Below are 223,069 nucleotides of genomic sequence, written 5' to 3'. Positions count from 1 at the left end.
AATATTAAGTCTATTTTAGGTGCTCGCCGCGTAAAAAATCGCAACCCTGTGCATAGGACTAAATGACATTATTTTATTTTATTTGAAGCGATTTTTTAATGTTTAAACCTTTCTTCAAAAATAGTTCTATAATTCAGGAAAGCTTAATTTTCGCGTGGAACGTTTAAGAGAAAGAAAACAGGAAAACATACAACGGTTTTGTAAGAAGCCGACGCCATCGATGTTCACACTTGCACATTTCACCCTGACCAGTGTGCTGTGTTTGACGCTTGCACAAAGTTTAATCTCCGTCGAAAACAATGGCTTGAGAACTTTTATGTTCTGTGTTCTGATCAGGCAAGTGTATTCTGAGTTCTCTTTAAGCGGAGTTTTTTCTTTCAAAACGGATAAGTTTCCCTTTGCTGATTCATAGTGTATCACATCCAATGCACTGTTTCTAAAGCGATTCTAGCGAGTTTTCTGCGGCTACAGTATTTCTTTTAGTCTTTTAACGCAGTTAAAATGCGACGTATATATTCTGGCTTCAAAAATATTCACTTAAAAGCGAGATCACCTAATAAGATGCTGCAGTGAGTTAAAATAAAAACAGTGTCATCCTTTCTTCTTTTTATAAAGAATGATATATTTCCGAAAGGTTTTAAACCCGATTGCTGAATTTATTTGGCTAAACATAGAGCGTCTATGACTCTATTGCACGTTTGGCGCTATCCTGGTAATTTTCAGACCAGCAAGAGCCTAAAATGGACGAAATAAGTTGTGCGATTTGCCAAAAAAATCGCTTGAAGATGACATGGTATCTTTCCGTCTGAAGGGAAGTCAGGGTATAAACTGCGCAAGCGCAGAGCGCAATGACAACATCCAAACTGTTCCCGGTCAAAAGGTACACAAGACATGTCGCCTCGCGTATTGCCACCCTAGTAACATTGCCCAAGCCAAGAAACAAGAAATTACAAGGTCGCAAACTTCAAGTAAACGTCGTTCATTGGATCGCAAGAGTGAAAAATTCTTTAGCTTTGAAACGGACTGTTTCTACTGTTGTAACGAAATTCATTTTGGGAAGCAAAAAAGAAAGCCAGGAGAAGTGTTCCGTGTGACAACCCTCGAGACGAGAGAGACTATACTAGAGACATGTTCTGAAAGAGGGCATTCTTGAGCTAAAGTGGTACAGGCGAGAATTTTATGCCCATTATCTGCCAGCCGTCGATGCCGTATACCATCAGGCATGCAACGTCAACTTCAGGACAAAGAAAACAATTGCCAAAAGTATTCAGTGCCTCAGATCAGCCTGATAGTAAGAAAAGAAAAATCGGACGTCCACAAGATGAAGAAAAAACAAAGCTTTTGTCAAAGTGGTGAGCGTTTTTAAGGATAACGACGACAAACAAATTACTGTCATGGATCTAATGGATAAAATGGAGGAGTATCTTGGTGACTCAACTAGCTACTGCCGCATATAACTGCACCCTTATGAAAGCAAGACTTCAGGAACACTTTGGCGATCAGATTATTGTAACCGAGATCAACGGAAAGCCAAATGTCGTACCATTTAGAAGTACCGCATCAGCTATTCTGCACGAATTTCACTCACAACAAAAGGATGTTGATCTGGATACGGAAAAATTAAGTATAATCAGAACTGCCTCAAGGTTGATCAAGAATGACATCGAATTGCTTAAAACATCTAACGAAGTCTACCCTTTGATCGAAACAGAAAAAGCCAGCCACGCTAAAGATGTTTTTGGAGGGTATTCTGGTTGGTAAAGATAACGCGAAATTAGAATCAGTTGGACAGGATATTGTTCAGGCGGCGCGACATCACATGTATTTCCTCCACTCTGAAATTTGTGTCTGAACATGCACGGCGCCACAACATCGCTAATCCCATCATTTGGTGGAAGGCGTTCAACATAATCAGCACCGAACCAGCTAACAGTGACTAACGCAAAATAATTTTGCGATTTAGTGCCTTTCACACACAAATGACCTCCCTTGGGAGCATTGGTCAAATCACCAGTTGGCAGGATCAGGGTTGTGGGGAAGTTTCTGGACTTAATATATGTGTCAAACGCCATTGCACGCGCAGTCCGCGTGCACCTCATATAATGAGATTTATTTTGCTCACAAAATACTTTTTGATCAATTTTTCCTCCGGATGAAAGTTTTCAGGCATATTTGAAGTACATTTCATGGTTTTTGGATGAAATGAATGAACATTTGGCCATAAACAAGCATAATAACAACTTTTGTTTTTGAGCCTCGTTTTCATGTTACGCAAAAGCGACTTAGAATCCGTTAAATTTTCGAGATGTTCCCATGCACGGATCCTTAGGGACTTTTAGTATGTTGATCTAGAGACTTATTCGAAATGATTGGCGGTCAGAAAGCTTCGATCTGTTGCAATTAGTTGCAGGTCCAACCACAAAATGACTGGACTATTTTCAAATCGGAAAGAGATGAATGAGTCTTAGGAACAAACAATTTTTTGTTTCCACGTAAATGTGTTTTTATGCTCTTTTCTTTCGCCGTTTCTTTTTATGTTCTTCTCAGACAGGGGCTTGGGAAATATGAGGAAATGTTTGTGTAATTATTGGAGGTCTTCAGGACGACGGTGGACCGGAATTTTCGTTAAAATCTTTGGAACCCTTCAGTTTTATAATCCATTTGTGGGCCATCTACATCTATATTAACAATTCTGCTTGCAGTAGTCTAAGCACTGACCATGAGCCATTTTAGCTTTTGTAGAATAGTTATTTCTTTAATATTTTTGTTCAATTTACTTTTTCTCATTTGTGTTTTTCTTTTCTGTGTTAAAAACAAATGTTGTTTTCGCGTTGTCCCGGGAGTGTTTCGGGGCTGTTCTAGGAGGTTTTCGAGGATGTTCCTTGTATTTTGGCAGTGGTCCGGAGTGTTGCAGGGGTGTTCCGGGGTAGTTCCGGAAGTGTTCTGGGAGCCTTTCGGGAGTGTTCTTGGAGTGTTCCGGGAATGTTCTGGGTGTGTGTCCGGGGTTGTTCCGGGAATGGTTGGTGTGCTCTGGGTGTGTTCCGGGAGTGTTCGGTGTGTTCCGGCTGTGTTCCGGCTGTGTTAATCGCGTTCCGGGAGTGTTCCGGGTGTGTTCCGGGGTTGTACCGGGAGTGTTCGGTGTGTTCCGGCTGTGTTCCGGCTGTGTTCCGGGTATGTTCCGGCGGTGTTCCGGGTGTGTTCCGGCGGTGTTCCGGGTATGTTCCGGCGGTGTTCCGGGAGTGTTCCGGTGTGCATAATACAAAGGAAAAAACTGCTCACTTCCGTTGCAACAGAGTCGGGACTTTCCCGCTTTTACACTTACAATGGACTTTGTCATTTTTCAAAAACAAACAAACACTCTGTATGCTGCAGGCAGGCATTACACAAAACAAAAATTTTGTTTACTTCCGTTGCAACAGAGTCGGGACTTTTCCGCTTTTACGCTTACAATGGACTGTGACATGGTCCAACAGCAACCAAGCACGCTGTATTTTTAGGCAGGCAGAACACAAAGCCAAAATTTTGTTTACTTCCGTTGCAACAGAATCGGGACTTTCCCGCTTTTACGCTTACAATGCTCTTTTGTCATGATAAATCACGTGCACTGACCGGCTGTCAGCTGGAGTATACAGAAATGTGATTGTTATGCAACAAGAGTCCTGCAAAACCTTACAATTCTCTTTATTCTCTGTATTCGGAGGGATATTGCAAAATATTGCTTAGAATACTTTTTTTTATCATAAACTAGTGTCCTGATCAAACTGTTGATGCACAAATTAAATTTTTGCTGCAGATAAATTAATTACTGAAGTTTACCGCAAAAAGGGGTCAGGTCATGATGTTAGTTATTTTTGGACCTGGGCGGATTACTAATGCAGTGCAATTATTTATGTTTTTATGTTGTTTTTTTTTTAAATAAATTTTGCATTAAATAACAATATAGAACTGCCTGTAGGCAGCAATTGCTAATCAAGGCGGCCAGTGTTTTATGATCACGTGCTAGTTTTATTAAGCTTTAGTAGCCAGATATTTACTGATATGGGCCCAGTTGTTCAAAAAGTAAATAACGCTATCCACCGGATAAATCGCTATCCAGTGGATACGTGCTTACAGAACATACTTCGCTATCCATTGATGGATAGTTATTTTTCTGTTACATAGCGTTATCCACCTTTAGTGGGGCCAGCGTTGCAGTTCAGTGGCCTTTAAATTAATTGGTCCTTGAAACCAAAACACAGCACTAGCCTTTAGACCCCCTTTAGCCTGTTTGTTCTCTATTGTCTAACAAGCAACATTACTTTTAAAATCAACTATTTGAAGCCGCCTTAACTCAGTTCGCAGGGACCCTCCGAGAGGTAAATATACTTTTTGACGCGGATCTACAAAAATTTTCTCGCAGGTTTTAACAGTCTTTTTTCTCATTTTCAGTGCGACTTGGTTGTGTTTATTGTCTCAGGAAAAGTGAATCGCAACTTCGGTAAGTTTTTTATCAGTTACTTTGCTAATTGTTTTATTTACTGCATGAAAGTGCAAACTTTTTTGTACAAAAGTGGGTCGAAACTAACAAAAACTACTTTGCACATCAAATGCATTTTTGAGCGTCAAATTTAGGCAATAAAAATAAACGCGAACCTGTTTTGGTAATGATTTTGTACTCTGTAATGTACAACACTCGGTATCATTTACTTCTCTCATGCATTCACACCAACTGAGCGATGCCAGAAGTGGAACTTATAAGGACTGAGTTTAGTCTATTTTTTATTCCTTTTTTAAAATACTCGCTGTAAAACTTAACGTTTTCGAAGAAATTACTTCCATGGATCTAAATCGACAAAACCATAACTTCACAACAACCAAATGCCTTCCGGACCAGTTACAAACAACCGAGACTAACTTTGAAAACTCAGTTCGGACTTACAGCATTTCAAAACCCTATATCGCAATCCGTTTCGATCTTCTTCATTTTTTGTCCATCCGTACCTCCTTTTGTATTTGATGTGTTACTGAAATGTTCCCTCACTGTTCTAAGTGGCTATTTTTTTTATTTTAAGCAATTTGGTCGCCATGTTCTGATGTCTAAATTTGCCCAAAATCCGTAACACGACGGGATATAAGAAATAGATTCTCGACACGCATACCGATATATATGTTGTCAGTAAATGTTACGTTTTTGTTGTCATGTTCGCCCTTTGTTCTCAGTTAGTCACTTCAGTTTTGTTTCGTTTCGTTTCGTTTCGTTTTGATTTCTTTATTTCACGTCGTTTAAAGTTCGATAGAAGAGAAAACGATCATGCATGCTCTGTTGTTGAGAGATTTGCAAGTTGATACGCCACTTTTTCTTTTATGAATGCCCCTTTAAAAGATTATTAATGTGCATCTCAAACTATCCTTAATCATTTTTTCAATCCACGAGGTATCATTTTCAGAAAATACCGTAAACATCCGCGTATAAGCTCCCCCCGCTTATAAACCCCCCCCCCCCCCCCCCGTTATAGGCCTATCTACCTGTATACGTTAAAATACATCCGATTATAAGCCCCCTCTCCCGAATATCGTTACAAACTATTGATATGAATTTGATTTATGAGTTTTTAAAGGTTAATTCAAAACCATTTATGAACATCTTATTTCGATCAACCCTGCTGTGGCTCATTTAGAAAACGATTTTTATTCCGCTTTAAAGCCCTCCCTTCTCCACGATATAAGCCCTCCCAGTTTAAAGGTCCATCCAAAACCCCTTACGAAGTGTAAGGGCCTTATATGTGAAATTTTACGATATTTCGCTACAACGTTACAAATTGTCATTGATACCACACTTTACAACCAAGCGAATCCACTAAACTCACAATACAATTTCCTTCTGGCACACGGAGATCTACTTCAGTGGTCACATTTAGGATGAGCCATGACTTAGGTTTAACAGTAGTATATTTTTTTCAAGGTTGTAATCGAAAAAAACTTGAAATGTTGCTTGTTTATATATATATCATTCTAGGCAAGTTTCTAGTGTTTACAACTTGGGGAACTTGAGTACAATACCGCCTCGTGTAGAACGCAACAGAGCGAAAAAGAACGACCTAAAACTTCCGCTTATTTTCGAGCCAGTTCTTTGTTATTTTAAGTGACTGAATTCAGGCGGAACCTAGCCTTGAATCAAACAAACGCGGAGCAGCTGCAACGCGAATTTCCAACAAAGAAATTACAGAACAGCAGATGTTCAAATGAATGTTTTCGACAAACATTACTTAATTAGAGCAGCTGTGCAAAAGTAGTAGGTCAGCTTTGAAAATTAACATTTAAATCACAAGGCGTTGTCCTTGCCGTTGGCTCCGCTATACTTTTCTTGATAACGAATACACGTTTACACCAGTCGTTCATGCGCATCCTTAGTGCGCACGTTATCTAAACAAGGGCTGGTATCCGTTGCGTTACCTTCCCTTAAAGTTCACTCTCTTAAATGGTCGGTGATCTTTCCCCCCTCTTTTTCTGCTAGACAGTTTTCTATTCGAATTTTCGACAAATTGAAAAAACGTAAACAAAGCGTCAATGCAAAAAGTTTAAAAATTTCCAATTTTTTAATCCACATGGCATGGAGTCCTGCCAACTTGCAATTGCGGTTGTTTCTTCAGTGCAAATATGATCGCTTAATGATTAGATCTGCTTTGAAGAACGTTACCAGTTGAATTAATTTGATCGACGTTGACAATGATTTGGCAGAGCAAAAACTGCATTTCAGGGATTTATTTGAAAATATTTTTGGGATATTCAGACACCACAGACATTCTGAAACGAAGCCTTAATTTTCAGATTTTGGGTGGTCTTTTGGACATCTTATCTCCGCAACGAATTCAGTGACCCCAAATTTTTTTTTACATTTTCAGCATAAATAACATTACAGTGGTGAAATGTAAAAATGTCAATGTAAAAACCTCCAATATGATACGCAAATCCTCACATTCTATTTCTTTTACATACCTTGATCGCATTTTTCCAGCCGGCGAAATGACGGCTGGAATTTATAATTCACCTGCGTATTCAGGCTATACCTGTTTTCTTACGTGCTGACGTCATTATTTACATTTTGCCTCATTTACATACGACTTTGCATAGAGAAAGAACCATGCAATAGGCCATATTCGTATTCTCGGTATTGACTGGAACTAGCTTGCAATAGAGGCTCATGCGGGGGAATATCATTAAAAACAGCTTCATGTCATTTGCATTTGAAAAGATTACCCGCATTAGCCTCCATTGCAAGCTAGTTCCAGTCCAATACCGAGAATACGAATAAGGCCTATTCACGCCGTTGACACCAAACGTTAAAATAAACGTCACGCAATGCATGCAGAAGTGTTGACGTTTCCCAAGGGGTTTTAAATAATTTTCAGGAAATTTGTCAAAAAATTGAAGTATACTTCCTTCCTTCCTTCCTTCCTTCCTTCCTTCCTCCTTCCTTCCTTCCTTCCTTCCTTCCTTCCTTCCTTCCTTCCTTCCTTCCTTCCTTCCTTCCTTCCTTCCTTCCTTCCTTCCTTCCTTCCTTCCTTCCTTCCTTCCTTCCTTCCTTCCTTCCTTCCTTCCTTCCTACCTACCTACCTACCTACTCTACTAGGAAGGAGAATTAAATAGAAATCAAAACTGACCGGTAATATCGAAACGTGTTAGGATCATTATTGCTTTTACTGGCACGCCCAAGCAAATCCGAGCTGCGTGGAGAATGGGGAGAGCACGAGGTCATCGCGATCTCGAGTTGTTTCTAATTCTTCCGAGTAAAAAGCAAACGCCTGTCTATGCAGCTTACGATTAAAAATGCCACGGTGGTCATTTAAAAGGTTAAAAAAGAAATGCATTATTTTAAGAACTTAACGCTGAGCCTCCGTTTGTTACAAACATTGTAAATAAAAATAAAGGAGACATTGTTGATTCTTGATTTAAAACCAGCCTTAAACGAAAGCGTTGGCAGTTAGAAACTTTCTCTCTACTGGCCATAATGTTCGTTTTTCTTCTGCAGATTTTTAAGTCTGTTTGTTATTAATTAACAGCATTGCCATTTTTTTAGATTAGGTATCAGTCTTTTATTTCACATTTAAATCTTATTGTAATCTTGCTAACGGTCACTGCTGAAGATACTCGACTCTACTCTGCTCTACTTTACTTCACTGCTTCTCTTACTTTTCTTTTCTTTCTTTTCTTTTCTTTGATATACTCTACTTTACTTTACTTTGATTTACTTTGATTTGCCTTGCTTTGCTTTTATTTACATTACTAATTTTATACTCCAGACTGGAGAAAGGCATCGTTAGAGTAAGAGCTCTTGCCCAAGAAAAACAACACAGCTACCCCAGCCAGGGTTTAAACATAAAAGAACCGCTCATCCGAAAGCCAATGCTCCAACCGGCTATGGGCCACGCCAAACCCACTCAAACAAGGTCAAACAATAAATAAACGTTTACATTAGAAGTTGTTTTGTTTCCGCAGGATTTTTGAGACAAGCTAAGGAACAAGAAATAAATGACGATAATGAAGCAGATATTGTGTTTGTCCATCGCGGTTTTCCTGTTTGGAGCTGCTGTTGTCCACTGTATGTCTTAAACAGTTTTCATTTTATTTTCTAACGTGAATAATGACAAAATTTTCTTTTAAACCTTTAGTTTCAAGCTTAAATCTAAACAATTTTTAGTTAATTTCAGTTAGAATGGTAACAAAAACAATGGTATTTACCCACAAGGTGGCCGCTACACACAATTTTGCCAAATTATATTAAACTCAGTATGGTGGGAAGCTTTATAGCTGTTCTCAAAAGAAACATTTCTGGCAATCAATAGCATACTCAATCATGCAGTAGCAACTACAATTAATAGCATACGTTCTCAAAAGTACAAGCGTCCCCAGGCGAGACAAATCAGAATAAAAATAACGGCCCCATGATATAAAAATGTTATTTTGAATTTCAATCCAGTTTTTATTGAACGGGAAAATCGAGGTAAGCAATTAAATCAAATGCATGCGACTGAATGTGTCTCAGAATAATAACAACAAAGGACCTGCTCTTAATTTTAACTTTAAATCTGGCCAGATAATTACATTGTATTTAAATTAATCAGAACGTGCGATATACAAATAAAATTCTATAAAATAAAACTATTTTTTGTGTATTACACAGGTCAAGACGCGGGAGTCCTTTCAGCTATAGATTGCAGCAATGTTCAAGCAATAACTTTTACCATCGCCATACCTGATATCGCTCAGTGGACAACCGGCAATGCCGCTGACAACACTAACTGGGATTTGAATGATATAGCTGCGTGTACACCGACAGCATTTAATCAGGGGACCGGCAATGTGGAATACACTATTGACGGGTCTGTTTGTGATGTGACACCGAGAATAGAATTCGGCAAAGTGTATTACGAGTTTCAAATTAGTGTTGCATCAGACGACACACCGGTAACCTATCAATATGACCACATATACACCGTCACGTGTACTTACGACCAGCAACAAAATGTACAGGCGAGCTTTCAACCTCTTCATCTTGATCAATTAACAGACGATGGTTCAGGTAAGTCAAAAGTATTTGAAATGAACAAAAGTTTAGTAATATTAATATTACTGATCGTGATCCAAGTACTATTCCGGCTTCCCTTCCGTATTATTCCACATTCATGTCACGGTTGCGCTCATTTATTTCAGATCATAAGTCAATTTTCAAAACAATAAATTCAAATTGGTAATAACCTGTAGCAACGTCGCCCTCTATCAGTTTATGCAGTTTATGACTTTTTTGTATGTGAGTATAACTGAACACTATATCGACTTACTAATCTACAGTGAAAAAAAATATATTTTCGGCACCAAAACGTGGCAGGGGTGTACTCAGAGGGTCTCAATGAGGTAAGCTGTTTGCTGTAAAACGGCCAAAAAATTAGTCGATAGGCGTGAAGATTGAAAAATTTGAAATATTAGCCGTAGAAAAATCCGGATACGAAAGTGAAAGTAACGGAATCTATTTTCATGACTTTCATGACTTTTTATTTGTCTACGTTTGATGTGTCGGCAAACCCGAAGTGTCGGAATTAGGGACGGACCATTATTTTCTAAGACGGGGGAGGGGGGTGGGGGGGACGGGGGGTTTGAAACATTTTCCTCTGCAACGTTTTTTAGTTTATGCACCTCTGCAAACATTTTTTTTGAAATTTCACCCATGTTTTGTTATACATATCGTGTTTGCAAACAATATGTTTTGTCTTTCTAGGCCCTGCAAACAATTGTTTTCAACATCTTTCATACCCTCTCCTCCAAAAAAATAATGGTCTGTCCCTTTTTGCATTTTTTTCATGTTTTGAACATGTCTTACAGCAATGAAGATTAAGTTTTATTATTTTTAGAACAATTGAAATTAAATTTTAACACTTCTTTTTACCGTAACGGAACGAAATTAACCGTTAGTCGTAAATATAGATTACTTCATAGAAAGTGCGCCGTACGGATTTATATTCACAAGTTGCAAAACTTTGGGAAAACGAACGAGTGAGCGTAGCGAACGAGTGAGTTTTCCAAAGTTTTGCAATGAGTGAATATAAATCCGTACAAAGCTCTTTCTATGCTGTAATTTGTTTATTATATATATAACGAGAATTCAACCATTGAACACTTTACGCCGATTTTTCCAGTTTATAACCTTTGACATACAACAGCTGCAGTTATAAACGACGCGAGAAAACAAAGCTGCAAATGCACATAGCTTTACAAGCGAATTCGCTATTTCAATAATATACATGTTAAAAAGAAAAATTACTGGCGACAAACTCTCCTTGACAAAAACTTTATTTAAATAAACACACTACGTTACATTTACGTTAAAAACTTTGTATCGCATCGAGGAAACTTCGCCACAAGCGAATAAACTACTGGCGAATCAACTGGCGAATTGTGAACGAATTGTGGCAACACAACGAGTCGGTTAATTAAACAATAATTACCACGTAAATCCAGATTAAAAATCAGTTTACTTAACCAGACGATCCCAAAAGTGCCTGAATACTCTTAGAAAGTCCGCGGATGTGTTGTTAGTTCCGATGAAAGTCTTGTCTTCGCTTTCACTTTAATATCGACACTTCGCCTTCGCCTGCCTTCACTTCGCCTTTGAAGAATGATTTTTATCACTGCTGTATTCTTTAGGTTTTGCTTAGCGTGTTTCTGTTGGCGGCATTTCCATTAAGTTCTTAAAAGGCAAACTTTTGTAAAGGAAGAAAACGTGTAGCCATGTTTTCAAAACATAAACTGCCGTCGGGAGCAAACTTGCCGCTTGCTTTCTCAACCTCGTTGGAAACCATTTGAATTCTCGAGCTGTGATTGGTTGAGTCGTACTACTCTAGATGCTGATTGGTTATATTTTTCACATGTGAAGAAAGCTATACGCGAAGCTGATTGGACGTATCGCTTTTTTCACATGTGAAATATAGCAAATATAGAATTCTATTTGCAAGGTTTATTGCTTAAAATTCTCGCTATATATATGATAAATACTGATATTAGATGGAAGAATTAGTTAGTTTTTTTCATATTTTTTCATTTTTTTGTTTTTTCATAAACGTGTAATGCGTGATTGTAAACTTTGTTTTAAACTAGTTGATAATAGCGCAATATAAGTCATTAAATCATTATTATTATTATTATTATTATTATTATTATTATTATTATTATTATTATTATTATTATTATTAAAAAAGCCAAAATTTTTACCGTTGGCCGTAAAACCAACAACCCCATTGAGACCCTCGTACTTATGCCCTCGCTTATGAATAGGTCTTTTTTGAAGGCGAGGGGGGGGGGGGGGTGGGGAGGGAGGAGGGAGGAGGAAGGGGGACGGAAGGAAAGTAAGTCAGGTCATAAAGCAAGCCAAATTTTACTAGTATTTAGTTATTTTTGGAGATACAGTGTTCTGAATGTGTTTATTCTTTTCAGCTGGCGGACACTTGGTGATTGATATGACTCTTCACAACACTGACAATTCTCCACTTGCCGGTGTTATTGACTTGGGGACACCATTTTACGTACAAGTATTGCTTGAAAACGATGCCGCTTTTCCGGCTCTGGATGTTCATTTACTGTCTGTCACGGCCAGCCCAGATGCTGCTGGTGTGGTAACCCCAGTTACATTGATCACTTATGGGTAAGTTTGACCATTTTCACTATTGTTCACTACTCCGGAGTGGGCGTGTGGGAAGGGAGTGTTTCTCCCTTGTAATAGCTTTACTGATAAGTATGTCTGTGTGTGCGGCACCAAAGAGTATGGTTTTTGAGCCGTTTTGGACTAAACTAGGATATAGGTTTTGGGCAACAGGTCTAAATTAGGGTAGGGAAAGATTTAAGAACCGAATCAGACGTAACTAATCGATGACATCAATTAGAGTATGAATGAGGTTTAAAGTTAAGTGTTATTTGCCCATAATTTTTAGCGTTTGCTGCTGTTTCTGGAAAAAATACTGTTAAGTGTTTGAAGAGTTTTAATGATTAGTCTTCGGTCATTTTCGGCAGTCTTGAGACATCTTCAATAGTCTAGCTCCTAGACATCTTCGGTAGTCTTTGGAATTCTACGGCGGTCTTCGGGAATCTCCGGTAGTCTTCGGAAATCTTCCGAAGACTACTGTAAGTGTTAAACTGCCTAAAAATTAATTTAACTGTTTCATGTTACAGAGCAAAAACATTGAGTGTTCATCAATGATATCAACGAGTAATCAAAAAGTAATCGCTAGGTTATCAGCTGACTAAGTCATTGATTATTGCCGATGATCAATGAGTAATCGATGAATAATCGATAGGCGACCTGAAAATTTTCAGTCACTGATTAGTCATCGATTGCATCCGATTAGTCATTGATGACACTGGTTAGTCTGCTGCTTATGACGGAGTCTTCCTAAGCCAAAGCAGCACTTCTTTGTTGAGAAACAGGCACTGCATGAGATTTCCCACCATCTGGACGATTCCTGTGCATACTAACCCCATAGTCCCGCAACTTTCAGTGGAGAATTAAGTAAGTCTTTAATTTCGCAACTTGACGGTAGTTTATTATTGCTCGTCCGTTTTGTAAGGAAATTAAACTAAACGTTTGAATCCAAATGGAATAAACTTGCGGAGAGTACCATAAGGTCATATTTCCCTCAGTCAAATTTACTCATTAAATATTTACTATAGATCGAAACAACTGCCTTAAACGGAAACCTTTTACCCCGGCAGGAAACTAAATTGCCTAAAATTTAAAAATGAAAAATAAACAGCACTATAAGCCAGGGGTTTTTGGTATACAGAGGGTCCTGAAGTAATATATCAAACACGAGAGGCAGTGTTTCATCGGGTTATCCAAACACCGAGAAGAGAGTTGAGAATACGACGCGCAGCGGAGTATTTTTGACGAAATTCGAGGTGTTTGGATAGCCGATGAAACACTGTCTCGAGTGTTTGATATATCTTCTCAATCGAAACAAAAACTACGGAGTAAACGGAGAAATAAAATCGTAAAAATCTATGCTAATTAAGATCGGGTTTCCAAACCACCGTCACGGTTATAATTTTCTTTGTTTTAACTTGATGAATTATTAATGAGTTTGAGAAGGTGGGGTCCTAAATCCCAGTTCCCAGGCTAATTTTGGTCGAAATCCCAGTTCATAAACAATAAATCTCATTTCCATAAGTACAGGTTAAAAACCTGTGTATATAATGACTACAATAAATTAAAAGGGCAAACTGTTGATATTTGGATATTGTTCATGTGTGCCAGGGATGCTACTTGGTTTCTTTGCTGCTATCTTGGGCATCTTGCCCGCGTCAGTGACGGCACTTGCTGTGCTGCCCGAGGTCGTTGACCCTGAGATCCCCAGGGCTGTTGACTCTGTAGCTTTCTCGAACACAATGTTCACAGATGCCTTTTTAAATGTAGTTATACCGCATTGTTCGAAGATACATATTTCAATTCGATAATGGCGATCGAAGCAATTGCTCATGCTAGACGACGCCATTGTGATGTTTGATTACCGATTTCCGACACGTGCAGAGCTAACGAACCGCTGATCACGGACATGACATGACCGCAGCGTAAAGTCTGGTAACGAGAACTTGCAATAGGAGGCCAAAACGTGGAAAAATATTGACTTTTTGCGTCATCAAAGCGGGATAATTAATTCGAGTATTTGTGTGAAAATATAGAGTCCCCCATTCCCATTTTCCAAAGTGTTTGTCCCATTCCCAGTGGTAAAATCCCAGTCCCATGCAGTGCACGTATCTCATTTTCCCAGTCCAAAAAGAGGCAAATCCCAGCTCCCATTTTGCCCCTTCAGGACCCTCTATGCGGTATACAGAGGGATTTTAAATAGGATATACAGTATTTTACGCTAAAATTGGGCCTTTTATGGGTATTTGGTATACTGCGTTTTTCCAAATTTGGGTATTTTGCATGAATTTGAGGGGAAATTTTGGGTACACTGGGTACATGTTTTTCAGGTGTATTGTTATACCACTTATATAATTACCCCTCAGGTTTACCCGGATAAGCAGCAAGGGCTGACAACTGTGTAGAAAGTAATGCAACAGTGGCATGATAGACACCTAACCAAAAGGTTTAAATACAACTATGGACAGCTATTATAACTTACACGTATATTTTCCAGCCTTAAAAACCAGGAGAGTGAGACAGTCATCTCGACCTTCTAAACATTTCGCTTTCGGTATTTTTACCGTCCGTCACATCAGCACGATACATGCCTTTTCGTTCAGTTTCTCATTCCTCTTTGGCTATTATTATCGTCACGGACCATTCATGTAAAGATTTATCAAAGGAAAGTTAGACATGATAAAAAAAGGCCGAAAAAACATACATACATACATACATACATACATACATACATACATACATACATACATACATACATACATACATACATACATACATACATACATACATACATACATACATACATACATACATACATACATACATACATACATACATACATACATACATACATACATACATACATACATACATACATACATACATACATACATACAAACATACATACATACATACATACATACATACATACATACATACAAACATACATACATACATACATACATACATACATACATACATACATACATACATACATACATACATACATACATACATACATACATACATACATACATACATACATACATACATACATACATACATACATACATACATACATACATACCGTATTTATTCGATTAAGCGCCCTGGGCGCTTATTAAATTTTTGGACCTTCAGAGTGGGCGCTTATTCGAGGTGGGCGCTTATTCGAGGCTGGGCGCTTATTAAATATTCACGATTTTCAGCAAATACTTAGTTCATTTTTGTAACAAAACAATAAATAATAACAAAACGTGAAGATGTACCAAAACAGAATTTTAGCTGTTCATTGAAAGTTTCTGTAAAATACTAAGAAAACTCGGTCATGAGGGAAGTCTTCTTAGCAGTACTTAGTCTATTTTAATAATCAATGCTCCTCTTGTGCACTTCAGTTTTTTGTGGGGTGGAGGGTGGGCGTTTATTCGAGGCTGGGCGCTTATTAACTTTTCCTACCTTCAGGGTGGGCGTTTATTTGAGGTGGGCGCTTATTCGAGGTTGGGCGATTAAACGAATAAATACGGTACATACATAGCTAACCCGCAATCCACTGCAGTTTCGAAATCCGCAAATCCGCTCATTCACAGTTATCATAGCTCAATGTATCGCAAAAATCCACAATCCGTGCGCCTTTTAAGGCCAAATCCGTCGATCCGCAAACCTATACAACACCGTCGGTAAGTCATCGATAAGCTTCGCCAATAATCAATGACTCATCAGCTGATTACTCAATGATTACCCATCGATTATTCATTGATGTCATTGATCATCGATTATACGTCTGCTAGGAAGCGTGCCACACACCTCCATCAAAATATTCAGGGAGTACCCTTTGAGTCGCCAGTTGACAGAAAAAGTTAATTAACAGCTAGAAACGGCGAGAAACAGGAGAAGGGGACTGGAAAGATATGCAAAATTACCTCAATAAATCACTCGCTAACAAAAAAAATTCTGGCAACCAGTACTAATACTATGAAAACCAGCAAGGAAACTTGTATGTTGGCGTCGGCACAATTGATTTGTTAATTTGATTTGCCTTTTGTTCTCACCTCCCCCCGCTCAGCTTACCAAGTTAAAAACTGTCCGGTTACGGAGGCTTGTCAATTCGAGTAAGCTAACTAGGCAGCTGTGTTTTAAACAAAAATGAACTTCCAAGACTAATTAGATCATAGAGTTAGTTTTTTAAAGAAACCGCTGTACTGCGTCGGCGGGCAGGTGGACACATGAGTACGGCAGTTACTAAGGGCCACCGCAATGTGTCATATAGTACAGTCAGACGTGTAACAGTGGTATGTTTGTATTGCGGTACAGTAAAAACCCGCGAGTAAGAACCTATTATTTTTTCAGGTTAGCCTAAACAGGTTCTTACCTTAAGGGTTATTAATAGGTTCTTAATTTCTGAGGAAAAAATTTCAATGTTATTAAATAGAGATTTTAGTGGTATTCTGCCTTTTTCGTGTATAAAATTTGCATTACATTGCATTAGTACGGGTAATCAAATGGTGACGAGTGAAATTAGGAAATAATTTCACGCGCGTTTTGTCAAAATTCTACTAATTTAAAGGCGAGGGAAATTATATTAGAATTTTGACAAAATGCAAGTGAAATTATTTCCTATTTTCAGGAGTATACCATTTGATTACATTTTAATATCATATGTCACAAATTAATACGCTTGCAATCGTAGGTTTTGACTAGTATATTGCATCGCAAACTCCGAGCTTTGAAAAGTTGAAGGCATACATTTTGCTCAAGTTCGCAAGTTTTTTAGTCTTTGAAGAAAACCTTTTAGAGATTCCTTTTTGCTGTTGACAAAAAGTTTCAAAAATGAATCAACTGTCAATTATTTCTCACGCTATGACCGTAGTTCGTCTTGAATGAACTGAAAACGGTGTCCGTGTAAAACGCTGAAAAATCCGCTCGATGCCATTTATGTAATTGGCTTAAGTCTTGAAGTCGTTTTGACGTTTTGAAATTAAAATATCATCAAAAGTTTTATTACATGGCCAAGGCTAGCTGGCTAAGATGAAATCCAAGCGCAAATGTACAAAGAGCTTTAAAACATATTCTATTTAATACGGACGCCATCTTGCCGCTAAATACGTTGCCATGGCAATTTTATAATTTCACATGTGAAATTATAAATTAACGTTTAAACTTCGCGCCAAAATTAAGGAGTAATTTGTCACCTATGATATTACATTACATAACATATCTCCAAAGAGGATCCAGAATGTTGACTTATCATATTTTCCCAAAAGTAAACATATATTAATTTTAACTACTAGTAGTAATCAGCGATTAGGGGAATGCGTTCGAGTAAGGCTTGAAAGGAGGGGTAGTTTTTGGTGTTGACTGAGATTTCCCCATTTTCTTGTACAATTTGTCGGTGATGGGACAAAAGAGGATGGTGAAATGTTTGTAAGAATAATTTAACAACATTGATTGCGAATAAACTATGAACAATAACTTTATTAATTCCAAGAATGAATGACAATTGCTTGTCTTTGAATGTGTGTTATGTGTAACACACAAGTATGAAAGTAACGACACAGTTCAAAGTTCAAACTTAAACTCAGCTGTGGCACTGTTCCTTTAAGGTTACAGACAACATTATGTTATATTCGAAACAGCAACATGTGAATTCCATAGAAAGCACTTTTAACTTGAAACAGCAATATATTGAAGTATGAATTAATATTGCAGAGTTTGCTTTCAACTAAAAATACTTACTGCCTGGATAATAACATTGTCACACCAAGTTCCTGGTGTTGACATTTGCAGAATGTAGTCTTGCCAACTATTGTCAGAAACGCTCTCAACATAAGATTCTGGATGATTATTCAAGTGCCTAATACCAGCAGCACGAATTTGAAAATGCAACTCTGCAGTTCCATACAGTTGGTGTGAAACTGACCTAAAAAACAGTCTCCACTCCCACCAACATCATAAGGCATTAAACTTATTAATGAAAGTCTCTCATAAAGAGATACCCAAGGCAAATTACAACTGTCATTTGCAGGAAGCATACCTCCTTTTAAATTTGAACTTTGGATAATATGCACCAAAAGCGCTATTGTGACTGAAGTCAGACTTTGTTTGAAGCATGTCAATTGATAACTCTTTCTGTTTACCAGTGCAATACTTGTATCTTTTTTTCTCTTTCTGTTTGCTTATGAAAAAAAAACATATTTACTGTAAAAATGTCCAGAGTTACACAAAATAAACCATTTCTTGTAATTGCTACAAAAACTTCTAATAAGTGAGGAGCTTGGGAAATTATGTTTCAGTAGTTTTTTAAGTCTACTTCTGTATTTCTTTCTTCTAAGCAATTTAGTAACTCTACGAACAGAACAGAAATTCGAGATTGTTCTCTGTCTCGTTTCCTGTTGCTTTTTGCTTTTTTCACAGCCTGAGATTTCTCAGCATTTGTAGAGATCATAGCAACAGAACAACTCCTATCCCCATTCTTTCCAGCTACAACACGGACATCTCTTTCATATCTCTTTTTAAGCTTACTATCATAATTATTGTGGGTATCATTTATCGAAGTCTGGACAGAACTCTGTGCACGACGTGATTTGGTCACGTTATACAAAAGAATGCTTCCGGTGCCGCATTTACTCGACTGAACAATGGTTCGGTTGTATTCGATCGCTTCATCTGCTCTGATGTCGTCTACACCGTGCAAATGTTTAACGCAAATGCGAGCCTCATCACTCGATAACGCCGTGTTCTGATCACAAGTAATGATCAAGTGGCTCAACAGCCGCCGAGCTACATAACTCGGAAAGTTTGTTATTTGATCACAAGCCATGATCAAGTGGCACAATGGCCGCTGAGCTATACAGCTCAGAACATTTGCTATTTGACCACAAGCAACGGTCAGTTTTAGTCGCAGTTCAGCGACCAAAGACGGCAGAAGAGGCGATTCTTGTACGAGAACGAAAGTAAACAGTTTTACTAAGTACATAATCTAGCGACCAAACGAAATGTTCTAGCGAATTCGTGAAGCACGCGTGGAGAACAGCGACCAAAGACGACAAAAGGGACGATTCAATGCGAAAACGAGACTAAAATATCGTCGCACCAGTTTCCCGGCCGAGACTTGCCCCTGCAAAAATCAATCGGGGCGGCCAATTTGGAGTCCATACACCTGCGCGCGCATAACGGCTCGATTCATTCCGCATAACAGTGCACAGGCCTACCAACTCAAAAGACACAGGACGCAAAACAGAATTAGGCTTGCGCTCTCCTTCGTCGAACGCAAAAAATAAGAACCTGTTTTCAAATTTTAGGCTAAATAGGTTCTTATAAAAATGGTATCTAATTTGCAAATTTTAGCCTAACAGGTTCTTAAATGTTAGGTTCTTACTCGCGGGTTTTTACCGTATTCTTTCCCTTTCCCACCCCAAAATAAAAGATATACGCTTTATTTGGGTCGCCAAGCAACGTCACGTGACGATCAAAATGCATTCAAACTAATAGGCCATTTCCGAGTTACCCTTTGCCTCTGTTTCAAAGCGAGTCTACGTGCGAAACCATTCAAATGAAAATGAGTTTAATTTGCATGAAAATGGACCTGTAGGTGCTCATTTTTATATGAATGGTTTCGCACGTAGACTCGTTTTGAGACAGAGGCAAAGGGTAACTCGGAAATGGCGTATCCGTTTGCCCTCTTCTTGGTCCCGCGGGTTCTTAATTAGTACCAATTTTCCCGGTTATTTTAGACTTTTTCAATACAACAGTTGAACAGGTGTTGAGTGAATATTATAGGCCTTTCTAGTGTTCTAATGGCTTTTCTTTCTTTGCTTAGCTGTGAGGAACAGTCGCTTGGGATAGTTGATCCTGACAGCCTCACATGCGATAATAATGCGGATGAAAGATTTGACATGGTAGCCAATGGCGCTTTCCGATTCGCTGGTCAAGTAACCGGTGAACTGGTTTACTTCCATGCCACAGTCATTGTTTGCCTGTCAAGTGATGCGGCTTCTCAATGCCAAGCTGAATGCGCCGCTCCCTGCCCTCTTGCCAAACGAAAGAGACGTGAAACTGTCCAGGACGCCATACAAACAACGTACTACGTGAATGCTGGTCCATACAGAATGGTAGACCCCAGTGAAGGTTTGTGATTTAAGAATACCCGTGTTGATATTAATAATGGTGATGATCGAATTTGTCGATCTAAACTTGGCAAACATTACCAAGTAAATAAAGAGTTTACAAAACTCGTAAAATAGAAACCTGCACGGTTGGCGGCTCTTATAGCAACTATGTCAAATAATACTGGTCCGCGGAAGAGAAGCCACAAGTAGAATGAATTATAAGCAAAAAAATTACAAGTTAATACAAAGATAACAGAACAACTTTGCGGTTTAGGGGTGCTTTCGATTGGAAAATCCCCCCCACCTTAAAACAAAAACTAGAAAACGGTCAGCGGTCTATGCTCCTCAAATTATGCGCGCGCAATTCAATGGGGAGCTTTAGCAAACCACGATGGCAAACAACAAAAGTTTCATAAATTCTGCTTATTAAATCACACCGCTGCTTGAAGACCTTCAGAGATAATGTGACAAAAACGTGCGCTGTGCAAAGTTATGAATCTTAATTATTAAGATTATTGGCTACATTTCTGTGCACGACCACAAAACTAAGAGCAACAACGTGTAATTACTAATAATTAACCCTAAAATGGATCGTGCATGCTACAGACTGATTATATATAATATCTTGAACTTCAGCTTGACAGCGAGGACTAGATTAAACACACAAACGAGAACGCATGCTTGGTCATTTCCTACTGGCCTCGCTACTCTGCGCTAAATTATAATATCTCAAAACCACTTATGAACCACTGCGTCAACTGATAATTTCTAACACGACGTTATATTTTATACCATCAGAATCCGCTGGTGACAAGGATGAGGGCGCAGGTTTCCCCAGCTATGCGATCGCGGTTGTGGCTGTCTGTGTTGCCGTGGCGATCGTGGCTATCGCCAGCGCCGTCGTGGTCATTGTGCTTCGTAAAGGCCGCCAAAATGCCACAGTTGCTCCTGCTGATCGGCGTGATGCTTACGTCACTGCCTAATCAACACAGGCCACATGTTTGAAGCAGAAAAAGCTGAATACTCTCCTTGTAGTGAAGTGTTTCCTTTTAATGGAGAATTAGTAATCATCCAATGTCTTTTTATGCAAGCATTTTATCAACAAAGACGTCCTTCTATGGCTTTCTTTTTGGTTTAAAAAGTAGTTAGTCAATAATGGAGAACCGTAAATTCCGGTTATAAGCCCCCCCCCCCCTCCCCCCGCCCGGTTATAGCCCCATCCACCTGGAAACAAAAAAAAAGTACATCCAATTATAGCCCCCCCCCCCCCCCCCCGATATAAGCCCCCCTCTGCCGGATGTCAGTACTGAACAGGGCTGAAATGGGTTAAACTAAACTTATGTTGCTTTATTATAACTTTTTTTTCCTTAAAATCGTTTTTCGATCAACACTTCCGTGGCTCGTTTCGAAACGTTTTTTTTTAATCCCGCTTATAAGCCCTCCCGGATATAAGCCCCTCTGCTTATAAGCCCACCTAAAACCCCTTGCACACACTAGAGAAATACCTATATTTCCTTATTGCACACACTAGAGAAATACCTATATTTCCTTATTGCACAGAATAAAGAAATACCTATATTTCCTTATTGCACAGGTTAAAGGAATACCTATATTTCCTTATTGCACAGGTTAAAGGAATACCTATATTTCCTTATTGCACTGGTTAAAGGAATACCTATATTTCCTTATTGTATACACTAGAGGAATACTTATATTTCCATTATTGCATCTAGTAAAGGAATACCTATATTTCTTTATTGCACAGGTTAAAGGAATACCTATATTTCCTTATCGCATATTAAAGGAATACCTATATTTTCTTATTACACACGTTAAAGGAATACCTGTATTTCCTTATTGCACAGATTAAAGGAATACCTATATTTTCTTAGTGTATACACTAGAGGAATACCTATATTTCCTTATTGCACAGGTTAAAGGAATACCTATATTTCCTTATTGCACTGGTTAAAGGAATACCTATATTTCCTTATTGTATACACTAGAGGAATACTTATATTTCCTTATCGCATATTAAAGGAATACCTATATTTTCTTATTACACACGTTAAAGGAATACCTATATTTCCTTATTGCACAGGTTAAAGGAATACCTATATTTCCTTATTGTATACACTAGAGGAATATCTATATTTCCTTATTGCACTGGTTAAAGGAATACCTATATTTCCTTATTGCACTGGTTAAAGGAATACCTATATTTCCTTATTGTATACACTAGAGGAATATCTATATTTCCTTATCGCATATTAAAGGAATACCTATATTTTCTTATTACACACGTTAAAGGAATACCTGTATTTCCTTATTGCACAGGTTAAAGGAATACCTATATTTTCTTAGTGTATACACTAGAGGAATACCTATATTTCCTTATTGCACAGGTTAAAGGAATACCTATATTTCCTTATTGCACTGGTTAAAGGAATACCTATATTTCCTTATTGCACTGGTTAAAGGAATACCTATATTTCCTTATTGTATACACTAGAGGAATATCTATATTTCCTTATCGCATATTAAAGGAATACCTATATTTTCTTATTACACACGTTAAAGGAATACCTGTATTTCCTTATTGCACAGGTTAAAGGAATACCTATATTTTCTTAGTGTATACACTAGAGGAATACCTATATTTCCTTATTGCACAGGTTAAAGGAATACCTATATTTCCTTATTGCACTGGTTAAAGGAATACCTATATTTCCTTATTGTACTGGTTAAAGGAATACCTATATTTTCTTAGCGCACATGTTAAAGGAATACTTATATTTCCTTATCGCATATTAAAGGGATACCTATATTTTCTTATTACACACGTTAAAGGAATACCTATATATCCTTATTGAATTAATATTGCATTTCCTTAACGTTAGTTATGTTAGTTGCGTTTCCAAGCAACTGGCGGTCGACCCCGTTCTAGGCAACGTACACTTAATATCTTTTTCTTAGATGCAGCTAATCACTATTATGCTCCAAAACGCCCCAAGTCTGATTATTTACTTAACACTTTTTGTAACCATCACCAAACACAAAAATAAAACTTGTGTCTTTGAGATACGAAATATGTGTTGAGTTTTTCTTTGATTGTCAACTACTCCATTTTCCAAGGGCCTTTTGCTTCCCAGGGCATTCCCACACAAAAGTGACCAAGAAAATGGTCGTAACTTTTGAAAGAGACCCCTTGCGTGGTTCGACTCCGTTTTCGCCTCAAGAGAAACCGTTAGTTTTCTGGTATACCGTTGCTTGATCTGCACTGCTTTTAAAAACTGCTTGATCTGTACGTTTTAGCTACCCGAATAGTCGAAGTCTTTTCCACAAATATTTCCGATTATCGACCGAAGACTGCCATTTACTCTTGACTTGTTAATCAGCTTCATTGACAAATTACTTTTCAGTGGGTGTGGAAATCTCGCCTCGTAGATTTGATCTCATAAGCTGCGAGAAAAAAAAAATACTTTAATTCTCATTGGATAGAGTACATGCATAATAGTAAAAATTATCGAAATCAGACTTCACCTCAGTTACTAATGTCATGATAGCAAGGTTCTTATTGTACAAACTAGTGAACTTTTTATTTGATACAATGCAATCATGTTGCCTCCATCGTTTTGCGTAGTGTCCCAGAAGTTCACCGGTACCCATTTATACTTCTGGCCCCCGTTGTTCAAAGGACGGATAACGCTATCCACTGGATAAATCACAATACAGTGGATAAGGTAGTTTTCCTGGCCAACGCATATTCGCTGGATTGCGATTTATCCCGTGGATAGAGTTATCTACTTTTTCAACAACTGGGCCCTGGGTGGAGAGAGGCACTGTTAGAGTAAAGTGTCTTGCTCAATAACCCAACAAAATGGGTGTTTACCATTCGTCTTAAAGGGACTCTGTCACGGATTTAACCAGATTTTTGAGCGACCAAAATATTTGTGTCGCAGGAAACCTAAAAATAATACTCCGTTTTTACTAAAAAATTATGTATAAAAGCACTGAAACTCTTAGCGAGCTTCTTTCACTGCGCATGGCTCGGATGCAAATGGATTGCAATTTGAAAAATTAAGGCTAACTTTACAAGTTGTTTCCGCGCGTCTTCAAAAAAATCCGTCAATATTAATAGCCGTAGCTTGATTTCTGTCTGAAATTTAAGTTATAACTTCCTTAAGATGTTCAAAGAAAATGTTTTTTTATGGGCTTAATTGCCTACCACGAATTTCAGAAAAATTTTTAAAAGACCAAAAATCTGCGAAATCCCAGTAACGTAGCTCCTTAAATAGACCGATTGAAATGACCGTTGAATAATGGCCAGTGTTTTTTTCACCATCAGCAAACCAACCGAAAGAGATGGCCCTTACCATTTATAATTCAGTTACCGGTTATTGTTTAACCTTGAGAAGAGACTGGAAACGGGAGATATTACTGAACAAATGGAACAGAATTTTCCGACGGTTCGCACCAACCCGAATGGTATTCCACAATTTCTGAATGGGTTGTCAGGAAAATTACTGTTCCATTTGCTTTCCAACCGATATTCCCGGAATTTTGGTCAAATGGTAAGTATCCAATGACTCTCCAGGGCTCCAACCTGGATCTCTCCGGCATTAGGTTGTTGGCACTTTTTCATTCAAGAACTATACAATACTTCAAAGTAAGGATGTTTCACAATTGTCATTAACACAGAGTTTCCCGTGTAAATAACTATCAATTTAAGAATCAAGCTTACCATTTTCTTGTCTTGTTGCGTCAGTGCCTCTTTCCCCATGACGAACGAAAGTTTGGTTAACGCAGACTCAACTGTCAAGTCTCCCCCGGGAACCACTCCTAACTTGACGAGGCCCTAGGTGGACAATAAAACGCAGGTGCGACTTCAGCGATTTACAGAGCTCTAAGAACTCCAATGATTTATTCAGTGGCTAGTGCCTATTCACAACAGCAAAACATGTTTAGTTAAACCAGGATTAACAAAATAGAAATCAGGAACAGAAAACACAAAGACTGAATTTCACATAAGTAGTCTAAAGGTTTAAGCGAGCTCCAGTTGTGCTTTCATTGTGTCAAATTTGAAGTCGAAAAACATAACGACTTCTATGTAAAACAAGTTTAAACCGTGTTTAACATGTGGTATAGGCCTTTCTTAAAATAGGGAAACTTAAACACTCACAGACACAAATTAAATGTGATTTCGGTATTCACAGCAGACATTTGACAACACTATATTTTGGAGCGATTACTCAAGAGAAGTTGGTTAATGAAGCGAGAAAATACTGGTACTCCAGTCGCACGTAGGGTACCAATTAATCCAAGACTGGGAAGCACGTGCATATACCTGTTCCACATACTCCATTGAAACATCATGTGGACCTCCATGGCAAGGACAACACGTGACAATGACCACGCCCCTTTCTACAGCGCCTTTGATCGCTTCAACCAGATCTGTTCTGGAGTTGGGTATATTACCGCTTCCATATGTTACCAAGACAACGCCTTCAATTGGAGGTTCTAAACATCCTTTTATCTTAAGTAAAAAGAAAAATGCAAGATCAGTAGTTGAAAACGATAGTTCGTGATTGTATCAACTATAATAATATCTTTCTTTCAGTTTTGCATTCAGGGGATGGAAGGAATCAAATAAAAGCTATTGCACAGTACGTTCATGTGGTTCTGTTTCTCAGTGATGACAAGTGCTGTTTAAACTTTTTTTACGAAAAAACCTCCGATGCATTATTAGGGTCAAACCGTAAGTCTATTATTAAATGTGAATGAAGTCTGGAAGAAACCCTGGTGTGTGCTGTGCAAGGTTCTAACTTTTACGAATGATATTTTAATGTGTGAGCGTTCAGATGAAAGCCATTGAGCAGTAGTTTCATGTGGTTCTGTTTCTCATGATCAGTGATGTACAAGGTGGTTCTAACTTTTAATACTGTGGACAAAACCCTAGTGTGTGGCCATTCAAATGAAAGCTGTTGAGCAGTACTTTCATGTGATACTGTTTATTACGCTGTGCAAGGTGGTTCTAACTTTTAAGTCTGTGGATGAAACCCTAGTGTCTAACCATTCAAATGAAACTCTTGAGCAGTACTTTCATGTGGTACTGTTTATAATGATGTGCAAGGTGGTTCTAATTTTTTGAGTCTGTGGATGAAACCCTAGTGTGTGAGTGGGACCATTATAATGAACCCCTGAATGATACTGTCGGTGTAGTACTTTCATTTGGTACTTTTAGGTGATCCTAACTTCTATGTCTTTCGATGAAACCTCGGTGTGTGTTGCCATTCAAATGAAAGCTGCCGTGGAAAATGTTTCTGTGACACTGTTTGTTTCTCAGTACGCATATTAGTAGAGGCGCAGGTTCGGCAAGAGTTTCCAAGATACTTACAATTTCCCAAATGAGTCAACATACCATTTCTATTGGAATGCCAGGAAACATGGGAAGCAGTGCAATTTTTTGGCTCATCTTTGTGTGGAGTGTAAAACATCTTGTCTGGCTTCGATCAACAGTATGATTCCATTCAACTAAAAAAAAAAGAAAAGAGAAAAAACAACCTGCAAACTCAACTTCAGTGAAAACATATTTAGGCTTAATTTTAAAATCTGGTGAACTAGTTAAATTGATATTTCAGAAAAGAAAAATGTTGTTTCTTTCAGCTGATTTTGTTCTTTAAAGTGCCTATGAGGCGAATTTTTTTGTATAATTGAAAAGTATGCTATCTGAAATACCCAATTCCAAAGTTATCGACCACCTTTTCGCTTCGAATTTTCGCTTCCCTCTTTTCTGCCATATCTGCTTGAAGTCAACAAACAGTTTTCTATCTAAACTTACTTCAAATAACGAATATCTAATTTTTCTACTAATTTCCGCGGGGCATAGATATTAGCCGATAGTTCCTTAACAGAAACACTCTATTGTTTAAAATAGCAACATTTGCATTGGAACACTGTCTAGTACAATTCTACTTATTAACATTTTTGTCTAGTACAACTCTACTTATTAACATTATAATTGATGTAATTTACCGGGTATATTAGAAAAGCAATTAAATTACAAGTGACCACGAAGTACTCACTTTCTCCATTACTGCATATCCTTGCCAAGGGAGGAAAGCTTGGCGAGTCAAACACACAATAGCTCTTTGCATCAACTTTGGTGGACCTATTTCCTCTGAAGAGCTTACTATCAAAGAAAATGGTCACCTAAAAGACACCAATATTATATTTACAAGTTGAAGTGCGCAATTTAATGGGTTCGTACTCTTTTCAGCTTTTCAAATTTCATGATTTTTCATGACCTTTTCTGACTTTCCAAAAAACACTTCCCATTATGCTAGTTTAGGTATTTTTTGTAAGACTTTTTCCAAAACATTTCCAGCGTCAAAGGTGATGACATCACAAGTGGTACAAGAATCATACTTCCTTAAGCTAGTTTTGGCCGGTTTAAGGACTCAATGGGAAGTCCGAGCAAGAGAATCTTAAATAAGACAATGACTTATTGAGCTTTTTGTCAGGCTAAAAGATAACGAGATGGTCTTGTAAACAATTAAGGTAGTCTTGAGGTGGACAACTACTGTACTGGACTGGGTTGACGAGAAATAGAACTTGTATGGCAAGTTGACCAATGGTTGTTTGTATCTGCCTTCTAAAAGAATAGTAGTGACTATATGAACTGTTAATTTTATTATTTCAGCAGTTAGTTACTTAGGGTAGGGTGGATTGAGTTTCTTACCTCAGGGACAACATACTGTCCAGCAAACAACAAAGCTCCAGCCAGGTTATCTCTTGCATCAGTCTCCTCCTCATAAATTGGGGTCTGCAATATAATGAGACAGCAGGGTTTATTATAACTTTATAGCTCTGTACACTGAAGATTCCTAAGTCCTACAATACAATTTCCATGGAAATCCCCAGCCCTGTTGAGACACTGTGACTTTTTTTGTTGCCCTACCCTCTACATAGTTTTTTTTCCCCAAGATGGTAATTACCCTGCATAAGATCATCCAGAGGATAGTCAAGGCATTTATTAAATTCTCTTAGACTTGTATGTAGATGATCTTTGTATCTCCCAAGAGGACAATGTCATCTCTCAACACGAGGAATGCATCTAAAATGTAATTTCATTTGACCAGTACTGTGGTCAACTGCAATTCCCCCCCCCCCCTCATAAGGGTTTCCACTCTCCATTCCACTGGGCTACCCTTGTAGATACACTTTCAACATGAAACCTTTTTAGGGCTCAGTTGCATGGAACTTTTCACCTGTGAAGACTTCATTGATCTCAAATTGCAACCTTTTTGTTAGTTTAGATACTTAAATTTTCCACTTACAGTTTACATGTACCTGTGCGCCTGTGAGGACAACAGGCTTGCCAAGGTTCTCAAGCATGAAAGACAGAGCAGACGCAGTGTAGGCCATTGTGTCTGTGCCATGCAGGATCACAAACCCATCATAGTCATTATAATTATTGGCAATCTCTGTTCCCACATCAATCCAGTCCTCAACACAAGTGTCTTTAGATTCCCTTATGGCACCAGCCTCTTTGATATCATACAGTATCCTGCTTCCTGCCTTCAAGATACTAACACGAAGAACCCGCAGTTACTAAAAGATATTAAAGATTGACATATTATCATACATTATTCATTGTTCAATGCCACATGCAGCTTAGTTAAATTAACCCTCTTTAATTGATTGACATAATAGCCAATAGAGAGGGAAGGGGCCCAGGGGGGGGGGGGGGGCAACTTGAAAAGGTTTGATACGGGGAGGCTCCGCCCCGAGGTCCATTAACCCCTTACCCTTTTATATACCATTTTGACAGAAAAGGTACCCAGCTTTCCTACCCCTTTCACATTACCTAAATGGCATGACATATACCTAAAGCAGGTAGTGTTATTCTCATTTTATGTAGCGTTTAATAAATTAAAATGATTCAGCCATAAGGTGCATCTGTTCGAAATGTTTTTATTCAAGGCCTCTTTATAAATACCTATTGAAATGCAGATTTCCTTACCCTTTCAGATACCTAAACTTGTAAAATTCCTACCCTTTTATATACCTGAAGCGTAAAAAAGGTACCCCGTAAAGGCCATTATAGGGAGTGCCCCCCGGGGGGAGGGGACTTATATAAAAGGAATGGGGGAATACTCCTTTAAAAAAAATTTAAAAACCCATTAAGGTCAGACTATAATGATCTGGACATGTCTCAAGCAGTTTTTTGAATACATTTTAAATCATGAAAATAATCATCTAAGGCTTTAATTTCCTGATTAACATCAGGTTACAAAAATACTATTTTCATTATAAAATATAGACTTTACATTTATGATTAAGAATGAAAACACTTACGGCATAGCTAATCTTTCTGTGGTACCCACTTTACTCACTTGTGCCACACTGCAAGTGGCATCATGAAGTATTGGAAGCTTTTTCAATTTGTCAATAAATAAATCTAAGTGAAGAGCACAGGGTTCTGAAAAAAAAGAGAATGTCAGGCATTGCAATAATTTCAAACAAATAACAATATTTGTTACATGAGCCATATGCATCCAAACATACAAAAAAAATCAGAATATATAGAGACTTAGCCTGGCAGCTGAGGCTCATGTTTGGGCCCAATGAGCAAGCAGGGAACGTGAGCCTTAAGGAGGACTGGTTAACAAGCGTTTTAAAAGGGGCTTCACTGTACTGCTTGAGTGGGAGACCCCAGATGTGTCAGGCTGCCTGAAGCTAGGATAGAAGGCTGGCTGAAGAGCAACTCCCTTTTAACTAATACCGTAGAATTCCGGTTATAAGCCCTGGGCTTATACAACTTCGTAAGGTATTTTGGGTGGGCTTATAAGCGGAGGGGCTTATATCCGGGAGGGCTTATAAGCGGAATAAAAAAAATGTTTCGAAACGAGCCACGGGAGTGTTGATTGAAATACGTTTTTGAGTTAAAAAAGCATAATGAAGCAACATTAAGCCCTGTTCAGTACTGTCATCCGACAGAGGGGGGCTTATATCCGGGGGGCTTATAATCGGATGTATTTTTTTGTTTCCAGGTAGATGGGCCTATAACTGGAGGGGCTTATAAGCGGGGGGGCTTATAACCGGAATTTTACGGTATTGCAATAATTTGTTTCCCTAATAGTCTAAAAAACCCAGGGAGAAGGCATGGATCTAGGATTTTTTAAATGGGTGAGGAGAAGGGGATAGGTCAGAGGGAGGAGGGTGTGACTCTGATCCTAATAATGGCATTCCTTATTTCAGGTGAGACCCCACCTAGGAACTGCTGCTTAAATATTTGAGAAAGGCTAAAAATCCCAATGTTGTTGAATCACACTTCTCAAGTCATTAATCAATATTTTTTATCACTATCATATAAATCCGCAGTTCATATATTAGTCATTTCACATACATCACATCATTTCACTCCTCTCACGGGAAAAATATGAACTCACATTAATTTTTATTGTGACCCTGCTCCAAATGTGTGGCTTCATAGCTCAGTTGGTAAAGCATCGCACTGGTATTGCAGAGGTCATGGGTTCAAATCCCGTCGGAGCCCTGAATTTTTTTAGGCTTCTTTATTCCAATTGCTTAAAATTTGGAAATTCACTGCGATGATCATATATTACTTTGATGAATAACAATGATGATAAAATAGTCTCTTCCAAAATACCTCCTTAGGGCGCAACCCAAACCCTATCTCAGACCAAGACGACATAAAAATCTGATATTGCCTATATATATATTGATCACGAAGGGAAGAACATGCACCTCCCACAGGCCCCTTTGCATCCTTCAGTGCCGGGGGGCACTCCCTATAATGGCCTTTACGGGGAGGCTCCGTCTGAAAGAGGTACCTTTTTCATGCTTCAGGTACATAAAAGGGTAGGAATTTCACAAGTTTAGGTAACATATGTGAAAGGGTAGGGAAATCTGTCATTTAGGTATTTAAAGGGGCCTTTAAAAAAATATTTCGAACAGATGCACCCTATGGCTGTATCATTTTAATTTATTAAACGCTACTTGAAAATGACAAGAAAACTTCATGTTTTAAGTCTATGACTATACCATGACTTTCAGGTATATCAAAGGGGTACCTTTTTCATTAAAAGGTATACGAAAGGGGTATAATTTCTGGCAAAATGGCATATAAAAGGGTAAGGGGTTGGACTTCGGGTCGAGCCTCCCCATATCAAACCTTTTCAAGTAGCCCCCTGGGCTTCAGTGTTCAGCAAACTTGATCAACTCAAAATTTCTGAAAGGTTCTTTAATCTGCTGGGATGCAAGTTTTTTTTTTTTTAATGCGTATGAGGGAATGCTAAGAAAAAAATTTGAATCATACCATTGTCATGAAGTTTTTTCATTCCTATCGTTCCACCAGTATACAGAACTAGTACCAATGAGGATTTTCCTTTGCCACTCATGGTGATGCCGCGCTACTATACCCTGGATACCAGCTAGAAGAATATTTACACGTGCGGCAGAATACTTCACTTCAGCAGCCGAAGGTCACTGCCACAAGCAGCTACAAAGTGTCTATTTCATCACGTACAGTTTGCTTCATGAGGTCAATAACAGGTCCATAACAACCTAAAACATTGTAGTATACCGGTACATGAGTGAGCGTATTTTATTACCACAAATTGAAGATCACTCACTAAGCACACCAAAAATATGGCAGTCATCGAAGTTTAAATTAGGAAGCAAAATAGAAAAAGGATTTAACACAGTTTACTGTGTTTTGTTAGAAAACTATAAATTATTTAATACAGTACATACTAGAAAATTTATGTACAATTTAAAAATTCTTACTCTAACTTAGTTAATTCAGTTTCAATTTATTATTACTTTCAACGTAATACTTAGCAATTCTAATTCAATTTCTCATTCATGCCATACGAAATTGGATGTACAAGGTTTCTATGCTCAAGAAAAAGCATCCACCCGTATAAATTCATTATATAACTACCTGCTCTTGTTCCTCAAAAATCCAGGCTTAACCTTGTCATTTCCATGTCAGACGAACACGCGAGTCGAATCGAATTTAGTTACTGTTTTAATACAGGGGTATTTATTTCCCTCTTACAGCAGAAAATTTGAATCTACTCGATGAAGAATGATGCAATATGTTCTCATGGAGATTCAAACCAAAACACTTAGCACCTACCTTTGCTGACTCCTTGTTAAATTTTCTTTGCTTTTACCCTGATCCAGGAGTTTTCTTTCTTGTTATGCCACTGTGGAGTCACGCACTCAAGTCACGCAAGTGGTTTTGCGCGGTAGGAACGTCATGTATGGGGAACTATTATGTCCCCAATATATAATTAGCACTATACTCTAGTGTCTTGATGTACTCTATTTCCTTGGTTTACTCTAGTGTCTTGATGTACTCTATATGCTCTACTCGCTTGATGTACTCTGATTGCTTTATGTACTCTACTCGCTTTATGTACTCTGGTTGCTTTATGTACTCTAGGTGCTTGATATACTCGGGTTGCTTTATGTATTCTGGTTGCTTTATGTACTCTACTCGCTTTATGTACTCTGATTGCTTTATGTACTCTAGGTGCTTGATATACTCTGGTTGCTTTATGTACTCTTGTTGCTTTATGTACTCTACTCGCTTTATGTACTCTAGGTGCTTGATGTACTCTGGTTGCTTTATGTACTCTAGCTGCTTGATGTACTCTGGTTGCTTTATGTACTCTAGTTGCTTGATATACTCTGATTGCTTTATGTACTCTAGTTGCTTTATGTACTCTACTTGCTTCATGTACTTTACTTGCTTCATGTACTCTGCGCGCTTGATGTACTCTGGTTGCTTCATGTACTCTACTTGCTTGATATACTCTGATTGCTTTATGTACTCTAGTTGCTTTATGTACTCTACTCGCTTTATGTACTTTAGGTGCTTGATGTACTCCGGTTGCTTTATGTACTCTAGTTGCTTAATGTGCTCTACTCGCTTGATATACTCTACTCGCTTGATGTACTCTAGGTGCTTGATGTACTCTAGGTGTTTGATGTACTCTACTCGCTTGATGTACTCCGGTTGCTTCATGTACTCTACTTGCTTCATGTACTCTGCGCGCTTGATGTATTCCGGTTGCTTCATGTACTCTACTTGCTTGATATACTCTGATTGCTTTATCTACTCTACTCGCTTTATGTACTCCGGTTGCTTTATGTAATCTAGTTGCTTAATGTGCTCTACTCGCTTGATGTACTCTACTCGCTTGATGTACTCTAGGTGCTTGATGTACTCTAGGTGTTTGATGTACTCTACTCGCTTGATGTACTCTAGTTGCTTGATGTACTCTACTTGCTTCATGTACTCTGCGCGCTTGATGTACTCTAGTTGCTTCATGTACTCTACTTGCTTGATATACTCTGGTTGCTTTATGTACTCTACTCGCTTTATGTACTCTAGGTGCTTAATGTACTCTGGTTGCTTTATGTACTCTAGTTGCTTAATGTGCTCTACTCGCTTGATATACTCTACTCGCTTGATGTACTCTAGGTGCTTGATGTACTCTAGGTGTTTGATGTACTCTACTCGCTTGATGTACTCCGGTTGCTTCATGTACTCTACTTGCTTCATGTACTCTGCGCGCTTGATGTACTCCGGTTGCTTCATGTACTCTACTTGCTTGATATACTCTGATTGCTTTATGTACTCTAGTTGCTTTATGTACTCTACTTGCTTTATGTACTCTATGTGCTTGATGTACTCTGGTTGCTTTATGTACTCTAGTTGCTTAATGTGCTCTACTCGCTTGATGTACTCTAGGTGCTTGATGTACTCTAGGTGTTTGATGTACTCTACTCGCTTGATGTACTCTAGTTGCTTGATGTACTCTACTTGCTTCATGTACTCTGCGCGCTTGATGTACTCTGGTTGCTTGATGTACTCTACTTGCTTGATATACTCTGATTGCTTTATGTACTCTACTCGCTTTATGTACTCTAGGTGCTTGATGTACTCTAGTTGCTTTATGTACTCTACTTGCTTTATGTACTCTAGTTGCTTGGTGTACTCTGGTTGCTTTATGTACTCTACTCGCTTCATGTACTCTAGTTGCTTTACGAACGCGAATTTTAGAAATTCGCGTTAATTTACGTCGCGTTCACTTTTGTTAACGTTTATTTCCGCAGCGTTAATTAAATCGAGCGTTTATATCCACTACCTTCATTTCCATTATTTTTTCCCCAATTTCTCGATACAGGCCCACGTTCTTGACTCCTTTTAAAAAGGTCTCCCTCCACTCACTCGCGTTAATTTCCTTTATTGGAAAGTATCTTTTCCTTCAATTCGCGTTAATTTAATTGCGTTAATTTTAAATACCTTAAATAACACAAGCGATAATCTTCTATACATGTAATAAACAAATATTCCTTGAGCACACGTTGAATACGAGATAATAGGTAGCCAGTGCCATTAGAAGAAGTAGAACATTTCTTTTTCCTCCATTAACGATCAGAATACAAAAAACTCATTTGTCAATCGCAACAGTCTCGTAGCTTGCAGACGCAGACGTTTTTCTGCTGTCGCTAAAGAGGTTTTCCTCGGTCATGATGTTGTCTGATGAGAAGATTGTCTCAATGTTAACTAAAGCAAAGCGTTGAAATGGATAATTTTGCTCTCGGTGTTTGAAGATTTTGAAACACATTTCAAAATAAATATTAACGCTATAAAAACATGACGTTTCGGCGACGACATGTCACCATTATCAAATATAAATTTTACATGGTACAGAACGATATTTATAGAAAAGAAAGTGTAAAACTAAATTACAATAAATGAGGCGTGGAAAACAGAAAAATGTGGGTAACTAAGTAAACAGTTTCGCTGGAATGGAGTCCTTTTGAGTGTTCAGGAATGGTTTCTACTTCCTAATTAAGAGCATCACGTAAATTAGGCACTCAAACTTTCCGCGGCATTTCTTTCGGATGGCAAATTGGCTGGGAAGGTCGAGCAGCTTTTAAATGTGTTGTTCTTGAAGGTGTTTACCAATTACGGAGTATCTGTGCTCCTCGATGTGCAGGTGAAGGTGGCGGCTAGTGTAGCCAATATAATTTGCATCGCACGAATTACATTTAAATTCATATACTACACTTTGTTGGTTTACTAGAGAGGGCTTTGTTTCCGTGAACTTCAAATCTTCAGAGATTTTCTTGCTTGTGAAGACTGGTGTTATTTCACGATCTATTTTCTTTCCTAGGTCACACAGTTCTCTTCGTACGTAGTCACCCGATTTTTGATCTTTGAATGGCAAGGTGATGCTTACAGGGCTGTCCGCTGGGGCAATACAGCTTTCGTTCTGGTCTTGAGAGGAATAAAATCTGTTAAGGACAGTCAATCACTTTCCCGGGATATTTCAGTCTCAGGAATGTGGTCTTTAGTTCCCTACATTCTTATGCGAAGAGATCCGGCGAGGAAGACAGGCGTCCTTTGTTGGTCTTTTTAATTTCCTGTAGACAGATGTGTTAAGGCGGTTATCGTTCCTAATGATTACCATGCCTACAAAGGGTAACATGTTGTTGACTGCCGTTTCCATTGTGAATTGGATTGCTGGGTGCGCGTCATTCAAGATTGTTACGAGATCAGTTGCAGAGGGAAGGTCAGGTACTAGCGCGTGTCATCGACGTATCTCTTGTAGAATTTGGAAGTTTTGTTTTCACGTGCTAGTTTCTCTTCAATGGAGCACATAAAGGTGTTTGCCATTAATGGTTCCAATGGTGATCCCATGGCAACGCCGTCTATTTGTTCGTACAAATCGCCGTTAAACTGAAAAAGTTGATCGTTTGTAGCAATTGTAAGCGGCTCGATAAGGTCACCTTCACTGATGTAAAGATTATGTGTGTTATTAAACCAGTTCCCATTGAATTGTATGTGTGCTGAGCGTGTTATCTGAAAATAACGTGTAAGTTGTTTTTCTAAAGCGAAAGGACCATAGGCGTACGGGCAACTTTTGCCCAAAAATTCATAGTTGCCTAAATTTTTACGAAACAGTCGACAAGAAACGAGGGTCATGCGATGCACTAACATAGGCTTACAAATAAATGAATTCTTACATAGGAATCTATCATATACGAGCTTATAAATAATGAGAACATTGTCCGTTTTTGTTCGTTCTAACTCAGTTTCCAAAAACAAATATTAAAAAAATATAGGCGGCCCCAAAAAATGAAGCGAAAGGGGACGAGAAACATTTTTTTTTACTTGGCCTTACTCACACGTTTTCGCCCCATCAGGTGCTGTGGAGGTTAATTTTTTAATCTGCGCAACGCACTGAATGATCATTCTGTAGCACACAATGTAGCAGGTTTCACTGCATGGATATGAACCACGTAAGGAAACTCTGAAATTTAACAAATAGATAATTCTCTTGCATTGTCTATATCATTTCTGAAACAGTCGTGTAGCCTAATCCGCGCACACGTCGAACTTCGCGCACATTTTCTGCTCGACTTTCAGAATCTCGCCGTCGATTTCTTTATCAGGTGTTTCACTGTGACAGATATTTGCAGTACAGTGCCCAACAGTAAACAAAGTGAAGGTTAAAATAGATAATATCTATCTCTTCGAAAAAAAAAACTTCTTTAAAAACTGGCTGCGCTCAAATTTCTCTTGCTGCCTTCTCTTTCTCTGAGTGGCCCCAAATTTGGGGGGAGGGGGCTGCAACCCCCCTTCCTCCCTCGGCCCGTACGCCTAAGGAAATGACGTTTAGAACTTACATATTATTTTGGCGTCTTAATTAATGACCATTATGGAGTAAAAAACACTGTAAAACTGAACTAAACTGCGCTTATACATTTTCTTACCCTGTCAATTACCTTTGACAATATTTAACGCTGCCAACAGACTACCGTGAAATACTATCAAAGTTTGGAACGCGCAATGTATTTCTGTTTCACGTTTATGTTATGTATAATTGAAGAAAGGTTCACCCTGTGAAAAGCATAAACCCTGAACGATAAAAACGAATGGCATTCTGTGAAGTCAGCATTGGTGCGCAGAGAAATATTCTGTTTATTTGTTAATTGAGATATTTTCTTCTTTTGGGGCATAAGAGCAAGATTTATGCAACCTGTCATATCATATTGTTTATTATTATTCAAACATCAGTTAAATACCAGAAAATCTTTAGCCTCCGTGGCCGGCGTTCAAAGGGGAAGGAGGAGGGGAGTTCGAGTGCGATGCGCGAGGTGCGAGAAGAGAGCGCGAAGCGTTCTCACCTTGCACCTCGCGCATCGCGCAACGCACTCCAACTCCCCCTCCTCCTTCCCCTTTGAACGCCGGCCACGGAGGCTAGGACATCTTTCGCGCTAAAAAATCATATTTTCACACGTGAAAATAACATGTTATTTCACATGTGAAGATATCGATTTCGAAACATTTTGTGACAAGTTTGCCCTGTTTCAATGCTGAATGAACCAAAGTAAATCGATATTTGGTTGAATATCTCCGTGTAACCATGTAATATCCTCTTCTTCTGTCACAGACGTCGGGGATGATTTTTTTTTAGATTTCCCAGTTAAAACTTGGGTCTCAAATGCTTTTCACGGGTTAACGTTTCTTCAATCAGGTATATATTGAAATTGCATGGTTTTGATACTTCGTCTGATCTACATCTAAAAAAGAATCCTCTGTAAATGAATTTTTTTAGCCTGGGAATGTTCTTGAAAATTTCGCCATTTGTAACTCCGCCTTTGTGAGATATCGACAATTAAGTGTTCTCTCTAAGAATGTAAGCTTGAATATTGCTTCTGGTCCGATCTCAAAAGCATGCAAACTCGCTCGAGAACCTCCTCTCCTTCCTATCAAGGTCTGCAAGGCTGGGAAACCATCCTTGAAGTTGGAGGACTTCCTAACCCGTGGTTACCCCTAGTTAAGATAAGGTTTAAGTTGTTATGTGGGTTACGGTATACTGTGGTAGAACAACAAATTAGAATGGAATACCTTTTTTAAAAGGTAAAAGCGTTCAAACGAGAGATTTTATAGACAACTAAAATAAACATCAAACTTGATGCCCTGTTATTAAGAAGTATAGGTGTAAAAATATGAAAGTCATAAACCCATCCCGAGAGCATTAGACCGGACTTATCTTCTGCTGATTCATGGGTACTTTGTAGTTTACAAGATTTTTATTTATTTTTTTTATTTATTTATTTATTTTTTTTTTGCCACACAAACAAAAAAATATAATTATGAAAAAATAGATAATACAAAATCAATATACAAGATAATAATTAATATACAGGACTACAATATAATATAAGATTAGAAACAAAATGGCGAGGGAACCTAATAAAAAACCACGGGGCTTGATCAATCAGTTCTAAAGCATAGTGTGTCTGTAATGTTCCTGTCTTATCGTAAGACCTTATTCTCTTCCTGATTAAGCACACACATTATTTTCACTTCACATGAATTCTTTTATTTAGAACATTTCTCTCTTGAACAAAATAAGGTAAGAAACTGTAACCTAGGAATGCTAAAAACTGGAACTATATCAGATTCAACATTTCTAAAAGTTTACCACATTATGCAAAGCCAACCTGAAGTTAAAGTGCAAACTACCCTTCAATAAGACATGTAAGTCTGGGAAAAGTGGTGAACGTTTGATAAAAATACAATTAGTAGTATAAAAAAATCCTATGAATTTGACATAATTGTAATAATATTAAGAATAAAATATATGAATAAATAAAAAGATACAGCTTTTTACAATTTTCAATCAATGAAATTTTCCATGATAAACTCATCGTTCAACGTTAAGTGTTTCCACTAAAATCACAATAACCAGGACGGTCACAAGCTAAGAATTTTACACAAGAAATCACTTAAATTCGTTGTCACATTGTCCGCCAAAGAAAATACTCAAAGTAACTAAATTGCATAATGCGACGTGCAAGCAAGACAAAGATTTGATTTTTGTTCATTTTGAATATCATTTACAATCTGACAGAGCAAATCAGATCGAGTAAAGCCAGAAGAAGGATATGAAATAAGAAAACGGTAGAAAGTAATAAAGGGAAGGGTGGGGGAAAGGCAGTGGTTAACAATTCTCGGCAATAGCGCCAAAGACGGGGCGAGTAGAGTACATCAAGCAACCAGAGTACATCAAGCGAGTAGAGTATATCAAGCACTTAGAGTACATCAAGCGAGTAGAGTACATCAAGCAACTAGAGTACATCAAGCACCTAGAGTACATGAAGCAACTAGAGTACATCAAGCGACCAGAGTATATCAAGCACCTAGAGTACATGAAGCAACTAGAGTACATCAAGCAACCAGAGTATATCAAGCACCTAGAGTACGTCAAGCAACTAGAGTACATGAAGCAACTGGAGTACACAAAGCACCAAGAGTACATCAAACACCCAGAGTACATAAAGCAACGAGAGTACATAAAGCACCAAGAGCACATCAAGCGAGTAGAGTACATCAAGCAAGTAGAGTACATCAAGCACCTAGAGTACATCAAGCAAGAAGAATACATGAAGCAACTAGAGTACACAAAGCACCTAGAGTACATCAAGCAAGTAGAATACATGAAGCAACTAGAGTACACAAAGCACCTAGAGTACATCAAGCAACTAGAGTACATCAAGCACCTAGAGTACATCAAGCAACCAGAGTAAATGAAGCACCTAGAGTACATCAAGCGAGTAGAGTAAATCAAGCAACTAAGTATATCAAACACCTAGAGTACATGAAGCACCTAGAGTACATCAAGCGAGTAGAGTACATGAAGCATTTAGAGTACATGAAGCACCTAGAGTACATCAAGCGAGTAGAGTACATCAAGCAACCAGAGTACATAAAGCAACTAGAGTACATCAAGCGAGTAGAGTACATCAAGCAACTAGAGTACATAAAGCAACCAGAGTACATCAAGCGAGTAGAGTACATCAAGCGAGTAGAGTACATCAAGCAAGTAGAGTACATCAAGCAAGTAGAGTACATGAAGCAACTAGAGTACATCAAGCAAGTAGAGTACATCAAGCGAGTAGAGTACATGAAGCAACCAGAGTACATGAAGCACCTAGAGTACATCAAGCGAGTAGAGTACATCAAGCAACCAGAGTACATCAAGCACCTAGAGTACATCATGCGAGTAGAGTATATGAAGCAACCAGAGTACATCAAGCGAGTAGAGTACATGAAGCAACAAGAGTACACCAAGCACCTAGAGTACATCAAGCGAGTAGAGTACATCAAGCGAGTAGAGTACATCAAGCAAATAGAGTACATCAAGCGAGTAGAGTACATGAAGCAACTAGAGTACATCAAGCACCTAGAGTACATCAAGTGAGTAGAGCACATAAAGCAACCAGAGTACATGAAGCACCTAGAGTACATCAAGCGAGTAGAGTAGATGAAGCAACCAGAGTACATCAAGGACCTAGAGTACATCAAGCACCTAGAGTACATCAAGCGAGTAGAGTACATGAAGCAACCAGAGTACATCAAGCACCTAGAGTACATCAAGCGAGTAGAGTAGATGAAGCAACCAGAGTACATCAAGGACCTAGAGTACATCAAGCACCTAGAGTACATCAAGCGAGTAGAGTACATGAAGCAACCAGAGTACGTCAAGCGAGTAGAGTACATGAAGCAACCAGAGTTTATCAAGCAATCAGAGTATATCAAGCGAGTAGAGTACATGAAGCAACCAGAGTTTATCAAGCACCTAGAGTACATCAAGCGAGTAGAGTACATGAAGCAACCAGAGTTTATCAAGCACCTAGAGTACATCAAGCGAGTAGAGTACATGAAGCAACCAGAGTACATCAAGCACCTAGAGTACATCAAGCGAGTAGAGTACATCAAGCAATCAGAGTACATCAAGCAACCAGAGTACATCAAGCGAGTAGAGTACATGAAGCAACCAGAGTACATCAAGCAACCAGAGTACATCAAGCGAGTAGAGTACATGAAGCAACCAGAGTACATCAAGCACCTAGAGTACATCAAGCGAGTAGAGTAGATGAAGCAACCAGAGTACATCAAGCGAGTAGAGTACATGAAGCAACCAGAGTTTATCAAGCACCTAGAGTACATCAAGCGAGTAGAGTACATGAAGCAACCAGAGTTTATCAAGCACCTAGAGTACATCAAGCGAGTAGAGTACATGAAGCAACCAGAGTTTATCAAGCACCTAGAGTACATCAAGCGAGTAGAGTACATGAAGCAACCAGAGTTTATCAAGCACCTAGAGTACATCAAGCGAGTAGAGTACATCAAGCAACCAGAGTACATCAAGCGAGTAGAGTACATGAAGCAACCAGAGTACATCAAGCACCTAGAGTACATCAAGCGAGTAGAGTACATGAAGCAACCAGAGTACATCAAGCGAGTAGAGTACATGAAGCAACCAGAGTTTATCAAGCACCTAGAGTACATCAAGCGAGTAGAGTACATGAAGCAACCAGAGTTTATCAAGCACCTAGAGTACATCAAGCGAGTAGAGTACATGAAGCAACCAGAGTTTTTCAAGCACCTAGAGTACATCAAGCGAGTAGAGTACATGAAGCAACCAGAGTTTATCAAGCACCTAGAGTACATCAAGCGAGTAGAGTACATCAAGCAACCAGAGTACATCAAGCGAGTAGAGTACATGAAGCAACCAGAGTACATCAAGCGAGTAGAGTACATGAAGCAACCAGAGTACATCAAGCACCTAGAGTACATCAAGCGAGTAGAGTACATGAAGCAACCAGAGTACATCAAGGACCTAGAGTAGAGTAGAGGAGAGTACATCAAGAGTATAGTGCTAATTATATATTGGGGACATAATAGTTCCCCATACATAACGTCCCTACCTTTTGCGCTCTAAAAACCGCTGACCTAGAACCCAGGCCTCGTAATGACAGGGCGCAAAAAGTCAGGAAGTGGATCGGTCCCCAACTAACCGAACGCCTGAACAAGATACAAGTGGATAATTGTCGACAAAAAAGTACGCTACCTTTAACCCTATTCAGACCGGGCTTTTTTGGACCTTCTCAGACCGGGGGGGGGGGGGCTTCGGAAGCCCCCTCTATGTAACTTCCAGAATATTTAAGCAATCACCATGAAACTTATAGGATGTATTTTACGTCCGAAACTCTTTCTTTTGGTATACGTCACGTGGGATTGTGACGTCACATCACGTGACAATTACATCATGATGTCAAAACAGCCGCCATCTTGGATCCGCCATCTTGGATTTCAAAATTTTTCCAAAATGCCAGAAAACCACCCAAAATCACTGCAAAGTACTCAAAATGAATAAAAATGTGCTTTAAACCCGTAAAAATGTAAAAATAGGTTCATTTAAGTTGATTTTTATTAACAGAAACACGCAAAATTACAAATTTGGGAAAACATGCCTGTCAAAATTCCGTTGCCATGGTGATGTCAAGTTCCTGACGCATCATCCAACCTCACCAAATTGTTGCCAGATAAATTTTAGGAAAACTCAGAAAGTTTGGCAGCGTTTGGTTAAATCTTAAAAAAGTTATAAAAGATCAAAGTCAGCGCGGGCCTCAAAAGCCCCCCCCCCCCGGTCTGAATAGGGTTAAATGAACCCAAATACGGCAAAAATTTAGGCCCTCTTCCGCCGATCTATCACTGGTTTGTGCGTGCTGGTTGCGTTTCTTCACTAATTAATTTCTCAAAAAGTTGCTCAATAGTTGCTCCAAAAATCAAAAAAAGTTGCTTCTGATAATAAAAATTGCTCCAAGAAATCCAAAACGCTGCTTCTAATCAAGAGAATTTTTCTAAATATATGCTAATTTTTCCTTTGAGAATAAGTTAAGATTTCTAAGCAGTCTTATGCAATTTTACAGCATAAGAAGCATCTTAATAACATATAAAGGGGAAAACTTGTTAAATAATATTTACACATGCGGCAGCTGAAAAATCGTGAAGATATTTACACATGCGGCTGAGAAAAATCGTGAAGATATTGATGACGCCATGTTTGCTGAAGAGCTTTGTAATGTTTTAATGCAGAATGAGCCGAAAGTTGAAATGTCCTCAGATGTTCCTCGAAAATATTCGGCAAACTTCGTAAACTTTTGGAAACGTTCGTATGGCCTTTGAACAACACTCGGATAATCTTCGGAGATCTTCGGTCTGGAAATTGCTCAAAATACAACAAGTTGCTCGAGAGGAAAAAAGTTGCTCGAAACATGAAGTTGCCAAAAAGTTGCCGAGGAACTTGTGGAAAGCCCTAACTGTTTCTTGTAGTTGCAGTTTTGTTGCTTTGGGTTTTCTTTTTTTTTAACACTCAAATAAAAAGAACACTTGAAGATCCGTTTCAAGTTTAAAAGGTAAAACAAGAGATGTGAATAACTTTACTCACCATAAAAAGCCCGTTTACACAGTCGATTTTCAATGCGATTTTTGTCGCGCTTTGAATCCAGCTTTTTTCGCACTCACATGCTCGCAATGAAAATAGCAGGTGTACACTAGAGGCGATTTTGTCGTCGCGATATCGCAGAGGTTTTAAACATGTTTGAAACCTTTGCCGAAACCGATTGAATTTGTCTTTCGGTTTTTATCGCTTTGCGCTTTATTTTTGCTTTATCTTAGTGAAGAAAGTAAACCTCTCGGACTTAACATGGAAGGGACTTCTTTTTTTGAAAAGTTTCTCTATACCTTCATATTGACATTCCATTCTTAGGGGTTGGCAAGCTGCAACAAGACAAGATTTTCACGTGAGTTCAGCTGCATTTGACTTGTCAACTGCTCAAAATTCTCCTATTTGGACAGGCACTGTTATTTACCAACGAAACAAGTGCAAAAACATTGCAACCATCTTGTGTGGATTTTATGCAGTTCGTGTGTACACTTGTCCGCTGCGTTGACGCTGTGAAAACACAGCTTTCGAAAGCTGGTCACGTGAATGTTTTCAGCAAAGCTATAATTTGATTTGGCGTCAGTAACATATCACAAAAGCTAAGGACAAAACGCGCGCAAGATGGCACCAATGTTTCGAGTTTTTGTTGCGCTAAATCTGATTGCCCTTGTTTTGGGCCATGGCCGTCTTATCGACCCACCCAGCCGAAACGCAGCGTGGAGGTACGGGTTTGAAACGCCGAGGCAAGACACGGACAACGAGCTGAACTGCGGCGGGTTCAACGTCCAATGGTCCACAAACAAAGGCAAGTGTGGAGTATGCGGCGACGCGTACCATTTGAAAAACCCCAAGTACGTCCACCCTGGACCGTACGCGACAAAAATCATCACTAGGACGTACATAGAAGGACAAGATATTGAAGTGGTGGTAGATGTCACCTCCAACCATCAGGGATACTTCATATTCCGTGTAGGCAAGATCGACACTCCTCCCATTACTCAAGAGAAGCTGACGTACGATTTGAAGCAGCAGCTCAATGGTGATACGAAGTGGTACATAAACTCGCACGGCAACGACGTATTCACGATCAAGTTGAAGCTTCCCGCAGGGCTGACATGTGATCACTGCGTGATGCAGTGGTGGTGGAGGGTTGGTAACAACTGGGGCTGCGATGGGAGTGACTGTGGAATGGGGAAAGGACCACAAGAACATTTTGTCAACTGTGCAGACATCAGGATTACTAAAAGCGACGGAAGCGTACCCCCGCCTCCAACAACACAGGCGCCGCCTCCTACACAAGAACCCCTGCCTCCTACGCAACAGCCTCCAAAACCCACAACTCAGAAGCCTACCGAGCCTCCGCCCACCAACGCCCCTAATCCAGGCGGTTGCAAAGCTACAGGTCCTCACACAGGGAACGCATCCATCGATGACTGGTGCAGAAGAAATTGCGCTTCAGGCTACTGTCCACCCAGTCACTGCAAATGTACTTAGAAGGAAGAACTGTCATGCGTTTTAGTTGAAATAATTGATGTTGTTAGAAAGGGGAGGGGATATCTGTAGACTGGACAATAAAAACTGTAATAGGAGAGAAATTCAAAGCATATAACCTTTTCAGTCGTACTGTTCCGCTTGTATCCTGCACAGATCTACAATAAAACACGCCAATATTTCACTTATAATGCGTCGAGTTTCATCAATTATGCACTAAACACGGGAGAATAATTACCAGTGGGAGAGAGCATGTCGTCAAAAAAAGACTGAGGTCGAAGTTTTCGTTCCAATTTGCTAAGAAACATAAACCATTACGTCATGCTGAAATGATGACTTCCGGAGTATTTGTGTGTATTTTTGATTGGATCTTATCAGAAACCCATATTATGGGTATCTGATCTTATTGAATACACGGAAACTTTTCCCTAGGGCTATATTTGAAATATAGCCCTAGCTTTTTCCCCTGGGCTCCTAAATCTAAATCCTGACTTTATTAAAATGAGTTACAAAAGAAAATAATATCAATTGCCATTTTGGTATATCGTGTATGCTAGTTTACTCTTACAGTGCCTTTCTTTACTAAGCAGTAAGTATTAGTACCGGCATCGAACGCAGAATTTACCCTTACCTAAGCCAGGAAGGTGTCAATTTCACTAGGAAGGGCAAAAAGCTCGCCCGTCCGAGTTTTATTAGCTCTGTTAAAGTGGGATTTTCAAGTTCCGTGTTCGATGATAAAACCAACCTGTGGTTCCGCTAAAGTATTATAGTTCGACCAAAAAAACTATGTAGAGAGTACTTATGACTCTTATTGTTTCACGTCTAAACTGTTGTAAATAACGTGTTAAAATGAAGGAACGTGTTACAAGTGAAGGAAAGGTTTCAATTTTTATATATTTTCCAAGACTACGTTCTGTTACAACAGCAGCTGGTAAATATATAGAGAGAAAAACGCCTAAGCAGGGTTAACGCAGTGGTGAGAGCGCTCGCCTCCCACCAATGTTTGTTGTTGGTTCTCGTCCTTGCTCTGTGAGTTTTTCTTCATGTTCTCCGGTTTGCTTCCCTTCAAAAATTAAAAGCCAACACTTCAAATTCCAATTCAATCTTGATACACATAGACTTTATAACATGCTCTTGAAAGTTTTTTGTGTTACGTGGGTAAATAAAGTAACATTTACTTTTCTTACACCGCTTTTGCCTGCCAGAATGATAAGAGGCGGTTGTATTCGCAGGCTATTCATGTTCGTGTGTGAAAGCTGAAATTTAAAAACGGCAAAACCAATACAAAATCCGTGTTAGGCCGGTATCTCAATGTTCGTGAACGTCTGCTCATTTCGAGCTGAGAACTCTCAAAGTAAAAAAAAAGTACATCGATGTATGTCAACTTCAGACAACATATGCAAGAATCCGATTTGATTTTAACCGAAATATCAGCGAGTCCGGCTAATAAAAAGTAAGCGTTCTTTTCGATTAAGGGCTTATTTTATTCACTACGGCGATCTTAACTCAATGGCCTGGCCGGTAGTATTTCAATTGAACGTAACGTATATAAAAGTGAATAATTTGTGGTGAAGTCAGGTCTCCTGTCCCCTCCCCCAAAACAATCTCACAATATGCACGGTATCAGCTGTGTGTAACTTTTGCGTTCAAGAATGACACTCTTATTTACAAATCACCAAGGTGTAACTGGACTGTACACATCTTCTGTTTAAACGTATTTCAAACATTAGACGTCTTTTGCAGCGTTTCAGACATGAATCTTCTGTGTTTATCTTAACACAACACAGGTGATTCAATGTCGTGAATCACGTGAAAAACTCCCGTGAAGGCTTTGATTTGATTTGCTATCAGTTTAAAATTACAAGCACTAAGAAGTTGCCGAACCAAACGCGCGCAACCTGGGAATGAGTTTTTGAGTCTTTAAAGTACAAGGGGTCATTATTGTTTAGGAAAAAAAAGATTTGGAGTCTTAAGAAACTGCCCGGAATTTGAAAAAAAAAAACGGGTAAACAGGTATAATATATAGTTAACACCTCACTACCACTTGTACTCCTAGGTGAATGTGACTTCCTTATTCGTATGTGTAGCTTTTGCAAGCCAGATTCATTCCATGAACGCATTGTGCTTTATGAGTCAAGTGTGTCTCATCGATGTCGTTTTGCCTTCATTGCTTATGAATTGAAACTAATCTGTTTTAGATGAAATAAATATGATTTTACTATAGACGCTTTCCTTTCTTTCTGCTGCAAACGTCGTTTTTTTTTCGGTTTTTAATTGTTTTGAGGATGATTTGTTAAGTAAAAACAATCGCAAACGACGCAAAAACCTAGGCTTCGACGCGAAATTTGGCTAACTCTTTCTACGGTAAGTTTAAGCTTTTCATATCTGTTTGGTAAAATTAAAGTTAGCAATAATGTACAGAGTTTTTCCATGATTCGTCGGACAAAAGGAAAATCGATATAGCTTCTGAGTAGTTGATTCAGAATTTGAGTACTATTGTCTGTGTCTACTGTGCATGTTAGAAACTTGATTAAAACGACCAATGTTAGCCGTTTTAATCTTCGTGACCGTCTGCTCGTTTTAAGCTAAGAAATTTAAAGTATAGCAATCTTCATCGATGTGTGTACTTCAGATAAAGTAATTTCCACAGAACCCTGCTCTATATTTGCGCGGCTTTAGAATTCGCGTGAGCTCGTTCAAAATTGGTTAAAACATCCCAGGCGTTCATTTCAAACTTGGCCTGGTGGACCCGGCAATTATTTGACTCCTGCAGTTTTTTCGAGCACGGTGGTTAGTAAAAAAGGGGTTTTATACATTAATTTTGACAGTCAAATATCTTGCCGGACTACAACTACAGCTTTTCATACCTCACAAAAATGCCTGAGGTGTTTATTTACAACTCCACCTTGAAAACCCGGCGTTAATTCGAGACCCGGCGTTAAATCGAGAAAATACGGTACTGGTTAAATTTTCGCGGGTAAACTGGATTTTGCGATATTCCATGGTTTACGCGCAAAAAATGTACAAAAACGGACTATTCTTATCAAATGCAATGATAATAAAAATAACGGTTCTTTAACAGCTGTCATTCGTATTTTTACTGTCTTACATATATTTTATGGCAGGAATGTAGGTAATACTTTCCTTTTTTCTGTGGATTATCTTTCGCAGGTTTAATTTTAATAAACGATGCGCAAAACAACAAAACTAAAACTCACAAGAGAATTAAAAGCATAAGAATATGGCGAAATTGCTTTTAGTCTTTAAAGGACCCTGTCTGCCACGCCTTTGTTTTTATTCATATGCAAGAGTTTCGGTAATATGTTTTTCGTGGAGCGTGTCTAAACGAAAGGGTTAACTTTGAAACTGCCTAACACAACTTAAGATTTCGTTTCGCCGTACAGTTTTCATAATTTCGATGGCATCGAAAATGGCGGAGGCTGTCTAGGGTCCTTATCTTCAAGTTCAACTTATAAATTTTATTCCAAAAAAGCATTTGTGGCAGTTAAAGACTTCAATAATGCAAACGCACAAGGATGGACGAGGATTTCTTTTCAACATGCGAAATGTCCGAAATTAGATGACAGAAAAAATATCGGATGCCACACGTCGCGCGGGCGACGTATCATGGTTGCGAGGGATCCTTGAGATCCTTTAATAGATTTTTAATTAGAGCTAATTTTGTCGTAAAGTTTTACAATTATTATTCTGTTCTAAATCAGTGAATTTGCCATTTTTACCGATACAAAAACTTGATTTCCTCTCCTACCTACACCTCCACCCTCGCCGACAAAAATATCTAAATGTACACAAAGCCCGATGTAATCACCTGTATCTGTGATGTTTACCCAGAATCACCTGTGTGTAAATTGTCAACTTTTCCTCTGTGCGACAATGACACTCTTATCTCAAACCATCAAGGTGTGAATACACTGTACACATCCTCTGATTTTAAGTCTTTCCAACACAAGACATCTTATACAGCATTTTAGACACATCTCCCCTGTGTTTGCTCTTCACATAACAGCTAATTCAACATTGTACATCACGTGGAAAACTTTGGTAAAAGGCTATAATTCGAGGTGTTATCAGTTCGAGATCACAAAAGCTAAGAAGTTGCCGAGCCAAGTACGCGCAAGATGGCAGCGATTTTTCAAGCCTTTGTCGCGCTTAATGTGATAACCTTAGTTCTGGGTCACGGTCGTCTTATCCAACCAGCTAGCCGAAACGCAGCCTGGCGGTATGGATTTTTGACGCCGAGGCAAGACACAGACAACGAGCTGAACTGTGGCGGGTTTAGCGTCCAGTGGGAAACCAACAATGGCAAGTGTGGCGTCTGTGGAGATCCGTACCATTTCAAAAAGGGCGAGGCGCTGTACACACATCCCGGGAAGTACGCCACTGGGACCATCACTAACACGTACACCGAAGGGGAGACCATTGATGTGCTGGTAGATGTCACCTCCAACCATCAGGGGCACTTTACGTTCAGTGTGGGCGCGATCGGAACCCCTCCCGTTACTCAAGCGAAGCTGACGCATGTACTGAAGCAGCCCAATGGTGCCAGCAGGTGGACAATACCCTCGAAGAAGAATGAGGTGTTCACAATCAAGCTGGTACTTCCCAAAGGCCTGACATGTGATCACTGCGTGATTCAGTGGTGGTGGAAGGTGGCTAACAGCTGGGGCTGCGACGCACCTAATGACTGCGGTATGGGGAAAGGAGAACAGGAGACCTTCGTTAACTGTGCAGACATCAGAATTACCAAAAGCGACGGAAGTGTGCCCCCGCCTCCACCAACACAGGCACCGCCTCCTACTACACAACCGACAACCCAGAAACCTACCGACCCTCCGCCCACAAATGCCCCTAACCCCGGGGGCTGCCAAGCTACAGGTCCTTATAAAGGGAACGCAGCCATGGATGTTTGGTGCCGAGATAACTGCGCCAAAGGTCACTGCCCAGAAAGTATCTGCATTTGTACTTAGAAAGAAGAACTTTGACACCAATTAGCTGAATTTCTCGATGTGATTAGAAAGGGAACGGGTTATCTGGGTTATCTGTAGACTTGACAGTGAACATTGTGAAAATAAGGTAATGGTATCATTTCAATAAACGAAGACTTATAAGAGTACTGAGATTGTATGTTTGATTTTGATTTTTTGTTAGATACTATTACTTCCAATGAAAGGTCTAAGAGCAGTCAATAAGTTCTATAAAGACACTCGAGAAAATGTTCATTTTCATTTAAATTATGTTCTTATAATATGATCAGCGTGTAATTTCCCGTCAAAATATCAACACATTGTGAAGAAGTCACGTTTAGAGAATTAAGAAAATAATCAACTTAGGATATTGTTTTGATTTGCCACGAAATTTTCAGAACTAACGGAAAAAGAAATGTTTGCTATGATTTACGAGAATATAATTTTTTTGAATTTGGGACTTAAAGGTCAACGATGCTTTCTTGCATAACAGGCACGATATTGTATAAAAGCTAGGAGGAACATTTCCGCGTACTTTCTCGCGAGAAAAATGCGCACGATGAAACACGAGTATTTCTGGCGCGCGCGAGTGGCCAAATCTTGCGCCTTTAGGTATTCGACTCTTGCTTCTTCTGCGCAGGATATTCGTCACCCCTCGTCACTCTTTATGGTGTTTAACAAGAAACTCTATCCTGTAATATGATACAGAAAAATTAAAATAAACTCGAAGCAACTGTGCAGGACAAACAACCTTTCGTTCTTCTCATGGGAGATACCTGCGTACTCCGGGTCTAGCGAAAATGTTGGCAAAATTCGTTCCATGTCCTCTGCACCTCTTTTGAGAATGATATAATGTTTCATTCAACTGAATAAAAAACAAAAGATTGTAAAAAGGTCATATAGGGCACTTAGGTAGAGGTGTATGCAGTTAATTCTCAATTCAATGCACGCCTTGAATGCTGCACTACAACACTTATTCATTCATTCATTCATTCATTCATTCATTCATTCATTCATTCATTCATTCATTCATTTACTTATTTATTTTTTCTTCATATTTTACCTTCAGCTTATTTCATTCATACATTCATTCATTTGTTCGTTCGATTGTTCATTCGATCAATCAATCAATCAATCAATCAATTTATCTATCAATCAATCAATCAATCAATCAATCAATCAATCAATCAATAAATCAATAAATCAATCAATCAATCAGTCAATCAAATCATTTGCGGCGCAGGAGCTCAAGCTGCCACAATCTTAATATCTGCGCAGTTCACAAAAGTCTCTTGTTGGTCCCCTTTGCCAACTCCACAATCGCCGTCCTTATCACAGCCCCAGTTGTTGCCCGCAGTGTACCGCCATTGCATCACGCAGTGATCACATGTCAGGCCTTTGGGAAGCACGAGCTTAATCTTGAACTCTTGATTTTTTGACGAGTGAAGCGGCCATGTGTTGGAACCATCGGGTTGCAGCAGAAGGTGTGTCAGTTGCTCTTGAGTGATGGGACTCTTCGGATCCTCGAGCTTGCCTACTCTAAAACGGAAGAACCCTTGATGGTTTGACGTGATCTTAACGGTAACTTCAATTGTGTGCCCTTCTTTGTAGGTCTTGGTGATGAAGCGGTCTTTGGCGTACAATCCAGGGTAGACGTACTGCGGATTTTCAAGATGATAAGCGTCACCGCACACTCCACATTTGCCTTTGTTCTTGCTCCACTGGACGCTGAAACCGCCACAGTTCAGCTCGTTGTCTGTGTACTGTGCTGGACGATTGGGGAAAAATCTCCATGCGGAGTTCCTGCTGGCGGGATCTAACATCATTCCATGACCATGAACCAAAGCAATCAAGCTTGCGGCCACGAAGAGACGAATGATTTCTCTTGCTCTCATTGTCTTAGCTTGTGTACTTCACAGTGCTGGTACACAAATGAAGTTCGGAGCTGTCTCGTGTGCTATCAATGTGATTTCAAACGTTCAGTTGACTTGACTAGTATGGAATCACGTGAGCAGCTGTGTTGCTCCACCTGAAAAATATAGCGAAGCGTCAATTCTAGAAGCTTTGTTAAAACATCGGGAGGTTGAATGCTGGTCAAAGCTGGATAAGCACTATTTTTGAAATGTTTGAGGTTGCAAGCTTCTAGTGTAAATTTTGCGCGGCGTGTTTGCTGTGTAAGGGTGGGGGAGATTTGTACAGGCGGTTCAGACACTCATGCAGGCGTCTGAATAAACGGTTTCACATGCAACAATTCCATAGAGGAAACCAAATATAAAACTTAACAACAGCGACAACATTCCCACTATTGCTGTTAAAATTAAAAATTTAACCGTCCAAATGATGTGTATAATAATTAAGGAATATGACTATATATTCAACTTTGCATTTCGTGCAAAAACTCGAGCCAAGACCGTGACAAAAGTATGTCCCAGGGGGGTCTGGGAGGAGGGGGTGGTGGTTTGGTGGTTGGGTTACTCAGGCTCCAGGAATGGGCTCCTAGTTACTCTCCTAAATTTTTGGTGGGAGTGTGCGGCACGTTTCCAAAAAAACCCTTACCATACTTCATACAAAATATATGTTTTTCTTTCACTTATTTCTGACTAGACATTACCCAGGAACTGCTCCGGTTTGCGATCACAAACCAAAGATGGTCCAAATCCTTACCCTATTTGTGGCCAGAACGGCTCAAAAACTATACCCTTTGGCGCCTCGCATACTTATATAGCTTATATAAGGGAGTTCCCCCCCAATCGTTTCGACTCGTGGTTTGCACTTGATTGGCTTTTCGCGAAAAAATTGTTTTCTTTTTTGTTTTTCTCGTGTTATTGCACACAAAGATCTAGTGCATCGTTAAGACTCGTGAAAAACAATAAACCAGCTGAAACAGATCTAGGGTACACTAAACATTTTATGATATTTTTTAAGAACTTGTTACTCCAATCCCCGACAAGTCACTCAAGACCGGGAGAAATATACAGACCATGCTTTGTTGGTAATTCACTGAGCCGAAAATGCTCAAAACACTAACTATTTCGGAACAAAATCAGAAGTCAGCTGGTGAAGAAATTGGCCCACTTTTATTGATATCAGTAAATAAGACCTAGCTACAACCTAAGACTGAATCATCAAACAAACATTACTACATATAAAATCAACGCCTTTACGGTAAATACGCTTTTAAGCACATACACAAATGCTGGAAGGGCAATAACCCGCTGCACAGTTAACACGACACCATTTGTCCATATTAGCATTCCCGGCCCACGCTCCTGTGGCTTTGCACCCTCCAGTAGGAGGTCTTGTTGCTGGGACTGTGGTAGCAGGTCCTTCAGTTGGGGGTCCTTGCGTAGAGGGTCTTTGTGTAGAGGGTTTTTCTGTGTTGGGCCTTTTTGTGGTTTGCTTTACCGTGGAAGGAGCCTGAGTGGTGGGTTTTTCTGTCGGAGGAGCCTCAGTGACAGGCGGCGCTGGGCCTCCAGCTCCCACAATCTTAATATCAGCGCAATTCACAAACGTCTCCTGTTTCTTCCCTTTGCCAACTCCACAATTGCCGTCCTCGTCACAGCCCCAGTTGTTGCCGACAGTCCACCACCATTGCATCACGCAATTGTCACATGTCAGGCCTTTGGGAAGATTGAGTTTAATCTTGAAATTTCCAGTTCTGGATGAGTGAAGCGGCCATGTGTTGGAACCATCGGGTTGCAGGAGGACGTGCTTAAGTTGCTCTTGAGTGATGGGTCGCTCTCTGTTCTCGAGCTTGCCCACGCTAAAGCGAAAAAAGCCTTGGTGGTTTGAAGTGATTCTTACGGTAACTTCAATTGTGTGCCCTTCTTTGTAGGTCTTGGTGATGAAGCGGTCTTTGGCGTACCTCCCAGGGTAGACGTACCTCGGGCTTGTAAGATGATAAGCGTCACCGCACACTCCACATTTGCCTTTGTTCTTGCTCCACTGGACGCTGAAACCTCCACAGTTCAGCTCGTTGTCCGTGTACTGCGCTGGGCGATTGGGGAAATACCGCCATGCAGAGTTTCTGCTAGCTGGGTTTATCAGCATTCCATGGCCAAGAACGAAAGCAATCAAGTTTGCGGCCACGAGAAGGCGAAGGATTTCTCTCTCTCCCATTGTCTTTGCGTGTGTACTTCACAATGTTGGTACACAAATGAAGCTCAGAACTCTACTCAGTTGTTATCAAACGTTAGCAGCTGTGTTGGTCCACAAAAAATACAACGAAACCTCAATTCTTGGTGCTTTGTTAAAAATCGTGAGGTTGAAGGCTGTTCAAAGCTGAATAAGCACGATTTGTGGGCTGTTTGAAGTTGCAAGCTTCTAGTGTAAATATATAGTGGCGAGCGTTTTGCATTTGCGTGGACGATTTATACAGGCGGCTCAGGACGTCAGGCATCAAAATAAACGTTTTCACATGCCACATTTCTTCGTAGAGAAAACCATATATTAAATTTAGCTAGTATCAATATTTTAATATCATTGGTGATGATAAAATTAGAAATGAAACGCCCAAATGACGTCCATATTATTCGCTATAGGTTAAAATAAGTACTGATTACAAGGCTTAAAAGGTTTAGCTACTTAAAAAGGAAAAGATATGTCAAATTATGTCAAAACGTTTTTTTTTTTCTTTTTAGGTATTTCAACCTTTTCAACCTTGTAAATAGATTTTCCTTCTATTATTGAACACAAAGGTCTAGTGCATTGTTTTATTCATTTATTTATTTGTTTATTTTGATTCTTTCGCCGAGCAATAAATCCCGCAACGCCGTAATTTGTTAAGCACTTTGAATGGACTCAACGACTGAGTTTTTGTTAAAGAACTCTGGCCCGAATTCTCTTGACTGCGCCGTAGGCTTAATTCGGCCTGATACTTTGTGTAAACACAAGAAGCCTGTTTCAATTTCTTTCTTTCTTTTTTTTTTCAATAAAGGAACGGAGAAGAGTTTGAAATAAGCCGGCTGAATGGAAACAAGCCTTGTGGTCAGGATGAAATTAAAATACATAAGTAACCACTGCTTTCTTTAGATTTCTTACTGGTATGATTCCTTATGACCTTATGTTGTACTTGTTACCCCAGAATTTAAAGCAAACAATGAAGAAGGATACTCTAATTGCAGACCTAGCTCTGCTCTCCCATGGCCCAGAAAAATTATTAAAAAAAAAAGAGTACTTCAATATTTTGACCAGAGCAACATATTATTCTAATGTCAGTATGGTTTTCTGAAAAACACTCAACAAGCTTAGCAACTATTAGGCTGATGACAAAAATATCACAAGCAATATATAACAATAAATAGCCATTGCAAGTATATTTTAGACCTCGCAAAGTCATTCGATACTGCATGTAAATCATGAGATATTTCTAAGGAAACTTGACCATTATGGAATTAGGGGAATTGCAAGCGAGCAAACGAGTGGCACTAAACTGAACAACTTAACAAAAAGAAAATACAAGCCAGTAAGCTCTGAAAGCTTTTCAATAACATGTGTAGTGCCTCAGGGGTGGCCTATCTTCGATATTTCAATATGCTGCCCAAGATTTTATCATTTATTCTTTTTGCTGCTGACACAAATTTGCTTTGCATTCATAAAAAATAGGTCACCAAGGGTGACATGAGTCTAATGCCGTATGGCATAGTGAACAGATTGCGCGGTTTTCGTAAGCCGGTTAAAATTGGTTAGAGGTTTGTGTTCGGGAGTTTAATTTAAAATGCTTATAGCAAGCTAGGGGCATCATGGATGATTATGGATGAAAACGAAACAGTCATAAATGTTATATGCTTCACAAAATTTAAAGTATGAACAGGAGTTGATGTTACCTCTTTCGTATTGTCCGTAAAAGCAGAAACGATTAAACATTTGGATAAGATTGCGTGACGATTTTCAAAAAGCATGTTCATTACAACAAGGGTTGAAGAACTTCACATCGTTTTCTTTCAGATTTTTCACCATTTTGATGATGACTCTTGAAACAGATTTTGCAATAAAAGCACTTGAAATAGTGACTGTTTAATACTCCATTGTACTGTAAGCACTTAGTGACAGATTTTCCTAAAAACGGGTGTAAATGCTCACGTCAATATAATGATGACCTTTTGAACGCTGGAAACTAGGCAATTATTATCGAGCTACCATACACAGGATAGCCTGCGAACGCAGACGTATTTCCGCCTGTTGTTTCTCTCCGCCGAAAAATAGCGTGCTATTTTTCGGCGGAGAGAAACGACAGGCGGAAATACGTCTGCGTTCGCAGGCTATACACAGGAGCGAAGACTGTTTATCATGATGTACAAATTTCGCGAATCATCACTTCCATATCAATGTAACCATTTTATGATTTTTCTAGCTGTAAGAAGAACTTAAGATCTCTGAGAGTCGTAAAAGCATGAAATTCGATTTCAGTGTATGGCAAAGGCCGGGACAGTGTAATACTGCAAAGCGGCCAAACAAACGCATTTTGATTTAGTCGCGTAACTTGATTTACATTTATCCATGTACATCTTTTATTTTTGAAGGTTTTTGTTTGCACTGTAAAGAAAAAATTGGTCAAAATTCGAATGACTTAAATACAAAAACCGAGGTAAAGTTTTCTATTTTTTAAAACAAAATAAATATTTGGTCGCATTGTGTAAATAAACGCGAGTCGCCGTCGAAATATTTTTTCTCAAAGATGTCTTGCTTTTTAAGCAAGACGAAAACACAAGTGCTTAACTGAACTGAAAACGAAGATTTATTTTCACAAAAAGCTTACAAATGTCTTAACTGGAAAATTATTTCGTCCTGTTCAAGTGTTGAATAATCGTGACTTGAGAAAGAACTTTTAATTATGCGTGGGAACACGTGTCGCTGATTGGCTGTTTTTAATTGAAACTAATCGTGCGTGTCCGTACGGAGTCCGTTCTTGCAGCTGATCATTGTTTTCTACATTACAGCGAACGATTATCGATCCCGAACCATTCCCTTGGGATTGCTAACAGCTTTTTTCATATAACAAAGAGTCTAATGCGCATGCGCAAAGCGCACGCAAGCATTAGACTCAAAAATGATTACACTTTGGCTTTCTTCAAATAAGCTTCCTTCAAATAAGCTTGATAAAACACATGTTATGGTTTCCAAATACTAAAGAAAGGAGCTGAATCAAAACATTGAAATAAAAATGTATAATAAACGAATCGATAAAGTAAAGTATACAAATAGGTAAAGTAAAGCATATATATACAAATACAAATTTCTGGATTTATTTATGGATGATGAACGCCCTTTGAAATATCATTAATTACCAATTTGGAATCAGTACAGAAATTATGGCAAAAGCTAGGCATTATTTATCTATCCAATATATAACACTATGGTGTACCATATATATTTAACATATTGTAGCATTTTATGGACAAGCACTTACCAAACCAGGCTGATTTGACTTAAAAGGGTTTTAAAACTACCTAAAAAGGAAAAATGAAGCGATTATTCCTAATTAAGTTATTTTCAAAAAACCTGAAGACATAATTATGTTCAAAACGTTTTTTTTTTCTTTTTTGGTATTTTAACTTTTCAGCCTTGTAAATAGACATTTTAAAATGTTAAGAATTCTAGCAAATAATGATTTGGAATGGCTAACTGCTGAGTCACCAAAGACCCCTTTGGTTAATTGTTTATATTTTGCCTGAAAAAATCCAACCCATGACAACTCACCCAATACCGGACGAAATTTTCAGGCCACGCTTCATTAGCAATTCACTGAGCCGATCATGCCCAGAGAGAGAGTGAAAAATAAAAAACGGGAGGGATTGGAACTAAAAAAAATATATATGTTTAAACCATTTTTATATTTTAAACAATTATCTATATTTGCTTGTTATTTTCTTTTAGTCAGTAATATTCTATACAGACGTTGCCGTGTGTATAACTTGTTTTAAACCTTTTAAACAACGAACGTTAAATTAACAAAAACTAATAAACAGTTCAAAATACCTTAAATGCCAGAAATAAACTCTGAGATACCCAATTTCAACAAAAGGCTTTGTTAGTGGACTCTTATATGGGATACGGGGTGCGAGGGATGATTGCTGGTGGAGAGACGTATTGTTATTTTTTATCATCATCATCATCGTGATTATTCATTGATTAATTCGTTAATTCATTAATTCAATTTTTCATTTACTCACTCATTTTTCATTCATTAAATAACTATTAATTAATCGATCAATCGATCAATCAATCAAAAAAACGCTCAATCGATCAATCAATCAAATAATCAGATCATTTGTACTTCATACATTAACTTGGAATAAAATCAAAAGTCAGTTGATAAAGAAGTCGACCCATTTTTATTAGATACCATTACCAGTACGGACAGTACGACCTAGCAAAAACAGCTACAACACAAGACTCAATCATCAAACAGACATAACCTAAATACGACCTTTTTAAGCGCACACACAGTGGCTGGAAGGGCAATGACCCAATGCACAGTTAACACTACACCATTCGTCCATATTGGCATTTCCTTTCCACGGTCCTGTGGCCTTGCATCCTCCAGATTGTAATTTCGTTGGTGGAACTGTGGTAGCAGGTCCTTCAGTTGGGGGTTCTTGAGTGGAGGGTGGGTTCTGCGTAGAGGGCATCTCTGTAGTTGGCTTTGCCGTGGAAGGAGCCTGAGTGGTGGGTCTCTCAGTTGGAGGGGCCTCAGTGAAAGGCGGCGCTGGGCCTCCAGCTGACACAATCTTAATATCAGCGCAATTCACAAATGTCTCTTGTTCCTTTCCTTTTCCAACTCCACAATTGCCGTCTTCGTCACAGCCCCAGTTGTTGCCCACAGTCCACCACCATTGCATCACGCAGTGATCACATGTCAGGCCTTTAGGAAGCAAGAGTTTAATCTTGAAATCTCCAGTTCCGGATGAGTGAAGGGGCCATGTGTCAGAACCATCGGGTTGTAACAAAACGTGTTTCAGTTGCTCTTGAGTGATTGGTCGCTTTTCGAGTTTGCCCACGCTGAAGCGGAAGTAGCCTTGATGATTTGAAGTAATCTTTACGGTAACGTCAATCTCGTGCCCTTCTTTGTATGTTTTGGTGATGAAACCGTCCTTTGCGTACTCTCCCGGGTAGACGTACTTGGGGTTTGTGAGATGATAGGCGTCACCGCACACTCCACATTTGCCTTGGTTTTCGGACCATTGGACGTTGAAACCTCCACAGTTTAGCTGGTTGTCTGTGTACTGTGCTGGACGATTGGGGAAAAACCTCCATGCGGAGTTTCTGCTAGCAGGATTTATCAGCATTCCATGGCCAACAACCGAAGCAATTACGCTTGCGGCCACGAGAAGGCGAAGAATTTCTTTCGCTCCCATTGTTGTTTCGTGTAAACTGGACAATGCTGTTGCACAAATGTAGCTCGGCACTCTCTCAAGTGCTGGGTAAGCAAGAGCTTTGAAGTGTACGTGTTTGAAGCTGCAAGCTTCTTATATAGACATATCGTGGCATGGTTACAGTGATATTTGTGGGGGATATTTATACAAGCGGTTCCGGAACTCAGGCTTCTGAATAACCTTTGCATGCAATATTTCTCCATAGAGGAAACTATATATTAAATTTAAAGACAACGCTGAGCTATTATCAATATTCCAATATCACTGCGGATGATAAAATAAGAAATAACACACCCAAATGACGTCTATGATATTCAATGTATGTTAAGATAAGTATTTACATGCCTTAAAAGGTTTCTAAAACTTCTTAAAAACAAAAGTGTGAAGCGATTCTTCCTAATTACGTTATTCTCAAAAAACCTTGAACAAGACATAATTATGTCAAAAAAATTTTTTTTTCCTTTTTAGGCCTTTTATGCTTTTTTTCAGCCTTGTCAATAAACATTTTAAAGCGCTAAGATTCAAACAAATATAATAATTTGGAATGGCTTACTGCTGAGTCGCCAACGACCCTTTTGGTTAATTATTACTATTTCCTGAAGAAATTTATAAGATATTTGTTTTTCAAATGTGATTAAGGTCTTGCCGGCTCTTAATCTGCGATCAAGCGTTCTTTTTGGCGCGCCTGATCGCATGTTAGCCGGCACCAACAACAATTCCCATACAAATCTTTATAATTCTATAAAGACGTAATAAAACCGTCATAAAATCTCATTCTTTAATGTTAGGGACCTCAACCTTTTTCATTTTGATATTTTCGAGATGCTTTTTCCATTTCTGGTATTTGTTAAGTCATAGCCCATAACATTAGTTTTTAGTAACAATTTCGTCACGCGATCCCCAGCTGTAAAAGGCCTATTAAGCTGAAATTTACTCTTTGGGTAATGACCTTTTCTTTTAATATTGAACAATGCATTGTTTTATTTATTTTGATTTGATTTTTTTGCTGAGCAATACATTCCACCCGCAAAGCTTAAGCCCTAATCTGGCAAAATGTTTTAATGAATTACATGTACAACATTTCAGATATGAAATTGTTATCTAGAATTCTTGGTGAATTTTAGTTAAAGAGTATTTGCCCTTGCTAGGACGTTTCTCAAATTCACGTACTTTTGAGTGTTAAGATAATTATTTACATGACTTCAGAGGTTTTTAAAATTACTCGGTAAAAAGGAAAAAATGAAGCGATTCTTCCTAATTAAGTTTTTCTCAAAAAACCTTAAACAAGTCATAATTTAATTATGTCAAAAACGTTTTATTTTTCTTCTTGGGTATTTTAAACTTTTTCAGCCTTGTAAAACGTTAAGGATTCTAGCAAATATTGATTTGGAATGGCTAACTGCTGAGTGACCAACGACCCTATTGTTTTATTGTTTATGTTTTAATTGCCTGAATATTTGTTTTTCAAATGCGAATGAAGGCCTAAAGCCGACAATATACAATTTTTTAGTAAACATTTTGTCACGCGAACCTGGCTGCAAAGGGCCTATTTTACAGCTTATATAAAAGCTGTAATGTTCTCTTTGGGCAATGAATTGTTCTTGTAATATTGAACTCAAGGGTCTAGTGTCTTGTTTTCTTTATTTATTTATTTTGAATCGTTCTCTGAGCAATACTTTCCACCCGCAAAGTCCTAATCTGGCAAAATGTTTTAATGAATTACATGTACAACATTCCAGATATGAAATTGTTATCTAGCATTCTTGGTGAATTTTTAAGTAAAGAACACTTACCTTTGCTTGGACGATTCTCAAATTCACGTACATTTGAGGGTAAGAGAAGTATGACATAACAGGTTTTTTTATAAATTACTCTGTAAAAAGGAAAAAATAAAGCGATTCTTTAATTCCTAATTACGTTATTCTCAAAAAACCTTAAACAAGTCATAAAAACGGTCAAAAACGTTTTATTTTTCTTCTTGGGTATTTTAAACTTTTCAGCCTTGTAAAACGTTAAGGATTCTAGTAAATAAGGATTTCAAATGGCTAACTGCTGAGTCAACAACGACCCTATAGTTTAATTATATTGTTAATGTTTTGCCTAAATATTTGTTTTTTCAAATGTGAATGAAGGTCTTGCTAGCTCCAACAACATTTTCCATACAAAATTTTAGAATTCTAAAAATAATTAAACGGTAATAAAATCTCATTTTTTTCCTTCTAGGGACCTCAAACTTAACCATTTTGATATTTTCGACATGCTTTATTCATTTCTGGCATTCGTTTAGTAGTAGCCGACAATATATACATTTTTTTTAAGTAACAATTTGGTCACGCGAACCTGTCTGCAAAGGGTCTATTAAGCTGTAATTTTTTCTTTGGGCAAAGAAGTTTTCTCGTAATATTGAATTTAAGGGTCTAGTGTATTGTTTTATTTATTTATTTTGAATCGTTTGCTGAGCAATACATTCCACCCGCAAAGCCCTAATGTGGCAAAATGTTTGAATGAATTACATGTACAACATTCCAGATATGAAATTGTTATCTAGAATTCTTGGTGAATTTTAATTAAAGAAGACTTGCTCTTGCTTGGACGTTTCTCAAATTCACGTATCGTATTTTCTCAATTAAACGCCCCTGGCGTTTATTTCAAACTTGGCTTGGTAGACTCGGCGTTTTTTTGAAGCCGGCGTTTAATCGGGGCCCGGCGTCTATTAAAGGACTGTAATTTTCTGTCAATTTTTCAGATTGATTTACTGTTACCGATCTTTGAGACCAAGGGGGAGTTTGTCAAGGCGGGGCGACTTTTCTCTTCGTTTAGTGCCCCGAAAAACTATCCCTGGGTTTTTAAAGTTGATAATTACCCAAAGGTCCATTATTGCGGATTGGACACGTTTATGTTGCAATCAATATTTGAATGGCAGCGCTATAACATATTAGCACGGTATGCTGCTTTAGATCCAAAGCAGCATACCATACTAAAATGTTATAGCGCTGCCATTCAAGAGAGTATATTCACTTGTTAGCTTGACTTCAAGTAATTGCCGGGACCTCGAACAAACGCCCCCGGCGTTTATACGAGGCCGGCGTTCAATCGGGGTCCGGCGTTTAATCGAGAAAATACGGTAAATTTGAGTGAAAGATAAGTATTTACATGACATAAAAGGTTTTTAAAACTACTCAGTAAAAAGAAAAAAAAATGAAGCAGTTCTTCCTAAGTTCAGTTATTCTAAAAAAACCTTGAACCAGACATAATTATGTCAAAAACGTTTTTTTTCCTTTTTAGGCATTTAACTTTTCAGCCTAGTAAATGGACATTTTAAAACGTTAAGGATTCTAGCAAATAATGATTTGGAATCGCTTACTGCTGAGACACCAACGACCTTTTTGGTTAATTGTTTATATTTTACAAGAAATATAAATGATAAGAACCGACGTCTCGGTCAACATGGTATGTAACCTTGATGATGGCGCAAGATGCTCCAAAACGTCGGTTCTTATCATTTATATTTCTTGTATCATGTATTTCCAAATCGATGTTTATATTTTGCCTGAATATTTGTTTTTCGAATGTGAATGAAGGTCTTGCCGGCTCCAGCAACATTTTCCATGCAAATCTTTATAATTCTAAAAAATTTAAACCATAATAAAATCTTAATGCTATGGACCTCAAACTTAACCATTTTGATATTTTTGAAATGCTCTTTCTATTTCTGGCATTTGTTTAGTTATATTCCATAAAACTACAATTTTTAAGTAAAAATTTGGTCACGCGATCCCAGCTGCAAAGGGCCCATTAAGCTGTAATTTTCTCTATGCGGCAATGAATTTTTTTTTTTGTAATATTGAAAACAAGGGTCTAGTGCATCCCACCTACAAAGCCCTAATCTGCCAAAATGTTTTAATATCGTAAAAGCAGCAAACAAAACAATATATACATAACAAAACATAAGGTATTCAACAGTCTAAATACCTTATAGGTTCATCTACGACTGCAAGAGCGAGATTTTGAAGAACTTGGCGGCAGAGAACAGTTCGAACAGTGCGACTGATAGAGTGAGAAATAACTAATGGACAAAATTAAACAAAAAACTTCTAAACATGAAGCTCAGACATGTTGGAATAACTATGATAAAACAAATCGAGTTTCATTATTTTTTATATTATCAGTACGATATTAAATTTTGCGATTTTAGACTTCGCGTGTCCTATATTTCGCGAGTATTAAAGTATCAAAATTGCAAAATTTAGTACATATACTCGCGAAATTAATTGAGAATAAGGTACATGCACAACATTTCAGAAATCAAATTGTTTAATCTAGCATTTTTTGTGAATTTTAGTTAACACACTTGCTCTTACTTGGACGTTTCTCAAATTCACTTGAGTGTCAAAGTTTTAATTCGGCCTTACAGTTTATGTAAACATAAAACGCCCTTTACACCTCATCCTCTCTCGTATTATTTTCAACAAAAAATACAACCACCAATAGTTTATAAAAGTAATACTTCTGCTATGGCAAACTGTTATGCAGTAAAAATCTGCAAGTTAGAATCTAACATTCCCCATTTTTATAAAAACCTATTTAGCCTAAAATTTGAAAACAGGTTCTTATTTTCTAAAAGTTATTAAAAATGTTTACTTTTAGGACAATAACTTTGGCCAAGACTTTACTGTTCATGTATACAATGTCATGTTCTGAATGAATAGTGCTTCATGTTTACTTAAACACTTGTGTGGTATGCAAATTGTATACAAATATAGGCCGAATATCACTAAAAGCTCTATTAGGCAACAATATAAATATTTCCTCAGAAAATAAGAACCTATTAAGACCCTAAATAGCCTAAATTTGTGTTAACTACCATTTATGTAAGAACCTGTTAAGGCTAACCTGGAAAAAAAAAACTAGGTTCTTATTACTCGTCGTTTTTTACTGTATTACAAAGATATAGGGCAACGCATTTCTTACCCGCAATGATTACGCATTCGTTAGATACAGATATTTTTCGCAGTATTAACTGATAATTAGTGGTAATATTGACCTATTAAAGTTAAGTGCAGGAAACTGTTGCTATCCACCTTAATCTATCTATACGACACAAATTCAAAATAACATTATATCAGATAAGGAAAAGATTATCGTCCCTTATCGAACAACTACAGCCTGACACGTCTCGGCTTGTACAGCGAACAGGAGAAGAGTTGTGAGGAACACGGAAGATATTTTTTCCCATTCAATGTTTTAAACTACTTAAAAAGGAAAGGATGAAACGATTCTCCCTAATTTAGTTATTCTCAAAAAACCTTGAACAAGACATAATTATGTCAAAAACGTTTTTTTTTCCTTTTCAAGTATTTTAACCTTTTCAGCCTTGTGAATAGACATTTTAAAACGTTATGGATTCTAGTAAATAATCATTTATATTTGGAATGGCTAACTGCTGAGACACCAACGACACTTTCGGTTAATTGTTTATATTTTGCCTGAAGAAGTCTTATAAGATATGTGTTTTTCAAATGTGAATGAAGGTCTTGCCGGCTCCAGTAATATTCTCCGGGATCCATACAAATCTTTATAACTCTAAAAAAAAATCAACCATAATAAAATCTCATTCTTTAATGCTAGGCACGTCAAACTTAACCGTTTTGATATTTTCAACATGCTTCTCCCATTTCGAATTCTGGCATTCGTTAAGTAATAGCCCATAATATATTTTTTTAGCGAAAATTTGGTCACGCGACCCCAGCTGCAAAGGGCCTCTTTTGGCAATGAATTTTTTGGGCAATATTGAACACAATTAAGGGTCTAGTGTATTGTTTTATTTATTTATTTTGACTCGTTCGCGGAGCAATATATAAATCCCACCCGCAAAGCCCTAATCTGGCAAAATGTTTTAATGAATTACATACACAACATTTTAGAAATCAAATTGTTATCTTGCATTCTTTGTGAATTTAAAGTTAAAGAACTCTTGCTCTTGCTTGAAATGCTTCAGTTTTAATTGGGCCTAAGGGCCTGTTTACATGATTCCGGAATGACTTTCATTCCGGAACGAGTTCATTCCATCCCCATACATTTCTCTGTATCTGTTTACATGATACCGAGACGAAAGTCAAGTCATTCCGGAATGAGTTCATTCCGGTTTTCATTCCGGAATGAAAGTTTCGTTCTGGAATGACATTTCATTCCGGTTTCATGTAAACACAGAACGAATTTCGTTCCGAGATGAAATCGCAACTCATGAAACCGCACACGGACTCCACAGTTTGAATTCAAATCGAAAAAACGTAATAGCATTAACTGTTTAGCCCATTGGAGCAGCTCTATGGTCAAATTACTCGTTAAAATTGCAGATACGGCAATTAATGGGCACAAAAACATGTTTGCGCGAAACATGCGCCATCTTGTTTTCATCTCGCGCGAAACATGCGCCGCCTTGTTTTCATCTCGCGCGAAAACCGCGCACGTGAAAATGCCTTTGGTTGAACCGATCGACTCTGTCATGTAAATGCAGAACGAACTTCATTCCGGAACGAGTTTCGTTCCGGAATGAAAGTCATTCCGGAATCATGTAAACAGGCCCTATCACAAGGCGCCCGTGCCCATTTCTTTTTTTTTTCAATTAAAAACCGGAGAGTAGCGTGCAAAGCATGATATTTTAATGATATTTTAAAAGACTTTATTTCAATAAAAATTCCTCTCAAGTTACTTTTTGGTTTAATATACAATCTTCGTTCACTGTCCAAAATCCACGCGCGCAAATTGGTTAAAATAGATCACGTGATTTTGCTTTACCTGTCGTCAGCAAACTCCGAAAGTGCAGTATTGAGTATTGATAATAATGCACAAAAATCACGCATTATTGAAAATGTCTTCAGCTTCAAGGCTTGCAGAAGTGAAAGAAAAATATATTCCTCAAATTATCAACGATCCAATACCAAACACTATCGAAGAGGATAACAATTTGAAACGCTTTCATGTTAAAAGGTAAACTGCAGCTCAATTAATACATTTTTGTGTGCGATTGACTTGTTCGTTGCTTAATTGTGAAAGCCATCTACTAAGGACTTGCTTTGAACAAGCTTCTCGTTGACTGTATTTATGAACGACCACAGCTGATAAACGATTTTATGGACCATTTTAAGCTTTATTTCTGTATGGCTTATAATTTTATTTGTGATTTTTATATTTTTGATCTTATCCCGTGTAATTGTGTACTACTTCACTTCTCATTTTTAAACATTATTGTTTGAAGTTCGTTAAGTCGATGATCGCTTGCAGTGTACTTAGGGCCTGTTTACATGATTCCGGAATGACTTTCATTCCGGAACGAGTTCATTCCATCCCCATACATTTCTTTGTATCTGTTTACATGATACCGAGACGAAAGTCAAGTCATTCCGGAATGAGTTCATTCCGGTTTTCATTCCGGAATGAAAGTTTCGTTCTGGAATGACAACACAGAACGAATTTCGTTCCGAGATGAAATCGCAACTCATGAAACCGCATACTGTTTACCCAAAGAAGCAGCTCTATGGTCAAATTACTCGTTAAAATGGCAGATGCGGCCATCACTGGGCACAAAAACATGTTTGCGCGAAACATGCGCCACCTTGTTTTGATCTCGCGCGAAAATCGCACACGTGAAAATGCTTTTGGCTGAGCCAGTTGACTCTGTCATATAAATGCAGAACGAACTTCATTCCGGAACGAGTTTCGTTCCGGAATGAAAGTCATTCCGGAATCATGTAAACAGGCCCTAAGATTGTATATTAAAAGGGTAAGAGTCTGACCGTTCGTGTTTAGTCTCCAAATGCACGCACGCGCTGGCCGCAAAATGAACGAGAAATTTTCAATACTGCACTCGGCTACGCCTCTTGCAGTGGATAACGGCTTGGTTATCCTTCCTTTCTTTTGATTGTCTTTATCGAAATTTTGTAAATGAAAAAGTTTTTCCTATTGCTATTGAATAAAACCCATGTGCTAACACAGAGCTAACATACCATGTCTTATAGACACTGAAAGCCGAAGAAAGGTTGCCATAGTTACATGATGTACTCCGACAAAAAGACACTACCTGCTGTGTAAACCAACAGTGACCAATGCCACAGGCGGCCCAAGCTCAAGCTGCGAATCATGATCAGCCAAGATATTTTTGGAAACTTTAATTTAAGTTGGAATACTTAAAAATTCTGTGCCTTAATTACCTTACTTCACCTGTTTATTTATTTGTTTGCGCTTACTTTGCTACTTATCGGAGGCAATTTTAGTGAGTTATCGGTCTTACCCGAGAATCGCTTCGAATCAGTAAAGCAATCGCACCGACAGCAAGCTGACAGCAAGAAGCACACTGTTGAAGGTAATGCATTTTTTATCGCCCCTGATATGCACAGCTTGAGCTTGGGTTATTAGCTCTAGAAGTGCTTGTAAAAAGGACCTATTTTGCTCCAAATTGTGATCGAACACAAACGTCTTCTGTTCGGTAAACTAATATTTTTATTCACCTTTATCATGTCCGCGATTATATTTTGACTTCTTCCGACAGCATACATTATATTATAATTTTGATTATTCCGTGAAAGTTGAGTTTGAACGTATATGGAAGGCGATTAATTGAGTTGTTGCAAAACGAGTTAATGTCGGAGTTCCGATCCTAACCTCGTCCTATATAAACGAACAAAGACAAAAAAAAATTAGTTTGTTCATCCGGGTTACAGTAAACGATGACCATAAGAACACAAAGGGAAGACCAAATAAATGACAAAAAATTATATGACAAACGATATTGTAATATAACCTCCGTTTTATTTAAAGGAGGGACATTGGTCTTTAAGTTAGAGAAAGTTTAAGAATAGACAAGGTCGATTACGCTGTACCGTAATAATTTCTCTATTAAACGCCCCCGGCGTGTATTTCAAACTTGGCCTGGTGGACCTGGCGTTGACTCCTGATGTTAATTCGAGCCTGAAGTTTATTAAACAAGGGTTTCATACATTATTTTGGACAGACTTGACATATTTCCATTGCAACTATGCATTTTAGCCCTCAAATAAATTCTTGAGGGGGTTGTTTACAATTCTTCCTTGGAAGCCCGGCGTTTATTTGAGAAAATACAGTGTTTTAACCGTTCCTTCAAAAAGAAGGTCGATAAGCGCGATAGCAGCAGCTAATATTCGAAGAGTTTCTGTGTTTCACATGAATCGTGTGAACAGCTGTGTATTATCAGGGAAAATATCGGGGTTCGTAAACTCTAAGAGCTTTGTTGAAGTTTGCGAGGGTTGAATGCCAGCCAAAGCTGTATAAACAGAATCTTAGTTGTGTTGTACCGTGTTTTATTGTGAGTTTCGCTCCCGGGGGGGGGGGGGGAGGGGTACTCCATATAGTGGCCTATACGGGGAGGCTCCGCCCGAAAGGGGTACCTTTTTCAGGCTTCAGGTATATAAAAGGGTAGGGATTTTACAAGTTTTGGTATACGAAAGGGTATGGAAATCCGTCATTTAGGTTTTTTTAAGGGCCTTGATTAGAATACTTCAGACGCACGAACAGACGCACTTTATGGCTGTATAATTTTAATTTATAAAGCGCTACTTGAAAATGACAAGAAAACGTCCTGTTCTAAGTCTATGCCAAGTCTTTTAGGTACATGAAAGGGGTACCTTTTTTCAGTAAGTTATACGAAAGGGGTACAATTTCTGTGAAAATGGTATATAAAAGGGTAAGGGGTAAGAGCTTGGGGCGGAGCCTCCCCGTATAAAACTTTTTTGAGTGCCCCCCCCCGGGGATTCGCTGTTGTATAGAAAGATATGAAATCCAGGTATTACGTATACTGAACACTCACTTTAATCATGAAATAATAAAGCTCAAGACAAATAAGCATGTTATATGCGGACAGAATCTTCAGCCAGTCACTCGATCTTAGCCACAAAATCAATAATGGCGCTTTACAAAGGTTTTAAAACGTAAACTAACGCACCCATGTAGCTAGTATTTTTAATATTATTTTTCCCGTTGATAGCAAGAATTTGAAGAGGTTTTTTTAGCCATAAGGAGTAAGCAGCCATCACGTTAGACGCGGTTTCAGATAATCTTTTTTTAGGTATTTGGCTATATCGTTTTAATCTATTAACCTATCGTGTGGTCCACAAGTGTCTAATAAAAAGTCAGAGAGAGCCTTTTACTATAAAATATATGATAAATTCACTGAGCTTTCTGTTCTTCACAAACTGATAAACATGTCAAGGCCCTTTTGTTAATTTACATTATTGTTTTGAAGTTGACGGCTAAGAACCAGGGTACTAATTAAGATGTCTATACAACACACGTTACAAGCCTTTTAAATTTGCTTCATATTAGTAAAACTTTCGTTTAGAAACGTTTTGTTGCCTGTCCCGCTTAGGTTGCTAAGCTCCTGAATCAAACGTTATGATTTATTGTCTACGAATCAAACAGTTTCAGTAGGTAATATATGTTCATTATGGCATAATTAATTTAAAGTTCAGCGATTTTACTAATGCCGCTTTGAGCTAGCATTTGCACATGTAATCAGGGCAGTAACCCTTCCCACAATTCACCACGCACCAATTGTCCACGGCAGTGTTTCCTTCCCAGGGCCCTATCGCCTTGCATCCACCAGGATTTGGAGCGTTCGTGGGGAGAGGCTCAGTCACAACTGGTACTGTGGGGGAAGGGGCTTCTGTTGGTGGGTCCGTGACCACAGTGCCATCTTTGGCGGTGATCCTTATATCAGCGCAGTTGACGAAAGTCTCTTGCTTCTCTCCATGTCCCACTCCACAGCCGTCTGCATCACACCCCCAGTTATTCCCCACTGTCCACCACCATTGCATCACGCAGTGATCACATGTCAGGCCGCCAGGGAGCTTCAACTTGATCTTAAAGACATCATTCGCGGATGAAGTCAATCGCCACTTTGAATCACCATTGGCTTGTTTCAGAACATAGTTCAGTTTCTCCTGTGTGATGGGAGCCGTTCCAATTCGACCCACACTGAACACAAAGAATCCCTGGTGATTGGAAGTAATATCGACCAGGACCTCGATCTCTTGCCCCTCTGTGTAGGTCTTGGTGATGATATTGTTGGCGTATTTCCCTGGGTAAATGTGCGCTTGGTTCTTCTCGTGGTACGCGTCTCCGCACACCCCACACTTCCCGTGGTTGACTTCCCACTGCACGTTAAATCCTCCACAGTTCAGCTCGTTGTCGTTGTAATGTGGCGGGTTGGAAAATCCGAATCGCCACGCGGCGTTACGACTCGCAGGGTCAATGAGCCGTCCATGACCCAGCACAAACGCGACCAGGGCAAAACCGACCACGATTCTAAGCTCCGTCTTGTGTTGCGCCATGATGATCGTTAAACCTTTCAAGGCGACAAATAACTGCAACTGCGCTTATTGAAAGCGATCAAACACTTTTTATAACCTTATCTTTCCTAAGATCGTAACATCAACTCTCCCTATTGAAAGTTATATATTTTGTTTATTTTTTTGTGTGAGAATTTAATGGTTCTATCAAGACAATAACTTCAGTTGATGATGTTGATAATTCTCTTCGCCTGTTTACTTGGTAATGTGTTGACATTGTAAGGAGAAAATAGAAAATGATCACATGCATAAAAACTTAATAGCGGCAAATGTTCATTTGCTTTCGCTGAAGAAATCAAATGCAGCTGAACTACCTCAGCCGTTCTGTAACCATGGGGACTGGAGATTTTTTTTATTCATTTCTCCCGCCACCTGCTGCAAAACTGTTACCGACTATTGGATTTTCGTACAAAAGATACATTATTCTAACTGATTCGTAATTTTGCAGCTGCAGTATCACAAAACAACTAAATTCTACAAAGCCTATTGAAGTTCTTTCTTTTCTCTGTATAATAACCTGGTCGGAAAAGTGTCAGAGATTCGATATAACTTCAGCCCAGGACAGACAAGAATCTACCAAGGTAATTCTCTGCCCAGATAAACGGTCGATCAAAAACAAACAGTTAATGTTTACTCCAAAATGGCTAGAAGGACCATGAGAGTAACTTCCTAAAGGACTTCAGCATTTTTTTCTGTAGCAGGCCGATTATGACGGTCATGACGCATGCCGGCATGTTTCATTTTCGTGAGCTTGTTTTTTTTTGTTTTTTTTTTTTGACCGGCTCGGCACACCCCACCAAGGGGGTGGGGGGAACTTACCTAAGAGTCTTTTTTGAATTTATCAGGACCACGAAGGTCTAAATTTCACTAGAGAAGGTTAAAAAAAGAAAACCTCACCAGGTCCGTAATAAAGAGGTGTGTGTCTGTCTCGAAGTGGAAAGACAATGCACTTTATTTACAGTAGTCGCCATGCTGTCTGCCAGAGGACAAACATGGGCAAGAAGACAATTCTCGGAAAATCAGCTCGTCTCAATAGTCAGCTATATGTGACAAAATCATTTAGAGCGCCAGATTATTAAATATTGATTTCTTTATTCTATATCCTAACAAAAGCTCCGAAATTATTTCAAACTCAAAATAAGCACGATAAATGTATCAGGAATACTAAGAAACCAGTTGAAATTGTCGTACCTCGTCAGAAGTCACGTTGACTTCGCAATTTGCATTATAACGTGAAAACTATTGCTGGTAACATGGCAGCTACCGTGAATAAAGCTTCTCTTCAAGCAAAATCCATCATGCCTTGTACTCTATACCTTTGTTTTCCATGAAACGTACAGTCTGCCTAGAACGCGCCTTTGAGATCCCTTTTAATTGTTTGACTTTAGACAGATATCACCTTTTTGTCTAAAAAATCAAATAAAGGTGGCGTTTGAATAGAATTGTATCAAAACTTTGTAAAGACGGCCTTGGAAAGATTTTCGATAAAGATAAACGATAAACGATAAGGCGACCCTTGCAAACATCATGACGATTGCTAACACCACAGTTACATAATCACCTCAGGGAACAATGGATCGTCTGGAACGGCTCAGCCGTTCTTCCCGCCTTGCTTGGCCGGGAATTGGAACGGCTTTGTTTCAGACGCCGAACTAACAATGAAATTTGTTTCGGATTTTGTCTAGCTATAGATCGTTGTAAGTAAGTGTTATCGTGCGTTAAACATTTTACTTGCATTTGCGCTGAGCCTACTGAAAATTGCTATGAAAAGATAACGATGAGTTACAAACTACTCAACACTGAAGGTTTAAAACAGCTTCTCTTTTTATTTGTTGTTGTACTTAAAGTATAAAATCTGAACCTTTAACTGATACGATAAACCACTTTTTAATCTCTAACAAGCGAATGCCTTTTTTTTCAAGTAAAAATGTAAGATATTAGTACTAATATAAAGTTAAAAAAAGTATTTAAAAACTCAACACTGTTATAGTGTGCACGCAGACCCTTTACTCCCAACCCTTCCCCCACAACCATGGAATTTAGAAATGGCAATAATATACTTTTCCCTCCCACATCCCAATAAAAATCAGATCAGTACCCTGATGTATTTTTATTATCATGGGCTTAAAAAACAAGAGAAAACCTGAAGGAACTGCAGGGATTTTAGTAAATATCTTAGTTCAATGCTGTGATTTTTTTTACCTGTCTCTTAAACGTACTACACCGTAGGGAGAATATTGATGTTCATCTATAACTATTGATTCAACTCTCTATTCTAACGTCATATCTTTTTTTTTCTCTTATTTTCATGAGGTTTTTTTCTTTTTTGTTTATTTTTTCTTCTTCCTTTTTTCCACCCAAATTCTCATCTCATCATCTTTCCCTCTCCCTTTTTTTTCCTCTGGCTGCCTCTGGCTATTTGGGCAAACGGAATCTTTACGTAGTGTGTGGTTCCGTCCCCTGCTAACCATAACACTGAAGATGCAGGAGACGGGGCCTACGGTTCCTTTCCGGACTAGAATATCTAACGTCATGGGCAGCATATTCCTCTATTAACCCTATTCAGACCGGGCTTTTTTTGGTCTTTTCGGACTGGGGGGGGGGGGGGCGGATTCCGTCCCCCCTCCGTAACTTCCAGAATATTTAAGCAATCACAATGAATACAGGATTGTGTATGTCCAAAATCTATCTTTTGGTATATGTCAGTGGGATGATGACGTCACATCACGTGACAATTACATCATAATGTCAAAACAGCCGCCATCTTGGATCCGCCATCTTGGCTTTCGAAATTTTTTCAAAACGTCAGAAAACCGCCCAAAATACTGGAAATACTAAAACAATAAAATTTAAAGTAAAAGGTGAAAAATGTTTAATTATTTTTATTTATAGAAAGATCTGTAATGTTGCCTGGTGACGTCTTCAAAAAATTCCTACAAATATCCATATTTAGATAATGAAGTTTGGCAGCGTTTGGTTGAATATTAAAAAAGTTATAAGCGTTCAAGTCGGCGCGGGCACTTTCCGCCCCCCCCCCGGTCTGGATAGGGTTAAGACCTTGAGTGTTGGTCCGGTCTGGGACTCGAACCCGAGACCTCCCGCACGGAAGTCCGGCGCTCTACCAACTGAGCTAATTTTTGCATAAACATTGTTTTCATTTCTCTGGGGACGATGGTTCGCCATTGTAAATCCCAAGATAAATTGAAAACAATGCTTATGCAAAAACTTTCGGGGGTAAACAAGGTGTATTATAGGAACGGTGAAAACAGCGAATTGACTGAAATATCAATTTTAATACCTAATGTAACATAAATAAAATACAAAAATACTCCATGATAGCAGGCTTGCATCATATCATAAAGAGTTCGTCATATGTTAAAATCTCTTCATAAAATTATTTAAGAATTATTAAATAGCAAATCATTAAAATAAATATAATCAAAAATAATTCAATTTGATAACAATGTCATTTTCGATAGTGGCTTCTTAACAACACAAAATTTCATGAAAAAGTGTCCAAAATAAGTAAAATTTGGACACTCACTTTATAATCATAATAATCAGATGGTAACTACTTTTTTACAAATTGACAAATCATCGCACCTATGACACGTGAACCATTACACCCTATAATCCGTCCTTTCCTCTTGAAATTCGGAAGAGAGCGAGAGGAAGAGATAAAAAAAAAAACATGGACCTTTCTCGTCTCCATAGCCCCTTTTGCTTCTCTTAGCCGGTGAGGCCTTGGCACGAGAAACAAAGGGCTCTGGGGACAAGGGAATTCCAGTCCTACGGCGCTTTCCATTCAACCAAAAATTCCGGGAAATCCGGGTTGGAAAGTGTATTGAACAGAAATATCCCGGAATAAAATTCCAGAATTTTAGGACAACCTCGCGAGGACCAGCCACGATCTAACGGTCGCGAAATTCGGAGAGAGACTGGAACGAAAAATCAAATACATTATCTTTACTGCCTTACCGTATAACCCCCCCCCCCCCCCCCCTCCCACCTCCAGCTTTTAACAAACAGTTTGGGAATCGACGAGGAGTTCAACTCTAGCAAAGTCTCTCGTAAGATTTTAATACTACTGGACCAATAGTGTAGCAGTTGCTATCGTTTTGGGACTAGGGCATTGTTATTGTTGTTTGTTCTATTGTTCTCTCAAGGCTAGTGAGCCTTTCATGTGAGATCTTGCGAGACCTGCTATCAGACCCTGTTAAGTTCAATCTGTACATTATGGCACCATTTTTTTTTTTTTCCTTAAAAAAAAACCACAAAAAACCAAAAAAAAAACCCAAACCAAAAACCAACTATTTACCATATAATAGTGCTAATAATGTGACACATTATTATATTATGTGTTTTCTGTAATGAAGAAGAGGAATCCCTAGAGCATTTATTGTACTTTTGTAAGTCATCAACATTTTTTTGAAAAGAGCTCTTATCTTGGCTCGCAGATGAAGTCAATATTTTGCTTAATGTCTCTCATTTAGACATTTTTTTTTGGAAAATTTGACCTTGACAAAGATTTTCTTTTAGTTAATCATATTATTTTGCTTGCTAAATACTTTATCTATAAATGCAAACTTTCCAAGAACTGTCCATCACGTATAGTTTTCAAAGCTAAGTTAAAAGCAACCTATAAATTGGAATTATATATAGCAAACAAGAATGGAATTCTAATTAATCATTACAAAAAGTGGGATCATCTTCTCTTTTGGCTTTCTTGATGTTGATATTAACAATAGTTAAGTAAGCCTAAGTTGATGCTTTTGTTTTTGACTTTTTGACCTTAGTTAACAATTTTTCTTTGTTTTTTAATGCAGTTTTCTTTTCTTTTTTGTCTTATTTTTGCACATAATTTATAACAAATATTTATATACTGTATCTTTTAGTAGTGTAGCTATATTTTGTAAGTAGAGTGGCATTTGTATCAGTATTGTAAGCCGAGCAAGAATATGTAATGTATTGTAATTAGGGTACCTGTATTAGTTCTTGTTTTTTTGTTGTTGTCTTTTTTGTTTTTTGTTTTGTAAGCTTTGTGTAAAAATATCAATAAAAATTAAAAAAAAAAAAAAAAAGTTCGATCTGTACAGCTCAATTTTTAATGAGACAAGAAGCTCGCAAGCGTAGATCCCCGTCTTTACTTGTCTACTGCGTCAGTTTTCTTTTCCATCGCAGATTCTAGCAATTCTATCATTTCTTTGTTTTCAAACACCTCTGCGTTTTGCCGCGGAGTAAAGCCATAAAGATCACGCACGTTCAAGTCAACACCACAATCTATCAGAAACGTCACCGTGTTCATATTATTTCGACAAACAGCCTAAAAACAAAGAGGAAACATGTCACAAAAACAGTGGCGGCAAAAGTTAAGGAGAAAATGATGTTTACTGCACCCTACCCCTAAAGCGGTTTTCACTTGAATAGTAATTCGGGTTTGCTTTGGTTTTGCTTTACTTTGCTAAGTGATTGGCTTACGAAACCCGCACCACTTTCTCAACCAATCAAAAGTACAGTCAACTCTCTGCTAACGGAGACCAAGTGTTGGTCCCGTCCCTGCCGTTCTTTTTCAGTCATTTTCCTGTAACTTAACTCCTTATAAGAAGGACACATCTCCAAGACGAATAGCTTGATCCGGTCCCGACGGTGTCCGTTTTAGAGAGAGTTCATTGTAAAACCAAACCCAATTGTGACTCGCTCGCGCTCGTTTTTTCGCGCTTAGTGCCGGCTACTTGAATTTGCTTTGAGTTTTGATTGGTTCAATAGGTTGTCATTGTCCGTTGTGTTTGGCCAGAATGATTACTTTGGTTTTAGTTTTACGACACTCGATCGAAAATCGCTCTATTGAGATATTCGCATTTGGCAGCGGTATTTGTGCAGGATGGCGCAGTGGTGAGAGCACTCGCTTTCCACCAATGAGGCCATGGTCGAATTCCTGAGCCAAAGTCATATGCCGTTTGTTTTTTCTGTTGGTTCTCGTCCTTGCTTCGAGGGTTTTTCAACGTGTTCTCCAATTTTCCTCCCTCTACAAAAACCAAAACAACTAAATTCTAAATTTTACCCAAATTCGAGGGGTTTACGTTTGTCAGTCGAAAGACTGTTTTGTGCTACCCTTCGTTTAACAAAGCCGATTTATTAATACTCTCTCTCCCGATTAAAACCAGTGCACTTACCACGTGAAGAGCCGTTCTCCTGTCGTAATCACCGACATTGAAGTCCACTCCTGCCAAGTGCCAGGCCCGCAATATATCAACCTTATCATCAGCGGCAAGGGAGCACATTTTAAGGGCTATATCCACAGTGGTGGGCCCTAAATGAGCTCCAAACTCCCTGAGGAGCAAAATAGCCTCCTCGTTAGCACTACGAATGGCATCGTGTAACGGGGTTTGCCCGTGATTATCAATAACGTGCGGTGAAGCGCCTTTCCCAAGGAGATGGCGAATGACTTGCAGTTGACCTTCCAGGCATGCTACATGAAGTGGAGTGCGGCCATCATGATTCGTGGCTATATTTAACATGCCGCCCTGTCAAGGAGAAAAAAAATCAAGAAAACAAAAACAAATTAACAACTGCTACCAAAACAGTCTACAACCAACAAACGAATTGAACCTCTTTGCAAGGTGCAGACGAACCCAAGGATTCTTGATAATATTATAGTTGTTTAAGAAATACAAATATTTTGCTTGTTTCCGTAGTGCAAAAGAAACTTGTCGAGTAAAAGTTTAGGAAAATAGGAAATGCCGTACAGGTAGCATTTCCGCAGCAGTCTCGAGTTTTCCTAAACTTTCAAGAGAGTCTTTTAATTTATCATAAAGTAGAAGCACGGAGAGAGCGTTTGCTTTTTTCAGTAACCTTTTAGAAAAGTTTTCTTCTCTTTTCTGTGCTTCTATAGCGCAGCTTTCAGATAATTAGAGAGCGCGTTGCGCGTCGAACGTTTTGAAATCCATTGAAGTCCCTTCCTTTCGCTACACTTCAGATTTTCGCACTCGAGTTGTCAAGGGGCCACATTTTACACAACCCTACAGTGTCAAAATGTGTGGGTGTTAAAATGTTGATGCGAAAGGTAAAAAGTCACCTGTTGGCATAGCTCTTCCATGGCATCAATGTCGCCTCTACTTGCAGCGTGACACATCAAAACCGGAAATAACGCTTGCTTGATGAACCTCACTTCCTGCCATGGAAAAATGCGTGACACGTGAAAACAGTGTGTTAACCATAGGTCACAAGCACGACTACAATTGTTTCAAAGTGATCAACACAATCAATTTCTCCACACAATCAAATAGGTCACTACACAGCAAAATATTGTGTTTAATTACTCTTACCTCCGTTGACCCAACTTTGAAATGTGAAGCTACCGCATCAATCAGTTCATTGTCACGCAAAGAGAATTGATGCATTTCGTCATCTTTGTACAATGTTAACTCGCCACGTAGGTTTGTTTTCATCATCTGAAATATTGCAATGAACAGTTCATGTCCTGATATTAAAAAAGACAGTACTAGTAACATTGTGAATGGCATGAGTAAAGGGGCAACTAGCCTGCATAGCTAGCGGTATTGTTGGCTTCTAAAGTGCGCACAAGCAAGCAGGTAAGCCACGACAAGGAGCGGCCCAGCCGCAAGAGGCTTAATACCACCAGCTACGCAGGCTAAGGGGCAACTGGAAAACTCAAATGGACTTCCAAGTCAACCGAGAGTGCGCTAGCAAACTTTAACTGTTGAGGATTGAACAAGCACGTTTGCAAGGGGGTGGGCATGGACGCTCTCGCACTTTTTGTTGAGAAAAAGATTGCAGTGGACAAAATAGTCAAGAAAATGTATGTCTCTTTTAACACACTTCTAAGTCTGAAGATTGAATGACTTCACATTTGGGTCGTCACGCAACGCTTCTCCCTCGCGGGCGCGTTACGTGATAATGAGTGTGACGCTCTTGGCGACGAGGTAACGTGTCGACCACGGTCAAACGACAGAAATATGCAAAAAATAGGAAAAGTACTGCAAAGATAAGGTTTTAATTTTCACAGTTCAAAGTTCGATACATAACCGGTATCCTAAGATTTTACTAAGTGTTTTGAAGCTTTACTAAAAAAGTTCTACATGTTTTAAACTGATAGCGATATGCGGACTTGTTGGCGCCATTTTGTCAAAGCACTTTGGTTCGGATGCGGAACATTTCAAAAGTAAAAACACTTGTTTGTCTGAGAAAATGGGATTATGCTTACACTCAGCAACTATTTTATCTATCCTTGCTCATACTAACACTTCAATATGAACAAAAAACGCCGAAACGGAAAGAAAAGCTGCCTAAGACATTTGACCGCGGTGAAGGTGACGTGTTGTATTTCGAAGTATTTGAAATAGTTCATAAGCCGTTTTACCTCTTTCTTTTCTTCAAGTGTGAGCTCGTCATGTCCCAGTACATAGGAAAGCTTGGTGAGTGCCGCCTCCACAGTCATATCATTGCCTGATATCACGCCAGCTTCCACCAAAACCTGATAAGAACGTAAATGCAGCTTCAGGTGTCAAACAATACAGCAAGGCTCGTACTGTGTCAAGGTTTTTATAAGGTCTCGAAGTGCGGATACTTTGGTAAGGTCTTGGACTCTTGGTATCATTTGTGCACTCCAAGAAAAAAAAATGGCAACAAAGCCTTTACAATACCAAATATCATAAACATAAAAGGAAATTAAAGTTCAACTCTCCCTCCCCTCCCCCCTCCCATCAAAGGGCATACACTGCTTCCCATCCTCCACGCCACAAGTATGTAACAGTCTAACAAAAATTCATGACCAAAAAAAAATGACAATTTCCAGTTACCTCCAATCTCGATTATCTAGTTTCTGGGTGAAGATGGTTGACACCATAATATGGTAATTCAGGAATGGTAAAAAAAAAACTTTGGGCGACATTTAGACTTATTGGGAAATTACTGTTGTGGAAATTAACCATCCCGTTTGTCAAGGACGCTGAGATTAATGTCCCATTTGATCTACACGAATTAAATTTAAAGCGATTTTTTTTTTAAATCAGAAATCACATGATGGTCTTAAATCATTAGAAAACCAAGTAAAAAAGTAGCAATTCTCGTACCCTTCCTGTAGCATAGGAGTCGACTACATGACCATACAGACACTGAGTGCAGTTCACAATGATCACTCCACGCTTGGCAGCAGCTCGTATCTCCTCCAGCAGTTCTTCTCGTGAATCAGGACCATTCCCAGCGCCATAGGTTTCAAGCACTACTCCTTCTATAGGGGGCTCCAGGAAAGCATGCACCTGATAGGGCGGGGAGGGAAGGGTGAAAATTATGTATTTTGATACACTAGCAATGCAATTCTAAGAGAATCTCATCCCATGTTGAGATCCAAGTGTCGACCGTTAGGGTTAGGGTTAGGGTGAAGTGTGGTCAGGGAAAGGTAATGATTTTGTGAAACTTCTGGCTGCAAGGCTAGTTCTAACTTAAAAGTCTGTGGATTAAACTTTAGTATGTGGCCATTCAAATGAAAGCTAGTGAACTGTACTTTCATGTGGTCCTGTTTACTATGCTGTGCAAGGTAGTTCTAACTTTTAAGTCTGCGGTGATCACCCTAGTTTTGACATCTTAAAAGGTGACGTTGGTACTTGCAGTCCTCGCGGAACGAGAACTTCTTGAGCGAAACGAGACGCGACTCAAGAGAAACGAGACGCGCCTCGCGGACAGTGGTAACTAACATTTGAGCAGTACTGTATTGGGCAGTACTTTCATGTGATTGTTTATAGTACAGGCTATTGTTTAAGACTACGGACCTAGCCCTAGTGTGTGACCATGTAGTACTGTCTCTCTTTAATTTTACTCGGTGATACTGAGTTTAAGGTGGCCCGCGGCTATTCCGGGAGCGAAGGTGCTATTTTTTAAATCGAATTTTGGGCATGGAAACCTTAACCGATTTCTCTGATTTTTGGTAGTCGAAAAAACAAATGTTTAAATTTAATAAAGCTTTGAAATTTGGAAAAAAAAAACAGTGAACACGAAAATAAGCACTTAAATAACTATTTTTAATAAAACGCGAAATTTTTAAACGCGAAGATAATTTTTCTTATTGCTGTCAATACGTTCAAATAAATTGGAGTTTATCGGCTGGGTAGAATTGCTGCACAGTTGACTGTAGTTGTAGCTAAAAAATTATCTTTTTTTTTCCTGTAAGCTTGTATGTTTTGATTGCATTGATTATTTGAAAGCTTAATACAGCTAAAAAATGCTAAAAACTAAAAGATCGGAAACTTAGCAAAAGTTATAAAAAAAAAAAGAGAAGGTGCGTAAGTGCAAAAAATATTTTTTTCGAATACAAAAAAATACGATTTTTTTTTTTATTTTTAATAGAAAAAGAGTTTTGACTCCGTGGCTACCTCTCGTCTTCCCGCTAACCTCCAGTAATATAACCTCATTTAACGAAAAACGGGCGTTCATTTCCAGGTGCTAAATATCTTGAGAGTGCGGATGTTTGAATATTTACTTTAGTTGAGGGTTTCCAAGCGCTCGGGAGGGGTAGCTATCTGGGATGGGAGCGGGCGTGCTATATGTTATTTTCATACTAAAAAAAGAAAAACGGTCATATGAAAAGATGATATACGTAAACACTTTTCGGGTGATCGTAATAATTAGGAGGTATTGAGCTTAAATGACAGAAGTGATCTAAATAATTACTGCTAGCTGGCGAAAAATAATTAAAATTTTTATGCGAAAAATAAACAGTCAACTGCGCAATTTCTCACCGTTTATTGATTGCTCACTGAAACAAGCTTACTTGAAGTAATTGACCTTAATTAGAAAAAAATCTATCGCGTTTGAAATATTCGCATATTTCGAAAAAAGGAATTTTTTCTCGCGATTTTATTTGGGCTTTAAAATGTAAAATTATAAAATTTAAATTTTTATTACACTACAAAAATAAAACGGACGGTTATCCCCAAAATCATTTAAAATACACCTCCTCCCGAATAGCCGCGGGCCACCTAAATAACATGTTTACCGGTAAATTAAACTCAGTGACACTCTTAGGAGATGAATGGTTGTATATAAAGTACTCACTGCTTCAGCTGTAATGCCTGGAAAAATTCTCAAGACTCCTATTCTTGAACTCATCTTGGTATGCACTTTGAATTTAGTAGCTTGGTTTTCATAGAACAGCTCCTCCCATTCAACTACAAAGAGAAGGAAATTAAATGAAACAATTATTTGCAAGTGTCATACACTGTAGTCATGTATTTTAGCATGAATTATTTAACTAGAAAATAATCATCTAAAGGAGATCATTTGCTTTAGTTGATAAATGGTAGGAAAACAGTGAAAAAAGGAAACTAAATGATGGGAAATCGCTGTAATTTTAGGTTAAATTCATTGGACGTGGCTACTGAAAGGACCTGGGACAAGACAGGGCCTGGGGCTAAATTTGTGTCTCCCATAGAGAAACAAAAGCGAAAAGTAATAAGAGACTAATTAATACAGACCATTATTTTTCTTTAGGATTTAGGGATGGCTAACAATAGTGACCATCATTTTTTTGTTTTTTTGTTTTTTGCAACACAACTTTAGAACAACTTTGGAAGGCCTCAATAGTGGGGCTGGAAATGGATTATAATAAGGCTCATGCTGACTTCCATTTGTTGTGAGTGGTTTGGTAGCCTAGTAATGGTTTACATAATTTTATTACCGGTCTTTGGAGAAAGAAGTCCAGAAATGAGCCGGTAACGCGTTGTTTTTAGGGGCGATCGTGTTTCACTCCTAGAGAGGGCATTGTTAAAGTATTTAAAGTGTATGTCTTGCTCAAAAACACAACACAATAACCCTGGGAAGACTTAAATCTTCTCTCTTCTAAGTGAGATCAGTGGATCAGCAGGGGTTTCATTAAGGGTCAGGCCAGGGGGAAGGAGAGGGGAAAAGGAAAGAAAAAAGGGAGGGGGGGGGAGAGGGGGGGGAGGGAAAAGGGGGGGAAGGAAAAGGGAGGGTTGGAAAGAAAGGGTGACAGACTTATGTGCCTACTGGCGTGAAGAGACTTGATGACGATGATGATGACAGGGCAAATTGACCGGCTGTGCCGGAAAAGGGCAGGACTTTGCCCAGCTGTTTTCAACATCTGAACTGACTTCAGTTTACCGAATAGGGTAGGGCCTTGCTGAGACTTTGCCCTGGTGACAAAACCTGATTCCCACCTGCTCCAAACCTTAAGTGCAATGTGACTCACTGACCATTAGGACACCACACGCCCTACAGCAGTTCACTCATTTCAATCCATATACCTTCAATTCCTGCTTCTACTGTAGCCAATGGAGGACAATTCGGAGAATCAAAGGCACCAAATCTACGTGCATCTACCTTCAAGGCACGATTCCCACGATAAAGTTTTCCATGGAAGAATAATGTCACCTTTTGGGAAATCCATAAAAAACAAATATAAATATTATAGGTTCCAGAATGCATTAATTAGTTCATACACAACTTGAAGGAAATAATTATGAACGCACCAGTAATTATGAGCGCACCAGTAGTCTGACTCTTGCCCTCCGGTCCACCTTGTGTCACAGTGTTGGATCACTAAGGTGGGGAAATGACTTTTCTCCCCCTCCTTTCGTGCTGCGGTCCCAGGGCGCAGCGTCCCTCGGTGGTGTGTACCTCAGTCTGGGATGAGCGTGCATCCGGCGGTGAATCAGTTCACTAATAAACATAATTATATAATTTTTTCAACATACTTTAAAATTAATTTACCTCTGGAATAACATGATGACCTGCAATCATTATAGCCCCTAGTAGGTTTTGTCTTCCATCATTCAAATGATCACTTAGAGCATACTGTGAGAAAAACAAAAATAAGAACTTAACAATTTCTAATATTATGACCATAAGGAATAATTTACTAAAAAGCCTAAGGTGAGGTAAATGTATGTAAGTTGTTAACCAACACCATAATTATTTTTATGAAAAATTTATTTTGCTAATTTCTGAATATTGTAAATCAAACCACTGAAATAATAGCCAGGAAAAAAGTGTGGAATTTCTGTTGCTGAAAACAATGTCAAAAAGATGAAAAAAGTGGTTTTAATTTTTATGTCTCTAAATGCTGGATTACTGTTATATATATACTGTTATATTACTGGATATTGTCTTAAAGTTTGTTAACAAGTTAATAAGTTATTGCTAAGCCTTTAATCTTAAGAAATTAAGAATTCTTTGACTTGCCTGTGAACCAGTAAAAATGACTGATTTCCCAAGGTTCTCAAACATAAATGAGAGCGCAGATGCAAGATAAGCCATAGTATCTGTGCCGTGAAGAATAACAAAACCATGATAATTCTCATAGTATTCCTTGATCTGCAAAGCAATGTTGGACCAATCTTGAATGTCCTGATCCTTTGAATGGACAACCACGTCACTTTCCTTCATCTCAAGAACGTCAACAAAGATACGTTTTCCATATTTGCTTACACTGAGTGAAATAAAAAATCTCCATATTAATATCCATTTACTACCGGTACATGTTTGGAAGAAATTTATATAGCTTATGTAAAGTAAATACACCTTAAATTAATATGTTGAAAAATTTATAACACGGACAGATATTAAATTGCCTGTCATAACATGTTACAGTGTATACCTGCCAACTTTTTCTGGGTCAAAGGCATGAGATTTTTATCCTGAGAGTGCCTGAATTTCCGAAGACGATCCATGACCATGTCTGAGGTTTTCCGAAATATACCAAAGACATAACAAACATATCCTGATCCCAATGCAATGCTGTTCTTGTCAAAACTCTGAGATTTTGGGGGGAGGGGGAGGATGGAGTTTTCGTTTCTCACATTGGTTTGAGTTCACATATTTTTGAAAAGTTTGTCATTTATGGTTGTAATAACTCACATTTTTCGGCTAGGCGTGAGAAATTGGTTTGTTAGCGTGAGTTGACATGAGATCAAAGTTTTTAACTTGCAGGCGTGAGACCCATGCCTAAGGCGTGAGAATTGGCAGGTACTGTATAACATGTAACGAGGGTTGCACATTAGGATTAATAGTCTTGTGACTGACAAACCTGTGGTCCTCAAATTCCCAATTAAATTGGAATTTAGAACTGTTGGTTTTTGTTTTTTTTTTCGGAGGGAGGAAAACCGGAGAACCCGTAGAAAACCTTTGGAGTAAGGAAGAGAACCACCAACAAACTTAACCCACTTATGATGCTGGATCCAGGAATTAAACTAGGGCCACATTGGTGAGAAGCGAGTGCTCTCACCACTGTACGAAATGGGGGAGCACTGATAGCACATGTGCTATCAGTGCTCCCCCATTTCTTAACAAATTACACATCATCAATTGAAAAATGGCCTAGCTGTCAGTTGGTGACCAGCAGTGGCAGGTAAGTCAGGGCTCCCATTATCCAGACCTTGAAATAAGGGGGGAGGGGGTGTTCTCAAAAATTATTTTCCTTGGCCCTTTAGGCCTCAGTTTGGCCTAAAAACAAGGTGGGGATCTTGCCCCCCCCCCCCCCCCCCCACCCTAGATCAGCCATTGACCAGCCAGTGAGTTGATAAAACTTTACTTACGGCATAACTATTGTGTCTGATCCAATCCCTTCCTCTGGAATATCATCCAGGACATTAGTTTGGATGTAGTCTACATACTCAACATCATGCATCATTGGAAGTTTCTTGAGTTCCTTTAACACATTTTTCTTATCAAGATGGAATCCTGCCAACAAAACAAATACATGGTTGTGTGGTAGATAGATACGGAGTTGTAGCTGGGGTCATAATCAGAATTGTATGAGCACTTACAATCTATTGAAATTGAAAATCAGAGTCGTAAGCAAAGTCATAAGCTTGATGGAGTCGGAGTTCAGAAAAAAATGGTATATTTCCATGTTCTTCTGATCTGCTTACAAATCTGTCACTTATGATCCAGTGAAAACTATGTGTACAGCCTGTGACAAAAATCTTGGGAAGTTTTGCCCTTTTGTTCTTCCCCTCCCCTCTCCTATTCAACGTTGAGCGAAAAGCCACCTTACGCATACAAGATTATAAAGTGAGGGACCAGCATTGATAGGGGGAACAGGGGGATCATCCTACAGCAGTACAGGAATGGGGATTGCTAATTTGGATTGAAACTCTCTCTAATCGGGCATGTTTACAACCTTCTTAACTCTTTTTGTCTGGGGTTGTATACTGTTGAAGTTGCAAGCAGAAGCGGAAGGACAAACCAATCACAGCCCTATTTTTCACCCCTCAGACTACAGTTAACTCTCGCCTTGCGGACACCCTGCTATTGCGGACATACGCTCTTAGGGACAAATTCTAGATCCCTGGTGAAAGACGTTTGACTGGAAATGGCTCCCACTATTACGGATTATTGCTGTTCTAAACGGACACTAAACGACGCCCTGAATGTGTCCGCTATAACCAGAGTTTACTTTATCTAGTTTTCTACTGGATCAATTGGAACTCTGCTTATGTTTCAGTTGGTTTTATTTTCTCTATATCATAAGGTTTATCTTTTTTGTCTGACTCTTGGCTCTGTCACTAGTAAATAGCAGCATTAAGATTTAAGGTTGTAGCATTAAATTTTTGTTGGGTATGTGCCGCTGGCCTCTCAGAACCCCTACCCCATTATATCTTATTCTATGGCCAATTGACCCCATCTTAGTCACTTTTGGGTAATTTAATTTACGACCCCAACTTAGTCACTTTCTAGGAGCTGTTTGTCAAATATGAAAACAGAATAAATACGGTAACATTTTTTTCGGCTGAAATTTCAGTTCATAAAACACAGACTGAGATAATTTTAGTGCTCTCAAAGTCCCGGAAAAGTGTGACCCCACTGGGCCCCTTGAAAAATGCTTAAAATGGCGACCCTTATGTAGTCCAGTTTTCTAAGCTACATGCCTCAGATTAAGACCTTTTTTGGTTTATTTTTACTTTTATTTTTACCCCCCCCCCCCCTCCCCCTAACCTACTTCTACATCCTGTCCTGAACAAGGTCAGGGTTTGTTGGCCTCAGTGGCACTACCACACCCAAATGCTTTTTTCGCCCCCTTTCCCCCCTGGAAAAAGCAACAGCTGGTCACGCAATTTTTGTTTACATTTTTTACTACCTTCAAGATCTTCAGGATCCACCTTCCATCCAAGAGCTCCACCAGTATACAGCAACAGCACTTTACTGTTCACTACACTCTCGTGCGTTATAGGGTCTTCCACTGGGACTGTTCCATGTCGGCTTTTGGAAGGACTCGGCGAACCGCCATCGATAGACGACGAACTCATAGACCGCGACCGAAAGAAACTTCTCGACAGTTGTGCGTGAAAAGACCTTTTTATCGCATCGACTTTATCAGAAACGTCTGAACTGGATGATGCTTGCATGGTTTGTTTTTCCGAAACAGCTGGGCCGGAAAGATGTTTTCTCGAAAATGTTTTGGAATCTACCGATCCGCGATCTTCCTTGCCATGCGCGCCACCTGTTGCAGAGGCAAAGACGTCACTGTCGCCATGTTCAACGAGGGTTTCTAGGCTTTTCCTGGGACTCGTCGCTGATTTATTTCCAGGGTCGCTCATAACGTTTTAAACAGCACAGGAGACTGCTAAGAAACTCTTATTTTCTCCGGAAGTCGCCATCTTTGGTCTGTGCAACCGAGCCGAAACTGAGGACCGTTGAAAGACTGGTAAATTAACACTGTACGAGGGGAGTCTGGGGAAGGAAGATTTTTCGCCTCCAAACATTCTCGTCCCCATTTACGTCCCCATAGCCCTTTCGTTTCTCTTAGCCGGCTCAGAGAAACGAAAGGGCTATGGGGACGAGAATAGCCTCCAAAATGCAGGGCTGTATCTAGAAAAAAAATTGTGACTTTGGCAAAGTCCATGACATGGTTAAAATTCTCTTCCTAGATATAAGGTAGGTATGTAAATAACTAAGGCAAGTGCCTCCGTTTATATTAAAGTGGCTTCGTATACGGCCCTGAAATGTCTAGGATTTTGTTTTTGAGGATCGACTAGTTCTGTAAACGATCTTTAAAGTATAAAGACAATTTTGCATTTGTCACAAATAGTTACGAAAGCTATATATCAAGCAGTTCTGAGTTGTACATGTGTGTCCCAATTCCAAGTTCTTCCACCTGTATAGCCTACAGTAGGTCGTACCCCGAGCGTGGTCGTCGGGGTGAGAGAAGTGTTGTTGAACTGTTGTTGGCGACTGACGTTTCGACAACCTGAGTGGAAGTAATCTTCAGAGTCAAGTGAAAAGTTGTTGTCAGTCGATGAGGTTATAAGTCTGGTCCGTTGAAGTTGAATGGTCAGTTAAGCCGCGATTTTATTGGCTGTAAGACTTGTGTAAAGTTTGTCATCAATAATTGGTCAGTTTCGATTAGGCTCTTACCGATAGTGCTCGTAAAAAGAGCATAAAATGCTTAAAGCAGTGCTTGTTTTTTTTGCCAAAAAGTGCTAAAATAATGTTAATTTCCATTTTTTAAACATAAAAGGAAAATACTAAACTTTTAAATACTAAACTTTTTCGGGAGCACCTGTAAACTAGCCAGCTAGTGTGACTCCACGAAAAAAGTATGTATGTATGTAGATGAAAATATTACATTTTTCAGATTTTCAGTTACATTTTTCATTTTCTGCCTTGGCTGGCTGACTTCCATTGTTCCTCGATGACAACGTGGATGACGTCGTCTTTGGAACGGGTGTGACGTCGGACTAGGTTTATAGAAGGCAACCGCTGACCTATCAAACCTATTCCCCAGGCCTCCTCGGCTTCTTTGACTAAAATGAGGGCCAAATGCATCTGGGAGGCTTTGGACGCCATGCATAAATAAAGTCAGATTGTGCTTTTTAACATAAAATTATACAAATAATTAGTAGAAAATCCAAAATAATGCTAGCAGTGCTTTTTATAAAAAAATGTTAAAGAAAATGCTCGCAAAGCCAAATAATGCCAAAAAGTGATCCGTCTATTGTTAGTCTAATTAAGTCGTTCTGTTCCGTATATTCTTAGTCAAATTAGGTCGTTCCATTTACTATATATATAGCCTACGTAGCAAGTGTTCGCACATTTGGAGAGTTGTTTTCTCTCGATTTAAACGTTATAACTTAATTCAACTAAATAAAGTTTTTAAAAGAAAATTTTTTATTAGCACTAAATGCACAAATCACGAACTTCGTTGTTATAATAACTACCCTTAAAAAAGTGTAATTATCAAAATAAATAAGATAATTTTACAAAATCTGGTTTTATTTGAGCTTTTAGGAAATTTATATTCTATTAGGGATAGTGCGCATAGTATGCGCACTTCTTCATTTGAATGAAAATATTAATTTTCTTTCCGTGATACCTCAACTTTCTTGAATAGGGAATTTCTGCTAAGAAAACTCCCATATCATTTTACGTGGCGTTTCTACTAACTATAAGCAGCTTCAGACTTTCTAGATCTTCGTCTAAGAATAATTTTTTACACGCAATGCATGAGCAAATGCAATATTTAACTATGAACCTATATTACTTGAAAATACTTATTATTTATAAGTTTGTTTCCTTAAAGTTGGCAAGCATCTCTTTTAGTTCCAAACCAACGTCGAAAATATTTGATTTCACGTGGTCAATATCTTTGTCATCGAGACCGAGTACAAACTCTGTTGAAGCCAGTTCTAAAGCTAACTGTCTAGTAGCAGGAGATTTGAATTGCTCTTCGTCGTTACTACACGATGTTACATTTGAAGTAAATGGTATTTTTTCGGAACTGTTTGTATTTGGCAGGTTTCCATATTTTGAATGCCCTCCGACGTTTTCCGACGTGTTAATCTCTGGACATGATATCTTGTTGTTACTGCATGTACACGTACAATGAATGTAAGAGTCAGATTTACTGACATTTTTCCAGTGTACGCCACCCCGAAAGCTTCGAAATTCCTGGACAAGAGAGATTGATTCGGATTCCTGGTCGCTGGTCAATCTTTGACCTTTGGCAATCTGCAATGTTCGAGACACTGCAATGATCTTTTGTCCAGATCTTTTCCAATGTGTTCTTGAGTATTCCTCTCTTCGCTTTACAACTTTCGATTTAACTTTGGAAGGGAACGATTTTAAGAACTCTTTTGTTTTTGCTGAAAAATAAGTGTACATAAAGCTAGCCAAGGAATCTTCCCAGGCATTCTCCCGTTGGACTTTGTAAAAGTCGACCAAAATTACTATAGATATATTTACCAAAATCAGCACCATCCAAATCACGAACATTGACAGAAACAAAGGACCAATGGTCCGGTGATAAAGCTTCATCTCGGGGAAGTTAACTTTTCCACCAACAGACATCCGTACGACAGTTTCAAAAGAATAATAGAAAGATGAAAATGTTGCAATGTCCACGCCAAACGCCAGGACTCCTGCTAACGAGAAGGCCAGTAAAGAGTTTCCAAAAACGACTGCAAAGGACACAAGTGATTTTAGTGATCTTCGTAACGTTGCTGCCATGTGACAAATCTGGGAATTGAACTTGAAAAGGTTCAGCAGACGGATCGTCACGATGAAAATTACTACAGCCAGTAAGTAGTCCTCGTAGTCAGACAATCTGGCTATGCGATCTGGACTGGAATTATCGTAAGGATTCTTTTGCACTCTTCTTACATACAAACTGGTTTGCTTTGCCTTGAGCAACGCAATAATCGCAGCAGACATTGAGGTCAATATTTGCGAAATATTGACCCAGTTCCAAAAGTGAGTAAAGTAAGCTTTCTTTTGACGAACGAGTTCTTTGATTTCCAAAAATACGAGGATCAGGATCGAAACGACAAAGAGAAGTTGGCATAATTCGTAAAACGTTTTGAAGTAGCTACTTAATGGCGGATAAAGGGCCAACGTCTGCACATTAACAGAGGTCACTACTCCGCCCGTGGGTAGCCTCTCGTACAAATACTTGGCAAAGCTAAACAACCTACTCGATGGTTCGTGGACAGAAAATTCAATGAACACAGCCGCTGTAAACTCGTTGATCCAGTCGTTGTTTTGAAGTTTGCTAACAACATCCAAGGCCACCTCTTCATTGTATCCCTAAATCTGCCACATACCCTCCACCATCATATTCACTGCTCAGTCCTCGGTATGGAAGAGTTTTCAGTGTCTGTGGTGACTGGTATCTCCACGGCTCCGGGCAAAGCTCGTAAAGATCCAAATTGTTTCGAAAATTTAGTTAGATTCTATAACTGGAATCCATTTGCGTTGATAGTGTTGGCTTTTGTCTTCGTTGTCTTCAGATAAGGAAAGTAAGCATCTCTTGAGATCCTGCGTTGCTGGCAAAATGTCACTGTCGACTTGACACTTCTTTTCTGTTAAACAATTAAGATCGAACAGTCACCCTCCAAAGTAAGAGTAAAACATACATTTTTGTTACAAAAACAAATAGGTAGGTAATATGGCATCTTCAAGCTAGTAGATAGAGTCACCACTCCGACGCCTGAGGCAACGAGGGCCAGCCAGAAACATAACCATTTCATAGCCATTGAAGCCGAACATACTGGTTAAAGGAGAAGTTCATTTTAAAATGTCTTTTTTCTTCCTCACGCCAACGAAAAGGTAATTCCAAGATATGTTGGGCGCCAAAATTTAAGCTTCCAAAAGAGTATTCAAACCCTATGAAATCCTTGTGTGAAGTAGTCCCAAAATCGAGAACCGACCGCCGCCATCTTGGAGTAACTAAACAGCCTGGTGATGTATGTGTGACGTCAAAGAGCTCAAACTGAAGTCTGGCAGGGATTAAAACAATGTTTAAATACTCGATACTTCTTGTTAATTTTGCATTGGCTCGTTTACGAAATGCCTGTTTTTTGTGCAACATCATTTTGCGCAAAATGAGCTCCAAGAGAGTAAAAGGTGAACTCTTTGGCGTCACGCATACATCGCCACTGAAGCTGTTAAGTTTTTTCAAGATCGCGGCTTGTTCTCAATTTTTGGACTACTTCAGACAACAATTTCATAGTTTAAATACTCTTTGGAAGCCGAAATTTTGGTGAGTAACATATCTTTGTATTACCTTTTCGCTGACGCGAAGAAATAAAGTGCCATTTTGGAATGAACTTTCCTTTTAAGCTAAATCGGTTCAAGAGAAAAATATAGGGTGAAGTGAAAATAAGTATAGAGGTCTGAGCTGCTCTCACCTTGTTTTATCCGAATTTGCCTTAGTCGCGGCATACCAATCAGGAACACTTCTCTATTGCTAAGAAATCCTTCTTGATAATGAAAGGGCTGACTGTTATACCACGAGACATGGTAAAGTCCTGGGATAAGCTTTTGCCTTGTCCAGACCCAGAAGGAATCCTTGTCTACTACCTGGCAACGAAAAAGTCCAAAACACATTCACTTTGCATAGTAAAGTCACCGTAAAATGCGTGTACTTAAGGTGCTATTGCTCAGAATAATTGGTGGAGCCGTGTCTCCAATATTTCAAAATCTGAGTAACTTTAAATATTGGCTGTGAAAATAGTACATGCCTTTACCTGGGAAAAATTTACCCGAATTTACTCGAGAAGAAATGATCTCGGGTCGCACTTTACGTAAGGGGAAACAGTCCTATTAATCAAATGTAAGTATGGAATTTTACGAGCACATGAAGAAATGAGCAACGCAGACTAAAAGTAGACAAACTGCATAACGTTCCTATTTGAAAATGAAATTACTACCATGCTTACCTTGTTAAACCCACTAAATATATTTTCCACAGAAGAAGTCATCGCGAACCGCTTAGAGTCTCTGTTACCGTAACAGACCACCATTAAGAGAATGACAAATATAAGAAACGCGACCACGTGTTTAATCGTTCTGTACATCTGAAGGAATTTAGCTCCATACTCCTTTGCCTTTCTTAGCAAGTACTCATTTGGAGCAGTATATTCATTGTGTTCTTGACCTTTGTTGTCTATATAAACTGTGGCTCCTTGAACATGTTCCTTCCCTGGACTTGTTCTTATTATTAGCGACAAGATCGCTGCTAGGACAATTACTTTTACTGGCTGAAAGAATACCACATCTTGAACAAGAGATACAATAATGGACGTGAGCCACTGATTGGAAATCTCCGCACCCCAAGATAAACTGTAAAAGACTGTGAATGCTGAAGAGGCCAGCGTCACCAATATACACACAACCCATGCAACGAGGACAAAGCATCGTGGTAGTTGACCAGATGTGTTCTCGACAGCAACTGGTGATTTAGTATCATGAGAAGTCTCAAAAAAGGGCTTCACATTTCTAAAGATCGTAACGGTAAGCAGATTGACAGGGATTGCTATAAAACTACTTTGTATCCCAATCATAATCTGCCTCAAGCTTAGCACCAGTGGTCCAAACTTAAATGAATGCGTTGGCTTGTCTGAAAACTGGTAAAACATGGCGTTGGCTACCATCGATGTAAACAGAAACGATACACAACAAGATAGCCTTTGACAGCAAGTGAACGGACTGTGGGGCGGGCGAGTAAAAAGTGACACCCAAAGATGCTCATCGCCTAAGCTCCTTGACGTTTTGGAATAAAACAAATGTTTGAATCCAGCGCGTTCGTTTTCATCCAAAGCTCTTAGTTCTAGGAAGAGGTTCCCTGATCCTCGTTCTACAGCAATCCATTTGTTTGCAAAGAAATGCCATTTACTTCCATTGTGAACCTCGGTGATCATGACTTGTTGAAGAAACCAAGATGGACTTTGACCAAAGTTGTCATGCCAAATGCAAAGTTTAACTAGTCTTCCAAGACTGCGTGGAAGATATATCACAAAGTTAGTCACGCTTCCACGAGAAAAGACTTTTTTGTACAGCGAGAAGTCTGTTAACTTTATCGGACCGCTGCTGCTTTCTTCCCCGACGATGTTTACTGTCACATTAGCAGTTGTTCCAAAGCCTTTCCAAATTCCTGTTTGGATTTGGATCTCGTAAATGTAGCCTCCCTGGTCGCCATCGCTTAGGATTACATTTGCCACAACCTAGAAGAAAAACGTGAATATATAAATAGTCTGCGATCCCAGTAACGCTGCGGTGTCCACAGGTACTCAAACTCGGTTCACACTTGAAACAGCCCCTACACACAGAATCATGGTTACAATGATGATGATGATGATGATGATGATGATAATGTTGTTTATGTATTGCAAAAAAATCGTAAAAAGATACTTGGGGAAAACAGCATCAAACTTAATCACACAACCACAATAACATACAACAATTATTATTTACAGTCAAAATACTCAGCGTGTGCCGCCTATAATCCCGGAATAGTTTTGATTAACGGCGAACGGATTGCATTATTCGTTTCAAACATTCAAATTCAATTTGAATATTGTAAATCATCCAATCGTAAACACGTGAGCACGTGAACCTGTCAAAAATAAACCAATTTGATTGGTTAATCAGAGAAGTACATTTTTCATAAAACTATTTCCAAAACACACCTTTTCTTGGTCCTTCTTGTCAGCCCGTCGAGCCAAAAGTAAACCCACAAAATATGCCCCATATATACAGAATACCACGGTTGTTACAAAGTTCCCAGTCTCTCCCAGTCTGCCAAACTCAAACCAGACTTTGTCAAAGTCGATGGGATTTGGGGCCACAAAAAAATCCCCACCAAATGCCGATAGATGAGTGCACAGGCAGTGAAGTTTGCTGGGATTAGTTTTTGGACCAACCTACGATAAAAAACTGGTTAACTTAGTGAATGGATAACTTTGAAGTGTCGGAGTATTTAGCTTACGCAGCTAATTATGAACACACTTTACCCTTTAAAATTATATTGAAATATTAATTTCGTATATAATAAATGATGGTTGTTAATGTACAAACTTTAGCATGCCAGATTGAATTATGACCGTGAGTTCTTGTTTTAAATCTCCCTCGGAAACACCATAGGAGTTCCCCCACTCCCCTTCCCCTTTTTTAAACTTAATTTTGAAGGTTTCAATCTGCAATGCTAAAACTGTTCATTCATTCCTCGAAAGGATTTTGATATGGCAACTGTTACTTCAGGGTTCGAAATGTTACCATGGAAAGAAAGGAAGCTTTCTTCCAGTGCGCTGTAAGAAGTCCAACATTCGTGGCCAAATTTTGAATTATCTGATACCATATAGCTCTTCAATCTAATGTTAGTTCTTATTCTTTTTAGTCACTTTGCAAATTAATTTTGTTAGCATTCCTTTGTATTGTTTGGAAATAATTTGCTATCCCCTTAATCAACTTTTGATCATGACGTCATGACAATGAATTAAAATTCAAGATGGCGGAACCAGTATGGCGGATTTTTGAAGTGCTTTGCCAACACTTGACACTAACAGATAACCATTTTGCCACTAACAACAGGCAAGCTAATGTTATCGTAATTCAACAAAATTAACAAAATTAAAAGGTAGCCATTTTATTTCCAATTGTATACTAGCAATTCATGGGTAAGTCCTTTCCCTTGGAAAGGCCTAGACTTGCGACAAGTCGACTCTTTTTACCTTACATCCGTCGTTGGTCCATTGTTGTTTCTCTTTCGACCAATATAAACAGCTACTGATTGATACAGACATCGTGTAGTTAGCATCAGCGCTGGAGTTATAAACTGGCTTGATAATCTTTGGCGTTGGGGGAGGGGTGGTTGGAGGATCTTTCACCCCAATACATGAACGCTTTTTACGACCACTCTTAGTGTTGCATATGGATCGCCGCGAATGGCGTCTGTGGAAATCCTCTTTAGTACTAGTGTTGTTCGATATCAGTCCATCAGAAGAGTTTTTATTCAACAAAATTCCAATGTAATGAATTCCTGTTGCACCCGTCATACTACTTGATACCAGCAGTCTGTATGGCGATATGGTGCTACATTGCTGGTACCCGTTTCCAGAAGTAATGTTATTTCTACAACTTGAGTAATTGGGCACATGAGTACTGTGGCTATAATTCTCGGGGGTTGGCCTGACACCAGCACTGATAAAAATGTTTAAGACTGAATAGTTTTCTTCAGGTACAATTTCAATGATAGCAACTGCCTTATGAGATGGAATTACTATCTTGTGGTAGCGGATATTTTCAAAACTCTTGCTCATTTTCACGAAAAACTGGCCACCCGTTTCTTTCTTCTTTTGATGCTTCAAAGGAATATACAGTTCAAAGGGCTCCTCAAGCTTTGATAAGTGAAGAGGACCACGGTTTGTTTTTATGCTGACGTCCATGACATCAGATGTGACGTCCCTAGAACTCGCGTCCCAAACAAATGGGTTTGATTTAAATGTTATCATCTGTAGAAAAAAATTAACAATCACAATTTTATATTCCTTTCTAGAAAATTAATAGCTTCCGTTGCTACAGACCAAACATAATGACGTCATAAAATGTTCAAAACTCAAGTAGAATGGAACCACGAGCCGCAGGCCAGTGGCTTCACGGCAAAATATTGGGCATTTCATGGCTTCATTTCTATGGCCTAATTCATAGGAATTAATGTAGACTATGGAAAACCTGGTCGATTTCTTTTTACAAAAACATTGAAAATTAACCGGTGAATTGATGTGAAAATCAGTCCGAAACCGCGCCTTCGCTGGACAGAGCGCTTTTTCTACTTGAAGAAATGTATTTTTTTAATATGAATAAAAGCATTTTTTCAAAACTTTGTTGTAGTAACTGCAATCCACAGTGCTACACAACAACAGTTTATCCAATTTCAGGTTTGCCAGTTGGAACCAGCCATCAGACTCGTTCCTAGTCGCTACTTATTCGTTCCTAAAGGTGATGAAAGACTGGTGAGAAATGATATGGATGTTGTGTGGCAGTCTGGGAGGGGCTTTCCCTTGATGCAATGCGTTCTAGTCAAAACCACCTTGAGAGCGATTGGGAACGAGTCTGATCAGCCATCCAAACCAGCTGGATGACCTTTCTTGTATGGACTTCCGGTTTGGCAACATCCTGTATTAGGATTGAGGTTAGAATAACGCTACTTTTGAACTTCACGTTAGGCGAACGAGGTCTTAATTGAATCTGCATGACAGCCAACTTGGCAGTCTTTACAACTCGTTGAGCGAGTTGTCACATTTTGTACGTAGTTTGTAAAACACGAGGTTATCGTCAACACAAATTTATATATATATATATATCGTTCGTTGAGTCTCTCTCTCTAAAAGCTTTGATAGCTATTTGCAACGGTCAGTGCTATTAAACTGCAAAGGCATTTTATTAATTTAATTCGTTTAGACCAGTTCTGGTGCTTACCTGTGCATCTAACGAATGTACCGGGAACTGAAAGTTCTGGAGCAGTACCCCTAGTGAGGGAAACGTCACACCACCGCTACCAGCATCCAATTGAAGACGTTTCTTCACTAACATTAATGGAGTTTGTCGGTCAAGAACCATAGATAGCACGGCTGTTTTAAAAACGCTGGGCTCCGACTCACCGACGACTTTGGTCGATAGGAGAGTAGTGCCGAGTTTGTCCATCAATACGACTGACTCTTCAATCATACGCGGTGTCTCCTTCAAAATAATAACAATAATAATACAGTTCAATTCATTAATGAGAAGACACGGTATGTTATGAACCGCCAAAGAGACGCAGATCAAATGCATCACCAAGCAGACACGTTTTTATTGGCGCCATCTTGGTTAGGAGGCATTTACGGGAAGAACACAGCAAATGAGTGGGAAAAGTTGGAAGTTCGATGCTCAATAATTCGAGTACATTAAATAATGTTTTGTAATTTTTATAACTAAAAGGTAGCGATGTCCAGCAGAAGTTTTTGTCGATACTATTGATAAGAAAAGTGTTACGGGACTAATCAAAACTATAACAAATTCTCGAACGTGATTGGTTATCAGCAGCCTGATTTGAGCACTAATAGGACAGTGTACGCGTCATGCTTGTATTTGGACAGTGTAATAGGACGGGACAGTGTACGCGTCATGCGTGTATTTGGACAGTGTAATAGGACGGTGTACTTATTGACTGAGTTAGGTCGGGCCGGACGGGAAAATATTTGGCTCGAGGTCAGGACGTACGGACCGAGCGCAGCGAGGTCCGTGCGTCCTGACCGAGAGCCAAATATTTTCCCGTCCGGCCCGACCTAACTCAGTCAATAAGCATTTTATCATATGACCACTGATTGTTTTTTTGTTTGTTTTTCTTTCGTGGATACAGATCATACAGACGCGGCGGCCCGTTTCGCGCGCATTTTGAAAAGCCAATGGTAGCTCGTAATTTGTTTGGGAAGCCTGTAAAGTGCATTTGAACTGCGATGTGCGTACAAAGTTTTTGAACTTCTGTTAAGTTGTCAACCAAATCTTCTAGTTTTAGCTCCATTCCAAGAAGATTTAAATCCGACTAAATTCCTCGTACATGATTGCAGCTAGTAAAAATTTCAAAGGAAACGGGATGAAGGACTACAACAAAGAATTTGCACAACGTTTTGGCTAGTCGTGCTCGTCTCTCAGCGAAGACTGAATTTATCCTGCCACAACTTAGCGACGTTTCTTCTGAGCCGAAATTCACAATTGGTTTGAACGAGAAGATTAATCAATTTTCCACCAAGAAGGATTTTGGATGTTAAAACAGCATTAGATCTTAATCTATGAAACTACGTAAAGACTTGGAAAGGGATTGTACTGGCAGATCAGGATTTTGCTTCGCTTCGTTTCCCTTCGGCTTCAAGTTGTTTTGTTTACCACGGATCGTAGGATTCATGAACGTCTGCTGTTGCTGCTTAGTCCTTGAATTCGCTAGTTCCTCGACGATGTTGAGCTCTACATTACAGTTGATGTCCAAATTGTGCTTAAAATGCTTCGTGAAAACAAGCGGGAAACTGTGTCATAATCGCTCGGCAGGTCAGTTAGTCGTAAACATGTACTCGCATTTTGTTTGTTGTGATTACGCAGCAGAAAGAGAAATTTGAGTTTACTTCGCATTTACATTTTTATTCAACGTTTATCATGACTTCAAACCAGGATACGTTTTTCAGGTCTTTGTCCGATTATGTTGTTTTTGACGGCTTTTATTTCGATTTTATTGTTGTTGTAAGGAGTATTTCTTCCTCATTTGCCAAGTTTAATTTAAACATGCCTTCAAACTACAGCGCTTTTTAGATAGTAAAGTTTTAATACATTTAACATGTTGGACATTCTTTGCTTTTTAAAAAATCTTAACTGACCGAGAGCCAAATATTTTCCCGTCCGGCCCGACCTAACTCAGTCAATAAGCATTTTATCATATGACCACTGATTGTTTTTTTGTTTGTTTTTCTTTCGTGGATACAGATCATACAGACGCGGCGGCCCGTTTCGCGCGCATTTTGAAAAGCCAATGGTAGCTCGTAATTTGTTTGGGAAGCCTGTAAAGTGCATTTAAACTGCGATGTGCGTACAAAGTTTTTGAACTTCTGTTAAGTTGTCAACCAAATCTTCTAGTTTTAGCTCCATTCCAAGAAGATTTAAATCCGACTAAATTCCTCGTACATGATTGCAGCTAGTAAAAATTTCAAAGGAAACGGGATGAAGGACTACAACAAAGAATTTGCACAACGTTTCGGCTAGTCGTGCTCGTCTCTCAGCGAAGACTGAATTTATCCTGCCACAACTTAGCGACGTTTCAGTCTGAGCCGAAATTCACAATTGGTTTGAACGAGAAGATTAATCAATTTTCCACCAAGAAGGATTTTGGATGTTAAAACAGCATTAGATCTTAATCTATGAAACTACGTAAAGACTTGGAAAGGGATTGTACTGGCAGATCAGGATTTTGCTTCGCTTCGTTTCCCTTCGGCTTCAAGTTGTTTTGTTTACCACGGATCGTAGGATTCATGAACGTCTGCTGTTGCTGCTTAGTCCTTGAATTCGCTAGTTCCTCGACGATGTTGAGCTCTGCATTACCGTTGATGTCCAAATTGTGCTTAAAATGCTTCGTGAAAACAAGCGGGAAACTGTGTCATAATCACTCGGCATGCAGGTTAGTCGTAAACATGTACTCGCATTTTGTTTGTTGTGATTACGCAGCAGAAAGAGAAATTTGAGTTACTTCGCATTTACATTTTTATTCAACGTTTATCATGACTTCAAACCAGGATACGTTTTTCAGGTCTTTGTCCGATTATGTTGTTTTTGACGGCTTTTATTTCGATTTTATTGTTGTTGTAAGGAGTATTTCTTCCTCATTTGCCAAGTTTAATTTAAACATGCCTTCAAACTACAGCGCTTTCTAGATAGTAAAGTTTTAATACATTTAACATGTTGGACATTCTTTGCTTTTTAAAAAATCTTAACTATCGTTTATCTGAATTCAAAGCTGTGGAATCGACTGGTTCCAATTCCGGCATCTCGCGGCAGTAGCGGGGCCGTAAGCTTTTCTAGTAGGGCCGTACGTGTTTTTCCGGCCCTGCTAGAGCGAGGCGTACGGCCCTCATACGGGACTTTTTTTCATATGGTTTTCCAAGGAAATTGCGCGCGGGTCCGTACGGGTCATATGATATTACGTGTCATGCCTGTGTGCTTGGAAAGTACGCGTCATTTTGCGCGCGCTGTTGTTGTGCATTTTGTTGAGTAAACTGTTATGTTTTTCAGTATTCACAAAACTTTTAACCATTTCACTGGTAAAGTTTGTTTGTTTCTCGAAGTTTGTCATAGTTTTGATTAATTGGTAACTGGACATCGGACTCCTGCTTCGCGGTCGTCCGCTTTCGTCAATCACTCGTATGATTACAGACCAAATTGGACTCCACTCAGTGCTATTACCATTATTAATTGCTCACAACTGCCGGCATGATTTTACAGCATGAGGTGGTTATGAGTTCTGTATTTCTAATACAGCCGTCCCACTTTGTAAGGATGCTCGTTCATCGCAGGTCCCCTAGCTCCACCATCCCATTATTATACCAGGTTTCCCTAAAGTTTCTCTTCCAAGAACACAACATAATGACCCCGGTACCGGGCTCGAATCCAAATTGCTCGATGCTGAGTTCAACGCGTTTTTAATTTCCCTTAGTACTCGTCTTTCCGGCGTTTTACTTATTGATGTCTAAAAATATCAATTTTTAGCCTATTCCTCCCCCAGGCGATCTTTGCTCGCCGATCAGATCGGGAGCCTGCTAGGGCTAATCAATTTATATGTGTCCGTACCTTATTTAATTTCGTTCTAACGTTTTCGAGACGCTTTTTGTTGTTTTCTAGTCCGTCAATGTGTTTGGTGCCAGCCGCTTCATTCTTGGTCAAGACTTCAAGAACGTGGGACATTCCATTAAGCAGACCATCTCCAACTTGCTGGATTACATCTATATCTTCGCTGTTATTTGCCTCTTTATCCAAGTGATTTGTCATGGATTCCAGTAAAGTAGAAGCATTGCTCTGAAGGCAAAGTTAGAATGTGCTAAGTATTGGTAATATTGGTTATGACTAGACAACAATCTACTTCAGCGCTCAGTACTGGTATTAAGCCACAGCTACTCGTTTTTTTTTTTTCAAGGGGAAATTAAGAGAAAAAGTGAACTAGGAGCAGCTCAGTTAGGTAACGGTTGTCTTTATTGCGCTTTTTTTTACTTCCTGAGACTTTTGTGTATTTTTTTAAATCAAATTCCTCACTACTAAAACCTTACCACGGCATTAACTGTCATGTTGTTCCTTCGTCGGGTTGCTCTGTTAACAACTGCTGAAAGTTGTGTGACTTCTTGAAGCATTTGTGGTCGAGCACCAGCCAGATGTCTCAAGACTTCGTCTTTGGCCTTAAACGACAGCAAGAGTGATTAACTTGTTAATAAAAGAAAACGTTTTGTTCTGGGGTACATAACGGTTGCATTGTAGTATAAGAGTGCGTCCTACGGTTAAGTATACAATTTATAGGACCTTTTACATTATTGCAAGCCCATTGAGACCTTCTTTCGTTTTATGGCTGGCAGAAAAAGGTGTCCTTATTTATGCTTAGATGGTTAGCCTAGTCTAGGTCATTAGCCTGATTTATTAAATATTCCAATGTTATCAAATCAGTGCACGACCTTGTACCGTCTGACATACCACACTTCTTTGACACTTTGTTAACTACTGAAGATAAAAATCGTCTTTCTTGGCTAACGGCTAAATGCGCACTTTTTTGCTTATAAACGCGTTTAATTTAATATTGCAGAGAAAAGAGGCAAAATTATTTAGGTCTTCATAAACATTGTAAAGCAAAGACCATGATGATGAGCTGGAACAACCCCGCAGGCAGAAATGTCCAGATCCATGGAAAAGAGCTAGACGAGGTGTCAAAATTTGTTTATCTAGGAGGAACAGTGACCCAGGAAGGGGGTTCAGACGAAGACATCAAAAGCAGACTTGGAAAAGCCAGAGCAGCATTCAGCAAGCTTAGAAACATATGGAAGAGCAGCCAGCTAAAACTAAAAACTAAGCTGAAGATATTTAAGTCCAGTGTTTTATCTGTCCTGTTATACGGATGTGAAACTTGGCGTATGACTAAACTAGATGCGACCAAGCTGGACGTATTTCTGCATAAAAGTCTGAGAAGGATTATGAAGATCTTTTGGCCTATGAAAATATCAAACGAGGAGATTCGAAATCGAGCTAACATCAACACCATTAGTAAGCAAATCTTCCGGCGGCGCTGGAAGTTCATCGGCCACATCCTCAGAATGGATCCAAGCAAACATCCCAAGACGGCATTAACATGGACCCCAGAGGGAAGGCGAAGTCGTGGCAGACCGAGGGAGACTTGGCGAATAACTGCCGAAAGAGAAAGAGCGGCTTTGGGTTTTGGCTCGTGGAACGAGGCAGCGGTGGCTGCCCGCGACCGTGCAGCATGGCGGAGGAAAATGTCCGGCCCTATGCCCACATAGGGCTTTGGCAATAAGTCAAAAATTGTAAATGCATTAATCTTTTTACCGAGTTCGTTTCCACAGCTGACAACCCTGTGCCCTCAGTGGCTGTAAGAGTGAAGTAGGACGTCAAGGTAGCACCTTGCAGGTTCCCAGATCTAAGGAGTGTAGCTGATGTGCTATTCGGTCCATAGATGGCCTTGTTAACTGCTGTGGCTACCTCCTTCTTACTGAGAGGATTAACCTAAATACCAAAATATGCATGCAGCAATATTAAGGCTTTATTATATATAGTAATAGCATTTAGACTGGTATGTGCTTTAAAGAAATAGTTTGCTGTTCAGCCTGTACCATTTACAATGCCGTTCAGACCACAGTATTCACTGTGATCCACTGTGATTGAAGAAGGGCCGACAAGATTAAGGAACACATGATCATAAAATAATCGAAAGCAAGCCTCATGCAGGTAACTTTCTGGACCAAATCAGCATTTTATTGTTCAACAACGTACATCTGAAATATATTTATGGTCAAGTGAGTCGTCTATTTTATACTACTATAAGGCTCATACAGCTTGTTCGATCTATGCATGCAGCTATACATGACATGAAATTAACGGAATAATCTCAGCACTATATATTTCCTTTTGCGTTAGCTGCTTCCACACTGCATAGATCGACTATAGATCATTTCATACATTTCGCGTTTCTATCATTAAATCACAATCCAGTTGAAATGTTTAAAGAAAACCTTAAATTATACAACTTGGGAAAGGCATGTTTAAAGAAAAATTTAGCACAATCAGGTACCGCAATACTCTAACCTGAACAGTAATCTCGACTGTACTTGCATCACCCAAAGAATCAAAGATCTGCACTTCTGGCTTCACTTCGTAATTTTCAGACTGATTTCCAAGAGGAAGCATAGTGATAAAACTTGAGGAGTTTCCACTGGCAATAATAACAAGTCCTTCGGGAGAACGATAACTGCGAAACAACAAAGTATGACAATTTTGATTACGTCCAAGCCAGTTGATTTATCTAAACTACACTTCATAGAAAACCTAAAGCTTTAAAAATCTGTTGTATTGCTCTGGAAACCAGGAGATCATTAAAACTAAGGGCTGTTCTTATGTGGCATTTGAAAGTATTTTAACTTTTAATGTGTCAATAGTAACATCATCCCTAGTTTAAAATGTTTGATTAAAGCTGATTTCCAGTCCGTACTGCGCAGACTCGTGGTTTGTTTTCGTTTTTGTTTTGAATTCGTTGAAACGTTACACTTCGGTGACAGCATACATGAAGTTTTTTAGTCCGCCATTACAGTTCGTTTCGTTCAAGAGTTTCCGATGAGCTGAAACGTCGGTTTGAAATAGCGTCAAGGTTCTTCTACTCGTTATTATTTGTTCTGCAAGGATATCTGGCGTTAATAATGAAGAAAACCGTAAGTTTGTCGCGGAATTTTTAGTTTTGCTTGTAAACATTCCTTCGTGGTGGGCTCAGATAAACATTGCAGCCGAGATTGCGCAGTACGGACTGGAATTCATCTTTAAATTGCTTTCTTATTATATCTTCTGATAAAAACTATTGGAAAAGTTCGAACATTTAACGTGCATTTTGCAGTGACTTGAATTTGAACGTTCGTTACCCACCTCAGTTGATAGCTAAGAGGAATATCCTCATCCTTCCAACCGAAACAGGCGACCTTAAACTTCGTCTGAAGGACGCGGCCTTTCTTAGGATGGACAACACATCCTTTCTCACCGAAAGGATTATGCGGTGGTGAATTAGTGACAAAGACCATTTCACCTCTTTCTACAATCTCGTCACGAAGAAGGACAGATGCTATAACCTTATACTTAGTTTTGTGCTCCAGTGGTTTCCTTGAACCAGAGAAGACGATATTTGTACTCTCCAAGTTTGTTAGTATGTAACTTTGAAGATTTTGAACTTCCAACCAAGATGGACTGTTTGTTGAAAGCGAAGCCGACTGGTGTAACTTCCAACTGTAACTAATATCTTCGAGACAATAATGTCCTTTACATGTAGTTTCTATGATCATTCGTCTGTTCGTGTTGATCTTGCGACCGCAGTTGATGACACACCTGTTATTAAAGTAAATTAAGAGACTTTAAGCAGTCGTTACAATGCAATGAGGAAATATATTCGGACTTTTCACAGCCTCTCTATTTTTCAACGAAAAGAAAGAAAGTGAAAACAAACAGCGTGAGTAATATATGACCAGTGGACAAGGGCACTAGTAGGCATGGCCGTAGGAAGAATTTGAAACCAGATTAAGTAAGGTTATGGCTAGAGTGCACGTGTTAGCAACGGAAATCGGTTTTTTGCAAGAGAAATCTGTTTTCCACAAGAAAATTATTAAAACTGCTTCATGACCTTGTGTGTTCCTGTTTAGATCGAGTAGAACTTTGTGCAGTGACAGCTAGATAACCATTTAACAGCAAGGGATGCGATTGCCTTGGCTGTGGTTGCTGTCCATTTTATTTGTACAAAGTTTTTGCCTCAACATGAAGTACTATCTTGTCATTTTGGTGATGGGTAGCGCACAACAATCTCAACAGCAACAAGCGCTTAAGTTTTATCGTTCACTTGCACCCTTTTGGCAAACCTTCGCCACTCAATCAATATAGCATAGCATGTACACTAAAAACTGCTTTCTAGATGGACGACACGTCTTCTTCTTAAAGGTGCTTTTTTTATTGACCAGATCTGACTTTGCCTGGAGCCTATGCTATAAAAGGGAAAGGATCTTTTCCTACTGCCAGATATAACTTGTCCTTCTTACCTTAATGTAATTACAAACGGTGGACTCACAGTGAGATCATGAAATGCTCTTGATACCCTACGATCCTTTGTGACAACCAGTTCAAAGAGGTAAGTGTGATTTGCTTCCATCCTATCAACATCCACTACAATCGTCGGTTCTGTACTACTTAGCTTCCTTGAACGGTGACCATAGCAACCACTGGGACCCTGCTTGGTGACGTTGACAGTGATTCTTTGGCAGTACCAACTGAAGGCTAATCCACTACGGTTGTTAAATGGCGTATGTGGATCATAAGACCTTGATGCGTCTAATGTGACACTGCCGTTCCCCTTTAATGCAGCAATGCTACCAATAATCTGTACAACCAATGGTGGATATAGTACACGAACATAGCCATAGTCATACGTTTTTACTTCCAAGTCGCCTAATAAAGTTTTGATAAAAGCTATACATCTAACGTACAGATAACCTTCTTCCAGTTCTCTCCCTTGTAGTTCCAGTTTTCCTGTTGTGCTGTTAAATGGATCACCACGGACATCAAAGGGTCCAAATTCGCTAGATTCATCAGTTGCTTTTGCAATTTCCCATCTGAAGTTCAAGGACTCGTAACAGTTGCCGTGCTGTGTTTCAGCGTGAACAGTTATGTTTTTAGTGGTGTACAGTACCGTGGCTTCCTCGAGTGTTTTCTTTAAAGAGATGTTAATGTGAGGATAGGAGCATTGACATATCACTGGTAAAGAGAAGAAAGTCCAAAATTTATTAAAGAAATTGGAAAATGAAAACACAAACAAACAAACGAACAAATGAATGAATGAATAGTAGTAGTATAGTAAAGTATATCCTTATTGCGCCTTACTCTCCAAAGGAAGGTATTGGTTTTAACATTTACTAATACATTTAAGAAATAACAAAAACTAGATTCTTATAAAATTCACAATGTCAATGTAAAAATTAAATTAATTATAATGTTCATTGTGTTTGTAACTTAAGAAGCTCTTTCCTTTTTTTGAAACATTGAATGTATATATTTACCTTCTATTTTTGATGTATGTTTATTGTCAGATATAAGTAGGTACTTAATGAATGAATGAATGAATGAATGAATGAATGAATGAACGAACGAACGAACGAACAAAAGAACTAACGGACGGACGGACGGACGGACGGACGGACGGATGGATGGATGGATGGATGGATGGATGGATGGATGGATGGATGGATGGATGGATGGATGGATGGATGGATGGATGGATGAATGAAACGTTTCTCTTACTGGAAGAAATACAAAAACTATTTGCTTACGTGGATACTGGAAAGCCAGATTACGGTACTTTATCTCCGTGCTAAGCTTCGCTGCCAAGTTTTTCTCACTGGACTTTAAACAGAAAACTTTTAATTCGGCGGTAAGGACTGTGTAACCCGAGAAGGTTGAAGATCTGTGAGGGCTACAAAGAAAACAACAACAACAACAACAAAACACATTAGTGTTACCTACTTTAGTCGACCTTCGTTAACGTTACTCGAAGTCATTTCTCTGGCTTTTAAATAACACGTGTGTCAACCAACATTAGGAACTGAAACTGTAGATGTCGCGCTTTGAGGAAAACAAAATGACAGTGGGTCAGGACGAATAATTATCGCCTCTCACCTTACTTTAAAAATATAAGTTTTTCTCGTTTATATCGATTGAAAAAAATTGTTGCATGAACTTCATCAAAGTTCGGTTGTTTTCACCTCCCAGTACAAACAAAGGTGCCTAATGATAACTGCCACGCAAGCTTCTCTTCTGCACCATGTGATGTTCCAGAAAGATAACGTACCCTGGACAATCTCCCTCCTTGTCTTTCCTTAATTCCAAATCATCTGATATAATCCGCCCCCTTAAATAATATCAAGGTAGTTACCTTAACGTCACGAACTCGACTGATAGAAACCCTGGAAAGAGTCGAAGATAATGTTCAATCTGTAGAAAAAGTTTAAAAAATTTAATTAAGTCTACTATAGTTGATTTTTTTTGTGAAGGGGCAAATAGTAATCTATAGTTCTGATAGATTGGATGGCTAATTACCTTGACTTGCAGACAAACAGACTGGTTTAAGAACTGATTAGTCGATTGATTGATTTATCAAACAAGTGAAGAAAATTGGAATCAAAACTAAGCAGACATTTACAAGTAAAACTCGAGAAGAGACCCTACCTCTGCCAATACTTCCTCTTTCGTGACTTGATAATCCTCGTTATTTACATTCGCATGGTTCGGAGTAAAGAAACGGCCATCAAACATCCGCCACACTACAAAGTAGTACCCTAGGACAAAACGGTGAAGACTTAGTCAAAAGCGATTTTCACTTGAGTGACGAAAGTAATTGGTGTTTGCTTTGGTTTTGCATTTCTAGGCATAGTGATTGGTTTAAAAATCTCCCGCGACTTTCGGATGTCTTAACCGAACAGAAGTAAAACCAAACCCAACCGTGCATTCACTCACACACGTTTTTTCTGCGCTTCGTGCCGGATACTTAATTATTTAATTTGAGTTTTAATTTGTTCACTGGATTGTCTGTGTCCTCTGTGATTGGCCAGAGTGATTTTTTTTTATTATTTTACGACTCTGAATCTTTCTTGTTAGTAGCCCTTGTTATTTTTTTTTATTCTTATCAACTGACCGGTTTACAATGAAATGGTATTTAAAATTTTTCATTTTGATATTTACCTGGATCACAGCCATAAAGCTCCAAGCGGAAGCCAACGTTGTCATTCCAAGTTTGTGGTAAAAAGATGATTGCTGACGTTTTCACTGGGATAGGAATATCGTGATATCTGATAGAATTGCTCTCTTTGTTTCCTCGAAAATGCTGTTAAAAGAAAAAGGATGTCATCTTCATTATTTTCACATTAATATCAGCATTTTATGAATGTGACAAATTCTTCATATTTGTGTTGCGTAGGCCTCTGTGTTGTTTCTTCAGCCAATCATGACCAATAGAAAAAAGGTAATTAGAAATGAAGAAGGTAGTAATGAAGTGTTTTAGGACGGTGGTTGTTCGTATACTACAAGTACGTCCGGGAAATTATCCAGAGGAGTGTGAGCGATCGGGAAAACTAAGCTGACGTGTACTTGGTTTATTCAGATTATAGCCTGTTCCAAGCCTTTGCGCGTGACATGGTGGCTTTAAAATATTACAAGCAAACTTTGCTTTATATATATCGGAGCGGAATTAATGCTCTATAAATTCTCGTAATTTTATTAATTTTTATTTTTTTGGCAAACGTTTTGAACCCAGTGGTATCAGTTCATCATCCAATGTGGTCGTTGGAGTGTGGGAAGGTTGCTGGTAGCAACTTTTCGACAACCTGACTAAAGTCATAGAAATCACATGATAAAAGCCATATGAACTACATTTCTTCTTTTTTCGGAGCAGCTTCTATGTTCAAGATTAACTCTTTGGACTTGGGCACCTGGTTAATGTGACAATTAAGATCTATTTGTAAACAGAATTGGAAAGGGGGAGAGTCAACAATTTTCATTCTGATTCTTACAGACATTTTCTCTCGCAATATATATACTACGTGGAAGAGACTGACACCCACCTTAGGATCTCCCTGCATGGTTGTCAGCTGGAGGGTTTCTCCCATTTTAGACTCATACATGACGATATAACTTGTGACCCACTCCCTCACGGACGTATCCCCATACCCTTGAGTTGCCAACCCAGTGATGACCTTCTCCGTTTCCAGATTAACCTTGATCCAAGGAGACTGAAGCTCTTCTGGATTAGCCCTGTATCCGGGGGGCCATGACGCCAAGTTTAGTCTCGCTCTTTGAGGTCCATACTTAGCAAAGTCGTCATTGAGGCAGCTTGATGCTGTTATTTGGTAGTCTTTAATTCTCGTGCTCTCTATGCCCAACGGTTCGTCACAACTTTCTACAATTCATTCAACGAAACATCGGATCATAATCACTTTTGTTCTTTGGCCATTTCAATTTCACAAGAAATAAAATACAAACAGCGACAACAAACACAACTGATGAACTATACGCATAGTTTGAAAAAGAATCTAAAATTTACTTAACGTTTCGCATGCTACAGCACGCATCTTCAGAAGTGACGGTTACAAAAAGCGAAAAATATTAAAACTTGAAAAATACAAATCGAGGTACTGGCAACGGGCTAAACAATAATTAACAACAGCGAAAACAATAGGTGAGAGCTAATAAAGCCAAAGCATTTCACTGCCAACGTTGTCATTAATTTAAGGCCCGTTTTAGCAAAGTTTCTTTTGTTTTATACTGTTAAAGTAAGTCACATTGTCCACTGGCTAAGACCTGGAAATGGTCCCATTTGATGTTGTGGCCACTGGATATTGCGTGGTCAGCAACGGTCGAGGTGTGACCCACTTGAATAAGGGCTTTTAAATGCTCAAGTGTTGGGAGATGTAGCGAGGAACGTTTAGAAGAGGGAAACAGAGAGAAGGTGACGGAAATGTGAATGTAGAGAGCAACGGGGCTTTAATAGCAAAAACTGGCAATTTGCCACCGTTCTGTTATGTTAAAAAAAACCGCTTAATATGAAAATTGATACCTGCTTTGTAAGTAAATTACATCTTCTTCACGATTGTGCCGTCTTTTATAAATAACTACGAACTTCAAGAAGTCATTTTTGTTTCAGGTGCAACATTAAAATGTACCCACTAATTTTAATTCAGTTTAAGCTGCTGTAGGCCGTCTGTAGACTAAATATAATCCTCATAGGTAATAAAAATGATTTCAATTTTGTTATTGTCGTAGAGTAGCTCGAGTACGAAGCTTTTCCCATTCTGAAAATCCCGGTTATATTTAACAAAACAGCACCTCAACTCATGATTTGATGTATAATTATACATTTCTATTTGCATTTTTAAAAGAATGTATGTTTGGCTGTCCGATTTTAGGGCATTTATGAGCTTCACGTGTGTGTATAAATTTTCAGCTTCTTTTTGAGTGTTATTTTTTTTTATCTTGCCCGAGTTAAATAAATACAGCGGAATTAATCAGCGCCGTAGCTAAACGAGAACTCTACCCGAGGAAAGAAAGAAAGAAAAACATTTCATTTATATTTAAAGTATTATTTAAATTCATAGATTCTTATAAAAACATGAAAAAAAATATTCAAAAATTTTTCCAATCCAATTACCTCGGTTCGCCAGTTTCTAAACTATCTTTGAATAATACTATATATAAGACTTTATTTATACTCACGGTTATGTAATCAGTTACTATATAGCTATGGCCCTGTTGCTTACTTGAGTTGCCAAAAACATACAACATGCATGCTGTATTTTAATAGGCAGACATTTATACTGTTTTGCCGTAAGCAATACATAATAAAGAATATTTACAATCCCTTACTTTCACAGGCATTTGGAAGTGACTTTGGTAAACCAGCACAAGAAGACGAACGCAAACACTGTTAAATCGCAGCTGCCCATCACCTGCAAAATAGTATAATGGACAATTTTAAGAATGTTTGCAGTTTTAACTAAAGACACAATAATCGCATTTTTTGTGTGCATGTGACCTCGGTAATCAATGCAAACACCAGCAAGGTGTGTTTAGATGAAGGATTTTTAAATGACGGATTGATGGTGCAGTTCCAACTGATAATTGCTTTTTAAAGAAAATGGCTAATTACCCGGAGCCAGTTGTTCAAAGCGTGCCGTATATAGAGTAGTTTGTTTTGTCAACATTTAACAACTGGATTTTTAAAAAGGGACTATATCACGGATTTTATCAGATTTTTGAACCGCCAAAATTTATATTTGCGACGCAGGAAATTAAACCTTAAAATAATAGTCAATTTTTATAAAAAAATTACTATATTAAAGCACTGAAACTGTTTATGAGCATCTTTGGCTGTGGGTGGCTCGGATGGAAAAAGTTAGGCAAACGTTTTCAAGTTGTTTCCGCGCGTATTCGAAATATCGATATTTATCGAGCGCTAGCTTGATTTCTATCCGAAAATTAAGGTTATATATTCCTTTAAATGTTCAAAGATGATGTTTATTAAGGGTTAAGTTGCCTACCACTAATTTCAGAACAGTTTAGACCAAAAATATGTGAAATCCCCGTGGCATAGTTCCTTTACCGTCATAGTGTTAATTATCCGCACTTCGAACAACCACGGCCTGAGGCAAAGCTTTGCCAATGTAAATACTATGTAATATCTGAAAGATGTAAAGAGGTAGAAGTATTCAGATCTACTGTGATATTACGATGATAAATGATGAATGACATTGACATTCATTTTGTCATTTTTTCAAGGCAAAACAGAACGCACGGTCTTTTCGTTATCTATTTCGAAAAAGGTCGAAAACTGGTTGTTTCTTTCTATTAAAAAATATAAAGTCTCTACTACCACTTATTTAGCATAACAAAAACAGCTCATCGCCATAATTATTACACGTCTTAAACTTGTCACTGTACTGTTACCAATCTACAAGTCTTCCGAAACAAAACTTCCAAACATAATTTCTAGAACTGTTGATTGCATTTCGTTTTAAGTCTTATATAAAAAAAAAATGTTCGTTGATAAAATGACTAAAGTCCTTTACATCTTAATCGCATAAATAAAAAAATAGAATAGCTAAAGCTAAGCCACGTTACGTTGCCAAGGCACGATAAACTTAAAGACCATTCACTTGCTATTTATACCACTGACGTACCAAATATTTTTTGTTGTGCCATAGGTAATTTCCGAATTTAAGCCATGGACTTCTAAAGGATTAAAGTTAACTAAACTAAACAATGGACGCGCCATGGCAATAAAACTTTCATGCTGTGAAGGCAAATGTGTTTTGTATTTTGCAAGTCATAAATATAAATGTGAAAAGGGTTCTTACGTTGATGAGACCTCAATTAAAAAAAAAACACGTCCGTTTAACTGGAAGCTGCTTATAGGTGGATTTTCAATGACGCGTTATTTTTTACGTGCGGTTGCGACACGCGTTTTCGTAAGTCGTTCATACATTGTCTCTAAATTTAAAAACGCACGTAAAAAATTACGCGTCAGTGGAAATCCACCTTATCGGACCTTCTCATTTGGTACGTTTCTTTGTTTTACCTCTTCTTTAAAAAGTTCACTAGAAAACTTTTCCATAATTCCATCAGAAAAAAAAATTGAACATTTGAACATTTTGCTGGCTACTTCGAAACGATTACCTTCCAAGACAGATTTTCACCAATTACTTTTCCCAGAGAGACACTTCTCGTATTCAAAATTAAATGCGTAGTCATAGATTGACGGTTTAAAGGGATTGTTTGCGTGACACTGTACAGCGACTGTCGGTTTTTAAATTAATGTGTCTGTTGTTTTCAGACATATGATATATATCTCTAAAAAATGTATTTAAAAAAAACCCTGATGGAAATAGGTGATTTTGAATACGAAAGCCTTCCATTTTAGGAATTTTGGCTTAGTAACATCTCGCATTTCTTGCTAACTCGGTTCCTTTTAACCATTTTAAGACCGCCTCAGTAATAAAGTTCAAAAAAAGGTACCATTAAATATTACACTCTTTTTGCTTACCTTGTAAAAGACGCGTGTTGTCCAATGCTATTCAATTTATAATTACCACACTTCAAAATATATGGTTGTTGCTGATTCCCTTGTAGTATGTATTGAAACAGTTTTTCTGTAAAGAATTGAAAGGACAGGTGCAATTTATATACTAGGCTTAAAAGTGGCATGCCATTGAGATTTGAGCTTTGTTGGAAAGACTAGTGGTGTATAAATGTTTTTTTTTTAATAAGCAGATATGCAAAGCATAACTTTCACTCCTGTATCACGAACTAAATTGACTGCCGGATCCATTAAACTGTCATCCTAAATTGAGAATTTTGACAGGCAGCTGTTTAGAACTCACAGCATAACAAAGGTTAAGTAAATACCGTATTTAAAAACTGCCTTCAGACTCTTTATACAAACATTAAGACTATTTATGGACGAACGGTTATTTTAAACACTTCAAATTTTTAATTTACTGTTTTTAAAATACCAATTTTTTTAGAAGAATCTTGACTAAAAGGAATAGTAGCCCTTGCAAACTTGACCATCATTAATTTAATTTTTAATACATAACCACACATTGGGAAATATATTTTTGAATAAATTTGTGATAATTAAAGGTCACATGAGGCATTTTTATCAATAAAACGTTGTGAAATACTGTATTTTCAATATTTACCGTGTATTCTCGTTTGAGAAGAAAACTACATTGGAAGGAATATTTTGATAGGTCTTCCATTTTTTATAGTTAAATGGCTTTTACTTGAATTATGCTAAGACAATTATGTACATAACCAATTCCTGATTTTCACTGTCACACGCAAAGATAACGATAAATAAGCTAAGCTATTGAGTCAAAAAAATTCAAGAATATTACAGGTTGTAGAAAATTAAAAGATAGTTTGCGTGTCTAAGTCTCAGGTCTGTACGTGTTAGATTCAAACGTCTCGTTTTGTTCTTTAGTATTATATTTACATTGTTCACACGCGTGAGCAGCTATCAACCTCGTGATCTACACGCGTGACATTGCGTTACTTTGTTTATCATGTGATTGCTATCAGATCAGTTTCATCATTCTAAGTTATACACAATCACCTCGTGTTTTTTCTTTCGTCGTTCTTTCTATCGTTTTTGTCCTGATTTGTTCGCTCCACCGGATCGAGGAATTTTCGACTAATGTAAGCGTTAAATGGAACAAGACTCTGAACTGACGATTTATTGCTTACAGTACGGTATTCCGTACTCACGTTATCGTCAAAATGTTCAACACAAGTTTAAAGAGCAAAGTATGGAATCGCCATGTTGGAGCCCGTGGGAAGGGGCACCAAGATGGCTGCCCGAAATCAATGAAAACATCTGGCATTTTCTTCTTCTATAAAAATCAGTCAGTTAACCTTCGTGAACACGTAAAACATTCACAAAAACACTTCTTGTAAAAACTCAATTGTTCAGACCGTTAAAAATAACAGTATGAGGCATTTTCTTTAAGCATACGTGACAGCCCTCAGGCGGCCATTCAGATGTCGTGTGGCACAAAACTCCAGAAGTCTAAATGTTATACCTTATCTTAAAGAAGGCGCATGCTATTTAGCTGAAAATCTTCAATAAGATATATATTAAGGACGTCTAATAGCCAGTGAAGGATAATAAGTCAGGGGGCTCGCGATTCTGGATTTAGAATTTTTGATGATGTACAACACGTGAAAACGTGAAGAATTACTGTAGACAACCGTGAAAGATAGCAAAGGAGAAAGTGTCAAACTGACAGGACTCAGTAATTTGCAAATTATGTATTTATATGACCGTACTAATCTATGGCTTCTAAAATTTAAATGAAAGAATTTTTATTTTGCAAAAAAAAAACAAACATCTATCTAGATGGCTTTCATAATAGAGAAATATTTCGCAATAATATAACATTGTAATAGTATTATGAGGGCCATACCATTTGTAAAGTCCAGTTAAAGCGTGTAATAGTTATTAGTCACTTTCACAGGAAGTTTTAATTTAGCCACTTCAACAGGAAGTGTACCTAAGCACGTTTTTACTCAGCGTGCTTTCATACGCTTTTCAATAGTTGTGACATTTATTTTTTCCCTGAAAAAGTCTCAATCGAGCACGAAACGCGTCAGAAATGAAAGAAACAAAAGAATGTTTACAACTACGAAGCTTCTCCTTTATGCTGCTTGCTAGTCCAAGTTCAAAAAAACTAAAAAAAAGTCTCGCTTTGAGCTCAAATATTCACACAACAGTGGCAGTAAGCTAGAGCAGATATCAAATTATTGAGAAACATTGCAAACCTCCACGGAAATGAATAACTAAACAGCATCTTCATTATGACTGGCGAATTGTTTTCATATATCGCAGCAGCCGTCGAAGTACAAGAAAGTGTTTCCACAAGAAAAAAAATATTTCGGCCACATGTTGTTGCTTTTACTTCCTGTGAGAGACGAAAAGCTTTTAACACGATTATTTATGGTCAATGCAGTTAGAAAGCAAGAGAAAATAAACAACTAATGGTGTTAGTTTAACTATATCCTTCATTTTACAGATACAAGCTTCAGAATGAACTTTACCTAGAAATAAATGTCTGCTGTCTTTTCGCTCCGCAATCCTCAAACTCAGTGGCGAGTAGAGATTCGAGCACTCGTGGATTGTTGACGAATATACCACATTAAATCTTAAGGTAATAAATTAAAAGGATATACCGCGTTTATCGTTTGTACAAGTCCACAGCATGCATGCACATAGAAACGTAATCTCCATTTGTCGAATAGTCCCAGGTGAATAATGTTGGCACAACGAGTCATAAACCGTGGCTATTGTATATAATATAGTCATTGCAATAATGTTCAGCAGTATCAATAGATTTCCTCCAGTAGAGTTTACGCGAGTAAAGTAAGAAAACAAAACAGAATGGATACAGTCTTGCTTTTTTATATAAGAATTTATTTTATACGAATATCGGGGCTGAAATTTGCGAAATTTTAAGGATATTTTAAGAATAAATCCTAGGCTGAGATTCTGAAAAAAAATTAAAAACTTGCATGTGTGTTGAAAATTTAAAATACAATTACATGATTTGAACTAAACAGTATAAAAAACTTCATATCTCTAAACGTCAAAACTAGCCAAAAAAAAAACAAACGATAAAAATCTGTACTGACCAAATGTTCGATGCTAATGACAGTTTGTTGAAAGGTACATGTAATAATGTATGGGAAACAGCGCAAGCGAAAATTTCATACGCTATAATCTAAGAATATTCACAAAAATATCTTCAGCCTAACATCCGGCAGCCTTGGCTGGAAAAACAATATTCTCATAGAAAAGAAAGAGTGTATTAACAGAGCAATAAATTAAAGAGACTAATTATTCAAGCGCACCCAATTTCTCGGGGTAAAATCAGAATCAGCGAAAGTTATAAATGTCGATGCTACCTAGCAAAATGTCGTGTACGATTTAAAAACTCTCCCCTCAGCGATGCCAAAAAACAGTCGCAGTCGAATCCTTTAATGTGTAACTGAAAAACGTTTACTCAAACATAAAACTATTTAGACATTAAACTTCCGTATTTAGAAACTAAACTTTAGAAGCTATTAATGTGTTTTTTTTCGTAGCTAGCACCTCATGTAGAACTACAAAGTTAAGAAATTCAAAGGTGTTTTACCTTACTTTTCTCAGGCAGAGTTGATGGAAAAAGATAAGATAGTGTTCCTTCCATGGAACCCACGGTAAAGTGATTGAAAACTTCAAAGGCCAAATGAATTTTAAGATAAAATAACATGAAGGAGTGGCTTCATTTGCATCATAAAGAGCCTCTTAAATTGTTTCTGACATAAAATCCTTCTAGATCGTAAGCCTCATGCCATGCCGGTGAGACCTACATCACGTAAAGTCGTTTTCTTGTTTTTCCTATTATCTTTTAATCGTGTTGTTTTGTATATTTTTAAAGTTATTTTTTGCATATTTCTTTGGCTTTTTTTGCGGTTTGAGAGTTGCCAGAAAGGCAGAACTAACAAACCTTTAATAACTCAAAAACTTGACAAAACTGGCAATAACATGCATATTTTACAGATAAGAATATCAATTAAAACCAACATATTAAAATTGTGGTTTAAATTGATTTCTGGTTTAAAACTTTTCAAACTAGTTTGATTTTATCTCTCTTTCACGGTTTCAGGTTATAATAATGGATATGAGACAATGAAAAATAAAAATCAAACTGGTTTGAATAATTTCAAAGCGAAGATAAATTTAAACCACAACATATACAACAACAATAACACTCTTTTTATATATATATATAAGAACCTTTTTAAAAGACATCGAGGCTGGAAAAAGATCAAAAATTAAGAAGACTGAAATTCCCAAGACTGAAATTTGGTTAAGAACGAATTTTATTACTTCTTTTTGTTATATGTGACAAATATATGTACAAAATGAATACATCTTTTCAAAACTTGACCTGAAACCAACATTTTCGTCACTCATTGGTGACATGAACATGCTCATTAATTTCGGTTAGGAATAAATTTTCTGCAATACCACTTTGTTTTTCAGATTTAAAAACTGAGAACATTTTAAAACGTTTTAGGCTCAAATCTTCAAAAAAGTTACGAACGTTCAGCCACGGCCGAAAATTAGACGTTCTTATATAAAAAATAGAGTGTGTGTGTGCTTAGGTGTCTCAGACTTTCCATTTCTTGCTCCTTTTTTATGAATTTTTAACCTTAAAGAAGCCCTAAAAACGCCATTTTAAAGTTTAAAAATTTTAAAAAAATTAATGGAGCATGAAGACACCGTTTTTTAGACCAATATACGTAGATATAATTCCACACAAAAGTTAAGGCTCTCACGTAAATGTGTTCTCAAATAAACCTAATGATGCGCAACATCATCATTGTAAACAAAATGCTGACGTTGCTTATTATGGTCTATATGATCAAAACAAAATCCAAAACGACAATCGTTATTCAATAAGCTTTCAGATAATATATACTTTATTGGGGTTACCTTTAATGGTTTGCACACAATTTCGCTTGGAAGGAAAACGCCAATTTTCCTTCCGTGATACCTTAACTCATTAATCCCTTTCAATTACATACGCGCACATCAATTACACGTGGCGTGGCAACCAAATGGTGCTATTTCGTTGTAAATAGTACTGATCGTTAGCGTGGTATAGTCAGGTGTAAAGGTCATCGACCTTGTGCCGCCGTTTACTTCAGAACAGGCCGTGAACCACAAGGTTGCGTTCTCTTTGGCCCCTTGCAACATGAATATAGGAGCTGTACCTTAGAAACACTTTTATTGGTTTCTTTATTATGATTGTTGTTTTCAGCTTTGGCAATAAAAGAGACTTAAAAGTTAATCACAAATCATTTAAATCTATTACATTTTTTGCATAGATAGTTGTATAATGTCATCAAGAACATTTATCTGGCGCCACGTTGCGCAGCTCTTTGGCGCCGATAAAAACAAGTCTTAATTTAGGTTTTTATATTGTCAACCACGTACGGCAAATTCAAAGTTCAAAATCAAGCTACGATATAATTATGTGGATGGGCTTGTTTGCAATGTGCAAATTTATTGCTTGAAATAAAAAGAACCAAACATTATCATTTGTTACGTATTTTACACCATAGAGATAAGCTAACAACATAGATGGTAAAAATGTAAATACACCACAAGTGAAACATGAAAATCGCCAAGAACAGTGTTTGTATATGGGAATATGTTAATTGACTTTCAGTTGTCAAGATTTGTTTAAAAGATCCAATATGAAAGGCGTTTAGTTTTTCAAACCTTCATCTGCACATTTTCACGCGAAATTTGTCTTGCGCGACAAATAAGAATTTAAGGCCAAAAACGTCACCGCAGCAGAAATGAACACGTGGTGTTTTAATAAAGTAAATGGAGCTGTGTTCAAGTTGCCTTTTAATTTCAGTTCTAAAAAAATCGTTCTTACTTACTTTCGTTTGCTTCTTTTAATGTAACATCAAGAAACAACCAGCCAACAGTTTCTCTTTGTCGTCACCTGTTTCCAAAGCGGAAGATGAAGATGTGAGTCACAACAAAACATATCTTAGAAATAAAATTAAAAAAACATCGCCATCTTTCAGTTTTTAAAAATTGCGATTTCTTAATTTTCGATTAAAAACAAAAGAAGCTTTTCAAATTGAGGAAATAGCACACCAGGCTTGAGGAACAGAAGCAGCAGGGTTGGTAAAATTCAAAACAACAATATAATAAAACTGGGAAATGCAATTTTGGTTCCAACGTTTTATCTAACTGTTATTACTACGGACGTTGCCATTGTTTGATTTTGAGGGAAAGCGATTGTTATACTGAGTTCTAATTGTTACATTGGCATCGTCTTCTTCTAAGTCTTTTTCAGGATTTTTCCGAAGCCACATTTACTAATTTATCCATAATACGTACTATTTGCTGTCGTTGTGACAATATGTCTTATCATTTTTTATAGCACGACAACCTTATCCCACGTACAAACAGGCCGACTGTGCGCAGTGGTGATCGAATGGGTGGTCACACGTTCAAACGAACAGCAAGTTTGGAATAAACTGATCAACTGACTTCAAGAATTACCTGTTCTTGAGGCTTGGCATTCTGTGCGAGATAGGAACGCTATAAACGAACACATAGCGCTACCAAACGTTTACAATAGCATTAAGAATTTATAGACTCATTAAGAATGCTCTAGAGACTTTTGTTGCACTCGGAAAGTTCATTTAGTTTTCACACATTCGTTACATATTTTAACAGGACGCCGTTGAACATTTGCATTTTTATCTTGCTGAGGAAGGCAACAGTAGTGGCCGAAACGTCCAAAAACAATATTTTTAGCCAGTGTCAAACTTTTTTCATTCGTAATTTTTAACACGCCTGGCTACAACCCGAACATTTTTTTAATAACATACAATTCAATAACTAACAATTACACTATATCTAGAACTTCCAGCTACATTGATCACCACCCTACATGTACAGTTTTACCATGTTCCGGTAGCGTTTCATGGACATTCGCCTTCAGTATAAAATAATAACAGTACTTAGCACCCCCTTTACATACGTCACAGTGCGTTTACATTTGAAATTAAAAAATAGAAATATAAAAACCCGATTTAAATTACAATGAGATAAAAATACGCTAAGAATAACCTTTTATAATTACAATTGATAAAAAAAATAAAAAATAAAAACATGGCGTACTTGTTAAGAATATATCGACCTTAATAAATATGTCTTTAAAAGTGTTTTAAAAATGGAGACTGAAGGCGCGTTCTTTATGGTTGTTGGAAGTGTGCTCCCGTCTCGGTGCAGCAATGGAAAAGGCCCGATCTCCGTATGTAGAGGTGGCCGATCTTGTTAATTTAAGCAAACTTTGCGAGGCCGAGCGTAGACATCGTGATGGCGCGTATTGTTCAAGAAGATCTACAATGTATGACGGTGCATAGCCATTTATAGCTTTATAGATAAGCACACAAGATCTTAAACGACATGCATTCGCTAATAGGCAGCCAATGTAATTGTTGAAGAATAAAAAGGAAAGAAAGCTTACGCTAGATGGATCACAATTGTAACCGTATTCAGCTTTCGTGAAATCCTAAAATTGAATGGTGGATTTTTGCCAAAACTAATCAAGAAAAGCAATGACATTTCAGGGCCGTAACTAGCAAGAGGCAAGACGAGGCACTTGCCTCGTCTTGCCTATTGTCTTAACCGACAATAAAAATCAAAAAATATTTGGTTGAGAAAATAATACCCAGTTGAACAAGATTGATTCAAGAAATAGCTTACTAAAATAGCTTACTAAAAATGTTTAAGAGAGAGTTTCAGAGCTTCTAATTCTCCAAACTTTCTGGAGGGCATACCCCCCGAACCACTAAGCAAGATCTTGCCTCGTCTATGCTAAAAGTCTGGTAACGGCCCTGCATTTACTTAACATATACAAAGAATCAAGGCATATTTACTCCAGTTAGGACACTATTTCCGTGCTTTTGTCAAATAAACTAGCACGAAGACGGTGAGTGGCTTAACAATAATTTCGCAGCCACAATTTTAATATTTTAGTAAGCTTGAAGGGTTCTTGTTATGAAAATAATGAAGAAAATTAATACGTTATTAAAAAACAGTTGTTTCTAAACATTTTCCTTCCTTCTTGTGTCTAACCAAATATATAACACATATCCTACTAAAAGTAACTGAACACCGGTGTTTCAGTTTAATTAAAAGATAGGTTTTTAACAAGCTAAAATGGTTCTTTATAAACGATTAAAATTAAAGCAAGATGTTATGTCTATGCAATAAAATAAATGCTCTTATAGTTTAGCTATAAGACGCCTTTCATTTCTTGCATATCTATTAAAATTATTGTTCTTTGTTTTTTAAAGAATACAGAGAAATTTGGAAAAAAAGGAGAACCGAAAAGCAGTTCTTTAAATATTATCCTTGGTGGAAAGTTTATTTTCCGTTTATTCTTCTTATTTTGCAAACTTGCAGCCAATGGTTTATCGAAAATCATATACTTTTCAGGAAAAAAAAAAAAACAACGAGAAATTCCTTACATAACAAATAAGCAGTGCTGACAAAGAGCATGAAGAAAACAAGGCAAATTATTTGTCATTATTTTGTAGAAAAAAAATAGCACAACGTACCAAAGTAGTAAATTACATTTTCTTCACGATTGTGCCGTCTTTTATAAATAACTACGAACTTCAAGAAATAATTTTTGTTTCAGGTGCAACATTAAAGTACACTCACTGACTTATTTTAATTTAGTTTAAGCTGCTATAGGCCGTCTTGTAGGAAAAAAAAATCATCAGAGGTATTTAAAACGATTTCTATTTTTTTGTCATAGAGTAATGCTCGAGTAGGAAGCTTTTCCCTTTCTGAAAATCCCGGTTATAGTTAACAAAACAGAACCTCAACTCAAGATTTGATGTATACATATCTATTTGCATTTTAAAAAGCATGGTATGTTTGGTTATCATTTTAGGGCATTTATGAGCTTCTTGTGTGTGCATAAATTTTCAGCTTCTTTTAATGTGTGTTATTTTTTTTTTCTTGGCCTGAGTTAAACAAATACAGCGGGATTGATTAGCGCTTTAGCCATTTGAAAAATCTTATCGATGAAAAGAAGAGGAAAACACTTCTTTCATATTTAAAGTACTATTTTAACGCAGAACCTCTTATAAAAACCTAAAAAAAAATATTGAATTTTTTTTCCGAGGCAAGTGCTCGATTTGAAGGTTACTAAACTATCTTTGAATAATACTATATTTAAGACTTTATTTATACTCACGGTTATGTAATCAGTTACTATATAGCTATGGCCCTGTTGCTTACTTGAGTTGCCAAACACATACAACATGCATGCTGTATTTTAGTAGGCAGACATTTATACTGTTTTACCGTAAGCAATACGCAATATAGAATGTTTACAATCTCTTACTTTCATAGGCATTTGGAAGTATCTTCGGTAAACCACACAAGAAGACGAACGCAAATACTGTTAAATCGCAGCTCCCCATCTCCTGCAAAATAGTATAATGGACAATTTTAAGAATGTTTGCAGTTTTAACTAAAGACACAATAATCGCATTTTTTGCGTGCATGTGACCTCAGTAATCAATGCAAACACCAGCAAGGTGTGTTTAGATGAAGGATTTTTCAATGACGGATTGATGGTGCAGTTCCAACTGATAATTGCTTTTGTAAAAAAAAAAAATGGCTTATTACCGGGAGCCGGTAGTTCAAAGCGTGCAGTGTATAGCGTAGTTTGTTTTATCAACATTAAACAACTGGATTTAAAGGGACTATGTCACGGATTTTATCAGATTTTTGAGCCGCCAAAATTTATATTTGTGACGCAGAAAACCTAAAAATAATAGTCCATTTTTATAACAAATTAATGATTGTCTAATTGGCGTGCGTCGTGGGTCGTGGGTCATGGGTCGTGGGTCGTGGGTCGTGGGTCGTGCGTGTATAAGCCGAGTTACCAGCTATCTCTGGATTTTAAATTTACCGAAAAATGTGTGACGCTTAACAAGGCCGAAAATTTAAACTCACTCATTCAAAGACCTCAGATGGAGGTGTTACAATATACGTTGCATGAGACTACCGCTAGAACTTCCCCTCTCCTTCCCCTTTGAACGCCGGCCACGCAGTTAGCCACGCAGGCTACTAGTTTGCAGAAAAACTGAAAAATCTTAAACAAACAAGAACACCCTTAAAACGATTGCATCGACAAGGACAAGTTCCTTCAGTTTAGCTGATAAGCCGATCAGCTACTTCTATTTCTGCCATTTCATATGTGTAAAATCGGAATTTTAATCAGGGACCAGTGTGTGGATCTGTGGCAAACTAGTGTCGAAATATTTCTACTGGGTTTCTTGTTTCTTGGTTTCGCAGGATATATGCACAAATAATATGAACATTTTTATTTTAAAATAATGGTCTAAAATATAACTTTAGTCAGTTCAACAAAATGAAACGTTCATTTCGCTACAGTGCTTGACATTGCAAGTTTTGATTTCCCTTTAATCTCTTTAAACGCAACCTTCGACAGTGCATCTGCAGCCTCAAGCTTCAATTGATAACGTAAGGTCAAATCTCGACGCACCCTCACCGCGGCATTCAAACGTCGTTATAGGCAGCGTTTCTTCCTATTTCGGGGAATTTCGTTCATATCTGATGTGTTAGTATGAGCAAAAAATAGCTGCTGAGTGTAAATAAACATATTTCCACAATTTTTAATTGTACAACATACAACAGTGTACAACAACTACCGCTCGCGAATCCTTGACACCTTTCGTTTGACATCTGTCACTCATTTTAACTTTGACCTAAAACACGTCACGATAACTTAGTCACACGAGAGTCACGCTTTCCTGAACATTCCCGTTTTCCCAGGTATAAGAGTGTTTTTACTTTTTAATGTTTTACATCTGAACCAAAGTGCTTTGAAAAAATGGCGCAGAGAAGTCCACATATCACCATTTTTAAACATTTTTTAATAAAGTCCCAAAAAGCTTCGTAAATTGTCACGATACCGGTAATGTATGAAACTTTAAATTGTGAAAATCAAAACCTTATCTTTGAAGTACTTGTCTTGTTTTTGGCATATTTCTGTCGTTTGACCGCGGTCGACGACAAACCTGCAAGTTTGGATTCTGAAACAGCAACATCGATTTGGCCTTGTGAAACAAATCTCTAGTACTTAAAACCGGCGTACAATTATTAAGTCATTTCAAGAATATAAATAATTCCTTTCGCTATAGTCCCAGACAGTGCAAGTTTTGATAATGCTTCCGCGAATGCTTTCAGCAAACATGTACATTTCACCTATTGTTAACCAATCATACTTGAGCGTTCCCACGCCACTAATTGGATCACTGGTAAGTAGCGATCAACGGAAAACAAACTCTTTTTTTTTTCAATTAGAGGAATAAAAAGTGAAGTTGGCCATGCACAGAAAAAAAAATTCCATTAGGTGTTCTGTAGAAATTCCTTAAAGTTAAGAAAAGACTTGAGAAGTTGTAACTTTTTCACTTAAAATGACCAAGAAAAGCCACAAAAAAAACCCCCCCCCCCCCCCCCCCCCCCCCCCCCCCCCCCCCCCCCCCCCCCCCCCCACCAACCCCAAAAAAAAAAAAAAAAAAGGGGGGGGAAAAAAAAAAAAAAATAAAAAAATTTTTCCCCGCAAAAAAAAAATTAAAGCATATTTCTACCGAAAAAAAAATATATATTCCTTTAAAATTCAAAAAGAGATATTAAGGGTTAATTGTTAAGATACCACTAATTTCAGAACAATTTAGACCAAAAATCTCAAATCCCCGTGACAAAGTCCCTTTAACCAGTGGATAGTGTTATCCGCCCTTCGAACAACCAGGGCCTAAAGCAAATCTTTGCCAATGCAAAATAATTATATTATTTACTGAAAGATGTAAAGAGCTAGAAGCATTCAGATCTACTGTGATATTAGGATGACAAATGATGAATGTCATTGTTATTTATTTTGTCATTTTGTCAAGACAAAACAGAACGCACGGTCGTTTCGGTATCTGTTTCGAAAAAGTTCGAAAACTGCTTATTTCTTTCTATTAAAAAGTATATAGCCTCTACTGCCACTTATCTAGCATAACAAAAACAGCTCATCACCATAATTATTAAATGTCTTAAATTTGCCACTGTACTGTTACTAATCTACAAGTCTTTACAAGAAACAAAACTTCTAAACATAATTTCTAGAACTGTCGATTGCATTTCGTTTCAAGCCTTATATAAACCTCTCCCCTACATTCGTAATAAAATGTTCGTTGGTAAAATGTCTTAAGTCCTCTACTTAATAATCGCATGAATTAAAAAAAGGATAGCTAAAGATAAGCCACGTTGCCTAAAATTCTCTGTGGTGCAATAAGGTAAATTTCCGAATAGCTATGGACTTCTATAGGATTAAGTTAGCTAAACTAAACAATGGACGCGCCATGGTAATAAAACTTTCATGTTGTAAAGGCAAATTTGTTTTGTAGTTTGCAAGTCATAAATATAAATGTGAAAAGGGTTCTTTCTTTGATGAGACCTCAATTAAAAAAAACACGTCAGTTTAACTGGACGTTGCTTATAGGTGGATTTTCAATGACGCGTTATTTTTTACGTGCGTTTACGACACGCGTTTTTGCAAGTCGTTCATACATTGTCTCTAAATTTAAAAACGCACATAAAAAATTACACGTTAGTGGAAATTCACCTTATCAGACCCTCTCATATGGTACGTTTCTTTGTTTTACTTCTTCTTTAAAAAGTTCACTAGAAAAATTTTTCATAATTCCATCAGAAAAAAAAATGAAAATTTGAAAATTTTGCTGGCTACTTCGAAATGATTGCCTTCCAAGACAGATTTTTCTCGTATTCAAAATTAAATACATAGTCATATATTGACGATTTAGAAGGTTTGTTTGCGTGATATTGTACAGCGACCGTCAGTTTTGTAAATTAATGTGTCTGTTGTTTTTAGACATGATAAGATATATGTCTATATATCCTAAAAAAAATGTATTTGAAAAACCTGATGGAAATACGCGATTATAAATATGAAAGCCTTCCCATTTAGGAATTTTGGGTTAGTAACATCTTGTATTTCTTGCTAGCTTGGACCCTTTTAACCGTTTTAAGAGCGCCTTAGTTATAAAGTTCAAAAATGGTACCATAAAATATTACATTATTTTTGCTTACCTTGTAAAAAACGCGTGTTGTCCAATGCTATTCAATTTATAATTACCACACTTGGTTGTTGCTGATTCCCTTGTGATGTATGAAACAGTATTTCTGTAAAGAAAAGACAGGTGCAATTTATATACTGGGCTTAAAAGTGGCATGCCATTAAGATTTAAGCTTTGTTGGAAAGACTAGTGGTGTATAAATGTTTTTTTTTTTTTAATAAGCAGATATGCAAAGTATAACTTTCACTCCTGTATCACGAACTAAATTGACTGCCGGATCCATTAAACTGTCATCCTAAATTGAGAATTTTGACAGGCAGCTGTTTAGAACTCACAGCATAACAAAGGTTAAGTAAATACCGTATTTAAAAACTGCCTTCAGACTCTTTATACAAACATTAAGAGTATTGATGGACGAACGGTTATTTTAAACACTTCCAACTTTTAATTTACTGTTTTTAAAATACCAATTTTTTTGATAAGAATCTTGACTAAAAGGAATAGTAGCCCTTGCAAACTTGACCATCATTAATTTAATTTTTAATACATAACCACATTGGGAAATATATTTTTGAATAAATTTGTGATAATTAAAGGTCACATGAGGCATTTTTAACAATAAAACGTTGTGAAATACTGTATTTTCAATATTTACCGTGTATTCTCGTTTGAGAAGAAAACTACATTGGAAGGAATATTTTGATAGGTCTTCCATTTTTTCTAGTTACAATGGCTTTTACTTGAGTTGTGCTTAAGATAGCACAATGTACATAACCAATTCCTGATTTTCACTGTCACGCAAGTAACGATACTAAGCTAAGCTATTAAGTCAAAAAAATTCAAGAATATTACAGGTTGTAGAAAATTACAAGATAGTTTGCGTGTCCAAGTCTCATGTCTGTACGGTATTCCGTACTCACGTTATCCGTCAAAATGTTCAACACAAATTTAAAGAGCACAGTATGGAATCGCCATGTTGGAGCCCGTGGGAAGGGTCACCAAGTTGGCCGCCCGAAATCAATGAAAATATCTGGCATTTACTTCTTCTATAAAAAGCATTCATTTCACCTTCGTGAACTCTAAAACATTCACAGCCGTGTAAAACCTCAATTGTTCAGACCGTTAAAAATAACAGTATGAGGCATTTTCTTTAAGCATACGTGACAGCCCTGCGGCCATTCTGATGTCGTGTGGCACAAAACTCGCGCATGCTATTTAGTTGAAAAACTTAAATAAGATCGATATATATTAAGAACGTCTAATAGCCAGTGAATAATAAAAAGTCAGGGAGTCGCGATTCTGGATTTAGAATTTTGATGATCTGACGACACGTGAAAACGAAGAATTAGAAAACCGTGAAAGATAGCAAAAGAGAAAGTGTCAAACTGACAGGATTCAGTTATTTGCAAATAATGTATTCATATGTATGTAATGTATGGCTTATAAAATTTAAATGAAAGAATATTTAAAAAACAAACAAACATATATCTAGATAGCTTCATAATAATAAATATTTTGCAATAATATAACATTGTAATTGTATTTTGGGGGTCATAACATTTGTAAAGTCCAGTTAAAGCGTGTAATAGTTATTAGTACTTTCACAGGAAGTTTTAATTTACCACTTTAACAGGAAGTGTACCTAAGCACGTTTTTACTCAGCGTGCTTTCATATGCTTTTCGATACTCTCATATGCTTTTCAATAGTTGGAACATTAAAATTTTGTTCCCTGAAAAAGTCTCATTCGTGACGAAAAGCATCAGAAATAAACTACCAAGCTCCGATCTTTATGCTGCTTGCTAGTCCAAGTTAAAAAAAAAATAAATTTCGCTTTGAGCTCAAATATTCACACAACAGTGGCAGTAAGCTACAGCTGATAATCGAATTATTGAGAAGTGTACCTAAGCACGTTTTTTGCAGTGTGTTTTCATTTGCTGTTCAATAGTTAAAACATTTATTCTTTGGAAATGTCTCATCCGAGACGAAAAGCGTCAGAAATAAAAGAAAAAAACCTTTACAACTACATAGATTCTCCTTTATGCTGTCTGCTAGTCTAAGTTTAAAAAAATAGTCTCGCTTTGAGCTCAAATTTTCACACAACAGTGGCAGTAAGCTAGAGCAGATATCGAATTATTGCGAAACATTGCAAACCTCCACGGAAATGAATAACTAAACATCATCCTCATTATCACTGGCGAATTGTTTTCATATATCTCAGCAGCCGTCGAAGTACAAGAAAGTGTTTGCACAAGAAAAAAAAATATTTCGGCCACATGTTGTTGCTTTTTCTTCCTTTGAGAGACGAAAATCTTTTAACACGATTATTTATGGTCAATGCAGTTAGAAATCGACAAGGACGCAAGAGAAAATAAACAAAAAATGGTGTTAGTTTAACTATATCCTTCATTTTACAGATACAAGCTTGAAGAATGAACTTTACCTAGAAATAAATGTCCGCTGTCTTTTCTCTCCGCAATCCCTAACCCAGGCGAGAGAGATTCGAGCCTCGTGGATGGACGAATATACCACATTAAATTTTGGCACAACGAGTCATAAACCGTGGCTATTGTATATTATTTGGTCATTGCAATAACGTTCAGCAGTACAAGAGTTCCTCCAGTAGAGTTTACGCGAGTAAAGTAAGAAAACAAAACAGAATGGATACAGTCTTGTTTTTTTTTTTTATATAAGAATTTATTTTATACGAATATCGGGGCTGAAATTTGCGAAATTTTAAGGATATTTTAAGAATAAACCCTAGGCTGAGATTCTGAAAAAAAAAAAATTAAAAACTTGCATGTGTGTTGAAAATTTAAAATACAATTACATGATTTGAACTAAACAGTATAAAAAACTTCATATCTCTAAACGTCAAAACTAGCACAAAAAAACAAACGATAAAAATCTGTACTGACCAAATGTTCGATGCTAATGACAGTTTGTTGAAAGGTACATGTAATAATGTATGGGAAACAGCGCAAGCGAAAATTTCATACGCTATAATCTAAGAATATTCACAAGAATATCTTCAGCCTAACATCCGGCAGCCTGGGCTGGAAAAACAATATTCTATAGAAAAGAAAGAGTGTATTAACAGAGCAATAAATTAAAGAGACTAATTATTCAAGCGCACCCAATTTCTCGGGGTAAAATCAGAATCAGCGAAAGTTATAAATGTCGATGCTACCTAGCAAAATGTCGTGTACGATTTAAAAACTCTCCCCTCAGCGATGCCAAAAAACAATCGCAGTCGAACCCTTTAATGTGTAACTGAAAAACGTTTACTCAAACATAAAACTATTTAGACATTAAACTTCCGTATTTAGAAACTAAACTTTAGAAGCTATCAATGTGTTTTTTTCGTAGCTAGCACCTCATGTAGAACTACAAAGTTAAGAAATTCAAAGGTGTTTTACCTTACTTTTCTCAGGCAGAGTTGATGGAAAAAGATAAGATAGTGTTCCTTCCATGGAACCCACGGTAAAATGATTGAAAACTTCAAAGGCCAAATGAATTTTAAGATAAAATAACATGAAGGAGTGGCTTCATTTGCATCATAAAGAGCCTCTTAAATTGTTTCTGACATAAAATCCTTCTAGATCGTAAGCCTCATGCCATGCCGGTGAGACCTACATCACGTAAAGTCGTTTTCTTGTTTTTCCTATTATCTTTTAATCGTGTTGTTTTGTATATTTTTAAAGTTATTTTTTGCATATTTCTTTGGCTTTTTTTGCGGTTTGAGAGTTGCCAGAAAGGCAGAACTAACAAACCTTTAATAACTCAAAAACTTGACAAAACTGGCAATAACATGCATATTTTACAGATAAGAATATCAATTAAAACCAACATATTAAAATTGTGGTTTAAATTGATTTCTGGTTTAAAACTTTTCAAACTAGTTTGATTTGATCTCTCTTTCACGGTTTCAGGTTATAATAATGGATATGAGACAATGAAAAATAAAAATCAAACTGGTTTGAATAATTTCAAAGCGAAGATAAATTTAAACCACAACATATACAACAACAATAACACTCTTTTTATATATATATATAAGAACCTTTTTAAAAGACATCGAGGCTGGAAAAAGATCAAAAATTAAGAAGACTGAAATTCCCAAGACTGAAATTTGGTTAAGAACGAATTTTATTACTTCTTTTTGTTATATGTGACAAATATATGTACAAAATGAATACATCTTTTCAAAACTTGACCTGAAACCAACATTTTCGTCACTCATTGGTGACATGAACATGCCCATTAATTTCGGTTAGGAATAAATTTTCTGCAATACCACTTTGTTTTTCAGATTTAAAAACTGAGAACATTTTAAAACATTTTAGGCTCAAATCTTCAAAAAAGTTACGAACGTTCAGCCACGGCCGAAAATTAGACGTTCTTATATAAAAAATAGAGTGTGTGTGTGCTTAGGTGTCTCAGATTTTCCATTTCTTGCTCCTTTTTTATGAATTTTTAACCTTAAAGAAGCCCTAAAAACGCCATTTTAAAGTTTAAAAATTTTAAAAAAATTAATGGAGCATGAAGACACCGTTTTTTAGACCAATATACGTAGATCAAATTCCACATAAAAGTTAAGGCTCTCACGTAAATGTGTTCTCAAATAAACCTAATGATGCGCAACATCATCATTGTAAACAAAATGCTGACGTTGCTTATTATGGTCTATATGATCAAAACAAAATCCAAAACCACAATCGTTATTCAATAAGCTTTCAAATAATATATACTTTATTGGGGTTACCTTTGATGGTTTGCACACAATTTCGCTTGGAAGGAAAACGCCAATTTTCCTTCCGTGATACCTTAACTCATTAATCTCTTTTAATTACACATGCACACAGCAATTACGCGTGACGTGGTAACCAAAGAGAGCCATTTCGTTCTAAATAGTACTGATCGTTAGCGTGGTATAGTCAGGTGTAAAGGTCATCGACCTTGTACCGCCGTTTACTTTAGAACAGGCCGTGAACCACAAGGTTCTTCCTTGGCCCCTTGCAACATGCATATAGGAATTGTACCTTGGAAACATTGTCAATGGTTCTTTATTATAATTGTTGTTTTCAGCTTTGGCAATAAAAGAGACTTTAAAGTTAATCACTAAATCATTTAAAATTATTACATTTTTGCATAGATAGTTGAATAATGTCATCAAGAACATCTTATCTGGCGCCACATTGTGCAGGTTGTGAAAGTCGTAGAGGGTCAGTTTTTTTTAAACCTTCATCTGCACATTTTCACAATGGGCGACAAATAAGAATTTGGCTACGTCACGGACAACAAATTATGAAAAAAATTGGCAAAGTTTTTCAAAATTGTCGTTCCAAAATTTGTCCTAATCTTTATCAGTCGGAACCATTCTTGATTATCTTCCTTTTTTTACTCCTTCGTTGTTTTTCTATGTAATTGAAAACTACTATTTCAGTTGAGGTTTCCTTCAATTGAAAGGTATCGGAAAAATAACTTAATATACCGTGACATCACTCCTTTAAATCCAAGAACATCACCGCAGTAGAAATAACACGTTGTGTTTAAACGCAAATTGAGCTGTATTCAAGTGGCCCGGCTTTAAGTTACAAGCAAATTGTTCTTACTTACTTTCGAAACGACTAGCTAACAGTTTCTCTATATCAAACTCTCCTCGCGGGGAGTTTCGTTAAATCACGAAACTCCCCGCAAGGAGAGTTAATAGTTAATGGTGTTAGTAACTTGAGTTAATAACAATTGAAACTTGAGGCGTGTCGTATTAACATTGCGACAGATCGATTACCGTTTAAAACTCGCAACGTAAACCTCCTTCGCTCTGATTCAAATCGCCCCCAAAACCGGTAAAAAAAAACACAGGAACGCAGGTAAATAAGAACATTTTTATTTTAAGATTATGAATAACTAATACAGCGTTTGGGTTCCCTGTGGTTTGTCCTTCAGAGTTTGCATACAGAATACCGAAAATTGCAATTGTTATCAAGCTGTTTACTGCATAGGTAGCAATGTCTTCTTCTCAAATTCGATTAAGGCGATATATCAAACACTCGAGAGTGTTTTTCACTACATTTCCAAACACTTCGAGGTTCTTCAAAAATACTCCGCTGCGCTTCGTTTTACAGCTCTCTTCTCGGCGTTTGAAAAATGTGATGAAACACACTCTCTCTCGTGTTCGATGTATTTCTACATTGACGACGCTATGGCCGTTTGATCAATCAGTGATAACGTCTGTTTCGGTTGACTCTCGCCTTGACCTAAAATTTAAAGCAACAGAAGGTCCCATATGAAAGTTTGTCTGCACAATGTACTTATCCCCAGTCGTTGAGAACCTCCTGAGGGTGCGTTTGTCAAGTCTTAAAACTGCACCTACATCAGCGAGTCTTTTACGAACATTGTCAACTGTCTCGTCATCATCCACCATTGACTCAGGCAGATCTCCTAACAAATTCAAGAACTCTGCATTAGAGCAACTACTACTAGACGCAAACGAAGGTGCTACCACGGATACGGGAAGATCTCCTAATAAGTCCAACAGTTCCACACTACAGTCGTCACTAGAAGGCAGTGAAGGTGCGCTAGTGGTATCTGGTTCATCCGTTGAAAGCTCAGCTAATTCTTCTTTTAGCGGAATATTATCTGCGCTGTATGGACTTGATTCAGTTCCGCTAATAGTAACTTCATTGTCTATCAATCCAATTTGCGATGAATTATCCGGCCAATCTAACGGCTCGACATATGGTGGGTAGTCAGAAGGCAGGGACATAAAGCTCCCAACGTACTCCTCCCGTAGTTTTATCTTTTTTTCATTCTTAGGCCTGTCGTAGAGTTTATGTCTAAAACCAAAATTGGCTAGCCTTCGCTTGGCAACTTCATGCAAGCGCTGAAGTCGCGCTAAATAATATTGCTTAATGAAGTTTCCTAGTTCTGCGTCCGCGAATTTGCCGCCAGATAATTCCCTGACACTTTCGTAGGACTCGTTAAGAATTGCCACGAACATGTTGATGAGGATAAAAGTCATGCTGAGCATGTAGCCAAATACGAAAAGAGGGCCTAAGATACGGTTGGATGATTGAATCTCGTAAAAGTACAAGTCTCCTCCAAGAAATTTCTGAATCAACGTCACCAAAGCTTCGACAAATGTATGGTATGATTCAAGGTCATTGCCAAACACGAGCACTCCGAGCATGGTAAACGAGAGTATGTTAACGAAAAATACGGCAGAATAAGAGGTGATGTGAGGTAATGAAAGTTTAAGTGAGGATACCATTTGGCAAACGTGTCTGTTGAATCGGATTATTCTTAAAAATTTCACTGTTACAATAAACACGACTACAGATAATACAATTAACTCCAAATCGGACCAGAACAGTACATAGTCGGCACTGGCTGTCTCAAATGGGTTCGCCTGAACTTGCTGTACAAACGAAGACACATATTTCTCCTTAAAGAAGAAAAATGCGACTGTTATTATGGCGGAAATAAGCTGGAGTAAATTCATCCAGTTCCAGAAAGAGCCGAAGTATGAACAGCTTTGGCGATAGATCTTCACAACTTCCAGCAACAGAAAGTAAGCAATCAAAAGTAACAGAATAATTTGACAAGCTACGAAGAGGGAGCGAAGACTGGGGTCGGAGGAACCATATATGGAAAGGGTGTCGAATCGCGCTCGGCATACAGGTTGTCCAGTCGGATAAACTTCGTAAAGAAATTTTGCCACAGTAAATAACGAAGTTGATGGTTGGAAAATAGTGAATTCTACAAAAACTGCTGCCGTTCTTTCATCGATCCAATCGTTGCTTGCAAGATTGATAACAACTCTTGAAGCAGTTCGCGAGTCGTACCCAAGATCTGCAACATATCCACCGCCATCATATCTCGTGTGTCTTCCATAATACGACAAGGTATCAAGCTCCAGTGACGTGTTATAACGCCACGGTTTTGGGCACAATCTCAGCAGGTCATATACCGAGTGGTATTTACTGATATTCGTCACCGGTATCCATCCTGGAAGGTTGAAACGTGTCGTATCTTCGTCATGTGATGAATACGCAGGAATGCATCTTTTGAACATGCCTTCCATTGGTTTGTACTTTGTTGCAACCTCACATGGATATTCTAACAGAGATAAAAAAGAGGAATATTCATTTAAAAAGTTAATTACTAAAGCTCTTTCTCAATAGATGTGCGTCTACTGTAGCCGCAGTAGACGCACAATGATTTATCGTTATCGAGACCGGCTATGATTAAGAAATGTCGTTTATATTTTCCAACGAAAAATCTAATTAATTAATCAACCGCATTTAATTTTCTTCTAGATGTTTTGGTTTTCCATCTGGTCGGATCATCTTTTGTATTCGTTATCTATCTCACTACGTTATGGTTTGCATGTAAGTTTTCAACAAAACGTTACTTTTCCCAGCGTTGCACTTGATGATCATACTATATTAACTATTCATCAAAACTTTCCTGTAATCCTAGCTTAGTACATCCAGTCAGTCTAAAATGGTCTTTGACATGGTGTTCTTCTCTTAAGCTTTTCGTTACCTACTTAATTGTACCTTATTGAATTTGATATAGGAAGGAGGGTACAAGGATAGAATATAATAGTTTGGCGTTAAAATGTATTGCTTCAGCACGTAAACTTGCTTAAAGGTTTTTGACCGTGTCTGTTATTCCTCTTAGTTTGCTTCTTTACTTCCTTATGTTTTTGTTTGTTTGAGTGCCTGTCATCCGCACGTCAATCCATTTCTCTGCGTGTACTTGTCTGCCTGTATTTCGGTTATTCTCTTGTTTTGTCTGGTGGAATACTTGATTGATTGATTGATTGATTGATTGATTGATTGATTGATTGATTGATTGACATTTTCTTACCTGCCCTGACTCTGACTTGTTTGAACCTTGGCATGCCTACTAAGAAGGATTCCCTAGAGCTTATGTAACCCTCTGGTGCAATAAACCGCTGACCATTGTACCAACTGGTATCGTAGACACCTGGAATGAACTCTTCCTCAATCCATTCCCAGAATGCATCTTTCGAATCGATCTGGAAGACAAGAACAGCACCAAATATAAGTCCCGCGGATAATGTTAATTTCGACTTCTCTTTGGTAATTACAAATCAATTAAATGTCTTTACGTAAATCTTTTTCATAGTAAGCCTACCATTAAAAATTTTACAAAACTGCGAAGTAAGACAGGACTTTCAAAACGCTCAAGAAACGTGCGTTTGCCAGTGCAGTAATCGAAGGCATATTTGAGCGTTTTGAGCAAAACTTCGCTCCTCAAATTAAAAACGACTCATAACGTTCAATAATCATATAGCTACAGACAATATGTTTAAAAATTAACCAAAAATGCGCAGCATAACTTGCATCTGAAAAGAAACAATATAGGGTTACGGTTACGACCTACTAGGTAGTGTAATATACCCGTTCACGCCGGGATCCAAAACATGGTCAAGTGACAACTAACAGCCTTGAATGCACAAAGCGTATACACCCCAAATATTAAAGGTTGGATTATAGAGAGAGAAACGAAAAGACTTTTACCTCTTCAAATGACTCTTTAAACATATTCTCCAAATTTGAAGTGAGTCTGTATCGACTGTATCCGCGATTTCCATACACGATCACAAACAGACAAACGACGAAAACCAAGAACAGCAAAATCTCCACGAGGTTGCTAATAGTCTCCACTATATTCTCTCTATATTTTCGTGCTTCCAGGAGTTCCTCTCCCGTAGGCGCTACAACATCCACGTTTTTGTTCACATCTAAGGCTGAATCTTTCGCTGATTGAGCGGTTTTCTCCTCGGGTGGTTTCTTGAGGATCAGGGCGAGCAGTAAAGCTACAGCAATGACCTTTATGGGCTGCATGAGTGCTACGTCTTGGAAGAATGAGATCAAAGCCGAAGTGAGCCATTGGTTTGATATTTCTTTACCCCACTGGACACTGTAGAATACGACAATCGTTCCAGCTACAAGTGACGCAAGAATACAAAGTAACCATCCGATGTACACAAAGAAATGAGGAAGACATCCTGGACTCCTAACTTTTTTCTTTTTGGGTGAATCTGCAACGTTCCCTCCTGATTCTTCATCTTCATGGTGAGGATCTTGGTTGTTACTATATGGAAGCTTAATGTTGCGAAAAATGGCAACAATAAGCAAGTTCAGTGGCACGACAATCACGGCGCTCTGGACTCCAATCACGAGCTGCTTCAAACTGAACCGCAAAGGACCAAATTTAACTGTGTCTTCTTGCTTTTCGCCAAACTGGTAAAACATTGCTCCAGCCAGCATCGCGCACAAAAGTACACAAATACAGCAAGAAAGCCTTTGCGCGCGTGTAAAAGGACTATGCGGTGGCCTGGTCACTACTGAGAGCCATATATGGCCATCACCCAAGCTTTTTGAAACGCGGGTGTAGAACTGATACTTGAAGCTTGATAGGTCGCTCTTGCTCGCAAGTGGAATGTCCACTTCGACGTTGCCGTCTTCTTTATCAACTGCAAGCCATCGGCTACACAAGAAGTACCATTTTTCCTCCGTTTCCAGATCTTTAATAACGACTTGATTGACGTACCAAGAAGGATTATCCCCAGAATTGTCGTGCCATAGCTTGATCATGATTGGAGAATGCAAATTATCCGGCAGTGATACAATAAAGTTGTTAATGCTGGCTCTTGCAAACAGCATCTTGTTGCTGTACGTGTCAAACAGTCTTAGAGTTTCGCTTCTCGTTTCCTCGCCGTACACAATCATTGCCACGTTGGCTGATGTACCAGAACCTTTCCACATCCCAGTGTATACTGACACTTCATAGAGGTGTTCACCATCTGCATGGAGGCGAAGATTTTCAACTGCCTGAGGTTAAAAAAAAACGGCTCCCCGTGTTAAGCTCAACCCTATTTTTGGTCAATTAAATAGCTATAGGTCATATAATTTGAGGGGACTGTTTGTGACTATTTTCGTTGGTTTACACTTGCAAAGGGTTGTTGTCAACTAAAGACTAAAAGTTTATGATTCGGTAAATTATCACGTACGAAAGACCTAGCTGTATTTAAACTGTGGAAGTAGTCGAAAAGGTCACATCTTATGGCTTAAATATTAGTTACTGGGTTGGAACAAGCGTCACCATAACAACAGCTTGGGCCGCTTTTGTAACAAAAATAATATTGTAGGCATGTCGTTTTTCTTGAAAAGTTCTGAACTGCACACAATTAAACTGCGGAATAGGGAATATGCTGGTTTGGGGTGGTCTCTCATGCCATTCCCGCTTATGTTTGCCGGTTCCATTCTCATTCTTTTGTCTGATTCCCCACCCCAGTGCCCAATCCCATTTTCCAAGTGAAATAGGCATATCCCAGTTTTCATTTTACCCCTTCACCCCTCTGGGTTATCAGCGCCTTCACTTTAGATATATCTGAATCCGTTATAAAATGGTTCAAATGATCAAGGAGCTATGCTTCAAGCACTCTTACCTTGTACTCATCTTTCCTGTCGGCTCGTCTGGCAATGACGACTCCAATAATCCACAAACCAAATATGGTCAATACTGTTGCCAAGACAACAACATTTCCAGACTCAAATATGCTGGGAAACTGTTTAAATACGTAATCAAAGTCGATTGGATTCGGAGCCACAAAAAAGTTCCCGCCAAAAGAAGACAAGTGATTACATAGACACTGTGTTGCTTCTGGTGTTGACTTGGGTCCAACCTTTTTGAGATAATAATAACAATTATTATTATTACATGATTGAAACTAATTATATAATAACTAACTTAGAAACTAAGTAATTTAAATAATTAAAATAACAAATTAACCATTAGTTTGGTATCCGAATGAATGTTGAAAGTTGCAATGTACTACTCATTTTTTTTTTTTTTTGGTTTTTTTTTTTATATTTTTTAAAAAAAAAAAAGCCCCACCCCCCCTATTGACCTTGAGAAACAAACAAACTTTGATTAAAAAAAAAAAACAAAATAAAAAAAAGAAAGCATGATGTAACACTGAAAGCAGGTGTAATAAGCTGTGTGTGGCGATTTTTCACAGATAAAACGGGGGTGTTAATATGCTCAGAGCGTACATAAGTGTCGTACACAGGTGGACAATAACACTGACTCGATTTCTGCAAGTTAAGGACAATAGACCCCTTTAGCTACGTATGTAAATTGCCCATTTCGGATCATGTGATATTCTCTAGAGAATTCTTCACAACTGCCTATCTGAAAAATTTTCATTCATTTCCACGTGAATTTGTTTGAATTTGAAAGAGCGAAATAATTCTCAACGGTATTAACATCACGTGGTCTGAAATGGGACAACAAACAAACGAAGCTAAAAAGGTCTTTTTTCCTTGGCACAAAGCATTCCCTGTATCTTTGTTAACTTTTTCTGTCGAGAAAAATGTTAATAGTAATTACTTTAAGGATGCTAGCATACCCTGCATCCCGCCGTCGACCAAGCATCCACTGTTACATTCCAATACTGGCACGTCCCCATAGACACCGACAACGTATAATTGACATCCGTACTTGCATTAAAAGGTGGTTTAATAATCGTTATTGGGGGAGGAGTAGTTGGGGGATCTTTGACCCCAACACAAGACCTCTTTTGACGACCGTTGTGAAAGCAATCTCTCCTTACGCGTCTCACGTGACCTGGCGTGGTTGCATTGTTTTGTGTTTGATTGACACGTCCTCCAATTACAATACCTATGTAGTGAAGTCCCGTATGACCAGTTACAGCAGCGGAGAGAGTTACAGTAAAGGGATCAGTGCTGCAGTTGGTGTGATTTTTATGCTCCATGGAAAAGTTGCAAGAGCTATAGTCGGGAACGGAAGCGTTGAAATTGCTATAGTCCAAAGTTGGTCTTTCCGCATACCGCACGTACAGAGTAAGGACTTTTTTGCCAGAAGGAACAATCTTGATCGAGATGGCGTACTCAGGGCCTGGAAATACAACCTTGTGATAGCGCATTGTCCCGTTGTCACTTGGTTTCACGAAATATTTTTCAGGTTCTTTGACTCTTTGTTTCTCTAGTGGCGGAATGAAGAGTTCAACTTCCTGGGTGAGGTTCGAGACATTTAGGCGATAGCCATTCTCGTCTTTGAGCTCAAAGTCAAGGACGGAGGACTTAATCTCGCTGGCGCCCCTGTCCCACGTATAGGGATTCGACTTGAATGTCAAAAGCTAAGAAAAAATAAATAAAATAAATATCAAATTACCACAGGAAAAAGTTATCAGAACTAACTGAATTTTTGTTATTTTACTTTTAAAGTTCTTAACGTTTAAAGTTATCATATGCATTACTTCTGTCGTTCATATTTACCCATTCACCCCATTCACTCCCTGGATCAAACAAAACAACGAGTTTATTCTGGTCTGCGCTTATGCTGAAGTCAGCAAAAAAAAACTTATTGTGACCATTAACGCCTGATTGATCTGGTTTGACCCCCTTTGATCAGAAGTAAACGAAGAAGCGTTCTCAAATCAATATTACTCAGAAAATAAAAATTCTCAGTCCCCAATGGGATTCGAACCCATAACTTTCCAGACACCGGTTGGTCACTGTAACCTCTGAGCTATAGGAGACTCATGTTGAGCAAGGTCGTAAACTGGCTGGCTATAGGTTCTAATGTGTGACATGTTCTGCCATAACTGCAAGGCTCACTATGTCTAAATGTGAAATGTGATAAATGTGAATGAATGATTCACATGATTCGGATTCAGCTTTTGTTGGCGATGAAAGCTTTTTGGTTCTAAGAAAGCAACTATATAAGGGAAATGAACGAAGACAAGGATCTAAGGAAAACTAACAAAGAAACAAATAAACGAACCTGAGTGGAGAGATACTGTTTGTTTTTGCCGTCCTCTCCTATCAGCTCTTGAGTGGATGGGAGTGTCACTTTGGAGCCCTCGTATTCTAGAGCCTTGTTTCCAATTCTCGAGGGAACCTGGCGGTCAAGCACCATGGATAGGGACCTGGTTTTTAGCACGCTTGGCTTTTCGTACAACTCCTTTGTGTAGTCTACGTTGTTGCCAACACGATTAACAAGACGGAGGATTTCTTTCGAATACGATTTGCTCTGTGAAAAAGAAAGGGAATCAAATTTAACCAAACTAAAAGGGTTAGACACATACTGCTGCCAACTAGCTAATAAAACACATGGACTGGAAAAACTTAAGATGTATTGCATACTATTTATATACTGCTCGTAAATAAATTGAGTACATATAAAGGAAATAATAACATGCATATACCACACTAGCTTAAATAGAAGGAAGAAATCTTGGTGAAATCTGGCTCGTAATGCCTCATTCTAGCTGAACGAATATTGCTCGGCTCAAGGCCTAAGGTAACTTTAATTAGATAAACTCACACATTCCTTATATCTTCAATAGTCAACTTTCATAAAAAAAAAAAAAAAAAAAAAAAAAAAAACAAAAAAAAAAATACCAAAACTATCATATACTTTTTTATTGAAGGGGTACTGAATATGTGAATATTTCAGAAATCAGCGTTTATGTGAATATTTATTTGACACTATTTAGGATAAAGCACAACACCCTTTATATAATGGAGGAAAATTCAAAAGTCTTTTTGTGTATTTTACGTATACAAATTGTTATTACTTTCGCGATCGGCTTACCCAGCATGGGCTCCCTGTTGAGTAGTTACTAGGCTCGCACATGCGTGTAGGTGACCGCTCCTCGGACGGTGACCACGAAGGCCGCCGAGTTTTATCCTTAATTATTGTTTTAGTTTACTCGATGTTTATATGTCAATTTAAATTCAGATTTCAGTGTTTTTTGGGAGCCTTTTACCCTGTCGTGATGTCGTTATAGTTCTATGAGATTTGCTCATGGCTTCAAGTGTATTGTGGATCAAACGTTCAAGTTACGAAAGATTGGAGTATTGTTTTGTCGCCGTTCGCAGCAACACAAGTAAAAATATCAGTCGTACCTTTTCCCTGCGTTCATTGGTTATTATAATAGGTGGCAAATCCTCTCCACTGATATCCTCCTTGGCTTCATGAGCAGTGATATCCAACAAATTTCCTAATCCGTTCAACAGCGCTGTCCCAACGTGTTCAATAAGTTCTTCAGAGTCGTGATTTGATTTGTTATTCACTTCTTGATCCATGAAGTTTGCCATAGAATCCAGCATAGCAACTGCTTTTTCCTGTTGTGGCAAATGATCGACAAAAGTGTTAATCACGTGATTAAAATCCAGTAACGCAATTTTTGTATCTTATTGGATGATTTTAGCAAGGATTTTTTTGTTCGTTTTAGCTTTTTGTAAACGTAAGAGCTGGACTATGCACGGGGCAAATTGTTAAATACTTGAATGGCAAATTGGGTGAACATTTCCTACCTTAGTTGAAGTGTTATAAGTAAATACACCGATGTTTAACGAAATAAAGAAAGTGGAAAAAGCCTATTAACCCTCCTGTGGGACACCGGGAGGGGGATTTAGGGGGAAAGGGGGAAGGGGGAGCGTCAAGTCAAGGCTGAAATAAAACAAGTATTGGAGGGCGACGTGTAAAGGGTGCATTCACAGGTTTTAAAGAGAAGGGGGCTTAATGGTTTTTATTTAGTAGTGTTAGTAAATTCTGTTAACAAAGCTCACCTGAGACTCGATTGAGAGTTCGTTTCTTTTGTCCGCCACGCTAGCAACAACCGCTGACACTTGCGACACTTGCTGTAAGTCAGAAACATTAACCGCTGACCACGCATCGACAATGGAATCTTTGATCTATACGTAAGGAAAACGAAAATAAAAAAACTCGTTAGTGACTTGTTTGTAAGGTCTAAAGACGCACTAGGACGAACACGCCCTTCTTTTTCTGGTAGGGGCTTATCCCTCCCAGGGCTGGAAGAGGTGTTTTCGGAGATGCTCCTCGAAACCCGTTCTCTCGAGCTCGGACCTGCAGAGTGCCACTCCAGCTTGCCGGCTCTGTTCAAAAAGAATATCGGCGTAAATCAAACTACAATACCAACTGAAAAATGCTTTACTCACCTTTATCTTATCTTTTAGCTTGATCATTTTTCTCGGAGCGTGATTCACCACTGAAAGGACAGAAGTAGCTCTTTGGGCCGCCATCTCGATATTGTTGTCTTTAAGGTATTCGTTCATTGGTCCATCTTCAGACACAACTTTCTCCAGACTCTCAATGGTAATTTCCGGCTCGGTAACCTACAATGAGAGCGCACAATCGATCACGAGAAATCAAAATCGCAGAAACGACGAACATTGACCTAGGTTAAGTAAGAAATAAAGTAAGACCAAAAATTTGCCTTCTTTGGATTTTCAGTGTCTGTCTGTCTGTCTGTCTGTCTGTCTGCCTGCCTGTCTGTCTGTCTGTCAGTCTGTCTGTTTGTTTGGTTCTAACAGTCTTCGACGAAAAGGGCCCTCGGATCCCGACGAAGGAATTAAATGTTTGTTTTTGTTGGAAAACCAAAAAAAAAAAAAACAAAAAAACACCCCAAATGGTGGGAGGCGAGCGCTCTCAACACTGCGCCATCCCTCTCCCTGTTTCGTCGTTAAATAAAAATTACTTTAATCAATTCGATAATCAAATTTATCTGACTAGGCTCGATTTCCACCACACTCTTGCGTCCAGCCTCCGACCTTTCTAAAGAGTGGCTAGTATATATCGAGCCTACCACCACACAAGTTTAAACGTCAGACTACAATTCATACGTTCGATATTCCTTGAGACTTGCGAACCTTGGTACTTTGCAATTTGTTTGCATCCCTGTCATTTACACGTCACTAAAAGCTGTCAATCTTCATTGTGAAAAACAATAGATACTCACTTTGACATCAATCCATGTACTGGCAATGGAACCCAATGAATCAATAACAAGAATTTGTATGTGTAGTTTATAATCCATGTTCGGATCTCCAACTGGTAATTTTCCTGTAGTCGTACTTGAAATCCCAGACTGGAAGATCATTTCAATTCCGTCACTGCTGTTGTAGCTAAACTGGAATTTGAGAGGGAGGTTGTCGTCATGCCAACCAATGCAACGGAACACAAAGTCTGTTTCCCATGCTTTTCCCTGGGGATTGTCAACTGTGCACATCCCCCCACTTGGGGGTGTATTTGTAACGAACGAGTAGGTTGCAGTGGAGCTATGTCCTTGAGGAGTCGTGGCCTCTACTGTGACTTCATAAGTTGCATTGCCGCGTAGTTTCCCTTGCGCTGTTACTAAATTGGGCGAATTTTCGTACGTGAGCACTATTTCATCTAAGTTGACCACTTCCTTCCAGAGTAGGTCATCTTTTTCGCGATATTTCATTGACCAAGTGTAGAAATCGATTTTATTGCATAGTAGTCCTATGCAACTTGTTTCTAGAATCATCCTCGATGATAAGATCACGTGACGTTCACAGTTTTGAGCACAGCTGTGGAAAACAAAATATGTAAGACAATGAAATAAAATGATTTAGTCGTAAAAAACATTATTTTTTGCCGTCAATTTCTATTGCAAATTAAAGACCTTTCCCGCATTCCAACGAACAATTGGCGCCGAGTCGAGGTAAGGGGAGACAAAAATACAAGAAATGTATGAAAATGTCCACCCCAACCTCGTTCTGGTGGTATTCTTCGTACGCACTGAAGTCGAATGCGGGAAAGGTCTATTTTTGGACGTACTTTTAATGGCCGGGCAGTGGAAGTGAACTTCGCTTAATTGATCGGTCCTTTCGAAACATGTTTTGAGGTTAAGAACAACCACTGCAAAAACCGTATACGATCAAACTAGCTCAAAGTTGAATCACTGAGAGTTCGTGATTAGTCAAAAAGAAATAATGACAGGAACAACTGTCCAAAGATTACTGCAAGGATTGTTCAAACATCGTGTAGGCGTACTTACAATATTATTTACAATTATAAGACTGATGAAGGATGGGAGTGGTCAGCCGAAATATTGTTATTTTGTCTGTACATAACAATATCGAAGATGCCGTCCAGGATTCATCATGAAATAGTAACAAGGCGTTCTCAGGTAAAAAATATTTAAAATTATATGCTTTTGGCAGCCAGGCTGCTGTCTGTCTTCGACGAATGAAAATTCCCATATTTTTAACTTTTTAATTTATGCGATACACTTGTTATATTCAAATTCTAGGTGTATTTTATCACATGGTTTTTAGCCGTCGAAAGCTTATGATTTCAAATAATTTTTACCAGAGAACGCCTTATTGCCATTTTATGTCTGTGCAGATTGTTTGATTGGCCCTTGCAGTACAATCTTTGGACAATTGATTTTGTTATTGATCCTTTCAGTTCAAAAATACGATATTTAAACAGCTCAGAACTGACTTACGTTATTTTTAAATGAATCTCCTCTTTTATCCGTAACTGATGAACAGCAAAAACTGTTTGCCCTCTCTTGCTCATCGCCATCTTAATAACGTAATCCTCGTCTCCTTTCATTTTATCCACATCAAGGTCAACAATGTATGGAAAACCATCCCGAGGTTTTAGCTTCCCCACTCCAGTTCCATAACAACCTCCCTTGTCTTGCCCGGACAAACTGGTTGATCCGGATTGAGGAAACACGATAGGCAGTCCTGTTATATTGTCCGGGAATTTCTCGTTTCTTCTCCTACAAAGCCACGTAAAATCGAGTCCGGTGTAATCACCTTCCCCAACATCTGGGTCGTGTGAAAGTGAGCCATCTAGAGTCAGTGTCGTATTAAAGCCTTGAGAGGCCTGGTTTGCGCCTGAGATACTTGCGATTAAATTTGTCGAAGTCACTTCTATGTAACCAAAGCTGCTCACCGCTGTTCCAGTATGTCTTTCGATAGACCCAGTGATTTTGTAGAAGTAATAACCATAATTGTAATGCTTTGCCGCTGATTTTAGCTTTGATGTCACTAACAGCAGTTCCTATTCGGGTGCGTACTTTGCTAAAAGATCCTGATTCAAGATCGATGGCGAATATCTCCTCGATGAATACTACTCGAACCTGACCAGAAATATGGCAATTTATGGCTAACTTCACGTAAAACACAAAATCTTCTGACTTTTTCATCTTAGTTGCTTTTGTGATACCGGTGGAGAGAGGAAGCGAAATGTTAGGCGGGCTACAAGAAAGATCGCCTGAAAAATTAATGGACAAGAAAATCGAATTAGTTAATCAAACATAAATACGAGCAGGGGGTAGGTGACTATGTGGTATTTGATATCGGTAACTTTTAGATCGAATCAACTTGACGTTGCTGCAGAAGAAAAGAAACAAAAAACATAGGTTCCAATCTCAGAACTGTCCATAGACAGGCTGTCAATTCACTCTATAATTGTCAGGAAGTGGACTATGAAGACATATGCATTTAGGTTAAATTAATTTAAATACATATGAATCTCAATAACTCCAACTCTCAATAACTCGAACCTCCAGCTAACTCGGACCTTTTCCGATTCCCCTCCAGGTTGTTTTCTTACTAATTTTACCCTCGATAACTCCCGATATCTCCCGATTTCCCTTGAAGGTTCGAGTTATCGGGGTTCAACTGTACAAATCCGCTTATTTTGATTTAAATTTTACTGCGAAGAGAAAGTAACAGACATCTCTCATAATTCTAAGAAAAAGTCGTTTTGGTCCGGCTTCTAAATCGCCTTGGTCCTTCTTGAAATACATAAAACAGTAACAACAACAACACAGAAGTGGAATTGGTTGCCAAAAGTCAATATTACGTAGCAACTTCGCAGCGTTTTACTGCAATGTTGTTGCAGGCGGAGAAAGTCCTGGAAAATATATATGAAGCTTACCTCTGTTTTCAAACTCTGCCTTGTAACTGGTATCAAAGATGCCCACATGAGACTTCAATTTTTGGGTGAGGACGCTCATTATGTGATTTGTGCTGTTCATAAGAGTCCTGAGAAGAATTTCTGCAATCACATCTAATTTCCTGCCTGATGGACTAGGAGAAAAAGGTGCAGAAATTGAAACTGGTGAGACCTATATGTTTAAAGAGCGAATAATGTCATCCACAAGTTATTATCTGATTTATCAAACGTTCGGTCGACGTTGAGACAGTGTTTCAAACAATTATTTTCGCCGTCAGGACAACTCAAGTTCGAGGTAAGAAGAAAATGAACGGCTGAGTTACCTGAACATTCGTAAAGCTGAACCAAAAAATTTATCCTTCTCAGCAAACAGCAATTTGTCATCTACCTAAACATGAAGAAGAAAAATAAATAGAATTTAAGGAAGTCATGAACATTTAACATGCAAGTTTCTAATATTCGCGGTCTTACTTGGGAGCAGAGTAAAAGTTTAGTCCCCACGCAAAGCCAGACAAGAATAAGCAAGTACAATAACATATCTGTTAGCGCTGAGCACGCCAATAATTATACGGAAGTCGACTTATTAGTCAGAACAGGTTCAAAGAAGACATTTGTTGTAAAAGTACCTGGCCGCGTGATATCAAATGTAACCAACACTAACATCGACCCTTTCATGACCACGGCTTCATAATAGACGCCAGTCATGTGATGAAGCCAAATTTATGAAATTTTCGACTTTATGTCCCAAGTGAAACCAATGTTGTCAAAAGTCTCGTTTTACGTTTGACGGTCCAATTTCCATCCAAAACAAATTGTTATTAATGTATGAAAAGTGAGCATAAAGAAGCTTGCTACAATCTTCGCCAATTTTGTATGAACAGAGTATGCCGTAAGGTTCTAAACCAAAGGTTTAGAACTCACATGACACCCAATTATAGTCTCCCTCGCAGCCAGTTAGTGTCGTCACGCAACGCTCCTCCACACAAACGTTTGTTGGAAGGGGCGTTGCTTGACGACACTAAAACGGTTACGAGGAAGACAAACCCCATTACTGCGTACCTCATTTATGACATCATCTTGTGTCTTTTGGTACAGAGGGGAACGTTCGTTTGTTAGCGGTAGTGTAAATGTCATGTTTTTCAGCTTAAGCCACACTACCAGGAAGAAACCAGTGTCTGGAAAACATCAACAAAGGTCGTTCGTCAATATAGAGTTAAAACTTATAAATGGATTGCATGGACTTGCAAAATCAAAGGAATTGTTGTAAAAAAAGAAAACAGCATCATATGTAAATGCTGCTCGATGACTAACATGTAAAGTACGGTGTTATCTACAGATTAAAAATTCGCAATTGACGTGCAGTTCGTGCACAGGGGGTGAAAAGCAGGGCTGAAAAGGTTTTAAATATTTGCTTAATACTGTGTGTGTGAATGAATGAACGGACGAACGAACAACCAACGCACGAAGGAACTAACGAATTAAAGAAAGAAAGAAAGAAAGAAAGAAAGAAAGAAAGAAAGAAAGAAAGAAAGAAAGAAAGAAAGAAAGAAAGAATGAATGAATGAAAGGACGGACGGACGGACGGACGGACGGACGGACGGACGAACGAACGAATGAACGAACGAACGAACGAACGAATGAACGAACGAACAAACGAACGAACGAACGAACGAACGAACTACTACAAACGGACGGACGGACGGACGGATGGATAAAAGAACGAACGAACGGACGAACAAACGAACGAAAGAACGAACGAACGAACGAACGAACGAACGAACGAACGAACGAACGAACGAACGAACGAACGAACGAACGAACGAACGAACGAACGAACGAACGAACGAATGGATGGATGAAAAAATAGTGGTTTTTTTTTTTTTCACTCACCTTGTCCACATGTTGGTCCTCCAAACCCGTCAGGACAGTGGCATGTAAATCCGTTGATGAGATCTGTACACGTACCACCATGACGACAAGGGTTGCTTGAACATTCATTTATCTCTAAAAATAACAGTTATTAATGCGAATTAACTGGTGTTTCGTTTGTTGCATGTGTTATAAAGATGGTTAGCTAATAAGCGTATACAAGAAATGGTACGACCAAATACGGATGCAATCAAAACAATCAGGCCCAATGCATGACAAAAAACAAAAGAGTGAAAATAGTACGTAATTAAACGAGGCAATAGGATCTCGAGCATAGTTAACACGCTTATTGTTCTGGACAGGAAACTCTTTGAATCTCGTAATAACCCTTTCTCTATAGAACTTTCGGTACTCAGTGGTCAAAATTTACTAGTCAGGGGTACATTCACCAGTTGAGTTTGACATCCCGCTGTTTTAGTTGCTAGGTGGGCATGACGTGTCGTGTCTCTATTGCGACATGTGAAGTACTCGTCAAGGTTCGTTCTATGTTTTGATTGGATAACAAGAATAGGAAATTCTTCGAGTGCGTCAATCAAGTTCTGCACCAATGGCAATTGTTCCTCGACTGACGTCATAAATCAGTCATTGATATACTGAACACTTAATTGGCTGGCTTACCAATGTTACAGCGCTTGCCAGTGAAACCCGGAGTGCAGTTACAGCTGAAATCATTTACCAAATCAGAGCATGTTCCATTAACGCAAGGGTTAGTGCTGCATTCATCGATATCTGGAAAGACAAGTAAAGTTCACTGCTTCTTTTAACCACATCGTTTATCATTGAACAGAAACGTATTTCGTAACCACGACTCAAAAATTTGCATTACCTAGCTGTTCTATGTTTTTTTTTGTAATTTAATACTCAAATAAGACTAAATTCAGGAATTTCCTATTACCATTTGTTTTCATAACAAACTTTGTGGTATGTTGTTAAAAGACTTTTTTTGCGAAATTTCATTAGATCATTCAGGCCAAGCTACTAAACAAAACCATTGCCCAATAATTTTGTTGTGTACTCGTGTAGTTTTCTTGATTGAGACATGGTAAACCATAAAAGACAAAGAACGATACACATAAACTGTCAACCGTAAAATTTGAAATGTCGAACACACAAAAAGGATTTTGAACGTGGAACATAAAATGTTGAACAACAGATGGGGTATTGAACAAGAATCACTGAAAATAAAACGTGGATAATAAACTATAGGAAATAAAATATATTATTAATTGTTGTTTGCATACCTATTTCACAGTACGATCCATTGAATCCAGCAGAACAATTGCAATAAAAACCATTGAACAAGTCTATGCAAGTGCCATTGTTAGAGCAGGGATTGCCAGCACATTCATCTTTTTCTGGAATTAAAACATTGAATACAATACAATTGTAGTAAATTACTAATGTCTTATGCGATGTAAAGTGGCAAAAAATACATGTGATATTCGTGATTAAACAAATCAGACCCCCGCTTCGCGTTCTTCACATTTTTTTTCAATCACTCGTATGGCTACAGAACGAATTGGACTCCACACTCTTGTTACCATTATTAATTACTTTAAGGTTACTATTTTTAGCGACTTCTAATTTAAGCGATTTTTTTCTGAGCAAGATTTAGCAACTATTAAATTTAGCGATTTTCCAAAAATTAAACAAAAAACAATTTTAATATATAGCTAAGATCGAAAAAATGTTCAGTAATAGAACAAAGTCGAAATTGAATGAACATTATCATTGTCAGAAAGAACAAAGTGAATTGCAAATGTTATAAAGTGGGTCCTCGTCGGGAAATCAGTCATATTCTGATCTCCACGATGCCGGCGATCCCAGCTCTTACCCAACCCTTCTTAACTTCTGAGTGACGTTGTCATATAGTTGAACAAGGCCACTATATTTGATTTTGTATTCCTCTGGCCGGCAAGGGTATTAATTTAACGTGTATTAAATTTGACCGAGACAAATTTTAGCGAGTACTAATAAATTTAGTGATTTTGGCCCAACTCACTAAAATTAGTAGCCCCTAACAATAATAACCTTAAGGTAATTTGGATCTCATTAATGAACATACCTAGTTCACATCTCTTTCCAGTATATCCGGCCATGCAGCCAGTGCATTTAAAATCATTCACAAGATCTACGCAACTTCCATTATTCTGGCATGGATTACTGGCACAGTCATCAATGTCTAGAGGGAAAAGGAGCCAATCAAAATCACCGTTAATCTTGCACATGTATTACAGCCCTCGGGGAGAGGGGATGTGTTATCAGGGGTGGCGCTTTTTACAGAGGGACTATTTTAATGAAAGAGTCAATGTTCAGTGGGAATAAATCTGTCTTTCTATTTTAGGTGGTTCGATAGGCAAAAATGGTCATTTTGTTCTGCATTTTTAAAAATTTTCATCTTTAAAATCGTAGTTGACGAATATCTTATAATTTAATTAAATTAAAGATGAAATATTTAAACGCGTGTCTGTAATTGTAGTTGAAGATTGAGAACAAAAAATAAAAAGTCCCTTTTTTAAGAGTGATGCAAATGAAAGATAACTGGATTGACCGCAAAAATGAGCTCAAGGTGGGAGTCATCATCGATCCCTTTTCTTCTCGTGGGGAATAGGGCCATTATCCTCCACCTCCAAGCTACATTATCTCTGGCTGCAACCTCTGCCTCCTTCCATGTCTTAAATCCAAGATGACCCTTCTCCTTTATTTATGGTTCTTTTAAGAGTTTTCAAGGCGGGAGAACAGTAGCCTCCTGCTCAGATCCGGGACTCGTCACGTGAACCTCCCTCCAGTAACGAGCTCAGAGAGTGTCTGCGAAGGAGACTAGGTGTACAGAGGATTTAGTTCATATTTAACAACTATTCGGGCGGCACCGAAGTGGAGGTAGCTAGTACTAGTGGTGGATATTTACCGAGCCGCCACTAGTCGCCGACACTGAGGTGAATAGTTGTTTCAGTTTATACTCAAACAGTGGGATAATATAGCTCGAAAGGAAGACTTTTGACAAGTTTATTTTGTTAACGAGTACAGTTTTCGCGCGCAAGTTGCTCGGAAGCGAATAGCTAAACATACCCCGGAGTTTGAGTAGCCAATTAGCGCGCGCAGAAAACGCTATCCGCTGCTCGAGAATATACTAAATAAACTATATATTGACAGTTTACTTACTTATTTCACAGTGTGTACCATTGAATCCAGCAGTACAGTTACACTGATATCCTCGGATCTTTTCCCAGCAAGAGCCGTTGTTTTGACACGGAAAGCTTTCACATTCGTTCCCATCTGAAATAACAACGTTTTGTTTATTTTAACAATTCTTTTCGGCAAAGTTCTTCAAAGATTACTATATATTAATAGAGTTCTGTTATACTAGACAGCTAAAAGGGACTTTGTCACGGCTGAGTGAAGTTTATTTTATTACGTTTTGCCAAAAACTTGCTATGAAAGGCTGAGTGAAGTTTATTTAAATACATTTTGCCAAAAACTTGCTATGAAAGTTCATAGCAAGTTTTTTTGGCAAAACGTAATAAAATAAACTTCACTCAGCCTTTCATAGCAAGTTTTTGGCAAAACGTAATAAAATAAACTTCACTCAGCCGTGACAAAGTCAAACATTAAAGTCAAACATTTCTTTTCAAACATTAAAATGTTTGAAAAGAAATTACTTCTCTGGATCTAAATGACAAAACTATAGCTCCATTACAACCAAATTTGTCTCCCTGGCGTTATAATTTAAAGCTAGTTGCAAGCAAACGAGATTAACTTTGAAAACTGTTCAGCCCAACAACATTTCAAAAACCCATATCGCAATCAGTTTCAATCTTCGTCAATTTTGCCATTCGTACCTTCTTTTGTATTTGCTGTGTCATTGAAATGTTCCTTCACTGTTTTAGGGGGTTATTTTTAAATTTCGCTGAATTTGATGCTTATTTCCCTAAAATTGGGTAAAATCCGTGACACAGTTTCTTTAATCTTGCTCCGAAAATGTGACAGTCTCGTCGAAGCAAGAAGAAAGAGATGTACGGTTGGTAATTAACAGCAAAATCTTAGAAGTAGGTAGTAGTCCTATGTTATATAAACCTCACCTATGAAGACATAAGAACTGAAAATGTTTCACCATCCACGGTGTAGTCAGAGTTTACGTTTTGGCAAAACAATTAAATGTTCGCTAAGAAAAAGAAAAGTAACAGCCTCTATTTGCACAACTGTTCCGAGTTCTCATATCTGACTTTCAGCAATTTTTTTTCGCTAGCCGGTCAGCTTCTTCCCACAGAAAGCAGCCAGAATGTTTATCATATGAAGAGAAGGTGGCATTACCACAAGTTTTCCAATTTGCGCCACGGACCCTTAATCGATCGTGAGGTAATAGCTATGGTATATTGATTGAATAAGTTATTACACCCACCTGCAATGCATCCATACAATTCAAGGCGAATGGCAAAGTTATTCTCCCATTCAGTAGGTATAATGTGAACAGATTTCACCATCGCCGGTCTTGGAACGTAATGTCGTACAATAGTGTTATTGTCCCTGTTGCCCCGAAATTGCTGAAAAACAAATATTAGATGAGACTCTGCTGTTAAAACCCCCTTTTTTAAGGCTAATGGCATGAAGTGCTTGGGATACAAAGGATATATCAATAAAAATAATCAGCGTTTCATGTTCCAATGGTGTCATTCGTGCGTCCAGCTTTACTGAAAGGATTTTTTTTTCTTTATTCGGTTCCATGCAATTACAGGCAGCCCAAGCTCAAGTTTGGAGCGGTCGGTAGGTATAAATTGGTGTTGCGTAACACTAGACCGTTGAGAATATTATAAGGCTTTGTATGGGATTTGGGTCGACTTTGCCGTATTTATGCTTAAAATACTGTAAATATACAAAATAAACTTACTTTTGCCATTTGCTGTGTCCTCTTGCCTGTTTTGCGTCTAGAAGTGGTGTTTTAGTCGATTTTTCTCTTCCCTGTTCCTTCCTTCCGGACACAGCAAATGGCAAAAGTAAGTTATTTTGTATATTTACAGTATTTTAAGCATAAATACGGCAATATCGACCCAAATCCCATACAAAGCCTTATAATATTCTCAACGGTCTAGTGTTACGCAACACCAATTTATACCTACCGACCGCTCCAAACGTGAGCTTGGGCTGCCTGTGTTCTAATAAAAGAAATAACAAACATTTCACTTTATTTGTTTTGCCACGAGGTGGTTAAGCTTTAACTCTTGGTGAATGATAAAAAAAACGAACGAATGAACAAACGAACGAACGAACGAACGAAAGAACGAACTAAATGGAACGAACGAAAGGTTCAATTGACAAATCAAAGGTAATTCATATGCATTGATGAAAACGAAAACAACGATTTTAAAACGCCAACGATAATTTAAAAAGTCGAAAGTTAAACCAAATTACAGTAAATCTAAAATTGCTATTACCTGCAACTAACCAACTTTTTTTCTATATTAAACTGTAGTAGTTATTTCCTTTTTCTTTCTTTATAAAATACTGATGTAAGACTGGCCCGCCTAGATTAGCCACTGCTATCTGTGGACCAGTCCACTAGGACTTGTAAATAAGAGAAGGATATAGTTAAGTGTAACTAAAGTGTGAACCGAACGACAATCCATGTAAATACAAAACCTAACTTCTCTAAGCTTTATTACCTTAGCAACATCTCTGTTTCTCTCTTTGAAGAAAAACGTCCCCGATCCAAAGGAATATCCTAAATAATATGCTTTAACCCACTCTCGTATATTACCACCAAGGTAACCTTGAGTGGCCACCCCGGTGATGATCATAGGCTGCTCAAAGTTCACTGTAAGGGACGAGTCATTCCGTCTTGGCTCAGCGCGGTAACCGCCTGTTCGGTTCAGTCTCGCGCGGCTGGGCCCGTACAATGTGTAGTTTTTACGATACACTGAGTTGGCTGTAATCTGGGTGTTGTTTATACGTCCATCCGCAAGACCAAGTGGCTTGTGGCAATCTGGAAGTATAAATACCTTTATTAGTCACAGCAAATCCTAAACTAAAGGTTTTAAACTGTTTATTGCTATTTTAGATGCCTTGTAACCTATCGTACATAGCTAGCTAGAAACACGACCCTCAAGCAAGCCAACTGCTTAAATTACCTATATCTTGTTTAAATAAAGAATGTTTTTGTTGTTGTTGTCTTTTGCTTCACTGATGTTCCCTAACTCTTGCCCAGTTAAATTTTTTCAGCGAAAAAGTGTTTTGCACAAAAACATGTTTCATGAAACAATTTATGGAATATTTTTTTTGTGAGTTTACTTATGAAAGTTTTGTACTTACTAGGATTACAATTTTGCAAAGAGGAAATATTTTTGTATTGAGGAAATGAAGTTTAAACAGTCTGTATACTAAAAATACAAGCGGAAATCTATACACGAGGAAATATTTTGTACTAAGGATTTTTTTTGTAAATAAGATTAATATTTCGTACATGAGAAATACTCTTGTGATGAGAAACTAAAGTTAAAATAATTCTGTATACATAACTAAATATAATATATCAGGAGGATCCGTTTTGCAGGTTTAAATGCACAAAAAAAGCATACTAAGTAAATCAACGAAAAAAGCAAGGCTGGTAAAGAAATGAATTGTCAATGCCAATATTTCGAAAGGCAACTGCCTGTCTTCTTTAGGGTTTTACAAATGCAGATTCTTCCTTTCAGATTTCCATAAATAATTTTGATTTGATCAGTACAGACAAATGCATGGAAACTAAACTTTGGTGGGCACGCTTCCTTAACGCACCAAACATCTAAATCTACGACCGGAATTATTTGAAACCGGACTCCTATATTCAATGTGACATTTAAAATACACATTTTTTCATTTTGAAGAGTCGAGAGTCTGAAATAACTAATGCTGAGGTGCGAAGGACTTGGGTGAGTAAATAAACAAGCCAAGAAAGTTTTTTAATACAATTCAACAAAATTCAACAATGATTAGATTGAATTAGAAAACCAAAACCAAATTGTTCAAGATTACTTATAATTCCAACCTCGTCCGACTTCCAACTTCGTCAAAAGATCGGACTGAGCGATTTCGAAATTAACTCTTAGACTGAGATGATACGAGCCGCCGCTCAAATTGTAAGGCTGGAAGACAAACAATAACATCAAACCGAGTTATTATCACGCAATCATTACATCAAATGGCGATAACTTTAGCATACCAACCTTTTGATAAGACATGGTAAAACGTCAATAAGATGATCCATGAAAAAGAGTGAATAAGGACACGCTTTGCAGTCGAAGCAGCCATTTGTGCATATCTCTAACCTCGAGGTCGTATTTGCAGTGTATTCAGAACTTATTTACTTTTCTCTCGGTCGGCTAAATTCCTTATCACACTGGAAACGCAATATGCCTTAAAAGCGAATATGCACCCAAGGTTGAGGTGTGGAAATCAAACGATTTTTCATTAAAAGCCCTTTTTGCTTCCTAGTGCACGTTGAAACTTCATAGCTTCGAAAAGACAAAACTTTTTTGATTTTGAGTTTAATTAACTAAACGCGAACTTGAGAATCTTTGGTAGTTAAAAATGACTTATTTTTTTATTATTTAGTTAGTCTAAGACGTATGCTTTGACCTTTGCTTTTAGTAATCGATACTGAAATCCGATTGGCTGAAATTAACTAGGTCATGACAAGAAAAGAATACATAATACGCCAGACTTTTAAGCACAAAAAAGAAAATGTCAGACAGCATTAGAACCAAGCGAACCGTTGCCAATTAATTAAGTTTGTAATGGACAGCTCGGCACCTTTACAAGGATTTCCCGTTGTTTCTATGATTGCGTGGGTTGATTAGCGACGACAATCTATGACGTCACAAATTCCCGAATAAACATTTTTTTTGGGGGGGAGGGAGGGACCATGGGCTCAAGGTACTGAGACACTCGCAAGACCAAAGGCAATAATACCCCTTCCTTTCAGAGTTCAGAGTTCATCTCGAGCTCCGACGCAGCACGACAGTTTCATTTGACTTTGATCGTGGTTACCGTATTTACTCGAATAAGCGCCGCGGCGCTTATTTAATTTTTCGCGACTCAAGTGCGGCGCTTATTCGAGGGCGGCGCTTATTTGAGGGCGGCGCTTATTTAAAATTTGGACGCCACAAAGAATTTAATCTTTTACAGTAATTGAAAATAGCGTCTTTTGATTGTCAATATTCGACTCTTACTCAAGAAAGAAGTGGCGCCAGCTGTCCTAGCAAAGTTCGCGGCCTTGACAGCATTTACAGAACAACGTATTGTAAGAATGTTGAATAGAAAACTTATGAGCGAGCGGTAAAACAATCACTTTGAACTGCAAAACATCGCTTTTGATGGAAAGAAATGTCCAAGTTTGTTTGAGAGTTGCTTTGTTGTGCTGTTTTTGGTTAAACGAAATTTCTGGAATAAGCGCCGCATCGGCACTGCGGCGCTTATTCGGGGGCGGCGCTTATTAACTTTTTTGTTCTAAATGCGGCGCTTATTCGAGGGCGGCGCTTATTCGGGGGCGGCGCTTAATCGAGTAAATACGGTATTTAATCTTTTCAATGGTATATCCACTGAGACTTATCATAGCGTCCTTTAGATTGGACTACGAATACGAGATTGAGTACTTGAAGGTACGAGTTTTCAAATCAAATTCGTGTGCCTCATATAATTGCTTTTCACACCAAACTTAACCCTAACGTTTATTTATGTGTTAGTCAGCAACAAAAAAGAGGTATAGTTCGGGCGAATGTAATTGTCTCGAAATTCCAAAGTAGTTCTCGTACTCGATTTCGTACATGAAAACCATATAGTGAGCTGATAACGCCTGTAAGCAAATATTAAACGGAACCTGTGATGCAAAACACGAACCCAAAGAAAACAGCAAATTATTTTATGATCAAAATAAACTTAAGTTCGAGGTGAGTCGTAAACTCTTCCAACTTTAGCGATCAAAAGTTGTTATTCTCAATGACAATAAAGCAAAATCAATCTTCCCTTTTACTGGTTGCATATGTTGTTACAAAGGTTAAACTAACTGTCACCTACCCGCTGATTTTCGTGTTTAGAATGAGTGGCACAATCACTATCACTGGCAGCTAGTTTGTTTTTGAAGCCCCAAGGCGTAAAGCCACAGCACTAACTAATTACGGTAAGGATCGCCTGCCTGTATATGTGTTATGATATCTTTAGTTCCCAATTTAACTTGTTACAATTAAAAACCTGCCCGATCAAGAGCATGTGCCTGAATCGTGAGTTTTCTTTTTTTTTTTTTTTTTTTTTTTTTTTTTTTTTCTTTTTTTTTTTGGTTTTTTTTGCCCGTTTGGGCCCGTAATTTTTCCCATAATATTTTGTATGTTTGTTGCTTTACTTCAGAATGTCTAGAGATTTTCCCGTTACGAGCCCAAAAAGATAATTTAACAGTCTTGCAAGTATGCTTTAATACCACGGTTACATTCAAATCATCCTTATATCCCCGGCCGTACACTTTGAATGAAGAAACCATTCCGACCAATTCCCAAACAACTAAACGAATATAAATGATTTGTTGATTTTCGCAAATTTATGATCGGTCACCTTGCTAAACACGTATAATCTCATTTACTTCCATTTTAAGAAACAGGGTTCGATATGTCAGACTGATTTAACTGAGGCTAAAAACTCTATTGAATAGCTTCCATCGGGTTTAAATTGTCAGGGTCACTAACGTGATATTAATTATCATAATACTAAAGATTTTATTCGATTTCTTATCGCTGATTTTTATTCTAATTAAATTTTGTTTATGACCAAAACAATTTCGCTAAGTATTTTCCGAGTTTATTTTACGAAATGTTTGGGTGAATCAATTCGTTATCACCCGGTCATAGGTGAATAAACTCAGTAATATTTTTCAAAATACGACTGTTATTTAACATACTAATCACATGACATTCCTTTCATATTTATCATTGGGTTGAAAGATTATTCTTTCAACCCGTCATCAAATCACTGCCCAAATCTTTACACACTAATCCGGCCATAGATGTTGTTAGAGTTTGTAATCTTAAATTGGTTAAATAAATAGCTTATGTTCAAAAATCTGCCAATCTATTGTAATGTATGTAACAATTCCTCTGACTTTTACTATTTACATGCCCAAGACTTTGAATGTTAATTTAAATTAAATCGGTTTACAACTTGACTTTTGAAAGAACCAATTAATACCCACTCATGAACGTGAAGGATATGTTCTGTCAGAACAGAATAATATAATAAGACCAGAACTTGAATAATGGATGTTCCTTGCCTTATCTTAAGCATTGAGCCATAACATAATGTGATAACATTTTCAAATAACTGAAATTTCAAGATAAACGGCTTAGGTGTTTTTCAAGAGACAGATTGCTTCTTCACAGTTCATACAGGCCAAATTAAAACTTGATATTCTTCAACCTGAAGAGGCCGAGCAAAGCCGTTTAAAGAAATACTCGCTTTGTAATGGCTGAAATCGCATTTAGTTGATTAATTTGAAGTATAATTTCTGTGTGATTAGTAGGTTAGCTTCACATTCTGAGTACTTGTTCTTAGAATTGGCACTCATAACGGTTCATCTTTACAATCGGGTTCCGACGACGCTTTGTCAACAAAGTTCTCTATGCGATTATCTAGTAAGCAAATACTACAACAAAGTACCAAGAAACGTTATAAAAACTGTGAATACTTACCATCTCCGATGTAGAAACACTGGGTCCGCCTTGTGGCGAGGAACACAGTATTCAACGCAAAGATGACCAAACAAGCTGGCGCTCTCATGTCGAAGCAAGCCGCAGAGGCACGTTCATCGTGATGAAGGCTGGTGATAATTTATCACTCTATGACTCTGCGATTGAAAAGAGGTCGATATAAAGGTCACAATGGCTTCGCCGAAATAATAATCATAATAAACGAGTTTACATAACTCCAGAGATTGTTCTAGACGCGAAAAAGAAAAACTAGTAACGGAGTCGTAAGAGCAATAGATATAAAATACGTACTTTAGTCAATAACGGAAACCCCTAATCTGTAAGACTAACAGATAAACAAATAACAAAATTTTCGCGGTACAAATTGCCCTGAGGGAATAAAACCTGTCATCGACATTTGTAACAACCTTATTTATTTTACTAATGTTACTGTCTCCGTCAATTTCTTTAACACTGCTGTCAAAATGGACCTTGACCCACGTTTAGAATGATTTCGCCGGGTAACGAGGCATGAAGTGATATTTTTTTTTAAGTCGTCCATCTTTATTTTGAAACATACTAATAAGACACCTGATTTGACCGCCAAACCTTACACTTAGCTACGTGGCAACGTTACTGGGAGTTCTGTTCTTTCGGAAGCTTGTGAGAAAAGATTCGAAAAAGATGATAGTAATTACTTTTATATATGTCAGACGCTTGTTCAGATAGTTAATTAACGTTTGGAATTAGTCTCAAGGTCAAAATATGACAATCGATCCTTATCGCACATTCCATAAAGTATACTCCTTATTTCACTTGTAAAGACCTGCCTACTTACGTCATTGAAATGTTTGCTGCGAGACACTCGTTCCTTTGTTTTCCGACCTTATTTTCCTTTTATTTTTCCAAAAAAACTCTAGCGCGATTTTCGCTTGCCTTTCGCTCTACACAACTGGCAGAGGAAAAGGAGGTCTCGTTCGCAGTCTAATACATGTTACATAGACTAGTTGAAAATTGATTACCACCGAAGGTCATAAAGGTTTTATTTTAAAATGCATTCTGATTTAGTATTCGATCTTGTCACTTGCAAGAATTGTGCAAAAATATGTTATTTCCCCATTTGAACTTAATACTGAATAGCTGAGATTGACTTGACTTGCCAGAAAAATAGGTTTCGACTGAAGAATCGAACATTTATAAGAAAAAATGCCCATGATAATCACTGACTTTATGAGTTTTTAGCAGCTATACTATTTCAATCAGCCTTTCAAGAATTATTGCAGTTGTTAAACTAATTAGTTTACTTCTACAAAAAAAAAAAAAAAAAAAAAGAAAAAAAAAAAAAAAAAAAAAAAGAAAGGAAAAAGAGAATTCATAATAAGTATTTCAGATCTACAGTTCTCCGTTGCCACATAAAACATGTAAAACCAAATTTGTCAGCTTATAAAGTAATTTTAGAAATCATCATGTTGGCTACCCCGGGCCGGAGCCAAATGTTTTTTTTTTTTTGCCTGGTTTCCGAACTCGGTCAAAATATATCAACAATAATAAAAAAAAAAACAATAAGGATTAGCCAAACAAATAAACCAATAAGCAAATAAACCAATAAATAAATAACGAGCAGAGGTAATTTACTATTCTGTGCTGAATGGTAAAAAGGTGTTCTATCGTTTTATATGCATAGATGATGATCTGACCGTACCGTTACCGAAAGCATTTTCCAGACTAAATTATCTGTTCAGTAATTATAACCTCATCGTTTTAGAGGACATTTTGATTCTAGTATGTTCCACAAATCAATATTAATTCCCTCAACTGATTTCCTGAACCGCGCGTGCCTGCGTTACTATCCAGTTACCGTCTGGGACGGGGGGGGGGGGGGGGGGGGTTATTTTTAATTTGGGGGGGGGGGGGGGGGGATTTAATAAAAAAAAAAAAAAAAAAAAAAAAAAAAAAAAAAAAAAAAAAAAATTTTTCAAAAAAAAAAAAAAACAAAATTTTATAAAAAAAAAAAAAAAAAAAAAAAAAAAAAAAAAAAAAAAAGGAAAATTTAAAAAAAAAAAAAAACGCGGACCTCCCCCATGTATACTGCAAGTACCCCGCCTGGGCTGGGACGGACAACAGCTCCGTGCATGAATTTAGCGTTTAAACTGACCGAATTTTATTTAGAGATGACTACTGATTTATTCACGGATATTATTATAACATTCCTTTTTTCGCTCTGACTGGCATAATTTCTTTCAGTATCTAAAACACATATATCGTATTCAATCAGTGAAAAGTTATCACTTGTTGGGATCTATGGTAAGAATGGAGTAAGCTAACCATCCTTAGAGTTTAATTTTCTGAATTCGGAAACCGACTCATTTGCGGTCTAGTAAAAAAATCTGCAATAGCTAACAACTTTTCTTGTATTTTACAGGGGAATGTCTCTGTATTTGACAGTATTGTCGTGAAGAAAAGCTAATCATTTCGGCGTACAAATGTATCTTAGCTGAATTCAATTATGACTCTGAAATTTTGAACTTGTTTTAGAAGCTACGGTCTGTTTTAACTCATACGGATACGTAATTTTATAAAACAATTGCCCAAATTAGTTCACTTTTGTTGTGAATTCTTCGGGCGCTTTGAAAAGATGTAAATACCGTTTGTAGCCAATCCATATAAAAATAGGAAGCTGTATCGCGTTCTCAAGACTGCACCCACGAACCCGACCAAGAGCCAAGCTCAAGTATATAAAACAGGATCAACAATTTTCTTATTTTTCTTTAAATTAATTTTTTTTAACTCGGAAAATTATAATTACGCCATTTACCTGTGTCAACACGACATTTAGCTCGAATCATAATTCCAAGGCCACCAATGCCAACGTCATCAACCGAAGATTCCTTCCAGAATTTTCTTACGCGTTTTAATAGTAAAAACGGTCTCATTTATCCTGCGTGTCTTTGAGAAAAAAATCTCCTTTCAGTAGCACAATAAAATATGAAATAACCCTGCGTTAATAAATTCACGAACCATTCTTTTTGAATCGCGCAGTTTGAGTTTCGTTTTCAGCTGACGGTGCGGAGACGCACGAACATTAACAACGCCGTTGGAAATTATTCCAGTAGCGTTATTGTCATGATCAAATTCTTTTTTTTTTTTTGAAGAATTAGGAGAATTCATTTGATTGTAAGATAAATATTTATGAAGGAATAAACGGTAAAACAGGCTAGTTTTTCTGTATAAAAATCATTACAAACGTGTTTAAATATTGTTTCCATGCAGATATCTGCAATGATGGTCTGTTCATAAACGCTTTGTTTGGTCTCCACTTGACGTGAACGTGTCAAGGTGAAAGGTTTTTTGTTGTTATAAAATATAATCTTTCGGTAATTAACAATCATTTGGTCCTAACACAAGCACAAATTTTGTCCTTAAAATTTTCAATACATTTTCTATGATCAATCTGAGAGTATGTGCTGATATTGTGGAAAACTTCCTCTTTAATCGATCTTCTTACCAAGGCTATCACTATCAGGTATCTTAACTGTACCACTGATCGGCTTGCCTATATATAATGAGCGTTATCTAACGGCACATAACGATAAAAAATTGAAATAAATTCATTAACAACGGAACACAGCAAGAGAGGTTTTTATCGTCTTCTTTTCCTACAACGACGTGTAATTTCTTCTTTATTTTAATCGGCTGAGTTTACTATGGACGCGATGGTTATTTTTTGTGAACTAAAATATAAACCTCGCATTTAGACACTTTTAGAATCAGTTCACGTGAATTTGCTCTATCGCAAATATAATAATTGCACGTTTAAGACCGGTTAACTACCTTAACTATGCCATAACTCACTGAGGGTAGACTATAGGAACTTATCTTAATGTATGCTAAAAAATTTTCTCGTTTCTGAGGTTAGTGCAAAAGAAGAATCCTTGTCAGGCCTCGATAGCTATTTGTTTTAACTGACTTAGGGCCTGTTTACACGGCGAATTTCAGCCCAGTTTTCCGGGCTGAAATTCTGTTGCCATGAAATCGCAACAAAATTTCAGCCCGGGCTAAGCACTTTTAAAACTTAAAAAATTATCATAGCCGCCATTTTCCTTCGCTGAAAACCATCACTGCGCATCCATAAGCTATTTTTTTCATCCCTGGCTGATATTTGAATGCGATTACGTGAGGTTTTTCAGCCCGTTTGCCCGGGCTGGAGATTTCAGCCCGGGCAGTTCTAAACTCTCTACATGTACTCGTAAACGTGTTTTTATGAAGATTTGTTTTGGAAGCCGAGCTGACATCTCAGCCCGGGCTAAAAGAAAATGTGTGAGATGCTACAGTGTATAAATAGAATGCTATTTTAAGTGTTTTTAATTTGATCTTTTCTCTTGTTATTAAGAGTTAAAATGCAACGCTTAAAGTAGTAAAAGCCACAGATGTATAGTCACAAGATACATTCAAATATTTCAACAGTTTTTACCGAAATGAAAAATATAGTCTGATTTCCATGGTTACGAGCTAAATAGGCTTATGTGTAAATCCATTTGAAATTAAAAAAATATAACGACGTTTGTCTGAGCTCTCCTGTAAATAAGGATTATGAAAACCAATTTCGGTGGAAGCTTTCGAAGAGTGGATTACGACGTTTTTTCTTCAGACGAGTGTTAATTATTCCCTGCGCAAGTCAGGCCGTGCCTGACGCGTGCCTGACAAAATTTTGGAGAGTACAGAATAGCAGCCCAACCGTACGGTCAGCTTTACTTTTTTAGTTGTTTATTCTCAACGAAATCCACACCAAATAATAATCCGTCAGACGTTTAACCAATAAATCAGACGTTATTTGATTCATTGCGGAAACCTAACTATTTCATTTTAGGACAAAAATTAATTAAAAAAATAGCTCAGCGAAAACCTAAAATATAAATTAAAACTGGGAATGTTGTTGTTTTTGTCGTTTTTCTGTTGTTGATTCTGTCGTTTCACTTATTCTGAAATATTACAGTTCGAGCAGCAAAAAATGTTCAGCTATCCAACTAATTATAAAATGGCACATAACCTATCAGACCTTGAATACTAGCTTGATTAATTCAAACACTAATCAAATTTAATCCATCATTCGCAGCCAAATATAGCTATGCTATATAAACTAAAAGGTTACCATTTCCTGCCGTCTGACTTGCAAAATTGCAAATCGGCTTTGAGATAAAAACCCACTGAGGAAATACATTTATGTAACCCTCAATCCGTAGCATACAACAGAAGTGAAAGCATTACATGTATTTAATATTTACTGTTTTGCTTTTGACCGCTTTTCGTGTGACTTCCCTGTCGATTATTCCGAGCCATAAACAAGCATGATTTAGCTAAGGGGCCCTAAGGGTGTGAATAAAAAGCACCGTTATTTAAAAAAAAAAAAAAGGACACAAAAAAACCGCGGAAACCCGGTATTATGGACGTCCCGTCGAAAACATTGGAAACAATTTTCTAGAATCTCAGTCCTTCAACTGAACAAACGCAATTTAATGAAAGGCGTGTATCGAAACTGAATGATAGAGAATGACCTAGTTCGACCTGTATATTGGAATGAATTTCAGCTCGCAATTAAATGCGTCGTTCGCAAAATTTGTTTAATAGTCTGACCACTTACCTTGAACTGTCGAAATTTATTTAAAGCTTGTGCGAACTTTGCCAGAGTAGACTAATATAGTAGATATCACTGTCAAAATGGCTTTAACTCGTGCCACGATCACTTCACATACGCATGATATAGCGACCTAAAGATTCGCGAAGACTAATTTCCAGCACGATTAGTCCGGTAAAAGGCCAATACGGCTTATTACAATACCGCTATGATTAGTAAAGATTCGCACCGGTGATTTTACGACAGAAAGACGTATTAGCAATGAACTGTTTAAGAACATATTAAACACGATGACGTATTTACACCTTGCTGTCAATCAAATGGAATACTGTCCTTTCAGTCTTTATTGACTTTTTTCTATGTACCGTGTATAAGAAGTCATTACGCTTTCACTGTTGTCTTTTATATAATATAAGATAGAGAGAAACTCCTGCTCGCAAGCTTTTTGGACGTGACAGTTATTCAAGTGGACGGATGGCTCACTTTGAAATGGACACGCGATCATAGAAACTACTATGTATGGAAATAATGCATGTAGATAGGCGTGAATCTTAAAAGAATAGTTTTTGAATTGGAAAATATTAAATGCAAATGCTTTGCTGTAAAAATGAAGGAGCTTTTCATTTGTGAGCAAAAATCCGTCAAATGAAACAGTAACATTATTTTATATTTAGGCCATCCCAATAAAATGTTTCGTTTCCCATCGCCCGACCGACTCATTTTTTCGAAAAGTAAAAAAAAAAAATCCAGATTCACTAGTCAAAGAAGCAAGTACTTCAATTTACAAGCACACGATCTTGTTTTATTAACAACAATGGCATGATGTGATGTCTTTGTCTTTAATAAACATCGATACTACGTTATTTAAAGACTGTTAAGGAATAACGAACGAAAAGACCACGTTTTGTATTTGATTTTTTTAATCAGGCTTTCTTACTTAGCAGCTCGGCCTTTTCTGGAACCCAGAACCCTTGAAGTGTTCATTCATTTTTTTTTTTTTTTGCCCGACCGACCGACCGACCGACCCACCATCACAAGAGACGGGGCGATGGGAAAGGAAACATTTTATTGGGATGGCCTAAACATGCACAATGGTACGGGACTCAGCTGTCCGCGGTTACGCAGCGATTTAACCAATCATGCTTTTGGATGTTGTCATGTCGCACGACACCACTTTTTACCAAGTGGACGCCATTTTGTTTTAAATCGTAATAGACGTAAAAATGGGAAAATATTCATATGTAGAAGCACTGCTTATCGATGAAGTTCGAAAATTTCTAACAATATGGGACTGACTACAGACCCAAATTACAAGAAGTTCACGCAGAGGTGAAAGAAAACGCCTGGCGTCAGGTCACGGAGCGAGTCTGTGAATCAGGAAGTTGCACGTACGGGAAGGCCTACTCAAATCTTTTATGGTGTCTTTCGCAAGTATTTATAAGATAACTCGCAGCCATGATACTCACGCATTTCTTTTATACTAGGATGTCGTATTCATCCACTTGATAACGGTTAAACGAGGGTCTCAATGGAGTTAACCCGCGTAAGCTGAAAAACGGCCAAAAATTAAGCGGTTAGGAGTAAAAATTAAAAAAAAAATAACTGTTAGCCATAAAATAAGTTTACCGCAAAAAATCGGCCAGGAACTATAAATGAACAGACTAGATCACTTCATCGTCCCAAGAATGGTCCTAAAAACAATGGAAACTAATTTTTAACTTCTGTTATCGTAATTGATAAATAACCATTTACAGTAAAAGCCACACCACTGCACCCAATATCTCTTGCGGTGTTTTTGACTTCTCGTACGTCTTTGCCATAGGTAAAAAAGGAGAAGGAAACCCTTGTCTACAGCACTGTGGCGTAAAAATTTACGTACGTTAAACGTGTGTTAAAAAACGTACTCTGGCAAACATCAACTATCGCGTTAAAAGTTATAACATGAAAATCGTTTTTTTTTTTTATTGCGTTGAACGCAACCTTTCTTTGTTACCCACGACTCAAAAATGCGGCATAGAGGTGCCGGGCAACTGAGTGTGCGCAGTAGCTATCGAATGGTTGCTAAGGGACAAAGTGAAGAGCTTGAAAAAGTTCTTTGTTTAGTTCGCATGTTTTGCTCTTCACCGCACACAAAGCACAACAGCTATTTGCATCTTGTTGAAGTTTGCCAGACATCAAAACAACTTTTCTCCATTAACTATGCTAAAGGGAAAAGGAAACAATGATAACGGTGACCAATTTGGCAAAAGTGAGTCTTGCAAATTATACCAATTTAGATAATTCCAATGATTCCGAGATAATTCACCATTTTTTGGTTGTTAAATGTCAACCGTGACAAATTTTTCGCTTATTATTTCACCTCGCCAAAATCAGGCGAGAAATCCGACTGAAAATGCAAAAAGAACAACTCAGCGGCTCGAAACATCAAACGCAAAACTCCACTATTCGCATATTATACACATACTTGTATTGATATTAAATCATTCCTTGAAAACAAAACTTTGGTTGCCGTCTCTCTTAGCAACGGCTTGATTGACACAGATTCCCGCCACCGCTATGCCGTCAAAGAAAAGTGCCGACCTCCTCCCCCCCCCCCCCCTGTTTTTCATGAATCACTGTAACAATGCCCGTGTTTTCTGTACTTGGACCTTTCGCTGCAAGATGACACCACAGTGAAAGAGTGAAAGGTTCAGTACTTTTAGGGTACATGTACTAGTTACAGTTTTACGATACAGATGGTTTGGTAGGAATTAATTTGATGTTTGGTTCTTCATCTCGAGAGACGACGAAGTTTTGGGTCTATACGTGACCCCCGGCATTGACAGGTGTGATTGAAAGTGCGGGGGAAATTATTTTTGCTTAAAAGATACACGTTGGATAAATTCTGACAATTTAAGTAACATAATTGTGAAAGTCATCTAAAACATTATTGAATGCAGGGGGGGGGGGGGGGAAAGCAACTTCCCATACATACTCTTATATGAAATCTGAGCGATGCTCTCACAACTTGCAAAGCAATCATCGGGGCGGTAGTCAGCGGATGTCTCTAAGGCGCATGAGCAGCTCTTTTCTTTGTGAACTTGCCAAAACAATAACAACATGGGACCAGTGAGAGAGTTCGATTTTTTTATATATGTCGTAATAAAAAGACTTTCTAAGTTTTGTCTTTAAAGCAGCGAAAATTCTCCGGAAAGGTTCTTGGTGTCAATATGTGGTGTTTGTTATGAAATAAAACCATCACGGGAATGATAATAAAAACGTGGCGATCGAATATTCCCGCGATGGTCGGAGCTATTGTTCTTGCTCTATTGTTTCGAAGTTGTTTGTTGACTTAGTCTTTCTTTGTTTTACTTCATTTACAATCCCCATGTGGGCCAGTTGAAAATCGTGGTACAAACATTTGCATTTCAGCACTGAAAAGTGCACGGCATCACAATCGGCGTTCAGTGTATGACTGAAAAATTTCCTGCTTTTGAAAGGCCTTTCAAAATTCAGTAGAATGGCGTTTTTCTTTTTAAAAATCTTTTTTCGTTTCAGGAAGCGTTTTATTATGCATTAGATCAGTGATGACGTCATGATTACTTAAGGTAAAATGAAAAAAATATCTCTAAAACTATTAAACAGTGTTCTTGAACTTGGTACAGATTGTGCATCACATCATCTTAGGGCTGTTGCCAAAAAGGCCGCTGGTGCTGTCTAAATAAAAACTGAAAAGAACATCTAGCGCAGCAACCGTAGTGGGAATTAAGGCAATATGGGAACTATGTCCGTTCTAAGCAGGACCCTTTGTCTCACTTTAGAGGTCAGATATGGGGATATTTGTCTTTTTTACAGAGAGAGACTGGAGCTGAAGAGTTGCTATGGCAACAATACTAGGGTGTCATTTTGTTCCTGTTGTGATGTACATTTGTGGGCCAAGTTTAATGTTCAATATTTCCAGAGATATTTTTTATTCAGTATTTTACCATTTTTTAGAGTCAATCTTATGACGTCATCCTTCATTGTAATACAAAAACGTCAATATCTCTGAAACGAAAGATATTTCGAAAAAAACGCCATTCTTCTGTATTTCAAAAGGCCTTTCAAATAAGCAGAAAATATTTTTCTTCATATACACTTTAAAATATACGAAGATGACGAAATTTTCGGATAAACACGCTGCTTTTTTAGATTTTTAGTTAAGAGAATTGAACCCCTTTATAAGAAGTGATTCCACGGCATAGCAGCTTCCATTTCGCGGGAAAAGATTGCCTGTTGCATCATCGTCCAAAAACCACTGACTACATCGTGAATTGATCGCTTTGCAAGTTGTGAGAGCATCGCTACTCGGTCCCAGACCTCGTTTCTCCCCCTCCCCCCCCCCCCCCCCTGATTGGATGTATGAAAAGTTTTACTCGACTGATAAAATAAACACCAAAGCATAAACCTAAACCAGTCGTGAAAATGTCAAGGCATCATGCAAATGGCTATTAATGGATAAAAATAACAACCTTGCTGGCTATAATTACTTCAACAACCAATATGTAAGTTCCTACAAAATCATGATAAAAAATGCAGTAGTATACATTACAGCTGATTTAACTGCGCTGAATCCCATTATAACATGTGTTATAAAGCGACAGCAAGCAACAGAAGTAAAGGGAGATAGTTAATACAACAGAACCAATTTTTGGAGCTATCGTGAACGCTTTTCGAGTTAAATATACGTATGATCATGAGATACGAGATAGACAAAACTATTTTAAATATTATAACATTGCGCTAGGTCAATATACGTTCTTAATTTTAAAGTGACTGAAACACGTACAAACTGAACACAAGATTTCAACTAGGCAAAGAGAGTTAACGACTTACCTTTGGAAGTAGAACCCTTGAAATGTGCTGAAAGCGTCCGTTAACGAAGTTCTTTAAGATTGGAATGATCTCGATAACAATTTGTAAATTCATTACTTCGAATTACGTCACTTGAATTTATTAACTATTTGATCGATTCATCGGCATTCACAGTGGCTGATTACGACAGAAGAAAGTCTTCTTGACAGGAATTGTTTATGGTGAGTGGCACTTAAAGAATTCATCAGCTATCCTGCTGCGCGATTTTTATTACGTATTTAGACAGCATCTAAACATAATCCATTAGAATAATATTGTATTTTTATAACCACTGCGGCGCCGCGGAGGACCAGTGTACTTCAATCCGGGGATAATCCTCTTTTCAGTAGCAGGAATTTTATTTACAAGGCTAACGCTTTTTAAAATAAGACATTAATATTTTTAAAGGTTTTAAAATTTTCTCTTCGACGCGTGAGATACGTGATCCGTGATTCGTGATGTGAGAAACGAATTGCTTGCAGATTATGACGTGATCCGTCATTGCTGTCAAAAAGGGGAAAGGCAATAAAATGATGAAGTCGTTTCTTTCTTGACAGAGAGAAGTCAAAAGCTGTTTTAATGCATGAAAGCTGTTCGTAAAATAATAATAAAGGTTCCCAAATTCTGCCATGTAGACTTAAAGAAAGACATTTAACCTTAGCAAAATTGCGAGGAAGTGTAAAGACCGTACGTGCTAAAAACTTAATCGTGTGCACGTGTGCGGTGAAACACTTGCGTGAGTATAAGCGCGTCACAAAGCAATAAGGATTTATTTGTACCAAGGTTTTCCGGGTATATAATTGGTCTTTTTATAGCCTTTAACTTCCTCATTCTTACCAAACAGATAACTCGCCCTTCAAAATTAAAGATAGGACCAATGAAAATATTTCAGCTATAAACAGACGTTAAAATGCACAACATTAGGATATGGTGAGGTCTTGGCAGCACAAGTGTAACAAGAAGGTCTTTTTGAAGGAAGTCGTACATTCAACAAACCCCCATATTTTGTCCTTTCTTGACGGTAAACCGCCAGATAAATACCAATGTACCCGCAAACCGACCATGGCACTCAAAATTATTAGCTTAAAACGGCAAACCTCTAGAGTATAATGATATATATATACCCTAATAGGCACGTTGTACGAAATCTTGTGCACGTCGTTGGTAGAAAAGTTTGCGTGAGGTTTAGCGCGTAACAAGGCATTGAGGACCATTCTGTTTACTAAGTTTTTCGTATATAGTTGGTCTTTTTATAGCTTTAAGTTATTCAGCAATATAGATGATGAAAATAGAATGTGTCAAATCTTACTGGTACAATTATTTTTAATAATTTTGCAGTCTACGTATACTTTTAATTTATTCCCAGCTTCGCTCATTTAGCTATATAGGCAGTTGATAAATAATACCGATCATTTTGTAAACCTCATTCTTTATATTCATTATGGCTGATGGTGATGTTTTAAACGGTTCGAAACATGTTCCCAAAACTGAAAAAGCATTGTTTTGTTTTTAAAAATAATGTAGGTAATTTTAATATGTTACTGAAAAATAACAAAGATATGCATAATTAACATTTCTGAAGGGAAAAATCAGTTACCCAAGGTAACTCTTTAGGCTTTAACAAAGCTACTATGTAGGTATCACGTACATAAATAAAATTTGATTAATTTTGATTGATTGATACTTAACAGAGAGGTTAACTTAATAGATACTTAGCAGAGAGGTTTTATTAAAACAACAGCAAAATTCACACGCGTCCAATCTTTTCTCCGGAGGCGGCGATCGTTCTGGTCTGCACCAGGGATCGGGACCTCCTGGCTGATCTGAAAGCCCGCCAAAAAGACAGCCGAATCTGATTGGCTGCTGAAAACTTGTTCGTGTCACCACCATCTCCGGCGTACGCGCACAATCAAATCGGAACCAGGATTTCCTGGTTCCGGTTTTGGATTCGTCCAGAGCCGGTGAGTTTCCCGATCGCTGGTCAAGAAGAACAGAGGCCCTGGGAACGAGAATGACGCGCGTCCGTCTGTGACAATCACATGGCATGCATAAATTGCAGTTCCTTTACCGATGATCGTCAGTTGTGATGAAGTGACACAAGAACAGACAACACAGACTCATTTTATTCATTATAGTTGTGTTTTTTTCGGTTAATACTTTCGTTGACAAACAAAAACAAAATCGACAAAACAAATTATTTTTGACACAGGTTTTATTTGTGGATGATTAATAAATACAGTTGTAAACTGAATATACTCAGTAATCCTAATTTACATAAAAGGTTTTCTTTTTTCAGGTCGAGTTCTTTTCTTGACATTTATATTTTAATTCGTTCAAAACTAAACGACATCCATTTTGATACGCCACTATCGGACCTTAAAACTACATTTGTATCGATTTACTTATTTCCCATGTATCTTGGATTCCTAAAATGCAAAAGAAAAAACTAAGCATCATTTGACAAGCGTTTTAAAGACAAAATACTTAGAGTCGACTGTATTGGTAAAGCCTGTGTTTACGTACTAATGCTAAAGCTTGGTATGTAGGTGAGGTACACTTGTCTGTGGTGGATGAGGTGTTTAAGTTACATACCGCACGTTCACGTTTACTTTAGAGGGACTGTGCCACGGCTGAGTTAAGTTTATTTTATGAAATACTTGCTATGAAACTTAATGTTTGCAAAGAAATTACTTCTGTGGATCTAAATGACTAATTAACTTTGAAAACTGTTCAGCCCAAGAATATTTCAAAGGCCTATACAAAGGCGAAATCCGTTTCAATCTCGTCGCTTTTGGCCTTTCGTACCTTTTTTTGTATTTGGTGAGTTATTAAAATGTTCCTTTGCTGTTTTACAGCAAGGCGCTTTAAAGTGTGACCACCTTTAATTAATTCACATTTTTTCGTGCAACCACCATCCAATCAGAAACCAAGGACAGGTTCCAGTTGACTTCTGATTGGATTAAATCTGCACGGAAATTAAAAGTGGTCACACTTTTGGGCGCCTTGCTGTAAGAGGTTATTTTTAAATTCCAAAGAATTTGATGCCCATTTCCCATGCCTAAATTTAGCTAAAATCCGTGACACAGTCCCTTTAACTATTTGCATACAATATGCATAAACTTGACTTTTCTTCGGGTCTCTGATCAATCTCGAGCCCATCTAGTCGGTCAGCGGTATGGGATGAAGAGTGTGTACCGGCGACCCTACCGCTGACCAACCGCTGAAGGACCGCGGAGCCGGGAGACACTCTGGGCTCGAGATTGGTCTCTGATAACAAGTAGTCACATTAAAACAGCAGACTCGTTCCCAGTCCCTATCGTCCGGCCCTCCCTTGGTGCAATGTGTTCTAGTCAAAACCGCCTCGGGAGCGACTGGGAACGAGTCTGTTAAAACAGGTTTAAACAGAGCAACACCGTGTAGAAAATGTTCAGACGTTTCTACCATAAAATACATGATCCTTCCTAGGTCCATTATAGAGGAATAAAAAATTTTGCGATAATATAAGTACCGCGTTTTGTTTTTTGGTTTGTTTGTTTGTTTGTTTTTTTTGTTTCTTTTTAAGAAACTAGCGCTTCCATACGTTTTTCAGGTACTTACTTTTTCTGAAATTCTTCGCAGATTTCCAGCAAGGTTTTGTTTCGCTTCTGTTTCGAACGCTTTTGGCATCTGTAAATAAATGAACATGGAAATGGAACAAACAATTCAAGGATACGATAGATAAAGATCTAAAGAATGACCTACAGCGTGAAGACACACGGTTGCAGTTGTTTGGTGTCAACGAGTGACTTGTCTCCTTCGCAGGCGTTATTTGGGTCGTCTCTTGACGAGTTCAAGCAACAGCTGTGAAGGAGACTAGCGAACTACACGAAAATATGCGCGTGCAGCACGACAAAAAATAACAGTCATCAAGACAACGATGATTCATAATGGTCTTAATTCTCGTCATGTGTCTGATAATGTATATTATAAGAAGTAAAAAACTTACTAGTTGGTTTTTTAAGAATACAGTATTCTATCATTGCAGACTGAAGTACTTCTGATGATAGTATTATACCATTTCTTTAATAGTTATATAGCGCTAGAGCTGAAGTTCGACAGAGGCGCAGTTTTGTTTTGTTACCTTATTATAGTAGCTTCTTTTTCAAAAACAGAGATTTACAAAAACAACAACACGAACAAACCAACGCTACAGTTCCAGGGCTTCTGATATAGAAATTCTCAAACTTTAACAAGAGCGCGCGCAAGTCACTAAAATACAAACAAGGAAGGGAAAAGATGGAAAATAAGTTCTAACTTACCTAGAAGCACACACGTCTTTTTCCTTAGTGAGCTCTTTCTTTACAGGCCGAACATTCTTTGTTTTCTCCTCGGGACTCATTCGTACTCTTCTTCCAGCCAAGCTGAATTCTCCCATCATCTGATGAACTAACGATTTTGTTTCTTCGATCTCGCTCAGCAAACCTTCGATTCGATCCAGCGCGTTCATGGCGGTCGTGAAAAAGCGAATGCCATTTTGTATCCCGCCCGCCGTCAAAGGTCTGGATCTAAGCTTATATTCCGCCGGAATCTCTTCTTCTTCGTCTTTATGGTTGTTCATTTTTTCCGTTCAAAAAAACCAGTCTTTGGAATATAAAATATAATTAGTGGGGTATCCATGGAGACGCGTAAAACGTCACAAAAGACTAATTGCTACTTTCTTCAGAGTAAAGTGTAATTTATTTAAACGGACTGTCAAGGCTGAGTTAAGTTTATTTAATTACTAAAGTTTTGCCAAATACTCGCTATGAAACTTAATGTTTGTAAAGAATTTAGTCCATGGATCTAAATGACAAAACCATAGCTTCACATAATACAACCAAATGTGTCTCCCGGTCGTTATAATTTAAAGTTACAACCAAACCAGACTATCGAGAGACTAACTTAACACTGACTTAAACTGCGGTTTAGCGCAACAGTATTTCAAAAACCCATATCGCAATCTGTTTCAATCTTCTTCACTTTTGGCCATTCGTACCTTGTTTTGGACTTGCTGTGTTATCATTAAAATATTCCTTCACTGTTTCAAGCGGTTGTTTTTATATTTCACCAAATTTAATGGCCATTTTCCATGCCTAAATTTGGCTAAAATTTAAAGGAGCTACATCATGGGAATTTCGTAGAGGTTTGGTCTACACTGCTCTGAAATTATTGATAGGCAACAAAACCCATTAAAAACATCTTTGAACGTCTAAAGGAAAATGAAAACTTTAAGACTTTAAGGCTTTAAGGCTATAAAAACCTTATTGTTACTAATTTTCGCGGGACTTAATTTTCGCGATTTTCAAAAAATCGTGAAATTAAAGACCCGCGGGAAACAACTTGAAAAATAAAATCCTTAATTTGTTTAAGTTGTAATCCATTTCCATCCTAACCATCCGCAGCTAAAGACACTTCTTAACAGTTCAGTGCCCTTATATAACAATTTTTAATAAAAGGAGACCATCATTTTAGGGTTTCTATGTAAATATAATTTCTGGTTTTTCAAAAAAATTGTTAAAAACCGTGAGAAAGCCCCTTTAATATCAATAACACGAGGAGTGCTTGCACGATCTCCCGAGCCAGAAACACATGTTAAAAGTGCTTGACAGTATTAATTTGAGGGATATAAGAAATGAGTAAGCAAAATACAAAAATTAATTAAATACTTTAATAGTTCAACTAAATAACCTTTAAGGAAATGTGCTGTTTGGAGGATGACACTTAGATTGCGGATTTTGCAGAATGCGGCAATTGATTCCAGAATGGAGTGATTTCTCACCCACTCACTTTAGCTTCAGAAGTAGCTTCGAGTTTCGATTTAAAGTTTAGCAACAATTGCCAGATCAGATAAGCAGAAATTTATTCTGTATCCTTGACTCAAAACACAGTTTGGCAAAACTCCTGGTTTGGTGATTATATCAGATAGATTGATTTGGGGCGACACTTTTTCAACCTCTGCGCACGGAAGCCTGAGAGAGATAGCGTTCCATTTTGGAGGCTACAACAGCCTGATTTGAAGAAGTGAAAACTTGCTGCTGCCGCCAGTGAAAACTTTCAGTTAAACGCTCAACACTTCAGAGTTTTTTTTATCTTTCATTGGGAGACGCTAGCATTGTACCGACAGCAAAAGAAAATAAATTTGCATCACTAAGCGTCTTCCGGCCGGTCAGGTGCCGACTCCATAAGATAATAGACATTATTAGGGCAACCGTTAGGGCATACATGTATGTACTTTTATGGAAATGAGTTTTATGAAAGAAAGTCGTTTATATTTAAACATTAAGGTCTTGCAAAGCAAAGACTGATGACTGTTTTCTCAATCCATTCCACTTCATTCTAATTAACGAAATGGCCGAGATACACAATGGAGCTTCTTTTAAGCGTACGCCGGATAGCAAAACTTGCTTCGTATCGCGTGAAGAACAAAAAGGCCCGCGCGCAAATCGAATGTGACCTCGTTGAATAGCGTCACAATCAAACGCATTCGAGCGCAAAAACAAAACAAAATGTCGGAAACTAACGGTCGTGTGCAATCATTTCTGCCCTATGTTCCCGAGATAGTGGACATGATACTAAGATACCTCCCAGCCAGGGAACTGCGAACAACAGCAAGAGTCAGCCGAATGTGGAGGTACATTTCAATGCAGATTCTTCATTCCCGTACCACCTGGACCGTGCATTACCTGGCTGATAAGCTGATTACCGGCAACGAAATCGACAATGTCATCGAGAACATGTTCACGGAACCACGACTGGTGATTCAGTTAAGCCATCGTGAAATCTGGTTCACAAGACGAGAGCCTCGAAGGCGCAGGAACGAAGAACGCCAACTGGTGCGATCTGTGTTCAATTTATATTCCAAACTGCCACCCGGATGCGTCACGCTAGGTTGTACCACTGAACGTATAGTATTCCAACAACCCATTGACGAGTTTACTCCTGACCACATTCACCATCTTAAAACAGGACATTCCTTCATGTGCGCGCCTCATATGCCCGGTGTAGATTATCATCATGTTTATATCCGGACACCAAGACCACCCCCGGAAAGTAGCTGGTGTGATATGTTTGATTTACCCGCCAGCACCCCGGTGAAGTTAGTTATCCTGATAGCGCTGTCAGCGAGTAGAGACTTTATACCTTTCATAGCTGCAGGTAATGTGTTTTTAACCTGATTTTTTTTTATTTCCACTAGCGACGGAGTCGGTCGTAAGGGCGCACACGACCTAGTGAAAATCGATAATTGGAGTCGTAAGTCATTAGCTCAACGGAATCGGAGTCGGAATCAGAACGTTTCCCCGTCGCTTATGATCCAATGAAAACTAGATTCTCGGAGTCGCAAGCAGAAGCGGAAGAGCAAACCAATCACAATGCTAGTTTTCACGCCCTTAGAGAGCTTCCTCTCTGCTTGCGGCTAAGACAATCTAGTTTTCACTGTACCGCATAGGCGACTGAGTCATAAGCGAATAGCATAACCAAGCATTGCTTCTGACAATGTGACACCTTTTATTTTGTCATACATGTACATGAGGTGAACATCGCACTTAACCTTTATTTTAAGTTAAAAAAGTTAACACCAAGAAGAATCGAACCCGGGTCGACGGTTTACCAAGCGGGAATTATCTCCACTAGGCCACCGACGACCAGCTGACAGGACCGTTTTTTTTGGATAGAAATCCTAACCCCATTATAAAGGCTATCCGCAAGCAATCTAACGTGGTATAATGTCATTAGCTGTCTCCACATGGTCTGAAGCAATGCTTCGAAGTGATTTCCGTCATAAGCGGAATCGGGACTCTGCTTGAATTAGCACTCAAACGTTTTCGACCTTTGTTTGCGTTACAGGAATCCGTGAGACATACGGGGAACAAGTGGTTGTCTTCGGGGGAGTCGGGCACGACCGTCTTTTCATTGATGGACTGGTAAAGAGAGCGAGAGTGGTCGCAGTGTTTATTTCTGGTGAACCGTTCCGCGCATGCGCTGGACTTTTAAATAACGGGAACAACGCTGACTTTTACTCGCCGGCTCAACAACTTATTGAAGATTCAAGCAAGGATGGATTTACGCCCAAATTTTCGCTGCTTTTTACTTCACGGTTCGTTCACAAAGGACAAGCTTTCTATTCTAGTTCGCAAACGGCGTTTAAAGACGGTTTTAATAACACTCCGATGCTTGGGTTTTATTCCTACGGCGAGTACTGTTTAACTGAGAAAGATGTCGGAATAATAAGAATCAATGACTTCAAGAGACTCATGCGATATAATTCAGCCATTTATTGTGTATGCTCGTATAAAAACGAACCGCAATAGAATTTTTTAAATGGTAAACTCTCGAAAATAGTTAGAAAAATTAAGTCGGTATAAAAAGCAACATAACATTTTATATCTACTTCTACAGTTTTGACATCGAGCTATATTAGTGTACGAATTTTATTGCAAAGCACTCGTCATTCTTAAAGTAAATTAAAACGCTACGCACTTTGCATTTAAATTCTCGGCTCTCTGGTTTTAAAGATGTTGCTGTTTTACTCACTTCTATACCTATATAATAAAATATGTCATAACAGAAACTTCGTTCTCCTATTTTCAAAAAATATATACTCATGAATACCGTGTATTAAAAGTAAAAAAAAAATGCCAAAATGTATGTTGTTAATTGTGGCCATGCACTTAACTTCGAGATGGCAATATTTCAGGCATGCCACTGAAACAGAGGGAACAAACATTTTAAATGAACAAAACATGGTTAAAAATATCCCAACTTGCAGGAGGCAGAACAGAATTGAAGTCGGGACGACCGAGAACAAATCCATCTAGTGGCAGGGTGAAGGGGTTGAACCCGGAATCCCCAGATTACAACGCAAGCGCCCTAAACCACTCGGCCATCTTTGGAAGGTGACTGTGTAATACTTTCATGTCGAAACAAATCGAAACATTCCTTTTTAACGAGGTTACAGTAAATCTGACACAAATGTAACCTCGTAAAAAAAAACTAAAACAGAAAGTTTCAGCAGTAACAATACTTCAAACGATGGGCATGGAACAATAAATATAAAATGATTCATTCAAATTATTTTTTCGCTTAAGAGAATAACAAAAACTACCCTAAGCACACCATGAAATATCGTGTTGGCACATGGCTTTAAACCATTGGAACATCAATTGATTAGAAGAACTAAGACTTAATGCAGGACTTTCTTTCTTCACTTCTCCAGTTTGAGTCTATAAATAAAAATAATGAAAATAATCAACGCTCGTTACCATGGTAATCGGTCATACGATCAAGACTCTGATGAAACTTTCTACTAAACGAGTTATCTATCGATCTAAACTGATGAAAGGGTCCTCTGTTCCCTTTTGCAAAATTAAATAATGTAAAAACATTTGCATTGGTCTTTTTTCACGCCTCACGAATAATAGCCAAAATGCTCTCATGTTCACGCAAAAATCAAGGCGACCCTTGTTTGGACTGTTACGCTTGTAAGTCTTAAAACCGCAAAAATTTGATCTCAGCGTTGCATATTGTGTCTGTTAAGATCATGCACTTTACAAAAACAAAAGTTTCATTTGTTCAAAACCCAACCACAGAGCTGAAAACAGAGACATACATTAACTACAAAACAAGATGATTCACGAATCACGTCTAATTCAACTTTTCGTTTACGCGTCACGTTTAAGTCAAAAACTGCGTTTACGTGCACGTGAAATCACGAATCACGTAAAAGTAAAAGCTTAAATCACGTTTGAGGGGAAAATAAAAAAGCCCAAATCTTGCCAGTTTACGTAAAAAGCAAAGGGGACACTGATGAATACTTACCAAAGCAGGAGGGTAGACCCTGCGGAAGTTTCCTCTGTGAGTGTGCTCTAAATATGCCGCTTTTATAAACTCACGTTCACTCTCTCGTAAACAAGGATAGCACAGACGGCAGCTCTATGAGAACAAAAATCAAATATTAATATCTCAAGCATAGGCAAGCAGTTGTATTCATGTTAGCGAGAAAACAATCACGGCTAATTCAAAAGACAGGAAGGGCTTGAAGTCAACTGGTCCATAAAAACAAACAAATAACAAACTTAAACAAAACAACAACTGCTGGTACAACAACAACAACAACAACAACAATAGCTGTTCACAGACTTCACAGCCCAAATCACACGTTGCATTCCACAGAAAACCCACCTCGGTACAGGCTTTTTTACATTCATTACTTGCACAGGTCTCATACAACACTTGGGTGTCTTGGTCGTTTACTAACATGTCTTTCTCGGATGGGGAGCTAAACAAATGAAATAAAACAGTGTATCAGTGTTACAACGAATTATTTTTTTAATCATTAAAATAACTATAAATGCTCTCTCTCACCTGTACTTCAAACTATGGTCCAGTTTAGTTGCTACTCCCACTAAGCCGAGAAGGTTGAATACAACCTGATAGGATGAAACAGTGGCATACATAAACAATTTAAGTTTGATACGTTAACAGGCTAAATCAGACGCTTCTGGAGCTGGAATTAAACAGCTAGGTTTAGCCTGCAATGACGGCGTTTTATTTCTTGTCTCCCCATGCGCTCGCTAAAATAAGCCTGCATTGCAGGCTAAGCTAGGTTCCGACTGTCACTGAGCTTTTGCCCTTGGTCACAAGAGTTTTTAATTAGTACATGCTGAACTGATTGGCAATACTGGTGACTCTTCCTTATTACCGCCGTCTTCGCAATTTTTTCATTGAATCGTAAAACTCTGAGGCACGAGGAACAAGGCACGGAATTCCATGTTATTGTAGCTTATATGGTTTGTCATAACATAATTCTTATTCACTGAAATCAATTAAAATGAAGTTGTTCACCGCAAAGCCGTATTTTAAATGGATAAAGGGGATAGTATCTTAAAAAAATTTGTGTTCCGTCGGAAGGCAAATAAAAACGTTTTTAATCAGTTGATGAAGTACAATGATCAAGCCCCGTTTAAGAAATAATTCACACATTTCCTTCGCCACAGAAAATGGCAATTTCAACAAGCATTTTTCTCAGTCATGACCAGGGCTTTTTTACATCTTACAAGGCTGCCAGTAAACCTTATCACCTCCGTGCATTAATATATCACTGAAGATATTTACTCACCTGTTCATACATCAGTTTATTATCAGAATGTGCTGCTGACGACAGATTTGGAGACATGTTAACCTACAAAGAACGACATGTGACAATTATCAACTGTACCTAGCAACTGGTTTACAAAAAAAGAACTCTTCTAATCAAACAGTCTTCTTTTCGATTTGTTGTGTGTTTGTTAAGTTAAATTACTAGTTCATTGGAAGCCACACTCTATGAATTCTTGCCAATACCTCCATGAGCCATACGTTCAAGTCCGCGTCCAAAATAAAATCAAAACGGACCATTTCAAAGAAGTTTCTAAAGAGAAAAGAAATGACAACAACGATAAGAAAAAAAAAACCAGGATGTCCAGTGGATTTTTCACCAATTGCAAGCTACATGTATAGTATTTTCAGCCTCGTGCTGACTACAAAAGCTACCTGTACATCTACACTTGTTGTAAAACGACAGCATGCACTAATACTGTGATCAAAATGAGTCTTACCTTGTGGATTTGTAATGTGAGGATGCACTAATCATATCTGGCTCCTTTCTCAAATAAACCTGAAAATAAAAATATACATGTAAATGTATTTACATTAATTAAGAGACCGAGGGTGTATTTACACACTGTGTGTAAATAGATTGTTCTAGATAAGTTTAAGTAATATTTTTCAAACAACCAACACAGAAATAAAGGCGTTACCTCAGCAATGGCCCGGTAAAGATCATTCCACATCTTATCTACATCTTTACCTGGAAAGAACAAACACACGTCTATATGCCTCTATTGAACTAAAATGAAAATACTCCACACTGCTTGAAATTTCCTTTCCAGCTCAGACCACATTTACTATATGCTTGAAACGTGAGGTAAACGTTTCCAATTTACATTTAGCAGAAAACCTGGCGGCGCCACTAATCTATTAATAAGTTAACATGACATGATGAGGAGAAGACTCATACCTTGTTGTTTAAGATATGCATTTAGTAGCATTTTACGGCTGTATTTTCCTTTATTCCACAATTCCCTCAGAGATGGCAACTGAAAGAGAGTAACAAACAATTTCACTAAAAAGAACAGCACTACATGTACATGCTGATGGGGTTGTGTTTATTTGAAATGTATAAAATGGAATTTAATATTCACACAACCTAATATTGCACTTCAGAAACAGGAAGGGTACTCAGAAAGACCTGTGAGATTAAATAAGTTTACAGACTGAAGTTACATGTGAAACCATAATGGTGAGATTTCAGAAGTGACATACACCACGTTTGGGAGTACAGGTCTTCATATCCTGTGTTCTGCATAGAACAATGGAGACATTTTTGTACGTAATGCCAGTGTTGTTCCAAAAAATATCCATACCCCTCCCATGGAAGGTTTTTTTGATTTGAATCCCCCCTCCCCTCTGGAAATTCCAGTTTAGCCCTATAGTTTCCTTTAAAGGTTTTAGCTTTGGAGACCCCTCACCCCCTTAGAATTTCCAACGACCTTCCATGGGGTGGGTATGGATATTTTCTGGACCTGCACAACGCACAGAAGAAACTTGATGGACTGCAGTGAAATCATGTAACACCTGGGAACTAAGGTAGACGGAATGGAAAAGGAGAAGGAGAAGGGGATGAACTGAACTCTGTGCTGACAACTGAGACAGCACTGTACATACCTCCCATGGCTGGGTGTATTCATCTTCCACAACATACTTCTGTGGATTTTCTGGGTCAAAAGGGTAATAGTCTTTCTCACAAAATCTGCAGGGTAATAAGTAAAAGACAATACATGCCTTGTTAAAAAAAAAGTTCACAGGGAACTAGTCAGTCTAAAGAGTTTTTACCATTTTAATTGTGGGCATGCAGTGTAGGGATGGAAGGGTGGCCTAATGGTTAATGCAATAGGCTCTGGACTGAGCAGTCTGGGTTTTAGCCCTGGCTGGGAGCAATGTGTTGTGTTCTTGGGTAAGACACAAGTTTCACTCTCATCGTGCCTCACTCCACCCAGGTATATAAATGGGTACTAGCGAATTAATGCTGGGGGAGGGGGGGACCATGGGATGGATTAGCATCCCATCCAGGGGGGAGTAAAATTACTAAGAAACTAGGAAAAAGCCCTGGTGTTCTGTGTCACTTGGCTTAATGCAGATTTTACGTTTTACTTTTACCATGCAGTGCAGAGGCTAAGCGGTTCAGTTTACCTCTGTCACAATAATTATGATTTACAAAGGTTTGGACTATCATTACCTAATGAGAACTTCCTGGTCATAAACATAAACTCTGAGAGGATCAACGGATGTAAGGACGGTGTAGACGCCAATGTCAAATTTCCGCTGATCAACAAGAAACGGGTTAGCAATGTACTCTTGAACAAAATTCTCATCAGACCCCTTGTTGAGATCAATGTCTGTGAAAATAATTAAAATTAAAAATAGACAACATTATCATCAAGAACTGACCAAGACTAAGACCATACAGAGCAGAAAGTGCAACAGGCACCTAAACGCCAAGGTCTTGTACTCTGCCAAGCTGCAGGAGGGGGTCAACTGGGCTAACCTTGAGTTAAGTGTCATATGTCTTAAACCTTTAACTCTCACAAAGTAAGAAAACTCACTTACATGACTTGTATTGTCTAGACTGTCCACAGCCCTCTGTTTTTCATATTTTTCAATCGAATGAGCGCGGGGAAAGAGCGGCGAGAGAACTTGAAAAATCAAAAGGCTGTAGACAGCCTACTTATTGTCTAGCGTGTACCTTTTGGAGGTTTGATGCGTATTCCTCTGTGATTATTACTCTTTTCCACCCACAGTTTCTGAGGATGGTTTTTTATCTGTAAATCATTAACAATAACATTATGATAATATTTATTTATTAATATCTTGTGTTATTAAAAACTAGTCATGGTATATATTTGCAATTCCTGAGTTTTGATTGGTTTACAGGCCATGGTATCTGAGCTCATATACCAATGAGTAATAATCAATATGGTAGGTGTACACATCACTGAAAACAGCAGGGGAGCTTAAATTTATATTGCAATTCTTTGCGCCAGTGTTTTTTAACAAAACAATTATTCCACTTGTTGGATACGGATAGTTACATGTATCAATTAACTCAGTGCTACATGTATATGTGCCTTGTTGGCTATCTACCATCTCATATCCAACGCATGCTCGTGGAATAATTGTTACAAACATTTTATGTTATAAAAATGAGACTGAAAGCAGTACCAAATAAACACAATTCAAAATACAATGCACTGAAGTTATAAATAAAATGTGAATTATTTACATTAGTTAATCCAATGTGGTACATGTGCAGTATTATATATGTACACTACACACAAACAATGTACTTACTTCTTCTAAGAACTTTTTGCTATCCTTTGGAATTACAAAAGCTGGAGGAATAAATTGAAAATGGTTCACAGCCAGGCTAACTTTGTTTGTTATAAATCCTGTGCCTGGAAAATGATTAACCTACAAATTAAAGAAAAACAAGTTGTAGCTATAGAACACACAAAACATGATTCATGTGCAGTTAAATGATAATACAACATATAAAAAATGATACACAGTCAGTGAAACGCTGTATTCTGAAGACTTTGCTTGTATTTGTTTGAAACATGACAAGAAGGAAATAAAAATCAATGACAGGCCTTCAGGGCTGCAAATAACAGTCGGTCATCGGACGAAATCCCAAGTGTGGTCTGACATGATGTCCAGACAATTTGTACAGCAACAATGAATAAAATTCACCCTTTTGTTTTTGGTGATGTCCGACCACAATTTTGTTTTGGCCGACCAAGATGGTTTCTTAGTAGGACATATGTCCTTTCAAGTGAAAAAAATTATTTGCAACCCTGGGCCTTTATAAAAATTATATATATGGTAATTATTTTTAAGTGACCATAGTCTTTGTTGAGCTAAGTGTCCCATACTGCTTAACTCAGTGCTTATCCAGGTTTATGTAGCATTAAGTGACTATAGAAGTACTTTTACTTCTTCCTGCCGTGGATGGGATGCTAGCGGTCCACTCCAGCTTTACTCAACTCGGCATTACATTTGCCAGTACAGGTACCCAATTATACATGCAGGTGGAGACCTGTATGTACAGTGAAAGCTAAGAGTCAGACCCAGGAACACATGTGGATTCTTACCTTTTGATGAGGCTCTAAAGTTTGTAGCATGTCTTTTAACTCTCCACTAAATGGGTAATCATGCGCCCACATCACATCAAACAAGCGACTTTGTGCCTCTGTCCTGGTGTAACCAATACGACTGAATACTGCCATCACATGCTTCAAGTATCCTGATCTTAGCTGTCAGTGAATTAGGAAAAAATAATAAATAAATGAGTTAAATTGCTAACATGTCATGTACAATTCTCAGTTATATAGTGTATTAAAATGAAACCTAACATTTCCGTGCTTGGTCAAAACATAGTTCAGGGTGAATGAGACACCAGCCAAAAAAAAAAAAATAACAAAAGTTAACCACTTAAGTTGTTTACCATTGAATTATCCTTTGTTCAAATACAAGTTAAAGCAGTTTATCAAGGAAATGAATAACAAAAATACAAGACTAAATGTTTATACAGACACCATTCCAAGCAGATGAATTGAACTGAAGGGATGCCTGGAATAAACCCCCAAGTGACTTCTGATAAATTGCTAGATTCTCCTTCCATTTGCCCTGTGGATGCTTGTTAATCAAAGAGAGAATTTTATAATTAATCAGGGGTCACTTAGGGCCTTACTTCAATTCCATGCACTCCTTCAATTATAAACTAAATTAATAACTCTTATAATTTGCTTCACCCTCTTTGAAAACTTGAACCTGGTAATTTTCTCAAGTTTTCAATAACATACAAATACACATGTAATATTATGACAATAATTTATTTAATTTTCTTACATTTTTGGCATTCATCCAAACAATGGGTCTTTGTGAACTTCCAAAGTCTGGGTCACCCACAGACATCCCAGCATTTAAACTGCGGAGCTGATAGATATTGACTAAGATCAAAAGGACACCAAAGCACAGGCACCCAATCATGAGCTGCATCATACGATGTGATACTTGGAGTCCAAGGTGAGGATGGGGATAATACTTGGAATTATCTGATGCATACTGAAAACAAAATAAAAAGAGGGTGAATAACACTTTGGTTAGTCTAAATAACACTCACGACGGGTTATCCCAAATAATGTTTTGGTTAGCTGTTTACAGTTAGCTCTCAATAATGAGGCCCTGCCAGGGGGTTCCTGTGTCGCTTGTCTAAATTTAAAAAATTGTGCCGTGTCGCTGTTTAATCAAACTTTGCATCACTGTCGGTAGTAAAATTGAAGGAAAATTACTACATGTAATGGTTGTCTGAATTTAAGTTTTTCTAAAAGGGTTGTAAAATGTGCTGTTGCTACTTTTTGGGCCATGTCGCTTGTCGGAATTTACCCTGGCAGGGCCTCGATAATGGTAATAGTAACACCATAATAATTATATACTTAAAAAAAATTCTGAAAGTCTGCTGGTCTGCAGTCTGCATTTGTTGCACGCCCTTTCACATTAAGTATACACATGTACAAGAATAGAGAGCTGAATTGCATTACATGTAGATGTAGAGTCCTGTAGTTTCATAATACAGGTTGATTTGGATAGCTGTGCAATATCTTTTGAAAATGGCTCAGGGACCGTGAGTGAGGATCTCCTTCATACAACTGTATACTCATTAAAGGCATTAGATGGTCCAGGTTCGTATCTTAATTTTATCAATATTTTAAAATAAACAAAACTTTGGCTTGTTTTTTTTTTTAATTATTATTTTTAATATTTGGTATTCTTGGAAGAATACTATAAAAAAAGAATACTATGAAAAAGAATATTCAAAAACAACACTATGAACAAGACTATAGCGAGGGGATGATCTATTATAATGTTTGACTGATCTCCATTTTCTCAGAACTCGTTAAAAGAAATGTACAGCAATTCAGTTATGAGTTCGAACTCATTCATAAATCATTCCAACCTTCAGAATGAAATGGTTAAATAACAGCAATAACAATCAACTTTTGCTATCTTGTATAATTTCACTACAGCTGTAGTTAGCCTTTTATTGTTTTTATCCAGCATAATTAGATATTTAATTTGCTGACTCATTTCTGCATATAATTAAGAATTTGTAATAATGGAAGCAAATGGAAAGTTTTTTCTTATCTATTGTTTCAATAAAAATTGAATCTTTTTACCTATAAAAAAAATCTTTGGCATGATTTGAACTTTCTAAATAAAATGTTTTTCTACTTTTGACTGAGAAATTTAAATAAGAAGTTGTTTGACAATTAATTTTTATGCTTAGCAAATATTCCAAGTGGCAGCTAATATATCAGTCAACTGTTAATAAGTTTGTGTAGTTAAAAGGTTTGTTTCACTGAGAAAAAAAAGCTTTGTTTCACTGAGAGCTGCAATTTACCGCTAAAAGCCGGCTGTAATTATTTCTTTGGGATGGCAGCTGATCGGCAGTTTAATAGAACTTTTCTGTGCTTTGGGAGAAAAAGCATCTCGTTTATAAATTTAGTATAGGGTAGACTTGCTAGAGAAAGCAGATCTTTTAAAAACTTATTCTGATAAATATGTAAACGGTAATGAACTCCAAAGGGCAAACTATCCTAGGTTGTCAGTCAAAACATACGTGCACTTGTGCCGGCAGTAGGATGTTTATTTACAAGGCATGCTGGAAGCATACATAAATTTCACGTCGTTTGGTACTTTAAAGGCTAAACATAACACACGAGGAAAAAAACCGACGAATATAGAGTAAAAACAAATCATATAAGCTTAAGTTTACGTACCATAAGCGTCCTTATCAGTAATTAGCTTTAGCACATAGATAGATAAGTACATAATGTAGATTATAAGCTTAACCTCGAACTTTTAGGTCAGGAACTGAAGACCGATCGATCGAATCTCGTTTGAACTATTTCTGTACATGTACATAAGGCTACAGATTTCACTTCAAATATAAACTTTGCAATTTGGTCTCCGTTCTGACGTTTTGAAACAGCACGCAAAATATAAAGGAAGAGTTTGCCAAATGTTGTTTATCTGTTTTATTAGGTAAGCTTGATTTTCTGAACTTACCTTGTAGTCTGGAGAACGACTCGAAGATTTCCACGGCCACATTTTCTTAGGAGAGAAAAAACAGCTGAATGCTCAAAGTGTCGAGCTCGCTCGCCCGCCGGCCTTCTTCCTTTGAGCGTCGTTCGATAATTCCGGCTTCGTGCACGTAATACAATTGCGTGAATAAATATTGGCTGTAGTAACTCTTGGTAAAGAATGCGTTGTTTTGTTCGCTTTCCACATCAAGGGTTACCGCATAATATTATAAAAGCTAGCCAAGCTTTCAAACAGTGTCATGTTGTTTAGAACATCGATCGCAAATGTTGGCGGGTTCTGCAGAGAGACGAGAAAGACTGGTAACTGAAAAGATAACGTCGCTGACCGGAATAATAAGATCGCAGGCGTTCAAAGATGAGCAGGTGGGTGGGAGGGGAGGGACAGTGTTTCGAAGAACGTCCATTGTCAACAACAATCGGCAATATAAACTCAGAGACGCAAAGGATAGTGCAAAATGCAATGCAGCCGTTTAATTGATAGATTGATGTTTTATGTGTCATGTTCTCTTGCTTTAATTTAATTTCAGTTAGACAAGTTACACCATGCACTTTCTTTTCTTCCCTGGTGTTCTCAGTACTTTTTTGTGGCCATAATGCCATTCTTTTGTTTGTTTAATTGTAACAAGAGAATGCTGTGACTCAATACTTTTTTGTTGTTGAAAGTACACCATGTTGTACAAGTAAGAATTCATCAAAATATTTTGTCGCACGTCATAATGACATCATCATTTTTTCACATCACCAATTAATCACTATATTTAACCACAAATAAACTATTTCCAGAGAATAAAATAAAAGTTTATCACTTCCTTCTTGTCCAAAAAGGGGTTCTAGGACAGGTTGGGGTGGGAGTGTACCCTTTAATCCCGGTTTATGCCTCCCTCGGTCCCTCCTGCTTTTGTTGACTTTGCATCTTTCGCCTTTTCCGTCAATAAATATTATGCAATGTTGTCTTGTTTATCTCGGTTCCACCATCTTGAGAATCCCCTTCCCACTTTCGCTGTGTCACGTACGAGTGAAGGAAGGTAAGGGATAGTATACGCGGAGCAAGGAGGAAGCGGGAAGGAAGAAAGGGAGAAAAGGAAGGGTAAACAAATGGAAAGGAAAAGAAAATTGAGTATAAAGTATGGGAATATAAAAAAACAAAATAACAACATCAAAAAACACAACAACAGAAGAACTGTACGACTGCGGACCGCTGAGGGAACAACAGGACACAGAAACAGCGAGGATCGAAATGCACCAATCACATACAGCTGTTGAAAACCAACCAATCACAGCGTGGCAGCGTGCTTTATAAGTTCACGCACAACCAGTCGACCTTATCGCCTGATGAAGACTAGCAGTGTGCAGTCGAAACGTCGCGATCTCCATCACACGTGACTACGTCGTGAGACAAACAAAAAATACTTTATTATTATGGAAATATATATTTCAGGAAAGGAAAATTGGCAAACTAAAAACAACTTTCCCACAATTTCTCGATTAAACGCCGGGCCCCGAATTAACGCTGGGTCTCATAGGTAGAGTGGTAAGTAAGCCTTTCAGGCATTTATTCGAGGTGTAATATGCTTTAGGTATGATGGCAAAATGCATTCATGTCACAAATAAGGATTAAAAACCCTTGTTTAATAAATATTTTGCTCGAATAAACTGCACCATTCAAATAAATGCCGGATCTACGGAGCCAAGTTTGGAATAAACGCTGCATGGGGGCGTTTAATTGAGAAAATATGGTAAGCCACACTGGAGATGAACAAAGAAAGAACTGAACCCCTTCTCACTTTTGCTATCTCACATACCCTTCCAGGAGTGAAGAAAAAAAAAAAGAAAGGGAGGAAGAAAGAAAGGAAGGGTAAATGATGAAAATATATATGTCAGGAAAGGAAAATTAGGCAAAAGTTCTATAAGCAACTTTCCCGCAATAAGCCACACTAGTACTGGAGACACATGTAAACAAAGAAAGAACTGATTGCAAAGGGTACCAAATCAACAACCTTTAATGATCATTAGAATCTGTAAATTTGCCAGCAGAAACTAATTCGCGATATATATTATATATGACAGATAATTGATCCAAATGGTCAAGACAATAGTAACTATGTCTGAAAACATTTATAGAGTCCTTATTTGTTTTTGAAGATATATTAATACCAATAAGGAAATCAAGGAACACTGATGTAAAAAATATCACTTTATATCGTATAAACTCATCCTCTTAATGACATCATAATCATCTGTACTTTTTGCCGTTATTTTGTCCTCACAATATCAACTAGTTTATTAATTTAATTTTAATAACCATGAAGCAAAAGGTGATCGGGACTCAAAGAAGAGTAAACACCCAGAGGGGGTTCTCCGGGATCAAAGTGACGGGGATGATCGAATGAAGGCAAAACTCAGGACCCAAAAAAATCCCTAAGTCTCCCGACATTACCCAAAAAAATCCCTGGACCAAAAACAAGACCCAAAAAAATCCCTAGTCAAATTACCCACAAATTTGCTAAGGCAGCGCCAAGGCACTTTAGTTTGATTTTAATACCCCAAAAAATCCCCTATTTAAATCAAGTCACCCAAAAAAATACCTACCAAATTCTCCTACCCAAAAAAATCCCAGAATCGAAAATTTCGACCCCAAAAAAATCCTTTGCACATCCCCGTCACTTGGATCCCGGATTACCCCCCTGGGAGTAAACACCACAAATATACCTATGAAAGCACTAAAAGCGTGTGTCTAAAACTTCCCTTGGCATCCTTAAACAAGAAATTTTAAAATTTTCAGTACCAAGAGGGGGAAAATCTGTGCAAGATTTCCACTCATCGGTAACAGGATTGTAAACCTGCAATGACACTCTTTTCTGGTACCTGCCGCCCTGTTTGAAGTTACCACACACATATATTTTGCGCTTGAAACTTACAGCACTAGCACATCCTCGTGGAACATTCACACTTTGGATAATGCACCACATGTTGATAGCTGGGTCATACATCTCACATGCATTTGCATCCGGTGCCTCGTCTCTAAGGCCTCCAAACACATACACTTTATGATTGACAGCTGCACCACCAGCACCTCCTCGTTTTTCGACAGTTGATGCAATCCTGCTCCAAGCTTTTTCTTTTGGATCAAATCTCTCAGCAATGTCCACAAATCCACTACCTGCGTTACCTCCAATAGCATACAAGTGGTTTTCATCAGCCACTGCACATACACTTGATCTGGGGCTACTAAGGGAGGGCATTTCTTGCCATAAGTTTGTTTCAGGATTGTATCTCTGCACAGTGCTGAACCGGTTTTGGTCTTTATCATATCCACCGATGACATATAGTAACCCCTGAAATGTCACAACAGCACAACACACGATCCTTTGCTGGAAGGACTTCAGTGGAAACCAAGTGTTTACTAATGGATAATAATGTTCTGCTGAATGGACACTTATCCCTCCAATACGAAACAACTTTCCACGACATGAGCTGATGACTTGACAAGGATACCGTGAATTTATTGCTGACAGCATATGTGCCAACTCGTACCATTTGTTTTCAGAAGGTAAGTAACACAATGCACTTGTTCCTCCACATGCAACAATGGCATCTTCATGGGTTTTCAGGCACTCTCTTGGTGCTTGAGCAGAACAGCAGTCGTCTTGCCCACTGAACACCATTTTCATTGCATCTGATGCTAAATCTAAACAATATTGATTGTTCATTACTATGGGATGGGGAAGAATAACTTTCAACAAATAGTCACGTGGCACATAAATACAGCGAATGTGACGAAACAAGTCGTAAAAGATTTGTTTCTGACTCTCATTTCTGTCGATCCATTTCACAAGAATTTCGAAAACTTCTTCCTCCCCTTTTACGATGATTCCATCGTTTGCAATCCACTCCTCGACTTGATTGCTTTTCAAATTCAGGAAGTCTTCAGTTTCAGCTACTGCAACAAAGTTTGCCAGAATAAAATTACTGGCACTTTTCTGAAGTTCTTCACATCGATACTTCACTGCCAAATAATAAAACGCGATACAGTTAGAAAAAGACAGTGTTTGCAGAATAACTTTACTGCACAAAGCTTTCAAGCTTGGAATTAGAAAAAAGTCGGCTGCTGCTATGAAATCGAATGCATTGTGTTCATTGATATCAACATGTCCTGTGTACAGATACTCTAACACTTCTTCCATCACAGCTTTGCTCGTCTCTTCCAATCGGATCACTCCTTCTTTCTTTTCTCTCATGTCACTGTTAAGAGCGTTGTAAAAGAACGGACTTGCTGCACACAACACGATTCTGTGAGCTTTCAAACGAGCTCGATCGTCCCCGGAGCCAACGTCTAAAATCACATCACAGAACTGTTCATTCCTTCGCTGAGTATCGAGACGTTTCATCATTTCCACACAAAATTTATGCTCTTCAGTTTCTGTGATTGGTTCAAGAATATAATCCATGAGCAGGCTGATCAGTAATTGGAAAATAAAGCTGTTAAAATAGAGAAGATTATAACCTGGAAGAACACACTCCAAAATCGCGCGAATCACCTGAAGAACAATCTTCACCGCTGACCGTGATTACGTGACGGTCTTGCGTGACGCAAAACATCAGGCCGCTGTACAACACAGCCTGCGGGACACAAGCCCAGGGGGGGGGGGGGGGGGGGTCTGAGGGGGTAACTCCGGCTTGTAAATGACGGGGATGATCGAATGGAGGCAAAACTCAGGACCCAAAAAATCCCTAAGTCTTCCGACATTGCCCAAAAATTCCCTGGACCAAAAATAACCCCCCAAAAAATCCCTTGTCAAATTACCCCCAAATTGCCAGGAGGGGCAAAAATATAACACAAAGAAAACCATTAAAAAATTGAACGCTCGTGTTGGTTTATTCATCATACCATAAATACGCCAAGGCCGCGCCAAGGCACTTCCGTTCGTTTTTAATAACCAAAAAAATCCCCTATTTAAATCAAGTCGCCCAAAAAAATACTCGCCAAATTTTCCAACCCAAAAAAATCCCGGAATCGAAAATTTCAAACCCAAAAAATCCTTCGATCATCCCCGTCATTTACAAGCCGGAGTACCCCCCTGGGGACACAAGGCGGGGCGTTTTCACAGCGTGTTTTTAAACACGTGGTGAAAACAGGCACTTTTAAATCCTTAAATTTTAGGAATAGGAAGTGTCTAAGTTCTATATTTATCTTAGGAAAACATGCACATTCGCGTTTGTAATATGTCGTGATTCTCATTAGTATTCAGCACGTGCAGTAGCTCCTTTCTTCTACCCATACTACCTTTCGGTCTTGTTTTAGCTTTGATCTCAGACAAAGTTTATTGAAATAGCTGTATATGAAACAGTTGGGGGTTGTTTGAAGGCAATAGATTAACGCACGTTCTTTTTGAGGCTGTCTGATCACCAAGGATTACGGCATAATGTTATACTGCAGAATCTCGAATTTTTCAAATTTCCAGGGGAAAAAAACGAAAATTGCTTCAAGAAATCGGGAGGTTCGAGAAACCAATCAGGATATCGATTCTTCTGTAGAAGCTATCCAAGCTTTCACAATTTTTTATTAATTGTGGCGGCGTTGATTCAGTTCCATTACTTACAAAACAGCCCTGCCAGGGTAAATTCCGACAAGCGACAGGGCCCAAAAAGTAGCGATAACACATAAAATAAAATCGCGACAAACGACAAACCTTTAAATTCCGACAACGAGAAGCAATTTTCCATCAATTCAAGTGCGATAAAACAGCGACACGGGATGTTTTTAAATTCAGACAAGCGACATGGGATCCCCCCCCCCCCCCGGGCAGGGCCTTTACAACAGTGGATGCGGTAGCATAATTTTAAACTCGAAAATTTCCTTTCCAGCTAGTCGGTGCACAAGGTTAGTTTTATGTTCCTTTATGTTTCCTTTTCTTAAGGAGGCAGCGTAACCTAGTGGTTAGGTCGATGGACTTGTATTCCGGAGGTCCCGGGTTTAAATCTTCCTCCCTGCCACTAGCTAGATGGATTTATGTTTGGTGGTCCCGAATTTAACTTTTCCATCATGCTATGTAAACAGCCAACTGGTCAGCCTCGTGCCAGTTGGGATTTTTAAAAATTTTCTGTTCGTTTTGCAATACTTATTTATGTGTCCACGATTAGCCCCGCCCTGCTAAATACATTGACACTAAAAAGCTTAAGGGCCTTAGGGGGAAAAGAAGACGAGAGAGGTGCAGTATTGCGTATTATCATTATATCAGGACTAATAATCAATTATGATATATCACGTTTTTTTTTTATATGTTTCTTCTAAGGGATAGTGCTATTATCATGATATATCTTTGGTGATATAAGGGGTTGATTTTTTGATATTCCGCAATGGGGTTTTCTCTGATTATAAAGATATGTTATCATGATATTATCAGAATACTTAAATAAGTAACTATTTCTCTTTTCCCTGTGATACAGTGATTTATCATGATATTATCAGAATATATAATTAAGTGGTTTTTCTTCTCCTCCCAGTGATAGAGTGATAAATCATGATATTATCAGAATATTTAATTAAGTGGTATTTCTTCTCCTCCCAGTGATATAGTGATAAATCATGATATTATCAGAATATTTAATTAAGTAGTATTTCTTCTACTCCCAGTGATAGAGTGATAAATCATGATATTATCAGAATATTTAATTAACTAACTTTATTTCTCCTCCCAGTGATATAGTGATAAATCATGATATTATCAGAATATTTAATTAGGTAGTATTTCTTCTCCTCCCAGTGATATAGTGATAAAACATGATATTATCAGAATATTTAATTAAGTAGTATTTCTTCTACTCCCAGTGATATAGTGATAAATCATGATATTATCAGAATATTTAATTAAGTGGTTTTTCTTCTCCTCCCAGTGATAGAGTGATAAATCATGATATTATCAGAATATTTAATTAACTAACTTTATTTCTCCTCCCAGTGATACAGTGATAAATCATGATATTATCAGAATATTTAATTAAGTAGTATTTCTTCTACTCCCAGTGATATAGTGATAAATCATGATATTATCAGAATATTTAATTAAGTAGTATTTCTTCTACTCCCAGTGATAGAGTGATTTATCATGATATTATCAGAATATTTAATTAAGTAGTATTTCTTCTCCTCCTAGTGAAAGAGTGATAAATCATGATATTATCAGAATACTTAATTAACTAACTTTACTTCTCCTCCCAGTGATAGAGTGATTTATCATGATATTATTAGAATATTTAATTAACTAACTTTTCTTCTCCTCTCAGTGATAAAATGATAAATCATGATTTTATCAGAATACTGCACTTACCCTAAACCCTAACCCTAACCCTAACCTAACCTAACCTAACCTAGCCTAGCCTAGCCTAGCCTAGCCTAACCTAACCTAACCTAACCTAACCTAACCTAACCTAACCCTAACCTAACCTAACCTAACCCTATTCCTAACCCTAACCTAACCTAACCCTAACCAAACCTTAACCCTAACCTCCCCTAACCTAACCCTAACCCTTACTCAAACGCTAACCCTGAATAACATTGCCTCTGAACTCTAACCCTAATTTTAAACGATAACTTACATTAACCCCAGACAATCCCAATACGTAAATCTTACCCGCATCTTACTAAATACGTTTTTGAAAGTTGCAAGAAAAATGACGCAGTACAAACTAAATATTTTCTGGTTTGTGAATGACAGTCATTAAAAGGCCAAAGAGTGCGTTAAAAAAGCCAAAATCGGGTGTTACGAAAGTTAATCTTGCCGTGTCTAAAAGGAGTAAATAGCAATGTGATTATGTAGTTTTGTGGACAATTTTGATATTATCACGATATATCATAATATCATTGTGTCTGTTATTGCTTGAGTGAGATTTGAAAATGATAGTGATACATGATATGATTCTAAGGGCCTGTTTACATGATTCCGGAATGACTTTCATTCCGGAACGAGTTCATTCCATCCCCATACATTTCTCTGTATCTGTTTACATGATACCGAGACGAAAGTCAAGTCATTCCGGAATGAGTTCATTCCGGTTTTCATTCCGGAATGAAAGTTTCGTTCTGGAATGACATTTCATTCTGGTATCATGTAAACACAGGACGAATTTCGTTCCGAGATGAACTCGCAACTCATGAAACCGCATACGGACTCCGCAGTTTGAATTCAGAGCGAAAAAACGTAATAGCATTTACCGTTCAGCCCAAAGAAGCAGCTCTATGGTCAAATTACTCGTTAAAATTGCAGATACGGCCATTAATGGGCACAAAAACATGTTTGCGCGAAACATGCGCCATCTTGTTTTGATCTCGCGCGAAACATGCGCCACCTTGTTTTGATCTCGCGCGAAAACCGCGCACGTGAAAATGCCTTTGGTTGAACGGGTCGACTCTGTCATGTAAATGCAGAACGAACTTCATTCCGGAACGAGTTTCGTTCCGGAATGAAAGTCATTCCGGAATCATGTAAACAGGCCCTAACTTGCCACCTTGATAATGATAATTTAAAAATTTGATAACAAAAAGTATTCTAGCAACTATCATGTAAATACGATATGATAATGATATTTTTGATATTTAAAACGGAAAAATATTTTTTGATATTATCATGCAGTTATCACCAAAATATCACTGAGATATCAAAATATCAGTTATCAAACTAATGATATTCTATCATGAGATTTTGATAAACCGCAATCCTGCACCTTAGTGAAGAAGACGCACGAGGAACGCTTCAAATTTCCTTCTTCCCAATCTCCTCACGCGCTCTATTGAAAGCGCGAAGAAGCCTTTGCGGAGAGCAAATCAGTGCAACCTTTAATTATCTTGTACAATCTCCAGAAAATGCTAATAAACAGCTCAAATGAACGGCCGAGTGTTTAAGAGGGGACTGGCACTAGAAGTTTAAACGACGTTTTTCTCAAAATCTACCCGTACGACCCTACCTCAAAATTGCGATTTGGAAAAAATACATGTACACCATTCCAATGATAGATAGATTTTAAACTGTATAAAATATTGATTATGAAGGATATATGTTCCAGTAAAGGGCGTGGTGGATTAAATTGTCGAAAAAAGAACTCAACCGTCAGTTAAACGTTGAGTCAGCATAAGTTGTAGTACCGAAATTAAAATAGTTTCATTTGTTAGTTTTTTGAACGGAACATACAATTGCCCATATCGCTCAACTTTCTCCTCAGTAATAGCTTATCTGCACGAAATTCTACTCAGTTGTAGTAGGTTATGTTGAAAATGTTGCTTGTTTTGCTCCGGCAAAATTATGCTAACATAAAGCAAGAGTGTGAAAATTCTGCTCAGAGAGAGCTTTTCTGCCAAATTTCTGCTTAGATACAGATATTCTGCTAAAACTTCTGCTAATATATTTACCTGTTCCGTTGTAAATTCTGCTTAGAAATCGATACAGCTATTTTGATCTGCTACAAATTCTGCTCAGACGTAGCGTTCTGCGCTGTGATTGGGTAAAGTTATCGCGCTGTAAGACATGCAGAAGTCATGTTTAAGGTCAAGCACAGCTCTTACCCAGCACAGATCTCACGAAATCCCTACGAAGTCTATCAATTCTTCAGAACTAGTATCACTCTACCCCCACTTGGCTCAAGATCAGGAACTTCGCTGATCAAAGGGGGAACCGGCGAACCGGCAAGTTGAGTTATTCCACCCTCTCACTCGGCGTACAAGGTAATTGGTTTTACTTCAGAAAGGAGCAATGCCACGGCATATTAAATCATTTTTTCTGATTCCTTTCAAATTGAAGGAACTGACCTCAAAATAATAGTTTTCTAACATGGAAAAACAACAAAGGAGTAATATAAAGGCGAAAATAACTAAGAATGGTTTCGACTGATAAAGATTAAGACAAATTTCGAACGACAAATTTGAAAAACTCTGCCAGTTTTTCAAAATGTGTTGTCCGTGACGTAGAAGAAAAAAACAAAAAAAACAAGAAAAGGCCGGCTAACTGGATTTTGATGCATATTTATTTCTACTTTAAATAAATAGAAGCAAAAAACATGAGTAAAATCAAAAAAAAAAAAAACCGAGCAGCTTATTGTACACTATTGTAGTCAGGTTTTTGCTCCATTTACACAGTTATGAATTGAAAAAAGGAGACAGAAAGTAGTTTCTTACACAAATGCCAACAGCAACAACTTGATTTTTATCCACAAATTAAGGTTATATATTCCTTTAGATGTTAAAAGATAATGTTTATTTAGGGTTAAGTAGCCTACGACTAAAATTCACGTGACATAGTCCCTTTAACTGACAAAGTTTATGACCGTTTTAATATATCGGCAGCTCTCTAAACAACAGAAAGAAAAGAACAGAACAGAAAGTTTTTGTTACGTTGTACTTAATAAAATTAAACAGATTTCGAGGCTTGACGATAGAGGAGGTATAAAATGTAATTAACCGTGGTCATCAACACACAACAAAGAGGCCAAAGAAATAGATTGCAATTCCCAAGTTCCAACGTTCACATCAAACTAATGCCGAACACAGATGAATTATCGCTTGCATGACTTGCATGACTGGGCTGTTAACTCCTTCATGATGTATATTTTTAGTTTGGAACGTTCGAGTTAATCTGTGTTTTCGTTTGCCTGGGCACACAGTGAAAAACCCTTTAAACCCGACGTTGTTGTTTTGTGCAATAACCTCTGAATCTGAATATAAGAAATCGTAAGGCAATGGGGTACAATGAAGGTCTCCCTGAAGAAAACTATCCGTCACCTAAAACGTTCCTTCGCATGCTTCAGTGGCAATGGCAGAAAAGTCTATTATTCGCAAACAGATAACAATGTTTTTGTTGTCATTTCTGCGCGGGGTAATTTTGCAAAGGTCAACACTTTTATTTAACCCTTTAATCGTCAAAAGTGATTAGCATATAATTTCTTGTTACGCTTCAGATGAATACGCAGCCGAACACATCGCTTTCGATAAAATAAGTCGAAACCAGTACACATTAAAATTATATTGAAATATAAACTATCTAACTGAGTATCTAACTGATCTTGGTTTTCAATAACTAGAGCTATAACTAACATTTTATGGCTAAGTAAGAGAATTATTCGAGCTTGGCATTAAACTGACAGGTTCATTTATTTTGTTGACCTGAAGCGCGCTGGAGTTTTCATTATATTGAGATAAGAAAAAAGCTTTTTGATGTCACTCACAGTGTTACGTTACGCTCGCATCCATTATAATGAGAATGTTATCTTTTCGTTCCTGGTGTATCTGTTCTCTTACTTTTTACCAGATCGCTTTGTCTCAACGCCACAGTCAACATGGACGACCACTGTCGTGGCAGCAAGTCAAAGAATAAGAGATCATTTCGTGTTAATGCAAGGTAAGGAAATTTCACAGGGTAACGATCATTGCATTGTACAGTGTCAGTATGGATGTATAGTCAGACTTGATAGCGGGATTTTAATTTACTAAGAACAGTTTTTCAAGTACTGTGCCGTGATTTTAGTCGTTTGCCTTTCCTAATTTATAGTGGGTCCATGAAACCGAAAATATTCTAGTTCCCAATTTTCAATTCCAAATGTTTAGTAGTTGAAGCAGCTGACCGGCCAAATCAACTCAAGCTCAAAATTGGTCGGTTGTTATTCATACCAGATTTGGTAGAAGGCATCAGTTTAATATGCTGACTACTCGATTTTTAGAACAATTTATATCAACTTAACGGCAAGTAGTTACACTTGGTGAACACATTCTAGGCCACGCCATTATGGTGTTGTGTTGTTACACTCCAGTTGTGCTCACAGGCACGGCATAACCTCTTCCCCCTCCCCTCCCCCGGTTCATTTTCACAAGTGGTCACTTCTGGTTCCAATTAATTTCAGTTCAACTCCGGAGAAAAGAAAGACTCTGAATAACTAGATATCCCGTTTTCTTCGTTTCTTTTTTTAAGAAATAGACAGCGCTAGTGCCATAGCCAGGCTGCTTGTTTACGTTTGTTGTTTGTTTTATTTTTCTTTTATTCAAGCTGTAGTAACCTTAATCCTCCATAACATTTTTGTCACTTTATAGAATGTTAGCATACAACCCTCATAAGGGTATTTTACCACTAATAGGAAGTATTTTATTTTACTTAAAAGATCATTAAATCCTTAACCCGTCATATTACCATGTGTCCTGCATTAGTGTAGAACGTTTGACGTTTATGGAAAATGCTGAAATTACCCGTTGAGTGTTCGATTGTTACTATCCGATCAGAATTGGGCACCAAGCATTCCTTTATGATAATTACCATTGTATATTACGAAAACTTCTGCTCACTTTATTCAATGATCGTGGTGGTATATTACATCCAAAAAACCTCGATAAAATGCTCCGGTTGGAGTGCAATGTTGTGCTAAATGGAAAGTAAAGCACTTCTTTTCCTTTCTTATCATGAAAAATTCTAATGGCTACTCATGGCCTGTTGCCTTTACGAAAAGCGCTCAGGAAATGCCTCTCCTTCTCAGTCTTTGTTGGAGGCTCTTGTGGAATGTCCACAGTGACATTCCATCTTTAGCTCTTTGGTTGCGCCATCCCGTCCCCTCCTACACCCTCCCCTCCCCAGTTGATTGACTACATTGTATTTTCTTTACCCTTATCAACTGCTTGCATGACAGTACTAGTATTTTAAAGAAAACTGAACTTTTTCGATTGCCCTGCTTTCGTCACTTACCCAAAATCACTGATATATATTATGACATTTTCATCGTCTTGCAGTGTACGTGATAGAACATACATGCAGAAACAAAATATCTCTATTTGAATGCCACAACATTAGCGCCAATATTAATATGTAGCTATTTGCGCGTGAGCGAAAATTCCGAATTTTGTTTAATATTTGCCTTTTTGGAGCCATGTGCGAGTTTTGTGTTGAGTTTACTTTTTATCCAATTTGTTATCTAAGGTTATCGTAACATCACGTAAAACTTTCATCAGTTTAGCCCACGAGACGAAATAAATTACGTTGTAGCCGTCCTGCTTAGACACGGATTTATTGCAAATGCATAGACGAATTGTTGATGATTGGAAACTTAACAAAACTAACAACATTTAGGGATTATGTAAAAACTAACATTCATTATTTTAGACAGAACATACGATATTATTTTGACACGGGGTCAAGAACACAGACCTTTACATCTCATCACTCTAAAACTTTTCTTGAACTGTCCGCAAATCGTATTCAAACATGTAGTCAATTTCTGTAGAACGTTATCGCGCAAGTAAGCTGAAAATAATATCGTCAACATCCTGAATTGAAACGTGGTAGATAATCCCAGGTATTGACCTTTCAGGCATGAAATAACTGAGTGTTATTTTGGATTGAAGAAGTATGATATTATAAATTGTGTGTCCAATGAGCTTTCTCATTTACTTTGCCTACTCAGTCAACACTCACTTGAAATGAACCCTCAAAATATAAATAACCTCAATGTAGTCTTGTCAACGCGGAATGAGTAAAAAAGATGCTGGCAGAATATTGAACACCGAGCGAATTCAGCAAATCGAAACGGCTATCTTTTCAGATATTTTCGATAAAGTTTTCAACAAAACTGATAGCGTTATATCTGATAAAACGCTAGAAACCTGGGTATATTGGCTTCAAGTACCGCCGGCTGAATCACAATAGGAAATGTCGTTTGTGTCTAAAAGAAGGAAGAGAAATCGCAAGATAGCCATGTAAGTAGTCCATTGATGTTCTTTTCTGGCAGCCGGTTAATCAAAGAACAAACGTTTAGGAGATGTGCATGCTGAGCTGTTAATTTCAACAAACTTCATTGAACTTTTGAAAAGACAGAGCAAATATTGAACTTTTAATGTAAATCCACAAGAACGTAATTGACCGACGCGGTCAGTCAAAGAAACAGTAAAAACGCAAATAAGCTCTCATGAAATACGGCCTGGCTTGATTACATTATGTTTTAAGAGAATGTAAGTATACGGCGATGTAAAAAAACAACCAGTCGACAAGCTATCTGAGTAGATTATAACCCAAAGAAGGAGAAAGGAAAGCATGTTTAGCGAGCGAAAATGAAAAGAGCAGTCACTTAGGGAACCATAATTGCATACTTTTCTCAGTAACGAATTAATTAAACAGAGATGTCATTCAAAGTATGTTGTTTGCAAGAATATGAAATGATGTTTGCGATGTGATTGATAGTCGAGTTTCTGTTTTGTTGCTTCTTTGGTTACCTTGTTCTTCGTTTGCATGTTTGCTGTTTTTCTTTTAAAAATCAAAACACTATTTTCGCGACAACAAAACATTGACAAAGGACGATCGATTTAAAAAACATCAAGGCAGACACAACATTCTTGTAAGCTTCCGTTGTGGACTGCGCGCTTCTGTCACTTGTATCAGGACTGCGACAGCGATAAAAACGTCAAATTTTATTTTGCGTTGCGTGGTAAGAGAATTTTAACGACAGCACTTTAAAACTAGCTTAGAGGTTCATTACCCCTCAGAAGCGTTTAAGAAAAGGAAAATAACTTGAAAAATGTTTAAAGTTTTGCCACCGGGAGAGCACGTTAGTCCTAAACGCGACTAACAAGCCCTCGGGGTGTTTGTTTGAAAGAAAAGAGATTTATGTGTTTACTCGCCGAGTATTTGCGGATTGATTTAGCGTCAAATGAGCGAGGGATGCCTTATTGCCCCAGGGTAACATAATTTAGTCGAAGCGCTCACCAGCACGTTCTTCAGTCGTCAGAAGCCGTGAGATGTATATTGTAGATGGCGAAAAACAACCAGGCGGATGGCTGCGTGCAGTACTGGCAGATATTGACTGATAGGTAGATATAACATACAAACCTGCCTCTTGTGAAACTGAATTTTAACATTTGTGCATTAGGGTTCGAGAACACACGCAGTTGGACATCGCAGATAGCACTGCCGCGGAAACTGCTTCGCCGTCAAACGTCTCGGCTGGCTCTTCCTCGCAACAGACAAGTTCTACTGCTCCAAAGATGTCTCGATCGAGGTCTAGGCTCTTCGACTCTGACAACCCAGGAGAAACAAGGCTTTTTTTAAACGTCGGAGGGCAAAAACACGAAACATTTGTGAGTACGTTAGCTAGTATACCTGACACGCGCCTCGCATGGATAGCAGAGAGAGCTCTCAAGGATCCTAGACCCCTTGGACAAAAACGAGAATTTTTCTTCGATCGCAACCCTGCGGTTTTTACGCACATTCTAAACTACTACCGCACAGGAAAACTTCATTGTCCAAGGGATGTGTGCGGTCCGCTCTTTGAAGAGGAGCTTAACTTCTGGGGTTTGGACGAGAAACAAATTGAAACGTGTTGTTGGGCGAAATACGACGAACACCGAGACGCCGAGGAAAAACTACAAGGATTCTCACGAGACGAAGATCAAGATTCGGACTTCGAAGACTTCGACATCGACAGTGGTTCGGGAGATATTGAAATACCGAGTAGTGCGAGCGAAATGTGCCACGACGCGCGACGAATTACGGCTCCGCGCGTGAGATACCCATGGCAAGCGCTGAAAAAAAGGATATGGAAAACATTTGATGATCCTTACTCGTCTAAATTTGCGAGGGTAAGTATAATACTAAGATACATCATACATATGGTGTATTCAGTTTTTAATTTAATCCTACTCCTACTTTTGTTGTCTAGTTAAAACGTTTCTCGTGATTTTTAATCATGAAAATGTTGGCGGTTTTTTTGTTTTAATTTCTAGTCATGGCTGTTCATGATGGCCGCTTTCAGCTGTTGTAAAATCTTCCAGTTTTCATTAATTCTATTAGTTGTCTTTACTAGTAACTGTCCTTTAAGCTTCCCATAATGAAAGCCATAAAAGCTCTCCCCCAAGACACTTCCACAAAACCAAGGTTCGTGCTCATTTGCTTTCAACTTAACAGTTATTTGCATTCAAAACAAAAGTATAAAAGTTGCTACGCTGTGATAAAATATGCTTATCGCTTCGAATATTTTATTGCAGCGTTTCAAAATATTTTACGGCTTATGAATTATAGTTTACTTTTTAATTTTCTGCTTTCGTGTGTATCTGGTAATAGCTCTTATAGCGTTAATGGCTCAGACTATGCACCTTTGTATATTCAATAAATTTGCGGAAGAAATGTCCACGCGGTAACACAAACATTTTGAATGCGAGCTTGGGTGAAAAATGCAAACAAAATAGGTATCCGCTTTTAATATCGAGGCGATGAAAACTTCACCAGCGATAAATTTCTTGTGAAACGTGTCAGCAGCGTCGAATCAGAAAAAACTAGAATCTTTGCTTAGTGTCAACGCGAGACGATTTTTCTCCTAATTTAGTCTTTACCCTGTTTGTTCAATCTTCTATTTAGCTACCTTTTCTAATGAATGAAAACTCCCGTCTTCTCTTTTTGATTGGCTTAGCCTAGACTTAACGTCGACAATTGAAAATGCCGCTTCCGTTTTCGTGGATCAAATGAATCGTTCTTTCCTCAACTCGAAAGATATCGAAACGCGACAAGAGTACCACGCAATGATTAGAAAGACAAATTTTGGAAGCCTCTGAGATAAGAATAACAGTAGAACATTCTAAATCGCCTTTTCAAGTATTTCCAGCGTTTTTTATTGTTTACAACTAAGAATAAAGATGAAATAATCAATTCGAAGAGATAATTTTTCAGGCCTCTATATTTTTTAGTTATTATATTCACTTTTTATATCTGTTAATAAACGCAGGTGAATAAGCATTTTGCATATAAATGTCTCGTTCTGTTCCTGAAAATGAGAATCTTTTGTTAATGTGTCAAATCTTTTCTCAAGGACTTAAGACACATGTCTAGATAATTCATTCCAGTTTCTTGTTTTTCAACCTGTTCTCAGCTTTCAAAATGGGGCCTGCAGTCATTAAATATGGTGAAAACCACAATTTCATTTTATCTTTACGTCTTCTGAATCCAGTTTCTTTGGTAAACCGTTCAAACGTTACTCATTTGGTATTTATTTATATTGCGAGACGTAATTTTCTCGGAGGCAAAATTATGACAAAAACACGAAAATATATATTTTTTTGAGTGACCTCCTTTCTTATTTAAATGTTATAAAGACGTTTATCGAAATATAACGTTCGCTTTTAAGTGTAAAATTGTAGAGAGAAGAAAAATACTTGAAGATAAAAAATTAAATCCAGAAGTAGCAACTCCTACAATTCGCATAATCGTTAACGTTAAACAAAATACATTTTCGAGACAGCTTGTGAATAATTAAGAATAATTTTTTGTTCAATTGACACGAAATAAAAGTGTGTTGCTTAATAAAGCCTTTTTTGTAGAGCTATACAGTTCATGAGCTTTGTTATCACTTAATGCTCAAGCAAGCGACTTATCTTCGAGCAACTTTTCTGATTGTTATGTTTGTATACATTAAATAAGCTATGCTTGTGCGGTATCAACCGTCGTTCTATCATTTAAACATCGTTCAAAAGGTTGAAAGAGATATTCGAGAAGGGAGCTACAAAACACTTCTGCATTCGAAGTTTTAAATTAATGATGAACTGAAAACAGTGATCGTCTTTGTGTGGACAGTGACATTGTAGCATCGACATCCACTGCATGATGTATAGACATCGCATGCTCAGCGGCAGATCTTCTACGACGTCTGACGTCATAGAAGACTCACTCGTTCCCAGGATCTTGCTTTGCGCCTCACATGCCGCCAAAAATAGACCACGTAGGGAGTGGAACGATTAAATGGTTTGGACATAGTGGAATCAATTTCCCAATAACTTCATTGCTAAGAACAGTGCTAAGCTGGCCATAATACATTTTCCTTTCTGTTTAGCAAATCTTTAATCTTCTTTGTTGTCCGTGATCAATAGATCGATAACTCGAAAGGTCGATTGAATTAAATTCTCCTTCACTTTTCCCAAACACATCTTGTAGCATGCTTCCAAATTTCATAACAAAGTGAAGTGCAACGTAGTTAATGTAACACAGTCGCAATGGAAAAACTTCTATATCGCCGGATTCTTTCCAAAAGTTGGAACATAGCCCTCCTGCATTTGGAAGCGACTGAGGATATTCAATGTTACGGAATATTTACTACTCTGCTAAAATGCATCTATTGCATTATTTTAAAAAATAATATTGGCCTTAATTTGCTTGCAGTTAACTTTTGCTCTATCTATACCCAGTTAGTTTGTCAGTCAGTCAGTCAGTCGTTAGTTAGTTAGTTAGTTAGTTAGTTAGTTAGTTAGTTAGTTAGTTAGTTAGTTAGTTAGTTAGTTAGTTAGTTAGTTAGTTAGTTAGTTAGTAGTAGTTAGTTAGTTAGTTAGTTAGTCAGTCAGTCATAGGGGCGGATCCAGGATTTCAAAAGGGGGGGGGGGGTGGATGGCAGACCATTAGGGCCTAACCCTAACCCTAACCCTAACCCTAGCCCTAGCCCTAGCCCTAAGTGGCGGCAGACGGCGAAACGTGGCGTAACACAACCAGACATGAGCGAGAGCTAATTTTTCTTTCTTTATTTATTTTCTATTTCAAATAAAGTGACATTTCGAATTTTTTTACTAAAAAATGGGGGGTGGATATCCACCCTATCCACCCCCGCTGTATCCGCCCCTGAGTCAGTCAGTCAGTCAGTTAGTCAGTCAGATAGTTAGTTCGTTAGTTAGTTAGTTAGTTAGTTAGATAGCTAGCTAGCTAGCTAGCTAGCTAGTCAGTCAGTCAGTCAGTCAGTCAGTCAGTCAGTCAGTCAGTCAGTCAGTCAGTCAGTCAATCAATCAGTCAGTCAGTCAGTTAGTCAGTCAGTCAGTCAATCAGTCAGTCAGTTAGTCTGCCCTTAAAATTCATTTAGATTTCCATAATTCTACTTTTAACCAAACATTTAAGTTTGTAGTATTAAGCCATTCTTCTCCTGAGAAGTTAAATGAGTTAGAGTCCATTTGGATAAGTAAGTTGCGCACTAGTGAGCCTGATGGCCTTAATAGGGTTGATCCGTGTGCATTACGCACCGGCGTTACTTAATTTTATATATATCTCGACACACCCTATCTGTACTGTAATATCATGTTACTGGTCGTTGCCATTTCAAATGTTACTACACTGAAGAGGACCGTTACGGTCGAAAGGCCTATGTAGTTTATTAAAATCGTAGCTGTATGGCGATACACAATTTGTTCTTTTTAGTATATTTGAGTCTTTAGTTTAGTTCAGTTAATTATGCATACATGTTCAATCTATGTCGACTTTTCTTTTTTATCAGGCTGTAGGTTATATCTCTCTCATATTCAACGTGGCGGTTGTGACACAGTTTTGCATCCTGACTTTAGACTACTTCAGTGATGAAAACTCTCCACAAAACCAAGTGCTCTTTATCATTGAGTCTGTCGCCGTTTCTTGGTTCACTCTAGACATCGTAATACGTCTGTTATGCTGTCCTGATCGGAGACGATTTCTAAAAACGCTTCAAAACTGGGCAGACTTCATCGCTATAATACCCTTCTACCTGGTAATTCTAACCCCATACCACGAAATCATCAGGAATTTTAGTATTTTGTACGTGTTTCGAATGTTTCGTACCTTTAGACCGTTAAAATTTTCTTACGTTATGCAAGTGTTTACGCAAACGCTTCGCGCCAGTTCGCGTGAATTATACTTCTTAATCTTCATCCTTGGTCTTGAAGTGGTAGTTTACGGCAGCCTCGCGTACTACTCTGAACGGAGCATGCCCGAATCTAAATTCGTCAATATTCCGATCTCGTTTTGGTGGGCGCTGGTTACCATGACGACGGTGGGCTATGGTGACATGTTTCCAACGACTCTACCAGGTAAGCTGGTAGGTTCTGTATGCGCTATCAGTGGAGTGCTTATGATTGCGTTACCAGTGTCTGTCGTGGCTAGCAACTTCTCACTGTATAACTCATACGCAAAGGTTAAGCTTAAGCTTCCTTCACGGGGAAAGAAAAACATGGTGGATAACGCGCTTAAAGCGTTGCAACTCTCCACGCCTCAGACCAGCGTGAGCGTTGCATCACCCGATGGCGTGAATGGCAATGGAAGAGGTCGTTACTCATCGCTTGCCACATCGGGAATTGAAATGGGATTGTTGAACTCCACTAAGAAAAGTCCTGGGGAAGAGGTTGATGCGCTGCCCAATCACGAACCTGATAACCGAAGATATGCCAGACGCTCTGCGCATTTCTCGTTGAACCTGGTTCCTATAAGAGCGCATCCAGAACTTCCTGAGGGGGACAGCGAATCAGAAGAGAACACGAAGACAGGAGACGGAAACCATCTACAGCCTGCAAACAACAATCTGAGTTAACCTTAAATATGATTCTAAGGGTGAAGAGAAATCTCTAGAAGGTTGACCTTCCTGAGAATAGAGAATATCAACGCAACCTCTTATTACTGGCCCGCTTTCAGTGTAACGTGCATAACAGCTGTCGTTCTACATGCATCTTTCGACATCGTCTTTCGACATGCTGTTTAAAATGAGCCAATCAAAACCGATACATACACGTGTTTGTTTCATGCAAATGAGCTTGCAAGTCCAGAAGGTCATGCTAGTGGGCTGTGATTGGTGGATTTCGATCCGTGTTGTTTGTTTAGTATGTCGAAAGAGGGATGTCGAAATATAGACGCTATGCACGTAGCACTGAAAGCGGATGTAAAAGAGCTGGCATCAAGAGCAATGCGTCGCAAACTATGTGAAAAATTTATCTTTAAAGCTGAAAGGGTTATCGACCGGCCAATCGTGGCTATTGTGAAAAATGGAGAGATAAATGTGTAATTTTACAAAGGAACAAAGATAATTAAGTTTAACATAGCTAGCAGAGCCGCACTATCAAATTCAGTATACGTAAGCGTACCCATAATCCAATAGTGCAAGCTAACGGCATGAACAAACTGCGCTTCGCCAGAAAATATTTTTTTCTCGAGCGACTGCACGTGGTGCGAGTTAGAAAGGGGTAAATAATATATTTCGCCACGAAAATGGATACTTGAACACCTAAGGCCACAAAGAAACGCTTTCCAAAGTGTTTTGTTGGGCTAGAGTGCTAAGAGTTTTTGAACGAAGGAGGGAAAGAGAAAAACAACGAAAAAAAGAGAACAGGCATCAGGGCTGTCGCGTTTCGCGGGTTCTGATGTACATTCCCACTGAAAATGATTTAAAACAATTTGCTTCATGCTTTTAGCTGTGTACTATTGAGAAGAATCGAAGAAGCTAAGGTTGCTCTCGGCTATCGCCCCGAGAAATTTTTACGCTTCTTCTTGTGCTCTCCAATCAAACTTCCCGCATGCACCATAACTCGATAGTTCGCGACTAAAGCATGAACCAATTGTCAAATATTTGAAACAGATGATTATTTAACGCTTGCCTTAAATCTGATAAGATGTGACTGTATGATTCTACAACAGTTAAAACAGTACTCGATATTTGTTTCTTAGCCATAACCGCAGATTAAATTACGTTGGATGCCTCTAGCATTTTATATTTATAGTATTAACAAACAACTGAGTCAGTCTGCTTACTTTAATGAAAGAAAGATGACTACATCAGACACATTAGAAACTGTGACCTGTCCTTGTTTAACCCTACTTCGAGACAACGTGGGCTCTTAGGACCTTCTCAGACAGCCCCCCCCCCCCCTCTCCCTATGTAACTTCCAGAATATTTAAGCAATCACCTTGCTGAAACTTATAGGATGTATTGTACGTTCGAAACTCTTTCATTTTCGGTATACGTCACGTGGCGATGGTGACGTCACATCACGTGACAATTACATCATTATGTCAAAACAGCCGCCATCTTGGATCCGCCATCTTGGATTTCAATTCTTTCTCAAAATGCCAGAAAAACTACCCAAAATCACTGCAAAGTACTCAAAATGAATAAAAATGTGCTTTAAATCCGTAAAAAATGCAAAAATAATTCCATTTAAGCTGATTGTTATTAACAGAAACACGCAAAATTACAAATTTGGGAAAACATGCCTGTCAAAATGCCGTTGCCAATCCATATGGTGATGCCAAGTTCCTGACACATCATCCAACCCCACCAAATTGTTGCCAGATAAATGTCAGAAAAACTCAGAAAGTTTGGCAGCGTTTGGTTAAATCTTACAAAAGTACACAAGTACAAAGTCAGCGCGAGCCTCGAAACAGCCCACCCAACCAGTCAAATAGGGTTAAGTCCAAGCTTAGAGACAACGTTGGGCTCTAGGTATCCTTCTGAGTTAAGAGTACTCCAACTCTTGTGAGTCACAGGCATGAAAATCTACTAGACCCAATGCTCAAGCAATTCTTTTTCTCTGAAGAAAGAGTGATAAAATCGTTATAATGCTCCGTTATTCCCAGAACATTACCGAAGTGGACATGCGAGGTAATGAGAAAGGCCTATCAACAGAATGTAAAAGATAACCTTCACTTGGCGCGAAAATATGCACAGATATTTTTCCCGAACATAATCTGTCCCGAGAAGCGAACAGTTTTCCGAGAGCGAAGACGGAGGGCTTCGATCATGATCAGGCAGTGTCCAAGGAGAAATATCAGAGCGTGTTTTGAAGCCCAGGAGAGGTTATTGTGTTTTTTATCCTACAACTATGGCTGTGATATCTTTGCTTAGCTGTCAAATAATCAAAGTACTTGTCAGGCTCTTGGTATTTCTGCTGACGTTTAGAAATCTTGCTTGTCTGTCGATAATGTTCAGTTCAATTCAATCAAAAATAAATTTAAACGAAAACTGAACGTACTTATGTTAAACGGCAAATTAGAAGTACTGCAAGATATCGCTTGGGTATTTCCTCGGATATTTCTCAGTTTTTGGTTCATCACATGACGTCTTTAGACCAATCGCAATCGTTTGTGAGAAAAGAAATATTTGATATGTTAGATACGTCTTCTCCGTCTTTGGCAGCGGAGGTCGGAGAGAGCGGGACAGGGGGGAGGGGGTGGAGGTAGAGAAGGAACGAGGAACTGGTAACTGGTAATTTTTTTTTACGCCCGCTTTAAGATGGCCGCCACTCCGGTTAGCCTACTGGTAACTAGTACCGGTTATAGCCTAATAAGTTCGAGAAAAACTTTTAGGTTAGAAAAATATATATCCACGTTTCGGATAGGCCTACTTCACTTCAGTTAATCCTAAAAATGCCTCTGGTTAAAAGCGGCTACTAGTTACTAGTACCGGTTAGCCTACTATGCACTCCGGTTAGCCTACTATGCACTTCGGTTAGCCTACTATGCACTCTGGTTAGCCTACTATGCACTTCGGTTAGCCTACTATTCACTTCGGTTAGCCTACTATGCACTTTGGTTAGACTGTTTACGGTTAGCTATCGATATTTGTAAGGGAAACATGATATATAGCTAAAATTTACGAATTCTGGGAGCCGGCTCTCGGTGGCGTAGTGGTATCACACTCGCCCTTCAGGCAGACGATCCGAGTTCGATACCACCCCGGGGCACATTATATCGAACATTTTCCTTTTTCCTCTTTCATAAAATTCGAAAAAAAAAAACTAAGTGTCTATAGTGGGCGTAAAAAAAATTGCACGGAACGGGGCTTATTACCATAAAGATGGGGGCTTATAGCCAAAAGGCGAGGAGTGGCTTATTATTAAGGCGGGGTAAACGTAAATTTGACTGAAATTTAAAGAGGCTTTAAGAAGGGTTAAAAACAAATTTGAACACCACCAGACAGTTGACCTCCAAGCAAGAGCATCATATTAAATCTTCAATGTTTCTTTTCTCTTAATTTTACTAATCCTTTGAGAAAAGCTATCTTCTCCCAAACGGCCCCCAAAATCACTACAAAAATTTACAAAACACCGCAATACAAAGGTTCGTGTAATGAGCAGAGAGTTTTTGAATTGCTTAAAATGCAAACGAGATAATTGCATTTAACCCAAGTTAATCGGTGGATAAACGGCCTTCAGGTATGCCCCCGCCTTAAGGACAGTGCTAAACAGCTACCTTTTATGAGCACTTACCACTAATCACACTTTTTTTATATAATTTGAGCCACTTTTTTAAATATGGTTCTTATTTTGGCGAGACGCAGTCGACCAAAATACCCATGGCGAGACCAGACGAGCCTGATATGCCGCCGAAACGTACCAAAAAGGTACGATTAGGTATTTACCGTACCCGAATACAGCCAAAAATCCGGTTATATTTATCGCTCTGTTGAAGCACATGCTTGCCAGGTACGTACTGCAAATGTGTTGACTTGGTCTTCAACACTTTGTTACCACTCGTTTGTTTAGAGTTTCATTCTCTAAATTTTCAAAATCAAATGATTAAGCGAAAAATTTGGAAATTCCTACTCCATTTTTTCAGTGCGAATGTCTCAGTACTCGTCGGCAAACATCGCGTAATTGGCGAGCGCGCTCAAGTTTAGTTTTGGCGGGAAAGATTTTCTCTTTTTACGACCGCTAAACACCGCTTAATTTAAATTACGAAGTTTTGTTTTATTGTTAAAACGTCTTTTCAATTCATCCGTACAGTAACACTACTTCACTTGAAAATATATGACCATGGCATATCAGGTCAGTGACTTGATATCGTAGGATATCAGGACAGTAGATCGCGCTTCTGATTGGCTACTTGCGAATTTGGGTACAGGCAAATTCTTGAATCAGTTGTTTCAACCGGTATAATATCGCCCAATTTTCATCCTGTTTCTTTGTATGTATTCGCTTTTAAAGAGGAGAACTTGGGGTGGCTTACAACCGCAGGGTGTATATCCAGTGTGGGGTTTATAGCTTAAAAGAAAAAGAAGGTTTGCAGTCGGAAGCACCTTATAAACTGAGTCTCTCGGAGGTGGAAGGGCAAGGAAAACAAACAGCCGTCTTTGCATCCTGTCTTTCAATAATTATTGGACGTCCTCGTGAGTTCCAGGTTCTTAAATATTTATAGTATTCAAAATGGCCGCCAGAAACCAGAAAATATACTATCTTTAATGTACCTGTTTATTTGACGAATTTTGTTTTGCGGCTATTAATAAACGTGTAATGACCTTGTTGAGTATGTTTGGCTCTAGCAAATTTACTATTTGGAGTGTTATTTTCCCCTGCAGGCAGGCATATTTCGAAATTAAGTGCATCGGCACTTTTGTTGATCAATGTCAAAACATCCGTTATACCAGGAAACATATGCTAAGGCTGTACCTGCTCCTACGAGTTATACCTTCCTGTTTTTTTCTTTTTTAATGAATCTCTTAATTCTTCGAGTTAACGCTTTGAGAAGATAACAAAATGTCCTCTTAGACCAAAACCAGTTTCAGAGCCAGAAAAGCGGTAGGGGAATGAGCTTACTAGGTGTATAAGGTTGGTTTAAAATTTTGCGTTTGTGTTTTGACTAATGTACTGTATACAAATTTACTAATGCCTCTCAATTTCACCTTGGTCGGCGTTAGATAATACACTTAAGATTATGTTATCTGACAGTGAAATGATCCTAGCATGCGTTTACTTAGGCCTTGCCAGAGAAGTAAAGTTATCAGCGAATGATGGTACGAATTGGAAAGCGCGCGTGATTTTCAGATAAATCGCTCTTCGGAAGGTTGAATTATTTTTAGGGCATTAATTGTCACCATGCATGGTACTTAACAGCAAACTTAGAGCGGTGGATCTATCTGCTTTACCTACTTGTAAATAAGCTAATTGCCACGATAAATGTGAAATGATACGAACGAATTGAGAAGCGCGCGCGATTTTCAGATAAATCGGTCTTCCGAAGGGTGAATTATTTTGTTTTCAAGGCATTAATTGTCACCATGCATTATACGCAAGAGCAGTAGATCTATCAACTTTATTGGACCTACTTGTAAATTAGCTAATTGCATCGATGTAAGATAAAGCTAAGTGTGCCGACCACTTTAACAAATCGACTCATTAAAATGATTCATTGATACTCTGTGAATGCCACGATAAATTTGAAATGATAGATGAGATAGATAAATGATTCAATGAGTTCCATTTCACAAAAATAAAAATCACTTTAGATAAAACCATTTAATTTGGAAATCATCGCTATGAAAGGAACCTGAATCTGGAATAATAGGATGCAAACTGACAAAAACTGTAGTCTAATAAGTCCTATAACAATTTGTAAGACTAGATTAATAAATTAATCCGTCCCTACAGCTTGAAAAAATGAAGCCCTGACTAAGTTACCGTGTCGATATGGGCTTTCCGTAATTTTCCGCTTTTAATTTTTTTTTTAGTTTTCAATATTACACCGACTGTTCCGATGAGTGGATATCACACGTAGCTAGATTGGTTTAAGGTGGCTCCGTAGTTATTCCAGGCGCACTCGTCGATGTCAAACCTTACGTTATAACTTTTTCGGCTTTGACGCGATGGCTATGAAACTTTGAGAATACTTTCGCCTATCATTCAGTAATAATATGATTTAATTTGATTTCACTGGTAAAAAATATTTTCATTGTTACTGGCGTTTAACTGGACCCCACTTTTTGGACAAAATCGCTTCCAGTACAAAATTTTGCCCGATATATTTTTGCTAAATTTCTGGAATCAGCTTAAAAAAAAAAAAAAAAAACCCCCGAAAAAAATTTAAAAAAAAAAAAAAAAAAATTTTTATTTTTTTTTATACACACCCAAAAAAAAAAAAAAAAAAACAACATAATATACCACCAAAACGTTGCATAACTAGTATATATTCACCTAATGCACACCACAGCAAAGTTTCAGAAAGATCGTTGGAACAGAAGTCCGGAAATACTATGGTCATGTAAACTCAACTCTTACATTCTCTTGAAAGTTTTCATACTAGATGCTCGTCGACGAAACAAACTACGACCCCAAATTTTCGTGAGAAGCCTCTCCAATGTTTGCTAAATCGGAGTGCCTAGCCGATTGTTAATCGTGCGAACCGATAAAAAGTATTCGCTAGTTCTGTAAACATTATAAAATGCATGAAAACGTTATCCACCCTCCAAAGTTGCGTTTTGCAGCATTTTGCGAAAAGTATACCGCGGTTTTGCGTCAAACTCCTGCCACATAAATTTCAAGGTACTGCAAAATGTTTGCATCGATTTTTATTGCTGTGCCGTGCTGTGAGCTGGAGAATTCCTTTTGAGATTGTAAGCTTCTCCGCGACTGATAGTATCAGTAAGCAGTAAATCAAATGGCCCTTTTTAGGGCGCCTCTTGTCAAACTGTTGCGCAATTGCGAACTGAAGGGTGAAAGTAACAAACATCTGTTTTAAAGAAAAGGTACTTTTAAAAACTATAGACTTTTCACCCCAAATACATATATTTTATGATTGCGTTATACTGTAGCGTGACATCTGCATCACGACATACAATACTCGACAGCAAGGTCTTGTTTATATCCACTGGGCCACTGGTTTTTCCAGTTTTTTACGGTTACGTGTTCACCCTCTTTAAATAAAAGTTGATTTATTATTATTATTATTATTATTATTATTATTATTATTATTATTATTATTATTATTATTATTATTATTATTATTATACCCATTTGTAAATAATGCTTGCCTAGAAATTTCTGTTTGTTAAAAAGATCTAAGAGAACTCATCGAATATTATTTGTCTCTTTTGATTGTAAGTTCTTTGAATTAGTCCTTTCAATAGAGAACAAAGTCAAACAAAAGTATTGTTGATGCGCTTTAAACAATAAATTCTCGGACGTTTGGAGACTTCTGTCTCTTTATCAGCGTAAAAAATGCCATTAACACACAGCACGCTGAGCGTCGATGAGCGCACGCTTGCACTGTTACAAGATCCCGTTTGGATGCAGAGGTCTTGTGGTTGCAAATTAGCCTTGCCTCTGCGCGGCGTAGTTCCCGCGTGCTTTTAAGCCCCGCGCAGATAACGGACACCAACATGTCGTAAACACTGTGGCCAGTGTATCTCGCTTTGTGTTCTACGCGACGATGTCTTAGAACATTGCGTTTGCAATCCCCCTAACCGCTTTTTCACACAAGTTAGATTCTTCAGTGTCACAAAGGCTAGAAGTCATCTCAAGAACGTTAACGCCAGTCTGTATCTTATTTGATTAATCCAGCAGAATCCGAAGAATTCTTACACAGGAACTTCAATGTAATCTTTTATTAGGAATTCGAATAATTCTTACACTGGAATTGGGAAATGTCCCTATGTATCGTCGTGTTACGTGTCTAGAGGCCTGACAGAATGCAACCTCGTTTCGAGGGTCTTCTCTTTCCCGTCTCCTAAAGCGATGGGAAGGAGGGGACCCTGGGAACGAGGTTGGACGGAAAGAAAAGAAAAAAAGAACATAGCTACAGATCAAAAAGCTGCACCAACTGGCACTCCTTGCTGTTATACTAGCTTGAACAGCAGCCAAGGAATGATACCGACAAAAGGTTACTATAGGTCCAAAAAAAATGCTTTCCGCAGGTCGCAGCTGAATGTCAACTCTGAACACTAAAGTGAATGAGAACGGTTTGTTATTAATTTTTTTGTTTAGTTGAATATTAAGTTGGAAGCCTAGCCGAATCTTGGAAACCAGCATGCAGACAAAAATTAAGCGGACGATAAAAATATTAAGATAGGTTTGCAAGACGAAAAGACCTAAAGCTGCATACTCAAAGAAACCTAGTAAGTGTGCAGCTAAATTTATCTACTCTGCAAGATACAGTGGAACCCCGATATAACGATATGCCAAGGGGGCAGTAAAATTATATCGTTATTCGAGGCGTATTCGGGTTCCGTCCCACTTTTACTATTGCCGGGACATAACATATTCAACGTTATATCGGGAATATCGTTATATCGAAGATCGTTATATCGAGGTTCCACTGTACAAGACTTCCAGCTGTCGTATATTGGCAAGTTACGGCGCGTTTTGAAAGGCATTTAAGGATTCCAAATTAGAATCTGACATTTCCATATTAAATCGAATATAATGATTCAGATTTAAACTGAAACATATTTATATTAGCTTTCCGGCCTTGCATATTTGTTGGCATAATGAACACTTTCTTTTGAAAGTCTCAGCTTGTGATTTACAGTATTTTTGGTGGTGCCCCTTTTTTTACGTCATGTGACTGAACAGGAAAAAGGAAAAACGTCAGGGTCGTTACTAGCAAGAGGCAAGACGAGGAACTTGCCTCGTTTAAATTTTTTCCCAAAATTAAAAACAAAAACTTTTTTGTTGGGAAAATAATCCCCAGTTGAACACAACTGATTTTTTTTTTACGAAATTCCTCATGAAAAATGTCTTTGAAAGAGATTCATAGCTTCTGGATTTTCTGGAAGGCATGCCCCCAGAACCCACTAGCAAGATTTTGCCTCGTCTATGGCAAAGGTCTGGTTACGGCCTTGAACGTCAGGATTTTTGGAATTTTTTTTTTCATTTTTGATTGTTCGTGCAGAAATGTTTATCTTGTTTCATCCTGCATATAATCATATACCATTGACCAGCTTGTTCTAGGATAAAATGACCTTTGTATTCCATATCATGCCCAAGGTCTTGATTTTCACGTGTTGCCATGACCCTATTATAACAAAATAAATAACAAAAGGAGCTGAAGTTTTTTATTTCTTTTATGAACTAAAAACTAAAAATAATTTTCTATGTGGTTTCCATGGAGTAATGGCAAATGTTTTCAACCGATCAACCGATTTTCTAGTAGGTATAACCCAGCATATAAGGAGCTATAAAGGTGGAGCTCAATCAGTTAACTCGTGCAATAAAATACAGAATTCATTTTTACGTTAACTTATAAGAGTTAGTTTTCCAACAGAAGATTTTTCGGTCAGTTTAGCCTTATTTTGTTGCTAAAAAATAGTTGTTGTTTTTTTCACTCGGTTGGTTGCCCTTTTGTCACTCAGGTCCAAAATTATCTTTCCGCTAAAGAATTATCGTCTTATTGAGAATTGCTTGGGTGTTTTTTTCTAACGTTTTGAAATATTTTTGCAGCAGGTTTAGAATTTTTTTTTCGATTGATTGAAAATGATTTTTGCTATTTCAGAATTATTTTTTGTCCACTTCGAAGCAAGTTTTCGCTTGGTTTAAAACCATTTTTACGCTGTGTATAAGCTAGATCTGTTTGTCGCTCGGTTTGGAATCATTTTTGCTGTTAGCCTCTGCGTGTCAAGTCAACAAATGTAAGAAACTAACAAATAAACAATAAAAACCTGGGACGAAGTTTGAGCAAAATATCGTGATTTTCCAGTGGCGAGCAATCAATTTCACGGAATCGTGGGTTTTCGGCCAGAGAAAGAACGCCTGAGTTTATGGAATTTTTTTTACCATATTTGCGAACGCCCTTGTTTATATCAAAGAACAGTGCAAATTGATTCCATGACATCATTGACAAGAAAAAAACGCACAAATAAAAGAAAAAATATAAAAGACAACCCCGAAAAAGAACATATAAAATTATTCAAACGTAGAAGATATCTCTGAGAAATTAGTTAATTCAATCTTACAGCCCGGTTGTGATATGATAATGAACTCCAGCCAGCTATCTGTGTCTTAAAATAAATAATAGCTCGTCTCCATGGAAACACATCAACAGTCACTTGCTCACAGCCTTAAAAGGAACTTGAAATAATACAGTTTTTTCAGGATCAAAACCAAGAAAGCCTATTTAAATGTCAATGACTAACTGAAACTTTACCCTTTTCGATAACATTATTCAAAAGCGAAATCGATTTGGTCATACGGACTTTCGTTTGTTAATTTCATTCACGATAATAAAGGAAACCTATTAATAAAATTTCATGGAAATTTAATCAAATATCTGATACAAAAAACATAAATGTCTGGTTATGCTGGGGAAGCTTAATAACTTAAGCGATTATGGGACAACGGCTTTATTTCACAATATCAAATAGGCCCAGCTGACGATCACAAAAATACAGTTTGCAGAACCAAAACTGCATCATCCTCGCCGCTTTGTTCAATTTATGTCTCGCCTTAGAAATATAGGAAGCATTATCGTCTGGAAAAGATAACATCCTCTTTTGAAACCAAAACATAAATAAAAGTAAAATCACTTTTCTGATCGCTCGCATAGTGTTTACTTAACTTCCAGCCGGCAAACTTTGAACGGTTCCAAAATTAGCCAAAAATATAAAAGAAAGACTTAGCCGGTTGTCGCTTGCTCATTAAAATATTTTTCTGTTTTCACTGTCAAAGACTTGGACTCCCCTTCTGGAGACCCATTCATAAGATTTTGTTATTATGCAGCTCGACAAAGGTCTCCCATATAATTCGTTATCGTTAACTCCGAGGGGTAAAAAAAAAGTTCAAATCGGTAATGAGATCCGCTGACTCACTTCGTCAAATCCGGCAGACTTAAGAGGTTTTCATTCCAAATAACTGTAACTGTACAGCTGCCGGTGTTTTTAAATCGAGAACAGGATTTCGAAATTGAGCAGACTAAAGTTGCTTCGTGGATGATCGCAGCTTTGAGAGAAATTTGGAATTACTAGAGAAAGTGTTTATGAGCTTTGAAGAAAACAATTTAATTGTATTCACCTTCAGGTTGACTTCAAACGCTCATCGCCCATCTTATTCGACTAGAAACAAATGCAAAGAGAAGAAACATGATCACTGCTTGAAGAAGCAAACGTGTATGGTCTTACACGGATCAGTGCGTTAAATGAGGTAAGATTTTGACAATATCATGCGATATGTTACGACAAGATGCGTTTCCATACCAAAACAAATTACAGACAGACGGCCGAAGAAGGTTTAATCTTCAAACGAAACAATACAACTTGACAGACCGACGGAATAAATTGATTTAGTGATCTTGCCCGTTAGAAAGCCAAATGTTAAGCTTCCAAGTGCTCCAGCTTTAATAAAACTCGAAACTTTGAAGACAAATGCCAAAAATGTAGTCAGTATAAAAAATAAAAAATACTACAAAATAATTACAACTTATATAGTATGCAAGAAAACATCTGATTTATTACGGTAGCCTTTTTACTGTCAGAGATTTTACTAGCGCCTTAAGAGAACCATGAATAATACGAAAAGCAATGTTTTATTTTTATTGAAATGTTTATTGACTTGAAAGTTAATCCTTTTGAGGAAGTATATGCCATGATTGATCGATAGATTTGCGAGAGGCTTCCAAGATTAAATGCGCCGGACATTGAGTTGTAAACTGAAGTTGTTCTCGAAGTGGCTTTAATTTTTCGAACAGAAAAACATCTCAGGATAGCATATATGGTTTTCGATTTTGGCTAAAATTAACTAAAATCTAAATAACGGGCATAATATAAATGAAATATTTTGAAAGAGGTTTCTTTGGGCAGAAATTGTAATTAATAAAACTGGCTGTCTTAGAGCTTTGCGAAGGAAATGTCTTCGCATCGAAATTAATCAAGTGAAGTTTGTTTATCCTTTAAACTCAACGCTCTTAAAGAAAAGTAAAATTTTTAAGAATATTATTAAATTTTTCTAACATCAGAATCCTAAGTAATTGACTTGAACCTTATTAAGGTTTTGTTTTGGAACACAGCTCTTACCCAAATGGATTTGCTTTAAAACAAACTGCAGGGGAGAATAATGACTTGAAATCAGACATCAATGGAACAACCTTTGTGAAGAAAATGGGTGAGAATGTAACCGATTTCAATAAAGTGCTCGAAGGATGTTTCAAATTTTGCATACATCAACAAATTAATTGCATTACCAAAGGAATAAATCAATATATGTCACAAATAAATGCGTTAAGATATGTTTTCAATATTGTGTCAGCGTGGATCGGATCTGAAAGACGTAAACAGATTACCTGCAAATACGAAGCTGAATCTGAGTTCTATGATACTGAAGTAATTATCGCGTCAGAAAAGCTGAGCATGGTAGTATATTAAGAATTATCAAGTCATAGTCGTTTATTTTATCAATCGATAATAAGACAGAGGTCATGATAACTTTAATAGAAACCTAATCCAAATTTAAAATATTAACTGCTTTTTCCACCGCTTTGTTAAATCTAAGAACTTTTTGTTGACAAGTTTTGTGTCGATGCATGCCTCCAAATGGTGCATTTCTTTACGGAATACATAAATAGTTCCCGTATTACACAGTCAATTCAAAATATATAATATAATTCATACCTTTATCGTGAAAAAGAAGACAAATATGTAACAACAGATTCTATAAAATCAACTGATGGACGTTCCAATAACCTAAAACCAACCTTTGTTAATTAATTAAAGTAGATTTAAGTAAAAAGCTATTAATATACCTAACAAATTATTGCAAAACTAACAGAAACACCCGAAAGTTGTGATTTTTGCTCTGGCTACACGCGTTACTAACACAAAAGTGTTATAAATAGTTTTCATCACATGAGAATCGTTTTCAACGTGAAGATCGAGTCAGTGGTATTTTATCAGCATTTTTGAGGGCTTGACGGATTTACTCCATAAAAAAAGAAACTGAAACATTCTCGAGTTGTCTATCGAGTTCATAATTTCTGCATTGTTATCTTTCCTGACAGTAAAACCCCTTTTGTTAAGTTTTAACGAACTTTCTTTGAAATTCATTTTGTTACTCTTATTTACCGAAAGAAGCTGTTTAGGAAGAGACTTTTTGAAAATGGTCACCATGGCAGCCAACCACGCCCGTTACAACACCATTTTGTAGTATTTATGCCAACATTTGTATCTAAGATATATACAGAACATATGTTAATTGTTATAAAGTAAAAACCCGCGAGTGAGAACCTATTTTTTAAGAACCTGATTGGCTAAAATTTGCCAGTTAGACACCTCATTTACCCAAAAATTAAAAATAGGTTTTTATTTTTTAATATTGATTAACAAGGTTTACTTTTAGAGAAATAAGATAAGTCGACATTCTGGATCCTCTTTAGAGACACCTAAGAGCCTTACCACTCCAGTTGCAATGTAAATGCCAATGTTGAAAATCATAAAATATTATTGATACAATCAAAAAACGTGTTTTCTCCAGAATAGCCTAAATTTGTGCTGATTTCCATTTTTGTAAGAACCATTTAAGGTTAACTTGGGAAAATGCAAGTTCTTACTCGCGGGTTTAACTGTATATTGGCCAATTCAGAGAAATTAAGTACAGCTTCCTGTATAGTATATGACAGGATACAGGCAGATATATATGATTGCTAGTTACGCGATAAATAAGGCTTATAATCATCTAACCTTCAAGGTTTATAGCATTGAGACACTTTGGACAAAAGACTACTGCAAGTTTCATTTCAAATTCTATCTGGTGCCTTTGCAAGTACAAATGCACAGCTATGGCATGTTGGCCCTAATGGGAAATAAATCAAAGGCTCACAGAAGCGTTTCAATTCTTGGTTTTTGTTGTATCTGTCCTTTAAATTTTGCTATAAAAATGTTTTAAACTATACGAATTACAGCTTAGACAACAGTTTTCAGCACTTTCCAGCTCTCATACTTTGATGGGTAAATGCTACAAATATTTATCAGTTATTGCTACAAAGATGGCATCAAACAAATGCCCAATAATTGATTAACAATTGTGGTTATTTTCATGACGTCACTGGTAACTATAGCAACAGTATAACCAGGTAAAAACACCCTTAATATTAGCGAAAAGTGCTTAAAACTAAAAAACGAGCTCGATGCATATGACCCCCATTTTTTTATTATTGAATAATGAGCAGCATGTTAAGATAAAACTTTTGCATAGTTAAAAAAAAATTTCCTTCGGGCGTTTTCAGAGCCACCTTGAATTTTCAAATATTTAAGGTGGCTCTGAAACCGCTCCAAAGAAATTTTTTTACCATCATTATTCAATAATAACAAATGGGGGTTCACCGACCTCGTTTTTGAGTTCAGTAAGCACTTTAAGCTAAAATTAAGGGTGTTGCTAACAGGGTGTATTTAACGGATAGTACCGTTGCTGTGGTGACCTGTGATGTCAAGAAAGTAATCACAATTTGTTTACCAATGATTAGGCATTTGATTGATACCACATTTGTAGCAGTTACTAATAAATAATTGCAGCACTGACCCGTCTAAGTATAAGAGCTAATCTATGACAGAGATGAGAGATATCTATGGGAGAGATCTATTCTGATTTTTTCTTACTATAAAAATTCATATTCAAAAATACATACATACATCATATAAGAAATGAAATGTAGTAATGTAGAACAAAATTTCCTTTAAGCGCAACGATTTCTCAAATTGGATTAGGACAAAAATCATGCAAAATGATATTAGATACCATTTGCAATTGTTTAAAAATTTCAATTTTTGATGTTTTACGACAGAGGTTTTTTTGTTACTACTGATCATAAAAAGATGTTTTACTCCGGGGTGCTGAAACTTTTAGTTGCCGTTTCATCACTCCGGGGCATTTTCATGTGACATTGTCAATCGACGACTCTTGATATTAAGAGAAGTTCGTGTGACCAAATTGTCAATTTTCAGGCGGGGAAAATTCTTCGATCTAATGATACTTCTAAATCTGTTTACTTCTATATTCAGTTGTACTTATAAGATGTACTTTTAAACTTTTCTACGTATCGCCTTGAAATCATTTTTTTTAATATATTTACTTCTTTTTAGTTTTGAAATAAATTTTGAAAGGATTTATGCTATTTCCTAGAGTGATAAAAAAAATGTGCAATTCAAGATGGTCTATC

General features: G+C 37.9%; 17 protein-coding genes and 1 long non-coding RNA gene across 20 annotated transcripts in view; 6 read left to right on the top strand and 12 right to left on the bottom strand.

Annotated features, from left to right (window-relative positions):
* Window positions 1-9,299, top strand: part of LOC144635973 (uncharacterized) — an 11,803-nt gene extending 2,504 nt beyond the window's left edge. Inside the window, exons 2-4 of the long non-coding RNA XR_013567443.1 lie at window positions 4,429-4,477; window positions 8,476-8,578; window positions 9,161-9,299. This is a non-coding gene — a long non-coding RNA (uncharacterized LOC144635973). The remainder of the gene's footprint in view (window positions 1-4,428; window positions 4,478-8,475; window positions 8,579-9,160) is intronic.
* LOC144635972 (uncharacterized) lies at window positions 9,166-23,360 on the top strand. The gene is made up of 4 exons (XM_078495108.1): window positions 9,166-9,559; window positions 11,965-12,172; window positions 19,983-20,290; window positions 21,070-23,360. Exons 2-4 carry the CDS (start codon window positions 11,988-11,990, stop codon window positions 21,252-21,254), a joined length of 678 nt encoding a protein of 225 aa, XP_078351234.1. The 5' UTR covers window positions 9,166-9,559; window positions 11,965-11,987; the 3' UTR covers window positions 21,255-23,360.
* Window positions 23,314-32,516, bottom strand: LOC144635931 (L-asparaginase-like). The gene is made up of 10 exons (XM_078495053.1): window positions 32,441-32,516; window positions 31,616-31,863; window positions 29,632-29,755; window positions 28,624-28,861; window positions 28,013-28,096; window positions 27,357-27,483; window positions 26,693-26,805; window positions 25,619-25,807; window positions 25,016-25,129; window positions 23,314-23,733 (listed from the first exon to the last, which is right to left on the bottom strand). Exons 2-10 carry the CDS (start codon window positions 31,695-31,697, stop codon window positions 23,683-23,685), a joined length of 1,122 nt encoding a protein of 373 aa, XP_078351179.1. The 5' UTR covers window positions 31,698-31,863; window positions 32,441-32,516; the 3' UTR covers window positions 23,314-23,682.
* An 11,687-nt stretch (window positions 32,517-44,203) lies between these two features.
* Window positions 44,204-80,682, top strand: LOC144635950 (uncharacterized). 2 transcript variants are annotated; one of them, XR_013567439.1, is made up of 2 exons: window positions 44,204-45,250; window positions 80,670-80,682. XR_013567439.1 is itself a non-coding variant. In XM_078495076.1 (1 exon), the coding sequence occupies exon 1, from the start codon at window positions 44,247-44,249 to the stop codon at window positions 45,117-45,119; it is 873 nt and encodes a 290-aa protein (XP_078351202.1). In that variant the 5' UTR covers window positions 44,204-44,246; the 3' UTR covers window positions 45,120-45,307. The 2 variants fall into 2 exon arrangements, 1 of the variants encoding a protein (XP_078351202.1); XM_078495076.1 differs by lacking the exon at window positions 80,670-80,682 and having other exon boundaries at window positions 44,204-45,307.
* LOC144635682 (uncharacterized) lies at window positions 49,220-50,163 on the top strand. The gene has a single exon (XM_078494765.1). The coding sequence runs from the start codon at window positions 49,256-49,258 to the stop codon at window positions 50,102-50,104; it is 849 nt and encodes a 282-aa protein (XP_078350891.1). The 5' UTR covers window positions 49,220-49,255; the 3' UTR covers window positions 50,105-50,163.
* On the bottom strand, window positions 51,126-52,057 carry LOC144635697 (uncharacterized). Its single transcript, XM_078494780.1, has one exon. It carries the CDS (start codon window positions 51,994-51,996, stop codon window positions 51,349-51,351), a length of 648 nt encoding a protein of 215 aa, XP_078350906.1. The 5' UTR covers window positions 51,997-52,057; the 3' UTR covers window positions 51,126-51,348.
* LOC144634405 (uncharacterized) lies at window positions 53,160-54,270 on the bottom strand. Its single transcript, XM_078493353.1, has one exon. It carries the CDS (start codon window positions 54,218-54,220, stop codon window positions 53,279-53,281), a length of 942 nt encoding a protein of 313 aa, XP_078349479.1. The 5' UTR covers window positions 54,221-54,270; the 3' UTR covers window positions 53,160-53,278.
* On the bottom strand, window positions 58,464-59,511 carry LOC144636107 (uncharacterized). The gene has a single exon (XM_078495242.1). It carries the CDS (start codon window positions 59,455-59,457, stop codon window positions 58,534-58,536), a length of 924 nt encoding a protein of 307 aa, XP_078351368.1. The 5' UTR covers window positions 59,458-59,511; the 3' UTR covers window positions 58,464-58,533.
* LOC144636882 (uncharacterized) lies at window positions 70,002-70,838 on the bottom strand. The gene has a single exon (XM_078496085.1). The coding sequence runs from the start codon at window positions 70,836-70,838 to the stop codon at window positions 70,002-70,004; it is 837 nt and encodes a 278-aa protein (XP_078352211.1).
* LOC144635896 (60 kDa lysophospholipase-like) lies at window positions 75,190-87,584 on the bottom strand. Its single transcript, XM_078495008.1, has 12 exons — window positions 86,968-87,584; window positions 85,424-85,568; window positions 84,072-84,318; window positions 83,601-83,684; window positions 83,135-83,261; window positions 81,927-82,039; window positions 79,949-80,134; window positions 79,237-79,350; window positions 78,182-78,307; window positions 77,932-78,027; window positions 77,030-77,380; window positions 75,190-76,179 (listed from the first exon to the last, which is right to left on the bottom strand). Exons 1-12 carry the CDS (start codon window positions 87,425-87,427, stop codon window positions 76,000-76,002), a joined length of 2,229 nt encoding a protein of 742 aa, XP_078351134.1. The 5' UTR covers window positions 87,428-87,584; the 3' UTR covers window positions 75,190-75,999.
* A 3,460-nt stretch (window positions 87,585-91,044) lies between these two features.
* LOC144636112 (polycystin family receptor for egg jelly-like) lies at window positions 91,045-106,841 on the bottom strand. The gene is made up of 13 exons (XM_078495247.1): window positions 106,745-106,841; window positions 105,461-106,172; window positions 104,307-104,759; window positions 103,479-103,641; window positions 102,723-102,899; window positions 101,444-101,569; window positions 100,971-101,195; window positions 97,083-97,343; window positions 95,336-96,115; window positions 94,295-94,528; window positions 92,546-93,829; window positions 92,015-92,186; window positions 91,045-91,186 (listed from the first exon to the last, which is right to left on the bottom strand). Exons 2-13 carry the CDS (start codon window positions 105,568-105,570, stop codon window positions 91,047-91,049), a joined length of 4,125 nt encoding a protein of 1,374 aa, XP_078351373.1. The 5' UTR covers window positions 105,571-106,172; window positions 106,745-106,841; the 3' UTR covers window positions 91,045-91,046.
* On the bottom strand, window positions 105,609-126,334 carry LOC144635385 (uncharacterized). Its single transcript, XM_078494493.1, has 9 exons — window positions 126,241-126,334; window positions 122,459-122,540; window positions 109,031-109,365; window positions 108,153-108,294; window positions 107,640-107,749; window positions 107,347-107,405; window positions 106,745-106,887; window positions 105,740-106,172; window positions 105,609-105,648 (listed from the first exon to the last, which is right to left on the bottom strand). The coding sequence occupies exons 2-9, from the start codon at window positions 122,535-122,537 to the stop codon at window positions 105,609-105,611; spliced, it is 1,341 nt and encodes a 446-aa protein (XP_078350619.1). The 5' UTR covers window positions 122,538-122,540; window positions 126,241-126,334.
* A 5,765-nt stretch (window positions 126,335-132,099) lies between these two features.
* Window positions 132,100-164,397, bottom strand: LOC144636111 (polycystin-1-like protein 2). Its single transcript, XM_078495246.1, is given in 24 exon segments — window positions 132,100-134,346; window positions 135,103-135,274; window positions 135,780-137,096; window positions 137,714-137,950; window positions 138,677-139,426; window positions 140,074-140,322; window positions 141,201-141,419; window positions 141,867-141,992; window positions 142,257-142,433; window positions 143,057-143,648; window positions 144,572-145,089; window positions 145,091-145,350; window positions 146,020-146,171; window positions 146,361-146,425; window positions 147,097-147,212; window positions 147,928-148,041; window positions 148,585-148,695; window positions 149,208-149,321; window positions 150,032-150,148; window positions 151,129-151,242; window positions 152,366-152,507; window positions 153,624-153,943; window positions 158,670-158,824; window positions 164,305-164,397. Coding segments are annotated over 23 exon segments (7,974 nt in total). The 5' UTR covers window positions 158,758-158,824; window positions 164,305-164,397; the 3' UTR covers window positions 132,100-132,442.
* Window positions 164,398-171,312: 6,915 nt separating this feature from the next.
* On the bottom strand, window positions 171,313-173,819 carry LOC144636114 (uncharacterized). Its single transcript, XM_078495248.1, has 3 exons — window positions 173,469-173,819; window positions 172,768-172,836; window positions 171,313-171,596 (listed from the first exon to the last, which is right to left on the bottom strand). Exons 1-3 carry the CDS (start codon window positions 173,765-173,767, stop codon window positions 171,569-171,571), a joined length of 396 nt encoding a protein of 131 aa, XP_078351374.1. The 5' UTR covers window positions 173,768-173,819; the 3' UTR covers window positions 171,313-171,568.
* A 1,834-nt stretch (window positions 173,820-175,653) lies between these two features.
* On the top strand, window positions 175,654-177,589 carry LOC144635932 (F-box only protein 22-like). The gene is made up of 2 exons (XM_078495054.1): window positions 175,654-176,343; window positions 177,034-177,589. Exons 1-2 carry the CDS (start codon window positions 175,695-175,697, stop codon window positions 177,495-177,497), a joined length of 1,113 nt encoding a protein of 370 aa, XP_078351180.1. The 5' UTR covers window positions 175,654-175,694; the 3' UTR covers window positions 177,498-177,589.
* LOC144635917 (putative tubulin polyglutamylase ttll-15) lies at window positions 177,449-187,710 on the bottom strand. The gene is made up of 16 exons (XM_078495034.1): window positions 187,411-187,710; window positions 185,191-185,406; window positions 184,434-184,595; window positions 183,634-183,753; window positions 183,029-183,104; window positions 182,522-182,681; window positions 181,951-182,035; window positions 181,244-181,322; window positions 180,984-181,033; window positions 180,783-180,841; window positions 180,529-180,595; window positions 180,305-180,367; window positions 179,551-179,615; window positions 179,368-179,464; window positions 179,005-179,118; window positions 177,449-178,409 (listed from the first exon to the last, which is right to left on the bottom strand). Exons 1-16 carry the CDS (start codon window positions 187,450-187,452, stop codon window positions 178,293-178,295), a joined length of 1,572 nt encoding a protein of 523 aa, XP_078351160.1. The 5' UTR covers window positions 187,453-187,710; the 3' UTR covers window positions 177,449-178,292.
* A 2,429-nt stretch (window positions 187,711-190,139) lies between these two features.
* On the bottom strand, window positions 190,140-191,970 carry LOC144634798 (kelch-like protein 11). Its single transcript, XM_078493833.1, has one exon. It carries the CDS (start codon window positions 191,891-191,893, stop codon window positions 190,166-190,168), a length of 1,728 nt encoding a protein of 575 aa, XP_078349959.1. The 5' UTR covers window positions 191,894-191,970; the 3' UTR covers window positions 190,140-190,165.
* Window positions 191,971-198,658: 6,688 nt separating this feature from the next.
* On the top strand, window positions 198,659-208,920 carry LOC144635904 (voltage-gated potassium channel KCNC1-like). 2 transcript variants are annotated; one of them, XM_078495019.1, is made up of 3 exons: window positions 198,659-198,829; window positions 202,332-203,040; window positions 206,700-208,920. In XM_078495019.1, the coding sequence occupies exons 1-3, from the start codon at window positions 198,768-198,770 to the stop codon at window positions 207,759-207,761; spliced, it is 1,833 nt and encodes a 610-aa protein (XP_078351145.1). In that variant the 5' UTR covers window positions 198,659-198,767; the 3' UTR covers window positions 207,762-208,920. The 2 variants fall into 2 exon arrangements, with proteins under 2 accessions (XP_078351145.1, XP_078351146.1); XM_078495020.1 differs by lacking the exon at window positions 198,659-198,829 and adding an exon at window positions 201,831-201,890.
* The last annotated feature ends 14,149 nt before the right edge of the window (window positions 208,921-223,069 follow it).

Source organism: Oculina patagonica, chromosome 13 (assembly GCF_052425735.1).
Source record: "Oculina patagonica isolate OP01 chromosome 13, crgOcupat, whole genome shotgun sequence".
NCBI classification, from domain to species: domain Eukaryota; kingdom Metazoa; phylum Cnidaria; class Anthozoa; order Scleractinia; family Oculinidae; genus Oculina; species Oculina patagonica.
The sequence above is the reverse complement of the archived record's forward strand: the minus strand, read 5'-3'. Positions and strand labels throughout refer to the sequence as shown.

Excerpts from the sequence above, each read along its gene's own strand:
- LOC144635896 (XM_078495008.1), bottom strand. The coding sequence starts at position 87,427 with ATGAGCGACCCTGGAAATAAATCAGCGACGAGTCCCAGGAAAAGCCTA. Across the intron at positions 85,569-86,967 it reads GGATCCTGAAGATCTTGAAG|GATTCCATCTTGATAAGAAA; the intron begins GTAGTAAAAAAT and ends TTTTGTTGGCAG. Across the intron at positions 84,319-85,423 it reads TCAGACACAATAGTTATGCC|TGTAAGCAAATATGGAAAAC; the intron begins GTAAGTAAAGTT and ends TATTTCACTCAG.
- LOC144635932 (XM_078495054.1), top strand. The coding sequence starts at position 175,695 with ATGTCGGAAACTAACGGTCGTGTGCAATCATTTCTGCCCTATGTTCCC. Across the intron at positions 176,344-177,033 it reads TATACCTTTCATAGCTGCAG|GAATCCGTGAGACATACGGG; the intron begins GTAATGTGTTTT and ends TTTGCGTTACAG.
- LOC144635917 (XM_078495034.1), bottom strand. The coding sequence starts at position 187,452 with ATGTGGCCGTGGAAATCTTCGAGTCGTTCTCCAGACTACAAG. Across the intron at positions 180,842-180,983 it reads TTTACCGGGCCATTGCTGAG|GTTTATTTGAGAAAGGAGCC; the intron begins GTAACGCCTTTA and ends TTTTATTTTCAG. Across the intron at positions 179,465-179,550 it reads GACCATAGTTTGAAGTACAG|CTCCCCATCCGAGAAAGACA; the intron begins GTGAGAGAGAGC and ends TCATTTGTTTAG.
- LOC144635385 (XM_078494493.1), bottom strand. The coding sequence starts at position 122,537 with ATGGGGAGCTGCGATTTAACAGTATTTGCGTTCGTCTTCTTGTGTGGT. Across the intron at positions 106,888-107,346 it reads GTCGAGTTCGTGACGTTAAG|CCCTCACAGATCTTCAACCT; the intron begins GTAACTACCTTG and ends TTTTCTTTGTAG. Across the intron at positions 106,173-106,744 it reads TCTGGCTTTCCAGTATCCAC|TGATATGTCAATGCTCCTAT; the intron begins GTAAGCAAATAG and ends TCTCTTTACCAG.
- LOC144634798 (XM_078493833.1), bottom strand. The coding sequence starts at position 191,893 with ATGGATTATATTCTTGAACCAATCACAGAAACTGAAGAGCATAAATTT.
- LOC144636114 (XM_078495248.1), bottom strand. The coding sequence starts at position 173,767 with ATGAACAACCATAAAGACGAAGAAGAAGAGATTCCGGCGGAATATAAG. Across the intron at positions 172,837-173,468 it reads AAAGACGTGTGTGCTTCTAG|ATGCCAAAAGCGTTCGAAAC; the intron begins GTAAGTTAGAAC and ends ATTTATTTACAG. Across the intron at positions 171,597-172,767 it reads TGCGAAGAATTTCAGAAAAA|GAATCCAAGATACATGGGAA; the intron begins GTAAGTACCTGA and ends TTTGCATTTTAG.
- LOC144635950 (XM_078495076.1), top strand. The coding sequence starts at position 44,247 with ATGGCACCAATGTTTCGAGTTTTTGTTGCGCTAAATCTGATTGCCCTT.
- LOC144635904 (XM_078495019.1), top strand. The coding sequence starts at position 198,768 with ATGGACGACCACTGTCGTGGCAGCAAGTCAAAGAATAAGAGATCATTT. Across the intron at positions 198,830-202,331 it reads TCATTTCGTGTTAATGCAAG|GGTTCGAGAACACACGCAGT; the intron begins GTAAGGAAATTT and ends TTTGTGCATTAG. Across the intron at positions 203,041-206,699 it reads ACTCGTCTAAATTTGCGAGG|GCTGTAGGTTATATCTCTCT; the intron begins GTAAGTATAATA and ends CTTTTTTATCAG.
- LOC144635697 (XM_078494780.1), bottom strand. The coding sequence starts at position 51,996 with ATGAGAGCAAGAGAAATCATTCGTCTCTTCGTGGCCGCAAGCTTGATT.
- LOC144634405 (XM_078493353.1), bottom strand. The coding sequence starts at position 54,220 with ATGGGAGAGAGAGAAATCCTTCGCCTTCTCGTGGCCGCAAACTTGATT.
- LOC144635972 (XM_078495108.1), top strand. The coding sequence starts at position 11,988 with ATGACTCTTCACAACACTGACAATTCTCCACTTGCCGGTGTTATTGAC. Across the intron at positions 12,173-19,982 it reads GTTACATTGATCACTTATGG|CTGTGAGGAACAGTCGCTTG; the intron begins GTAAGTTTGACC and ends TTCTTTGCTTAG. Across the intron at positions 20,291-21,069 it reads AATGGTAGACCCCAGTGAAG|AATCCGCTGGTGACAAGGAT; the intron begins GTTTGTGATTTA and ends TTATACCATCAG.
- LOC144636882 (XM_078496085.1), bottom strand. The coding sequence starts at position 70,838 with ATGGCGCAACACAAGACGGAGCTTAGAATCGTGGTCGGTTTTGCCCTG.
- LOC144635682 (XM_078494765.1), top strand. The coding sequence starts at position 49,256 with ATGGCAGCGATTTTTCAAGCCTTTGTCGCGCTTAATGTGATAACCTTA.
- LOC144636107 (XM_078495242.1), bottom strand. The coding sequence starts at position 59,457 with ATGGGAGCGAAAGAAATTCTTCGCCTTCTCGTGGCCGCAAGCGTAATT.
- LOC144635931 (XM_078495053.1), bottom strand. The coding sequence starts at position 31,697 with ATGAGTGGCAAAGGAAAATCCTCATTGGTACTAGTTCTGTATACTGGT. Across the intron at positions 26,806-27,356 it reads GATATGCAGTAATGGAGAAA|TTGAATGGAATCATACTGTT; the intron begins GTGAGTACTTCG and ends TTTTTTTTTTAG. Across the intron at positions 25,130-25,618 it reads CAATGGAGTATGTGGAACAG|GGCCTCGTCAAGTTAGGAGT; the intron begins GTATATGCACGT and ends TTGTCCACCTAG.
- LOC144636112 (XM_078495247.1), bottom strand. The coding sequence starts at position 105,570 with ATGGAAGCAAATCACACTTACCTCTTTGAACTGGTTGTCACAAAGGAT. Across the intron at positions 104,760-105,460 it reads CCGTTTGTAATTACATTAAG|GTGTGTCATCAACTGCGGTC; the intron begins GTAAGAAGGACA and ends CTTTAATAACAG. Across the intron at positions 101,196-101,443 it reads ACATGACAGTTAATGCCGTG|AGCAATGCTTCTACTTTACT; the intron begins GTAAGGTTTTAG and ends CTTTGCCTTCAG.